The 288,358-nt window shown below is 42.3% G+C and overlaps 12 protein-coding genes and 1 long non-coding RNA gene across 25 annotated transcripts; 9 read left to right on the top strand and 4 right to left on the bottom strand.

The window, feature by feature from the left end:
* Positions 1–48,788: 48,788 nt before the first annotated feature.
* Positions 48,789–51,516, top strand: hs3st1 (heparan sulfate (glucosamine) 3-O-sulfotransferase 1). Of its 2 annotated transcripts, none has more exons than XM_076149182.1 (2): positions 48,789–49,083; positions 49,771–51,516. In XM_076149182.1, exon 2 carries the CDS (start codon positions 49,925–49,927, stop codon positions 50,849–50,851), a length of 927 nt encoding a protein of 308 aa, XP_076005297.1. In that variant the 5' UTR covers positions 48,789–49,083; positions 49,771–49,924; the 3' UTR covers positions 50,852–51,516. The 2 variants fall into 2 exon arrangements, with proteins under 2 accessions (XP_076005297.1, XP_076005296.1); XM_076149181.1 differs by having other exon boundaries at positions 48,790–49,083; positions 49,785–51,516.
* Positions 51,517–72,689: 21,173 nt separating this feature from the next.
* On the top strand, positions 72,690–85,842 carry clnk (cytokine dependent hematopoietic cell linker). 4 transcript variants are annotated; one of them, XM_076148971.1, is made up of 16 exons: positions 72,690–72,920; positions 77,934–77,985; positions 80,434–80,587; positions 82,066–82,118; positions 82,206–82,260; positions 82,377–82,427; positions 82,563–82,597; positions 82,719–82,867; positions 83,240–83,261; positions 83,364–83,388; positions 83,468–83,540; positions 83,618–83,634; positions 84,082–84,179; positions 84,251–84,328; positions 84,429–84,584; positions 84,672–85,842. In XM_076148971.1, exons 2-16 carry the CDS (start codon positions 77,983–77,985, stop codon positions 84,825–84,827), a joined length of 1,125 nt encoding a protein of 374 aa, XP_076005086.1. In that variant the 5' UTR covers positions 72,690–72,920; positions 77,934–77,982; the 3' UTR covers positions 84,828–85,842. The 4 variants fall into 4 exon arrangements, with proteins under 4 accessions (XP_076005086.1, XP_076005087.1, XP_076005085.1 ...); XM_076148972.1 differs by lacking the exon at positions 72,690–72,920 and adding an exon at positions 74,396–74,548; XM_076148970.1 differs by lacking the exon at positions 72,690–72,920 and adding an exon at positions 74,399–74,584.
* On the bottom strand, positions 85,013–89,863 carry znf518b (zinc finger protein 518B). Its single transcript, XM_076148968.1, has 2 exons — positions 89,712–89,863; positions 85,013–89,366 (listed from the first exon to the last, which is right to left on the bottom strand). The coding sequence occupies exon 2, from the start codon at positions 89,216–89,218 to the stop codon at positions 86,780–86,782; it is 2,439 nt and encodes an 812-aa protein (XP_076005083.1). The 5' UTR covers positions 89,219–89,366; positions 89,712–89,863; the 3' UTR covers positions 85,013–86,779.
* Positions 89,864–90,102: 239 nt separating this feature from the next.
* On the top strand, positions 90,103–96,686 carry gsr (glutathione reductase). Of its 4 annotated transcripts, XM_076148957.1 has the most exons (13): positions 90,103–90,369; positions 90,612–90,771; positions 92,068–92,094; positions 92,181–92,269; positions 93,603–93,672; positions 93,872–94,019; positions 94,131–94,185; positions 94,268–94,367; positions 94,469–94,723; positions 94,946–95,057; positions 95,344–95,475; positions 95,654–95,787; positions 96,112–96,686. In XM_076148957.1, exons 1-13 carry the CDS (start codon positions 90,314–90,316, stop codon positions 96,259–96,261), a joined length of 1,488 nt encoding a protein of 495 aa, XP_076005072.1. In that variant the 5' UTR covers positions 90,103–90,313; the 3' UTR covers positions 96,262–96,686. The 4 variants fall into 4 exon arrangements, with proteins under 4 accessions (XP_076005072.1, XP_076005070.1, XP_076005071.1 ...); XM_076148955.1 differs by lacking the exon at positions 90,103–90,369 and having other exon boundaries at positions 90,504–90,771; XM_076148958.1 differs by lacking the exon at positions 90,103–90,369 and having other exon boundaries at positions 90,507–90,763.
* Positions 96,687–96,825: 139 nt separating this feature from the next.
* On the top strand, positions 96,826–105,600 carry slc30a9 (solute carrier family 30 member 9). 2 transcript variants are annotated; one of them, XM_076148954.1, is made up of 18 exons: positions 96,826–97,951; positions 98,095–98,244; positions 98,700–98,897; positions 99,019–99,069; positions 99,196–99,295; positions 99,496–99,588; positions 99,756–99,838; positions 99,989–100,047; positions 100,574–100,641; positions 101,220–101,378; positions 101,764–101,899; positions 102,577–102,616; positions 102,698–102,769; positions 102,848–102,955; positions 103,174–103,339; positions 103,441–103,570; positions 103,734–103,847; positions 103,938–105,600. In XM_076148954.1, exons 2-18 carry the CDS (start codon positions 98,136–98,138, stop codon positions 103,980–103,982), a joined length of 1,731 nt encoding a protein of 576 aa, XP_076005069.1. In that variant the 5' UTR covers positions 96,826–97,951; positions 98,095–98,135; the 3' UTR covers positions 103,983–105,600. The 2 variants fall into 2 exon arrangements, with proteins under 2 accessions (XP_076005069.1, XP_076005068.1); XM_076148953.1 differs by having other exon boundaries at positions 96,826–97,133.
* Positions 105,601–107,982: 2,382 nt separating this feature from the next.
* On the bottom strand, positions 107,983–111,175 carry grxcr1a (glutaredoxin and cysteine rich domain containing 1 a). Its single transcript, XM_076149170.1, has 4 exons — positions 110,642–111,175; positions 109,192–109,431; positions 109,012–109,077; positions 107,983–108,222 (listed from the first exon to the last, which is right to left on the bottom strand). Exons 1-4 carry the CDS (start codon positions 111,044–111,046, stop codon positions 108,043–108,045), a joined length of 891 nt encoding a protein of 296 aa, XP_076005285.1. The 5' UTR covers positions 111,047–111,175; the 3' UTR covers positions 107,983–108,042.
* Positions 111,176–116,905: 5,730 nt separating this feature from the next.
* Positions 116,906–198,115, top strand: atp8a1 (ATPase phospholipid transporting 8A1). Of its 4 annotated transcripts, none has more exons than XM_076148917.1 (36): positions 116,906–117,256; positions 130,210–130,324; positions 134,731–134,830; positions 136,627–136,725; positions 138,775–138,820; positions 139,230–139,270; positions 140,359–140,432; positions 142,606–142,675; positions 142,829–142,956; positions 144,190–144,301; positions 144,532–144,703; positions 147,669–147,796; positions 148,698–148,775; positions 148,940–149,028; positions 154,729–154,801; positions 157,452–157,557; positions 158,234–158,316; positions 158,881–158,930; positions 159,213–159,282; positions 159,695–159,779; positions 160,281–160,420; positions 162,707–162,845; positions 165,468–165,532; positions 169,121–169,293; positions 170,697–170,880; positions 172,526–172,636; positions 178,026–178,100; positions 179,618–179,740; positions 183,223–183,301; positions 184,981–185,042; positions 185,163–185,219; positions 185,546–185,653; positions 192,768–192,856; positions 193,171–193,263; positions 194,265–194,356; positions 195,746–198,115. In XM_076148917.1, the coding sequence occupies exons 1-36, from the start codon at positions 117,208–117,210 to the stop codon at positions 195,841–195,843; spliced, it is 3,456 nt and encodes a 1,151-aa protein (XP_076005032.1). In that variant the 5' UTR covers positions 116,906–117,207; the 3' UTR covers positions 195,844–198,115. The 4 variants fall into 4 exon arrangements, with proteins under 4 accessions (XP_076005032.1, XP_076005034.1, XP_076005033.1 ...); XM_076148919.1 differs by having other exon boundaries at positions 144,532–144,697; XM_076148918.1 differs by lacking the exon at positions 140,359–140,432 and adding an exon at positions 141,185–141,258 and having other exon boundaries at positions 144,532–144,697.
* Positions 198,116–198,448: 333 nt separating this feature from the next.
* On the bottom strand, positions 198,449–202,463 carry shisa3 (shisa family member 3). Its single transcript, XM_076148867.1, has 2 exons — positions 201,842–202,463; positions 198,449–200,527 (listed from the first exon to the last, which is right to left on the bottom strand). Exons 1-2 carry the CDS (start codon positions 202,110–202,112, stop codon positions 199,932–199,934), a joined length of 867 nt encoding a protein of 288 aa, XP_076004982.1. The 5' UTR covers positions 202,113–202,463; the 3' UTR covers positions 198,449–199,931.
* Positions 202,464–203,634: 1,171 nt separating this feature from the next.
* On the top strand, positions 203,635–213,519 carry bend4 (BEN domain containing 4). The gene is made up of 7 exons (XM_076148881.1): positions 203,635–204,137; positions 204,183–204,230; positions 207,470–208,054; positions 208,627–208,718; positions 208,862–208,888; positions 209,135–209,375; positions 211,163–213,519. The coding sequence occupies exons 1-7, from the start codon at positions 203,720–203,722 to the stop codon at positions 211,399–211,401; spliced, it is 1,650 nt and encodes a 549-aa protein (XP_076004996.1). The 5' UTR covers positions 203,635–203,719; the 3' UTR covers positions 211,402–213,519.
* A 3,112-nt stretch (positions 213,520–216,631) lies between these two features.
* rab11fip5b (RAB11 family interacting protein 5b (class I)) lies at positions 216,632–226,223 on the top strand. The gene is made up of 6 exons (XM_076149246.1): positions 216,632–217,011; positions 219,176–219,705; positions 219,800–220,388; positions 221,086–223,521; positions 224,368–224,500; positions 225,128–226,223. The coding sequence occupies exons 1-6, from the start codon at positions 216,632–216,634 to the stop codon at positions 225,386–225,388; spliced, it is 4,329 nt and encodes a 1,442-aa protein (XP_076005361.1). The 3' UTR covers positions 225,389–226,223.
* A 1,200-nt stretch (positions 226,224–227,423) lies between these two features.
* Positions 227,424–234,505, top strand: sfxn5b (sideroflexin 5b). Its single transcript, XM_076149248.1, has 14 exons — positions 227,424–227,566; positions 230,205–230,273; positions 230,355–230,432; positions 230,945–230,971; positions 231,081–231,135; positions 231,225–231,250; positions 231,429–231,482; positions 231,815–231,871; positions 232,000–232,065; positions 232,202–232,292; positions 232,589–232,704; positions 232,916–233,001; positions 233,301–233,418; positions 233,695–234,505. Exons 1-14 carry the CDS (start codon positions 227,510–227,512, stop codon positions 233,770–233,772), a joined length of 978 nt encoding a protein of 325 aa, XP_076005363.1. The 5' UTR covers positions 227,424–227,509; the 3' UTR covers positions 233,773–234,505.
* Positions 234,506–249,140: 14,635 nt separating this feature from the next.
* On the bottom strand, positions 249,141–250,027 carry LOC142999546 (uncharacterized). 2 transcript variants are annotated; one of them, XR_012963326.1, is made up of 3 exons: positions 249,781–250,027; positions 249,325–249,464; positions 249,141–249,219 (listed from the first exon to the last, which is right to left on the bottom strand). It is a non-coding gene; the product is annotated as an uncharacterized LOC142999546 (long non-coding RNA). The 2 variants fall into 2 exon arrangements; XR_012963325.1 differs by adding an exon at positions 249,555–249,675 and having other exon boundaries at positions 249,191–249,464; positions 249,781–250,026.
* Positions 250,028–262,146: 12,119 nt separating this feature from the next.
* On the top strand, positions 262,147–267,169 carry smyd5 (SMYD family member 5). Its single transcript, XM_076149275.1, has 13 exons — positions 262,147–262,264; positions 262,890–262,998; positions 263,303–263,442; positions 263,706–263,827; positions 263,940–264,009; positions 264,409–264,513; positions 264,623–264,685; positions 264,990–265,060; positions 265,147–265,253; positions 265,472–265,528; positions 265,625–265,719; positions 266,185–266,255; positions 266,597–267,169. The coding sequence occupies exons 1-13, from the start codon at positions 262,172–262,174 to the stop codon at positions 266,739–266,741; spliced, it is 1,248 nt and encodes a 415-aa protein (XP_076005390.1). The 5' UTR covers positions 262,147–262,171; the 3' UTR covers positions 266,742–267,169.
* Positions 267,170–288,358: the final 21,189 nt, after the last annotated feature.

Genomic DNA, 288,358 nt, shown 5'->3' on the forward strand with positions numbered 1-288,358 from the left:
AAAGGGAGAGCATTGATTTTAATTCTTTATTTAGAAAGGAGGAGTCAGACTGCAGTCGGCCTCTTGTAGATATATAAATGAATTATTTTATATCCAGAAAACTACACTACAAAACTGAACAGCTAAACTCACCTTAATCATACAAAATCTTACTCGTGTAGCTTTTTAGATTCGAACATCAAATTTGATGATTTAAAGTGATTACTCCAGCTTTTATCTAATGTCCTTCTCAATACTGAAAGTGAAAGCGAAAACTGAGCAACAATCCTAGCTGATTGAAAAAAAAACCTTTCTAGATACTCTAAATATGTAATCACATTAAAAGAAACACTGTCAAAACTCGCTGTATTCAATTAAAATGTATTAAATTCCAGTAGGAAGGAGGTCACCGAGGGAAAGAACCTGCTGTTCATAAACAGCAAAAGCAACTTTTAATTATCCCCTGAGAATAAATAATATTTAAAGCTGATATTTCAGAATGTGGTTGGTTTGTCACGCAACCCCCTGGGAAGAAGGAGGAACAAAACAAAATATCAACCAAAGTCCAATTATTATGGGATAAAGGGAATAAGGCAGAAAGAGGAGAAGACAGATTTAACTGCTGTTTCCATCAATGCGACTAAATAAGTCATAGTGGTTTTGTTTGTAACGTGACATTTTCAGGGAACCAATTCGGTTTCAGTCATGCTCAAACACTAACATTAAAAAGAAATTTCTTTGGATGTTGTTATGTCAGCAAGTTTACTGTGATGCATTATTTAGCTGCGGCAGGTTCCCTTCCAATCTTTTCCTCCAACCTGGCAAATGACCTGCTGTACAATACAATGTGTGTGACACCAGTAACAATAAGTAAAATACAGTTTCAGCCACTTCCTTATGTAATTATCTGCTTTATCTTCTCCTTTTCAACAAATCTCTTTTTAAAGCCCATCCAGCGACAAAGGCTGCAATTTCACTTGAGCTAGAATCTTCAACTAAATTACATTTTATGGAACAATGTCTATACGTTTGGTCCCTGCTAAATGAAACTGAAAAATAAACGTAAACACAATCAATGTTCAGATCTCTAGAATAAGTAATAAACAAATAATTAGTAAATCTGAAAATTAGTAAATTTTCTTGGATTTCTGCGTTAATTGCTCCTCAGATTTGGTTGATCTCAGCCACAACAATAAGCAAACTGGATGTGCTTACAGATATGATCATGATGTAACATTTTCTCTTGACAACAACAATGGAATATCCACCGTGTAGGTTTTCATAATTAACCTGTGAGGTAAACACATTCCTCAAACTGGTTATTCACTTTTCTTTAAATCTAAAGACAAAAGAAGTAACAAAGGTACAAAGCAAAGCAGCTCTGTAACAGGAGAGACAATGTGTTGCCATTACTTACTGTGTATACCCATCTGTCATTAAACAAAACACTAGACAAGTTTGATCCCACTTGCAAATGATTCCCGATGCCTCGTCTGCTAGGGACGACATCGGTGCAACAATGCATCCGACCCGGGAGTCGAACCGGGCGTCGAAGGATGTACAATCGCCTGGTGTGAAGTGCTTTTCTATTAAGACTGTGAACGTTTCCACCATTGAATGAGCTCATTTATTTTTTTCAGACTAAACAAAAGAATTGTTTCCTGAGCTCACTGACTGCTCTCTTTTGCTGTTGTTGCTGTGTGTGTGTGTGTGTGTGTGTGTGTGTGTGTGTGTATCTTCGTTTGTGCAGCCGGGGTTGTTTTGTACCCTTGATTTTTTTCTAAGTTCATGGTTGTTACTGTTGTCTCCAGTGTGTGTGAGAGAGTACTTGCATGTGTCTAACTTGTTAGACTCTAACAAGACTAACAAATGGTGACATGCAAATCAGTGGACATGCCAGCGGCTTGCAGATTACCAGTTTAAGTGTGCCTATAGAAAGTGAACATGACAAGAAAGCTAAAGAAATGATTAATTTCACTTAAATAACACTTTTGCCATAAATAGATGTTGACTTAAAGGCTCCGCTGCTCCCTCTGCACAGGTGTCCCATTGTCAGCACCTTGGGTATTTTCCTTTATTTTTTCCAGCATCCTCATCTGTGTCATACCACCACAACACTAATTAGCTTGTTATCACGTTCTACTAATTATCACATTCATTGGGAAGTTACAAAAAACAGCAATGGTGGTTTCACCTTCATGTGCGCAATGTAGTGTTATTAATAACATCAACCTAGAGAAGTAACATTTTCTACAAAACAAAATTAAGAATGCTCTTTTAGAAAGATACTAGAAGTACTGAGGCGATTGGAGTAGAAAAGGTACGATTTCTAAAGTAAAACGAGTTCTAGCTCGAGCCTTTTTCATGCTTGAGGCCAAATCTACCTCAGGTGGTTTGGAAGTAGTTCAAAGCTTCAATCACAGGTACATCAGATGGTCAGAACTGATGTGTGTGTGCAAAAGAAAGCACCTTCACATCTTCACTTACTTCCTCATGCATCAGGCTCAGATTTTTATTAATCAAGGCTTGTATGTAGTATCCACAGTTTCTCCTTGGGCAGCGTTCTAACTAGGCCACTGTACGAGAACTGTTAAGCTTTGCCTGATTCGCATTACCAAGGGAGCCTCGGTGCACATCGGCCAGCGACGTTACTGTGAACCTGCACAGTTGAACGTGAACGTGGATGCAGAGGGGACAGAGAAGTTTACACCCTGGAGGAAGGGAAACAAAGTGGGACATGTCCTGTGGTGCTTCTGTGCGTCGTGCGAGCTCACATGCTAATTAAACTTCACACGTAATCATCATAAGAACAAAAAAGGATGAGAGGCGTACAAAGAGCAAAACTACTGCATCTCCGCCTGAGGTCTCGGAAAGATCTTCAGCAAATATGACGGATGGTAGACGTCAGTCCTCATAAATACACGTCTGTTGGTGGAGATAAGAATAGATGTGAGGAGTGGTGGAGTGTAGGAGGAATCGGAAATGAGACGGCGAAGAAGGTGTTTGAGAACAAGCAATTACTGTGTTAATATCCCTGTTGAAGTTCGATAAATTGAGAAAACTGCAGAGTAAAATGCACTGAGGATTTCAGAATATTACTACAGTACTACTACACTACAGTACCACCCTTAAGATGTTACGTAGAGGTAACAGAGCCATGACAACACCATAAAGGAGCAGAAATTACACCTACAAACACAACACATTAGCTTTTTGATGAATATTTATTGATTTGTATTTAACAAAATGTACAAAACACAACTATACAGTACAAACAATCACCAATAAAACAAACAATAAACCCCACAGCCCGTTAATGATACTACACATACACCCATTCTCTATTATTATCATTATTATTCCTCTTGTGTACCTTGCCTGTGCTGTCAATCATCCATTGTTAACTCTTATTCATGGTCCTCTGCTAATACTGCAAAAACTGCAGATGTTTGTCAGCTAGTAAAGCCTCTGCGGCTGCATACATGTATGAGAGGTGGTATGAGACATTATTCATGTTGTCTGAGTATCTGCTGTGTCCTCAGGGATCACTGGACAGCACGTTGTTGAGCAGTGAGGGAGTGTGAGAGGTCAATTGTTGAGCATTCATACTGGGGTTTGACTTTATTCATTTTTCATGTACTTGTCAACGACTGGTGTGAGTGTGTTTCCCTCGAAGTCACTGTTTCGTTTCATTATGCCATCTTGCAGTTCCACTTCCTGTGATACCTACCGCCTCTGAACATATAAGGCCGTCCTGTCATTGTTTCAGGGCGAATTAATACATATTTGGTTGTCCATTCATCTTTTATCATGTATTTACGTATTATGTTTGGAGCAAGCCATGTCTCTGCGTGTCTCTATGTCTTCACATTGTCTGGGGACAGATCAGAAGATGCTTTGCTCTATCATGTTTTGCTGTTTCTGCTCTTTGGTAAAGCTTATTGGCCAGTAACCAAGGTAGCTAGCTGCTGTGTTCAGTGGCTGATTGTGTGGCAGTGGCAGCTGTGTCTAATTGTCAATTTAGCCCTCACGTATCGATTTCATCTGGTTTTGGAAAGACCTTAAATTGATGAATGATGGATAATACACAACTCGGTGTTTATACTTCCATGTTTTGGTTTTGTGTCCTCCTTACAAGCACTCACACACACAGAAGTCATAAGAACCATTAGTATATACAGGAAATCACCTTCAGAGTTAGCCTCCACTATAAAGCATACCTAGTTTTAGCGTGTGGTTAGCATTGAAAATGACTAGCTGTGTCACAAAAGTATTCTAAACAGTAAAACTATATAAAGCATGTTGTGCACTAATTGATATAGAAATTCCTGGTGAACTTATAAAAAAAGAGAAGAAGATGACACATTCATATATAAAAACACAGTGTATAAGCTTTGTAAAAAGGCTTTGAGAGTAACAAAACAATGCAGACCTTAAGAGCATACTGATTTAAGAGAGAAATGTCAGTGTAAACAAGTGTTGACAGATGCATATTGGAAAAGTTTGGGTTTTGAAGTCCTGTCTGAGATGTAATGTTTGTTCCAATGCAAATCTGTCTGACGTGTCAAGAAAGGAGCATGAGGTCCAGCAAACCTTCTCGAATCATTGAAATGATTTTGTTATTTTAACATATGCAAAGCTGTCACATTGCAAATATGCTTGTGTTTGTCTTCTTTGTTAAGACGACTTTCCAGAGAAACAGATTTTCCACAGCAGACAGCAGTATGACAGTGAATCGCACATTTCAGAGCACAGCTATGATAGACTATCCCACAAACGTTTGCCAGTTAGGTTGACTCACCTTTAAGCATAATGAATATGTGCTTTATGACCCGGGCAGTAATTAAGAGTCACATCTGTGCTGCGATTTTCCAAAAACCCATTTGAGAATTTGATACATTACACATGACAATAAAGCATAAAGTGTGTGAGCATGCGGAGTATGTGTGGTCATAGGGAGGAACATCCACAGTGTCACAGTCACAACATTATCTGACATGATAATATCATATTGTTTTTGTTTTCTCACATCTTTAATTCCTGAACCTGTCATTCCTCACGCTACCACTAGTGGCCTCTGGTGGACCTGTAGCAGCCTGTTTCACCGGTTACAGCCTGTTTCTCGTCATCTCATGAGTCCTCCCAGCCCTTTACAGTTACTTTGTAATGTTATGTTCTGGAGTTTGGCCTCTGTCTTCTTGTCCGTCCCTGCCTTTGGGTTTTCGCCCTCTGCGCCCCTTCATGAAATTTGATTGCTCTGTTTTTATTCTTTGTGTTTAAGTTAAGTTCATTGGTAACCTCTCCGAGTCTTGCTATTGGGTCCTGCCTGTGGGCTTAAAGTGTGACATAAAGCCTAGGAGGGACTCAATGGAAACGATGACCGCAACTCTGTGTTCATTTGCAGAGGTTTCCACCCTGCATTACACACAGCACTCGTGTTTAAGCATTGCTTTAAGATGTAATGCTATTAAATCAAAGGACTGTAAACACTCGCTGCAACCGGACAGGCTGTTTGCACAGTATAACCACCCACAAGTTTGTATTGCTGTTATGGAGATATATGACTGTAAAAGGAATGTGAGGCCACACACACACACACACACACACACACACACACACACACACACACACACTTTTGCATCATTTCATTAATACAGACTTGAAAGTAGCAAATAAGAAGAGAAAGATGGTGCAAATTACCAAAATGGCTCCACAAGAGTCGAAATTTGATTTGTTAGCCGAGGCCTAAATCTTCAGGCGTTGCGTCACCAGCGTCAGACTTCACGTGCCATATGTCTTATGTTAGTTTGCAGTTTTTCACGAGTAGAAAGAAAATGTATAACTTGAGCCATATGTTCAGATTTGTTGATTTTATCTTGTTTTCTTCTTTAGATGAGATCTCTAAGGCCCCAGCTGTAAACCAGCTAAAGCTCTTTGCAAGGGGTTTAATTGAATTGCTATTCTTTAAAGACATAAAAAAAGATTCTACCTTGTCACAAAAGTGTGTATTTTCAAAATCTGTTTACAATCTTGTTGACAAAACTGCTGCATGACACACTGTGGCTGCAAACTGATTTCCCCAAAGAACTGACAGCCCAAGTTGTGGTTTTAGTGAATGTGTGACCTCGCAAATAAATTATTTCTTAGCAAGTTAAAGAGGAAGAGGACTCCGAATAAAGCGCGAATAGAGCGTTCGCCATAATGAAAGACAGAGCTTGATTTATGCGTAGCTTTTAACTCTGCAAATGTCACATCAGGTTCATGCTCAGTTGAAAATACCCACGTCTGAAACAAATCTGTAATTAAAATAGACAGCAATCTTATTCTGATTTAACTTTCTGTCTATGTTTCAACATAAGGTTTAAGGGTCTCGATCTCTTTCTTGGTATCTGAGGAGATATGGAGATGTGTTTTGCACCCTGTCAGATTGCTGCTTTGATTCCATCTCCTTGTGAAAGCTGCTGCAGCACCTGGTGTCAGAACAATAAAACAGCTGGAAGCCTCAGATGGTGAACTGTAGTTATCGATTGTTGGGGGCACCACTGCAGGCCTGAGGTGGGTAATTGCATGATGGGCCCCCATACTGTGTCTGCGGGGACAGTCTGAGGCCAAGAGGGAATTGGCCACATTAATGAACACCATCAGGATTCCACAGGACCTTGATTGCACTGTTAGACCTGTCTGCTTTGATAAGGGATTTTGAAGAGTCAATCCTAAATGTTTACTGGACCAGATAAAGTAAGACACGAGTTTATCTTTCACTACACAGTCGGAATTCAAACTTGGGCCTCTGCCCTGTGTGGGGAGAAATTACATTTGTGATCAGCAGTGGATTTTGTCGCCTTCGGGCTGCCACGATGGATACTCACAAACAAAATTGAATTTGGAAAGTCTGTGAAACTGCTGTCAAAGTACCAAGCTTGGAGCGTATGCAAATATAATCATTGCGACTTCAGGCAGTGCCAAAACTGAGATCTGATGGGAAAACCAGGAGAATGCAACCAAAACCACACCTGTTTAAAACACAACCGATAACACAACTTTGTTAACCCACATGTTTTCCTGGAAAGGCAGTAAACAAGTCTTCAGTCTGCAGAATATTAAGACAGGGTTGGTGCATTTTGATCAAACACACACATTTTGGAGCATTCTGCAAAGGATCCAACGTACTGTAGGATCTGCCAGAGACCTCGGGAGTTTTTAAGCATAGGCAAACTGCTTTAAGGAGCAAAAACAGTTTAGTACAAGTGGATCGATGAGCCTTTCTTCATGTCTGTCTTTCACGCTCATCTTGAACACTGCTAGAGAAAGGGCCACAGAATGGGAAATGCCTCTTAAAGTCTTTTCTGCTTTCTGCATGGTTCAACATTTCCTTGTTAACCTCCAGATTAGCTTTGTCTGCTGGGTGCTCTTTCCTTTCATGTAATTTACTTTGAAGGAGAAAGGAGGCGAGCCAAAGTGTCACCTCTGCATTGTCTCTGTAGATATGAGGGTCTTGTGGCCTTTGTCTTGTAAAAAACGCTGAGGCAAGTTAATGGGAAAATGTCTTCCCAGAGGCCGAAGGGGTCCCCATCCTGTCTCAAGGAGTGGTTGCTTTGAAAGCCTGAACCTTGAATTAGACTTTCACTGTCATTACAGCCAATTGTTTATTCATGTCTTTTATGTTTTGCCGAATTGGTGCTTGCTTTTAACATTTTCCAGAATGCCTTTTTAATGCCGAGGTTTATTTGATCTCACCATGGCTGTCAAAACCCTGGAATACTTAATAAACCAGGACAATGTAGGACTCATTTTCTCCCTGCAAGAATATGGTCACACTCAACACCAGCACTTAATGCTCGAACTGGGAATCAGTGGCGACTTCTCAGAGGCTTAGATACCTGGTGCCTCCTTGCCTCCCCTAATTATCCAATTACAATCAAGTCAAAGGCTCGTGACCAATTTGCTTTACTTTATATCTATCCATATTGTTAAGAGTGAGGAGGTAGAAAGTCATCACAATCACAACATAACCACTCAAAGCTCCTTCCAAAAATAGAGAGGACATCCTGAATTCATGTTTGCGCCGCTGAAAATCACTTTTGTATTGACCCAAACTGTTACGATGCCATCAGGTGAGACAGATCTAGCCTGTGTGTATGTTTGACTGAAGTAAACTAACCCGTGATTTAGGATTTGATGGTTGAAAGGATTGTTGGCTTGAATCAGTCAGGAGAGAAGTTCACCGAAGCATGAAGTGCACGAGTAACAGACTGGAAGAACAGTGGAGCACCGGATCCCCGTGACTTGTAACTTCATGCGAAGCTTGTGGATCCTCAACACCCCCCCAAGGCAATCCCCTCTTTCATAATTCATTCATATCCTTTATTATTTTGTCAGGATTTCAGAGTTTAATTTGACTTATGTTTCTGCCTATATTGTAGCTTTCATGGCTGTTGTGATTCAGGGTATTTATTTGTTGACAGAGGGAATGTTCTGTCCTATGTTGTGTGCCAGTAACCCAATTGGTTTATGGAATTTTGTTCATATTGTACTGAACAACGTAATGAAGTTACGTTGTTTCCCCCCCCCCCCCCCCCCCCCCCCCCCCCAGGCATTTCCTGCTGTAATGATGGGGTCACTGTGGGGTGTGTGAATTGTGTGCTGATGAGTCACGTAGGCCAAAGCAGAGCAGGTAACAGATGTCACAGGATTAGGATACAGGCAGACTGAGATGTCACGGCCTCACGAGTACAGTGGAGGCAAACTATCCACCATCCTGCAAAGATGAAGGCATAAATAGAGATGGAACAATGAAACCCCCCAGCAACGTTTTAACCTTTAAAATGTGCCTTAACTTCACACAGAAGGCAGAGATCATATACGATTTCCATACAAGTGAGCTTATGTCCCTCAAAAGGAAATGAGCCTCGTTAACAACCATGTAACGATGAACTCAGTGTGAGGTCCAGCCAGCAGGCGTGAGAGGCCATTATGTTTGGTTAGATGGCTTTGATAGATTCTCTTCCTCACTCCTCACCGCACATTTCTTACAGATTTCTGCAGGTGCACAGTCACAAACATGAGTGTGCTTCCATAGACATGGCAGGGCACATGGACACGGACACACACACCCACACACACCTGACTTTGCATCGTGAAGCACGCCATGTTAAATGTGGCGTGAGCAAATCTAAACCACGGGATTACATCAAATGGGAAGAGAACAGAACATTAACACACTGGCGCCGAACTGAAAATAGGCACACATACACACACAAGCACACACACACACACACACACACACACACACACACACTGAAAATGACTCTGCAACTCACAATAAAGAAGTCTTCTTTTACTTATATAGATAGCATGTATACGTCTAACATCCCAAACCAATGATCACAGTATTTGTAATCTATCAAACGGATGATCAAGGGGCATCTTATGATAAATGTTTGCATAGATTGAAGTTCTTATGAAGACATATTGCAAAGGAGCACATTCATTGGCAATGCATTTGGACTCATAATGTGTTATATCCTTGATACATGATCTATATTTCCTTATGTAACAGCCTTTTGAGGGATCTCATAAATCACACTCAGCATTTCCCTAAAGACACAAAGCTGGAGGCCTCTGGGGTCAAATCCGTGTTTTTTCCTTGCTCATGCGACAGTGCAAACGTATTCACCCTTTATGATGGTTTTGACCTCCGATTTAAGCGAGGTTCCCATGCTGAAAATGTAAAAGCCGTTCCCATGCTTGCGCGCGGATCTACAGAATCTTTTTCCCATCATTTTAAAAGGATATACAGCTTGTTTCAATATGAGCCACTTCAGTGCATATCAAAGAGGCAGAGGTTTCTGTGTCACATGGTTGCATTCCTGTGGTCAAAGTTAATTATCGCCAGAAGGGCATCCACAGCCGAGCTCTCTGCACATCCAGCGCTTTTTTTTTCTTCTATGTGCCCCTTCATCTCTGCCCAAAGACAGATCTGTCCCTGATATCAGCCTGTGGCTTGATTCAACACTCGACTTTCTCTTTAGACAAGGACATAATATTTCCTTTCTTTAAATCTTCAAACATGGTCAAACACAAACACATCCCTAAGAATCATGTGCAACCACCTTCTGGGAAATCTCAATCAGAATAAGAAAGTTGAGAAAAGATGGTGAAAAATTGTGAATTCACTGAATATTGGACAGCCGTGTTCTATATGTGAGTCGATATATGAAACTTTCAATGTTTTACTTAACAACTGGACAATCTTAAGACATTTTTATTAAATGTCCCATTCAGAAAAACAGGAAGATTCATTGCCTCATTCATTGATTTTTTTCTACATTAATCAAAACCTGCTGATAGTTTTTAAACTTCCTGCAAATTAGATCAGCACAAATGTTTCCTATGAGATCGCATGAGAGAACGAGTGTCTTACATGTTCTATTCCCTCCAATATATAAAACTGCAAGTGGAGAAATGAGTATTTTAATATTAATAACACTGCCCGTAGTGACAGAAATTCATTTTGGACAAATCTATCTCTGTTTGGCTCTGAGATATTTGACAGTATTTATGGATGAGGTGTGTGCTGCAGACGGAACACTCCCTGTAGCAGACAGCTGTGAGAACCCCTGCAGGCAGAACTCCATCATGACTGACTTGCAGCACCTGTTCGGTTGGAGGTAGGCCTTATTTGTCTGGAGACATGGTTTATGCTCAACTCCCACTCGCTCATGCCATCTCTGTGCCTTGTTCAACTTCCAAAAAGGATGCAAAGAGGCGGAGGAGGAGGGAAGAAGAAGAGGGAACTACTTTCTGTGCACGGTTTAATATAATCTTAAACTTATAGACACCGAAACAATCACAACCTCCATCTGTGAATGAATTGCGCGTGTGCCTGGAACACACACACACACACACACCCACACACACACACACACATACACACACACACACACACACACAGAGCACATTTTTGTACTCTCTCCCTCATTACACAATCTATTTAAAATGCTGCGAGCAGATGCAGCAGCAGCCTGATTAAATGATGGCTGATGTCTGTAGCCAAGCGCATGAAGGCACCTGTGCTACTACATCGCCATACTTCACTTACCTGCCTGGTTTACATTTGTTTAGTGTGTGGAACCATTTCAGCAGTTGCAATTTTATAGTATCAAATTGTAAATATTGTAGATTAGGGTAAGAATGACTACGATTCTCTCTTTTGCAATGTGTATTTATGTATTTTTCTATAGTACACATGCAGTCTTACTGTATTTGGTCTTTTCGTCACTAAAAGACCAAATGGATACACTTGACTGTTGAATCATAGATGGACGAGTAAATTGAGAGCTCAACTTATCGATCTCATCCTACCCCTCACTCATGAACGAGACCCACAGATAATTGAACTCCTTCACTCCGGGCAGTCGCTCCCTCCCCCGCCTGGAGCGAGTGACTGGGGTCAAGGGTCAGCACCTCTGGGATCTCGTTTCAGTCACCTACACTGGGATGTAAACCACACCAGCGCTCGTTGGACGTGACAGCTCCAGATGCAGTCCTGATGTAAACCAGACTGGACACTCTCCACTTAGCAAAGGCAACATAGTTGAAATACTGCTGCTGTTCATACATCGTGCTGACTCGTAAAAGTGTAGCGCTATAATAAAATATTAATCAAAGGCATCTTTTCTGCAGAGTAAACTTGCTAAATTATGCGAGATGACACTTGCGTGACAGCGTGTTCACATGTTTTAAAGTCACACCAATCGGCCTGTTGAGGTGAAATCTTTCGACTGACGTGTTGCTGTAACCGCGTCTGACCCGAAACACCCGAAGGGGAGGTTTTGTTGCATCTGTCAAGACGGCTCGGTGAACTCTTTTGGAGAATCGCTGTTTGGAGAGTTACGTGAGAAGACTTTAGATGAGTGTGAAAAACAATGAAAATATGTTTGTGATGGCTGTGTTTGGAGAGAAAAGGAAGACTGGAAATACAACGATTTACTCTAAAGAACGGATCAAGGCAATAACAATGCTGCACATCAGCAAAGTAAAATCTTAAAAGCTTTGTGACACAAAGTGCAGCATGAATCACACAGGGAGGCTTTAACACTCAGCCTTAGCGGTGGAGACGGCGCTCCGTCGTCGGGTCTCTTCAGCGGCACAAGTTCCTAACGAAAGACAATCTCATTATTGCTGCTATTATATGACACAGAGGCAGATGCTTCTTTGAGGAAATGATTGCCATTTAGAAAATGCGTTTTAATGGATAGACTGTCATCACTTCAGAGAAACTCTTTGGAGCACAAGGGGAACAAGGCGGAGTGACAAACTTAATTAATTACACTGCGGCTGGTTCACTGCAGGCTCAAGATGGTGGCTTTGTATACCTGGATGCTCATTACAGCTCGGTCCTTGATGTATGAAATAAAAATGGCAGCCTAAATGTTTTTGCTTTTGTCGGAGGCCCATCTATGTTCAGCCATTCATCATGTTAATTGACTCTCCCCACTTTGTTGTGCTGATCCAGACTCTTTAAAATCCATTTTTCATGTCATACCTGAGTCACTTTAATAGGATCCTGACTTGGAGTTTAACATCTCTCAGGAACACTTTGAAACGCACAGGACGCCCAACAAATCACTGGAAACAAAACAATTACTGCACATGTGTTGGCGGCTGATGACGTTTGTAATTTAATGGATGATTAATGCAGAAGTTTACTTGATGAAACAACAGTTATTATGTTACAAGACTTCCCTAAAGACCAGGCTTTGTGTTTACTCTTCCTACCCCTTTAAAAAGGACAAGCAATGTACAAGAATTGCAGACAAAAACAAATAAGAGGGAGCTCCTTAGATTACAGACGAAGAACTGGATATGCTTAGATTATAGATTAATCATCTGTTGTGTCACATCAAAGCTGAAATGACATTTAATCAGATGAAGATGTTGCTGGATATTAAACTAATATAATAAGTGATTATTTCTGTAGCTCTAAATTTTGCTTCACAGTTGCCCACTGATGAAGTGATATCAGCTTCTCTCTCTCTCTCTCTCTCTCTCTCTCTCTCTCTCTCTCTCTCTCTCTCTCTCTCTCTCTCTCTCTCTCTCTCTCATGTTCATTTACTTCAAATTTGTGATGATTCATTGACTCAGAATCTTAAAATAACTATCATTAAAAACGTACTGTAATCATAGTCTGGACACATGATTGTTATTTTACCAGTTTCCACATACAAAGATTTTTTGTGAATACAATCTTCCTTTCTTTGTCTTCTTCAGGATGTTATTTGTACAATGTACAAAAGTGGATTTATTAAAGTTTGTTTTCTAAAATGAAAAAGCCTTGCGGGCTAAATGTGAGACGAAGACAAAGATGATATTTAAATGGCAGGACAATCTGTTGGATGTTTGATTATGCAGGAAAACAGCGTGCGGTAATGGCATTTCAGAAGTCCAAACCGCTGTCTAGACTGTAATACTTAGGTTTGACTATTATTAAAGACTCCGGTTGGTCCATTATTGCGCGGTCATTTATGACAAGTGCACCTTAATATGGAGATGATTTGGCCTTTGGTAAACCTCAGGCAATAAACCACAGCTACTCCTCCATGCAAGACCCAGGAGATCCCTGTCAGATTGGATGTGTGTAAAACCATCAGGCTGTAACATGAGACGGGAATCTTTCATGTGCATCATGTCCACAATAGGACTCTCATCCACCTTGTTGAAGCTATAGCGCTGGCCCGTTTCTGTAGCTCCAGTCCTAAATAATTAAAAGCACTTAGTGTGTCAGAGGTCTTTTGGGACTCAGTCTACACATTTGCCGTACGCAGGAGACACACGCTGGACCAAAGCGGAGATGTTGCAAGACTGCAGGAGTTGTTGAGAAATCTCAAGACGTCAGGGAATATGGCCAAGTAAAAAGTGTTGGGCTTTTCTTTGGCAGGAGATCTTGTGAGCATGTGTGTCTTTTCATTAAGACAGGGGTGTACTCTATGATTCTGTATGGTTCTAGATCGTTGTAGAGTTTGCACTGGGACTTTGCTCAAGATGGCATCAAGGGTGCCTGAGCTCCCGATGTGACCAACATACATACTGATGGACAAATAAAAAACTAAAAACCACAAGTCCACACCACACCTGTCATTTGGGACAGGACCTTCCCTGTTACCTTTCCTCAGCAAATCGGGTGTGGGTTATGCACAGTTGTTGTACATTGCATCTGTTTTGGTGATGCAATATACTGTAGCGTCTGCTCACCACTCACTTGAGATAATTGAGTTTAATTGAAGTTGTCCTTCAGTTTAAGTCAGATGTTATTACTTTACATTTGTCTTGCATTGAAGTTAAATCACCAGTCAGCTGATATCTGATGGGTTTGTATTTTCATGTGTGTGCTTATATTACTAACACCCTGTTAATATGCTTTTTTGAAGGCGAAGTCTAAAATAGACTAAAATAAACTGACATCACATTTGTGTTGAAACGGTGACAAAAGTTTTCAGTCGCCGCACCGTTTACATGTCGTCTTGAATCAGCAGATCAAAGCAGGAGAGGATGAGCAGAGAGCAATGTGAGCCATTCTTCCCCCTAATGGTCGCACATATCGACCCACAGAGCTTTTTGTGGATGGATACTGTGCAATCAGTGCTTAAGACCAGAAACTGTTGGTACTTTTATAAATCCATGACCACCCTTAGTAAGTCGACTTTGAGGTAATCACAGACTTCGACTCCCTTTGTTCCTTACATCTGAGGTGGATACAGAATTCTCCGGTTGTCTGACACGCTGCTCTGTGGGAGCAACTTTGATCTCATCTTGACCTTCATTCTGTGAGCTTAAAAGCACATTATAGTGCGACTGAGGAGGAAATTTTCTCAGTCTGTAGCTTCATCAAACATGACCCCGAGTCTGTTTCATGCAGCGTGATGTCCATGAAAAGAAGTCTCTATTGCTTCGAATTACTGTCAGAGAAATTTTCTAGAAAGAGGAAAAAGGTTTCAGAGTGCAGGGAATTTTCAGGTTTATAACCAAAAATAGACAACTTTGCTGTCAGGTGCAATTTGCTTAGATTGCTTGCTTTGGCTTTCGAGAGAGAGACACACTTATGCATAGACAATTGTACAAATAGCCACAACAAAACACGATCTCATCTTAAAGTTGTAATCACAGTTTAGCCCCATAAAAGCTTAGAAATCAAAAAAGTTGTTTGAAATGAGATTTTGTGTCCTGTAGTTCAGCTCATTTTATTTGGAAAACATGCAAAGTCTGGCCATCTCTGCCAAGCCTTCAAACAACAGAGCATGTTTGCTTTGTTGGTTTGTTGACGACAAAGCGAGCACGAGTGACTCAAAAAGTGATCGCATGAAACTGTGGTAAACAACTTTGAAGTTATCTTCAATTGTGTTGATCGAGAGTTATTCAGAAACTGACAAATGATTGCGGTTTTGCCATCTTTTATTCTGCTGTTTGTTTTCTTTGCGTCCTAAATGTATGTGACTCTTCTGAATATAATGTGCTGAGATTATTTAAGACATGAAACTATTGATTGATCCTAAAATGCGATCTAGAGGCTGTATTTGTTTTTTAGGTGCAAAACATATCGATCAAACATATTAAAGAGGAATTAAAGCTACATTTCTCTTGTCATTAAACAGGCAGAATGAGCTATTTACACAGTAATATGTTCCTGCTTTTAAATAACACAAAACTACTTACTAATTACTTTTTCCTGCTTCCAAAATCCGTGTTTGACATTGAATTTACTCATGTCTCAAAGTTAAAAGCAATTGCACTTGCTTGTAATAATCCCCACAGAGTACATACGCAATAATCCCAGGATACAATTTAATCCATTGTCGGCCTTTTCATTCTGTGGAGAAGCTCTGAAGACACATTCAGGCCATCTTAAAATGTTTTTGTGTCTATAAACACTGCTCAAACATGAACCAAAGCTGAGCATAGGTCACCTTAACACTGCTCACATATGATGGAGTATTTGTTAGGAAAGTTACTGGAAACCACTCTCTGAGCTTTGTGTACTTCAGGTAGATGAGAATCGCCTTCTTCCTTTTATTTCTTGTTTTTTTTAACTAAATCCTTTATAACTTTGTTTTCATGGTTGACAGCCACAACTGAGGTGTTTTCTTATTGGAAGTTTGTTTTTCTCTGATTTCGCCTGAGTAAATACACACAAGCCCTGCTGCATTTTAACTAAAAGATTGGACAGACTGTGAGAAAATAGTCTACAACACTCAGGTCCAAAGTCCCAGCATCCCATATGTACATCTGCTCAAGTCCAGCTGGGGAGTACAGATTCATTCAGACCCAAAAGCAACTTCACACACACAAAATGTCCTCCTAACAGTTTGCTTAACTAAAAACTGCCAGTGCCAAACGACTTTTAGAATAACTAGAGTCCCATTTTGCATCGTATGGCATCTTGCTTGTATTCCTGCCGAGCTTCATGTATGGAGGAAATTAGCACAACTGATGTCTCTGCCTATGGGGCCCTTTGATTCACACACTCTTTCATTTTGAGTTGATGACTTTAAGAGATATTATTGAGATATTTAGCATTCACTTAACAGGCCCATATGGCTTTGGATTGACCCTGTGCTTAAACACCTTGAAAAGCCTCTTTAAGCTACTCTGCATGAAGTGAAAGGTTTAACTTAACTTAAGAAAAAAACAGTGTCAGCAACCTGGCACGTCTGCAGTATCGCTTCACAGTCTCACCATTCTGTTTTCCATCTAAATGTGAGAATTTCAGTCTTAATTTCATCAACAGTCCCTCCTCAGAGCTCCATCCAGCAGAGAATACCAACCTAGAAGATACAGGTATTACACATTCCATCTGGATTAGGTGTTTTGTCATGGGCAAATGTGACAAACTAGAATCTGTAATGGAAACACACCCCCTGAGTAAACATTTCCGTCACCCGAGTTGGGAATCGAGCCCAGGCCGATAAAGGCAATTTTCTACCACGTTATTACCAAACCAGACGGCTGCCTGTTTCCTGTCATGCCTCCTTCATGTCATGTTCCTGTGCATTAGCCGGATTTTTAAAGTCATGGAATTACAGGAGCCTGAGCAGGAATGTCATGGTTATCCAGGGAACACATGCACTGGTTTAACTGCTGATTATAGGCCTTATTAATCTCTTCTGAAACGACATAGATGGAAGTACAATTTATATTTCTAAAGCAATGGAATCACTGACAATTCTCCAATTGCTATTTCTGCTCAGCCAGAGTCAATTTATGTTTGCTGGGAAGGAAAAGCGTTATCGACCAGTGATTACAGTTGAATTATGCACAGTGTCGTCCTCTGTGTGTCTTTGTCATAAAATCGTGATTTGCAGAAAAGGCACCTGTCAATGATTTTTTTCAATTGCAGACAGAGAAGGACAAATCCCATTACCTTTGATAATCCAGCCTGCTGACCGCGGGCAGGAAGTACAGGGGAGCTCTCTTATCTCCTCCAGCGAAGACTTTATTACCAACCCACAGAAAGCTCAGGGACTCTGCTTGCTTCTTGAGGATGCACAGCCTTTTAGGTTCAGCCACTTGTTCCCCCATGCTGCTCAACAAAGCGACAGGAGTTGTTGAATGGCTTCTCCCTAAATTGCCTCGACATATTTGAATGCATCCAGCTCTTTTTCTGTTTGTGCCTCTACTGTAGTAGGGGGCCACCTAGTAACATGGTTTGTCCTTCCATTTCTAGACATCTTGGCTCCTATTTCCTGGTAAATTGTAAACTACCCTACTGATGACAATTTTCTCCATTTTCATGTTGCAGCTGGGAACATTTCCAACCTGCATTCAACACTGACCTAAGCCAAACCAAACCCTTACGCTAAAAATACATTAACTTTTTGGCAATGTAGGTTGGAAATGTCCATCGAGATTCTCTCTGAAGCCTCTACATTCCACACAAAAACAGCTGGGTAGCCAAATGACGTCACTCTATTCATGATGCTTTTTATTTTGAGTTCAAATGCAATCAAGATTTGACATTTCCATCAACCACTTTCTGTCCGATATGCCAAAAATCACAAAAAATTGTTGGATTGCAACATTTCACCTGCGGCTACAGGACTGTCATAATTCAAAGAAAATGCTAACATCTTCATGAACATTTCAAAAATATCCTGTCGCGCAAGACTTAAACTTGACAGCATTTAATGTTTGTTGACATGACATGAGAGGATTACCCGATCGCAGCATGTTTGGATCAAAGAAGTGGCAAATAGAGATCCAGTGAAAGGTGATTTCAAGCTGGAATCAGTCACCAGTGAACGCTGAGTGTTCAACCTCCCTGCAGCTAATCGGGACAGAAAGTATGTTTAGAAAAGGAGTGGAACACACAAGATTACAGCGTGGGAGGGTTTCGGAAAGAAATTCACACCTTATCACCAATCTGTCATTCCACAAATGTATCTTCTGAGGAGGCCAACCTTGCTGATGGTGAAGTTGTTTTGACAGGATGATAGCCATGCCAGCCTTCATCATTAACCTCCCCTAAAAGGATTCTGAGGCTTACTTGAGGAGTCAGGACTCAGGAATCAGTTCATTTACCATTTGTGACAAGCGCATTAGAAATATGAGGACAGAACTCATCAAAAGATCAAGATACTAGATGGATTTCATTGTGGTTTAGTTCAGATCTTCTTCCAGCGAGGCAGAATATTACCTCTTTCACTCCCCAATTTTGCAATAAATTACTGTGCCAAGTTTCACCTCCTCACATCCCGTTAGACCATTTATCTGCATTCATTCTTTACGTTTAATGAACGTGCAAAAAAAGGGAGAAACGTGTGACATTTTAATTGGAAACAGCTGTGTGGTTTGAAACTCCCACACAAAACCTGTAATATGGCTCCTATTTACAGGCAACAGGCATCCGCTTATTTTCTGTAAATGTATATATCGTTACTTGCTCGATTGTTCCAAGTGTGGTTTACGTATCACTTGCAACCTGCGCATCTCAAAAAACACATTATTGAGTAACAAATTTGACGCATTTGAAAGCATTTTTTGTGATATAAAGAGGAACAATGGTGGTATATTTGTTTGATTAGTCACAAATAAACATCAGGAGCTTTGTTGTGGATCGTTACTGTACTCTAGTCGACAGTGACAAACCAGGCCACTAATGTCTACAGCCAATCAGGTGACAGCTGGACTGACCAATCGCATTCGCAGCTTCTTAACCAATCAGTGCAAACTTACTACACCTGTGGGAAAGAAGGCTTCCTCTCTCTAGCTACAGTATCAGGTATGTTGAGAGAACTATATGTGCTTAATTAAACAAAACCAAAAATAATAAGGTTTTATTGTGTTACAAGGACCAAGTGTAGTAGTTTTCTCCATGCATTCTTTGCTGACATGGCTGACATAACTGGACACTGTCTATCAAGTTAGCTGAAGCACATGGTCTGGGAACAAGCTAGCACAGTGAAATGGCTAATGTCACTGTTAGCTATTTCTGTATCAAGTGTGTGACCTGTAATTTATTTGGTTTGTAGTGTAGTGGTGACCAACAACAGCCGTCGGCTTCATTTGTAGCTAACATACATTGAACAGTCGCCTTTGTAGAAACATTAGTTGAGCAACAACCACAAGTCTGTCTTTAGTACGGAGCTTTTAACTTCTATCTGTGTTTCTATCTTTCCTCTGCTCTATCTGTGTCTCTGTCTCTCTCTCTGTCTCTCCCTTTGTCTCTGTCTCTCTCGGTCTCTGTCTCGCTCTACCTCTCTCTGTTGAGTATTACCTGTTGAGGGGGAAGCAAATGCCAAACGTATGGCTGCATTACTTGATATTCCTCTGTCTCCGTCTCTAAGGATGTGATATCTTTACTAACAGATGCTCCTGCTCTCGGTGAACAGAGCTTCGGTGGCCTTAGAGCAATGCTGCTAACCTAGATTTGAACTGTATTTTCTCCTGTATGGGAGGGTGGCTAGGAATAAGCCATTAGTCAAGAAGAACCATATTAGCTGGGTCACTCATGCTTTCTGGTAAACTTCAGACACCTTTGATAGGTTTCTCTTTGAGTAATGGCTTCTTTCTCTTCCTCAACCTTTCCCTTACCGTGTTTGGTTTGTGAGTGCGAGATATATTTGATTATGAATATTTGGCATTACAATGAGCATCCAGTTATGGATCCAGACAGGAAGAAAAGAAAATGGTGGACATATTGTAACGTAACCAGACCAGTAGCTGTGTGACCTGGGGCAAAAGAAAAACATGTTGCTTAGGTTGCAGTGTGGGTTCAAACATCACATTTCTCCCCCTGGATACATTTCAAATGGCTGGATCGATGTGGAGAAGTGGACCCTGTTTATAACCTTAAACTGGATGAGTGTGAGATGAGCACAAGACAGCTAATGATTAATTGGCTCTTATGAGGATATTTCAGTGGAGTTCAAGCGTTGAGTGAACGCAGCTTTTTGTAGCCGTTATAGAAATGAAAATCTCGCGTGTGTAATTATTTGCTTAAATATAAGGTCATCAATATGAGAAAAGTTTGACAGCAGATCTTTGAACTTGATCTTTGGCAGTGTCTGGTACAAACTTTCCTCTGGCAAACTGTGAAGCAGCTTGAGAAGCAGAATGTGACGAGCAGAGGAGGGTAATCAGAGAACCCACAGCTTTCAGAGTCTCATTGGACCTGTTGTACGCGTGTGTGTGTCTGATAAGAGCGGCACTGAAAGGTCCCTGCCACTTACTTCCACCAGCTTGCAAAGCGCTTTTGACAGACACGCATCATAAAACGCACACATACAGACATGTCCACATCCCAAACATACAGTATACACACCCTCCAATGGATACCTGAAGTCTGTATTAAAAGGCATTTAAGGGTCTATTTTTAAACCTTTGCAGTGGTTTCATGTGCAAAAACACAATGATCCATTTCTGCTCGAGCTCACTGGAGAACTGTTGTACATTGTGACACAGCTGTTTATGAACTCCCTGTACCAATTCAAAGATAAAAATGATATAAAGTCTGTGAAATAGCAAAAAACACATTCCTTTAAACATGAATTGAACAAATGAGGTGAAATCTACAAACAGGTAATAGAAATTAACCTGACACTCATCACCTAGAGACATTCAGCTGGATTTAGTGAATCATTTATTTACATGCCAGGCACTTAGTTGTTTTGAACAAAAACCGACATGAATTATTCAGTTTATTCACCATTGCACAACTTTGATTACGAGGAAATATTTTTATGCAGAGCACAGTGACAAGGGCTATGATGCACCGGATGCTTGCCTTCCATAATTTTATGTAAGTAAGTATTTAAAGTATGTGTCTTTTATACCATCAAAAGACACAAATATGTTATATGTTGGCTCAGTGTTTCATGTGCATGCATGCTATGAATTTACAATAGCAATATCCTGTTCCAGACCAGTTTTAGCCCTTTGTTTCTGTATTATTCTTGTTCGTGTCCACTGTGCTTTTGAAGATAACAAATAGACCAAAACAGCCACAAAATAAAAAAGCCCTGAAAACAGAACAAAATCCAATCCAAGGCCATTTCTGGTTTAAAAGAAATGTCAAAAGCTTAAAGGCTGACCTGTGGAATTGTGTTCCAGGTCTCCTTGGGGAAGCAGAGGAGTGATTTGCATTTTCTGAGCTGGTCTGGTTGAGCGGAGTGCCCTGCTGTCTTCTCCTGGCCACAAGGTAAGATTAGTTTGAAACAGGCATCTCATTTCCCAAACCACCTGCACATCTTTTGTGACAACCTGAATCATCAGAAATTGCTAAAGTCATTTCCGAAAAAAGCCTACGTGTTGAGATAATGGAAAAACTCTGCTTGAGCACATACAGTATGTGATGCAGCCAGAGTCGTTAATTAGATTTTCTCGCTACAACTTCCATTATTAGCCTGAGGTCAGACTCAAAGTCAGACTCATTCCCTGTCTGATCAGGCAGCCAATTGATTCTGACATGAATTGGCAGTTTTATATATTAGGCTGCATCTACATATATTTTCATGCTAAAAGCGCTGTAGATGTTCACTGGGTATGAACAATAAATTTGTTTTTTGACACTCTAGCTGAGACGCCTTGGAGGTTATAATTTTTATGGCTCTCAAACTACGTTAAACTGACTGAAACATGATGAAACATGAGCTGAAATTATTTTCACCTGCAGTCTCCCTTCAAATTGTCATATTGTGTTTTTCACTTATTTGTTGATGCGTCTTTCTTCTGTAACGTCTGTCTCAGACATTTGAAAACGTATTTTGTTTTACAGCTACATTTTACAGTCCAATAGAAACAGTTACAAGATTGACCTTTGTATTCCCACCTTTTTTTATAAGTGCAGAGAATTGCGAATCTTGACCCATCTGTTATTCCAAGCAAGTTCAAAACAAACGTTAAGAATGATTGGAAGATACTGTTGACCTGTGTCTGATCAATAGTTGTGAGGAGCCTTAAAGCAGAAGATAACACAAGGCAGGAGTGCCGATACAAAGCTAAGGGAGTGTGTGTGGGGGGGGGCATTGATGCACCACCACAGCAGATCGAAAGCTTTGTCATTATGACTCTTTCTGAGCAAAGATTTACTTCCATTTTCTCTCTATCACTAAAAGCTATTGTACTTGATGTAAGCAAGAACACGTTGACCTGTGGCATAACTTCTCATTGACTTCATAGCTTTGGGTGTAGGTGAACTAGTTCCTCCAAAGTTACTCCACTGCCTTTAATGTCCTGGAAACACAGGACAAATCCATTAAAGACACCTTGAACACACACTTAACCAGCCCTTTTCTGGCTCTTAATGCACAGAGGAAACACAATACAGTGACTGTGTTATTTAATGGTTTACATTCTGCCGTCATGGTGATATGGGATACAATAATGTGCCAGAGGTGTTTCCATTAGTCAAGATGCATCTGAAGTGAAAAACTCGTAACACTGAGCCCACTTAACACTGAGAGAGGAGATGGACTCCAGGTCTGCACTGCACCATGACCCTGCACCAGAGGACACGATGTGAGATGTAATGAAATCGCTGAAACAAAAGAAAAAGCCATCGTTCCCACTGGCTGGAGTTTTGTAAAGCTCATCTCGAGGCCAATAATTCATCTTTTCTTTTCATTTACTGAAGCTCAGTGGATGAAGAGCTTTACTGAGTGTAAATGGAATTCCATAAACAACCAAAGGAATTTTTAAAAAAGAAACCCTATCTCAAAGTCACAGCAGTGACAGGATGAAATGGGATGCAGCACAAAAACACTTCATCCTAATTGTATCCCGGGAGAGGTTAGAGGTTGACTTGTGTGAGGGATGTTTCCCGCAAGTGAGAGGAAGCCAAGATATACACAGGATAGGTGTTCACTTGTATAACATCCTCTTGTAGCATACTGGCCTGCAGGGAAAATAACACAACTATTGAGGAACAATTAGGGCTCTCTTGCCAACTGGCACTGTGTACATTTATTTTAAGGCAGAGATGTGGAGGAAATATGTTTCTGGAGACTGGTTAACTTGGTTCCCCAAAATATGATTCATCTTCATTTGCCATTTGTAGTTTCTGTCGAGCTGTGACTTTTAAATGTTCAACCACATAATAGACACTTAGCTCAGTAATTCAATAGAACGCCACTATTGAACATGACCTTCATGACCATAGTTTGATCGCCTCTTAAATATAGAACTTAATGTTGAATTTAAGGCTTTACTACTTTTGCTACTACTATTGAATTAGAAGGTCCGACTTTTCAAGTCTGTGTGGAGTTTTCATGGTCTCCCCATTTCTTCCTTACATCCAAGACAAGCAAGTACAGTGAACTGTCTAGTTGTCTAAATTGGCAGTCAACACTGGGCTAGAGGATGGATGGTGTCACGTTATGATTTCTCAGCAAATTCATCAAACAAATCTCAATTATCTTTGCTGCTTCTTGAAGCCAAAGTGCAAAGTTGCCATCTGCAGCTTTCAAAAGGACTCCTTTAATTCTTCTGGAAAGCTTGCTAATGGCTTATGGACTTAAAAACGAGGGCGTCTAAAAGGAAGGCGTTCAATGACCTTTGGATTCTGATAAATTATCTCACCAAGATGTCAAAAGATTGTGATGGAAAGCCTTTCTCTGCTTGTGTGATCTTTGTCGGAATCATTAGTGGGTGTAGAGCGGCGCTGCTGAGAGACGTTTTCTTTATTTCACAACAAAATCTTTTCAATTTTCACTTTACGTCTCTCTGCAGCTTTTCAGTAACTAGTACTCACAGCTTAACTGTCAACCTGTTTGCTATGTAGATCTGTTATTTAAATTATGTAGATGTGCTGATAAAATTACATATTTCTAGCTGTGCCAGGTCAATTCATAGTCTTAAGTGCTCTGCTATGCAAACTGTGTCTGTAAAAGGGGCAGGAGATCATTTTTCTTCAACTAAAACAACTTTCTTTGGTAAATTTTCTATATCTCCTGTTTTTAATGTGCTGGATGTTGAAGAGATTACTTTGATTAATGTTACTGTCAGGCAATACGTGAGTCAGTATATGCGCATTCAAATGTGTTTAATTAAATATACTCCTTCAAGGCAATAATTAGATTTATTTAACATCGTAATTCCATTGAAATGCTCATAAATCAACTTTGTTTTAATCCCAAGAACACTCCTAGATTACGTAATTGTAAATTGATTCACTGAAGCATGTAAACAATAATTAACCACCTGTGCGTTTCCTTACACATTGAGTTTCTCCTCATACACACCTTAATGAGCTCACAGTTGCAATTTATGTAATATGAAAAACAACTTAATTCTTTTATTATTACATTCATATGGAACGTGTTTGTATCAGGGAGGAGTGTTTGGTTTCATAGAAGAACACATAAATAAACTTTTAATAGAATTGACGATTTGAATTTAAAGCAAAGACATGCAGATCATCACTGAAACAGCCTCTCTGTGATGCTTCATTGATATTGGCTTTAACATAATCAGTGATTTGACAGTGATATTTACAGATTTGCAAATGATACATCTGTCCGTGTAGGCTATGTTCACTTGTAGTGTCTTTGATGCTTCTTGAGGGGGAGAAAGCTGTAAGATGCATTGTGTGCATTTATAGTTGTACTTCATGTCTGTGTATCTCAGTGCAGTACATCAGATCATAAATAACGTATAAGAATGAACATTATGTGGCCTTTTATGAACCTTGTATTTCTCCATGTGAAGCACCAAACAGTTTGTTAGTGCTCCGTAATTATTCACCTAGGGTTTTCCATCTTAGACACTTTAAGCATTAAAGAAGAAAAAAAAGAAAAACCTGCTTCACTTTATCACTGTGGATGTAACCATAGTTCATAAAAAAGGACGGTTCACTACTTTCAGTGGCAGTAATGTGATTATAAGGTGAAGTAACGGGTTGTAGTAATAGGTTGTCTTCTTGGAAAGGGATTCAAGGAAGCACAAACAGATGGCAGCATCCTAGGCGATGCACTGCAGCAGTGCTGCAGATTGTCTACAGGATATTTAGCAACGCTTCTGCAGCGAGACAAATGACCATGTGTCATATATTTATGTGGAGACGTTTCCGTGTGAATCTGTAAATCGCTCTCTGTGTTAAATTAGCTGTTTTGTCACATTTTCATGTTCTTTTTGGGGTGCAGAAACCCATGGCAATACTTTAATGTGTAGAAAACAAAATTGATCCAGTTTTATGTTCCCTTGCTGCAGCAACGCTATGCACACTGAATGAAAATAGGCAGTTTTAGGAACTCATACAAATTCATTCAAGCGGTCCTGACATTAAGCTGCAGAGGTGCACCTGGAACATTTTAACAAATTCAGAAAGTTTTTCTCCACTACTGAAACTTTTTGAGAATAGTTTGAGTGAGCTGCGGTTCAAGATTGCTTGAGGATATAAAATACAAAATGTTGGAGCTTTTCAATATTATGTGCAGTTTTAGATAACTTTTTTTTTTAATTTTAGGGATCAGAAAACATGCATCCCTAATGATTTCACAAAGAATATTTTTCCTCAGATTTACTTTGGTGTTTTGTTGGCAAGGCGAGATAAACCACAGTGTCTGTGTGATATACCCTCCATCTCCTGGAGGACAAGAAATTATTCCACGCACACAGAAATATCATCATGCAGCGAATTAATGAGCAGATTATCATCTTTCAGGCCAAACTGGATGACAGAGGTTTGTCAGTTATCAGCAGTTATATTGAAAATGATACAATGGATGCATAATCTTTAATATCCTATGAATTTAACAATGTTTCAGAGTATTTATGGAAGAAATTTTTCATGAGCCGTATGATTTATGTCTGAATTTTAAGGGGGGGGGGGGGGGGGCAAAATCACAAAGGGCTGACCCATAACATTCCTCATTCAGCAGGTTTCCTCTCCAGGTCCTCCTTTGAAAAGATATAATTTAGCTAAAAGCAGCCAGCAATTATCCCTCTGCTGTTAAGGTTTATAGGCTCTCAGACCCTTAACTAAAGAGACAAGCAGTGCAGCCTGTAAAAACGCAGTGTGCATAAAAAGAGATGCTTCATTTCAACATCCAGGATAAACAGACTCAACACACCGTCGTTATTTTCATTAAAGGTCTGATTTAAAGTCCGACTCTTTCATCTTCGACATGCCCCTCGGTAAAGGCGGATCACGGTCCAGCAGCTAAGGGAGACGCAGGGGCATCGGGTTATCGTTCACTTGGTTACTGCTGGACTCTCTGCAGCTCAAGCTTCTTGCTGTGGAGAAAATGACTCCTTCTTGTTTGTGTAGCCACATAACCACATCTGTCTAAAACACAGCCATATCAAACGATCTATCATCCCTTTATCCTCCCTGTGAGGAAATGCTACCTCTGCAGAGAATTGCTCCAAACGTACCCACACTTCTCTTGCGGGGCCGTCGTGTGACTTTGGATATCCTTTGAGCTGCGACAGACAAAGAGCTTCCATGCCACTCAAAGTACTTGTGAGTTCTATCTTGTTGTTTTCACAAAATGAAATAATTTCGTGTCTCAGTTAGCAAGAGGTAAAGTTCTCACCGATGGCTTGATTGGAAAGGGGGAAAAGTAGCTGCACTCTGCAATACATGATTTGTTTTTCTTATGAAGCTATTAATGGTTTTGGCATGTTTCCTTTGTGTGCCTGTGACGAAAAACACTTTGAAGTGGTTGTGCAAAACATTAGTCGTTAGAAGCACTTTGAGGATGACATTAGGTGGTGATGTGCTGTATATTGTAACATTTTAGAATTAATTACTGAAAAGCCTTAGTAGCAACTAACTTATCAGCTGAAGGGAAAACAAAATAGTATATAATTCATACACAATAAGGAATTAATGACGGGTTGTGGGTCACTCGCCATTTACTGCCTGAATTACTCGACGATGGTTTGAAATGTTTGTCATCCTCAAATCGGGTAATTAACAAACCATGAAGGCTTCTTGATAGGTACATAGGTACAATGCTTCCCTCACACACCCTCATTACCCAACTCCAGCTCCTCAGACCTTCACCTCCTCCCAAATGTGAAAAAGAGATGACACAGAATCTCTCCAGCATAGACGGCGAAGGTGTGTTGATATGGAAGGTGCAGTAAAACAAATCCTAAACTAACCCCAGAACCCACAGACTGTGAAGCACACGTCACTAATGGCCTTGGTGGAATGCTGTAGCACAAATTGAAAGTAGCAGTGGTGTTTACCGGACATGTGCAAACTACAAATTACACACAACCCACTATTTTCTTGTTGTTTTGCTCAAGAGTGGGGCTTGTAACTCTGGAAATTCATTTCCCTGTCCTGTTTTCTTTGTGTGGTTAGACCAAATCAGTCTGCACTACTGTGGAAATGACTGTGTTCTGATTTGTCAGACTTTTGGAGGAAGACGGCCAGAATGGTCAAAATACAAATTATGATTGAAGATGATGGTGATAGAAAAGATGACGGTAATAATAGTGAGAGTGATGATGAAAGCAATTACCGACTGTGGTGGAAGATGAGAAGAAAAGCAACTGTTGACAGTTCAGAGTGAGCCGTCAGTAAGCTTGAGTAAAGCTGATTTGAAGCCCAGGGACAAGCCCTCAGCAGGAGGATCCAAACTGAAAGCCCTGCACAACAAAACCTGGGAGAGAGAAGAAAGGAACAATGACTCGTATGATGAGGAGAAGAGAGAGATCGCAAAGACAGAGTTTGAGAAATAATAATGGTGACGGACAGACAAACTAAAAAAAGAAACTGAAAAACTGTGAGCCGCTCAGGCAAAACATTGCTGAGAAACCCACCGCCTGGCCAAAAATCCTCTGCTTTGATCCTATTCCACTGATATTGCTACGAAACCGTAGTCGCCAGGCGTCCGCTCCGACGCCCCCCTGACCCTCCCTTGAGGCAACTTTTCCCAAATCCCTGGATGCTGGGGTGAAGGCCTGCACGCCCACCTCTGAGCTTCTGAGCTGTGATTATTTTGCTGGAACTCTGCCATCAAACCCCGGCCAGTTAAAGATTCCCCAAAGGACAAACAGACAGACAGAGACAGATTTGCACCGCCACCCACCTGTGCGCGGCTCAGATAGGAACAAACCAATGGCACCCCGCTGGATGCCGGCGAAGACACCATCAGAGGGGTTTTTCATCCACTGTGCCTTAACCCCGACAGAGAAAAGCGAGTTTCCAGACCAATTGCACTTCAGCAGCATGCTCTAATCTTCCAGACAGGGTGCACAGCCTTGGCTTATAGAGGACATACGGGCCATTGGAGCAGCAGTTGATGTGCTCTGTGTGTATTTGTGTGTGTGTTTGGGCTGATGGGGTCTGACTGAGGTCCTGAGCACTGCAAGATCAGGAGTTTTAACAGAATCAGCTTAGAAGTTTGGAGTTGGTCCGAAGTTTACCTGCTTACTCTCATGTGTGTTAAGTAGAAAACACAACTACTCAGTTGTGAATACTCAGACCTTTGGGGGGAAAACAGTTATCTGCATTGCTGGGTGGGAAGTAGATCAGAGGATCAATGGCAATTTCATCTCTCTTCAATACAGCAGTATCTCCAGGATGTGTTAAGCTTAACAACTTCAGAGCTGTCTTATTTACACTTAATGTTCTGTTTCTTGGTTAGATTAAGCCTAGCTTTAGGCTAAAGTGGTGTTTTAAACCAGTCAAACTCTCTAGCTTTGTACAAACAACAATTCTATTTCTTAGCTTTGCCTTGAATTAAGTGAAATATTTCCCATGAGGCCAGATTAGCGTTGCTCCAGGACTAAAGGAGGGCTGAAATTAAAGCAAAGTGGGAGCAGGTTTTGTTTTAGATCCATGCTGTTTCTCTGAGGAAATGAAAGGATCAGAAGGACGGCTACAAATCAAGCAGTAGCTCCTAAATCTTTTGAGTTTCCGAAATTTAGACTAATTAAGTTAGGTTAAAGGCAGATCCTGGATTGATTTAGCCTTCAAACTGACCGCATGTGTGTATCATTTTTGATGGCTTAAACAAATTCACAATGTCAATACCGCAGACCTCATTTGATTTTGTTAGGATATTTCCATTCCACATTAAATATATCTACAATCGTGTAGAATCAAAGCCTCTGCTCTGTTTACTTTTTAAATGGAAAGTCCCATATTCAAAACTATTTTACCTCATTGTTCCTCTGCTCTTCGTTGATTATCTGTGTGATTATCTACTGTATGATACGGTTTAGTGAGGACAGTACCACAAGGAGTACAGTGAAAGGAAATGTCCACCAGTAAGTGTGCAGATGTCTTGTCATGTTTCTCTCTGACTAGAGAATTAGAAGGAATACAGTATTACACCACAATCTGTCTGAACATGTAATTGGAATCACGTGTTCCACATTCTGGTGGGATTAGCAGTCACCTCAGTCCAACAAGTGAAAACATTCAGAAATAATGAAGTGCTTTGATATTTGTTGCCATCATTTTGACATAAGAAGGGGCATTAAGTGCCACTGGAGAATATGTAATGTATCTCACTCTTTTTACAGATTTTGTCTCCCCATAGATAAATGTGGTTTCAAGGAAACAACTTGTTAATTATATAAAAGGAAACTTTCTTGTGAGCCAGAGGAGTGTGACCGGGTGAGGAACACCATCATGTGATGATGTGCTGTAAGCCCCAAAACTGTACTGATGAATTAAACATTTCTCACACTTATTCGTACACTTAATTATACTATATAACACTAACAAGTTCACTAACTTCACAGAAAGTACGTCAGTTGAGTTGTGATATCGTCTATAAAGCCTTCCAGTGAGGGGCATCACAGTTAAAACGGCAACATTTCCTTTTTTCATATCCATCTTTTCAAATCATGGCAGTGGTTTGATTTTTATGTCGAAGATGTCAGAAAGGCACATGGAAAAATAATCCATTTTGACACGGTAAATAAACGGTGACTGAATGTAAAGAATGTATTGATACAGGTGGGTAAAGCGGTGGGGGATCTTGTCTGACCTGATTCAGACTGTGTTTAACCTCACTGAGTGATCGACTACTTCTCATTCCGAGCACTTGATGCAGCTTCTGGTGCAGGAACGATCAATAAATGGAACACGGAATCTAATCAAACACTGATTACTTTCTCAACGCTGATTGCAATCGGCTACCATGTTGGTTAGTTTTGTTAAGCTTGTTTGGTTTCCATAGATTTAAATGATCTCCAAACAGAAAATGACCTTTTATGTCAAAGGACAAATTAAAAGCTTTAGCAGTAGTAATGGTCCAGCCAAGCAGCTACTGACTTAGGTAAAACTAATATCATTACTGAAGGCACAAATGTGTAAATGAAATACATTCTTCAGCTTAACCATCAGGTTTGTCCATATAATGACCAAAGCAATCTTAATGCATTTGCACCAGGATCACATGTATTGCAGTTTAACATGTGGGCGTCATATTGTACATGTCAGAGAAATAAATGTGTAACCCTTTAACCATCGTCACTGTCAGACATGCAGCTTTTCCGTAGACAACGAGAGGTAGAGAGCACGTGGTCAGATTCCACTAGTCTGTGATAACCACTAACACATCTGAGGGGAATAACGATTTGGAATGATATCACTAAAAGTGACAGCACTCTGTTGTCATCAATGAGACATCCAAGAAAAAAGAAAGATGGTCCGACATCTGGTCAGGACCTTGTCGTGTTTCATAACCAGGGGCCAGGGGAAATTATCTACATTTATAGATAATTATGCTTGTTTCATGGTAACTGTACCTGTTTTTCAGATAGTTTACTACAAACAGAGCTGAATTGGACAAAACTAAAGAATTCTCACCTTGTTAGTCAAGATTAGTATAAGTTTTGTGAACAAAGTTTTTTTGTCCATTTCGAATGACACTCATTTTAAGACAGTTTAGCTCAAGTTTCATGTTTTCATATAAAGTCAGTTATTTTTCTCTAAACTTGAAACTAGAAAATGTTACTAGATTACCAAATATCCTGCTTGTTTATTGTAGTTTTATTTTTGGGCGTTGCAGACAGCCAAATACCACGCGGAGACGCACACCGTGCATGCATTGTAGGGCCGTTGCATCATGTTGTTCCCACTGCAAACCACGAAAAGAGATACAGCCCCAGTGGACTGGCTGGTGATTATACAGGCACAGTGGAGGTGTTTGTCCTGGCAGCCACCCAAATATGGAATCGTGAATTCCTAAGAATCTTTGAGGTCTTGCAACTTTTATCTTCTTTGGATGATTTAACAACTTTTTTGTTTGAATTGATGAGATAATTCACATTTCCGTCACTGGTCTTAAATCATTGTAATATGTATATACAGGCAGCCTTATTAACTGCCTGTATAGCTTGCTTGTCTCCTGTAATGAGATATCAGAGTTCAGCAATGCCGAGAGGTGGTGATACACTGAGCTGGTATTCTGTTGTGCTTCAATTTCTAGCCAGTGTTTGATCAGACATGTTTATTCAAAGCATCGAGACTTGGTTGCGATCAGTTTCTCAAATCTTCCACTTACATAGGGCCACAGTGGACAAATATTGCATTACAAAGCAGAAGTTGTAGTGATAAAAATGTGTAAAAAATATAAAAGTAGTCACAATGCAGAATAATTTCATGCAGTAATCATGTAAATGAAAAGGCCTTAAAATACAGGTAATATTCAAATTATGAAAGATTTCCAGTTTGGAGTTTCTTTTCCTCTCTAAATGCTGATTAACATGTCAAAACCCCTCTAGGTGAAACATAAATGAGTCAGGGAGATAAAAACAGACAGTTTCTCAAACCAGAGTTGCTGAAAGCTTGACACATTGCACACACACAAATATTTGAGGAGAGACGAGATGTTTTATGACCTCGTCTACCTGATGTTGATGGAAAATCTGACTGAAGACATGTCAAAATGCTAATGTGTGAGTAAATGTACACCTCTGGCAGCATTTTCTGTTATTGATATCATTTAAGGCAGAGTTATGATGAATACTGGTACTCGGTTTGAGAATTGGCAGCGGGTGCTTTATTTGTTTTTACCCGTACTGCTGTGATTGGATTGTGAAGTGCTTTCAAACCTGCATCTGAATCTGAACTTGTGTTGGCACAAAAAAGTGAGGTATTTCTGCCACTTCACCACATTCTTTTCAGGGAAAGGTCTCAATTAACTTTGTCAGGTATTTGGAGAAACTACTCTAGAGATGTAAACAAGCTTTTTTTCATTAACCTTGAAGAGATTCAATGTTTTGCCATTCCCTCCTGTGCCTGCATGTCGACCTTTCACAGAAACCTTTTCATCACTTTCCTCCAAATATTTTCTTTCGGAATAAATCCTGGCAATAAACTCCTGATGGCATGTACTCAAGTGTAGCTGTTGGCAGTAGAGGAGAGTTTGTTCTCTCCACATTAGGTTGAGAAGAATTTAAGGAAACAACTGTTTCCTGGCATGTTCAGACCCCAACTGGGTGGAAGGGTCCAATGATTTATTGCTAGCGCCCACTTCACACTGGGAACATGGCCCGTCTGGCACTCTCTCCTCAACTGACTGATAAGATTGAGTGTGATGAAGTCCCTTGTAGCTGAGGTTGTGACTGAAAAACAGCCAGGTCTGTCCGTCCATTTACTTCAAACTCCAAAAAGGGTTTTTACAGAGTAAAAAGGAGAATTTTTTGACAATACTCGCATGTCCTTCAACTCTGTTCTCTCTGCTTTTTCTATTACTTTGTCATGTCAGAACAGAAATTTGTCTGTTTCCACCGTTCCAGTCGAGACCGGTTCCCATCTGCACTCAATGGCTTCGAGTCTGTGTATAAAAAAACAACTCTCCAATTGGCCAAAGTTTGATAATGCACTTGAACTTATCAACAAAAACAACAAAAACTGACATGTTATCACCTTATGAGGTTGCTATGGCTGCCAACAGAGTTACCAGCCTTGGAGCAACATTATCAACTCACAGGAATTGCCAAATATACTCTAAGGACAACATTCTCTCTCCTTTTAGCAATGTTTTAGTCTATCGCCTCCTGAGAAGGATGCTCGTCTCTAACCTTGTCTCTTCTTAACTGCTGGTGAGAATCTACACAGTCGACTTATTGTTGCTCTTTTAATGGAAACAGCTGCTTTTACTGCTGGAAAGAGAAGATATGACTCAACTATACAGTAATGCTCTGCTGTAAAACAAAAACAGAGATAGAGGAGCTAAAAGCTGCTTTCAGCTGCTGGGGTGGGTGATCATTCTCTGTGGGTTCACAATGACATGGCACCCTTTCACATCAGAGATTTGGTTTAACTTTCATATAAACTATTGATGAATGCGGCTTTTACTACTTCGATGAAGCAGCCATTTCAAATATGTTGCTCCTATTCAGGACGTAGTAGGTGTGAGTTCTGTGGCAGAGGAATGATATCACAAGAGCAGCACGCCTTAATTGAAACCACCAGCTCCCCAAGCTATCCCATTACACCAGCCAGGTAGGGGTTGGCAGGTCAGAGTATGAGAAAGCTCCCATGCGTAATTTATGGTGCTCTTACCTCAGATAATCTATACGTAGAAGCTGTGAGGTTATGAGGCTGCGGACCCCCTACCCATCTGCAGCCAATTTAGCTCTTGCACAATCCTCCTTAAATCACACAAAGCTCCCAGACATTGCTGACTGGACTACAGAGGGGACCGAGGAGTCCAGTTTCATTTGAATTCCCTTCGCATACCCTTCCTGGTAGATTTAAACAAAAGAAAAGAGACTGTGGGCATTAACTACCTGCACTAGTGATCCTCTTTTAAAACCCCACCCCCTTACTCGCAGTAAATTGCAAAGGAATGCGGCTCCAGCACCAGATCAATAAAACTTCTTTGCAATTTAACAAGAACAGCTGTTAGTCCTACTAGGTATGCCATGTTTCATCTTAAGTGAGAGAGCCATCACGTTTAGTGAGTGAGGTTTTCTTCCCGTAAACAGCCTATTGTCTGAGGCGTCAAACATGTGATCCTCTCCATCTGTAGGGTTATAGGAGTGTAACCATTGTTTATCACAAAACATATTTCTTCATGAAAGTTTCAATTATAAGGACCAACACGGTGTTGAGGGAATGAGAGTTTGAGTAGATTGACATTAGGGTGACGTCTTCAAAAACCCAAAGGGACCCAATTTACAATTATATGAAGCACCAACAGAAAAATCCTTAAATGCAAGAACCTGGACTCAGCAAATGTTTGGCATGTTATTTGATACATGATGAAGGCTGTGTTCACACACGGCGCACTTTCCCCTCCCGTGGGAGTTAGACACTTGCACTGCCAGCATTTGAGAATGCAAGGCTGGCTGTTTTTATCAAATTGTTAGTTTTTTGGTCAATTTGGTCAAAATTCTAAAGCCAAAGTGGGCTGCTTCCTTGCCATCAAAATAGTATCATTTGTAGTTATTTCTATGGTTACACTTGTGCCACAGGTAGCCGATAAACACCAGCTACGTATATGTATCGTGATGGATGTTATTTATTTATATTTTGGTCACTGATGGTTGATCCTGTGTTCTGTGTTCACATTTGTGTTAGTCAGATATAGTATGTTATCGCTGATTCATTTCTGTTATTGCAGTCCAAACTATAGATGACAAAGGCATGTGTTCGTCTTTGGTTTCATAGTTGTCCACATAACAAATGCAGCAATATGTGTGTACTGAGTGTGGTATGGAAAATATCTTACTTTGTCTTTAAATGGTCTGAATAGCTAAGGTTTGAGGTTCACACTCAACACTATAAATCATAGACCCTGTTTTGAACAAAGGTTATGTAAAATGTGAGGGGAGTTCTTAAAAATGTAATAGGTTTCAAGGCATAGATCATTAATTTAATTTGACTCAATGAAAAGCACACTGTGTCCCTCAGAGGGTCTGTTGGACTTCCCCATTCTTTTTGTGCACTTTATTAGATCCTGTTGTTGCAAATTGGATTCTGAAATTCTTTCTCTGAGGAATAAAACTGTTTGTACGAGAGCATTGAACGTTTACGTGAAGGGTCTGCAGAAATACTTCCCCCGATGACATAATTACGGGCAGATTTATTCTGGGGATTGTATCGCAAGTGACACCCCGCACTGTGGGCCCCATTTTAAAGTTGGAGTGTAAACATTATCAAGTGAGCTCAGGCACAGGAACAGCCTCACTAAGCCTTGTCTGACAGCATTATCATGGACATTGGTAACAGTGGAGGACAGTATGTAAACAGCTTTATCCTGGATGCCAATAAATCCAGAGCCATTACAGGCGCCGAGTGTTGGTATGCATTCTAACAGCAAGTTTGTATAGACAAGCTCACACATACACATACACCAACACAGACACATGTATGCACACTGTCTTTGTACAACCACATGCTTGCTGACACACCATATACATAAACACATGCACACACAGACACACATTGTGTGACGGAACAAACAAAGAAGGGATATCTGCTTCTGTTGCTAGGATACCAGTTCTTCTGGCTCCTAAGTAAATCAGGGTGACTGGTGGCACCGACGGCTGTGAAAAATTAACACAAGCTGTGACAACAAAGAAAAAGTTACTTTCAACTGAATGCGAAGAGTGCATTCATCCAGTGTGTATCTGCTGGTTTCAGTTGCATGGAGAGGCAGTGACTGGGATGTGGTGAACAGGGTAAAGTGTAAAAATGCAAAGCTTGCCAACACACCCACAGCAAATATGTGTGTTTGTGTGTCTGCCGTGACCCATGTCCCTTCTCTCCACGTGCACCGTTGGACTGTTATTGAGCAATTATGGCCATTGATTTTTTCTCTTCTCAGAACACCTCTGTATGACAGCTGGCCTTTGTAAGTGGCCTCTCTGGTCCCCTAACTGCCGCCCTCCGTGGCCATGCTATTTGCTCTAAGATTTGGCCAATTTACCACAGTATTCCAGCCCTGTCGCCTCCAGATATCTGTACTGTATGGCTCTCTGGCACATAAAACGCACAACTCCTGCCTCAGAAAACCTCATTCAGTGCGAGTACTGATATGACTTTATCTTTGTTTTTGCACCAAAAACTAACTTCATATTACTTGTTAAGATGACAAATTCTCATGACACAGGCATTTTCAACTATATTCGAAAAGTTGACTCAAGTCACCTACGACCTTGCTGAAATGACAACACACATGATGAAATAAATAATTCACAGTTGCCTTACCTTCAAGTGTTCACAACATTCTTTTACATTCTCAATCAAAACGTCATAGTGTCAGATGTCTCGGATAATCTGGGGCCACAATCCATCACTTCACCGCGTGAAACACTTAAATTATGTACAGAAACTGTTTTTTATTTCATTGACTGGCAGCAAGCTCCCAGGGAAGTGAGCGTTTGAGTCAAAGCACATCAGAGGAACATATTGTTTGTGTTGGAGCTGGTGGCTACAAGCTTTATCACTGGTGTTATGCAAATCGGTCTTTTTCTCGCTCTCTCACTTCATGGCTCTGTGTTGTTGTCCTTTTTATAGCCCTGTGTTTTAGCCTGAATCGACTTTGAACCGAACCGCCAAGCCAGGAAGTTACTCAAAATACTCAGCAAATGTCAAAACTAATGCACCCTCTTCTGTATGGATGAAGACTTTTTGTCTGAAGACTCAATCTTTCCAGCAGAAACAGTTTTAACTAGGTCAAGTCACGGAATCACACAAATACAAAATAATACCAACAATTACTGTAATGGAAAGCAGATGTGTTTGATTACAGGAACCTGCTCTTTCAAATTGGACTCTAATGAAATGTCAAAACAAAAGCTACTGCAGTTCACAAAAACTGAACAATGGAAGGGTAATTGGGAAAAGAAAAAGATCCAAAGTTTTCCCCGACTTTCATTACTGCATATCATTTAGCACAATTTGCCTTTTGTAGGAGATGAACTTTACCCGACGTTGTACCCCAGTGAACTACTCAACACCACAAAATATTTATTGTTATGAGGAATGGTGAGAGAATATAAAGGGATCCCTACTATAGTCGTTACCTTGCACGCATCACCAGGCAGCAGAATGATGTGGAACTTAATATTCAATGGGTTTCATTCAAATTTGGAACTATGGGCTTTAGCTTCACCTGTATCAATGTTCTATATGCAGTGGTACAGAAGTCTGAGCTATGTTAATGATAAATCAAATGAGGAATGAAAGAAGATATCATTTGGAAACAATGGAGTGCTCCTCTAAAAGTAGAAATGTCACCACAAGTCTACGCATGACAAAATCTTCTAACTTCACTTCGCCTCTCCATACACACCTGCTTTACACTGTGATTGGTCACTTGTGGAAAACCCAGAAAGGCTACATTTCTCCTTCAAGCCCTTTCTTTTACTTCACACCATTGTAAGGCGAGCACACTAGGGGTCAGATATACTCAGCATGACGCAAATTACTGTCCGGGATGCAAAATTCTGCGCTGCCGCATGTTTTCAATTAAGCGGCGTATTTACTAAGACTGATTATGTAAATGAGCACAGCCACAAAGAGTTAATTTGAATGCACTGCTGCTATTTAAGATGCTTCTTGTTATCCTGGTATCTCTTCTCTTCATGAATGTGTTCAGGTCCCTCAAAATTTAGGTGTGAATTCAATTTCATTACAATCTCTCTCTCTCGCTCTCTCTCTCTCTCTCTCTCGCTCTCTCTCTCTCGCTCTCTCTCTCTCTCTCTCTCTCTCTCTTTTTATGCCCCGAGTGTTGCCATGTGGCCTGATGCCAAAGAAACTTCTCATCAAGTGAGGGAGAGTATTAAGGGATGACTTTTTTAAAGATGAACCTCGCCAAAAGTACTTAAAAGTCTATTCAGATAAAATGTATAAATGTAAAACCGTAGCAATTGATCGATATTCTATACAGAAACCACTCTCCTCCTAAGAATGAGCGCTGCTACGCCTACAATCTAGGGCCAAAAAGAAGTTAACTCCTGCTTTAATGAATGAGGCCGGTAAATCATATTACCTTTGCCGCAATGGTGACAGCCATGATAAATCAGATGTAGTGAGCCATATGCATACATTTCCATTCACTCCTCCTATTTTTTTTGCGGCTTAAAATCCCAACTCCCTTAAATGCACCCCAAAAAAACCCAAACTCAAAAATCTTGCAGTTCTGCTTTCCCCCCTCATTTTACCAGTGCAAAGCCTCCCTGTGTGCCGCATCAGTAAATATGAACAAACGGTGTATGTCTTGTTAAAGTCCCACAAAATCCTAAGTAAATTTGGCACTTGGTCTGCGTTCCACTGAGAGAAATGAAAGTCACACTGTGTTGTTGTACCTGTTTATATCCTCGGTTATAAATGAGAGTACAGGAGCACATGGAATACACAAAAGCAAAACCTCCCCTCTCCTAAAGAGAAAGTTTGTGCTCCTTCCCCTATTTATACAATTAATCACGCTCTTCGCTCCACACTCCAGTGTGGGTGTTTAGAAAATGGGTCTCCAACTGCGTCGGCCGTGCCGTGTCAGAAGAAGCAAACTGTGGCCTAAAGACCCCTCCTGAAATGCCTTCTCTGTTCTGATTGGCCTGCTGCCTCACGGCTGAGCTGGCAGCACCAACAGACTACAAAACATGTAAGCTGGTCAATAGTTGCATGTGTTACAGAAGTACAGAACTAATTTGACTTTTGGGACCGATGAGCTTGGCCTACTGCCTACACAATACAACTGAAGAGAAATAAGAAACAGCAGTCTAAACTGGATACATGGGAATAGGAGATAGATGGATGAATAACATGTCCCCTTTAAGGCAGCCAGCTTGAATGTGTTTGAGTACCACATGCTGTTGTTTCTTAGATGTAACCAATGGTGCTGTCTTAGCCAATCCATCTGATCACAGTAAGCCTAACCTGCAAAAAAATAGAGAGAAGGGAGAGAAAAGGGATTTAAAATTCTTAAATCAAATGATAGTGTGTTCCATAAGACACCACCAATGTACCTTACAACCCTGTTTTACCTTAACAACAGACTCTAAAGTTAACCATCTGCTCTGGTTTCCACCTGTCACGTCAGGTTTCTAGGCATTTACAGCATTTACAAGGGTTCACATACCTTCTGTCATTTACACTGAGGCTGAATTTGTTTAAGCTCACCAATTTTGTGAGAATTTTGTGTTCTATTTTGTTAGAGTTGTTTTCAGCTTTCCGAAATGTAAATGCTTCCAAGCAAAAGTCTGGTTTGTATCATTTTTGGACGACAGCCCATCATGTTTACTTGCAGCAGGTATACATACTTTCATTCTGACAACTATAATTATGAGGTGACAAGCTCTGACAGGTCATTGAAAGGACTTTAACATGCACCAACTGACATTACTAACTGACATTATCAGGAAGTAATTTAATTAAATGCTCAATAAACAAAGAGGGATATGAAGTGTAAAATGTTGTTGCTTTCAGAGACGCATTATACTCAGATGCTCGAGCTGCTATTTCCATAAGAGTTTTTGTCTTGGGGTTTTTGTGACTGTGAATGTATTCAAGTGGGTTTTCACAAACATTATTTCACACCAAATAACCACTAATCCTTCCTTTCACATGCTTGAAAACTTACTTTTAAAAAGAAGGGCTCAATGATTCAGTAAACCTTGGCTCTGAGAGGGGGAACACAATTTACAGGAAAAATTGAGAGAAGATGAAAAACATTTTGCACATACACACACACACACACACACACACACATACACACACGCATGAATGCACCGCTCACCTCCACAGGCAAACGCATCCAAGCATTGTGTGCCTTTCTGAGGTAGAAATAGAAGGGCAGGTTGTACAGTAAAATATTTCAGCTATAAGAAGTTTTGCCTCTAATCTCCTGATGTAAGGTTCTTTGAGTAGAATCTGAATATCTGTGTCAGACGCCCGTCGCACAAGGATGAATCACAAAATGATCAAAAACCTCCCCCGGCAAGCTTTATTGAGAGAAAGTCCTCTTTTCAAAAAAGGCTGGATGGTAGAGTAAGCGTGTGCTTGCTGCTGGTGGTGGAGGAAGAGCTGGAGGAAGAGGAGTGATGAGAGTTGGAAGGTTAATCCCAGACTGTCATTATCCTCACTTCTTAGCCACAGTCTGCAGGCTTCCCCATAATGAAGGCCAGCTCCAAGGATTAGCACCTGGCACACATGCAAATTCTACAGTGCACACTTGGAATAAGAAGAGCAGGGAAAGACTTCAGAGCCACTTTCAGTTGAACATTTAGGAAACTTTCCAAAAACATTTTCCAGTAACAGCTATTGTGTTATCGGAGGATTTAGGAAAAAAGCTGCTGTTGAATTCTAGGACACCTAGGGAAAGAACAGAAAAACTTATTTCCAATATCTTCAACCTCAACAATGCCGAGGATACAAATGATTAATATTGTGATGCCGATGGATCAACCAGCCCACTTTCATATTCTGTCTGTTCACGTGTTTGAACATGTTGCTACTTGTATCGGATCAGATGAGCAATCGATTCAAGTCTTTCATTAATGATGAGTTTCCTCCATCAACCTCACGCTTACTTCATTCCTCCTCAAAGACAAGGGAATAGGGAGCGTCCTTAATGATGGTGCACCAGTTCGATTTCCACATCAAACGAGAAGCAAGGACTGAGGAGAGATGAAATAAGGCAATTGGGATGCACCCCCTTTGTTCCAGTGCACCACTGGCACAGCCACTTGCTGGAAATAGCTCTCACGGTCCACAATGCTAAAGTTTATTTGCTGTTCTGTTGGTATAGTTCATGTATAACGCTTTCCCCCTGCTGCCTCGTTGTTTCTATTCACAGCTCTGTCTGACAAAGTTTAAGTGTGTGACTTTGCCCTTTTGAACAATAACGATAAGATAATGAAGACAAAGACTTGAGTTCATTTGACACAATGGTGATATGAAAAACTCTGTGATCGCTATTTAGTTTTATTTATAGAGCCTTGATTTTCTTCATGTTGTGGAACTTAAGCTATAATGACTGCGACAGCTGTTATTGCTGCCGCTCTGATGTGTGGAGCTCAGATGATAAAAGTGTTGCTTCCTCAGCTTTATGATCAGGGTGCCTGCTCACATTAGCTAATGGTTCCTGAATCTGCTGCTGTTGCTATATCTTCCCCAATCATATCTAAACTTAAAGATGACGTTGTTTTTGGTTTCTTGGTTTTAAGTTGGATCATTTTGGAAACTTTCCAGAAATTTGGCATACGGGAACACGGGGACGTCAATGTTTTGTCTCTAGAATCTTCTGTCCTCACCACTTCAACACCACTGGTTATGAACGATGCCTCATATTCAGTTGAACACCTCATGAAACTCAACTGTAAAGAACACTTCAGCTCATGCCTGCTGATGTTTAGAGACCAACTATTTACATTTCCGCTTTGTGCACTCATGTCAACAAAAATAGGGACTTAATTGTTTTACTTTATTTGATTTCTAGATCGTGATCTGCTTGTTTAATTAGCAAAGACCCGCCTGAGGTGATGAAATAATAATAAGGCAGATAGTGTGTTATCCCTTGAGCAAACAGGAGCGAAGAAGCTCAATCAAACACCCTGTTTATCTTGGATATTTGAAAGAAAGGATTTCTATGGATGCTCAGACGAGGAAGAGGGATCCAGTTTCTGCCCCTCAGCGTTAGCATTATGTTGTACAAGTCACCTGCTGTGTGAAAATACACACTGACAGCCAGAGTAAAGAGACTGAAGCTATAATTACATATTTTCATAATTTTTTGTCCACTAAATACCAAAATGTAGCTGTCCTTTAACTACATCGGTTTGTGCATAAGTATATTGCAGTGGACTATAGCAGTAATTTAGAAAACAAAACTGGCAGCAGTCCCTGCATATTTGCTGCCCTGCAGTCACCTACACATGAGTCATTGTGACGCAGTTGCGTTTCCGTCAAACTTGAACAACAGCAGGTTCAGGCTTGATCCTACAGGAACATTTCCCATGTCTCTTTATCTTGTGAAAGGTGAGGGTGTCACTCATTGTTATACACAGACTAATAAACTCTGACAATGATCAATTTCATAAGCTATCCTCAACATTGTGATACAAGTGTCATGGAAATATTCATTTAAATTAGAGAGACAGGCATGGAATAAATAAAAACATTCGATATGAGAATAAAGGCAGATCTTTAAGACTTTATTGTTTATGACTGATAAGTATATTTCAATTGTAATTCCATTCATAAAGAACTGTAATGGGAGTGTCTTTGCATTCACCCTGTATAATTTCATTGTTATGCAGTTTCATGTCAAAAACATTAATTACCATGTCCAATTTAAAATCTCTGACAAACCACTAAATATTGGGTGAGGAAGCTGTTTTTACTGAACAAGGAAGCACACAATCCAATGGGAGCAGGCAAGTGGAGAGTGGCTGAAGCAGGGCAAACAGTCCAACTGGGACTTAGGCAGATAATCAAAACCCAAGGTTAGTCCAAGGATGAAGGATGAATCAGCAGGTAAGCAGGTGGAGCCCAGGAAAGCAAGGTGACAGACACAGAGACAGACACAACTGTGACGCACTGATTCAACAGCCAAGAAAGACAAAGACAAAATGGCTGCTTTTTGACTCTGAGGGTCATGTGGTTGAAGCAGTATGCAATTGATGTGTGCAAAACAATTTCCCATTTTGGGAATAAAAGTCTTTGTTCCACCGAGGACAATTTACTTTTTGGCGCTCAAGTTGTCCCTTAGTGTTTATAATACTTAACCTTAACCCCTCCTGTGTAAAATTCACAACAAATATGTAAGCAGACATTGTAGCTGTGAGTAGAAGCATATGCAGAGTTTGCGAAAGTTGGCCTCACCAGTTGTTGAAACTATAGCCGAGCATTTATACTGACTTTACTTGACATTTTATAGGTATATATGTTATCACTGCTATGGTTGTTGAGCATGTGTGTCTGTGTGTGTGTGTGTGTATGTTTGTGTTGAGTTGCAATGAGCATCATCCCTACAATTGCCCTCTAAACTTGCGTTCATTTGCATAGGGTGCTTTTAATTTACAGAAGATAAGCAGTTTCAGTTTGTATTTGTATTAATTAGTTGAATTACCTAAAGAGTCTGCTTGCTGAGACCTTCCCTGACCTCCACAATGTACATGGTGCCAAAGAGAACCTTCTCCAAGGCTCAACAACATGTGCTTGGCTGTGTTACCCTGTGTTAAAGTAAATAATAATGGATTTACTGACCCTGTTTATGTCAGAATAGAAAACAGAGGAACTATATAGACGAGCCAGATTGGCACATATCCACATTATGTACAGGGAATTATTTAACCGTCATTTAGACACACTGACACAACACACTGAATACAAACATCCCACCAGGTCATCAACTTCATTTCGTGTCGCCATAATCTATATTGTACCACCATAAATAATAGCAGTACTGAAATGACCCATAGGCTCAACCTGCTGGAAGAGAATATAGAGTTTTAAAAAGCCGACGCTATAGAACGAGCTCAATGACCTGCACAGTGCCACGAGTGGGTGATGTTTCATTGTCTGTATAATTAAACTGTGAAATTAGGTGATAAAAATAATGGCTATCGGGCAGGTATATAACTGTTGTCCCTGCTCAGGTGTTTTCAATGACAAAGAGCCGTAGTGTTTCCCACTTAACATATAAATTAACATGGAAGCAAATGAACATTGCGATTAATTTAAATTTCCACCTTGTGTGTGTGTATAAGGATGTATATGGAGGTTGGAAACTAAACGGTATTACAGTTTGTATCTTGCAGCTCTGAATAATAAAAGTGAGTAGTGAACGAAATCCAAGGATATTTTCATATGCTGTTTTTTTTTTAGCCACGGAACAAATGATCACTGCTGTTTTCATCAATAGAAATACTTAGAGCACAAAGCTGGCATGGTTTTTATTTTTATTGTCCAAATATAACCTCTACTTCTTCAATAATGATGAGTTACACAGCAATGAGTGGATAGCCTGCAAACAATATTTACTCCAGAGACTCTAAAAATGAGTTTCCTCTCTGAGATTTATATTTTAGAGATGCAAAGAGAAGTACAAGAATGGTTTCCCACACACACACACTCCCTTGGAAAACAGCATTGCGGCTCTACCTTTTTATTATTGTGTAAGTAGGTGAACCATGTGTGTACATATTAGCTGCATTTACTGTATCTTATATTCCTTGTGATAAGGAAGGTTATGGTCACAGTGACACACTAGCGAGCATGATTAGCATATTTACCCATAACAACCTGTACACCTGTCTGGAATCTGTTGCAGGTGTGAGGAGCTGATAAATCTATTTTTAATGCTGCATGCATACGTGTTAAAGAAAATGTTGTCAAGCGTGCTGATAATAGCGGGATACGCCAAACTCACATCGGCGCGTCATGTGTTGAGTAAAACTTAACACTTATTTACTTGCAAGACTTGTGTGGTTGCGGTTTTAACACGTTGAAAAATTAACAACGCTTGACTTCCTGCCACTAAAACAACTTACAAGCACATATATTTGCAAAGAAATGTTGTAAAGTTGAAATTCAGCATGACACAAACTTACAGAATGCTGTTGTTGTGCTGTTGTTGAGTAGAAACCTTGCATCTGAGACAATGACGCAATGCATTTCTGACACTATTCTTAAGTCTTTGAATGTGTGTATCCTCCAAATTGATGCGTGAGACTTTCATCATTATCAACAGATTCACAGAAGTATATTTTTTCAACGATGTATTGCTACTTTCACTCGAGTAAGTCGCTTACCTCTGCCACCGCTGATGAGTTATTGTTGTGTATTCCCATTGTCTAACAAAAGATCTGGTTGGTTGGGGGGCATTGAGGGTGTTTGTGCTCTCTGAATATGTACCATTGTTATGTTAATGTGGCTTGGAAGAAAAGTTTAGTTTGACACATAACGTTTTGCTGTGGCACCAAATCTCCTGCCTGTAGGCGTCCAGCACATGTAGAGTAGCGCTTTAATGTGGATAATAGACTCCAGTTTTTCTTTTTACAACGACACAGCAGACATTTTTCGCAACATGAGTAAAATCAGATACATGCATATGCAGTTACAAAGCCCTCAAGACAGCCAAGCCTCAGGCACAACACAGGCAAGAGAAACCGGCTACTACAAGACTTAACTCTCTCATCCAGTCCCATCTGACGGATCTGAATTCAAAACACAACAATCTGAAACAAAGATGTTGTTTGGGATTGAGATGTGCAGGGACGTTCTCACATGTTATCCATTTCCTCTCTTTTCCATCACAATGAACTTCTGTCTTTGGAAAATCCTTGAAATGTGTGTGTAAGTCATGGATGATGAAAATCTTGTCATATCAAGCTATAACCTAGAAGATAAACTATGCCGGAAATGAACTTTTAATAATGCCCGCCAAAGAATATTACTTATGGCTAAAGAATTTCAATACACAGGTGTGTTGGGTGAAAACTATGTGAGTCAGCCTTGTTAAGTCATGCACGGTAACATTTAGACTGTTGAGACACATTTATCCATGTACAACTGACACTAAGATCTTAACCACAGAGCCAATTTGGACACAAGATAAACAACTGGTTTAGTTTCCTCCTCTGGCTCTGTGAATTGCAAAGCTGAGAAACTGGCAGCGTTAAACTCTAGTAATGTCCCACTACTTAGTCATCCGCTTTGTGAAATCCCTTTCACAAAGACAGTACATTCAACGGTGACTCAGAGGAGGAAATACTACAGTATCAGTCACTCGGATCCAAAATCGGTTAATCTTTCTGTCGTGGTTTGGAACCGTGTTGGTGTGTTGGGAAGCGTTTGTACGTCTTTAAAAATGCAACTCAACAGATTTCAACTCGATGACGCACTGGGGACAAAAGAGAAGAAGGATGCCAGGGTTGAATGACTGGTCTGTCTCTTTCACTGATTCCCCCCAGAAAGCCGTGCGAGTGAAGGGAGAACCACTTGAGGCAGAGCTGAATGGGCTTTTTAAAACTAAATCCTGAGAAGGAGGCAACAAATGTCTCAGCAGACCAACATACATTTGATGGAAAATCCCTGATTTCATTCAAAAAAGGATAAATTGCAGTGGGGAAAAAAGTCCAAGCTCTTTTAGCCAGAGGTGGGCTGCAGATAGCAGGAGAACAAGAGTAACTAGCTCGACAACAACAACAGGGAGAAACGGATGGTGGTATGAAAACTTGAGATGTTGCTGAATCCACTGGAATGTGCGAACAGCACGAAGGGAAAGTGTGCTTTAGGAAATATATCAAAGGGACGCGAACAAAACCTGAAAAGCACTTGCAGAGCATAACTGGGGTTGACAATAATGAAACAAGAAACATTTTCCTCTTCGCATCTTGGTTTTGTTAAGTATGTAATTTGTTGTTAGAATACAGCTGTTGACCCCCCCCCCCCCCCTTACTCTGCCCTGTATCCTGCCATTCTCAATGCTCCACCTCATCGCTCATCTCTTAACCCTCCTATCTCCTCCTCTTAACACTGCCCCTCCACTACCTGATCCCACGGCTGCATCCGCCGCGCTCCTTGGCATCTGTTATCATGGCACCGATAGCGCAGAGGCAGAGCCCTACTGTCCACGCCAAGGTGGCACTAAGGTCTGCCCACTGAAATAGTGCACGTCTCTAACCAAAACAAAAGATATTCCTCTCACTTCTAACACTCTTCCTCTCTCTTACACCTCTACACTTACAGCAAAGGTGGCTTGAATCTTAAGTACGATACAAACATCAAACTCCTAAACTGTAAGTAACTTCTTATAGTTGTGAGAATAGAATTTAAACATGTGCACTTTTGCTCTGAAGTTAAAGTACAAATTAACCTTTTACAAAGCCGCTAAATCATTTTATTTCACTTCACTGAGGAGAGGCTATTCAAATTTGCAACCATGCGTCTAACCTAAGAATAAAAGAATCGGGTTTGCTTTAACTACAGGTTGTAGACTTGCAAATGTAAAAGAACCCCAACCAAATATCAAATCAACCCCAGTAAAATGCTTTTATATAACGTAAAAGTTTCAGAATAAAACATGAGTGCAGTAAACAAGCTGTATACAACATAATGGAGGAACATTCACAACACGCTTTGTACAACCCACTCAACTTTGGCAGCCAATTATATCAAAACAGTAAGGTGTATCAAATAAAACAAAGAAAGCTTTTGTCTGGCTAGGTCCAGATTGTCTACATGTAAATTTTGTGGCAACGTACAAAAAAAACAGCTTGGATAACTGCAGAGGGGAGTCGGCCGTATTTGCGTCTAATCTGCGTCAGAAAAGCCTGTGGGTGTGAAAGCTACAGGCACATGTTGAGCTCATGCTGTAATTAAGCTTGTGTGATGATTTGTGTGCAGGCACGGCCCCAAATCAAAACACACTCCTTCAATTTGATACTTGGAGCTTCATTTTGTATTGTAAAACTTTGTGTTTCTGATTTACTTGACTGTTTATTTTGTTATGACACATTTTTGAGATTGCTGTAGTGAAACTCAGTTTGTATCTCAGCCTTGATGTAGTTTGACACAATCTCAGCACAATCAGCATTATCTCAAGAATTTGGGCATAGTGAAAAAGAGGACGTAGGACACACTGTTGGTTGGCACATGACATGACTCATGACCTGGAAAAGTACATGACTACTGACTGATTGTAAGTGGAATGACTAACAGTTCTACTTATCATCGATCAGGATGACTCAATCAGTGACATGAGTGCTCCTTTTATACAAGTGTGTCTACCACTGCAGAGATAAGGTCACACTATACACACACACACTTTAAAATGTAAAATTCCATGGATTCTTGCGATCTCATCCCAAATATTAAATTTCATGCATTGCAAGGTCAATTTCAAAGGATTTTGTTGACAAGGTCAGATAGAAACAAGCTCTGGGTAAACGAGCTCTATGAGGTTTTTAACAGAACAACCTCAAACAAAATTCTCACTATCTCCCATGCTGAGCTTTTAATTGATACTATAATAACTCTATGGACCTCGTAATGATCACATTTAATGTTTTAAATTGAATATCTCGCATTTTCGTTACTTGCTTAATTCTTGTATAACAGAAGGTTTTTATTGTGGAACCCGGTAAATAAATAAATAATTCATTTAAAGTAATACTTGATATTACTTTAGTAAATTATTATTTATTGGGAGCTGCAGCATGAATGTCCCTGATGAAGATGATGGTTTATGTGTCGGTGTTTCTTTTCTTTGGCTAAGCGCACCTCGATCATGTGCTCTCAGGCTCTTCCTCCCCTGTGCCACACATACCAGGAACACCCACACACAAACGCACACACACTCTCTCTCTCTCTCTCTCCCCCCCCTTCCCTTTCTCTCTCTCTTTCTCTCTCAAATACCATAACATGACAACAAAGTGAGTAAGGAGGAGGAGCGCTCTCACAGGCGTAATGTGGGCGTAACAGCGCGCAACGGCTCCCAAAAAAAATCCGGGGAAACAGTTCAAGCTTCCATCAGAGCGCGGCGGAGGCGCACCGGGGACACACGCGGTCACAGTCACAGCTCGGGTCGGGACGCGTCGAGGTTCTGCACCGACACCGTGAGGTCCACACAGCGATCGGTTCCACCTGTGCACTCACTCACCGGACACACCGGACGGCGGCGGACGCGAAGCCAAAGCGCGCACGGACATGAGTGTCTCCGTACACTGGACAGTTTAAAGGTAAGAAGACACACATACATATACACACACACAACACACACCGCAGGACTTTATGCGTTTCCTGGTGAGACTGCTGACACGAATGCTGACAGACATGTAAAAACACAGGAAACATACGCAAATCACGCAGGTCATCCGTGTCACCTGCACTATATTTCATACTTTGTTTAAAATCAAAAGTGTCCGAGCAGCTTGTAATATGTAAATAATGATTTTTATGTGTTCCTGTACAATCAAATCGCTTCAGTCTCTAGTTTTATTAAATCAGTGTTTATTATAGTTCAGTATCCAGTAAATGCAGAGAATTAAACCACATTGATTTCGCTTTTTGACTATTTTCCTTGAGAGTATACAAACCTGTAAAGTGTGTTTATTATATAGTAGGACACTGAAATATGGTGTTAAACTAGACCAATACAATAGTTTCTTTCCAGACTCTATTGTTTCTGCACCTTATTGAGATACAGAATGGATTAGATATGTGTGTCTGCATCACTAATGTGAAATGTGTTACCGTGCCAATGAAATGAAGTGTGAGCTTGAACTTTGTATATAAGCAGTCAGTTACAATAGTAAACAGTTGTAATTAAATTCTCAGGTGTGTTATTTGTGTAAGGGCTCATGTTTCCGACATCCTGTCTGTTTAGTCTGTCTGCCAAACCTAAACCAGATCTTCTCTAATCACAGTTTCTTCCTCGTAGTTATTGTTCCTGGCAGAGGAGAGACGGTCGTTTTGCTTTTTCAATTGGACCGTTTGTCCTCAGGCAGCTGCTCCTTCAATGTGGGATACAGTTTTGTTGCTCTCGCCAGGCTGAAATCCTCCAGGGTCAGGACCTCCCTCATGGCAGCCATGCTCCTCGGGCTGCTGCTTTTTGCGTTGCAGTCCCCCCCCATCCCGTCGAGGCCGATGGCTGCTGCGGGGCCACCTTCACCTCTGACCTCGTTCACCGCCGCCCCCACTGACGCTGGGAACGCCAGCCACCCCAACGGGACGCTGCAACAACTTCCTCAGATTGTAATTATCGGCGTGAGGAAGGGCGGGACGCGGGCGCTGATCGAGATGCTCAGTCTGCACAGCGCTGTGGCTGCGGCTCAGAACGAGGTGCACTTCTTTGACTGGGAGAGTCACTTTCAGAAGGGCTTGCCCTGGTATCTCAGCCAGATGCCCTACGCCTTCCCAGACCAGCTGACAGTGGAGAAGACCCCCGCCTACTTCACCTCCGGCAAGGTCCCCAAACGGATCCACCGCATGAACCCTGACATCAAGCTCCTGCTGATCCTCAGAGACCCCACTGAGCGGGTTCTCTCGGACTACACCCAGGTCTTCTACAATCGCCTTCAAAAGCACAAACACTACCAGTCCATCGAGTCGGTTCTGGTGAAGGACGGCGAGATCAACTTGGGATACAAGGCTCTGAATCGTAGCCTTTACTACGTGCACATGCAGAACTGGCTGCGCTACTTCCCCCTGGGGAGCATCCATGTTGTGGACGGGGACGAGCTGATCAGGGATCCGTTCCCAGAGGTGAAAAAAGTGGAGAGGTTCTTGAAGCTAGAGCCTCAGATAAACGCTTCAAACTTTTACTTCAACAAAACCAAGGGATTCTACTGTTTGCGAGACCACGGGCGCGAGCGGTGTTTACACGATTCCAAAGGCCGGGCTCACCCTCACGTCGCCCCGGCCATCCTGCAGAAACTCTATCAGTTCTTTCATGAACCCAATAGGAAGTTCTTTGAGCTGGTGGGTCGAACATTCAACTGGAAATGAACACTCCTGTCTCAGCGTTTTGTCCGTAACCATGTCCTGTTTCCTCAGACTAGCGAAGTAGATTAGTGAAGAAAGAAAGCTAATGAACATTTTAACTGAAGTCTATTTTTGTATTAGTCGAACTGGTACAGCAGTATGATCGGGGCTAGTATGAGTTCAGACTAGATGCGTCTGGCTTTGCGATCTGCTCCGTTTGAAGAAATCCATGTCCTTTTCCCTCAGTGCTTTGTCAAACAGGCATTTTAATATCTGCCTCTACTGTCTCCAACATGCACCACTGGTTAACCGTTTATCCATCCAAGGCTGATTAGCGATAACTGACATTCAACCTTTAGACCGTGTTTGTTAATGTGTCTCCAAAGGTGAAGATCAAATCAAACCTTTCACGCCTCGCTTTCGCACAATAGGTCATCATTTGTCTCTGGGTGTCCAGCGTCGTGTTAGACCTTTTTTTTTTTTTTCTTTTGAACCTGCTGCTCTGTTATTCCCTCCTGTCACTTTAAGACGCACGCCGTCCGTCCTCACATACGTGTTTGTTCCTCAAATGATTCCTTATGTCAGGGTCACATAAGTATTATATGCTGTATAAGGTCATTATGGTGTAACTGTAAATAGTTTTTCAAAGTGAATAATTAATACCATAATAAAGATGTATTTTATTTTTACATGTCTTGACGTCATTGCTTTATCTGTTTCGACTCATCTCTTATCTACCGAGAGGAGGTCTGCTGAGTTAATAGGCCCGGGCTCGTCTCTGCTTATAGACAGGGCGCACATCACAAAGGATTACAGGGTCATTCTGCTTTCCGGCAATGTTTTCAACAATTAATGTGGGCTTTTGTTGCGCAACGGATATATTAAAAAAAACAAGCCTGCTGCGATGTTATCATCTAACGTGTTATCTGTCCTGAATTTTCTGTTTTGCCACCTGTAGGCAAATCCTATAAAAAAGATCCTGCCCCCGGTTATGAAGCAATACTGGGTTCAATGTGTTCCTATAATAATGTATGATACTGTGATGTCATACTGATCTTCCTCTGTTTATTAATGAGTTACAGTAATTGTCAGTGTTTGAGGTGTTTTTTTTTAAATATTTGCAGTCAATTTTAGTGTTGAGAGAGTGGACAGATAAGGAAAATGCTAATTTGAGCACAATAAAAGCTGTGAGAAATCAAAAGAGAAGTTGTTTATGCCCAAGGGTGCAATCTCACTCAGATTCTACAGAGGCGAGAGACTACTTATTCAAATCTTATTTACTACTTTGAAAACAGAAGCAGCACCGTCTCAAAGACATTAAGCCCCAAAAACCCACTGTAGCGGTTTCATATGTGAATGTAGCCTAGATTGATGCAGAGGCTTTTTGGGTCAACGCAGACTGATTGTTAACCTCAGTGGCCTTATTTTAACAGCGTGTTGATGCGTTCTTTCCGTCTCTGCAGGTATGAGTTGTTGTCTGAGCTGCGTGCCGGTTAACATGTGTTTTCAGCGGCTGCCGTTGCGTAAGACTGTCAGCGTAACTGTGCAGAACAGGGCTTGAGAGAGCTGCGGGAACGCTGGGAACGCAGGAGAGGGTGTAAACATTGTGCGAGTGACGTGTGAGCTGGAAAAACAAACTAGTGAGATTATCAGCTGGCTGCTTTCGTTATCTGGCATGTGTACCAGCACGCCGAAAATGTCTCGCTCTGCTCTTTGTGTTGCTCTGTAGTAGGCCGGTCTCCAGGTGTTTCTTTTTTTAAATGCGGTCACAGCTGGAGAAAGGCAGAAGCGTGCATCCAATCTCTCTACTTCAATTGGACGATGTAATACAGTGCAGACAATCAACGGGCCTCGGTGTGTTTCAAAAGATGTAACAAGCGGAGAATAAGAGCGGAGAGGACGTCCTATAAAGCTGCGTGTGGTAAAGACCTGGAGTACTTTCCACCGTCAGCAGAGGTCAGGGTGAAAAAGGCTTATGATCAACACAGAGTTTGCAGTGCTTGTAGTTTATTTAGCGATAGAAGGCAGGAGGGCTGTGCTGACGTTTGTCTGCCGCTTCAACACCAAAGGAACAAACCATCAAAGATTCAAGGTCTGCCTGCTGAATCCAAACCAGACGTGGCAGATTTGGACCGATTACAGTCCAGATTGTTCTCCGTCCTATTGAAGTATGCGGGGGTTATGACCTTTCTTATGTAGGGGTCAAAGAGGGATGGATCTACTTACATTTCTAAACCTGTAACCCAGATTCCCTCTGATGCAGTTGCAATGTAGATGATTGCCAGGTCTCTCGCTCTCGCTCTCTCTCTCTCTTCCCCCCCCCCCCCTCTCTCTGTGTGCACTTACGCACTACTCAACATCATACCAGCATCTATTAAGAGTTCATGAACGGCCCATTAGTCTCGTCAGCTGTGCAGCCCTCTAAAGCTTTACAGTCACACATTTCACTCAACATCACCTAATTAATCTCAGCCACATAATTAATTTGCCGACTCGTCCCACCTGCGGTAAGAGCGCTAAACTGGGGGTTACAACTACGATTAATAGCCTTTTTCCTCCCCGCCATCCGCCCCCACCCTTCCCCGCCGTAGCACCATTTACTGTGGAACTTGCTGGAGAACTTGGAGCCAGTCTGCCCCCCCTACTCGCTCCCTCGCCCCCCCTTGGCTACTGCCAGCCCACACTCGTTGTTCCTGAAGGAGCCCGTTTCCTCCCCAACACAATCGGCCATTCTGGTTGTTTTTCAAAGGACGATGCGATCCGATGCAGCCCCAACTCTCTCTGCAGTCACCGAGGCTGCGAGCTCGTTTTAATTGGAATAGATTGTTTGTGAGCTCAGCGTGTGAAACCCGGCAGCAGTAATACATGCGTTTGCTTGCTGTTACACCCACATACATTCACAAACACACAAGGGCTGCTGGTTATTCAACTACATCGGTAAATAGTTTGGGGTATTCCTGTATAAAAGAGGTTGGAATATTAACATACACAATCCAGGGTCTCCAAATATTGCAGGGTTAGATGCATGGCGTATTACAATATTCCCATTTTGATGTAACATATAGTCTTTTAACTTTGCTGTCTGGAGTCGCATAGTGACCAGATCTTTGTTTTCCTAATTTAGAGGAACATCAGGATACATTCAGGAGTTTGAGAGGTTATAATATATGTTGTGTTTTTATAATTACTTTTCATGAGGTCGGAAACATTCAGCAGCAGAGTCTGCACAGCTCATTACCAGGCTGTTCCCTTTATACTGACCCTCACTCCAGATCTCATCCACGGCACCGTTAATGGCGAAAAGATCAGAACAGTGAAAATAAATGATCTCATACTTGCAGAAGCTTTCATTTCATTCGAGCGTCGGCATGTCGTCCAACCATAAATGAAGCTGCTGCTGCTGCCTGACCTTGAGACCAGGAGGTGCCGGAGCCAAATGAAAAGAGCCTCACCTTTTACATCTTATCTGTGGCCGTTTACAGGCGTCGCTGATTGAACCGCGACAAAAGGCGACTTTGAATCTCTGGCGGAATCAAAAGACGTTCCACGCTGGTCTCCGTCAATTAAATTCAGCGTTAAAAGCGTGATGTGGGACGTGATCAGAAGCTTTGGTCTCTCCGTCTGATTTTCACCTTTTTGGAAGAGGTGGATTCACGAAAAACCTCTGAAGCCTTTTCAACTCTGAACAAAGGTGTGTCTGATAATGAACAGCGAGCTCATTACCCACTTTCCACATGAAATTGAAGTGCGACTCACCCTGGATGGCACAATACATTTACTAGGAGCTTGCAGTGTCACACTTATACGTTACCTTTTTATCTTAAAAGCTTCTTGCAGCATCGAAGGCCTCAGTCTTGATTCAAACAAAGTGCCTGTCGGATTGTCTGATAGCCTCCGAATTGTATGGAGGACATTGCACAAGATTTGTAACTTTCCATTCCAACATTCATTGAACTTTCCAACACTCATTTTCACGTTGTACCAGCCAGGATCAGGCTCTGTTCTTTCCTTTATTCACTTATCTGTTTCCGTCGTTGCTCTTCCTTCCTCCAAGTTCTTAAATTGAACTTGGGATCGAATGGAATGCCGGGATTCCTGTAAAACAGCTGTATTTTGAATTTGCTTACTAGTTTTTGAACTCTTGGATAGAAATTGAAGGAACATGGAGAATTGGTTGCAAGTGCACTGAAATGGAACGTTTGGCCTTTCAAATTTCAAGAAATGGAAAGGATTTTACGACCCCTGCCATTATGGTCACACAGACTCGGGTCCATTTCAGCAGTCGATGTAAGAAAAATAAATTCAATCACATAAATTGAACATGAGACTCAAACTAAATTTTCTTTTACAAGTAATCACACAAATCATCAATTTCCCCCCATGCTTATAACATCTACGAATGTTTTCATTTTGCAACTTGACATGGCAACAAATAACGTGAGTATATTAGATCAGTAAAATGTGTTTTACCTCTGAGTGAGCTGCTTCCCTCATCCTGTTTACCCTTTTTCCAAGCTAATGGAATGTAAATATACATATCATTACTTAAAGGCAAAGGAGGAAGAGGGCCAGGATGCATGATGTATTAATGTATTTCCCCCATCATTCCTTCATCTCTGCCAGGGTCTACATGTGCTGCTGCTGTGCTCTGTTATCAGTCATTTGCTGGCATGGGCTCTTCTGGCTGAGGAATAAGCTGCCATGGCCAATCATAACTCCCACTGCTAACACACCTCTGCATGGGTGAAGCATGGCTGGACCTGCAGATAGCCCTCATTCACTCCCTTGGTGTGTGTGTGTGTGTGTGTGTGTGTGTGTGTGTGTGTGTGTGTGTGTGTGTGTGTGTGTGTGTGTGTGTGTGTGTGTGTGTGTGTGTGTGTGTGTGTGTGTGTGTGTGTGTGTGTGTGTGTGTGAGTGAGTGAGTGAGTATGCGAGTGTGTACGTCACTGCAAGTACATGTTTTTCTGTGCAGTGGTGGGAAAGTAATTAAATCCTTTCCCCAAACGAACAGTATCATTACTAAGATGGAAGGAATTCTTCACTATGAGTAAAAGTCCCACTTTTTGTTTTTTCTTTTTTCTAATTCTACAGAGGTATTCGTAAATAATCATAGTCAAAAAAGTACTCGAGTAGCAACAGTAAGTCCACAAATTGAATGCTTTTAACCTTTAGGACAAAAGGCATTTATATGTATATAAGTAAATTCCAAAGCTGTGTGTGTGTGTGTGTGTGTGTGTGTGTGTGTGTGTGTGTGAGTGAGGTGGAGCCGATGAAGCAACGTGCAGACATATTGGTGAACGATGGAATCCATTTTATTCATTCCATGTGGTTTTGACTATAGTGGGCATGTAAACATACTGTGTGTGTGTGTGTGTAGTGTTAACCATGTGGAGTTTGATGCTGAGCAGAATTTCCCCAGTCTGGACTCCTGCAGAATGAAACCCTAGAAGAGCTCTAAATGAGTTCTCTTACTGTCTCTGTTTCCTTGCTTATTTGAACACAGCAAACCTCAAGTTATTTCACTTGTAGAAAGAAACAAAAACAAAACACATTGTCTCCTTTGTCTATGTAGTTCCGCAGACACACTGGCTCGCCGCGCACCCAGCCTATGTGCACAGGCTGCATATGGTTCACATCAAACCGCCATTCAAGTGTTGCATTACAGCCCAGCTTAAAAACTCTGGATCCCTGTTGTTGTCTTGATGAAAATGAATGGAGGTGTTGCTGCATATAGAAACCATGTGTTGGCTTCTTCTCCTCTGCTGGCGGTGTCATGCTGCTGGAAACACATGCTAACATACTCTCCAAGTCATCGGAACACAAAAAGCATATTAATGATTCTGTAATTAAATCGACGCTCCTTCTTCAGGGATGTTGTGTCTGACTTTTGCTTCTGCACTCAGTACAGAGAAACAAAGGTTAGTTTCATTTCATTTTGACTTGACATTTGGCTCACTTCACATTCATTCTCCTTATAATAACTTGTCTGTAACGCTTATCACTGGAGTTACACCTTTCCCACTCAGACGGCTGTTTTCGACACTTTCACATCTCACAAACATATCTCATACCCCCAAACACCAACACGAGAAAATGGAAAACAGGTGGTAAGTGTGCTCGCTGCGAAAAGACTAAATTACTTTCAATCAGTGCACCTGGGGAGGAAAACGTCCCCCCTGCCTCGTGCCAGCTTCTCCAAATAAAGGGAGGAAAATCAATTGCCTGTTTCATGATCGACCAAATCCCTTCACACACCACTCTTGAAATCCGATGGCCTGTATGGCTGATGAATGGCTTCTCATCTGGGCATTGATAATGTCATTTTTAACTAATTGGCACATTGGAAAGATGCAGTGATTGAAACCTGCTTCTCACTCTCCACTGCACAAGTTAAGTGTTCTTGTTCTTCTGGTGTTTTTGGCTAAGAGAGGAGAGGAATAACAGAGCATACCTCCACCAAGGCTGAAGAGGCAGAGGGAGATGTTATTGTTTTCTGACCCTCCTTGGTTAAATGTATCCTCCCCATTTGCTCCAACATACTATTAAGTAGAGGGTCGAAGGTCGAGGTCTAATGGCTAGTGCCTTGGTCAGGGCAATGGCAGATGGATGAACCATCAATTTGTGATGGTGATTTGTGATGGTGACAGAGGTTCACCATTACAAATCACACACACAAACATAGGGTAGGACATGGAACCTCCAACAGGGCCGACAGAGGGATTTGAACCCACAACCCCACTGCTCCACCATACCAACTTAAAGATAAAGAATAAACTCAAATACCAATAGGGCTTAATTGCTTTCATTGTCAAACATTTCTCCGGATCAGGACCAAACTCTTTGTCTTGATAGTGTATCATAGGATAAATATGGTAGATTGGTGTGTTGCTTTGAAGAAACTTAGGTGGAAAAAAAAACACAATCTTCAGACTTTAGCAAATATGAAACGCTGATAGGATTTGTGTGTGTAAGTCACATTTTGACCCGGCACATTTGTCCTCATTGAAATTCAGAATCGCAATGTAACAAGAGGGATTTAATCAGAAATGTCTCGCTGCTGACCTTGATGGCAGAATGTAAAAGACGCACAGCAACAAGCAAGGAGACGGAAAGAAATGCAGCATTTGTGCAGAATGTTCTTCATATCTTTATTTCTTACATTCTCTCAGAAGTCAGAGGAGGAATGAACAACAACAGCTTTAACCTTGGATCTCAGTGTCACAGATCAAACACACTTACCGACACTTTCTCACACATCTCTCTGTGTTTTCCGCCGCTCCCCCTCTCTCTTCCAAATAAGAACAACTTTAAGCATTAAAAGTTCCCCCCGAGAGACGTGAGGGGAGGGAAGAGGGAGAGAGGACATTGATCTGGTTGTGTAACATGGTGCTGTTTGCCATAGGTCAATGAAATTCCATCAGCTCCTTTCCCCTTTGGTCAATATCCATCTGAAGACTCTATATTGTCTTCCCTTCGCCCTCGGCCACCTGTGTTCGTCTGCAGTGAGAGGACTCGCCACAATCACAGAGCAACAGCAAAGCTTTAGAAAACACCAGAGAAGAAATAACAACACTACATTCTGTCCTGTCTAAATCTGTAGTAATCAAATTTAACTCCCAGGGATGTTCAGTCAGACATATTATGCTTGGAGGGGGTTCGCCCGTTTAAGACAAACCTGCAGCTCCTGAACTTCCCTGAAAGCTTTATTTTTGGATTAGTCCTTCACCGCTGTTACATGGTTATATCAAAATAGAAATATTTGAACATGTTAAACATTAAATGAACACCTATGAACCTGTTTAAACACACCCATCCGATTAGGGATCGACTGTTTGGCCAATTTCCATGTTTCACAGAACTTTGGCCCGAGGTTATTATAAAGTTCAGTCAAACTGAAACTAAAACTAAAATCAAGTCGGTAAATCATTAATAATAGTAAAGCGAGACACAAACACAATCAGAAATGAACTGAAAAGTGGTGAAAATGAAAATGTCCTGTCTTTTCTTTTTTTTTTGCAATTTGTTTTTATTAGTCTTTTCATATAAATCCCAGCATGCCTCCTGCTGTCTACCAGCCGCCCCTCCTCTCTTAATAGACTCAAATGTCCCTAATTACACAGTGGTTCAATGTGGAGCCCAAGGCAACACTCCAATTTCAAGTTTGTTGTACTGAAAAGTTGCTAGGCGACAGAGCTTTTAGGTTGTATTTTTTTATGGCTGGAGTGTTAAGAAAAATACAGTTTGAAGCAGTCAATGTCATTTTATGATGATGCCTTCAGATTTTCATTGTTTATTAAAGCTTTAAAGCCACTCTCCGGGATATTTATGTGCTATGTGTGTTTGGATTTTTGGCGGCTTTTGACTTTCTTTTTAAAAGCTACAACTAAAAAATTTATTGAGGCTGTAAAACTAAACTGAACCTGAACTGAAAATAAAATAAAAAATCTTAAAATATTGAAATAAAAGCAATAAGAACTCAAATGACCTCAGTGGTGAGCAGAGCAGAGAGAAATCCAGCTCTTATCCTGGATAACTGCTCGAGACTCCAAACTGGTGTGATTGTAATTCAGTGTAACGCCACAGTGTGGGTCAGCTGACACACTGATGAGATGCTGAGGAGGGCGACAATCAGTGTGTTCACATGTTGAGACTGTAGAGCCGAAGATCTGAATCCTGCCACACACCCAATTCTTTCCATTTTGCATTTGTTTGTTGTTGCTCCCTCTAGTGGTTTAATGTCCCTTTGGACTTGTGTAGTGCTCGTTAATGACAATATCATTTATGCTGCTGGAAATGGAAATGAAAAACGATTTCAGGGATTGATGTGGTGGTGATGTTTAAGTCATATTTCCCTCTGGCTGGCTGCCAGACTGAATTAATATCTCCCAAACAGTTTGCAATTCATTTTTAAGACGAGAGGCCTGCCTCGTTTATTTCCCATCAGCTGGAGTCAGTGGAAGTCTCCAGTTTCCATCTTGAAGGTGGTTCTCATAGTTCAACTTGGAGTCAATGAGGCTGATTTGCATATTACCTTGGAAACAGCCTTTTTTGTCATTAGGCCACTGTTCACAATTTCCTTAATAGTAGTTTCATTCTAACCAAAACATTTGGTATGGAAATGTGACTCCTCCCTGCTTTGACAAAATGAGGCTCTCAGCAGAAAGGATTTTGTTTCTAACTCAAAAACAAGAGCCGCATTAACATATCAAGGAGGTGGAAAAAAGATGGGGAGATATTCTAAACATCCTCCCAGTGGACGTCTGACAATAGATGTCTGCTTTTACTGGAGAGCTGCTCTAACCATGTAGATTTCTATCACAATATTGTGTGTACGCTTTGATACACTTCAGCATGGAAATGTCCTCTTTTCCATCTTATCTTTCACCATTTCCACATATAGAAAAACACGCTGAATAAAACAAACCTCATCTTGCAGTAACACATGTGAGAGCTTTGCCGTGTGGCTGCATAAAAACATATTTACACCTCCTACTCTTCAGGTTACACACGACGTGGGACTCTGATAAACAAATCTATCAAAGACTGCTCCTCCTCCTCCTCCTCCTCCTCCTCCTCACGGTTCCACACACACACACGCACACGCACACACACACAGAGTACCACAAAAGGAGGTCAATGTCCCTCTGTTGTCTCGTGGTTTTTGAGAAGCAGGAGACGAGGAAGATGTGTGGCGCTGTTCGCTGTTGTTGAGTTATAGTGTGTGTGTGTGTGTGTGTGTGTGTGTGTGCGCGTGTGTGTGTGTGTGTGTGTGTGTGTGTGTGTGTGTGTGTGTGTGCGTGTGCGTGTGCGTGTGCGTGTGCGCGCGCATTTGTGTGTGTGGGCATGCGTGCTTGTATGTGTGTGTGCGCGTGTGTGTGTGTGTTGCGGGCTGCATTAGCTGCTGTCTGGCGTCTGAAGTGCGAGAGTGGCTTAATGTCTGTCTACTTTCATTTCCCTCTTAATTTCACACACTGTTGAGTCAGCCTATTGACTGACTGCTTATGGAGATGCTGGCGGTCCACCAACACTGCAGAGGAGGAGGCAGCGCATATAACTCTTCCTCACTGCTCCATTTCCCCATGTAGGACCTTTCCAGCCCACCACTTATTTAATAAGCTGATGCGAGGGCCATTCTCACCTATGTGTGTGCATGTGTAACCTCCCTCCTGCGCGGGAGTGTGTGCACTTATCAGGTTGTCGCCGTTGGGATCCCGAGCACACACTATATCTTTTGTGGGCGAGAGACGGAACAGGAGAGGAAGAAAAAACAGATCTCACATCATCTCTGAAGGCTCTTAGCACCTTTGTGTCCCATGTGTGCTCAGCCTTAAAATCAGTCCTCCCTTCCTCTCCCTCCTGACGATGCCCAAACTTTTCAGATTTCACAACGTTAAGTCACGAGTGAGCTTACAAAGCATAATTTCTTCCCTCTCATAATTCATTGACAATAGACTTCAAGGTAACCACTCTTTGGATTCGGTGAAAGCTGCTGCACATCATTACTTTACTGAAGCATAATTTCTCAAGTTGTCAACTGAGCTGAAATTAGTTATGATCCAGGTGTCTGTGGAGCCATAAGCTTTCAAAAATTGTTCTGTGCAACTGCTGTGAATCCCAATCTCATTCAATCTCCGAAGCTAATTCCTTCTCCAGTCAGAGAAAAGTTGCTGGAACAATTGCACTGAGGAAGATTCAATAACGAGAGATGGTAAATCAGGTCTTGTGTGTACGATGGAACAGCAAAGTCCTGAAATTGGTCTTTTCTAGGTCACAGGAATAAATAAGCTAAATCACCAGTTTGTAATTTTGCTGCTGTCACCTTGTTCCAGTGCGAAAGGCCCTTATCAGCCTCGACAGCGCTGTAGCCATTTTGTTTGCGGGGTGTAAATAACATTACAGTGGTCATGAAGGGAGATAAGATGTTTGGTGAAATGTGAACCATGTTCAGCTTTGACTGGTGGCTGATATTCTGTGAAGTTGATGCGTTTCTGAGAGGGAGAAAGTAGGAAATAATAGCGCTAAATGGGGCTTTGCCTTTTTCTACTGATGATGCAGATTGTTGTTGTGTGTTGTGAATGTGTGAGTGTTACATGTTTGGCAGTGTGTGTTCATGCTCTGTGTCTGTCCTCCTCTCTTCATCATAAACCCACAGCATTAGAAGGAAGCTTCCAGCAAAAGGCTGCTTTACCAGGAGAGAGAGCTGCGTCGGCCCCTGTGATTTGTTATTCACTGAACCACGTCTCTAGAGAAATGGATTTACTGGTGTGCCCTCTGCAGACGAATGAAGGTCAACCCCTACCTTACAGATGCCATTTGCAGCACCATGCAATTGTTAATATGCAGCCTTCAGAAAAGCGAGCATAAAAAACATTTGCGCATTTGGAATTCCAGTGATAGCGTGATGGGGAGAGATGAAAAGAGGAGGGTGGAGGGATTAGGCGGGCAGAGTGGGGGGAGCCGGTCATGTGCGTTTTGTTTCTTTCTTATATTCGCATACAGCAATCTGCTGTGTGGGAGAAATGTTACAGACACAAACTGCAAACATTCCAGTTAGCTCCGATAGCTCGGAGGAAAATTTCACCTTTGACCCTGAAAGTGTGAGAATATGTTCAGCGTGCAACCTGGCAGGATTTTACAGTCATTTTGCATGTATGGCCAAAGGTGCGTTTCACAGCTTAATGCATAGCAGCACAGTGGAGGAAGGAATACGCCGATCTGTTATTTAAAGAAAGCTAATTTAATATTACGATGGAGAGGTGCGCCATGACAAGTAAACATGCAGCAAAATCTTATCAGTTCTTAAACGCGTTTGCAGCTAAATGTACTCTATTATCACAGTTTCACAGTAAAAAAATAATATTGGAAGGAAATTTGTACAGTTCTTCACCCAAATGACACACTTTAAACTCATATTTTGGTAATTGTCCTGCTTTCAAACACCAAACAACAACACAAGTTTATGTTGAATTCAAAGTCTTATTCTGCAACGTAAAAGCAGTCCAATAAATGTGCAATAAAAAGATTTCCCTCTGAAATGTAAGAGTAGAAAATCAAGTCAAGTAGTCGTACTTCATAACTATATTTAATAACGGCATTCGAGTAAATGTACTTGGATACTTACTACAACAATGAAAGGAAATGGGCGATGCAGTTGGATGTTATAATTTGATCTTGTAATTTCCGCTATTGAAGGGTGTTTCTGCAGTTTCAACCATTTTCATTCAGTCTCAAGAGGAATTAGTTGGAAACTCACAAACTTTTAATTAAAGAAAGATTGAAAAAGTGTTTTCAGATATGCCGAGAAAACATTGTTTCTACTGTTGCGTTATCTGATGTGACAGACATTCCATTTTATTCCTCTAAATGTGATCATAACTATCAGTATATGAACTCTATCTACAAGGAGTTGCTTATCTTATATTTTAAAACAGTTTGCACTAAATCCCCGTGTATTCAGTTCCTCAGCGCTGTGAGCACAGATGACACCAGTCACATGAGGGAGGTTTGTTGCATTAGAGAAAACAGAAAGATTAATTTCAGACTCATTCTGTTGTAGTCTGTGACCTGATTGTGGTTGTGGCATTGTGTAGTGTCGGTTTTGTGCCACAAGGGGCCTTAAGTGATGAAAATAACACTGCAACCTTTATACTTTCTATACTGAAATACCAAACCGGCTTTAAAGGTGACTCTTTCTCTTTCACTGTGCGTGTGTGTGTGTGCGCGCGTGTGTGAGTGTGTGAGTGTGTGTGTGTGTGTCTGCCTGTGTATGTGTGTTACTCAGGGGATGCCAGACCTCATCTGGTCACTGCGGGCAGCTTTAAAGATGGTCTCATCTTTCTGGATGAACCTCACAGCTGATCCAGTTCCAACAGGAAATTCACATAAACTTCAAAATAAAAATTCAAAATTGAATTGTCGTAGGATCATCTGAGGTTCATCCTTGTTTACTTTTCACAGACAAGGTTTATTCTGGAAGCTTGCATGTGCTGTTTGTGTTCCGCAGAGCCACATTCATTATAAAGTTCTCCATTATCCCTGTTTTGCTCATTAACTCTTCCTCAATCTCTCATCATTGACACTTAGAATCCAATCATTCTCTCTCAAACTCTAATAATAGTGCATACATTTGTTTACACCAAGGATATAAGCAATGTGTGTGATGACTGGCACCACCAAGTGGTGACTAAAAAAAGAAAAACAAGATCACACAACGTATAAGGAGAGTGGGTCAAACTGGGAACACCTCCATCTATCATGAGACAACAATACACATCTATGGTTCAGCTGGTCCAAGGTCAGGGCTTATGAGAAGTCAACACAGTACAGGATTGAGGTTTAGGGTCGTTTACTGAAGTATTTCTATTTTGTGATCATTTCCTTTTTCATTCACAAGATGACTCTATTAATATAATTATGTTATTTGTGTTTCAGATCATTTACTCAGCCTGTGTCATCCCTCAAATGATCTGAAAGCAGTAAAACCCACAAATTAGCTTACACCATGTCTCCAGTTTTGGGGCTTTTAATTGTATATTTATGCATTTCTCAGATGTATTCCTTTTACTTTTGTTTTTACACTTAGGTACTGCAGATATTAACTAAATGAAACTTCGGTCAATTCTGAATGCAGAAGTTTGAGTTGTAATGTAACATGATAATCAGTAGCGGCACTAGTTTGAGCGTCAGGAATGTAGGGGCCCCATGAATATATCGTCATGCATTGTTTGCATGGACGGCACATTGCCTCTTAGCGGGAGTCTAATGTCATCCCCTAATTGCAGTTATGGACTTCAACTCATGATCGTTTTCACCCTCTGTCTGGGATCAAACCATTAAAATCATATCACAGTCAATTAACTTCCATCCTCTGCACCATTTTGTCCTTTAAGCCACGTGAACTTCTCCAGCAGGGCAATAGCAGCAAGATCTAAGGATTATATGAATGGAGTGGGTGCTTGACTGTAGGCAATGAGGATGAAATAGGCTCTTCCTCTTTGAAGTTAATGGGGATGGATGGTGTCCGCGGTGATGTAGAGCCACATTTACTGGAGGCCGCAGCCGGGGCGAGAACATGAACTGTGAGCCGGCTGAACTGCGGCAGCACGAAGAGGCCGACGCCTGATCTCCCAACAGGCTATTACACATGTGAGCAGGACAGAGGTGGCCAGGAAAGTAAGGACCCGACTGCAATGGTCCAGAGGTTGCAGTAATTAGACTTGACAATGCTGCTGCTCATCCATTATTCCTGGTCCCACAGATGCTCACTTGGAATGACTGAGGTAATACCTTGCTCCCACTTAGCGTATGTGTGAGTGTGTGCGTGTGTGTCCATACATACAATTCTGGTAGTGGGTTGAGCTCTTTTTAAAGGCCATATTCTTTTCAGGCCTCGCTCACCATTTAACTCCAACAAAAATACACACCTTGGCCCCTATGTCCACTTGCATAAATCATACTACTTTGGTACAAATTTGTTGTTTGAAATTATATTAATCAACTATCATTATCTAAGTATAATCAGTTATAGTAATTGTGGCATTCAAAAATCTCTTGACTTACCAGTGTGCAGTTTTATTTGTTGAATTGCTAAATAAAAGATAAATGAATATATAATCAAAATTTCCATATGCTATGATGAATAGTTTGTAATTAAACCTCAGGGCAGCAGGGGTCAGCGACCTTTACTTTCAAACAGCCATTTTCAGCCATTTTAGCCAAAAAAGAATCATCTGGAGCCGCAAAACATATTTGAGCCTTATAATGGAAGAAACACGGCCTATAAAGTCTGAATTAGCCTATCAACATTACTAATCATTGTAAATGAGGATTCGATAAAATGGTTTACCACATGTGACGACTCTGCAGTCTGCAATAATTATTTGGTGCTTTAACTTTGCATTTCTATTACAATAGTACCATGTTTTGCATCTGTGAAATTATAGAACTACGAAATTATAGAACTACGACAAAGAAAACTTTAAGATATATATAAATTAGTAATGTTAGGGGATACTACCAACAAAACTGAACAATTGTTAAGTGGAGAAGTTTTGTTCCATTTGGCTCATTCGAGTTCAGATATCTGCACCTCCACTTGCAGACTTGATGTTTGTTGCCAGTTTCATGTTTCTGTCTCTGATGGTCTTTGCAGGTAGAGGCACATTTTAATTTTCTTAGTGAAGTTTGGAGATTTCTTGAAAGCAGATTTGCTTTGTTCTGCCTTCGCAGATTTTTTTTGTAATTCGGTGTATAATCTACACATTTTTACATTTGGATAATGTAAAACTGTAGCGATCATAACTGAAAATGAAAATGTATATAAAAAAAAAAGTTAATTTCCATAAACTGTTTTGTCAAAGCCACAGGGGGAGAACAAAAGAGCTGCAGGTTGCCGACCCCTGCTGAAAAGTCTAACATAGTTTTTGCATTTCATCTGTCAATGAATTTGTCTGAAACAAAATGTTGACAACAGAAAATGCTTTGAAAATGGCAAGACAATGACAAGGTCAATCAAAATATGGATCCATGTGGATAAATGCCCTCGGAATTGGCCAACGCTCACAGGTGATTCCTCTCATGTTGCTTGATTAGTCTTTACACCAGAGGGCTGTAGAATGAAGGCGAGGTTGACCAATTGCTGCATTGGGAGGGCGTAAAGAGACAGCTCAACTCCAAACACCTGTGTGAGAGTGCCACACCTCCAGGAGCACAAACACTGACTGAATGAAGAGATCAACCTGACAGCCGACACCAATGCACACCATCAGAAGTTGTATAAAGCCCAGACATGTAATTGATAAGCAGGTATGTTCACACGCACAGCAGTGGTCCAGTATGATCAAGGAAACACATGCAACAGTCTGACTAGCAGATACTTAGCAGATTATTCAGGCTTAAAATGGACATGTAAATGCATAATTTGGTTTATTTATGGGACCTTTTGATATGTTCAGTGACGATGTGTGGCATAAACATTCATCTTGCTGTTGAGTGGAGAGCAAATGTAAAGTAATGTGACGACTTAATACTGACCTGACCTGAACTTATTGCATAGAATTTCACAGTGTAGTCTGTCACACATAGACCAACAGACTCTTTTGAAACGACTTCCATCATTTTGTTCAGGCATCAGTCAATCGCCAACTTGCACTTTGGGCTGACATAATTTTTCATGTTGTGGACAAAGTGAAGTGTGGAACGCTGTGAACACCTCGGTTGCCTCTTCCATTACAATGGTTGTGTTTTCTCAGCAACTACATCCCGAATTTTGTCCTTAAATGCGCAACCAAATAAGACAATCTGATCGGCCAACTTGAAACTATCAGATGTTCAATTTTTGGCTTTTTCAACTCCTTTTGACCAATCAAAATGAAGAACACAAGCGTAATCAAAACATTCAATTATATCTATAGCTATCTGTAATGTTGCCGCTTGACTCGACAAACATGAGTGAATGCAATCGAACGAAGCTGGACTTTTGAAAAGAGAACTTCCTAATGATAAAGATCTCAGAGGAAATTGATATTGTGAACTATTTGAGCATGTAACCGTAGCTGATGAACAACACAATGACCTAACAGTAGGATTTAAGCCGAACGAGCTGTCTGGTCAAAGGACTAAGACTACTGCAGTCAGTCTGTAATTCTAGATGAATTCAAAAGTGATGAATATGGCATTGTGTTTTATTTCCACTGTGTTTTATTTCCACTGAAGGCGTGTGCTGATGGTACCATTACTTTTCAGCTCTTCACATGCAGTTTTCTATTTCCGTATTTGATCAAAACTTATCAGTCGGCCTGATATTTGCAATAAACTGAGATGATTCACAGCTATACGTCTTATATGATTCATAATGAAGGCTGTAGATTTGGGACACCGAGTCTGGTATAGAATGATTGTGGACATTGTCAGCGTCACACTCCAATACATTGCAGTGAATTAGTTTGCACCTGATGACCGGAGAGCAAAAATGCAGATTACTTTCTTTTTTTTTGCACATTTTAACAAATACAGCAAGTTCCTGAACTCCATTTAATCTCATATGCTTCATACTTTCATGGATTTATGATAAGGTGGGTTGAGGTTGCAGAGGGAAATGCAAAAGTTTCAGGTTGCTGTAAAGATGATAATTTTGCAGGTAACTTGTATATTTGCAAATGGACATTGAGTCAAGCAAATGTTAATGAAAATGTGTCAGGAATCTGATGTCGGACTGAATTTGATTTATTTTACTCTTTTCAGATTTTTCTTAAACTCCAAATCTACAAAAGCCACCAAACTGACATCTGCAAGTTTGTGAAAAAATCATGTGTTAACTGTTCATAAATTGGGAAAATTCAAGTTTAATTTAAATTTGTGGGATCTGAGAGGAGAATTAATAGTATTTCATCTTGTGTCACCTTATCTGAAACTTAAAATGGGCTAAAGTGCTTGCTCTGATTACCCCCTGGCTATCACTACAGTATAAGGTAGTGTGTGTCTGTGTGTGTGTGTGTGTGTGTGTGTGTGTGTGTGTGTGTGCGTGTGTAGAATGTTAATTCATGCCAGAAGAAGCACGTAACACTCCTGGTTAACAACACCCATGCAGTGCTTGTGAGTACTTGGCCAGCATCTACCATAGTCTGCTGATCAGAACAAACCAGGCCACAGCCACTAAAATATTCTGATTTCACTCTGTGCGCCCAGCAGTGCCACAGCAAGGGAGAGTGAAAGTGGGCAAATGTTCCAAAATATTCTAAGATTTCTAATGCCAGTTAATGTGAGCTCCTTTTACATTAGCATTAGTGGCTTATCTGGGTTTGAATAAGATGATGCCCTGATGATCTGACTGTGCCTGGGGAAACCATGCATCGCCACAGTGCATTGCTGAGATGATAATTATGTGGAAACTTAAAAAGTAAAGCGATTTGGATATACATTGTTGTGAGTGGACTGCACTATTTTGCTGATTCTGTGGAAAATACTCATGTGAGAAATATTTAAATGTTTACCAATCAGGTCCTTAGGTAAACATCAGACAGTATCCACATTAGCATTGCTGTGTTTCATGGGCCTGAATAAGATGCTGTGCTGATGATGTGAATGTGCCTTGGGAGTGGGGAGGAAGCAGATCGGCGCCTGCAAGCAATCAGCGGGCTTGCTCTCAGCTCATTAGCCTCGACTCAGATTCACATCTTCCAGAGACTCCCCACCACAGCAGGGGGAATGACTGGGATAAATAAGGAATAATCAAGGAATCTTTCTGGCTGCGAGCTGACCTGAATATGAGGCTTCTTGCCGTCGTGGAGGTTCTGCCGGTGCAGCGCTGCCATTATAATGAATGGAGCGGCATGTGGGGACAACTGAAAGAGAGAGTGGGGAGAGAGAGACACAGTGTAATGACACTAATGCTTGGGGAGGAGGACACGCGTTGGTGGTTGGGTTGATACAGAAGCTTACTTTTGCATGATTCTTGTATGCCGAGTTCTTTACTTCGGTTTATACTTAGGCCTGCATCATTTCTGTCGAATCTGAGTTTCTACCAATCTATTAATATAAAGCAGACAGTCAATGAATTGACAGTTGAGGTTGAGTCTTGTTGTGTAGACAAGTCATATCACCACATCACTCCTCTGATCATTCACACACATCTATTTCTTATTGCTAATAAGAGGGATAGATCAGAGAAAGAAAGCACAATCCCAAATCTGCAAAGCCCAAAATAAAGTTGTTTTTCACAGTTTCACTTGAATCCCAACTTGCAGTGAGTGAGCCTCGAGCAACCATGCACACAGCCCAGCCAATCTGAAGGAATACTTTGTCTCTGATCAAATGCAGATCATCATTATAAGCCATCCAGATTGAGCGTAACGTTACAAGAAGTACCCAAGTCTTCCACTTCACTGGAGCTCTGTCCACTCCAAGTAACATGTTTACATTGGATTACATGTTTACATTTGACATATTTGAATTAACCTGCCCACACATCTGATAAGACACACACAGAGGTAGATGTTTCCACGGTGTTGTGTTTTAGCTTGATTGGTTAGCTAGCTGACTGTGGGGGAAAAAACTATTTACTCTCTTGATCGCTCAAGTAGATTATCTAAGAAGCACAGTTGCTCTTCATTTGAGTGTGTTAGATCTAATCATGGGCACCTCGTACAAACCTCCCTCAGCGTCTACACAAAATGTGTGCGTTGTTCTAGCTTGTCCATTGTTACTGTTTTTGTCTTTAGCCTTCAGGCATGTTGAGAGATTTCTTTTTCTCAACACTGTTTCCAAATGTGTGTGTAGCTGTGCTCTTGTCCGTTTCCATAGCTCCACAAATTGGCTTGGATACATATACACTTGGCCAAGTCACTTCTGGAATGCACCTCAAACAACCTCCCGACGTGGTCTGGGTGATCGGAAAGCAATCAATCTCCAATGCATCTTGGAAGGTACGGCATTTATGTTTGGCCTTTCACCATCCAATAGCTAAACGATCAGTCTAAAATGGATGAAGTGACTGTGAGGGTATTTAAACTTGGCCACTTCAAGCTGCTAAGTGCATGAACTCCCATATGAAATGCCTCACTCATAAGTTGTACCCTTAGCGCACATGCTGAGAATCGATTATCGAGGTAGCCTGCTAACTTTATGACCTCAGCACAAGCATATGCAGTAACTACCCACCTACATAAAAGAGTACAGAAGGGGGAGAGATTTTGCTGATGCTAATGGAGGTTTGTGAGCTGTCCCTGAAGTCTTTATCAGCTATCTCGCTGTTGTTAGCTACTGTTTTCATGGTATCTGATCAGCCCAAGACGCATGGAGCGACCAACTGTAAATACCCTCTAGCCAACTCGGGTTTTGAGTATCTAAACCGACCTGTTTTCACTCAGTCTGTATAGCAGCAATGGAGAGTAAATGTAGGTCAGTGTGGCTTCTGCACACTGAAGCATTGCAAAGGTTAAGATAACAACAAATAAGTGTGTACTTTATACTAGCAGTCATTAAAGCATTATTGTGTCATTAATGAAAACCCCCAAATTTGGAGATATTGGCCGATTCACCCTAAAAGTTGATTTTTGCGGGGTGTAATGCATTCATGACATCTGAGGGACTGTTTTTTTCTAAAACTCTAAACATAATTTCTATATGTGCTGTCATCTCATTACAACTTCCTATAGTCATCAGATGAATGTAGCAGAGTAAACGATACTCCCTGTTCAGCAATGGGAAAGTAGAGGATTGTCATATTTCAAGCAAGCCCAGTTGGTGCTGTAGAATCAAAATCGCAGCTTTGTGTGTTCAATCAAGAAGTGATGGACCACATCTCCTCACAAAGTTGACAAAGCTATGACACATCGCCGTGGTATCATAGCATCTTTGCCCGTGAGGCTAATCTGTCATGTACAGAACATTCGTTTTCTAGTCTGCTTCAGTGGTGAGCCACCGCTGGTCTCTGTCCATCTATCATCTCCTGACCTTCACCATCATGCCCTGATGGTTGCCCGGGGCACAGAGAGTGACTAATGTTGCCTGAGCCACCACCTCCCCGCACCAAAGGCCCCTGATATCCGTCCGGCATTATCCAACCCTGGCGTCTACAGATTCTTATCACTCCTCCCTGCTTTAATTATTCACACTGCTGAATCACACTCTCATCAGAGAGATAGTCCACTGGCCAGACAGCCTGCACCCCCACCCACTAGTCCCCATCGCTCTCGCTCTCTCCCTCTCTCTACGCCTTCTATCTTATCTTCCGACGCCCCATGACACTATCTCATCCTTCTTTTATGTGCTGTTGAGAGGCAAAGGCAACTGCTGGGCTGCCTGTGTCTGTGTATAAGTATATAATGAGTAAATCACCTGAACTACCCATAAACTCTGTCTTATTCAGCTAAAAGTAAAGTAAATGTAGTTTCATATGTCCTCTGTGAGACTTTTTTGGCCTATTTAACAGATGTGATTCTAATAGGGTGACATATAACACATATACAAACAGATTTTTACGTTTATTCATAACGCATTGATGCGTCATTTGCGTTTGGTCCATATTTAATTTAATGAGCAAAGTGAACCAAGGCAAAGTGTATACTGGCGTACAGGAAGGTGTCAAGAAATGTCTTACCTTTCATGTGGTGAATCATTCACATCCTTCCTGCACAGTTGACTTGGTTGTTTGTACTTTTGTGTTCATTTTCACAGCTGTCCCTCATCACTTTTGCAATAGGATAACAATTTTGCAGAGATATGTTATGTATTTCAATTTGCAAAATGCTACTAAAGCAGCTGCACAGATCACACTTATTTGCATATTGTTGTTTTTTTATACAGAAAGATCAACAATGACAACAAGCTGATCAGTCAAAACTCAACTCGTCTACCAGTGGAATTCGGTAGTTTGTCTAGTGCTGATATTGGGCTCATTCTTAAGCCATTTGGGCCTCATCTGTAAAGCTGCAAACAATGCTTCATATTTGTTTTTCACAGAGGAAGTTTGAAAGAATTTTGTTGTTTTTCCTATTTTTGCTAATGTCAATTTGTTTTTGTTTGCCGTCCGAGAGGCCAGACTAATGCGGCCCCTACAGCCGTGCAAACACATGCAGATACACGCACGCGCACACGCACGCACACGCGCGCACACACACACACACACACACACACACACACACACACACACACACACACACACACACATATGCAAACACCTCACCCATATTCAACCTCTGTGTTCCAGAACCCCCAGGCGGGGACTCTGGATCCTATTTCTTAGTGACAGGTCCAGGACAGAGGAAGGGGGGACAGCTCATTTTTTGGCTGCTGGGGGGGATGAGGACACAGGATGAGCTGCCAGATTGACAGGCCGATGAGGCTGTAGCTGGGGGCGAAGGTGTAGAGATGTTCAGGGAGTTGAGTTTTGTGGCTCAAAGATAAGCATCAGTGCGAATATGAGAGGCTAGATGTAATCTTTTACAGGAAGTCAGCCTATACCGTTGCAGAAGAAACCACAGGAGAGAGGCTGACCTTGTGCGCCTGTGCTCAGCTGCATTGCTTTTTGGAGGAGGCCAGATCTCCACCCCCCCGTGCACACAAAGATATGCTGTCCTTCTCATTAGCAGCAAAGGTAAGTCCTCTCTTAAGTTTCAAGTGACTGTGAAAAGGCCTAAAATTGATGCGACACCGTGGAACTCTTGCACGTTAGCCCAGAAATTTCCATTAAACTAAAATTCGGATTAATTGAAAGGTTAACAAATGCCTTGTTTTGTTGATTCCTATCAAAATAATTCTGTGTATCTTTCTAAACCTAGAAATCAAGGACCTTTTTTGAAAGCAAAACAGAAGGTTTGGCAAATACTATATCCACTCCACTGTCTGTGGAAGCTTAGCGATATGAATTTGTAACTAAAACATCCATCCACATATCCATTTGAATTTTGGGACCTTGACTGACAAGAAGGGTTCAATTCTGCACTGTGCCTAGTCTTTTCCGTGCAGCTGAGTGATGGCACCCGCAGCAATGTCACTTATACATGTCTGCCACCTTTTCCAACGGGCACCCAATGGGGGAATAGGTGTATGTAGAGCAGATAACATGATGGAGGAGAAGCTCGTCTGTAATCCAGCAGTAACTATACTAGCTGTGTAGGAGCAGGAATACAGGATCGGGCAAGCTTGGTCATAGGCAACTGAATGGTGAAACGTCAGCAGCTTAATGTGGCATTTGTAGTGGTGCCTCTTGATGGCATATGTTGGTCTTTGTTTGGCATCAGCACTTGTTTTCTTCCACCGAGCAAAAAGCAAGGCAGCGGGAAGAGAGACATACAAAAACATTTAGCACTGCTGCCACGTATGCAGGACATGTGGTCAAATCCTTATTCCCCAACATTGTACACACCAGTCACATGCAGACACTTCTTCCACCCTGATAATTCTTAATTGGCAAAACTCTTTTTTTGGGAAAGTTTGCTGGAGGTTGTGAAAGAACAATTTTTTCCCCTCCTTTCTGGGCAGAGTTTTCAAATTAGAAGATAATAAATTGCGTCAGTGTGCCATAAGAATTGGCAGGTTTCTGCTCATTAAATTTTCATGGAATAAAGTGAAAATGTTCTACTAAAGTGACATATCACTTGGAAAGGTTAAGCTTGAATATATGCTGTTACAAATTGGAATGTGGCTTCCTCGTCCTTTGCGCGGTATAAAAATGAACCCAGCTGATCTAATGAAAAGAGTAAATGCCACAGAGCAGAACAGGTGATGAAATATCACAATGTTCTGGCACAAATTAACAGAAATACCTGTAGCCTCAGCAAATTCATTTGACCCCCATTTATGCTGAGCAAATGGTAAGCGGCCGTGGTTTGAGACTCGAGCTTTGGACAATCACGTGAAAAGACATGACAGAATGACCTCATCATAAGATTAATGCAGAAATTAGTTTGGCAATGAAATGTGTGTATTTAGATAAGAATATTCTACAGAATGTAAAACATTGCTCTGCTGGTAACACCTGTGAAACCAGCGCTGCAAGAGTTACCCTCCACCCACAAGTTGTCTAAAGCATCAGTAAAAACTTCAAGCGTGCAGGCCAGTAAGTCCCCCACACAGGAAGCGATTGTGGGTTACTGCAGTCACTCATACAATAAAGCAGAGTTGTTTTTCTATCTGCAGGGGAGCCACAAAAACTGTCGCATAGGATACTATATGTGTATATAGCCAAAAAGGAAGTAATTGCTGGACACTCAAGTGACGCAGGTGTGTTTCTTTGTACAATAGAAATCTTCTGAAAAGGTAGGTAATCGCTGGATTCCCCCCCAGTTTACAATTCCTTTTATTTGTCTCAGTGGGTGCACAGAAAAGAGTTGTCAAAGCATCAAAACCTAAGTGTTGTTCCGTTGCAAAAAATAGACATAAATGACAAGGATGGGAATAGAATGAGGAGGCGGGCTTTGATAGGCATCAGAGTTGTGAATCCTGCTTCAGTTGAAACTCGACACTTACTCTCCAGGTGTTTGAGTTTTTAGATGGATGTTAAATCAAATGTCATGTACGAGTATGCAATCTGGTCTCATGGTACGGCTACGTTATCTAGACCAATAAGGGAGCAACTGGATTTAGTTTGGAATTTCAAGAGAGAGAGCTTAACTCAATCCAGCTTTCACTCAATACTGATCTCTGTTTATGGCAAAGAATGATGTGCAATGTGTCGGCACCTGACAATTAAATAAACAAACCTTTCTTGCGCTGATTTCTATTTGTTTTGCCAATATTTAACCAGACTTTAACTTCTACGTCATTAGCGTGAAATCAGATGTGTAAAAAATATTAAACAAATGCACTTCCAATATAAAATGCGAAATTTAGGAGTCCAATCTCATAGAAAATGTTAACATGTAGCTCAATAGATCTGAAACTTTTATTGGTGAATGATTTCGACGTGACGCGGGTATTACTGTCGTCAAGGAGGTTTCCATCAGCATTTGCATGTTGGAACATTTTGTGGGGCATTGATTCACATTTATGGCACTGCTGTTAAGGTGGAAATATTTTCATACTCTTGGTGACATGACATGAAAGGGGCAATAAATGTATCAGTTGCAAGCTGAGGAAGGTAAAAGTGAATAAAATGTTTCTCTGATTCATGAATAATATTCTATTAAGATTCTCTGATAAAACATTTTGAACGACCAGAGGACTCACAATAGTGCAGCAGAGATAATATCAAACCCTTTTTTTTTACCAAACTTATCCACAAAACCCAACACTTCTGCAGTATTTATACACTTCCTAATTCTGGTATCTTCTCTTCTCGGCCCTCCTGATATGTGACTTCCTTAATGGCTCAAAGCAAAGCCAGGTCACAAATCCTTGAGTACTGGGGTGGGTTCAATTGCACAAATCCTTTGCGCCCAATGTCCAGGGGGCTGAAGTTTATGTTCCGATTCAGACGCCAGCTCCGCGTATTGAATCTTCCTTCCATGATGCGTCTCATCCGTCGGCGCTTTCTCATGGCACAGTGAACTCTGCAAAGTAGTCAGCCAGCTGTTGTTTGGACCACAGTGCCAAATCTAATCCCGAGTTTGATTCTTCATTTTGGGGGCTGTGAGGTGCAAGTTCAAAATGCCAGCTGGTGTTTCACAATCTCCGACCTGGCCTCACTTTAGCTACACAACCTCAGTTTTGGGTGCGCTTGCTTCCTGCTTTATTCAGTCAAACATACTTATTTTACACCTCAAATTCTGATCTACTTTGACCTTGTTTTTCTCTACATCTTATTAAATCTTTCTTTTTGATATTTCTTAAATGCTCCAATGTGGTAGGAATGGCAAAAAAAAGAGATCTTAAGGACCGCAAAGCTAATGTGAAGGTCAGAGGCATTCATGTTTTTCCATATCAGACTTTATTTGATCGCGAGTCTTCAATGAAGAAGCAGGACTGACGGATTTACCAAAAGTCACTGTAAAACTCAACAATCTCACTATGGGCAATGTGATATCACTCACACGGTGGACCGATACAAGTCTGGCAAGGATTTATTTCGTATGCATAAACAACTATCCTTTGCTTGGTCTCTTATCCCTCAGACAGGTTGCACTCGGGGGCAGAGGAACATGAGCAACAACAACCCATTACCACTTTATTAACTACACTGGATTAGGATTATCACGTTACTCCACCCCCATGGGCAAACTCAATTTTCAATCTAAAAACAAAGGTTGATGAAGAAATTTGTACTTTTGTAGATTAAAAAACCTCTCCTGAATTTGTTACATGATTACCTGTTAAACCAGAGCACAGCTGCAGGAAACAATATATATTTTGTATAACTTGGATTTCTCTGAGGGCTCTTCAGTTGCCTGGTGTTCAGTGGATCTAAGATGTATATCATTATCATAATCTTATTTCTGATTAATACTCTACGTGGGTCAAACATTTTATTCAAATTCAACATAAAAGCAAATTTCCCCTTAAAGATGTTCATTTCAATCACCAGATCTGACAAGCTGACAAGTGGAACTGATCGGGTTTAAATTGATCTCTTGGTTTATCTGAGTTGGAGGCGTAGTTCCGAGGCTTCTTTCTGTAACGCTCAAGCATACGTATGTGGGTAGGAAAGGAAGTGATACCAATCTCAGTCGTGGTCTAAATTTGGCTTTCTGGAGAATTATAACCGAATTACAATTCTTGAAAGCATGTCTGTATGGTAACTGTTTCTTAAGAAACGGAATCATTATCATCATTAATAATATATAATAATGAGTGATGGCATACTCATTGAAAGTCAGAAAATGTCAACATTTACATGAATGTATTGATAAAAGATCAGTAGATTTTAACTTATACCCTTAGGACTTTTTTACTGTATACTGCCTGACCTAAATCAGGTGTTTCACATGATTGTTGGAATATTCTTATCTACAGAATGATTTGATTTTACGAATCCGGCCCACTTGAATCTAAATTGGGCCGAATGTGGCCCGAAACTAAAATGAGTTTGACACACCTGGTTTATGGTGAAAGCTGATTCGTCCACGGATTTGTCAGTGATTGTCTGCAGAGCGAAATGTGGATTAAAATAGTAACTTTCTCCATCACTGATTGGACAAAATGAAAAAGTTAAAAATGTACATTAAAATATAGAAATCCTAAAACTGTCACCTAGCCTTAAACTGTAAAAGAAAATGTAAATGTGTATTTATATTTGGAATGATCTGTATTGTTGATATGAGAGGATTTATCATAAACACAGAGGACTGATGAGAATTTGGTTAATGTCGTGTGTGTGTGTGTGTGTGTGTGTGTGTGTGTGTGTGTGTGTGTGTGTGTGTGTGTGTGTGTGTGTGTGTGTGTGTGTGTGTGTGTGTGTGTGTGTGTGTGTGTGTGTGTGTGTGTGTGTGTGTGTCCAATGACAGTAATAAAACTTAATTTTCAAATGTAATCGTTCCACACTAGCTGCAGATGTAGCTTCTCTCCTCTTCATATCACTACTACAAACTGTGGTCCAAACAGCTCATATAAAGAGCTGTTTGTTTTAAATTCTGTATTACAATTAAAGAGGAATTCAAGGACGTAATATCTTGGAAGGACACATTGTTGGAAATACCAAACTAATGATGTTTTTTTTTGGTTTGTGTTTCAGCTCCTCATTAGCTACAGAGAGAGGTAACAGCCATGAGTCTGCTGTGATAATGGTGAGTTATGGTGCCCATATCCACGGCACTGCTCTGCTGGTTCCACATGACTCTTCCCAGGGGAAACTTTTTGGAGCTTGCCACCACTGTGTAATTACCTTTTAGCACAGAAATGAGTAAAGAGAGGGATTCTGCTCTGTCATTGTCAGTGAATGGCAGCAGCAACACGGTGCGAAGCAGAATTCTGCTGTCAGCATATTGGTATTAACAGAACATATGAGCAGTGCTGCAGATATCATCTTAACTAGGAGGCCTCGGACCAAATCCATTTCACTACAGCGTACAACTGTTGCTTTGGATTCCATTAATATTCCTTCCAAAGCCTTACCATGAAAAACTATTTCAATTCTTTCTTTTTTTAAGTTTTCTTTTACAAACTTCGCTCAAAACGCTTGATTACAATAAGTTACAGTTAGGGGAGTCGTACAAAATATGATCAAGTGTTTATCACCCTTGCTGACATTGACGATTCACCTGATAGTTACAATACATCTATTAATAGACCTATTTGGAGTAGTCACGCCAAAGAACTGCATTCTGTGTCATTTATTAGTGCATTTTATGTTTATTGCCTCCTCGTAAAAGAGTTTATGTGCATATCTATTTTCCCGCAGACTAAACACAGCGTGAACTGAGCCATAAGTGCTCCGACGGCGCTTTGTGTGTCAGTTAGTGTTTTTGGGAAGCCTGTCATTACTCTCAGATGCTCTTTATGATGTATATTTACCCAACATCTTCATCTGAATTCACAAATGCAGCACAGGGCAAAGGTGCTAAAAAAGAAACACATTTCCTTTTCAACTGTTATTGTTTTCTTCAGGCCTTAGACACTCGCATGTCATCTCCTGACAAACATAAAAGCTTTAGATGTTGTGTTTAGATTCACATCTGAAATGTGGTTTGAATGTGATAAATGTAGTAAGTTTGTGCTTTCTTAACAGTGTCTACCATGCACCCAGGATATGTTGTTGATGAATGAGCCATATATACTGTAGCATTTTATACTGCTTCAATTGAAAATTAAGGGATTTCAATGTGCGTGTTATTAAGGAGAACTCGCTGTATTCCCTAGAATCTACTTGCTCACAGTCTGTATCATTCGAAGCACTGAGCAAGCATACTTGCTTCATCCAGTGTGATCACCCTCACTGACTTCTACAGATATAAAAACTCACACTTCGGATAAGAAATGAAGATAGTTGGATATAACAGACAGGTTAAGATTCTATTCCACACAGTTTAAGGCTTTTAAAAGTGCAGGCCATTTGGTTTAGTCCTACAGGGGAGCAGATGGTGAAATCCACAAATGGGTGGCTGTAAGTTTTCTCTCAACTCAAAGGTATTGATCATAAATCCTCATTCGGCAGCCTCGTCCAAGGTTTAGGATGAATGAGAGCACAAAAGCTACAACCTGCATCCTTGCGGTCTTGCTCTGAAGCAGTGGGCTGTTAATTCACCATAGAAAATCCAGTCCCTGCAGAAACGTGATGTGGCAAAGCCGACGTTTTGGTGCGTGTGTGCAAAGCCTACAGGGTTTTCAATATCTCAAGAAGCATTAATCTACCTATAAATGGACATCATCTGCTCTTGCTGACACATTAGGGGCACTGCTCACTTGTGCTGGGTTACTGTGCACGTTTCCGATAAAAACATCAATTTCCTCTTGGGAGAAACCAGACTGGCTTTGCCACAAAACGGTGTCAGTGCTGGTGGGGGAGTTTGCCGCTTTTTGAATGGGAGAAACCGCTTTGATTGATGACAGCCCATTCGACTCCCACTGATAATGTATTCTGCTGAAACTCATCCATTTGTCAGCCATGCCACAGGTGCACAAAAACAAAACGTGCATCATGTGCCAGTGATTGACAAAAATAGACGCTTTACTTCCTAAAACTTAACTTGCAGAACGCTGTCAGTGACTTTTCATCTTGGCTGTGTGTGTGTGTGTGTGTGTGTGTGTGTGTGTGTGTGTGTGTGTGTGTGTGTGTGTGTGTGTGTGTGTGTGTGTGTGTGTGTGTGTGTGTGTGTGTGTGTGTGTGTGTGTGTGTGTGTGTGTGTGTGTGTGTGTGTGTGTGTGTGTGTGTGTGTGGTTATGCTCATGATATGAAGTGAATAAATGCAGTGTGTGTTATTTCAAATAGGCCACATGTTACACACTTGTTAGGCACTTGTCTCACTCGAACAGTCTGAAACATGGCTTTGTTTCTTGGAAGTGTTTCTTAGAAGTCCGTTGCTAAGAAATTCTACAAAGAAATGAATGAAAATAGAATGAAGAAACGGTGTAATCTGATGGTTTTGGCCAGAGATTGTGTCTCAGGAATCACTACTGCAGCATGAATCTGCAGCGAGCACAAACACACACCTCCCGACGAGGCCCGGGGGTTAATGCAGGCTGCTTACTATAGACTTAGTTTCTCATTTGATGTAGCTGCAACTTACCGTCCACAGGATTGTGGCAGGAAAGTGAAGAATAGACGACAGCGATGCGGTTACCATAACAGCAGGGAGGAAACGGAGTACAGCGTGGCAGATGACCAGGAGGACCTGCACGGCGTGCACATACAACCTTCCAGGCCCATGATGTGTGACGAAGAATATGCAGGTATACCAGCAAACCTTAGCAGCTCAAACAATAAGCTTTTCATTTGAACATATTTTCAGTTTTAGAATGAGTTTGGTGGCTTTACCCTCATAAGCGCCCCCTATAGATGTGGTTTAATTTTGGTTAACTCTTGTTTCTTTCTGATTTTATTAGGTTGTGTTTGTTAAATGTATAGTTTGCATTAGCTCCTGCAAGATACATTGGATAGAAACGTTTTTATTCAAATGTGTACTGTATGTAACATTTTCTGTCAAATACTTTTCTGCAACACAAACAAGAACAACAAGACAGCATTTTTGTTATTAGGTAATCAAGATGGGACCATTTCAGGTTTTTGTCTCATTTTCATATCAGTTTTGAACAGAATTTGCACAACATTCAGTGTTTTTATATAATAACCTAATTCATCATATTGTGATGATGGGTGATCAGTCAAGTTTAGATAAACCACAAAGTTGCTGTCCTACTCTTACACCCATCCTCCCTGTTTGCTTTGACTGTAAACTCTACCAAGGTAAAACTCTAAACTAAAAAAAAAAAGTTTTATAAAAGACTGGCATCACTGATATCCAAAAACATTTACAATCAACCACAATTCCTAAACTTGCATAAACTTCCAATTATAGCCATGTTTGCCCTCCATTTGCTGCAATGAGGGTGAGCTTGTTTTGTTTATTTTATACAGAAAAGCTCTTCTGAATATATTTAGAATGGATTTGAGAGTTGAACACGGTTCAGAAACCACAGCTCCCCTGCAAACTAAGCTGGGAAAGAAAGCGGAAAAGATCTGAGCTCCTGCTGAGCGAGCAGGATCTGTGAGTGGGTCTCCAGGGCCATCTGTTGGCCGCGGCACATAACAATTATCCAGGCGCCGAAGGGCAAGAGAGGACGCGTGTAGTGTGAATAGACTCCCACAAATCTGCAGTGTCGATGTGACCCTCAGTCAGTCATAGCCAGGGGCCTCACAAGCTGCAGAGCTCAAACTTTAGAAGAGGCTTTGAAACGGAGCATTCTCCCTCTGTAATCAATACGATCTGATGCTGCAATTCACTGCGGAGCCAAAAACAACTGAGCTACACTGTGAAAAATGTAACACTTTCTGTCTATTATTGAGGCCTTAAAGACTAACTTCCTTAAAACAACTAAAAAAACAACTGTGTAATGACAATATTTCAGTCAGTTTCCAATTTAAAATAACTTGTTTGAAGCGTTTTCAAAGGAAGGACAGATACAAGACAGAACAAAGCAGATCCGCTCGCTTGAGTCAAGAAAAATTATGAATTTCTTTGCAAAAGGTTAATTTGAATCAGGAGCTGGTTCAGTTAATCTGACAACAATGACAGCTTCTTTTTCTTTTTCCTTGAGGAACTTTTGAGGACTCAAAAACAAAAAACATTCGACTGGAAAAAGATGAAAAGTTCTATGATTCTGTCACTGTTATGTCTGTGGGTGATCATATCATTCCTTTTGATTTGAAGACAGGGATCTTCCACGGTCATCATCCGCTCCGAGCCTGTCATCATACCCCAGTGTGAGCTTTTTTGTTTTGCTGTTCAAATGCTGATGACTTTACAAGTGTCCTTCCATCCTATCAGCTTATATACTTTCCTTTGTTCAGGGTAACTCCAGTAGCCTGCCAAGTTGTCCGCCTAGGGAAATCCCATCGACCTCAGGTAAACAAAACTTGAAACGCACAACCTACACACTTTTGGCAGTAGGGGCGGCAATGTAAAGGGGATTACTCTGACTCACTAATGGAGGCAAATGTAATCTGTTCTGTGAAAACCAGGGCCTCCTATAAATAGAGAGCTGAAGCCAGGCAGAAGAGGGCCCAAATTAGGTAACTAAACTAACCAGAAGCAACGTCAATACAGGCATTGACATGATGGTGATGGTGGTGTGTAAAATGTCCCCTTGCTTCTGTATTGTGAACATATTGGCACCCTACAGATTCATTCAACTGTTGTTTTTACAGATGACACGGCATCAGCTGTGCAGCCGAGAGACCAGGTAAACCCACAGCATCTGTCATAAACACAATCACAGTCTACAGAGTCTGGTCTAATGTCTGCAAAACTGTTTTGGTTGCATCTCATAAAGCAGGTGATCCCTTTCTTTCTAATGTGCGCAGCTCTCACAAGGATGCAGTGATTTACTTCCCATTGAAGTTGCGATGCTGGCTTTGAATGAACTGTTTTTTTCAAGGCCACCTCCATCGACTACCCAGAAGCCGAAAACTCAGTTCTCTACACTGAGTGTACAAAAACTCTGCAGGAGAGAGTGAGTGCACGCTGTCATTTACTCCTACTCTCACTGATCCAGGACACAGGACACATAACAAGTAGACAAACCATGGCCCCTGAGCTAAGATTTGCTCTGTGTCCCTATTATAGCAGAGATCCTGTTGAGCAAGGCACTAAAGCCCTGTGGCGTCCACAGGTGTTCTCTTTAGGTGACCCTGAACTGCTGGACTCAATGTGAAGGAAAATGGAAATGATATGCAAATGAAAATGAAAAATACCTTTTCCCTTAGACGTCAAAGTAGCAGATGAAATGGTACAGTGTAGTAACAGCAACCTCTGCTGGTAAGAAATTTAAATGTCAATCTTCTGTCAGCTTCATCATGTGACAGTGTTTCATTCTTTGTTTCAGTGGACAAAGAGTTAATAAAAAAGTAAGTCGCCAAACATGCTGAACCTTTATGTTTAAGTAACCTTTAAGTTTGTAAATTAGAAAGGATTTTACTTACATTATTTTGTTTTTGCTGTTTTGATAGGCAGAACTCATTTCACATTCTAAGGGTAAGAGTTGCACGGTTGTGAATGCAACACTTGGCAAACTAATTCTGAAAGGTCTTGTGATACTCTTTATATGTTTGAGGTTTTGAAGATGCTTCATCCAGCCTTACCAATGAAGGACACGGTTTGGATACGAAATATCATGTTTGCCAAAGGTGCTGGTGTGTACAATTGATCTGTCTTTTCCAAGTAGGACATGTTTGATATCTTTGTGTGCTTTTGTCTCCCTTAGGGTGGAACAAGATCTAGGTAAGTCTCAATCCAATGACATGACCGCAGTTGAGGTATTGATCAAATGAGCAAATCAATGCAAAAGGCAAAAATTTATGACACAAATGTTTCAAGAAGAGCTTATCCTCAAAGAGATATTAGACAAGAACCATCCAATCGTTTTTTTCATTTCATGTGTCCTGAAGTGCATCATCACAAGTTTAGAAGAAGAAACTTTATTGGGTCAAATCACTTGCGAACACGTCAGCTTGCAAACACGTCAATCTGAAATTTGTTTTACGTGCCCCTCTTACACACACACATACACTACTCACAAAAAGTAGCTCTTGCTTATTTGCTGATGTGCCACATTCATCAACTTGCCAACCGTTAATTAAAGCTTCAGCACATCTGCATTACACAGCTGCAAACTGAAGCTTGTCTGGAATTCTCTTGTAAATGAATAAAAGTGGCCTTTGCTTTTAGAGGGGACATCATCAACAAACCTTCAGCACCACCTATGTCCCCAAACTGAAGAAGACATTGTCCAACAGGAGTTTGCTTCAGTGCAAAAGGCTCAACAGGTAAACACTGTTGCTGAATTTGAAAGTTTGAGATGTGAAGTTGGTGTTTTATATTAATACATCAATTCTAGACCTGCTATGATCAAGACTGGTATGTGGGCACTTGTGATCGAGCAGACGCCGAGCACGCCTTGCACCTGGTGAACCAGGTAAGCCATCCAATTTACACTGAATCAATTGTGTGTCTAAACATACCTTCACCGTGTAAGTCATTTTTTTTCTTGTATTTATCCACATGAACTGCATTAGGATGGTGCGTTTCTGGTGCGAGACTGTTCCAACATCACCAACAGTGAGCCTTTAGTGTTGGCTGTGTACCACAACAAGAAGGTTTACAATGTCAAAATCCGGTTTCTCGAGAGCGCCAGCAGATACGCACTGGGAACAGGACAACTATCCAATGATGTAAGCAGTGAAAGCCTCATCACAAAAACAAACACACACCCTCCGCCTACAGCTGATTTCCTGACTGTCTTGTGTCTCTTTCTTTAGATGTTTGACTCTGTGGCAGACATCATCAGCTTCCATTCCTTGTTCCCTATCACCCTCATTGGTTGGAGAAGCGCGATGGCAGGCCAACAGTCCCCGGACAATTGTGTGCTGACATGTCCAGTTACAAAAAAGGATGTTGAACAGCTGCTAAAATGACACAAATCCATCTGCTACATGGCCTCACCCTGTGCAGCTTCACCCGGATAACCACAGATGTAATTTGTTTTGACACTTAGAATCTATCAGTCGCCCTGTAAAATCTCTTATAAGCAAAATTCCTAACATTTCAGTCTGCTGCACAATAGGAAATGGCTTGTATAAATTAAGACCAATGACCAGTGTTTATCATTTTAATAGAAAAATGAAAAGTTACACAAATGTCGTTATAAAAGAATGGAACACAACAGTAATGCACACAGAAAGTACGGCAAACAAGGATGGCCATGATTAATTTTTTTACACTCATCGAGCGTGAAGGAGCTGCAAAGGAAAACAACCGGAAACAACTTTTTAAACTTAATTATACAGGTTTAATTTAGAGCTACGGAGATCATACGGGACTGAAGTGTTGCAGAAAAGACTGTGGTGTATTGCTATTCTCTATGCACATGTAGAGTCTGAACACCAGTCATCACGTTTTATATTTATAGATGTATATATATACTTATGTACACACACAATATAAACTGGGACGGACTAAAAGTTATATACACGCCGTACAAACTGTGGCAAACAAAGCCTAAGTTTACTTACAGGTCCGAGCTCTCGTACATAATTATAACACTATAAATAAGAACAAGAGAAGAAATATCGACCTGCAGGGTCACGAAGTCCCCGTTGGCGCTAGTGTTTTTTTTTTAATTGTAAAATGGAATATACATCCAACTTTTAAGACTCCTGGGGTCACCATAGTAACTCAATATGTACAGCCTTATATAGTATTCAAGTAGAAAAGAACCCAAAAAATCAAAAATACATCATTTTCTATGATAGCGATGAATCCAACTTTGAAGAACTCCAGTGAACACAACTCGGTACGCAAAGCAGCTACAGGTGTTTGTGAAGCGAAGCAAAGATGCTTAGTGTAACAAGACGGTACAGTAAATGCACCACATGCAGCAACAATGCTCCAACATGATTCTCAAGCATCAACACTTTGAAGGCGGTTAAGTGCTTAATGTTAAAAATGACAAGTCCTCAGAAAATACTGCAGACCTTTGAGATCGCACATCTAACAAGGAAACGTTGATTAGTGACTGATGCGTTCACGTCTGTTAATGGTGCAAAAGCAGTCGCGCACACACGAGACGAAAAAACGCATCATCGTCCATCAGTCTTCTGTGGGGGGAGGGGGCGGGGGTCACTTTGGTCGTTACAAATCAGGTTGAGAAAAAAATAATTGAATCACTACTTTTGAAGTCAGTTTTGAACGTAAAGAAATCCCCTTTGTCATGCCACTCACTTCGTAGTGGAAAGCGGTCATGACCAAATCTGTTTCAAATCGACAAACTTGGTCCAGCAGTCCTATCACAGGTACAAGGACAGACACATCATTGTGGACAGCAACAGTCCTAAATCCCCCCCGCCCCCACCCACGGTTTCTTTGCACCGTCTGTATCAAAGAGATTTGATCATGTTTAACGATTAATACTCCAGAACTATTTGTAACCACCTGTGTGACATTCATGGTTATTATTGCACAAGAAGCCGTAACCCAAAATCACCCCGAGGCTAAAAACTCTGAGCTTTGCATATCCCTTATCTACACGCTACCGTTTCCTTTTTATTACAAATGAGGAATGAAAAGTATTCTGGCAGCCGCCTTATGAGATGGAGGGGAATTGTAATTGGTGCAACTAAAACAATTAATACGCCATTGACAGTGACAGGCCTGCTTTTTTCTGAAACTTAAACTTCTTAAAAGGACACCAGGTGACGTACATGTACGATGGAAGGAAGTCCATATTTCAAGGCAGTCAAAACTGCATTGCACTTATATTCTGTGTAACATGCCTCAAGAGACTGTGAATGTCTCCCCATGGCAATACTGAACATTTTGCTGTAAATCTAAACTATTCTTCTTATTTGATCGTCAAACCATCTTAAACTCAGGGGAAACCCCCGACTGTGCACCCCAAAACCTCATATTTCTGTCCCATGACTTTGCTGAGCCTCATTTTCAAGATTTGGCACTTTGGAACGACCTCTGCGGCTCCTAAGCTGGCGATGGAAGCGGCCGCCCCGGCTCCGCCTTTGGGGCCTTGGGGTTTGGGATGATTGAGCACCACCACAGGTTGGTTGGGCCCCGGTTGCTTTACCAGCTGGTCCACCTTCAGCGGCGTCGGGTAGATGACGACGCAATCCGTCAGGCTGCCGGCGGGTTCCTGCGGCTTGCATTTGTCGATCCGGAATTTCGGTCTCTTCTTTGTTGTTTTCCAGGAGCCTACTTGTATCCTCTTCAGAGAGACGGTCAGGAATTTCGAGGTGACGTCGTGCTCCTTTTTCTCGATGAAGGGCACGTTCAGGAGAGGGTGTGCGGTCACCGACACGTCTCTGTGCGAGACAGGCAGAGGAGCCGCTTCTGGCTCTGTTGCTGAAGATGAAGATTCCGACTGAGTCTCGGGTTTGGAACTGTCGCTTGGCGGGTGTTCCTCTTTGACAGGCTCACTGAGAACCATGTTGGTTTGAGAGTGCTGAGAGGTCTTATCAGGCGCTTCGATTTTGACGGACTCGGCGGTCTGCTCTTTCTTCGCCTGGTCGGCAGTGAAGGATCCGTCTTTAGGGGCCACCTGAGCACAGTCCACCACCTCCACTTCCGGTTTCTCCTTCTTTGGCTCGATGCTGATGTTAATGACCTTGATGCCATCTGGATCCCTCTGGTTAGAACAGTTGGTTTTGTTCATTACTATGCCACGCAGAGCCATCACCAGGGGCTGCATTGAGCCTTGGACAACTTCTGGCTGCTGGGATAATGAAAACACAGAGGAGATAACTGGGAACCCCTCTAGCTTGGGCGTATCGCCTCCAACTGTCAGCTCATTAGATCTCCTGTCCTGCATCCAAGTGGAGGTCTTAGAGTTTGACAGAGACGAGCCTCCCTCGCCCAAACGTTGATTGGCAGATGAGGGCTCGTTCAAAGTTCTGCGGGCAATGCCGGACATTGCATACGCTAGATTTGCATTGGCGTTATCGTTAGAGGCATAGAGGGCAGAGGACCTCCCCTGTGCCGCTGCAGCTAACTGAACACTTGAAGTAGAAGAAGAGAGGGCGGACTTCAGACTCTGCTGGTTCAGGGCCTCTGCCTCCTTTCTTATTCTTGAAGCGGAGGCACTGTTCTTGGCACTGATCCCCCCAGGTTCCGTCTTCACAGCCATCGAAGCATTTTGAGGAGCACTTTTCATTTCACTGACCCTCCTTGGTGGGCCGTTCTTGGAATGCTCGACCATGAAATGTCTATTTGAAATTGAGGGGATGGAGGAGGTCGGATTATGAGTCACGCTCTCTCTCTGCGTCATCTGGAGGCCACACTTCCCTACTCTCACTGGATTAGGGATTTGTTTGGAAACCTTGGGTGGAATGATGGCATGACGTTCCAAATTTAAGTTTGTCATTTCCTGTGACGTTCTTTTCGTCCCAAATTTGTCTGCTGGAACCCCAGCAAGCTGTTCCACATAAAGAGTCTTTGTTTCGCACTGTTTCCTGTTGATCGTACACACCCCCATATTCGTAGGCTTTGTGTTTGGATTATTTAATGTGGAGAATAACGGCTTTCCCGGTGTTGTGTTCTGAGAAGCTCCAGTCCTTGTGTCTCTCAACGCAGACTCGTTCTCCTGTTGGGAGACGAGTCTGAGCTTAAGCTCCTTTGTTCCATTGACAGTCCTCACTTCAATGAGTTCTACCATGCACCCAGCAGGGATCGTCACCTCCTCAGGCAGTGAGACGGTTAAAGCCCTGTTGTACTGAATGTGTCCATTTACAGGGGACGTGACGTCTGCATCACCTTTCCTGACGTTTGGTGCATTTACATCCACTACTTTCCCTCTGTGTTGTTCTTTGCCCAACCTGGCAGCTGGTGTGATGGGGTTTGGTATCGTCACCTTAACAGTTGGCCGAACTGATGACTGATTAGCACCGGGGACACTTGGAAAGGCACTGGTGACGGGCAGATGGATACTTTTCGTAATGGCTGGTGTAGCAAGTGCTTGACCATTGATCTTACTGTGAAAACGCTCAATATGCTTGACGAGGCACAGCCTGCGCATGTAGCCCTGCCCACAGTGCTGACATCTAAATGGATACTTTGTAGTGTGTTGCTTCAAGTGTGCGTTGAGCTCCGCCTCACTGAATGAAACGTTGTTGCAATAAAAACAATAAAATCGTGTCCCCATATGCTCCATCATATGTTTCTTAAAGACTTCAGGGTCCTTCGAGGCAAATCCACACACCTCACAATACGTCACTTGGGAGGTAGATAGACGATCCAGGCCTAAGTTTGGATGTCCTCCATTCACCGTTGAGGCCATGTGCTGGTAGCTGACTGGCTTCATGTTCACTGGTAGTCTAGCAGCAGGTAAGACTAGTGTGGGCTGTGTTTACACACTGGAGTAAACATCCATTATCACCTGATGTCCAGTCTGCTGCCCATAAGAGTGCTGGCTACCGCAGCAACGATCTGACAACCCGGCTGCCTGATCCCTGTGAAAATTGAGATATTTAAGGGAATCCGTTGGTCAAATACAAGGCAAAGTGAAGATCAAACACGAAGAACAGCCCCTCCCCCTTTATAGGCATCATGCAGCGTTTACTGTGATTGCGGCTGACCTGACCGTCATTTCGCGTTTTATAGTTGACTAAATGATCTACATGAGGTTAAACATATTCAATATAGTTATTTGAATCTATGTTGTCCAGCTGCTGCCCCGTGATCACTTTCTATGGACACAACGAAAAGGCCCGACAACAACTGGGGAGGTTGCGAAGGCCCGTTACTAAACTCTAAGCGTTTATTTCAGCCACCAAAATTAAATTCTGCACACTCACCTGACGATCGGGGTGTTGCGCATCAGTGTCTTCGGCTATGTTATATTTTCTCTGGTAAAAAATCATAAAGTTTTACATAATAATAGCGCTGTTTACACGGACAACAGAGACGCTCTGCTGTAGCTGCATTAGCAACTGATGGCTAGCAAGGACACTTCCGGAAGCTGTCTGCTACCGCCTTCAGAATAATAGCATGAAATAAAACCGGGGATGGTGTAGTGAAGTTCATTTTTATAAAATATACCGATATTACACCCAGGTGTTAAACCTGTTTGGCTGAGATGTGTTAATGACTCAAAACTATTTTGCAGGACTTACTGGACAACAATTAATTTTAACTTGAAAAGTTGTGACCGGATAATCTATATTTTACTTTGTTGTTTTTGACAGATAGTCTGGCGTAGTATAGGTTGTATTCTTGAATACGTTTGCGCACTTATCACCGTGTTATGATCGTTTCACCACCCTGAGCACAACATTACATTTGAATTACTGTGAGTACTACAATAAACCACGGCCTTCCAACTCCAAAGTGACCAGGTGGAGATACAGAACTGACAAGCTGTTGATGCGTCTGATTGAAATGCAAAATAGTTTGACTCATGATGTGTTCAAGGACCTGCAGACTGCTCCCCGCTGCGTCACTGCTACTACCAAGGTAAGCTGTCCTCAGGTGAAGACCGTTATTACCTCCAGTGAAAACAGTTTTCTAGGATTTACACACACTATTGTGCCAGCTCACAATGACACAGCAATGGCCTTTCATTTGTCCCTCCCATGTGTCCACACACTCACACGCACACTGTGCTTCCTGGTTATGGCAATATTCAACAAGCTCACCCGAACACAACCTGTCTGCTACTTCAGCTTCACCAAGCGGTTGTCCTGGTTGTTTCGCAGACACACACTTCTCCTCCGTGGTATGGCCTCAAATGCAGCAACACGTTATGACTTTCTGGTGATCGGCGGCGGCTCCGGGGGTCTGGCAGGGGCTCGGAGGGCGGCCGAGCTCGGGGCATCAACCGCCGTGATAGAGAGTCACAAACTCGGAGGTACCTGCGTGAGTAACACAAAACACAGCTCTGCTGTCTTCTAAATAGCATTCACAAACACGTGTTAATTGTCTGTTTAACTGCGAAATTTCTGGCCAACTTTTGTGTTACAACATTTGTCAGTTTTGATGGAATTAGAAAGCAACGAAAGTAGGCAAGAGTATGTGGACACCTATGTAAATAGAAGCTTCACCGACTCAGTAGTGGTGTCGGCTGTTTCTCATGTTGTTCTTGCTTCAAATAAACGTGAGAGGAAATGGTAATGTTTACATCCATGACATTTCAAACAGTTTGAAATAAAGCGATGTGGATGCAGTTTGGTTAAGCCCTTTACGTGTCTGCGTGCGAGAAAAGTCGGTGTGGGAGAGTTTGATGAGCCAACACAGAGCCGTGACCTGAACCCACCTCTTTGATGAATTGGAACACAAACAGACCTTATCACCCAAGACCAGAGCCCATTGTGTGTGTCGCTGTTGTGGCTTGATGGAATCAAATATCCGCCGCCATCTTCCATGATGCCATGGAAAGGAAAGGGGATTGCATATTAATCATCGTTATTTTGGAATAAGATGTTCAACACTTTGTTCAGCTATCCACATAATTTGACCGTGTAGCATCTGAGCTGTTTTTGTCCCTTTTGGGGAAGTTTTGCATTCATGGAGGTGAAACCGGAGAAAAGCTGTTCATCACCTTCATTAAAAAGACATGCATTCACGTTAGAGAATTATTTATATGCACTTGAGGCGATTGAGAGGTGGTTTGTGCATCGAGGGCTGCAAATGAGAACATACACAGTGTAAATGAAACATCATTTGTCCTAAAGAAAATTATAAATTTAACATGATGCAAAATGAATAAATGTTAAAAGAAATCCCTCTACAAAATCAATTAAAATGCAATATAGTTTAACTTAAGAAACGATACTAAACAAAGACCATAGTTAAGAATCAGAAGCAGGTACAGAAGTGAAAGAAGAAGTGGGTTAACGTGTAGTACACATGAAGGGAAATTCTCATTGTCTATGATTATGAGAATTGTAATGATGATGATGTCGAGGATGTACAATGTCTTCATATTTGTAGGTGTTTATGTTCCTGTGTTTGGAGTTGGTATAATGTGGGATAAAATGTTGAAAGAGGAGATGGCTGCAAAGTTTATGTGCAACACTTTTACTTCCACTCCTGCCGATTGTGTAACACTGAGACGGTTTTCTTTTTTTCCTTATTATGATTTGTTTGCGAAAAGAAACAAGTTGATCCAGTTTATCCAACCATTCCATTCCTTTTGTTTGTTTTTTCTTTCAGGTGAATGTTGGCTGTGTCCCTAAAAAGGTACTGTTCTATATCTACAAAGCAGAGATTTGAATCGGAGGCAGGGGAATATGCTCATGTTGAAATGCCTTTTCCTTTCTCTGCAGGTTATGTGGAATGCTGCCGTTCATGCTGAATACCTCCATGATCACTCCGATTATGGCTTTGAGGTTGAAAATGTCCATTTCACTTGGCAGTAAGTATCTGTTACTGTATGTATTATTCCCGTGTTCGCCAACAATGGGCTCCTTTTTAATCCGCCTGGTTATTACAGGAACTGAGAGGTGTCACTTTCCTGGTTGGTCGTGTCTTTGTGTTGCTTCACTTTAGCCCACATCCCTATCTGTCTGTGTTGTGTTGCTGTTATGGTTATGAAAGATATAGCTGTCGTGGGAGCGGCTGCAACATGAGGAAACAAGCAGACTGTCCACTTCATCATGTTCAGTAGACCTCTAAGCGCCATTATAAGTTACACCCCTGTGAAGGTTTAATGTTATCAGTTGTGGTTTATTTGTATTTAGTCAATAAACAAATGCATTAAAACATTTACATACATTTTTATTATTATTTTATCATTGTAGCAGAAGGAATGTGACTAATGTGAATAAACTCGCAAATACAATATGAATAGTTAAGTATTGTTCATTAAGTTTAAATTACATTTAAAAGCCAAATTATATCAAATAACATACACTCAAATCAAACGTTGGGATATATTTTCACAATCTCACTGATCACTAATTACAGCATGAAGAATGTTATTGGCGGCATATCAAATGGTAGCATAAGGAATTCATTCCAGTGTTTATCTTACTTAATATTGTTATCCAAGTGAAAGTCATTAGATTTCTCTTGATGGAAACAACCAATCTACTGGAAGTGTAAATGTCGACACTTTGGCCTCCAGAATAATTTCTTCTTGCCGAGCTCCTGTAGACTGCTGCAGGCTTGAGAGCTGATAGTTGCCCGTTTTGAATCCCTGGGGCAGTTGGGGGAAAGTGGGTTACGGTTAGTGAAGCTGAAGATATCAAAACACCCAATTCCCTTGTGACCGTCAGAAAAGCATTGGAGCCCAAATTTCCCCCAGCATATCGCAGAAATGCAGAATGCAGCGGTTGTGCTGATCAGCTCCCAGGTGTGAATTTTCTGTGACTGTATGTATGAAGCTGAACAAGGAGGTTGTCAAAGATTAGATCTCTGCTCAGGATATGCCGCATTTTTCCTGCAAAAATCCCGCAAGAGGCCTTTGTTTAATGCCAGTGTTTGTGAATATTCCACTCTGCTACTACATTCTGCAGCATTGCACATAGTTCTTTTCTAACCAGTGGAAAAAAGGCTTAACAGTATAAAAGGAACCAGTGAATCAACTTGTTAGCTGGTTTGGCGAACAGTAAACTGTACTGCAATAAATCATATGTACAAGCCTGTGAATGGTTTTACATGTATCTATTGGACACAGAATCAGCACCTTTTCTTTTGGTAAACAAAAGCTGTTTTGATAATCCTATCTTCTATCATATCCTCTGCAGAACCCTGAAGGCTAAAAGGGATGCCTATGTTAGTAACCTCAACCGCATTTACCGCAACAACCTTGACAAGGTACTGTATGTTTCTTTCCAGTATTTGATTTCCAATGTAATATGTTTCCCTCCCTATTTAAATGACCATGACCCCTGCTTAGGGTCATGGGCGAATCAGATGATCTCATCCTCATAAGATAAATACTTATAACAACGCTTGTTTATTTTTTTTTACAAATGACGTCCGGCTTGCTGTGTTTACATCTATCCCCTTCCAGGCTAAAATCCCTACAATTCTTGGTCACGCAAGGTTTACGAGTGATCCTGAACCCACCGTGGAGGTTGACGGGAGAAAGTACACAGCGCCTCACATCCTTATCGCCACTGGAGGGCACCCTACTGTCATGACTGATGATGAGATTCCCGGTAAAATGATTGCAGCCGCAGCTTGTAAAATGTAAACATCTTCGTCAGCTGCTGTGGTTGGCTTATTTTAATCTATTTTCAGCCAAATATTCTGTTTTTTGATCATTCCAGGGGCAAGTCTGGGCATCACCAGTGATGGGTTTTTTGAGCTTGAAAGCCTCCCAAAGTAAGCTTGCATATAATCTCCTTCATTAGTTGTTTACTTGTGAATATTGGTGCTTGTAATTAAATCTTTGTTTTCCCAAAAGGCGCAGTGTCGTTGTAGGTGCTGGATATATCGCAGTGGAGCTGGCAGGGATCCTTTCCACCCTGGGGTCTGAAACATCCCTCATTATTCGGCAGGCAGAAGTAAGAAATAGGCGAGAATATCAAGGCAGTTGTTGGAAATAAATAACTGAATTATGATCAGAAGAATGGGGGAAACATTGTTTTGTCCTCCTATTTTGTAGGTTTTGAGGAGCTTTGACAGCTTCATCAGTGCAAATTGCACCAAAGTACTACAAAACTCTGGTGTGGACCTGTGGAAGAACACCCAGGTGAAGTCTGTACGTAAAACAGAAAAGGGCCTTGAGGTGACGCTCGCCACCAAAGACCATGAGAAGAAGAGCGGCGAGGAGAAGATGAGCACCATCCAGGAGGTGGACTGTCTGCTGTGGGCCATAGGCAGGCAGCCCAACACTTATGGGCTGAACATTGGCGAAGTGGTAATAGTCTGCTGCATTTCTGAAAGGCTTTCTAACTTGATGTTAATTTAAATCCACACTTAATAATTACATGTCAAGAAGTGCAGGTCGCTTTTGCCATGTTTATTCTCCACAGTAGCATGAGTCACAGTGAAAATCTGACCTCTTCTCACCTTTTTTTAACTACAATGTGCTATTCGAGCGATTTAGTATTAATTTTCAAATTTTTTTGCTTTTCATCAGGGTCTGAAAACTGATCATGGAGGCCATATTGTGGTTGATGACTTCCAGAACACCAGCCGTCCAGGGATCTATGCATTAGGAGATGTTTGTGGCAAAGCCCTTCTCACTCCTGGTAGGCAGTAGTGGTACTAACAACCCAAACTGTTTCAGGAATGCTGTTCAATATATATACACGTGTGTCATGACTTGAAAAAATAATATTCTGAACTTTTTTTGTATCTAAATTTGGTCAGAACAAATGTCATAGTTGTTCAAAAATAAAAAAAGATGCAGCACATGCGTGTTGTATTGTATTTGTAAATGTTTTACTGTGCGATTGAGGCATTTTCACTTGACAATTTGAAACATTTGTTGTTTCTGAAGTTGTATTCTGATTGTATCTTTTTATGTACTGGCAGTTGCCATCGCAGCAGCCAGAAAGCTGGCACACAGACTGTTTGAGGGCAAAGCAGATTCCAAGCTGGACTACTCCAGTATCCCCACTGTGGTGTTCAGCCACCCACCCATTGGCATGATGGGTCTCACAGAAGGTGAGTGCACACATACCAAAGATGTCCTCTTCCATGTTTTGAAATGGCTGTTTGTCTATTGTTGTTCTAAAGAATCAATCTGTATCCGTGCTATTCATAAACATGTTACATGAATCCTGGTTTCATTCTCTCGTACAGAAGCTGTCATGGTTACATTGTTTCATTGTGTCTATCACAGAGGAGGCCATCAAAAGCAGTGGAAAAGAGAATGTGAAGACTTATAAGACTTCCTTCACTCCAATGTATCATGCCCTCACAACCAGGAAGAGTCAATGCATCATGAAGCTGGTGTGTGTGGGCAAAGAGGAGAAGGTAGGAGTCATCTCTTTCTTCCCCAAATGACAGCTATTGTTTATTACAAAGTTTTTTTTTTTTTATTGTTACATTTCCAGACACGTTTTATTTACTCTGAATGCAACATGTTCATACAAACTCTCTGTGGGTCATGGAAAAACCGAAGTATGGCTATGCAAGGCAGGTAGCTGGAGCGTGTTAACACCTACATGCAAATGGTTCAACACTGTTTTGTATCTGTGGATGGAATTTCTCCTTGAAGCCACAATTGTCTCTATGTTTTTTTACACAAACCACTGCATTAATTTCTACAGCATGTACAAATCGATTCGTCTTCCACAGGTGGTGGGCCTACATATGCAGGGCCTGGGCTGTGACGAGATGCTGCAGGGCTTCTCTGTGGCCATCAAGATGGGAGCTACCAAAGCAGACTTTGACAAGACCGTTGCTATCCACCCCACGTCCTCTGAGGAGTTGGTCACAATGCGTTAAAACACTAACTTCCCACTCCATATTATTTCAACAACATGAAGACTTATTTAATCGCCGACATACTTCCATTTCCTCACACTTGAGTGACCTTATTTGTGCACTGTGTTTCATTTTTCTAGTTTGTCACCCAAATGGACCAAGAAAAAGTGACCTACTTGACTTGTCAGTTTGTCAAATGAATACTTTACACATCCCTGCCCATTGAGGCGCTTATTTACAGTACAACCAAACAAAGGGGCATAACATATCTACTGTACTGTTGTATAAATGACTTCATTTCTTTTTCTTAGCTTTTGTGTGTCAGATGGTACCTTGATTCTCTTCAGTGATTGAGTCGTTTGTTATTTTGTTGCCTGTGTTAAGAAAGGATTGACTTGGGCGTGACAACTGGTTTAAGAATAAACAAAGCACTTGTCTAATCTGTATAGAGGGAGCTGGATTTTCTTTATGGAGAAACACCCTAAGGCTTTACACAATATTCGGCCGTGATGGTGCAACAGGTCAAACGGGGAGAAGGTGTCTCCTTTTTTAACAGTTTTAAGATGGTCCACCGGTGTTATATTTGGAGTGTTTACTGTTAATTGTGGGCCCAACATTTAAAGGCTTATGTGAAGCGTTTAAGACTTGAATTCTTTGCAAACGGGACATAACTGTGTGATATCGAATTAATGAAGAAATACTTTAACTAAGAAAATAAGAATGACCTTGGTTTGTGACTATTATCGCGATGACTAGCATAGCAATTGCCCCAAACTCTCGCGAGAACCAGGTTATGCCGTCATCCTGTCACGTGTGTGTTTGTTGCACTTGGTGGTGTTCATAGATTCACGAAATGGATACAGATTATGCGGTACATACATCATAAGAGAAAGGTTTGTTGTTTCAGACTCAGCTTTTTTGAATGTGTTGACCGTCCAGGTGTCGCTATTAATGGGAGAATGTTGTAATGCTCTGAAATTGTTAATAAAGGTGTCTGGCAATGCCTAGCTTAGCAAAGCTAAAATCGCTAGCCACCGGAGTCGTTAGCTGGCACTGTGTTGGTAATTATGAGGAGTTAGCCGCTGTTATGTATTAACAAGTTCCGCGCAGATTGATGACTTTCGCCTCGTAGCTGCAGATTTTGAAGACGAGCAGCAGTCATTCAGTGTGAACTTGGTAAATGCCTGATTAATATTCGAAAGTACCTCATGCTAATTGACCGTATTATAGACAGCTATATAATGATAGTATATTTACCGTTTTTTATGTCAAACTATAAAGGTGGTGCTGTTATGTACGACATCTAAACGCAATTGGGACGCTTTATGCTCCTATATGTTGAAAATGCTTGTCTATTAGTGTTGGTACCTACAATGAAATAGCTGGTTATGAAAAGTTGTGAAAATAAATAATGTATGAAATAGGAAGATGCGATATAGTTGTCTCGGACAATGAATAAATAATGTTAAATAATATAGAAATATCTGGGAGTAAACTTTGAACCAAATTATCTCTTTATTTTCAACATCTGTCGTCTCTATACGTAAACACCGACAGTTTAAGGTGTTAAGCCACCGGTTTACATGGTCACTCATTAATCGGCAACACCGGTCGTACGCCGACAAACATTAAAGCTAGCTAGCTAGCCAAGTAATTACCAGCACTGACAACTGCTAATGCTTCATCTTTAAGTAGCTGCGTATGAATATGTGTGAGTATTGTTTATTATGTGTGTAACAACAATGTCAGCTTCGGCGAGCAGGCAGTTTGATCAACAGAAAGCGTTAATCTTGTGTGGCTAATTGGGTTAGCCGTGGTATCGCAACGGTGACTGAGCTGTATGTAACTTCACAGCCAGTTCCTGCACTTGAGTCCCGAGTCCCGCCGCTGCGAGGATGTTCCCCGGCCTGAGCCACAGACCATGGCAAGTCTTCTTCAAGATCTCACTTCAGCACAGGGCGTCTCTGGCTCAACGAACACCGAGGGTCCCCCCGCTGAGTTATGGTGAGTAAAACTATTACAGGTGTCTTGGATCTACGAGTATCCACGTTACCTGGTGACTTTAGCTTGAATCATCCCGTGGTTGTACATGTGTTGGAAAACAGTTACCTAAATGTGTTTTTGTTGCGTATTGCAGTTTTAACGAAAAGCTTAAAGCGGTCAGACAGACAGAAAATCCATCAGAACAATGTCCAGATTTGCACGGAAATGCAAATAGACACTGTAGACGGGTACAATAGAAAGGTAAATTCAGTCAACAAATTACTGTAAAAATCGTTTTCTTCAGCATCTAACATTACTGCAAGCGTCCACTAGTGCTTTCAGGGTAATATCACCACTTAATTTGGACTCTGGTTAGTCCAACACTCAACCTGTACTTGTTTCTTAAGGATCTGGCCTCTTGCGCAGAGACGCGTTGCAGATGCTTGATCACCAGATTAAAACATATTTTGCTTCAGGTTGGCAAAGTGGAGGCCTACATAGCTGGTGGCTCGGCCATCCAGACTGCCGTATAGCTGCTCTAGGGCTGGGCAATGTCCAGTACTACTCTACCTCTGGCAGCAGTAAAGATGAACCTCCAGAAGCAGGATCGGGCGATGCTCCTGTGGCAGAGCAGGTGTTGTCTGGTGAGGCACAAAACTCCCCAGACGTGCCAGGTGAGAAGCTTTAATGTTTCAGTCTGCTGGAGAAGTTTGTCCTTGGATTTTAGCTATTTTGATTTGTAGGATAGTATTTGTTTTATTGAACTTGTTTGTTTGCATGCTCTGCCATCCCTAGGCAAAGCCAAAACACAGGCACTGACGAAAGCTGAGACAATTCAAGTAAAAGGTAGGGTGTGATTTTTTTTTGGGATTATACAGATGTTTGGAGTGAATTCAGAGGATGTAATAACAACAATAATAATAAGACAATAAATGTGAGTATATCATTTATGGCCTGTTTTCATGTGATCAGTACGGGCTGTGCTGAAGAAGAGGGAATATGGAGCTAAATACACTCAGAACAACTTCATCACTGCAGTTCGAGCCATGAATGAGTTCTGCCTCAAAACAAGGTAAGTCCTGTAACCAAAATATATGTTATGTGCTTTCATACAGTACACACACTTTAGGCTCTTTATGTCAAGAGTGGTAAGATTGGTATTGTGCTACCAACAATCTACTACCATGACAGAAGAGTCAATGAATTAACATTGTGCTGTGACAAGGTAAATACATTTGAAGTGCTCACATTAAGTTTCTCATGTGATCACAGTGACCTGGAACAACTGCGGAAGATCAGAAGACGCAGCCCCCATGATGACACAGAGGCTTTCACTGTGTTCCTGCGCTCAGATGTGGAGGCAAAGTGAGTTGCTTTCGACCTTCTGAAACCATACACTTCCTATACTGTAGTCAGGAATGATGAATAGAAAGATTGATATGCCTTCAATTTCTACTCTAAAGAACAGATTTTCATTGAAAGAACTTGGCTCTCTAACTGGTGTTGGTTGATCAATTTCCTCTCTGTGTCAGAGCACTAGATGTATGGGGAAGCCCAGAAGCTCTTGCCAGAGAGCGAAACCTCAGGAAAGAGATGGAGCGGGAATTCCAAGAAAGTATGTGTCGCCTCTACCTACATGTACATACCCATACAAATATATATGTATAACTTGTATTCTATTTTTTATCAAACATTTGCAAATATTAGATATTTGGTCTGTCATCGGTGTGTTCTGACTTTTATTTGGGTCTCTGTTGACCCCCAGATATTTTTCGAAATCAGCAGCTGTTGAAGGAATACAAAGACTTTTGGGGAAACACTAAGGTGAGTGAGCATATATCATTTTGTTTACACGTTTACTGTCAAAAAATTTAAACAATACGAAAACTTAATTTGGTCTTTGGTCTTTTCAACTAAACCAATGAATGACAGCCCCGTTTGAGGACACTATTTGTATATGACAATGCCATTATCTGTTCCATTCATGCAGTCTCTATTTACCGTACAGTGCAGTACAATGACTGTGCTGTATTGTTCTGCCCTTCATTAGAATGTCATGGTGAATTCTATACTGTGCCGGCCTGTTCTGACAGAATATTCATTTAATATTATGTATTATGGATATATTATTATTGACAATGAAATATTTGTATTTCATGACAGTGAAAATCTCCTGTTGGATACTTAACTTATGTTCTAAAACTTTAATTAGCTTATTAACAATGCAATAATAGAACCTGAGAGCCTTGACCTACTGCTTTGATTGACAGCCTTTCTTGTTTTTGGCTTTGAGCAGAGCACAGACTGTACCTGTTAACCTCACCTTGTGCTTATTTTATTTTGCATAAAGCCTCGGTCGGGCAAGAGGACAACTTTCCTTCAAGGCCCGGGGAAGGTGGTTATGGTGGCCATTTGCATGTACGTTTATTTATTTTATTTACCCTCCTCAGTCTACATTCAAATGACTCTGATTCAAATGTTTGGGTTTGTTGTGAAGTCCTTTTCAATGGCTACTGTGCTGTAAGCAGTGGGTAGTAGTATATTGTACAGTATATTCTCAGTTTCTACATGATTGCTACATATCTTTTAAGTTTCAGTACTTGGAACAAACAGCATTTGGCATTGAAAATCGGTACAAAAATCCAGAACTACGCAGAGTTGTGCTGCTTAAGTCCAAGCAGTATAAAAGTTCAATTCGGCAGATGAATCTCAAAACCCCGAACCGTTGTAATGGGAAATGCATGCAAACCTTGTGTCACACGAGTTCTTGTTGCCTATTGGATTAGAATAATTGTGTTAGAGGGCACGTGAAGTCACATGAACAGTGAAAGGTTTCCTCCAAAGTCACTTATAAACCAACCTTAGATTGACCAAAGAGTCAAAGATGAAAGACACAAACAATTTACAAAAGACCAAGTAAAAATAAAGCCATTACAAGTTTCACTGCATTTCGTTGCACTGTGAGATCTTTATTCTCTTGTTCCCTCCGTCCACAGCAATGGTCTGAATTTCTTCTTCAAGCTGCTGGCGTGGGTCTACACTGGATCCGCCTGCATGTTCTCTGAGGCCATCCACTCCTTGGCCGACACCTGCAACCAGGCACTGCTCGCCCTGGGAATCAGCCAGTCGGTCCGCAACCCTGACGCCGGCCACCCGTAAGCACCGCATCCGTCTATACTGCTCCAAATGTAACGATGGACCCGAGCAGCCCTCCACAAAGGAAATGTAGAGATTGGAGCAGAGTAGAAGCAGAGGATAAAAAGAGTGACAAATATTTGGCAGTCACATTGTGTACTGGCACTCTGGTGGCAGAATTAAATCTGATGAAAGGTGGAACATATACTAGATTTGGTGCAGTAGTGGCTTAGTTAGAGCAGTTTCTATGAGGACTGGTAACAAATTTACAGCTTTCACTGTTTGCTTAGGCTCTATATCCAGATCAACAAAAGAATGATATTGTACATTGAAAAACCAGACTTGGTTTAATTGAAAGAAATGAGCTTTAATCCGCTGTAATATGGTCTCCTGTTGCTGTTCCAGGTACGGCTTCTCCAACATGCGTTACATCGCCTCCCTCATCAGTGGGGTGGGCATCTTTATGATGGGTGCAGGCCTCTCCTGGTACCATGGCATCATGGGACTGATGCACCCACAGCCTATTGAGTCTCTTTTATGGGTGAGTGACTCGTCTGGATGCTGTCTGTAGTATAAGGCGTTTAGAAGTCCCCGGAGATCAAGATCACAGATTTTACGGCAAAATTTGTGATATTTGTTTCACATAATCCCAACCTTTTATACGTTATATTTACAAATTCACAAAGTTTAAATAGATCTCTGTGACAAACAACTAGCACAGAACGACCTTTACTTTCTCTCTAGCCATTTAAATTTCTGACACATCCACATTCTAGTCATCTTCTTCAAGTTAAAGTCAGGTTGATCAGACCAACAAATTTTGACTACATCTACTGGTAAGTTAATGATTACAAAAGCCATTCCAGTACCGCATAATAATCCATTTATAGAACGGGGAGGAACTTGTTTCATATTCATGTCACTAACTTTGATATGTGAATTGAAACTAAACGTCAAGATTTCTTCACTTCTGCTTGACATTGCCATCTACTTTTGATACACATCTACTACTTACATGTTACTTAGATTGCTGACAGTTTGTGTAGGTGCTGTGGGGGTAACATGATCTGACATTTATGCAGTAAAAGTGAAAATAATGTGAATGAAATGGAAATAAAGAGGTGTTTTGCTGAATTTGTACTGAATTCTGTGATTGCTAAAGCTGTAGGAACTGTACCCAAATATAATAATTTTTTGTGTTGTGATCTTCTCTCACAGGCCTACTGTATTTTGGCGGGCTCTCTGGTGTCTGAAGGAGGTGCGTTGTACTATCACAGATTGGATATTTAGAATGGAATTGCACCATTTGTGTCTGACCAGTTCCATTTTCCCTTCTCAGCCACGTTACTAGTTGCCATCAATGAGATAAAGAAGAGCGCCCAACATCACGGATTGTCTTTTTATGAATACGGTAAGTCGAGCACAAATCTGTGTGTATTTTCTCCGCGTGAAAGCAAACGTATACCTGACGCTCACCGTAACTGTGCAGTCATGCAGAGTCGAGACCCCAGCACCAACGTGGTCCTGCTGGAGGACGCTGCTGCTGTCCTGGGAGTCATCATGGCCTCCAGCTGCATGGGCCTGACCTCGCTCACAGGTAATCACCCAGACGCTCCTTCTGTACATAAGCCGCCACATAACCAAGTTCATTGTTTAATTGCCTCTTTATCTGCACTATGATTTATTCTGCTTCTCTTGAGGTGCTAAATTACCCCCCAGGAGTTCAATGTCTGTCTCTTGTCTTCTGGAATATTGGCCTCCTATTTGGCTGACATGCCACTTTCCTTGTTTTCCTTTTTCCCCCTCCCGTCCCAGGTAACCCCTTCTATGACAGCTTGGGCTCCCTGGGCGTGGGCACGTTGCTGGGGACCGTCTCGGCCTTCCTCATCTACACCAACACAGAGGCCCTGCTGGGACGCTCCATACAGCCTGAGCGCGTACAGAAGCTTACTGAGTTCTTGGAGAATGACCCGGCCGTCAGGTGAGTGAATGAGATGGTTATTAAAGCGACATGTGCCTTTTCTTACCCGCCTGTCCTGGAATCCAATGAAAGACATTCCCCTATATGTTTTTAATGACCAGGGCCATCCATGACGTGAAGGCCACAGATCTGGGACTGAGTAAAGTGCGCTTCAAGGCGGAAGTTGATTTCGATGGCCGAGTTGTGACACGGTCTTATCTGGAAAAACAAGACATTGACCAAATCCTCAACGTAAGTTCTCATCATCCCTGTTAGTATGAATCATTTCTTCGTATGTAGTCAACCCTTAAATTACTTTTTTGGTTTAGCGTGTTACTGGCTTTAGATGTATCCAGCATCCATCAAGTCCTTCCACCTGTATCCTAGCTGAGTATGTACTTTTGTGCCTCTGCAGGAGATTCAGCTGGTGAAGACTCCCGAGGAGCTCGAGAGCTTCATGCTGAAGCACGGGGAGTGCATCATTGACACACTGGGAGTGGAGGTAGACCGCTTGGAGAAAGAACTCAAGGTAACTTGTGCTTTACCGGTCCTTCTCCAGCAACACTCTTGATTGTAAACCTTGTAAACTCATTTGTTATTTTATTTTGTCCCCTAACAGCAACGTAACCCCGAGGTCCGCCACGTAGACTTGGAGATCCTTTGATACCTTACGCATCTGAAGAGGACATTGAGAAGAACCCCAGGAGAGGACAAGGTGAAAGGAAGGCCAAGCCTGCCTCCCCAACCTGCAAATCTGCCTCCCAACCCACCACCTGACAAACCTTTTGCCTCTGCACAAGTCTTACAGTAGAATAGCTCAGAAACGCACCAAGATGGTGCTGTGGCAGTAAACTTGTTGTTGTGATGCTTGAACGCGACCCAAGAGTTCTGCTTTTTAAGATCAGATACCAGTGTTTGTGGCTAAACTCGTCAGATTAACAGTAGTTTCTTTGAATTTCAGGAGTTATTTAAATCTCTCCTAAGAGTGCACAAGCAGTTATTGCACAGTTTATTCATCCTCTTTGATTTCACATTCCTGCACAAATGTGTTTGGATTTGACAGTAAGATTTGGTTTCGCGATCAAAACTGGACCAGTATCAGTTAGAAGACTTGTACATAAATATAACGGCGTTCTTGATCCACACCAGTGATTTTACTTCAGTGCAAAGGAAACCAGATGTAAAATTATATACTCCAACAGATATAGAAGTATGCTGATATCGTTTTTTTTTCTGAAAAACCGAGGAACGCAAGAATTTGTGTTGCTACTGCAAATTCCTCAGCTAAGCTGTGGATTTGTGGAAATAGATTTTGTTGCAGCCATAAGAAAAAAGCAATCTTCCATTTAAATTGTGTTATTAGGACATCATGTTAATTTTGAGTTATTTAATTGACGTGCAGAGTGGACTCATGTTGAATACAACATTACATGAACATATGCACAAGTACATAGGCCACCACTGCATCTTATTCCCATATAGAGCACTTACAAAGTTATATAAGACAATATATTGCAGGAACAAATCAAAAGAATAACGTGTAAATTTTGTCGAATTATTTAGCAGTGTCCATCTTCAAGTCGCCACCTGCTCTTTCACTTCCTCTTATTGTTTTGTTTGCGCTGAACATTTCTAAGCCGTGTTGTCCCGAGTTAAGGCTGAGCAAGTTCCATTTTGAGGTCGGCAGCTTAGAGGCACAAGACTGATTGTATTTCCTCCAAAGATGAAGTTCTGTATGGATGCATTTGCACGGAACAACACATCCTTGCGCCTTTTCCCCCCCACACTGTAAATAAGTTATAAACAGCTGTGCAACATCATTTTGTGGCAAGAAAAGGCATCAAACAACTGATTAAGCCCCATACAGTACAGGTTTCACGCAAGCTTAAAATCCATCTATCGTCAAGGAAATGTCACGTTTTAATAATTCAGGCTACGAACACCGTGTGTGTGTGTGTGTGTGTACCAAATGATCCAGAGAGCTAACAGGATATTAAGCTGAAATCTTAATTGCATAAAGTGACTGCTTTTACTTGACATGACTCAATTATTGTAAGGTGTGTGTGTGGAGGTTTCAGCGTCAGATATCCCATCTTACAACCCTTTTCTCAAAGAGGAACTATTATCTTATTCTACTTCAGGATGTAGGCTGGAGGCATTTGTGCTGTGTTGGGAGGGTGGATATGTACATTTTTTTAAATGTGTTAATAATGTAATATTTCCCTTTGGTTATTGCAATATTGCCACTGCTGAAGGAGTTGGAATAAATCTAAATTAATTTATTAATTTATTTTGCTTTCTTTTTTTGCCATGCAGTATTTATGAATTTGATCTTAGAATTACTTTATTTGGATATTTATTATTAAGGCGTTGCTTCACCTTGGCATCTTCTTGTGAAGTTGTCGAGGTTCGCATGTGGACTGGAGAACTAAGAAGAAACAGCATATTAGATTTTAGGAAATGCAGTGAATTGGTTGACTTTGAACTAAACCTGACATCATCAAAACAGACTTGCAACTCGACTGACTTTGGCGCCACTGACTTGGGACTTCATTCGGACTTGAGCTCTCTGATACAATAATACTTTACCATCCTTTTAAACAAAGGAAAATCCTACAATTCATTTTTTTCTCCTCTGGTATTGCACGAAGACCTATCTGAATCTTGGATATCCATGAAGAATTTAACGGTCCCAACATGAACGTGTCTCAACCATGAAAGAGGTAAATTCTAAAGCTTTTTCTTTGTTTCTTTTTTTTCCGTTGACTGGAATGCATGAAGATATGGTGCAGTTATATTCTTAACCGAAAGGGGGCAGTAGTTTGCACCCTGACGTCAATAAAAAACCAGTCATTTCCAACCAGTCTGCGCATTACCGACCATTCAAAACATTACGCACAGCATCGCGGCTGGACCACGCTAGACTACTCGACTGAAATAATTACCCAGCAAGCCTCGGAAAATGGAGCAAATTGGACTCATCGTTGCAGGTTTTTAACAATTAAATATTTTGACATTTTTTTGGGTGTTCCGCGCATATCCGTGTCATGTCTCTCGTCATGCCATCACCCCAGTCAACTGTATCAGTGCCACTGCCCATCTCGTCTTATTTCCATGTGTCCCCTGCTCAATAGTTTGTGCACGTTGTGATTAAAAACATCCATAACATCTGGCTGATCGGTTATTAGAAAGGTTTGATCCGTTGTGTCGCTGTGAAATACAAAAACATCTCGCAGTTTTGTGCATTTTCGATTTGATTTCGGTGCATTTTCTATAACGTTACGCGAAAAAAAGCTTGTTAATGTTTTTCCATGCATTTTTCGATGTATTCAGATTTTTTTCCTTTTTTTCCCACCCACTATTTTCATCTCCAGAAGCGCTCAGATGGGGGCGCAGTCATCCAGCACAGTCGGGGTCTTGATATTTTCATGTAACCTCCCCTACATCACCACAAGCCTGTGGTTACAAAACCTCAATCCCCATTAGCATTCGGTGCGGCTTGAATTATAAGAAGAGGAAGAGGGGGAGAAAAAGGGGGGGGTGTTTTGCTGCTTGTTGTTCTCATTTCCACACGCAAAAGGCGCCGTCAGCCACATGCTAAAGAGCTCTTGTGCACACTGAGTGTTTTTGTTGTCTTTCTACTAATCCTTTTTCTCGCTGTCTCCGTCACAGGTAGACGATCCGGAATAATCCAGGCGCCGTGTGTGTGTGTGTGATGGTGTGATCCTGCTCTGCTCTGTGCTTTTAGCCTCTTTACAGTGCTGCCTTGTCTAATCATGTTCAAGCAGCATTGTACAGGGCTATGACAGCACAGAGAGCTCTGCTACTGAGGGCTGCTACTTCATCTCCCTGACCCCTTCGATAGAAGCCAACAAATGACATCATCCAGTTAAAAGAAAATTCCACTTATAGATTGTTTTTGGAGGATTAAAGACAACTGTAATGGAGCGAGCGTTTCTGCTTGTAAGAGGTTAAGTTCCCTCCCTGGCTTGAATTATTCAAAGCAAACCTGTGTAAATCCTTTAGCAGCTCAATGCATTATTCAACCAACTAGTGACATTACATTTTGCTGCTGGTGTGTGTTATGTGAAGATTATTGTATGCGACTGTATGCCCGGACCGCAAATATACACAATGTCATTAAAGCGGCTGCAACCTGTGTACTTCCTCTGCTTTATTTGAACTGTAGTCTGTGTTTCTTGCATTTTTTCCATCATATTTTACCTTTGTGGTCCATTTTGTCCTGATGTGATGTGTGAGCGATGCTCAGTGCTCCGCTGTGAGCAAAGGTCCAGTTTCATGTCTGCAATCTGAGCCCTGGACTTTCCCTTTCTGTCCCGCGTCTCTGTTCTCCTTTGCTCTGTCTGATATTGGCTGTGATGGCAGCGATGTTAATGAGGCATCCTCATCACCATTGATTAGACAAGAAGGTTCAGTTTACCTCCGATGAAACTAGTCCAAGAGTCCCCACTGGACAGGCGGGGTGTCAGACCCATGTAACCCTTTCAGATGATGCTTTGTGACAGTTTGTTAGGAGAAAGATAATAACATATCCAAACCAAATCCACCAAAGGACCGATTTTATTGCAAATTCTATTTTTTAACTAACAATGGCCATGGAAGAAGAGTCCTGCTGTGAGTACAGAGCATTATTTTGCTGCCTGTGATACAGTCCCAATGCTGGACCCTGTGTGAGGTCCTGGTGGCTCAGGCACTTGACGTGGTTACTGGCTGCAGGTCACACAGGCCTGCAGGCCGTTCTCATTGCAGGAAGTGCACTTGAGGGCTTTGAAGGAATCCGTGAAGCAATTGCGATACACAGACATCTTGCTGCCATGGCACATTGGGCATGGGATGAAGGCAAAGCCCCCACAGGTCTGGCACGTCTGGGGCTGCTGTACCCTCTAGAGAAATGGACCCATTTTGTTGAGATTAGTAGATATGCAAGAATTCAAACAAAGACTAAAAAATACAGCATATTGAGGATACAAGATTGTCATACTGAAACTAAGTTCTTTAGAGTTTGAATCCCCGATTGCATCCAAAATGTAGATCATTTGCAGATGTTAGGGTAGCAGAGTTCTGAACAAATAAGCTGCACAACCTTTTATGCTTTTTCCTAACCTGCAGTGATTAGAAAGCCTGATTCAAATGCCATCACACTGCTTTTATATTCTGTTATGAAAGATCTTTTTGTTCTATCTGGCCTCCAAAATATATCCAAGGCCACAGTATTTTGCAAAGCTGGGGAGAACCCATCTGCTGCATGTCAGTGTCACACTAATATTTGACATAAATCTCAGTTTGCACTATGCAGTGACGAGCTCTGAGCCGATGTGTTTGGACAAATGTGTCGGAAGCCAAATCAATAACACAGCCTCAATTATTGATGGTCCTTTATTGATGTGCATGCATCTTTCACATTGCAGTTGGCTCATGTTTTATTGATGCCATGCATGATTTGGGAAATGACTGCTCCGGTTCCTACTCACTTCATCCCATTGGGTTTAGACATACAATGCGTTAATTTACGATGCCTTTATGCTAATTTGTCCCGGTAACCAGATTGCTCAATAAACAACAGAAAAATATGAATTATTTAACATTAATGTGAGCATTTGTTTCAATCCTGACTCATTGAAATGATTTGACCAATATCAATTATTCATTCATTATTCACACTGAGAACCTACCTCAATTTTTGTCAGAAGATCTTGAAGTTCTCCTGATTCATTCATATCAAGTATTTTCTCAGCCCCCTGCAAAATAATGCCCAGGGTCAGCAATCAGTATGTAACAAAGCTGTCTGAGTAAGATGTTTAAGGCATTGAGGTCAGATATGATTAGAATGGAGAGATAGGAGGAGAACTGACCCCAAGGTAGTGTCCATCAATGAACACAACTGGTAATGAAGGAGGTTCTCCCACACGCTTGCACCGCTCCTCCAATTCCTTGCCATACTCACTGTCCAGGGCAATGTTCTTCTCAACAAACTTCATCCTGTGGTTCTGGAAGATCTTTCGGACCATCTCGCATCGCTCAAAAGTGGTCCTCACCACACGGAAGCTTGTTGTGTAGATCACTATCCGCCCAAACTCGAGTGATAACTCCGCCTGAGGGGACATAAATAGATATATGAAGACTATATGCCCCTCCACATCTTTCAGCCAAAGCAGATTAACAATAATAATGGAATTTTGCATGCTCTGATTTATTTTAGCTTTTTCCCCTGTTACAGGGAGCGCCTGACACACTGGTGGTTTCGGACGGTGGTCCTGGTGGCCGGAAATAATCTAAAAACAAAAACCTGTTGTCCGTGACATTCCCAGCGCTCGCGCACGCAAAACCGGGGCCGGGTTTAATATCGTCCCCCCTGCAACCCCCCTGTAACCACTGGTTTCAGGGGGGTTACAGGGGGCACCGGCGCACAAAACCGGGAACCGGGAACGTCCGTTGCTGGTGAAAATCACGGACAACATGTTTTTGCTTTTAGATTATTTCCGGCCACGGGTGTAAATCACGGACAGCAGGATCCCCCCCCCCCCACCCCCCGTCCCCCAACCACTGCTTTAACCAAAGAACCCTGACTATTCAGTACATTACATGCATAAAACTCTAGAAGTTTATTTTCGTACCGCATTGAAATGAAATCTCATAGTGTAAAACAGTCAAACAAGCACAAAAATGTACACTGCCCTACTGGTTGGTAAACACTGTAGTTGTCAGTAGTGCAAATTCAATGGTCGTCAGATGCAAATTTACCAAACAAATAAAACACCAGGAAGGTTCTATCGGACACAAACATCACACGTAAACACTTCTGCTTCAGGTAAACATCTCACATCATCAGATAGAGAAGCATTATCTCGTCTGTGGTGAGACAGTGTGTGTGTGTCTGTGTGTGTGTTCATCTAACAGCTCTGTGAATGAAGAACAGAAATGGATTCTTCATCTTGACTTTCGTGGCGCTGGCTCAAAGGCCAAGAGTTACCTGAGGATAACAAACAGATCTTTGTGCTGAGAAACTAGAAAGCGAAGTGCTGAGAATTCATTAACCTGATTAGCTTCTCTTGAAACACTTACCGAAATGCATCATTAATCTTTAATTGCCCTGTGACCTTGTCCTCTTTTGTGTGCTTCTATCCCAGTCATACACTGGCATGTAGCTCCCTACCTGTAACTAGACTTGAGTAGGATTTTAGGGATAAACTAGTACAGAGATCGTTTGAGCAGTTATGTAAATTTAACACCATCACTTTTTATGGATGTGATCTTGATGCTGTATTTTAGGAGAGAACACTGTGTGGTGTCATGTGTACTTACACTGTTGGAGTTGGGAAGGTTTTCAAAAAGTGTTTGACCCGCAACGACTTTGTGCTTGACTCCCCTCACAGTTCCATTTTTGCTGGTTATGTTGACCCTCTTGGTGGTAAAGTTCCAGTCCTTAGTGGCCCCGGCGTACACAAGCAAATCATCGGGTTCACTCTCGCTGTCATCCAGCTCAGAGCCCTGGCAACCATACAGGTGCCCGTTCACGTCTCCGCTTGTCGAGGGAGTACTGGCCCGTTCAGCATCAGAACTGCTAGTACAGTCTGAATCCAAAGAGTCTGAAGGCCCCTCATCCTTGAACATCTCCTTTAGCACCCGGCCGCTGTTCCCCGAAGCCACGCGGAACCTCACCCGCTTCTGTGGCTTCTCCTGTCCCGGCATCAGCATTGTCCCCTCCATTAGAAACCCACTGGCACTTTACATGATCCACAACACTGCAGTCCAACTCCTTCTTTGTTCTCGTTCAAAACTAACCATGCAGCTCAGACAAACTATTCTTTTCATCCATGGATTTCTGCGGTGTTCAATCATCGCAGTTCCGAAATCAACTGGAAGCCCAAGCTGCTTTACAGTCAAACTCACACAGCCAGTGAATTATACATGCACCTCTACCATGGCAACCATGCAAACTAAGCTCAAGTAAAGGGATAGTTGTCTTTGAATTATTCAACACAGTTTACACAGTTTTACCAAAGACTTTTAATGGCCTGACTGTATATGGGGGAATCAAACAAAACAAATACATGCAAAATTATTACAATTCAATTTATATAACTATTCTACATTCATAATTCGATCCCTAGAGTAGAACGCACTGTATTTTTTGCAGGCTTGCTTCTCTCTTTAGGCATTGTAGTGTATGTAGTCAAACATCTTCCACCAACCACGCACATGAATGAATGACATAAGTGGACATCCACCCTTTGTCTCCACTGGTCGAGGATGTCCCCCCCTGCATTTGCATACGGCTGTCACACCCACTGAGGAGGAGAGCGGGAGCGTAGGTGTTCACTGGGAACCCTACCTAGTAGTGGACCAGCACCTGTAATGTGACACCCTGAAACAACACGCTGCTGCCAAAACGCCGGTGTGTCCTCAGAGACATCTCGGGGTGGTTTTGTGTGCGTGTGTGTGTCACAGGTGATGAAGCGGCTTTTGGGAAATGTGACACTAGAGCTTATAGTTGTGACAGCACCACTCTGTTTGAGTGGCATAGTAAGGCCTCAGAGGTTGGAGCAAACCCCTCCCCTCTACAGACCATTACACACACATACGCACACTCACACACACTCACTGTGCCTTCACCTGTGCATGTCCACATGTGCTGATCATTAGAGAAAACCCAGCTGAGAGAGTCTAATGTGTCAAACTCAGCTGCAATTGCATGGAGTTGGCTGCAGTTCCAAGTCTTATTGATCCAAAGTGACCATAACAATCTGTCTAAACTGCCTTTTATTATAAAGACATTACAACAACTGTTACAGAACGGCGTGTAAGGGCTCAGTGTGTAAAGTTGGCCCTAATAGCCAACATCATATGCTATTAGGGCACCCTGATGGTTGGAATAACTGCCTGAGGAGCTCTGCAGGTTTGAATCAGAATCACCTTTTAAATCTTTTTTTCTTTTTACTAACTTCACAAAGCACAATAATCATAAATCACCTATCACAAACTTTTTTTACTCTTTTGTTTTATTTGCTCATTTGTCAACACATAAAATCCAACCTCACCATCTCACTTAACCTAAGCTGCCCCACCAAACAAGCTTGAACAACATGAGGATACACTTTGCACACACATATGGAAGTCTTTTCATTAGATCATTTATTTATATTTATTTAATGATGTTATCTGTTTGGATCTGTTACTACATTATCAGAGCACTTGGAGAACTAGTTATTAGGTCATGACCACATCTCTTATCTCATCACATACTGTGTCCTCTTGGCACACTTTTCCCTAAATGGTAATGTTTCCTGTGAGTCTTTCTACGTCTTGGGGTGAATCATTGCTGTGTGAGCCTGTAAAGTTATTTAAGACTTTGTATGATGATACTGGACCATGCAAGTAAACCTGACATTTCATTTCATTTCATTTCATTTCATTTGACTTGACTTGACTTGACTTGACTTGACTTGATTTTATTTTTTATTTTTTTACTATTGGCTGAACATTTTACTTTCATTTTAAGTAAGTTTTTCTCTCAGTTGCAGCACAAAAACTCTAATGCTGTTTTATTCCAGCATACATAAATACAACTACAATGACAATAGAAGAAAGTAGATCAAATTAACACAATCCATGAAATGAAGCTCACCATCTTGTTGCTAAATGTTTACATTCCTGTAAATTCAGCACGTGTTGTTATCTAGAGTTCAGTGTGACACAGTGAGATGGTGATAGTCTAATCAAACTAAACAGCTTATCTCGCAGCCCTCCTCTTCTGTAGTGTTAATGTAGCTTCACAGCCAACGCCACTGCTATTAAAAAGCTATTTGAAACGATAATTGCACTGTTGCGCTCTCTTTGATTTGTTGACTTCACTATACAACGGTGCGAAACCGACATGGTGACAAATGACTTTAATTTTGTGCGGCTTGAATAGATAGATTTGAAGATTGTCATTACAACTGCTAAGAATGCGACAAGGTGATATGCAGACATCAATCATGAACATGGTTGCGGTAAAACAGGAATGAAATGACTCTGCTGTGGCTTTTTGTTAATAGCTGGCCATCAAACTGCATCACCCCTCCCTCACTGCAGACCAGCATCCACAAGGGGGCAGAATACAATTCAATTACAGCAAGATGTCACTCTGACCAATCACTCTCCAGAGAGCTGTAGGCAAGGAATGAAAGGTGAAATGACGGTAGGCCTGCTGCTGCATGTTAAGAGAGACAACACTAATCCATCTCCAATATTGACAAAATCAGTCAAGCCAGTTCTTCAGCAGCAGGAAGGATGTAAATGCCACCTGAGCCTTTTAAATGAGCTTTACTGGATAAACCTGCAGACAAAGCTGATATCATCACATTGTTGATACGTGATTCAAAGGGTTCAACAGCAAATTCAACATATCTTTTCTCTTAGAATTTGCTATTAAATATTTGATTTGTTTGACATTGACACTGATATTAAATAATAGAATAAATCAAAGGCATGGAACTAGTTTTTGTACAGACAAACAATAAGGAAATGTCACATTTTAACACCTTCGTGGTCACTACTTAATTACATTCACACTGAAGAGACATGCGGGTCAAACTTTTGTCTGACTGCAGTGCCACATTTGATTGTTGGAATGGCCCCAGAACACATTTTTGCATACCTTGCCCATCTATTTACATTCCTAGACATGGTTTGGTTATTAATAGTAAATGGAGCTCAACTGTGACAAAAAACAACAACCTTGTGAAAATTTCACATCAGATCTATGGATTGTGTGAAGGGTTTTTGGAACTTGTCTTTGCATTTGAATATATACTATATATATACATCCCCCAACATCAAAGCCATTAAGAAAAAAGGGTGGCACCAGGCTGTTATCTGTGAAATATTTCTGGATCACCCTGATATTTATATGAATACGCTGATAAACCGTATACACAGCTTTGTAATTGACACAAATATTAGCAGAGATAGAAATTTGCAGAACTGGTTGCGTGAGTCATTGTTTGGACAATGAAACACAAAACCATCGCACACACACACACACACACATAATCGAAGAGGCAGGCTTCTTCTCTCTGTTGCCTAGCAACCTTGGGAGCTACAGAGCCAAATCCCTGTGGTGGTGGTGGTGAGCTGATGTTGTATTAGGTGGAGAGAAGGAAATAAAGGATATGTTAGGAAAAGATCCATCTCTGGTAGGTACAGGAGGAGGCGTTGTGAAGTACAGAGGTGTTTGTATCTTATTTCTGGATGCGGCTGATGCTAAAGTCTATATCTGAATCTTACAGGTTTCGGGGTGTTGATATGAGGCCTGGAGATAGATTTTTGAAATTCCGAGGCACATAGAAACATCATCAGACTGAATGATACCTCAGTGTTCATGGAGAATCTGTTGAGGTCCCAGATGTGAACAGTGTAAATGAGTTTCTGCTGCACTGCTCACACATGAAAAGCCTGCAGACAGTGTTGTTGTTCCACAGGTCAGAAACATAATCTCATTAATTATCTTTATAAGAAATTGGGATCAAGACAGGAGCAGCATATAAATTCTAATTTTAATTATTATTTATGACCAAATAATGTATGATGAGTGTGGCATTCAATAACAAACTAATTAAAAAAAAGACCTGGGTACAGATCAGGACATGCAGCATTATCAAGATGTAAATGACTGCCGGTGCAATGGTGCTGGTGTCTGTAATGCTGCAGTTCTCTCAGGCAACTGCAGTGGTGCTGCTGCTGTACAAATGCTCCCGCCAGTGTGATTTGCATTTCAGCTGCAGTGAGAACACGGATGGATTTCCTCTACGTACATGCAGCTTAGGAGTCACAGCAGATACATAGATTTCTTCTTTGTATTTCCAATATATTGCTGTTTTATGTTCCTGTTTCATGCTTGCACAGAGTCATAACTGGAGAGCTACACACTGATGTGGGATTTAAAGCAAGAAAGCTAGAGTAAGTCACCCTGGATTAGCTCTTCTGCTGAGCGTAGCTATAGACAATAATCACATAATAACACACTGACTGCTGCCGCAAAGCGTAGCTTAATTCACAAAAGGTTGAGATAGGAAGGTCGTGGTTTATCAATGCAAATCTATGCAAAACAATTATGTCATTTTAGTTTCCCCACACTTGACATTGTTATGAAGAAGGTTTTTACACTGTACTCAACATGAGTAGTGAGGCCATGTGATACAGTAAAAGGGCTCCATCATCTGCCATAATAGCCTTTCAAAAACAATATGACCATAATCAGCTAATAAGCACAGTGGCAAAGTCATGAGGGAAACTACTTTGTGAGGTAATTGCTTCCCATCCGGTAATCCATGATGGACCCGTTCTTCCTGTCTTAATGTGAGTTGCAGATGTCTAGAATTTGCAACTACAAGAGATGTTCTTACAGGGTTCTTGGAAATTAGAAACACCCACAAATTGTTGGGGCCATTATAATTTGTACATTATGGTGTGTGTGTCATTGATGACTTTGTTAATGGTTTAAAATGAATGAAATCATCAACAGCAAGTCCTATTCTAAAGTGTTCCCCAGCTATACAGTATCCTCCCAATTGTATTGAAATGAGGAGTGATTTCCAAATCCCATCAGAAGTTTTGTATGCATCTGACTATGTGCTATACAAAATGCTGTATTAAAAATAAAAAAACATGACAACAAAATAAAAATAACTAAAACAGCAATCACATTAGAATCACTACTACCACAACATATGGGCATACACACTCAGTAATGTTGTATGCATTACATTTTAAGAAATTGACAATGCAGAATTTTCCTTATTTGTGTCATTTGAAAAAAGCGAATGAAATATTTTACTTTGCTGCCTCTTTTCACCCTAGAGAAGGTTGTGCAGAGCTGCACAGTGCATGCCAGCTCGCTCTGTGACATCCTTCATGATGTTAATGACAACTGTGATGTAAAATGCCAATTTCTACCATGGGCAATAAAGTATTTTCAGAAATATTGACACCAGAACACATAAAACAGCACCAAAATATAAAAAACAAAAAAATAGAAGAGATGAAATAAGTGCTGGAGATAACTCATCATCATGAAATCATGAATGGAAGGGAACAATTATTGTATTATATTATATTGCATGTTTTTGCAAAATACAGCGTGGAGCTTACAGTGTTGCCCTGCGATTCTTTCTTTTTTTCAAAAACAGCAAGAAGATGAAATTGTTTCCGCGCATATGTTTATATCTGTGTTGGTGGAGGTTTATCATTCTCATGATATCGTTCATAACTACATTTTATTCAAACTGAACGTCTTTGTGACAGACGTACTCCCACCCAGTGTGCCTTTGTTATTTCCTGAACCTGTGAACAACAACAGGCAGAGGGGGGAGACAACCGAACAATACTCCATTTGTTTTTTCAAACTGTATTGTATCTACCGGTTAAAATACACAACTTTTCTCTTTTATGAGTCTACTGAAAAAAATTATTACGCAACGTTTTATTTTTAAGGCCCCGGCGTTATGACAGACATTGTTTTCGGTTAGTCCCTCCCCCCTTGGCGCATTCGTAGTTGGTACGGTCCATAATGTGAAGCGGCACCGTCCCCCTCATTTCAGTTTATGGTGAGTCCGTGTTCACTTCTCATAATCCAGTAGTGTCTGTCGTTTTCACTCCGTCGTGAGCACCGGGATGTCGGGGATTCCGTGGCTTCATTTTGTTTTATCGGCGCTGTGACATGAATGTTAATTAAACTACGCAGACAGCGGTAGAGTCCGCATGAGAGAGCGTCCCCCGGTGTATGTAAGCCATTTTTTGTGGAATTCCTTGACGGCGGAGAAGCAGCACATACAACTGACAAGCAGGGGCCGCTTGACAGGTGCTGTCGCCCGGCTCTGCGTGGAGAGATGCCCCCCGTCCAGAGAACGATGTCTGATCTTCGCACCCGGGCGGAGGGTGAGTGGAGAATATTTTGACTTGGTGGCATGTCTTAAGAGGATGTTAGCTAAGAAATTTCCCCGCCGTAACGTTATTTGCACTTAAACGTTACTACAAGAAGGCCGGGAGCTCCCTGCAACTACACTAAGTTGCTAGCTAAAGCTTTGATTAACATTACCCAGCCGTAGTCCAGGAATCTCCCCTCCTGGGCCTTGTGGGGCTTCCAATAGGTCCTACAGAAAAAGATTTAGAAAATCCTGAGAGCGGCCGAGTGTGTGAGTGTGTTGTGATGTCATATCTGCAGAAAACCCCATCATTAAAATCAAACAAGTGTGATGAAAGCCTAACACGCATCCAGAGTGGAGCCTCAGTCATTGCATGGCTGCAGATATCTTGAAAGTGCAAGTAGAAATCCCTTAAGGTTGATCTTTCGTGACATTCACCTCTTTGGTCAGCCAAAAGGCATCTAGCATGGGTCTAATAATATGGCCATTGTGTTTTGGCTGTGACCCTCACTCCTTCACTGCACCAGTAACTTTCCACTGCTCCTCGGCTGAGACGACGGGGATCCATCACATAGTTCAAGTCATTTTAATACACAAAAGATGAGATCTGTTTACTTTATTCTTACAAAAGCCCCTTACATACATTATTCTATCTTTGCCAAACACAGGGGAGTGTCTGGCGAGTGGAAGCACACAGTCCAGACAGTTACATCATTGTTATTTGTGAAGTCTTTGAGGTCTTGGCCCTGACCTTTAACCTTTTATGGATTGTGGGTTTTCCATCCAGAACTCAATAAAGTATCAGCGTGTCAGTCATTGTTTACGAGGCTTACTGCAGGTTTCAATTCACGCCACACTAAAAGTTATATCACTGATGCGGTTTCAATTCCGCATGACTTGGGTTTGATTTATAATGCTGCATAATATCTCAAACTGACTTACTGCTGTTGTGTTTATTTTTGGTGGCGGCCAAAGCAACAACCTGTCGTCGCACATTAGTGAGTGAGAATCTTAAGGCAGTCCTTAGCTTTCATTTTAATTTTGTTGACTTCCTGATACCTTATCATGTAACTTTGCTGATGAGAAACAAATGTAGAGTAGTCGTAACATTTGAACCCTATTGTTTATAGATCTTTGTTAGGAATTAGAATAAAAACATGGTCGTGGTTTCAGGCTTAATGTCTATCAGTGTATATCAGTAACATTTCTTGCATCTCTGTCATCAACATGTGATTCTGAGAAACATTTCTATTCCTCATCATTCCAAATGCAACAGCACATTATCTAGTGGGATGAAATATATCTTCTTCATATTAATGACGATTGGGGTTTACTTCTTAATGTTCACTAACAGATATTGTCACATCCCTCCCATCATTCAAACACAATAATACAGTACAAAGTGTGTGCAGGGTGTATCTCCTGCTGTGGTTTCATCATTATCCTGTCCTGAGTGCTTGTCTGTCGGGATAACAGTTTTATAATGATGCAGAATAGTTGCTAATTATAAACCACTTTGTCATGACAATACACAAACTGTATCACATGACATTGAAGCCCGACGCATTGTATAGGTAGAAATCTGTAAATAATTAAATATAAATGTAGATTCCATGGAGAACTGTCGACCGATGCAGCTGCTGCAGTCGCAAGAGCGGACGCATGAATTATGCAGCAGCTAGTTGCTGTCACCCCAACCCCCAACTACCACTCACCACCTCTTTCAGTTAGAAAGAGCAAATGATTCTGCTTTTTTTCCCCCATTGCTCCATACCACTAAGTGTATACTGTCATCTCCACCTTCTGCCACCATTCCAGGGAGTAACCGCGTCCTCTTTGCTTCTTTGCAAGCATCTTTTAGATTGTGGGATTCAACCCCCTCCTCTCCCGTCATGCCAGGCTGGTGACCTATACCGCTGCTGTCAGCATCAGGTGTTTGCCACCCACATGGCTGCATGGCTGTCTCGCTACTTGAACTATTTTGCTCAATCACACCTCCATTTTGCCGTTTCTTTTTTCTTTTCTGGCTGTTTATGTCAGATCCTAAACATCCCCCACCCCTTAGATTTATCTTTTAATCGCCACAGTGCATCAGGCAGGCTTCCATCTAGAAAGTCTTCTGCCAGGCTTACCACCTAATCCATCCATGGCCTGTCCATCAGCTCTCTCCCTGCTAGTCTTGCCCTCCGCGTGCCACTCAGCTCCTTGTCACTCTCCTCTACTGTGCTGTGGAAACATCCAACATCACTGCCAGACCCATGCCCGCCTGTGTTTCCAAAATAACCTTATCTAGGACACCCGGGGCTCAGGTGATGTCAGTAGCTATCGGCATGTTTAATGTGTGATTGTGCAGCGACAGGGATACTGTACCACCTCCACGTTTAGAGCCTGAACTAGGGTACAATTTTCTATAGAATGTTCCGTGTTTAGTTGCAGGATGCCGAACATCTGCTTCCACCCTGTAGATGGAGAAGCTGATTGGCAGAAATCACAGAAGTTATGTCTAGACAGATGGCATCAAGCATCCTATTTCCGCTCCTAACTTGCTTGCGTAGCTGCAGACAGACGAAATTCCCTCATCTACAAAGTGTGAACTAATGGTGCAGATAGTCGGGTACTGTGAGAGTGAAATTCAAAAGACCAGACTCTTGTCATTTTATGTCACCTGGCTTGGATCATATGGTTTGCTTCTTCTTCTTTAGCGTGTAAGTGTCTGCATGCTGTTGCTTTTGAAAGACACAGAATGAAGGTTTATATCTCTCTATTGCTGTCATTCTGAGGGCTTTTTATTGATGTGTAAGTGAGGCAGAACTTCCCCCTGTAGCATTTCCATAATACCAGCTAAGCCTCAGTCAGTGTGAATAGTAGTTACAGCATTGGGAGGGAGCCTGGAGGGGGATAGACCGCTCCCTTCTGAAGGGATTGAGATTTGCCCATGTGCCTGGTGGATCACTGCCTGATAATAATGTGGCACAAAAGCCCAACACGCCACTAAATCCCCTGTCTGGGGCCGCTGGTGTGTCATATCAAGTCCCCTCGGGCCTCTCCACTCTGGCATGGGACATCTCCTCTATTTTCCACTCCATGTTCTGCCTTCCATCACTAACCTGCAGCCGGAATAATATACATTTCTTAACATATTCTATTCCCCCTCACCTCAGTGAATCTCCTCTGTCTGCAAGCGAAGTGGATCTGGCAAGTGAACGCGTGTGTGTGTGGGGGGGTAGATGTGTAAATGACCACGATAAAAAAGCATGTGCACACTTGACTGGATGCTGAAACAAAGCACCGCACCTCCAGTCCCTCGGTTGCCAACGCACAGCACATATTCTACTGTTAGCTCATGCACATTGTTATTGACCTGAGACGGATGAGTCAGGAATCAGCACATAGCCAATTCTGCGCAATACATACAACTGAGAAATGACATTGTGCTGCTCTGTAATGCTTACGGACACAAACTGTAAATTACCTACCTGATTACTTAGTTAAATCTGAAAGAAATGTACACTGTTGTGTTTTCGCTGTGCAAAAATGTCCATAGATTGTCTCATACACCTGATTATAAATGCTTACTAGTGACAACTTAGAGTAACAGCTGCATATTTTAATATAAAACGATCATCTGAACATTTTTCCCCGCTCAAAATCAGATTTCTACATGCAACACATTGGTTTACAGTAAGTTTGGCTGGTTCAAAATATCACTATAGACATAAAGGCAAACTAAGCTCAACATTAACTGCATTTGAACTGTTGAGATTGGGAAAAGCAAAAAAATCTATTTCACCATATCATGTCACAGATCACAATATCCACATTGGATATAGTATCCAGTCCAGGAAGTGTTCAGTTACGCTGCTCGGATGGAATGTTATTTCTGAGCTGTGTTACAAATACAGTTTATGCTCACAGTGAGAAGAATCTTTTTAATGTTTCCTCAACTTAGGTCAAATGAGGTCCTGGGTAACTCAGTCCAGACAGCCTTTTCCTAAATATCAAATAATTCATGAAAGAAGCATTAGATTTGAGACTGGAGAATGAGCCCTAAAGCAAATTCTCTCCTCTTTTTTTTTTTATGACTAATGATACTCTAAAATCTCGATCCCAGCCTGTGAGGTTTGCATCTGCACGGACAGCTGGAAATGCACCAACAGTGAAGACTCTGCTCACTTTGCGCAGGAGATCAATGTGGTCGTGTCACGGCTGGACAGCAAGGTCAGACGCAGGGGTGTTGGCAGGCTCTACACAGGAAGGCAACGCCATCAATGGTCAGGAAGATGAAACCTCTTCTGTCCTTGGCCCCTGCGATCCCGTACATTTAATGACCTTGTTCCCGTTTTAACTTCATGTTCAACTAGGCCACGATGTTGCGTCCGGCTGAAAGGAGTATAAGAGGGGTATATCTGCTATAAACAACACAATGATATGGATTTATTTATTGTGTTTTGGGCGCTTTTTGACTGAATTTTAATTATGACACAAAATGCATTGCAAGCTTCGGTACAATTCTGTTTAACTGCTAAATTAGACAATATCAGTGAAAGGTGAGACAGCGTACATATGCATTAGATATGGTGGCTGAAGAAATGGAGACGTTTAAGTTGTATATATTATTTGCTCATTGTCTGGTTTTCTCTCTGTAATCCAGTAATTTGAGAAGGTGTCCCAGCTGTCAGTGTTGGTTTAGCATAAAAAAATCTTTTGAGTGTCGAACTTATATACTTTGATTGTTACCTTCACCGATCTGCGCACAAGAAACCAGATAATTGTCATGGTTAAGGTGGGCCGGAGGCAATTCGACAGCTGCTGGGGCGTATAGGAGAAAAATCAGGCTGCCTGATGAAGCTGCCACTCTGAGGACACATCACTAACATGTCACATCAGGTCACTGAGCATCACTTAAACACTTGGATGGATTTGATGTGATGCTCAGCCATCCAGATATTCTATCTATATATAAGATAAGATGAGAGAACATTTTATATATAGCAGATGTGTATATATAGCGATTTCCCAATTTAGTTTTCCCCCTGACGTCTGTAATGGTCCCTATCAGAAGAGATCAAAACAGTTGCATGAAATTGGGATTTTAAACTAACGTGGATCATAATTGTTCACTTTTAAATGAAATATGTCCACAAATATGTCCAATTGTGTAGTACTTGTGAAAGTGCTGAAGTAAAGGTACAGCTGCATTGCCACAAGACCAATCTAACACTGTGCCTTGAATCACTGGTCTGCGTCCTGTTAGGAGTCTTTGTTTTAAAGATAGATTGTGCACCACATGGCTGTCCCTTCTACCATTCATAAAAGTGTACACAGGAGAACGGTTTCTGTCCCTGCTGATCCCAAGCTAAATAAAGCCAGACCAACTCTGATGTCACAGCAAACCCCAGCTGCCTGTGTTAGTCTTATGCTCGGACCATCCCACTCTCGTCCTCCTGAGCCTATGAGGGGACGGACAGCGCCATGGGGAGGGGATTAATTCTGCAGCTGCCTTGTCGTTGTTGTTGTTTTGGTGAGGGCTGGATACAGAACTGAGATTTGATAAGTGACTTATGGATGTTACTGTTGTTTGGATTGAGACGGTACCTACATGCATGTCCTCCTCAAGCTCCTCTCTCATTTGCAAATGAGTTTGGAGATGGAGCAGCAGGTTTCTCTGGAACTTGCATTCTCATGAATAGGCTGGCTGCTGTGCCTACTGAAATATTTATCCAGCATAAATGAATCATGTACAGAACTGTTGGTAGTGATGAGCGGATATAAATAACATATTTGGTTCAGTGTATTCTGGGCTAGAGAGACCCCAAAGATCTGAGATTTGGAGCTGAGCAATGCCCCTAATAACCATGGTCGACGATGCTGTATATCACTGTTCATCTACCTTTATTTACAGATATATCTTATGGTTATAATTACCTCCATCAAGGGGGTTATCTTTTTGTCTGCGTCATGTTGAAAGGCCCCCTGTCTGCCTGGTTTATCGGCATGATTTCTCAAAGTTACGAACCAATTTTCATGAAACTTTTGCCCACCAGTTTGATTTTCTTGTTTTCAAAATAGCTTTAGGTCAAGCTGCACAAATGTTTTATGTTACTGGGGGATCTGTTGGGCGTTGGTGAAGGCCCTTCTAGTTAACAATGTGTTCTTTTGTGTGTGAATCTAATCGTTTCACACATGCCAATCCTTTCACTGTAATTTCTTTTTTCAGTATTTCGTGCAACTCTGACTATGAATCGGCTGCCATTTGTTTGTGCGTATTCAATGAAAACCAGCCAACCATGGTACAGTATTGTTGAATGAATGGTGTTGGTTGTCTACAGTTTGTTGACTAGCCAACGAGTCTCTCAGCCTCAGTAGAGATTGTCCAGCATAATAGGAGTAAGAATGGACTCTGCATGCGCTTATTTATGGAAGAACAAAAAGCCCTTTTACGTTTCGACTGACCTCTAGTTGGCTAAACCCAAGGGATCAACTAATAGATGTTCCCTGGAAAAGTCCTATGTCATTGAGCTGAATCATAAAGCATAATCATAGCCGTAGTGAGTACTGGCTCTAGAAGAAGTGTCAAATGCAGCATGCCACATAATATCTTTGTGATCAGATTTGTTCGAAAGGCTTTATTTGAGCTCAAACATGAATAGCCAGAATATGATACTGTTACTAAAAATAGCTTGGCTACAATAACAGTCTCTGCTTGGTCCTCTTGAGGATTCATACTGCCACAGTGAAAAAGAGTACTGACCATCTCAGTTGTGTTGTGTTCTTTATTGTTGGCCATGACATGTTGTTTAAGGTAATAAGCTTGCATAAAGTCTCTATTGTCCCCGTCATGCCGCCATTAGGTGCATTATATCTTGTTTATGTTGACAGTCACGCCAGCAATCATCTCCCACCCCACGCTTCCTCCTGACCAGAGCTAATACATTATCACCCAGCAAACCATAAATCTTCAATCATAAACCTATCATAGCTAACATTGTGTTGATATATGAGCGCGACGTGTCGGTATACAATCCAAAGTAATTGTGGGTTTTATTAAATTCAGCTGCATACATAAATAAGTGCTGATGACAGATCTGTCTGACAGTCAGATTCAATGTTTTATTGAAGGGATTTTCCATATTTTATGGTTTGAAAGTATATCCATACCTCTGAACTCTCTGAGGTGAATCTAAGGACACACTGGGAAAGAATGAGATGCCTTACCCAATGCCAAGCCACGCTGGGCCCTGTTTTTCCCCATGGTGCGCTCCCTCTGAAATACGTGCCCCCTTGTGACCATTGTTCCACTCGCCTCTCTGTTGGCTGACACCATCAGTAATCCTGACGTCTGGCTTGTGTCCAAACTCATTACGACACTCGGCGGCATTGATTCTTCCTCTTGAGGCTTCCCTTCCAGAACCGTACCCTTCTGCGCCGTTCTCCTACTGGGAGCAAACTCCTACCGCCACCCCGCACGGTTAAATTGATGGCTACATAAACACATGAATGGTGTTGATCTGAAACCTAATATAACGCCTATTACAAATGATGCGCAGAGCTTCCCATTCTCGCTGTCTTTATTGATGTCAGGGTAGTTGATCTGTGACATGCCTGCAGTTTAATGAAATTAGTGCAGACAAAATGTGCAGTGTCCACCAGGGAATATTAAGAGTGGCTTCCACTGAGACATCTGTGGCGATGGCTGAGTGCATTATCCACACAGCGTGTCTCGCAAAAACTAAGGAAATGAGCTGGATATGCAGGGGGGGCGGGCGGGGGGGCGGGCGGGAGGGGGATGCCATAAATGCCTCTGGAAGGGAAGTTGGGGAGAAGCTATTTTGATAGTGGGACCTCTACCTCAACTCACCCCCCCTGTCTGATGTCAATATTGGCCTTGTGTGACAGTTTTATTTTGGTAGGGTTAGCCTGCGTATGAATGAATGTCCCAAGGTGGTTTCCAGTATTATGTCTGTCTTGTACCTTCCGGCTTTTCCTGTTGGTTTACCTTTACTGTTTCACACTGTCTGCCGATTCCTTGACAATGGGAACTCACATTTTGTTGTCAATCTGTTGACGATTGTTGCTTTTGATGTTATACTGGTACTTGTTGCACTTTGCTTCCCTTTATCCCTGTACTCTCTTCCTCCTCATGTGCTCACACAGGGTCATTAGTGTAATCTGATTTGAGAGTTAAACCGCCTGACACAACTACTAGCGAAGCGTCTGCCAGTGTCTGACCAGTGACCAGCATTAATCTGTAAAACTGTACGACATGTGTAATTGGATCATGTGTGCAAGAATAGGAAGAAAAAACAGGAAGCTACAACTGCTGCTGTCAATAATGCATATTCAGAACATTATAAGGAGAAAGAGAAGATCCCTGTGTCCTTAGATGGTCCAGATCTGCCGGTTATGAGGCCAAACTGTTGAGGGAAACTCCTACCTGAACTTTGGTACTGTCGATCAGTGTGGACACAGATTATGCAATTGTTAATCAATTTATTCAGGCATGTAATGTCTGAATGAGAGAATTCCCCCTCGATGTGCATTTCCTCAATGGGCCGACTTGCCTCATACAGTGATTACGCAACACGCCATGAAATCGCAGAGAAGGGCAGAATCCAATTGAAAAGTACAGTCATTGCTTATATGCTCCTCTTTTTTCTGCACAAATATACTTAATGAAAAAACAAATCAAAGGCTGTTCACATATTATTTCTTTGGCATTTCAAATAAAATGTACCAGTAATGTAGTTTTTGTGGCATTATCCGGCCCACTTTGTCGTCAGCAGCTTTACTTTAAACGCGGGAGAAAACTTGATTTGCTTGCCCATGTGTCAGAAGAGTTAAAAGGAAAGAGCAGAAAGACGAAGTTAAGCAGTAGCAGAAGCAGACATCAATGGTGCATTGCACCACCTGGCCTACCCCAGCGCACCGGCTCCTGCTGCGAGGGCTCTTTCAGTACATAGAGACACAACATCAATCACAGCTGCTCAGCCACCTCCTCTGCTGTTTTTACTCTGCTTGTGTGCTGCAGTCACCAGCTACCCGTCTACTTGTACTCATCCGTCATCGTAAGCTTTAATAGTTCATTAAGATTGAACGAAAGGAGGCGTGCAAATAAATGCGTCTTGTAAAAGTTTCTTCACTGTCTATCGCCTGTCACTTGATCAGGCCATATAATTCACACATTATATCATGGACACTGAGTTTACACTTCTAATTGGCTTGTCAAACAAGACACCTCAAACATACCTAGTCCTGATCGGATTTTACTCCTATTATCAAAGCACATGTTCCATAAAACAACAGGTAACCAGAATAACAATACTTCTGCTTAATGCTACTGTACCAGGAAACAAACTGGTGAAACTAACTTTAATACATCACTGTTATAAACAAGGTAATATACTTTGATATAAGGACACTTCCTTGTGGATTATTGCTTATGAAGGCCATTATATGGCTTAGGCGCAGCGCTTAAGCATTTTTCTGCGGCTTCTTATTACATTAGATAAGATTCAACTTTATTGTCAATGAGCAAGTACAGGTACAAGCCAATGAAATGCAGTATTATTCTCCTTATACACAAATGTGTTAATGTTGATGGTCCAGAATGATGTTAAATGCATAGTTTTCATTTAAATTACTTCACCCCTAACCCCCTGTGACATTGTTCATTGACTGTTTTGTCTCAGAATAATAGTTACCCAAAGTTGTGATGACAAGTCAAGCCACAATTTTGTAATTTTGCGTTGATCCAGACTGGTCACAATGAGGAAGCTTGGCTGTGAGTCAGTGTCCTTTAGCTCACCTTTGTCCAGGAATGTTGCTCATTCGTGACTACTGCTTTTGCAGTGTCACCAGGTGGTGTTTTGGTTAGAAATTCTATTTTAATTGGGGATGGAAGATGCAGAATAGTATACGCCAAGCTGATGGTAGTGTTGTGGCCTCACCTATTCAGGTTTAGTGTGTTTTCCTGTGGTTACACTGTGCCGTCTGGTTTACGATATCTGATCATGAACATTACATTTGATGAGGTTGTGTGAAGTGAGGTCTGACAATTTAATGCCTTTTATACATCTATATTTAGATTGCATAAAGAATCAACGAAGATCAAACAACTATTTAGTTTCCTGTGTAGTCTGTCTCTAGAAGATTCAACCTTTCAAACTGATTCTGTGCTAGTGACATGGATCATGGATCATGTTATGTTCCGAAGGCCAAACTGTATGTCCGTTGCAGGGCAACTTCAAGCATTCCTCAGACCATAAGCCAGAAGAACCGAGTCTGTCCAACTGCATTCACCTTTACAGGTTTTAGAGCTGTTACTAGCTTTAGACTAATGCCACTGTTGTCCTATCATGATATGTTGGTTTAATTGTTCAGAGGCTAAGATTGTCTTTGAAATGCCAGCTGAGCTAAATATAAGGCTAAGGGCACTTGTTGATGATGCAAGTTCCTCGTGCTTGCAAATCACACTGCGCTCCTCACACTCATTAGTGCGCAGAGCGAGCCTCTACTTGAATGTCAGGCAGCGCTCCTTAAACTAATGCTGAAAGCTTGAATCCACGCACCTTCTTCCTCCACACTAATCCAATAAGCCACCTACGCTTATCTGATGTCTTGGTTAGCTGTTGCATAACAGGGCTGGGATAGCCAACCCATGCTGCCCCAAAATGACTTAAGGGGGGCAGCTATTTTTAGCCTCAAAAGAGAGAGACGGTTTGAAGATGATGGTGTAGAGAAAGAATCTCTTTTGTACGAAGCCAAGTTGATCGCTGAATGACAGGGTGTGTAATTTAAGCTACAGTGTATTGTTGCTGTAACGTGAGCGAGAGTGTGAAAGTGCTCAGGGTAAGGTGAGTATAAGAGGAGGGGGGAATAAGAAAGCAGGCACTTTCGCAACTGTGTCAGTCTTACACACTACTGCTTCTAGACTTGACGGGAGAAGAAACTTCAATTGGGACATACCCGGCATGAACTGCGGTGACAGTACCTCATGACGCTGCAGTTTGTTGTTGTTGACATTTAAAGCAGCCAGCTTCTTTACGAGTGTCCCCCTTTCTCCCTGCCTCGGAAGTCACCCTCGCCTCCAGTTTTAGACTACAGTAGGTATGGACGCTATGATGCCTCTATGCAGAGCTCATACTCCTCGCACAGTCACGCACTTTGGGGCAGGCCATCCAGCACGCACTGGAACACATGCAACCTGAGACCTTGGAATACTGTTGACTTCAGACTTTCACAGTAGTGCTCTCTTGGCAGTGCCAGGAAGACTAATCTAGTCATGTCATTGAAAACATCGGGACAGGGAAATGTGAACCCCATGCGTTGCTTTCTATCATTTCTTATCTCACACACAAGATGGCCCCTGTCGCGTCTCAGTTTACAGCTTAAAATAATTCAGTCGAACATTATTCTTCTCAAACATTACCAATACTATGATCACTGGCATTTCATTGTGCTTTGGCTTTCAATGTCATTACTGGTAAAAGAACTTCCTGAACAAAGACTGAACCCACAATTGGATGATATGACCTAAAATCACTATAAATTGTCACAAATATTTATTTACAAACCAGAATGCAACATGTTTCCATTCATGTGTTTACTTCTGATATATTTTCTGCCTGATTAATTTCTGTCTAACCAGTTAGAGGCTCTAGACATTTAGACTCACCCACAAGATGAGCTGGGGTTGATTCTTAATTTTTATTTGTATTTTTGATGATATTGTTGGTTTTGGTAGGTTTTCTCAGTTTGATAATATGTTGTTAATGTTAAGTTATTTTGTTTTTTGTCAAGAGTTTGTGGTTGCTAGTGTGTGTTTGTTCGCTGTGGGTGGGCTGAGCTGTCTTTGCTGCTCTGCGTTCATTCTATTCCATAGATTTATGCCTTAAATGACTTGATCAATTCATAATTGCAATATTAATCATAATCTTGTCTTAATCAAAGTGTGACCTTTATCGACAGTCCAGTCCTCTAATAATGCAATCTCTGAGAGCTGCCTGATCGACACACTCGCTGGAACACATACTGTGGGAGACAGTAATTTATTCCCAGTCCATCAGAATTCAAACAGCAAGAATATCCTTCTGTATTGAACACTTCACATTAACATTCAGCCATCATGTCAGAAAAGGCAGAAACGCCCATTCCTCTGCCAACAGTAACGTCGATATTCCGCGAGGCAGCCAAAAGACTAATGTATTTTGAGCAAGGGTCAGAATTCTTTTCTTTAGCAGAAAGAAAGGCTCCATTTTTACTTTTGCTGTTGCTCTCGACGCCTACACACATAACTAATAACTGAACACAGCTGTGCTCTGGGAATTACACAAGCAGCATTAGGCAACATAGGTTCAAGTGGGTACACCAAAAAGTAAACAACTCTCTGTAAAGACATCAGATTAGTGACAGTTTAATGTACCATTCCCTACAGTTGGTCAGTCCTGTCTTGCGAAGGCTTTCTTTATAGATCGGTACCTCAAACTTGTTAAGTAAGTAAGTACTAGGAATTAAAGAATGCAGTTATACTGAAGTCTAACATGTACCTCTGTATTGTAGTGAAACACCACATCTGACAAGCTCTATCGACTCTTGCCAGCAGGATGTCGGACATCACATGAAATCCCTGGCTTTAGTCATGAAATATTCCTAGCAACAAATTGAATTCATGAAAGTCACAGGAAATGTTGAAATGTCTCTTTGAATAATCAAACCTCGTGTACATCCAACTGACATTTTTTGCATAAGAAACAAAATCGCCACCTATTTAAAAGGATACAAAACTTGTGCACCTTATGTGTCTTTCCATATTGCGATGATATCATATAATCTCACATCATAGCACCTGTTGTTACATTGTTGTCATTGTAGATAAACACACTTTAGAACATGACATGCATTTTTTATTCATGGGCACCAAAGTGAGATTTAATCTATAACTAAATGTGTTTTCTCTCCATTCTCTAGGTTATGAAAAGACAGAGGACACTTCTGCAAAAACAGCCTTAGCCGACCAAGAAGATGCCCGACAGATATACCTAAACCAGCAGCAGTTCACCAAGTTTTGCAACAATCGAGTCAGGTAAGGAAATATTCCATTTATGACTGGTCTTTTGTTGAATGGAACCGGATGTGTTTACTTCATGAGTTGATGGAAGATTTATAAATAAAAGTAATTTAGATAATGGAGTCTGCGCTCACAAACTCGTATTTACTTTCAGCCAGTTGCATTAAATGAATACGTGATGCCTTTCCTGTATATCACAATCCATTTGAGTGTCGCAGTGTGTTTGGCAGCATAATAAATGGAGAGATTGCGTTTCAATTAGAGGTCCTGTGTGCGAGCTCTAGTGTTGGCAAGAGACCCACGTGAATGAACTACTCCAAACTACCAAGTTCAGGAGTAACATTACCACTGGCTTGTTATTTGTGAGCGAGTGAATGTGGAACATGTAAACTCTTCATACCATGTGACTGCGTGGACCAAACTGACATTTAGAGATGGGGCATTGTATAATGAAGAACTGTGAGGAAATGTAAGTATTCATGACAGTTGTAGGAAGGATGTGAAACTTCCGAAGTGTTCAAGTATCACTTTTGTATAGGTTTTCCTGGTGTGTTTGTAAAGGCATAGCTGCCCATTTCTGCCTCTCAAGTGTCAAGCATTGTTGTCATGTCATGTACAAGTCAGATAATGCAAAGAAAAAAACAAAAACTGTTAGCATTAACATTTTGTTGGTCTAAAATATAGACTTATAGACCAAAACTTTCTTTTTCCAGTTCCTTAATTATACAATAGTGTCAACGTTCAAACAAACACACACACATAGACACACGCACACACACACACACACACACACACACACACACACACACACACACACACACACACACACACACACACACACACACACACACACACACACAGCAAGCCACATCCATGCACTTGTTGTTAACAGGAATTATAATGGTATAAAAACCTCCTGACTCATGTCTGATGAGTTTTTACATCCTGACAGAGGCTTAATGTGCAGCTGGTGAGCAGTGCCATCCCTCATGCAACATTAAATGAGGCGAAAGTTGTTTTCCCCTGTTACTTTGCGGTTAATTCTATGCCGGCTGTTGAAAAAATTCTCACTTGATGTTGTATTCTCTCAAGGATTTGGCCACTTGCATTATGAACCTGTTAATGGCTCTTGTTGCTACTTTGCCTTTAAAACAAATGTGAGCTGAGTTCTACTTTGGCTCCTTTGATTGTATAGCTTCTTACTCATTGTCGTCATCATCATCAATTTCATGACAGCAAAAAAACTTAAAATGTTATTATCCAGCGAGTGGTGAGGTTCTCTACTCTAAATTTTGTGTTTTATCTGGGGACCCAAGATTATCATGTAGTAAGGGATCCAATAGGCCAGTTAGTGCTCCTAATACCCAATATGGCCTTGCTGGTATAATTTTTTTAAACTGTAACATGTAGGCAATGAGAGGCTGTCGTTCTTCTTCTGAGCGCGTGAAATGCACACACACGCACATTTGCACACATTGACACAAACGCTGCTCAAGATTACTTTATTGCAATTATTCGTTTGATTGTATTCCTCTATTGGATTCAACTATTGACATATTGCTGCAAGAAGATCGAGACATACACTCCCTCACCTACAGCCGTTTTCATTCCGTACGACTGTATCGTGCTGATATTGCATGTGGTGTGTAGGATGCAAGGGACAAGTGAAGCGGGCACGTCAGGGTTTTCTCTGCCATTATACGGCTTGAGCGCAGCACCTAAGCGTTTTCGTGCAGCTCCTTAGCCAAATGAAGGAGAAAAACACAACAAAACAACAGCAAAAAGCACAGCGAGAGAAAGATGGTCTGGGCTCTATTTTGTGTTCCTTTAAACCACTGGAGGGGCAGATCCATGCATCTCTCACTCACAGACACCACACCAGCTGCGTCTTTGTGAGAGACGGACGCCGTAGACGTCTATGACTGACGCTTAAGACTTACAAATGCGTCCCTTTTTGTGCGCGTGTGTGGTAGATGTTTTCACGGCTGTCACCAGGTTTCTAAAGGATACATTGAAGTGCACCGGCAGTGTCTCAGTCACCCAACCTGCGCGTCAAAAGATTAAGAGTAAGAAGGTGAAGTGCTCTCAAGATGGCTGTGAGATTTGCAAGTGATGCACCTAAAGCAAGTCTCTACCTTTACTTGCCGAATCACCGGTAACATCTTCCCCCTGATATTACCCATTACCCCTCTAATAGTATAATACCGATCTAACTGTACAAATTACACAATTCTATCTAGTCTATTTAATGGGATTGGAACTTCTTGCGCACCTCTTCATGATCGAATTTTCCACATTACTTTTCAAAATGAGTAGACGGTACACCTGACAGAAGCTTCCCGTTCCACATTTGCTGAATTACCAGTTGTGTTACCAGCCTAACCAGTTAGTCAGCTTCATGTGCCTTCTACGTCCAGTTGTGTTTGCAGACTTACTTACACAAGCACATGGCTGTTTTGTCATTATGTTGTGCCAGGCATTACCCCTCCACATGCTTGACCACACATTCTCCATGTGGAATTTCTCTGTGTGTGTAAGATGATTAAATCAAGGGATCTATGCACTCATTTTTAATATGAAAACTTTGAGACAGTGAGGAGACATTTCTGATGTTGGTTTACGTAAATACACAGTTAATATTTACTTAATGTTTTGCTCCATAGTTCTGGCCTATCATTTGTAAATGTAAACAGGGGCGTGTGTGTGTGTGTGTGTGTGTGTGTGTGTGTGTGTGTGTGTGTGTGTGTGTGTGTGTGTGTGTGTGTGTGTGTGTGTGTGTGTGTGTGTGTGTGTGTGTGTGTGTGTGTGTGTGTGTGTGTGTGTGTGTGTGTGTGTGTGTGTGTGTGTGTGTGTGTGTGTGTGTATTGTGATTTCACAAACCCACAGCATTTAACTTCCTGGCATGTGTATACTTGGTCAACTTGTTCAGTTACTTAGTTTCAGTTTGAGTTTCTCCTTATGATGACCTGACCCAGTGCAACAGTTTCTATTGTCAGCATTTCACCAACATTTATCTAGTGCTGCCAAATCCTGCTGTGGACCCAGACGCCCACAGATTCTAATATGTTTTTCAGGAAAACCTAAAGAAACTACATAGACTTAGTGGAATGTGACTTTTCTCGTATTTGTCCTTTCTTGAACCTTGTTCTGTCAAGACTCTTCATTGCGTTCCTCCGTGTGACTGGTACTTCATTGTACTGCTGTCAGAACAATGAAGAGAGAGAATGATAGACTTTTTTCTTTTTCTTGTCTAACCTGTTTTGCTCATTCCATTTGCTTGTCTGTCTTTCTATCATACTTAGGAACAGTGATCACTTCCTCTTCTGAAATATACATACATTTATACATTTCGGGATCATATGATTGGATTCATAATATGAATTAAACATGAATCAACCTGCAACCGTAATATTTCGGTGTCGCATGGCTCAATCCTGACTCCATACTTTCAGCTCATTTGATCTCCATTCTTCGAGACTTGCTTTCCTTGGGCAGAAGGCAGGCTGCACAATGGCCAGGTCACCAGTTTGGCACAGGGACAGACAAATGCTGGACGTTTGACAATGGACGGAACTCGTAGTTACCACAGGAAACCTATGCAGTTATAAGGAAAACATTAATTCCATTCACCGTGATCCCCCCAGTCAGATTTCAACCCTTGACCTTCCGTCGTGAAGTCACAGTGCTAACCAGCGACCTACTGCACCAGCTCATGGATGCTCTACAAGTGTCTGAACGACCTGTTTCCTTGTTAAATATGACTCAAGGACTAGTGGCACCGCTAATGCTTAACTCCATATGTTTGGCCTCCTTTAGATAAGTTGGAGGCTATTGTCTGCTTGGAAGAGGGCGGCTGCGTTTGCGCGCGTGAGTAAGCAAAGTATTGCCAGCGGCTTGGCATACATCACAGCATATATCTCCTCCCTAAGTGGCTGTTCTGACTGGCCCTTTAACGCCGCTGTAAATCAGACCGCCGGAGGTCTGACTCGGAGGCTGCGGAGGGCCTTGCCAGCCCCCGTATACCACCATCCCCAACACCAGCACTCCTCCTCCTCCTCCTCCACCGCCACCCACACATAGATCACATCTGCCACAAGCTCTTTACGCCACTGCTGCCAACTCCCTTTATCTTCTTAATCATTCTTTATGAACATTTAGTCCACGGGTCCGTCACTGTTCATCAGCCTCGCACAACCACACCCATGTCTGCCACCACCCGCCCTACTGAGTAGAGAATGTGCGGTGTTTAGATTGAAATGTTTAACGGCCACGGTTATCTCGAGGTTTCCGAATGTTATGTGAACAGGTCAATTGTGTAATAAATTCTTGTATGTATTTTGTAACGTTGTGTAAATAGACCTAGAAATTGACCATTTTTGTTGTTCTCTCTCCTTCTGTCTCTCTCTCTTGTCTCCCCCCAGCACAGCCAAATATAACTTCCTCACCTTCCTCCCTCGGTTCCTGTATTCGCAGTTCAGGAGGGCAGCCAATGCCTTCTTTCTCTTCATTGCACTCTTACAGGTAATATTTCAGCGTGGACATATTATGATGAAGCCATTATCTCGTGTGTGTGTGAGGTTGTAACATCAGGGGGATGAATTGTGTTGTAAGGACATACAGTATGTGCGCTGTTGTCAGGTCAGCTGCCATTAGAATTTCATAGCGCAATTCTTCTTCTCGGCTTCCGTTCATTTTGCTCCTGTTTGCGCGAGACGTCCTTTTTACTGTCCGCCATGACCTAGACACGGTTTCCAAAGGTCACCTCTGTAATTTCATAGCATATACACTGTACATACACATACACTCAAGCTTGGCCGCTCCCACAGACAGTACTTTTTATATCCTCATGATGAATAATACATGTAATACTACCTGTGTCTTGCTCTGAAAGGGAAGCTAGATTTAACTGCAGGCTCCACACAATATATAATAGACGGTACACGTCATTGAAAACGCATCAGAGGGCCCTAAGTTTGTTCATTTACACTGCAATAAGTGGGAGGCATTGCTGACCTTAACTTTGTCTGACAGACAACACACACAAACAGTCCAATAGATCTCCAGCTGCATGTAGGATTATATGGAAGTGTGTTGTATTGTGCGCACCTACGTCAGCCATTGTTTGGGCTCAGGCTTTTAAAGCAAACAGGCTTTCCAACCCTATGGAAGTTTGCATTGGATTACCTATGTATCTGTGTTATTAATCCCCTTTAAGAGGACTTAAAGTCAAAAGCATTGATCATTACCGCGTGATTCAAACCTAAGCTCTTCACAGCATGGACTCAGATTTGGTCTTTACCTGCATTGGAGCTGACAGACTCTCCCCCATTACTGAGAGCTTTGAGGATGGGCAGAGGCTTTATACAGTGACCTTGAAGTTGCGGCGTTGAAACGCAGCCACTGTGAATCTTCATTACCCAACCTGTCGATGCCACGACCTTGAATAAAACATCTTTGCTGATGAGGAAGGAGAGGAGAGATCTATTGTGATTAAGTTTTCCTCTTCAGTCGTATCAAAGTGTCTGGACTCTGGTGTCTCCTGTGACTTTAATTTAGTTAATTAAATTAGTAATATTAATATTTAACTACATGTTTTTTATAATCAACTCATTAAATATTCAGTATTAAAGTGAGTATTCTATTCAGTTCAGGTGGTGAAAAGTGTATTGGAAAACAATACATCTATTAACTGACCATGCAGACCTGTGGTTGCCTTATGTCTTATCAGAGGTCATGTCACAAGTCCATGTTTTCTCTCCCATCATCATTCTTAAAGATCATAACCTTTATGTTCCTGTCTGGAGCGTGGGTGACAATTGATGTATTTACAGACGCCGCACCACACCCTGCTGCATGCGGATGCGCTGTCACCCTTCCTCCATAGTCGTCTTATCCTAATGGTTATTGAGCCATGTTTGTCGCCTGACCCACCCTTTACAAATTGTCCCGCCAAGCTCAAGGAGAGCGCCGTGACACAAATGATAATACTCAAAACTTCATCTTCATCACTTTGTGTGTACGCGCAGGCGAACACGTAAACAATGTGCACGCGTCTTGATTCAAAGCCATGGCAGACACGCTGGCCAGCTGACAAGGCAATGTTCACATGTCGCAAATCTAATATAGCAGGCATATAATTCGTGCTCTGTGCTGTCGGCTTTCTAAAAAGCAGAAAGCCAGTTAGGCGTTAGAAAGCCAGGTAGGCGTTACTTTGTTATGTCTTTCTCCGCGTCTAAACAAAGAAACTAGACACTTCTGACAAGTCTTGAGTAATGTTCTTGGTTTCTGAAAACTTATTTTGAATCTTGTGTTTGTAGCAAATTCCAGATGTTTCTCCAACCGGTCGCTGGACAACACTGGTGCCCCTACTCTTCATCTTGGTGGTGGCTGCTGTCAAAGAGGTCATTGAGGACCTGGTAAGATAAACCAATTCAATACTTGACCAGGCAAATGTATTGGGACGTTTGTACTCATTGTTACATGAACACTGCACAATATTCTAGGCAAAGGCTACACACACACATTACTACTATGCCACATATGCGCCTGCTGCCGCCTCGGTACTCATTCAGTTATTCAACCTGGATTATAAATGCTCTAAGGCAGTTTAGTGCTCATAAAACAAAACAACCGTTTGCCCTCAAGCAAGTCAGAGCTGTTGAGCAGATGCCTGCCAAAAGACTATGCAGTTTACCTTTACATGAAGTGTTGATTCAGTTTAAAGGTGAAGAATTTTAAACCCTTACTGTCAAGTAGAAGTCCACAATGCTTGGTGAAAAATCGCTCCGTAAAGGCTTCAAATTTTTTTTCACTTGTCCATTTAAGTCAGAGAATGTTGCATTCTACTGTATTGCAGTGACCCTGCAATGCGATCCTCTTTGCAGGTCCCAGTGGACAGTTACTCTATACTATTTGCTTCTATCTAGTGCTGAAGGGACCAGCGCAGCACTTTTTCCCCCTGGCCTGTTGTGAAAAACATGGCTGTGTGTTGATGACTTACCTGTACCTATACCTGAAGGTCACCTGCCCACACTTCGGTGTCCTCCATTTCGTCTCCTCACAAGTTGACCTGACATGTCAACATCGACCACTAACTTCATGAATGATGCATTAAGTGCTTCATCGACACATTCTCTACAGCATCTTCTCTTGTTGCTGGCCGTCTCTCTCAAAGCAAACCTGAGTGTTTTCTTCTGATTCTTTCCGTTCCTTTATGTTTTCAGCCCCATACATGCTGAAATACTGCATTGCACGTGACACGATTATGTAATTCTGAAATGTTTCCATTCAAACTTGTGACGGAGGGAACAAAATGTTTAATGTTGCTCCCATGTGGTTTAAACTCTTTCAGCAATCGTGATCTCATTAGGTTTTTGTTGCCACTATTTCAGCAGGTTAATCGAGGGAACACTGCAGAAGCGCCAACCTTTTATCCTGCGCCGCTTTTCTTGTTCCCTCTCTGTGCCTGTAATCTACAGTGACCTGATACTGCAGTATTTACAAATAACCTCTGTGTGCTACTTGCCCTTCACTGGGCTGTGATCACACACATCATCTAAATATCCCCCCTTTTCTCCCTATGGGGACAGGAGGAGTAGGAGGGAAGGGTAGATCAGAAAATTTGCGAAGAATAGAGAAGTTATGGAGGAAGCAAATGCTACTACATAGGGATAGAGGAGTGTCCATACAGCAGGAATGTATAACATCGGTGGATGGAAGGAGCAGACAGCTTTTACATGGAGAATGATGAATGAGATCTCTAGCAAACCTTTCCTAGTTGTAGTGCAGTTTGGTGCGAGGCCGGAGCCATGTGACACAGCCAGCATATTTAGGAGGCCACACAGAATGTTGCAGGGAGTTCACAAACTGAAACAAGAAAGCAGTTGGAGGGCGTAAACCTCTTTGTAACTTGCCATGAAATTGCTGAAAACATGCAGAACAATCTCGTGTATTTGTAGGCCTGCTAGGTACCCGGTTATGCCCGGATAGGTAAAGCTGCTATCTGAAATTGTTTCTGACCAACAGATCCAGATGGTAGTGATCCAGTGTTGGCGAGTGTTTTGAGTCTAGTTGTCAACACAAGGACACAAACACTCACACAAGCCGAGGAAATAAAATATTCCTCCTTGGTGGCAGTAACAGAAAGAGTGTGAGAAGAAGTAAAGTAGAACAAAGTAGACTGTTTGGAATTTGGAATGTGAGCGAGAAAGGCTGCTAGTTTTGTGTTCCCATCGCTGTAGGTGTGTCTCTCCTGGAGTGGCAAAATAAGAAAAGTGGAAGCTCTTGCAGCCAAGGACAGATTTTCATCGCCCCCCCCCCCCCCCACCCCTCTCTCCTAATGGTTTCACTGGCACTGTGCTCCATCCAGGCCGGCACATGGAGACATATCCCTCACCTGCTTTGGCCCGTTACTGTTCAGAGGATCATGTGCGTAATTAACTTTGTTCCTTTTTATCTCCTTACAGAAACGTCACAATGCTGATGGCGTTGTCAACAAAAAAGAATGTCAAGGTATTGTAAAGCATTTTCCTGCATGAGTTAGACTTTGGGTGTAACAGGAGGACATGGAAGTGTCGAAATTCAAACCAAACCTTTACGGGGATGATAATGTTCAGATTTGGTTGACATTGTGTCATACAGTTTTTGATTCAATTTGATGGTAATTTAGGATGTATTGTATTGAAAGGTATCTGATATTGTCTACCCTTCATCTATGTGAAACTGAATGAGTCGGACAAAATAGTAGATGGCACTGAGTCTAAATTACATTTACAACAGAATTGTCCATATTGCATGATCTATTAGATAAATTAAGTATTGTCTATCTTAACAGCTCCTCTCCCCTTTCTCTCCCTCTCCCTCTCTCTCTTTTATTTTCCCCTCTCTCTTGTTGTAATTCCAATTCAATGACTCACTACAGTGTTGAGGAACGGTGCCTGGGAGATTGTGCACTGGGAGAAGGTATGTTCCCATTTGGTTCATCTGGAACAGAAAAACAAAATCTTTTACCAGTTTCACAATTAATTGCTATCAAGTGACAAAATCTCTTCCACACACACACAGACAGACACAGACACGTACACACAGACAGACACACACATACGTACACACAAACACACTGACCCACCCTCCCTGCATCAGGCCACTAATTAATTCCAGTGTTTCCGTGTGGTTGGTCATGAAGAAGGTTATGCTGGAGGGACAAAGAGCAGCTTCTTCTGCGGGCTGTTTCATGATTTGTAGCACAGCACCGAGACACGGCACATTCAGCAAAACAGTACCTTATAAACTTATTCTCTCTTCCTTTGTGTGAATCTCTAAAAAACGGTTGCTTTTTTCAGGCCCTGGGGTGATACCTATGGTATTAGTATTAAGATAAAAACAAATAGCCTGATGTTTCCTCGCAGAATCTTATATCACACAGCAAAACAAAATGGCATCACAAAACTAACAGAAAGAAGTGTTAATATGCCCATATCACCTCGAGAACTTACACATTTTCCACAAAACGTCTTGGCTGTAATAATTGATGCCTCTTCTTATATTGTAAAAGATACATCTATCTTTTGTCTCAGTGTCTTTTAAACAACTTGTTTCCTGGACTGCATGATTGTCTTGATTATTTGGCAGAAAATATAAACACATAATACTTTTGATGTACTGTTGACATGGCTAGACATTGTTTTGATGGTCTATATTATATATTTCTGTCAAATATTTTTTTATTTAAGGGCAAATTAAAATCTAAGTGCATGATTTAAAAAAGATAGTATTGTATTGTAAGTATTGATAAAGTCTCGGAGGTTGTAACATGATGGTATATGCTAAGTGGTTGCACCAGTTATATAACATTCAGCAGTGATGGAAAGGGGACCAGCTGCTTCGGTATACGTTGTCATAAGTAATGCACTACTCTCATTGCTTTGATATTCATACTTTTAGGGATACAAATGTTTACGTCTCTTTCCTGCTCAGCCTTTTTACCCCTGTTGTTTCTATCTGTGCTGATCATGGGTCAGCATGCAGTAGTAACCAGTTTATTTTCACAGGTTGAGGTGGGCGATATTATTAGAGTAAATGGCAGTGACTTTGTTCCTGCGGATGCTGTCATTTTATCATCCAGGTATTGGAGTCCATCCTGCCTCCAGACTGTGCTGTGACTGTTATATTTTCCCCCCTTTCTTGCTCTCTCTCACTCTAAAGAAGTGATGGTTCCCCTCAGCAAAACATCACCAAATCACAAATGGAGCTCTTATTGCCATACTGAATTAAGGAACATACATTTTAGAAGCCTGCATTTGACATTTTGTTTAGGATTGTAAAAGATTATTCTTGCAGCAGAGATGATGCTCCATAGCTTGATTTGCCAACCATCATTTCTATAGGTGGGGTTGCTATAATGTGGTTATGAATTTAAATAAACCAGTCATGTCAACATAAACCTTCACCTTTTCAGATATCATTTGGATGGGGTTGAGCATTGTAGACTTTGCTGATGGATGAATTCAAATTTGTATAAAATCTCAAATATATCGAACACTCACATCCGCATTACTTCCTTTTTAAATTCTTACATCTGGAGATTTTTTATATTAAACGTGTGAGGAATCTTAAACATTTCCCCCCGAATGATCAACTGAAAAGGAGAACAGATGACCAGTCATGTCCTCTGATCATTGAGGAGTGATCATTGTGCTCTTATCATCCCTGTAAAACTGAAACAAGTGTTTTCTCCCTTCCTGTGTTATGTCTGTTCCTGTGTTTTTGTTCTCCCCTCCATCCCCCCCTTTTTTCTCATCCTCTCCTGCCGCTGTGGGACGTGCTGCCACACGCTCTCTCTCTTGCCCCCTGCTGGCCCGTGCTTGGTAATGTCAGGTGGCTGTTGGGGAAGTAGTCAGAGCTTCAAATGGGGATCACCTCCCGGCTGACCTCGTCATACTGTCGTCCAGGTCAGGAAACTCGCAACGTGAACAAGAGAAACAGCCATGGGAGAGATAGGGGCTTCAGGGACAGGGGTGATGGGCATAAAATGTACAGACTGAGAACAGCCGATTACCAACAGGCCAGGAAGGAAGGAAGGGGCCACTGATTATGTTGGCAAAAACCAGATTTTGGAGTGCCATGGTTCAATGAACACCATTCTTCCCCCCATTTTCCTATTTTTCCACTACACATTGGTTTGGCGGCCATGCTTTTAGCCACGTTTGCCTTTTATTTCTTTTTGAAGGTGTTAATGCTTTGGCTGAGACTTAAAAGTGAAAATGCTCAGCTATTGTGCATAAGGAGCACATACTCCTTTGGGTGTGAAGATATTTTTCACACTCCTAACCTTGCATGGCTTGTAGCACACCGTGCATGTAAAAGTTGCATTTTCATGTGGCAATTTGCATGCAGTCACATTCCAAGGTCGATGGAAAAGCATCTTGGAATTAGTTTTGGCAACGTGTCTGCACGCCTGTTGACAACACGTCACTGCCATTTGGGCATGAATGTAGTTGTAGCAATTTTAAATCCGTATTGAGGTATCATGCTACTTTAGAATTAATTTCCTAGGCACCACAGCAGACATCTGCCTGTTTCCATGAGACAAAGCCCTCGGACGATGTTTAATAGCAGCAGATTCTAAAACTCATTGATTGTGGCTGGGCTTCAGTGTCTAAACCTCCATTTGATTTAACCCACCCACCCCATGTGGTTTTGGACTAGCCCTCAGTATGCATAAATCACTGTATATAAAGAGTCGCTAACCAGTGACCCAGCTCACCTTAAGCACCGGCATGCTCTCACTCTGTCCCTGTGCCCGGTGTCTGTCAGAGGCCCATTTGTCTGCTCTGTTTGTTGTGCTCGGCATGCCTGCTTGTTCACCCCACTCTAGTGTTTTCTCTCTTTAGCTCTCTTTGTCTCTCTCTCTCTCTCTCGCTCTGTCTTAAACTTAAGGGTAGCAGCAAACAAAGATGTTAACCCTGTCCGTCTTAAGTATTCAGGATTTGCCCTGTGTAGTCATTAAGATATTTACAGTTAATTGTAGCTTCAACAGGTTTTATATTCTGGTGACAAAGGTCGTTCACAAAATCTTTGTTTGCAGTGATGTTTTTTTTCCTGTGCAATCCTCTTGATCTAGTCCTCAAGTCATTAAATGTAGTCATTCATTTGATACAAATTACCAGTAGCAGTTATAAGTGTAGCTCTACAATATATACAAATAATTAGAAGTGGGTAGTTAAGGTTGCATGTTACCATAGCAGTTGAACTGTGACTCCTACTCCAAGCTTGTATTTCATCTTCTTCCACAACAGTGAACCACAGGCTATGTGCTACATTGAAACATCAAACTTGGATGGAGAAACAAACCTTAAAATCAGACAGGTGATTGTGTAATTTTTTTCTCTCTCTATATACAGTATGGTATGGTGTTGATATAAACTATACTTACAACGAGCATTATGCACAGTCCTCTACAAGGGCACTATTATCGTTTTCAAGTAACAAACGCTTATAATGTATATTCCGCATCAACAGGGTCTCCAGGTCACTGCGGACATCAGGGACATCGACAGCCTGATGCGTCTGTCCGGACGCATGGAGTGTGAGACCCCAAACCGCCACCTGTACGAGTTTGTTGGGAATATACGACTGGATGGACACAGGTGGGTCCCTGATGCGTAGATCCATGCCTGGCTCTCTGCAACAGGCTCATTAGCCAGGACCAGAGCCAACAGCGATGCATTACAGGGTTTTGGAGAATGTTTAATCTTTCAGCTGAATAAATGAAAGCACCTGTTCCAGAATTTGATTACATATTTATTCTGAGCTATTTTTATCCACCAGCACAAAAATGTATTATGTAAGTGTGTGTGTTGTATAGTGGCAATGTGAGGCTGTGAAGATCAACCTCTTCTGGAAAAACATGTATATATGTGGCTTTTAACCTTGGGAGCTAAGTTGCTGGATCTTAATATATCTATATCGATCTAATATCTCCTTGAGCCACCTCAGTTTATAGGAATTATAAACCTCGAATCTGGAATTCATCCTTAACCCATTTAATTATGCAGTAATCCATAAACTCTTTGATTGATTAATTGTCAATTCCTTTTAAAAATATTTTTCAAATGTGTAAGTGTGCCGGCAAGCCGGCAGGCACACTTACATGGGGCGCCGGCGCGCAAAACCGGAAACCGGGAACATCCGTTGCCGGTGAAAATCACGGACAACACGTTTTTGCTTTTAGATTATTTCCGGCCACCGGGACCAACGTCTAAAATCACCAGTGGGTCAGGCCCCCCCCCCCCCCCCTGTAACCTCCCCTGAAACCTATGGTTACAGGGATGTTACTGAAACCTATGGTTACAGGGGGCGCGATATTTAACCCGGCACCAGTTTTGCGCGCGCGGGCGCCGGGAACGTCACGGACAACACGTTTTTGCTTTTAGATTATTTCCGCGACCGGGACCAACGTCTGAAATAACCAGTGGGATAGGCGCCCTCTGTAACTCCCACAGGGGGGACAATATTAAACCCGGAGGTTTTGCGCGCGCGGGCGCCGGTAACGTCTATAAAAGGGGGGCACGAAAGAAAAAGTTTGAGAACCACTGCACTACAGGGACCCACAGGACTCTATAGCACCACTGGTGGTAATAACCTCGACAGATTGACACAGCATATTTAACAAGTGGTTTATTTATTAATAAGGAAACTGAAATGTCAATGTTAATTCATTAATCTGCTCTGCAATTCTGTTAAATATTAATGAAAGTCCCAAACATTCCCAAATCTCTTCACCAGTGTCAAAATAGGAGCGTGGATGTGTAAATGGATACTAATTGTGTTGTGATGGTGCTCAGCAGTACTCAACAGGCAGTTGTGTTTTGTGACTGCAGCACAGTGCCACTGGGTCCAGACCAGATCTTACTGAGAGGAGCCCAGCTGAGAAACACCCAGTGGATCCATGGTGTGGTGGTCTACACAGGACATGACACCAAGCTCATGCAGGTAACGCATGTTTGCACAGGGGTTGGAGTGTGTTATTTGCAAAACATGATGCGCCAACAGAAGGAAGATGGAAAAATACGTTTCATGAAAACAAAAGGAAACTTTGTTACTCTGTAGTGACACTGTGTTGTACATATTTGATTTTGCCATTACTTGGACTGAACAGAAGGAGAGCTTTCCAATGTATTTGGCCGTAGCGCTTCATGTTGTTTTCGTTATTTGTTATCCAGAATACTACCCGGCCTCCTCTGAAGCTGTCCAACGTGGAGCGCATCACCAACTTCCAGATCCTTGTGTTGTTTGGCTGCCTGCTGGCCATCTCTCTGGTCTGCTCCATTGGCCAAACCATCTGGAAGTACCAGTACGGCAATGATGCCTGGTACATGGATCTCAACTGTAAGAGTCCCAACAGCTCAGGCTGTACCTCTTATTCCACATATTTTGCCTCACTTGTCCATATCAGCTTATTTCTTCGTTATTTTACGTTACTTTCTTAAATGCTGGTATGTGTTCTGTCATTTTATTTATGTTGCCTCAGTTTAAGTATGTTCCGCAATACAAGTGAAATATGTGGCAATGTGGGAATAAATACATATATTCCCTGTAACTGAGAACATAAAGTTGTGACATGCATAGATGTGGTGTGAATGAGTGAGTGAGTGAAAAAGAAATGGTTGAATATCACTGCGCTGCTGTACTTTTTTTGTTCCTTTCTAATGTTCTGTTTGATTTTGTTGTTTTCTTTGTTGTCGTTTTTTAACAGCTCCAGGTAACAACCATTTAAAAGCCTTGGCCATCCGTGAATGACCCTCCCTTACTAACCCCTTACTGAAGCTCTGCCTTTGCTAAGCAAATGAAGCCCCCTACCCTCGCCCCTATATGGCTGCCCTACTTTGTATGGGCCCATGCCATGGACAAGCACATACCAGGGATCCAACAATAGGTTTTTCCCCTCCAGCTCTCCTATACTTTCGTCTAGTTCCTTTCAGTGCCTGATGCAAACAGTGTCTCACTTTTCCTCCATTTCTTTGTGGCACGTTAAACACTTTGCAGTTTTCAAGCCTCAGACCCTCATCTTACTTTATTCCTCATTCTTTCGCAAAAAAAAAGTAAATTGCGTGTACTGTGTGCTCTGTGAGTGCCAGGGAGATGAAGTCATACTCGGGAAGCTTTTGGCAGGCGGCTCGTACTTGTTTATTGCTTGAACGCTACATGTGGCGCAACCCGAGGGCCAAGAGTTGACATTTTCTAAATGTCTATGCTGCCTTGTTTTCTTGTGTTGATTTTTTTTCTACCAGAGGACAGAGAGAGGGGGGGGGGGGGGGGGATGCGAGGAACTGTTTTTGTTTACATGTGTTGGCAACCCAATCCAGGAAACGTCTCCCTCCTCAACTTGCAATTTTACACAAAAATTAAAAACAGAATTGTGGGCTGCACAATTTCCATGCCTGCTCGCTGAAGGTGCAAACCATTACCACCATTTAGTGATGAGGCTCTGAACTTGGTATGCACAGTGTTTATCGTGCCACCCCGGCCATTATTCTGTATCCTGATAGGCCTGTGTAGGAGAGGTTGTGCCCTGGTCAGTTTAAGCTTGTATTACGACTTACACTCTCCTCTTCATACAACGTTGCATTGGCTCGGATTGGCTTCGTAAGGGTTTTAATATTGTACTCTGTGGCATTAAAACCCATATCTAAAAGTTCCCGCATTACACAGATGAGGGGTGTGTAAGTCCTAAAGCAGGCGTCCATCTTGAGACTGATTGTTTCCATAAGGAGTTGTTGAGACTCTGTCCAGTGCATATTATCCAACCTGTGACAAAAGGGAGAGGTGGCAGATTGTCATCCGGACATACACCAGACCTACACAACTGAATGTAACTTTACCATTAGACACAATCTGTACATTCAGACAAGAGCAGAACAGCCCACTTGAGCACTCCACACATCAAACAGGCTGATATGTCACAGATGCTTGCGATTCTGCATGCCTCCTAAATAATTAATTCAACTTTGACCCAGTGCAAGGTGATGACATTGACCTTCTCTGGCACTCTTCCAAACCCAGTGATGACATAGAGTAACTTACCTGTACTGAGGTTGTGCGCAGAGAGGAATAATTTGTAATTTGCATTTACAGCACCTGCTACAGTCACTTGCCGCATACAGTAGGTACTGTAGCTAGGAATTTCTCACCTCATCAATTTACTTTGTGCCGATGGTTTATTGTAAAATGCCCATCAGGTGATTGACACTTAATTGATCAATTCTGCTTTTAGCGTAACGTTTAGGAATGATTGTCTCTCTGTATTCTACACATCCTATAAATGAAAGAAGTTGAGTTAGAGTAATGAACCCCAAACAACTCTTAACCTGCGTGGTTGAAAATCGTAAATCGTAAAAAGAAAATTTAGACTAACATTATAAAGATAAATGGTGTACTTGTGACTTGTGCATGACTGGTCTGCTGTGGATTGATTGTTTTGTTTTGAAAATCTAGATGCAACCCTCTCGACACACCTTGTTTCATAGCAGAACTACTGCATTCTGAGCACATTAGATTGCTACTAGAAATGAGTGAAATGACAAGTGTAGTGGTTAACTCCCAAAATGATTTGCTGGCATAATCCACCCACTCTTTTGCACTCCTTGTTGGTTGAGAATGTGCTATGGACTGAATCTCCCTCCTTTGTCTTGAGAGCATCCAATACATTTGTCTTCCTCCCCACTTCTGAACAGTTACTCCCTCCTTTCTGTGTTGTTGTAGCAGTAGCTTCCATTCTGCCACTTTCTTTGTGCCATTTAGTTTTGTTTTGCAATCGCTCTGTCATGGGGGAAGGGCTGTCCCGCTCAAGCGCATTGCTAAGATCAAGGCTTGGGTTGAGGGAGGTAACTCCTGCGAGCTGAGGAAAGGTAATTCCCAACACTCCTGTTTTCATGTATGGTGTCAGTGGGGTTACATGTTGATCATTTCCAATTGGTGGGGGCTTTTCGGGGGTCCGGCATCATTTTGCATAGTGCTTTGTGAAATTCATTGCCTGGATCATGCTGGATGCCAAGGCTGCTGCTGTGACACTAAATACATTTGAGACACTTCAGTCCCTGTTAGCTACTTTGAGTCTTTGGGACATTAATTTGGACTGCAAACCATTTGATTCGTAAGAGGATGAGGTTGGGTGGAAGAAATGGTTAACTCCAGCTAATGCACAACATTAGCGCAACACAACTCTCTGTGTTGAGATAATGTTGATCATTGGCTGGGAGTAACTCTGGGCATTTTCATTTAACTAATTCATAATTACGAGCCAGCACTCACAAGTTTCCTGTGTATCACTCCCTTTTTCTCAAAACTCGTCCCCTGATAGATGGCGGGGCGGCTAACTTTGGCCTCAACTTCCTCACCTTCATCATCCTGTTCAACAACCTGATCCCCATCAGTCTTCTGGTCACACTCGAGGTTATCAAGTTCATCCAGGCCTTTTTCATCAACTGGGTGAGTCGAAGATACAATCTGCAGTTTCTTAAATTTGAGATAAAGGCACATATCTAAACAGATTTGACTTGAAAGTGGAAAATAGCATTTAGGTTGCATGTTTTACTACTGCAGAATTCATAAACAATGACTTTGTAACTCTTAATCAAACTTTCCCCCTAATGAATTGATTATGAAGTGCAGTACAAATCACTGCACAATCAAAGCAACAAGAGGACAATGGTTATACATTTGGGAAACCATGTATTGAAATGCATATAGAAACTGCATTGTCGAATCACACTGAGAACAAATTCACAACATTTCTTGGGTTCATTAAAAGAGTTCGGAAATCATGGCGTGTCACAGAATATAAACAGAACTCGGCAAATACAACATGGAGCTTAAAGGCCACAGAATGTATCATTATGTCTGCATCCTGGATTTATAGTTTAGGTCACTAGAGAGCATTCGGGTCCTGCATCTACTGGCCTATCTTCTTCTTGTTCAGGCCCGTCGCCGCCTCCCTGTCCTGGTCAGTGAGCAGCAGCAGATCACTCGCCTCAGTTCTGTCCAGGGGGAAATTTAGGAGCAAAGAGATTTTTCTTATTTTGCTTCTAGCTTGAAGTCAAACTACCTCAGCACATATGCGTTCATATAACGCCCAGGTGCATTACAAACATGCCCTTTGTTCGTTTATTCTTGTAATACCTGAGCTGGCACTCGAAAATAGTTCTTCTCAACTCACCCTCAGATAAAAGGGATCCATCAGGGTAGGATCAAATTGGGCAAAGTCCGCAAGTGTCATCAGTCAGACCTGGACCTTTGCTATTTTGTTCATCTTCCCTCAGGTGTGCGAAAATGTATCACAGGTTACAGTTTTCTTGTCTGAAGTTCTTTTTTTCATTTTGATTGTTTTCAGGACACCGATATGCTGTATGAGCCCACCAACACACCTGCCATGGCTCGCACCTCCAATCTGAATGAAGAATTAGGCCAGGTAAACAACATTTCAATCATTTCTATCATTTTCTGTTCCTTCGACTGTAATTTAACCTTGAGTGTAAAGCTGGACAAGGATGTTGCTGTCCATTTTGGTACACATTCGCATCAAGCAGAAATGTGGTGCTCTCAGTCATGTTGCGCCCTGTTCTATCCATACAGGTGAAATACATTTTCTCTGACAAGACGGGAACCCTGACCTGCAACGTGATGCAGTTCAAAAAGTGCACCGTTGCTGGCGTGGCCTATGGGTACGTCACATCTGCACCCTTTTCATTTTTCCTTATTTCCCTGCATCCCCTATACAACCCCTCTTCACCTTCATTAAATGCAGAGTGTGCATCATAGTACATCTGGCTTTTCTCTGTCCTCCCTTGCCTCCTCATTAGCAGCTGCATCAGTGCACGTCTCAACATAAACTATAAATAAAAGGAAGACAGACATTTGCAAGCAAAGGCACTTTACCCTCTCTCTCTTGCAGGGTTTCATCTATCGTTTGTCTTTCTGCAGGTTTGTGTGAAAACATGCCATACAACTCGTTTTTTTCTCTCTGAGGTTTGGATCTTTACAGGGGTTTGATATAGGCAGAGTAAACACAGACATGCACCCAGAATCTGCAGTACACAATTTTCAGTTTTCCCTCAACTCATGAAATGATGTCGCCCATTACAGTCGTAACAATTCCTTTTTTCTCTTCTATTGTACTATCGTTTTATTTTAGTGCGTAGATAATTTGCCTCAATGAGTGCACATAAATGGGAGAGCAGAGTATCTCTCCAGAACCAAAGCTGGTGCTGGCGTTACAGTATATGATTAATCCAATTAGGATTCAATTAAAAGGTAGATTGATGAAGTGCAGGCTGAAGGACAATAGAGAGCCTTTTTTATCTGCAGTTCTTTGTAGCAAATCTCTCATTATTCTATACTTGCTATTCCATTGCAAAACACACATACACATGTGAATCCCAAGATCAGGAACATAAAATGACTTTGACTCGTGATACATCTTGATAATGTGATGAACTGTATTCTCTTTTTGGGAAAACCTTCTTTAGGCTTCAGGATACCATTTTAATTTTATTTATTTGAATGTTTGCTGGACACCAGGGACAGGCCATCATCCCTGCAAAGACTGAAGTTAGACAGTAGTCTGTCCTTCATGTGAAGTAGAAAAGCTTTCCTTTGATTCTCTGAAACTAGGATCCTCTTTCATCACTGATAAATATGGATGAGGGCGCACAGAAGCAAACACTCTGCTTCTAATGAGGCAAGCCTGTTTTCATCATTTGGCTCACTGTTTTACTTCTGGGATCCAAAAGATAGTTTCAAAATGAATGAATCCATCAGTCACTGGTGGATTATATAATGCCGAAGTAAGATTATTCTGTATTCTGTTTTTACCAACCTGAATACTTAGGGATGTAAAATACAATAATCTAATACAACACCAATCCAGTATAATTCTTTGTGTAATCTATTGAAGTTTCTGTTATGCTCCCTCCTTAGTACAAATTATTACATCATTTCAATGAAGTGCAGTTGGATATGTTGCAATTGCTGCTTTCATCCATTAAGCATTTTTAACAGGATGTGTTACACAATAGTAACCATTGATGATCTGTGAATATAAAGGTCTACTCTCTATCGATCAGGTCTACATTGTCCTACTTGGACATACTTGACTGCTTATGTAGATTTTTTTATAGTGTCTGCTGGACTTCAGGAAGCAGAAGTGGATACTGGGTTTTAAAAATGGAGGTCCTTGGAGTAAAAGCAGAAAGAAAAAATGTTATGTTTAAATAAATGTTCATTGAAGTAGTGCCAACATGACCACAAGCCGCCCCCACACTGCCTCCTGCATGTGTTCCTCACCACAAATGAAGTGCTTTAATTAATAAAGCCTTCCCCAAGGGTGTAGACATTAATTAATTCCTTTGGATTGGAGCACAAATCTCAAAGAGAGATACTGTGAAGGTTACAGAGGCTGCAAGAATCCTCCTGGGTGTTATTAGTCTGGAGTCTTGATTATTGAGTGAAAGCAGGTTTCTAAATGTAATGTATGTGATTTCAGAAATATGAAGTGTTATTGATATTGAACAGTCTATTATGGTGGATATAGCACGTAAACAACATGGCATACAGGTGTTAGGCTGCATAACCCTAACGTGGTATTTGCTTGGTTGTTGTCAACACTCACATTCTGTCAATCCAGGTACGACACTGCATCAGGATCTGAATGATAAGAAGGCAGTTGGAATAAAATTGGTTTAAGAGCAATGTACATGTATATAGTTTGAAATAGTGGCATGGAAATGGGAACTAGACATATTTCTCTATAATATCAGAAGTTCTCATATTTTATTATTTTCACTCAAGTTAAATTCTTCCTTGCTCTGTACAACATTTTTTCCCTATGAATACATTATTTAGAAACAAAGAATAACACACACGTGATGAGGTAATACCATTAGTCTTCAACACCTATTCAGTTAAAGCTGTAAAAAAGCAATTAGTGACCAGTGAGGAAAACTTGAATATGAGCGGCTCGTTTTAAAGAATAAATTATGAAAGAGTCTACCGTACACTCTATATATCACCCCACACCCCGCACCCCGCCCCCCCGACCAAACACACACATTTTCATCCAAGAGTTTGTTTTTTTGCATAGATTTGCATATGCAAAAGCCTGCAGAGCTTCTTTAATGCACACACAAGTCATAAAAAACCTTTTTCAACCCAGCCCCTTGTTGTTAGAGCCCCTCCTGGCATCTGAGATCCTATTCTAATAACACTGCCAACTCATGAACTAACTCATGCTGTATTTAATCCCCGTGCCTGCACGTTCCCGGAACAGATTATTGATAGACTTTTTCAACAAAACCATTTCTCCCCCCCCCCCCCCCCCCCACCTTCGCTCCAACAGTCACGTCCCTGAGGCTGAGGAGGGTAGTTTTGCAGAGGATGACTGGTAAGATGACTGGGTGTGAAATAATGGTGTGTTTTGGCTCTTGGCTTCTGTGATGTATTAGTGCTGCCTTGCGTTGTGGAAAGTCGTGACATTGAAGAAAATCCCTCATTGTGTGTTTTTCTTTGTGTGCTCAGAACAGTTGGAAAGTGTTGTATGTGACTGTGACTTATGATTTCCAAAAGCTGTTCCTTTGTATCTGAGATGATGTGAAGGAATAACTTGAAACATAGGATCTAGTGCATAGCTATGAAGAATAATAGATGATTAATATTAGGGTGAGGATGTATTGTGGCTTCCTGGTAGCACATACTTTACTTACTTAGTCTTGTTAATGAATTACAGAGGACATATTATACCGGTTTCAACTCTCACTCTCACTCAGAGCCATGTGCAATAGATTGATCCACACATTGATCCAGTCCTGTGCACACTGAGTGAAAACAACCTATTTTAGAGACCTCCCCTTTAGTGCCCACTTTCGACAAAGCCTTTTCATCTTCTGGTTGTCCAGTGACGACATGCTGGAAGTTGTGTTTAAGAAGGTGTGTTCCATGTTGACATCGATAGATTTCTTAAACTTGAAACACACATTTCCATCTAGGTAAGACTATAAAAATAAGGTATAATATGTCCCGATCAAGCTTTCCAACAGTTAGACTTTATTGAGGCTGTAAGGGGAAGGAAAGGACATAAACAAATGCTCTTTGCTCTTTTTTATTTTTCCCCACCAAACCAACACATCTCTGTTCTTGTACACAGACACTCACACTCACACACAGATGAACACATGCAATGGATACACCACACAAAGTCCTACCCCTTAGATATATCTGCTACAGTGTTGACCTCTGCAGTAACTGCATGGGTGTGTCTCCTCTGGTTTGCATCGTGCATTGACTCCTGTTTGTTTGTTTGTTTTCTCAAAATGTTAAATCTTGATGCTTTAACGGTTGTTAAGTTGTCAGTTTGTACAAAAGCATGTCTGTTTTGCTGCCTCTCCCTCTTAAAAGTATTTGAGTGTAGACTGTTTGTTAAATCCTTGGAGCCGTACTCTCTAACCAGGATAGGAAACCGTCACTCAGTTTTCCAATGTTTCTTAACCTATAAAAAAATACAGTTTCAATCTATGAATCTAAAGTCTATGTTTATACTGTAGCTTCACTCAGTCCAGGGTCATACACAGTACAATTGTGCTGTTGCCTAAACTGATCAGATACAAATGGATTGACTTTTTTCAGCGTGCTTTAGTTCTAAAGTGGAGCACGTTGCTTGCTTTTGACTGAACAGCCAGCACCCTTGTTCCCATAGTGACAGGACCTCTGTGTGCTGGCAGATAATCAATAACTGACCGGTCTCCACACCCAGCCTCATGCCTCAGAAATTTCATCACGATCGACGTGGCGAAAGCAATAGAGCTGGAGTAGAGAAAGGCTTTGGGCTTTTTGCAAATCGACCATATTCCAAATTATATGAGATCGCTGTGAAGTAGCTTGGATACACGGAGAAACACTGCATGACCACGTGCATGCATGGTAATTTAGCTACGTCCAATGAGAAGAAGACATCTCACAAATGAGAATCCATGAATTCAATATGGCAAAGCTATTATATGAAGCAGCTTCCTCCTTCTTGTTTGTGTGTGCATAGAGCATCTAAAAATACATAAATCCATCCCACTTGCTCCCTGACATGTTTTAGTAAAGCCTGTGAGTGTGATAGATTTTACTTTCCTCTAGTGCATCCGCTGTATGGAGGTGTAACAGTGTATTGGCTCCAGCGCTTCTATACAATTACACTCCTGTTTCTTCCTAGATTTCTGACTCCAAACCTCTGCTTTATGTTGGCTCTTAGAGATGTAAACAGTGCATCCCGAGGGATTAGAAAGTCTTACGGTTGTTAATGGTAGCCTCAGTATCGATTCCATCAAGCTGCAGTGCCACAGACAAAGCTGCCGTCGACCTGATTCATAGGACTCCATTTATCACGAGATCACAAATCGATCCGTGTTAGACAGCCAGCATGTGCCTGCAAGCTATGTACAAAGAGCTGTAAGCAACTATAAGAGGAATGCAACCTCCCTTTTGCTTTATCGGGGAAAAAAGTCTGTTCACTGCAATCCAAGTTCTTAATTTTCAGTTCAGCATGGCTTCTTACTGTGACAGATAATATCACTTAACATGGTTTCTTTGCCATTTTTCTAAAGGACTACTCTATATTGATATTGATTTAGTTTTTGTGGCTTGTCTGCGACGAAAAAACCTTTCTTGTGAAACTTATTTCTCTTCTGTTCATTTATTATACTTGTAGGCTTTGATTACTCTATGAGTCATGCTGTCATCTTGGCTGCCAGAAATGCAATCTGGATTAGTTGTCCCCGCAAGCCATTCTTCTGGCACATTTGTTTTGTTCTAAAACTGACTCAAGTGAATACGAGAAGTAATAGGGAATTCTTGTTGCCATTCTGCATAAAATGTTACTTTATGCTCTTAATAATGACCCACTTCCATCAAATAGTTATAATGTGCATCACATTAGCAGAGCTGGCAAAATTGGGTCGCAATTTGTGCTCAACAAATGTCAACAACTTTGGTTAAAGCCTGTTTTGTCGTTCTGGTGTCGGGACAAAATGGGAATCACTGTGTAGTAGTTTTGCGGTAATGGAAAGTGACATGTAAACAAGCCTGTGTAGGTTCAAAGAAGCTTTTGTTTTTTTCCACTGTTGTGTCAATTATGATGCTTATTATCTGATTTGTAATACTGTCAGTCGTTGCCTGAATGTTGTGCTCTGATGTTGACTCCTGTTCTCGTCATAAATATGATCGTTGTCAGGATTTGCTCACTCCCCTAGTGAATTGTTATGTATCCAGCTTGTTGTTTGCCATCCTTGTCTACTGTCATGACGACGTATTAGCCGTCAGTGCTAAAGTGCATCAAATATTCCACTTTGTAGTCATGTTTTGACTTCCCTGTCTCTTCTTTCCAGCCACAGCACACAGTCGTCCGAGGAGGCTGGATTTAATGACCCGAGCTTACTGGAAAACCTCCAAAGTAATCACGTAAGTAACAACAGGCTTCTGCGCCACCCAGTTGCAGCATTCAGCCCCCCCAGGATTACAGTTTCTGACACATCATCAACTTTCTGGGTTTCTCTGCTTTCTCGGCCATGATTTTGGTGAACTAGAAAAATGATCCTGTAAAATTATGCAGCACTGTGGAAAAATGCTGCATTTTCTTGAATTCTTATGGAATTCTGTGATTGCGAAATCGTGAAAAGCTGGAGGGACCTAAGTAATGGCTGCTATTCAGGACAAAGTTAACTGCCATATTAAATTAGCCTTGGTGATGTTCTGGACCCATGTTGCTTGTATTTTTGTCTTTTACACAATGTGATATTTTATGGTGTGATGTGTGTACGCGCTTTATACCAAACACTACCTTTTATTTTCTGGACCACCAAGCTGAGTTTTGATCTGATTTGACTCCCAGCAACATCACTTTGATTAAAAATGATGCAGAGTGGCTGACTGTTATTTCCCCACAAGCCTCTGTAAACAAAGGCAGGCAAACAGTAATTAGTTCCTTTTGACTGAAATTTTGATATCAAATCCTGTCTTTGTTTATCTACTGTGAGAAACTGTTGTACACAGTCTTGATGCATTCACAGTCAGGGATGGATCACAAGAGCTGCCAAACACTCGGTCTTGGTCAGAGCTCTAGAGTTTTTGTTTGTGGTGTAAACATGGTCCACCCCCGGTCCGTTTTGGATAAAGCATTGTTTGCTTATATTTGCCAGATCACCTACCGAATCAATTACAAATATTTAGTCCCATTGCATACATTTGTGGTCACATGACCTTAGAGGAAACAAGTACTGCCACCCATAGTAAGTGCCTTGTAGTTGTACCAGAAAGTAATTGTGGTTCATGTTTTTCTTCTTTTTTTAAGGTGAATGACCTTTTAAACGTGTAGTGACCATACTTACCTTAAAGCCTGCTTAAAGTACATTTCTAGACACATTTAATAGAACATCAGTGCTTCACTCTCTCTTCTATTACATTGGTATAGTTGCAACCATCATTAACAACTGTTTTGCGTTGCTGCAGGCTGTTGTGTTGCAGTGTTGATATGGTCATGGGGGTGTGGGGTGACAGACTCGCAGAGACGGAATAAACAGCGCTGACAAAAAAAACAAACCCAAACCATCCCTTCTGGTGTTTTTCCCTGTTCGCTTGATTCAGCAGACATGTTTTCTGCCTCCAGAGCCTCGGCAGCCATTGTGTTTGTGATTCCTCACCCGGGTTCTCTGTTGTGGTTTTCTGCGACCCCCTTCAACTGTTGCCCACGCTGGATATGTCCAAAGCGATGAGTGTCCGTCACTGTTGCCGTGACACAAAGTACCCAGGAGTCTTTTAGGGGAAGGATGGGAGCAGAGTATTAGCTGTCACATCCTATTGTGCCATCAGACCAATTTGCAGGCGCATGTACAATACACTGCACTCTCTGCCTAGGTGACCAACACACAGACATGTCCTTCAGAGAATACCTGTCAACCCAGACCAGATTAGCATGCTGTTAGGAGGCAGCCGGTGCTCTCACAGCTGCCTGGAGTGGAATAGACTCTGTGTACTGTCATCTCCAAAAGGCCCTTTGAATTGCCTTGCCTCCTTCATTCATTGCTCCTTTGTTCCCTGTTGAAGATCTTTCATCAACAGAGATGACACGGCTGACGATATGAGCAGAAATCATATATATGCACAAAGCTTTTCATTGGATAAGCCAGACTCATGGAGATATTTTGATTTGTCTGTATTCTACAATTTGTGGCCAGATTTCCCATCATACTGCCTTGCAAGATATATAGTTGTCTTTTACAGATATATTGATTATGCTTGTCTTTAGTGTTGGTCGATTTATTTGAAACCTGAGCTTATTCAGCTGTTGAGTTTCATGTAAAAACAAGCAGAACATCCATATAATAGTCCATACCGTTTTTGTATGTTGCCCTGGGAGGCTGTTGATGTCCCGCCTCAGCTGTAGTCATGGACCGGTAGTGCTGTAGCCCCAGTTTAAACACATGCCTGCTCTAGTCTACCCCATGGCCAGTTACTCATACGTTTCCCCTCATTAATGTGAAATGCCCTTAGTATATAGGTTAGACTTGCCTTTTATCTTTCCTGGCTTAATTAATTACATTGCGTGCTCATGCATTGGTAAATGTATGTCAGCAGCTGGGAACCCACAGCAGAAAGCCGTCTCTACGAATTGATTGAACGACTGCTTATTATTGGATATTCAGACGGAAACTGAATAGATGGTGGATCTGTCTTGTCTTAATCGTCAATAGCGTTCAGTGTGGGATGACAATATTTCTCCTTTGGATTGATAAATGAGACTAATTTCCTTCGGATCATTTTTATATATTTCCTTAGTTATTTATGTTGAGTACTACAGTTTCTTTAGTCCCCATAAGATTTAGTCAAACAACGTTAATCCACTCTCAGAACATAAAACAGCCACACATGAGTTGTCGTGTTTGTGTGTTTGAACGTGACATTGTGAGACATGCAGATCAAACAGGCCGTCCTCTCTGTACTGTCTCTGTGCTGAACTCAGTATTTCCGTCTATGACTGTGTTTTCTGTTTTGCTTTGTGGTGTTTTAATAGAAAGTATATTAAAAGTCAATTTGCCCCCTCCCATCCCTGTAGCCTACAGCTGCAGTTATCTTGGATTTCATGACCATGATGGCCATCTGTCACACCGCGGTCCCTGAGCGCTCTGAAGATAAAATCGCCTACCAGGCAGCATCTCCAGGTATGTCCATTATGGGCCACAAAGTCACTTTCGTCCTCGGTGCTGCTTTATAAGGTCACCATTAAAGAGAAACCGTTTTCTGCAAAGCTTTTATGTCATGGCATCTTTAACCTTTAATATCTATATTAAAATGTGAAATTCGCTATTGAGAGCTCGACATATCGGATAAAAAACATGTATTATATTTGTACCCTTGGAAAGAAGATTGGACGTTTTTATTATATCCAATACAGATTGAGATTTTTGCAAGCAGCACCTAGTGGCCATTTGAGTCACTACAGCTCTGCACTGGGCTTGAAAAGAACAATGCAATATTACTGGTAGACATGTTACATTTAGTTTTTTGACATGACATAGGATGTAATTTTCTTTTTTACCCTGAGCAGCGCTGTAAGAAATTGCAAAGAGAACGCCAGATCAGTGAACTGTGAAAATCACAAGGAAAGCTTTTTTCTCACTCTGCAGCATCGTCATTGAAGCTCTATCATGGGCATCCTCGTCAGCAGATTCTATTTGCTGATCAAATGCTCTGAAAATGTTTGTAAATCATTTTTGTTTTATGAACCAAATGTCAAAGTACGTGTTATTTTTAGACCGCATTGCATTCGTGTGCTTGCGTGCTGTGTTTTTTCTGCTCGTCTGTAACATTTCGGTTCTCTCTCTCTTTGCCCTCAAGATGAAGGCGCTCTGGTAAGGGCAGCGCAACACCTGGGCTTCGTGTTCTCTGGTAGAACGCCAGACAGCGTCATTGTAGAAATGGTGAGTTTGGAAAGACGTGGAAGGCGCGCAGTCCGAATCATAATTGGTGCCTGTGGTAGTCACGTGGGCCAGTAATGGAAAATGGCTAACGTGACATTCACTGGGATTATATTTCTGAGGTGTTGCAATTTGTGCCTCCTCCAAAGATAATGTCGCCTATCTTTTTGTTCCTTTAATTGGCTAACCTGATGATTGCACTCGGAGGAGTCAAAAGCACAAAAGCCATTTCTATTCTATTTATTTATTTTGTGTTTTTCTGCCGAGAACACCAGGTCCCCGAGATATTTGTCCAATTTTGTCTAAAGCATGTCTGTAATCATTCTCTTTCGCACCTTGTGTTCTCTGAAATGAATGGAGTTAATTGAATTGTACCTTGTTATTCTCCTGCCATCAGCGCAGTAGAGGCAATTGATAAAACACATTGAAAGTGCAATTACGGCTGATTGGAGCCCGTCTGCGGGTTTGGCTTGCGGTAGTTAAGATGAGATCACTTTGAAACATGTCCTCAGGTTAAAGTGTCTCTTTTTGGTGCGTTCTGACACTTGCGTCTTGTTTTGCTTTCAGCTCGGAGGAGAAGAGAAATATGAACTCCTGCATGTGCTGGAGTTTACGAGGTACTGCTTTGGTTTTTAATTGTACAAGTGCGTCATTCTCAAGCATTAAATATTCTTATGAAGGCTCTTTATTCTTTTTTATATTGACTTAGCCCTTGTGATTTGTACTAATTAATTGTTAGATTTGTTACCTTCCTCCTTGACTTCTAATTTCATCAGACATATGGCAGCTCAGACTGTATGTGATAATTTGCTATAACACCTTGCAATAGGATGTTTCTCACTCCATTTCTCTCTGCATCGCTCCGCCTCTTCTTTTTTTCTTCCTCTTTCCCCTCACAGTGCGAGGAAGAGGATGTCTGTCATCATGCGCACCCCGTCGGGCAAGATCCGCCTCTACTGCAAAGGAGCTGTTAGTATCTGTCTCTCTCCATGGCAACACATGATAGGCCATCACCACCATTACCATACAAGTGCTGAATGCTCCGCTGCCCTTATTGCCTCCTTCTCCTGTCGAGAAATCTTTTTCAGTGTGCAGCAGCATGTGGTAGATAAGCACAGTTTACACATGGGTATCTTACAAGATAAAGGATACACAAACATAGTGCATCACAGGAAGATACTGGCTTACAGAAAACTATCATGCAGTCCTCAGTGCACCCAGTGGACGGATGCCACTGCAAAGATGAATGTAATTTGTGTATTTCGGTGGCGAAGGCGCTTGGAGAACATATTGATCTCTGAAATAATCATGAGATTGAAGCAGCAATTTACTAAGACTGTCAAATCAACGAGGTTATTTCCTTTTGTGTGTTTCCCTTCAGGACACTGTGATCTATGACCGTCTGGCCGACAGCTCTAGGTACAAAGAAATCACATTGAAGCACCTGGAGCAGTTTGCCACTGAGGGTAAGTGGTCAAACAGTGCCCCCTTCCTGCCAGAAGCAAAACAGCACAATGTTTATTCTATGCATCCCTCTTTTTTTATACACTAGTCAGAATCATCTCTTTAATGTCAACTGGAATCTGTTTTCACCCTTGAGACTTTTCCTTGGGTCGTATTATATGAGTTGCTGATTCCAATCTGAGAATAATCAAGGAGTACAAATGTAAAACAATGGAGCTGGCACAAGCTGCTTCAGAGGCTCTTCTCTCAGCTCTTTGTTCATACTGCCCCCTTGTGATACAACAGCAAAATGACGTGATGAGGATTATCCAATGTAGGTTTAACATATAACATAACAAATTAATTGGTTGTGCATTTTTTTCCCATAATAGAATTTAGATAACCAGGGAAGTTTAGCCGGCGTGCATTGTATGGCCCATCTAAGCATGAACCATAAGGACCAACAAGTAGTGTTTCTATCATGTCATGTAACCCATCTGATCTGTTCCTGCCACCCTCCACAGGGCTGCGTACTCTGTGCTTCGCAGTGGCAGACATCAGCGAGTCGTCCTATCAGCAGTGGCTGGAGCTTCACCACAGAGCCGCCACTTCCCTGCAGAACAGAAACCTGAAACTGGAGGAGAGCTATGAACTGATAGAGAAGGTTTGTTACATGAACAACTGAGCTACAACACTAAAATCAACAGGATTAGATGTTAAATTCCCAGGTTTATGTTAAAATTACATTGACCACCTGCTCTGTTCCCTGTAATAATCACAAGTCCTGCATCAGACTTTTCATCAGGGAATGCAGCCAGCCTGGCAAGTGACATTCTGAGCTGTTTATTTACCTGGCTGCATGCTGCCTTTGCATAATTTCCATGATTTCACACAGAGCGTCTGGTTTCATAGTCTAATTTGCATCTACAGCAAAACCAGACTGGCTTCTCTTGTGCAAGTAATCGCACCTGGAAATTTGCAAAAGTGTGCGTGTACATGATTAACACTTTCAGCAGCAGGTAGAATTGGTTTTACTGTTAGGTGGGGGCACGTGGGAGCACCAGTCAAACTCAGGAAGCCACAGTCGTAAATCAACCGCCTGGCATGTTCTTCACGGCCACTCTTGGCTGCCCAATACAAATGGAAGCAATTCATCATGAAATACACATAAAAGCTTTCAGGGGGGAAAATATAATGTTGCACGGGTTTAATGGTCAGGACATGGCACCATCACTGTGTTTCATTCCTGTCAGGGCCACCCAAATTTACAAGTGCACACATGATACCACATGGTGGCACAGTGGAGTCGCGGTGAAAAATGAAAGTAAAGTGCTGTGAGAAATCACTCCTCCTGGAATTCTCCCTTACCCTACCTCTGAAACTTACAGAAAATTCTTATTTTAAATGTAATCTTGCTTCCGTCTCATAGAAAGATTTTCAACTAGTTTGGCGATCAAAACGTCCTTCATCCCAACCTTAAGTTATGAGTTTAGAATGCAATGTGTTATTATTGTGAAAGGATAATTTATGTGTTTGCCTAGAATATGTAGCATCTGTCGGCCATTGAACATCTTTTAGTGTGTAGCATAAATGGATTTTAGTAGGTGTACAAGTTTGGGAAGGTCACCCTGGATCCATTACTCCATGTCTATATTATAGAGTATTAAATATTTAGTACACAATACATCATATAACATATTACAGTTTGCATATTGCATTTTTCAAAGTAAAAGACATGGTCATCTCTTCAAGATTTGAGTTAGAGCTGTTTATGTTTATGTTTATTTTTCACTTTTAACATAATGCTGTTTTACCCAGAGATGACCTGAGACTTAATAAAATGCAAAGCGCCCAGTTAGTTTCTTGTGAATTGGACATACACTAACTTCCTTGCCTGGGAAACTGTTTTAAATGTTGTTTTCCTACCCTGACATCATTATACCACACTATGTAATCTGAGCTGCTCCTGTATTTGATGTTGCTGCATATCATTTCTGGTTGGTTGCAGATAATCACAGTTAGTCAGCTCATGAAACTACCCACAAACATGTAATGAAATTGACAAATTGATTGATGTTAAAAACATATCTCAATGGTGGCCTGCAAATGTCACATCAACTACAACCCTTGTTTGTGATGATGTAACTTTGCTCTGTAACAGGAAACTACCGTTTTGGACTTTGTTCACTGTGGCTGGTGGATTTAGAGGTTAAGCAGCAACTGTCACTGTGCCTCTATGACACTAAGCAGAAAATATAGAGTAACCAACAAAATGATGCATCGTAACCAACCAGTGTTCTGCGGCTGGTGTGCCGTTCCCACCCTGGCTTGGGGGTTGAAATTCAGATCCTAGTGGTTCTTTTATCATAAGAGCAGGCGCCTTCAACAACAATGGCTGTAACAATAGAACAATTCACATCAAAGGGGCAAATGAGGATTCATCAGATACAGACATGTTCTTCCCCAGGCGCAATTTTCTGTGCTTGCGCGGTAACAAATAATTAGACGGGACAGAGCTACAGGCAGCACAGCTCAGGTCACAGCTTAAGGAGGCCCTGGCCATTGCTTCCCCTGCCTCTTCTCTACAGCTGCCTCTCGTCTCTGTTCTACCCCTGGGTCTTGTCAAATATTTGGCCCTTTGCTGGGCCCGTGTGAGCCACAACCTGCTTCAGTGTCTCACTAGGCTTCTTGGGGGGAAAAACACTTAATTTGTGGGTGCATTTGTGTGAAAGAGATGATGTCTACAGATGTATGCACACACGATCGCCAAATTTCTGAAGCCCTCGGTGGATTTTCTCAGGGATAAACAAGAACAGCTGATGAGAGTAAAATGTCGGCTGAATGAGTGAAACAGTCTCGGCCTGCATGTTTCTTTGACACATGACGTTTTAAAGCCCCCTTTTCTGTTATGATCTCCACTTAGTGGCTTTTCTTTTCCTTTCTGATGTAGAACTTGCAGCTCCTGGGCGCCACAGCGATAGAGGATAAACTTCAGGATAAGGTGCCTGAGACCATCGAGACTCTGATGAAGGCCGACATTAAGATCTGGATCCTGACTGGGGACAAACAGGAGACGGCGATCAATATAGGTAAAACTCAGAGGAGTGGAAGATGATGCTGGTGTTTGGACTTCAATTTTAGGATACTGGTTTGACATGTATCATAACAGTAATGTATAATGGATCTAGACATAAACAGCACATATAGGGAAACCTTATTATTCATATTATTCCTTCCTAATGGAGATGAATGGTCAAACCCCTGCCTGATAGACATACATAATATCTGAATTTGAAATATCTCCAGTATTTAGTTTAGGAAAGTCTGGTCAGCGGTGAGGCAAAGTCTAACCCAACCACTTACGGGTATTTAAGTCAGCCCCGCTGTCATTCTTCCTCCCAGCAAGGCAAAGTCACAGACAAACAGGAAGTTTCTGTATCAAGACGTATTTAGCCAAAGCACGTGTTGTTGCCCAAAGCGAGATGATGTATGAGCAAAGTGCACCGGCCTGAAGTAAATAACATGCTTATATATACACGCAGGCACCTTTCACATATCTGGCTTCCCTAGAGGTTTCAGCCCCGCAGATGGTATCAGAGAGGTGAAGGACTAACACTGGGTGACCACAGTCCTTCATTTCCCTTTTCCTCAAATGACCCGGGCATTAATAGCCCTTAGATGTGGATGAAAATTACTTTAAATCATGACAAACATATCAACCTTGAAAACAGCCAACATGTTAAAACAGAGTCTAGAAAAATATATATTAAAAGCACCTCCGTTTGTGGCTACCTACCACTGTGGCCCGACTGAATCAGCCCTTTGTGCCCGCTGTGCCCAGATGTGAGGGGGCTTCTCAGAAGCACATGCTCACGGGAAGTATTTTTACAGGTCCGCTGCTTGACTGAGTTGCTCTGTAAACGCACCTCTCAATATTGACTTTGTTTTTTTTTTTATTATTTTCCTCACTGAAAGACGATCCCCATTGCCAGGGTTAATGGTGCACCTTTCACCACTTTGTACTGGTGAATTTTGCCCATCACAATTTCTATAATTCGAGGTGGCCTGCACCGCACAAACAGCACTCTTGGCACAGTGTCTCGGGAATAAATCAGCGAGAATGCACCTGAATTTGCTCGCTTCAAACATGCTTGCAATTCTAAAATCGCGGCAGGGGCAATTCAGCGTGACCTGGATCACAGCACAAGCTGTGTAGCCTGTCAGGGCTTTAGCTCGTTCTCAGTCCTGACCCATTATGACATACAGTAACTTCTCTGACCCCATATGTCTGGCTGCCTAAGGAAAGAGAAATGTTTGCACAGGGATAGGCTGTTAGTGCTGTGAGCTGTCCTTGGTTGAGGAGTTAGACGTAATGCTCCGGACGGGCCCGAGCCAGAACTTCATGAAAGCAAACTGCCCTGCTGTTCAGCTTGTTGGTAAAGCTCCGCTCACTCTGCTGCAGCAAACGTAGATGAGAGGACAGGACACATAAACAGCAGTGTGTTCGCTTTGGCCCGCTGGTGTATCATCTCCTCGAGCAGAGACATGAAAGAGTAAATACTCTCCCCGATTTGCCAACACAAATATGAACCCCCATAATACCCACCTCTCCACCAATTTCACCATGCTTACTCATTCATTTCACATTCCCACATTTCCTGCCTCTGAAATTCCCAGTCAGACATGCATTTTGAAAAGTTCCTGTGGCTAAAATGTGTATCTGTAATTGTCGCTCCTCACTGTGACATGAATGTCGCTGCCTCACATTCCTAAACTCCTCTGGGAGCAGTTTTTAGTTCCGCTTTAGATGGAGAAGGGCCAGGAATGTAACTTTCCTTGGTGAAATAAAAAAAGGGTGGTTTCGCCGCAGTTAAATGAGCTCAAGGTAAACACATTAAGCGGAAGGGCTGTGGCAAGAATTGACAAGGGGGAAGGGAGCAGAGACAGTGTTGAGATGGGGAGACATTTTCCACACATTGGCAAATTTTTGGAAGTTTACACCTTCGGACTTAAGAAAACAATCCGTCCAGACCCCAACCCTGTTTAGTTTTGACTCAAGCTGTGGAGGTCAAACCGACTCATTTCCTCACGCAACCCCCTCTGTGTGAACGCGTGCATGCCTGTGTCTGTGAACGTGCACTCTGCTGCGCTTTGTGCATCGTATCTCAAATCTCATCGTCACTCTAATTAAGTGCCACCAAATGCCAGCGGAAATATGGGCTTTACGTTACCCACACCTTAAAGAAAGGCAAATCTCTTTAGACACAGGCTCATGTTGCCTTTTCACATTCTAACCATATTAGTCTGAGGGTATTGGTCTCATTTCTGTTTATCCCAATGGGAGTTTCAGTCCACCACCTCGGCGGTGACCCCAAGCATCCGTCCCTGTCGAGGAACCGAGGGGAACGCTCCCCAGAGAGCCATGCTGGCCAACGCAAGAGTTGTAACTGCTCTTTCAAACAGGAAACTGACAAACCCTTGTAAACCAAACTCATTAGTCATGTCGTGCGATGTCGACTCTGAGCTTTAACATTTTAATTACTATTCCTTAAATGTTCTGTTGCCGCATCCTGTAGTATCCCTTAATTATTCTTCAGAGAAGTTGTTGCTATGTTCCACCAGCCTGCCTCAATACAACCCATACTGCTTACCAATCAATCAGATCAAATCAATCCTTGCTCGGTTTAATTTCATCTTCTGTTTTATTGCAGGACACTCTTGCAAGCTACTGACCAAGAACATGGGCATGCTTGTGATCAACGAAGACACCCTTGATGTGAGTATTTTGCATTTTGTATGACCTCAAAGTTTTCTGACGACCATACGACCAATCCAATAGACCCCAAGCTCGCCAGCGGTTTAACAGTTTCTCCTCTGTACTCACTGAGGTGCCTGAAAGGTTATGGACTGTAATCTACACATGATGCAAGATTTCTTGGCCCACATGTTCATTCTAATACTAATTCAATCCCACTCTTTGTTTGATGAAAGCAACTATAATGTGAAGTACAATTTGCCTGCCTCACACACGTTTTTTCTTTTAAACAAGTCCTGTAAATCCCAATACAAACACAGATTCTTAATCTAATCCAGTGAATATGACCCGGCTCAGAATGTGTTCACTAATCCGTACTGCTAATTGCCATTTCTCCACCATTTGTGGGTGTTTGTGTTGCACAGTGGCATGCCTTAAACAGAAATGCGTCCAGTACACACACACATACACACAGCCACCACACGTCCCAAATCTGTGTGTTACATCTTGAAGACACCCAGCAGAGACGTCTCGCTGACCTCCAGCAGGAGAGCCATGTCTGTTGTTTCTGGGACTGAAAAGGGGGCAAATCGCTGCACTTCCAGCAGGACGGAGAAGGAACGGAAGGTTCTGTTTGGGTTTGTTGGACAAGAAAGAGGGCATGGTGTAATAAGGGGATGTAGGAGGAGAAGGCAGCAGGGGAGAGCGTGTTTGTGTGTGCGTGCGTGCATTTGTGTGTGTGGGGGGTGCGGGTGATGACGGACGTCCTTCACTCTTGTCAGCCAGTCGTTAAGCGTGATAAATGGCGCAGAGGTAAAAAATCTTGGACTGGTGCATTCATAAAGCACATGCACCGGTTCTTTGAAATGTCAGCTTCCATTCTCCTGTGGTTGCCCAGATGCTTACATAAGGCAGTTTGTTGAAACGCAAAGGGAGAAACTCTCCACGCAGACTGAGGGAGCACAGTGAACACAGCGCCAGGTAGCGGCGCTGGTAATTTGCGAGCGCTCTCGTGCTGCGAAACAGAGTAATTGGAGCATGTCTTCTCTCATTGCTGTGTTTAGAAATTGTTTTCCACTGTAGGACACATTTCAGATTGCTGAAAAGTGCTCCAGCATATCCCCATAAATCTGACCTAACCTGTAATTCCCAGAGTGATACTTGGCCTCCAAGGTTCCGTTTAGGTCATTTCCAAAAGCTTTTTCTTTACATTACCAAGTTAAATCATTTGGAGTGCTAACAGTATATCAGTCACACATTCATTACATTTTAAGAGAAACCTTTACAATGGTGACCCTGTTTATGTCTATTATAGCACAAGGTCAAACATGAAGAGACACCGGTGGAACTCTGGGATTAGTTATGCTTCCAGTCATGCATTTCTTGTTTGTTTGTCTCATCTCCCTTGACACGTAAAGCTACAAGAGATCAATGCAAACACTGACACAAAAGTGTGGGTTTGTCCTGCTAACCAGGATGAAATCTCCTTGTTTGGGTGCCTCTAAGACAGATGATGACATTATGTCCATACAAATGTCCAGATTCCTCATCATGAGTGTCACGTCCTGCTGCCTATATCACTCAAGTGCTGTATCAACAATGGAGCTCAGTCTTTATGGGAAGATCCTCTCAATGGATGCCACACAGCCATCTCAAAACCAAACACTAGCTAGTCACATAGGCTAAACTGCTCATTATAGCCATAACAAAGAGGTTTTAGGAGGAGACGTATAGCATTAGTGCTAAAATTCCTCAGTGTAAATTAGGGGGGAAATGGCCGTCCTAGTTGAGGAAATGGTAAACTGTGCTTATCGCAATCTGTGATGAATAGGTTGAGCCCCAAACATAGGGAATTCTTTCACATCCTTGTTGTATGCAGGTTTATACAAAGCATCCTTGCGTGTACACACACACACACACACACATGCAACATCTAAATACATACCTATTCGTGCCTGCCCACCATCTTGTGCTGCTTTATAGGTCCATCAGGGATGCTAAGTCCTCACAGCTGCACTCTGCTTGTATTCTCTCGCTTGGTTCTGTTAATCCATCATCTCTTTCTGTGTGTGTCTCTCACTCTTCCTCTCTGGCTTTGTGAAACGTAAAGCCCCCTTTCTCTAAATATTTCCTTTAAGATGGGGTTTCAGGGTTTTGTTATGCCAAGCGAGTGCCGCACGGTCCCCCTGGTACAGTCAAACCGCTTTGAGGTATCTGACCTGGGCGCTGGACCGGACCTCCCTCCTTCCCACCCCTCCGTCCCTCAGCACCGCTCATTGCCACCAGTCCCTGACATTTCATAATGGTTACAACCGTTTTAGCATCGGCTCAACATGTGGTGTGAGGTGTGATACCTTTGCGTGTGTGGTTATGTGTTAATTTTCTCATTCAAGTGTTCCAGTCTGTATTTTCTGTGTCTCTGCTCCCATAGTCTTCCAAGCCTCCATAATTGTATATATGTAGGTCATAATGTGATCGCTTTTGAAGCTGGCTATTGATGCAGTTTTTCACTTGTTCAGCATGATCACATTTCAAAAATCAGTAGAATCAAGTAGACTTTATTTTATATACGAATTATGCTTCTGTGCCTCAGTCCAGATAGTATTGAATTTGCGCTCTTATTTTATATTGGAAGTTTGCAGAAGGTGACTTCACCAGCATCTGGTGTCTTTTTTTTATGAAAACAACCATTCAGGGCATGAAATGGGTTTTATGTCATAGAGGCTACAACATCTGGATGAACAAGATGAGTACAATGACTGTATGATCTCACCGGTCCATCCAACCAGTCTGTAGGTCCTGGACTAGAACGTAATCCTCCTGTCATTCTCATATTTATGGCATTTTAACATCACTCATCATCATTGCTGTGTATACTGTATAAGCAAATGTGATACATCCACATTCTGAGTGCATCTACGTTTTAAACTCTGGGTCTCGGCCCGAAGTAGCATGTGAAACTTTGACAAAACAAGAACAGCTGCTGTGCTGCAGTGTAGGATTAGCAATGAGAGTGGAAAGGTCTGTCTCATCTTTTTAGCACTAATGTGGTTTAGAGAGTAGATCACAATTTACAACCTAAAATGCAGACCCTCTGTGAATAGATTAAGGAAGGTGTAGTATTGTGCATTTAATGTCCCTATAGGTTTCAAAATATTAGCATTTTGTATCAGGGAAGCCATTTTATCTCTTGTACAAATGTCGTCTCCTAGACTTGACCATACATTAAATGCAATACATGCCATATTGTATTAAGAACACTTTTTTGGTTTTAGTCCAACAACAGCAGATCAAATGCTAATCATACAAATCTGTGGAGTGAATCATTCTGTTGATCAGTCAATCATTCCGTTTGTCCATGAACACTAACTCTTGGAATAACACTCTGCGTGTGCAAATGCAAAAAGAAAACTAACCAAAACAGAAGAGGCAGGAAATTCCTGGAAAAGTAACCTAAAAACTTCTTTGAGGCTGGATCAAATGGAACCCTCCTTACATCTCCCTAAGTATCAACATATTGCTAATGAACCCTTAATAGTTAATAAAAGATAGTGTTTAGTCGTAACAAATTATAACAACTAATTTCATGCAATGTGTTTTGTTCTAAAGGCCACAAGGGAGACCCTCAGCCACCACTGTGGAATGCTGGGAGATGCCCTCTACAAGGAAAACGATTTTGCACTCATTATTGATGGAAAGACGCTAAAGTACGCCCTCACATTTGGAGTGCGGCAGTACTTCCTGGACTTGGCCCTGTCCTGTAAAGCAGTCATATGCTGCAGGTAAGAATTAATGAGATGTCATGAAACTTACCTAAAGGTTTTTTCCCTGAGAACTGATCCTCGTATGTTCGTACCTCTGTTATCGTTTTTTCACCCCCCCAGTAAATTTAATACACTCCTACCAGTACAGTAACTGGACAAAAATGACCTTGTTATATAACCTATGTTTTTCACTGGATGATCCTATGGCTCTCCGTGTAAGAAAAGAGAGCACATCAAATCTGTTCTGACATGTTGCATATGGTTCCTGGTATTGGAATTAAATACTCAGGAATTATTCCAGTTCCAGCCCCGTTTAACCCGGTACTGTCCCAGTATCCCGTATCAGTATGCTGAAGACCGCATCACCAGATGAAATCGGCTTCCACTTGAGATGTGGAGAGTTACCTTTTTTAGGCCTGCAGTTTAAAACCTGAGACCGCCATAAAATGAAACGACAACCTTTAACATTACAACGGCTCTCTGTGTTGATCTGCCCGGGCCACATAAATAATACTTAAGGTCTCAAGTAACCATGACAGGTCTGCAGGGCCTGAAGTCAACACCCTCTCAAAGCAACAACAAGCCTTCAGGTGCTACAGTTTCTTCACCGCCCTACCTGGCTTTCCCAGGTGCTGTGGACACTGAGAGGTGAATAAGGAGCCTTTAACGATGGAGAACATAAACATTAACAGTTTCACAGCTTAAGACAGATGCACCGTTTATGACATCATCTCTGGAGACTCTCGGCGCTATATATTACTCGTACACGTCTGGTTTGCAAAGAGGAAACTCCGACGTGAGAGGCTACAGGCTTGGTTGTCACTGAGGCGGATGAAGTCAAGTTTGAAGTGTTGTAAAGGAAGAGTTACAGCATGTGTCACAACCGTTACCTGCTGACCGGCTGTTCTTCATAGGCACAGTAAAGGAGGTTAAACGTGTCAGTCAGGGGTCTTAAGGGAGGGCGAATGCGGCAGAGGGGGAACAAAAGTATCCGTCATCTGCAGTTATCCTTCATATTTGACTAGTAGATTGTGGCAGTTCTTAAAGTAACATTATGCACCAAACTTCCTTTGTACATAGTACTTAGGACATATTACCTACAGGAGGCTGATGTGTTCACACAGTTGGCACTCCAGACTGTCTGCTTCAACTTTCTTTGCTGTTCTCTCACATTTAGGAAGAGAGGGATTTGGAAAATGCTGATCTCAAGACTTTCTTAAAGCAATATAAATGTTTTTCTTTGCACATCTCCATTATATTGCTCACTACAGGGAATGTAGGAAAAAGAATTGTTTCTGTGAGAAAACCCCCTGAGTGATGTTTATAGTTTCATATCTAGTGTGTTCCCATTATTACTCACTGGTTCCCTTCCATTATTGCAAATTGTTAACATATTTCACTGTGCTTCTGTTCTGCTTCAGAGTTTCCCCGCTACAGAAGTCGGAGGTGGTAGAGATGGTAAAGAAGCAGGTGAAGGTGATCACACTGGCCATTGGAGATGGAGCCAATGATGTTGGGATGATCCAGACTGCTCACGTGGGTGTCGGAATCTCAGGAAATGAGGGCCTGCAGGCAGCAAACTCCTCTGACTATTCCATTGCCCAGGTGGGTGAACACGGTGGATTACGTGATATAGTTGATACCCATGTTCATTTCTTGCTAGTTCTACAGTTCTGCACGTTTCTACAAATATTTTCTCCATTCACTGTCTTCTAAATTGCGTTAGGTGTCAGTAGCAACTTGGCTCTTTATAGTCCAACAATAGATTACATGTCTGTTCTGCAGATCTTTTCAAAACAAATATCTGCTTACATATCACTCCGACTGACACAAATATGCTGAAAGAGATCCTGGCATAATGCTGTGTAAATACACTCTTATATCCTAGCAACCAGCATGTCTGAAACTCCGCGTTGATATGCGACACCCATGAGCAGGCAAATCGGTGCCACCAACAAAAGCCATAGAGCCCCTGTGTCCCCGTTCTGTTTCTACACGGCATTCCGCTCGGCGCTCCATACTTCTGCTATAGCCACGGGGCTCGAGAGAAACAGAAACCAATAGCTGAAGAGAACACAGTACATTCTCTGTGCTTGAGTATGCAATTACTCTTTAAGAGACTTGGGTTTGTCTTAAGTGGCCCCCTCAATCCACGTGACCTGCAGAAAAGCATACGTTTTTCGAATACAGGTGGCCTCAAATAATCCATTTAGCTTGTGTCCCAGCATCAAATTAAATTACACATCCTGGCTGCTGGTGTTTTCTGTATATTGGCGTAACGCTACATTAACTGTAATTTGCCAACCGTGCTGAAATCAATCCCGAGAAGGTTTGCAACATTTTTCTTTTCCCATACTGATTACATGATTCATGAAGGCCCCACAGTTACAGTCTTTGCTGCTGGAGATTATTTCTCGTCTGGCTTTTAACATTTAAGAACAGAAAAACTAAACAGAGTCGCCTTAAAGCGACCTCCTATCTGTTGTAACAAGTGGATGTTGTTTAGGCTTTCAGCCGAGACTTCTCTGCCATCTGTCATCAGCCCAGGTCTGTGTAAACTGATGTTTGATCCAACCATTCGAAGGGGTCAAACATCAATGTGCTTTCATTTAGCCAAAGAATACCGCTGTTCTACTGAAAGACAAGCATCCCTTTAAATAAGCAGAGTTGTGTTTGTTCAGTTTCTTACCTTTTAAGACCTGTGGTTTTAGAAATGTTGAGAACCTCTCCTGTTGTTGAGGTTGAGAGGATGCTATGTAGATGTTTCACCCGTGGTTATATTGTAGGGTTTGTTTTAGTATTTTACTGGCAGCTAAGATGAAACACTTTCCCTCTAGTTCTGCTCCAATGTAATCCTACTCATCAGCTAGAAATTGCAGTGAAATATTATTTGTGCCACAGGCACTTAATGGTAGGATTATTATAAAGCTATTTAGCTATTATGCTGAGCCCTTGGAGACCATTACCCCTATATGCCTTCGTTCAATTTCAGCAACTTAAAGGAATTCTCCGTCTAGCACAATCAAACTCTGACCATAAATTGCTGGAATGTGTCAGAACTTCGCCCAAAATGCTTGAAAGGCATGACAAAAAGACTGCTGCTTTCTTTACTGGAGAAGTTCATGTAACTGCCGTTGTGTTCTAGGAGGGCTTGCATTATTATTTGATTGTGAGGACATATCAGTGTAGGGTAACCCGAGTTCTGCTATTCATTTATCTTGGCTTCTCCCTTCGCTTCCCTCCCACACAGTTCAAATACTTGAAGAATCTGCTGCTGGTCCACGGAGCCTGGAATTACAACCGTGTTGCAAAGTGTATCCTCTACTGCTTCTACAAGAATATAGTCCTGTACATCATTGAGGTGAGTCGCGCACAGATTCACAGTCACGCGTAGAACACGATGAGGTAAAGGCAGAGATGCCTTGTTAGAGTTTCCATGTTTGTATTTCTGTTGACTGGCCCCCTCACATTACCTGCCAGTTTGTACTGCTCCCGGTTTGAGTTCACTCTTTTGACATAGCTGGACAGATTATACACAAACAAACAGACACAGACAAGCTTATGCAGACACACGCAGAAGCACTAATGAAGGGAAAACTATACCTAATTGACTGGAAGTCTGGTTTTAGGAAGTCTTTGCCAGTTACAACAGCCCTAAAATATGAATCAACACAGCCTGAGTCTGAATTATTGAGGTTTTTAAGCAAGTCACTGGAGATGTTACCAGTTAACTTTTACTCTGTTGAATGAAGTACTGATGATGCAAAGATATTTAGTGTGTTTCAGCTATATATGTCTTTTTAATACCTAAACCCCAACTAGTTTTATATCAAAGGATGATGGTTAGGAATGTTGCCGCCAACACAACTCTGTGGGTACATACTGTGTGTGATGGCATTTGACAGATGCCAGACATGGTGCTGATAGGAGGTTCAGAGCTGGTGGTAAGAGTGACCAGACACATGAAGGGCTCGCTATCAGTACTGCCCCTTATCATTGAGTCTGTTTAGATGTTTTGATCTACTGGCCCTGCGTTTGTGTCACGGAAGTCACACCTCTGGCTGTCTGTGCCTCTTTTTAAACCGCACATTAGGAAGTTCAAACGGAGATATTTTCCCTTAGTGGTGCCTTAGTGTTACCCCTTGTTTCAGGAGTTGTAGATAAATAAGAGTTATTGCTAAGTGTGCGTCAGTTTCTTTGCTTCTACATGTATGAAGAGTCGCAGCAATCGTTTATACTGAATGAACTCAAGAGTTGATTTCTCCAACACACAAGCATTTCCCTAAAATGGTACCCCTGCCCCTCACACTGATGTTGTGCCAGCTCAAATTTTCTGTCTAAGGGATTCAAAAAAGTGAGTTATACAATTCCTTTGGCGTCTCTGCAGCGAGAGACAGAATGGCTACACGACCGACTGCCTCACAGCCTGTTGTGGAAATATGAGAAATTTCTAATTTTCTTTTATTCATCTTCTTTCTGACTTGTGACCTCTTAGCCCCCCCCCTCACTCACCCTTGTTCTACTTTATCTACTGTGGAAAATCTGTGGGCTACCTTTTGCATTCCACCGTGTCTCCTTCTTGTTATTGTTGCCTACACACAAAGATGCTTCTCAATCTTTATTTGAAAGCACAGCTGCAGTTACTGCAACTGTTTGATCACACTGGCCTTTCGTTGGCCTTCATCAAGTGTTAATGCAGGTTCAGAATAAACCTAAATTGTTTTATTCAAACAACGCATATAGGCTTTTACATTGTGTGATCTGCTCACCAATGGGCACTTAGAGTTTGTGTTTAAAATAGTACGACTTTCTGTATGACGAACATCAGACGGTAAGAAGGTATTTTCTCTGTCTTTGTACTTGATGTGAATATTATATGCGCCTTTTCACATTAGAACTCATAAAGTCTCTATTTTGTTTATAACTTTCTTTGTGTGTCCCAACGGCAACTTCTCTTTGAGACATACCAGGTCCCTTCTCAAAGGAGCTATTTTCTACAATCAGAACATAACATCTATAGTTCTATCTGCAAGGCGAGCTTCTTTCTGTAACACCTTTTCTCGTAACACCCCCTCACCCCTCCTCCGTGCTATGCTCCTTCAGGGGATTGAAGTGGATAATAGCAGATGTCTTCACTGGTTGGCTGCTTCAATATTTCAAATGTTCCTGTTTTGTAAGGCCCTGACATCTAACACACCAGCAACCCCGGGGTCTGGGCAAAAGCTCCATTTGTTGCTCTAATAGGTTTACTTTTGTGCCGGCATGTTTTTCTCGTCGACTCCCAGGATGTCTTGCAAAAAGAGAATCAAGGATTTTGACGGGAATTGTAGCTTTTTTGTTCAGCGTGCCATTGTTTGATACAGTGTGTTACAATCTGAATATCAGCGACGAGGGGACTCCTACACCCCAGCACCTTTTCCTCTTCCTTTATCGCCACGGGGTCTTTTATTCCAAGGGTTTCTTTTAAGAAACATAGGGTAGGAGGGTAAAGGATTTAGGGGCCATTGTGGTGGATAGGCACAACTCGGTCTGAGGCTGTTGGAAAAGTTTGCGATCATTCAGGATTTTTCAGTGACTGTACTGAGAGTTAATTGTGAGTAAAAGAGTCGGGCTGTCACTATAGAAGATGGCTGACTGACAAAAGGAATTCTCTTTTCCTTACTAATGTGGATTCGGGTTGGCATTCCTTTTGCTATTCAGTGGGAAACAGCCAAAACATGTTCATGCTTGAATCGTGACCTTGCATGTAATAGAAAGACAAAGTCATAATTACACAAATGCTTTGACTGACAATCTGTAATTGTGCTTGATGAACTTTTAGGCAGAATTCATAACTCCTAATTTGTTACAAATGGTGCCGTTAAACAAAGGAACGGCAGAGAATAGGATTGGAAGCCATAGCAACTTAATTCAATTGGACGATCCAGCTGGCCACTCAAGTTTGATTGACACATTGCCAGAGTGCTACAGAGGAGGCTGATGGACAAGTGGCATTTATGAGGCAATTACATGAAAGCTCATTCAGCAGGGCTCAGTGAAGTTAGGGGAAGGCTGAGGGTTGCAGAGCAAAGCTTGCCGACCAGTAACTCCCTGAATAACACACAGCACAGAGGCCGTGCCTGGCATTGTAAGGCAGCGGCACATATTTCCAGCATATTTATCAGCTCCTCCTTCACGTCCCTCTTTATTCCTCGCTTGCTTTGTGCATGAATGTCATTAGAAATTCTGCAATAGTGAGCTTAAGAGTATCGGGACTCGCATTGTTGGGGACAAATGTCATGCCCCCCTCCCCTGCCTCCGCCAACCCCTACCCACCTTTGGATGAGGCCTCAGAGCTGCGGAGCAGACTTGGAATCAATGATTTTTGATATGCTGATGAATATGCAAGGAGTCTTCTTATCGGCTAGCTCCTGCCAAATCCCCCTTTTTCTCAGGTCCTGCTTCCCTCCATCACTCTGTTTTTCATGATGTGCAGTGGGGGAGAGAGGCCAGCCACACCCCTACGCTGAGTGGCACTCAATGAGCAGAAGAAAAGAGGAAGAAAAATCCGGCCTGGTACTTCCCCTAATGAGCAAATCAATGCATCTGTCCCTCAAGAGTGGGAGAGGCAGAAAGGAAGAGAGAAGCTATTGGGACCCCGAGGACCAGGCCAAAACACTCACACAGAAGCAGTTACCACATGCTATGAATAGGAGCCTTTTTTTAACTTAGCACAACAATATATCAGCCCAGAGCCTCTCATTGAGCAGAGCTGTAATTAATTCAGCAGTTTGACCTACCCGCTAGCCTCTCGTTACCATTGCATTGGTTGAACCTGCCTCATGGCTTTGGCTTCATCTTCACATAACCCCTAGCAACGGCCTCTGAATGTATCCCTAAGTAAGACAGGCCCCAAAACACCCAAAACCATTATCCCGCTGGTAGTAAAGGTACTGTAGTTTATGCGGCATTGCAAACGTGTTGGTTCTCAGGGTTACAGCAACCTGAGTAACCTGAGCGACTCGTGGTCCCTGTCACATGGCCCCAGATTGGAGCGAACATCCCACTTTGGTTGAAAGCAGGCCCCCTCGTATAAAAGAAACAACATCATGGTAGAATGCACCTGATGGAGGGATGGCTAGGCTCTGTAATGGGTGGGTGTGGCAGAGAGGGGAGGATAAGGCAGGGTCCTGGGGGCACACACATATACACAGGCCTTGTCTATATCCACCCTGCCTCTTTGCCTCAGCTAAAGCAGTGGAATGGACAGGGGCGGGGTGTGTGGGTGACTGACGTTTGTTTTTGGGACCATTTCCCTGCATACGCTCACATGAGAAGGACTGGTGGTGAATTGACATTGGCCATGTAGAGAGTGGCAGAGGGGTGGGGCCTTTGTCCAAAACTGAGAATTTGTAGTTGCTCATGCCTTCATAATAAAGTTAAATGAAGCAAGGAAATGCTTGCTTAGCCATGGCCAAAACATGGCACACCAGATGGCCGCTCATCAACATCGGGGCCTGAGCTATAACACAAGTCTGCCCGAGGCCACTACGTGCCAAACAGTAACTATATGAAGGGCAATTTCTGATTTACTATTTGCATATATCAACATTATTCAGGGGGCATGTGTAGAATTCAATCAGCTTTTACAACAAAGACGTGATATTAGAGCTACCTGTGAAGTCGACATATGTCCTTTTATAAACTCTGGTTAGATACTGCGTCTGTGCCGCTCCGCTCACATGCTGAAACATTTCATTGAGAGTAGCTACCTTCGGTTTTGATCTGGGAGGCATTGTTCTGTTTAGATAAGTATGACTAATCAACATATGCTGATAAGCCTCATCTCCAGCCAACATATGGTTTATATTACCTCTCCCCCCCCTCTCCTGACACAGTATATCAAAATCTCCATCATTCAAAGTCCTGCGGCCCTGATTCTGGCCCCATAACTAACCTGATCTGTCACCCACATGTCTTCAGGTGGATCAAGGAAGGAAACAGTGGGCTTGATATATGTTCTTGGGTTATTCTGTGGTGAATGCAAGGGACAGTTTACACTGTGGAGGTATTATCTGCAGGTCCCACTCTTCATCAGCCTATTTTGACCCCGCTGCTTTTTCCACGTTTGAAATCTGGTTAATTTAGACTAACGACGTGTTGATCACAGGTCAGCACTTCAAACAAATTCACATTTATCTAAGGGTCACTTAGTTATTTCTTCACATTTACTGGAAACCTTTCAGCCTTTTTTTCCCTGCTTTCCTGACTCCCAAGTCATTGCACTCCACTTCCTTTGATCAGTTTATAAGTCAAGTCATATTATAAGAGCTATAGATTCTGTTGGCTGTATCTTAAATCTCTTGTTGTCATGAAATGGTGAGGAATGTAGTGTGATTGGAAAATGGGTTGGAAGGTTGTAGACACAGTGAGCCTTTTTTAAATCTGTTAATGGTAACCACTCACCCTCAGTGTGGATAATGGAAAACATGTACTGAGAAGGCAATTTGAAAGACTGTAGGGATTTAGCAGTGATTTTATTTTCATCCACAGTATCAAATTCATGAATAAGTGCCTTACAGAAGAAAAAAGAGAAAGTCATATTTTGGACATGACAACATCCTTATTATCTTGACAGTCAAATTGAAGGTATTCTCCGTAGGTCTGTCTTAGAAATTGATGATGACTTTTAAGCAAACTGTAAACCACAATTGATTACATTTTGACAACTGCCTCACCGTTGCTTTCTGTCCTTTCTTTGTCTCCCTCAGATCTGGTTCGCGTTTGTCAATGGCTTCTCGGGTCAGATTCTGTTTGAGCGCTGGTGCATCGGCCTGTACAACGTGGTGAGTGTTAATGTGATTCACTTGCTAAAGAACCACTTTTATTCCATCACCACTGTAACTCTCTCACACAGAGCTAATTTGCTGAGGTGCCCCAAACAGGATTCCTTTATTGCATGACCGTATCGTTGACATCCTGAAAAGTTTCTCCTCTATTTATGACCTGTTGCGAAGTCCATATTCCCTCTGTGCCCTAAACTATGCACTCAATGTAAAAGAACAACAGCTTTGCATGCCCCGAAGAGTGTAGTTAGCACGGGCAGCTATTAGCTATTAGGCATTATCATCTGCAATTGAGCAGGCCGCTGATGTCGGGAGTCCCGCAGGGCTCTATAATGGGGCCATTCCTAATGAACTCATATTTCATATCTGTCAAATGAATTTAGTAGATGAAAAAAATGTGCGTCTGTAAGTCTGATGTTAAATGTTGAGCCTGTTAAGCTCACAAAGGGTTGATGTGAAACTTTAAACTGTTTATTAAATTTGACTCGATTCAACAAACAAAAAATGAATGAGAGATGTGTGAAGAGAGAAGTTCCCCGCTCTCCTGATAGGTCGCAAATGGAAGTCATTTATGGGAGGGACAGCCTGTCAAGTGAGAGGGACATTTTCACAGGTCTGGCTGTTGTACTCGTTTCATAATAAACCACCATCCCTAAACCCTGCGCTTTTTAGGATGGGGGTGGGTGGTGGGTGGGAAGAGGATTCAGTCTTTCACTTTATCTGAAAAGTGGGGGAATTCCATTGGCACAGTGGGAGTCTGTCAGAGGCAGTAGGCTGAATCCGCCCCACAATGGAGATCTTCCTGGCCTGGTCCCCGAATAAGAATGCAGCCCAGTGGAGCATGTCCTGTGGCCCGTTGGCCCTGCAGACTCCCACTCCAGATGGGCCTGCGGGGAACTCGCGCCAACTGATCCGCTGAGCCCCTGTAGCCGTACAATACCACCGCTCCTCTCTCAGCAGCTGCTACACAGCACATTACAACACCATTTAGAAATTACACTATAGACATGCTTAAATACCTGCGTCTTAGCTGAGAGGATCGCAGATGTTGGTTGGTAATGGATTTTGCATATGAACAGACTTGAAGACAGACACAATGCAAATAAGAAGTGTTTTAAGGTCAGTGATCTTCAATGATTTAAAATAAAGAATGGGCCAAGTGGAGAACAGCGTGACGCCAATTCTGCTACAAGTGTAACATATGGAGAGTGTAATGATAAAGACACACATCCACCTACAGGCTGAAACAATCAGACATTTAGCTATTCACACCCCTCATATAGTTTGGTGAATTATGTGGTGTAACTATAACTGAATTATTGTGGTTGTTGTGATTTTTGAATAAAATTGTCTAGTTCTGTTAACAGGTTATTACTTGGTCAGCGGCGAGCTTTTTAGGAGCTTTAAGAGTTGTTTAATTGTTTGTAAATGTGATAATGTGTTACTTAGAATTATTTCAATTAATCTCCTGATCCCCGCTCTGTGTATGTGCCTGTGTATGACTGTTTCATTTCTAGATCTTCACTGCTCTGCCTCCTCTCACTTTGGGCATATTTGAGCGTTCGTGCCGAAAAGAGAACATGCTGAAGTACCCAGAACTCTACAAAACCTCCCAGAATGCTATGGGCTTTAATACCAAGGTAATCTTACTCTTTATTGTTCTCTTCTACAGACTTGATTTTGTTATCTGATGATGATGACCTGCTTTTTGTTGCAGTAATGTGTGGTATTATCTTGAACATCTTTCTTTCCAATCTGTCCTGTATATCCTGTCCTTTGCTTCTACTGTTACCATTTTTAGGACAAGAACACTTACTTTACTTTTCATCTATTTAATCTAATATTGTAGGCATTTTATATTTTTAGATACCCATCGTTGGTGCAGGTCATGTAATATTCCAACGTATCACCTAATGCATCTGCCATCAGACTGACCTGGGAGCTGCAGTCAGGAGGTCTCTGGTCTGGCCTGCCTTGACCTGTTCTGTCCATTTGTGGGGGCTGTGTGTTAGCTTTACCCTGCTGCTAATAAAGATGTCTCCCCCTTTCGCCATGCTGAGCCAGAGAGTCGGGCCCTCGTCACAGGCGTGGTGACCTGGTTAGGACTGCATGGATGTAGATTAAAGACGGATTGGCTATGGCCGTCAGGGGCAGGGAAGGTCAAAGGGTTGAGGGAAGCAGGCAAAAGAATCGGGTAAAGAAGGGAACAGAGAGAGTGTGCTGTCATTGTACGATTGTGTCTGTTGCGGAAAATTATGCAATTTGTTTAAGTGAGTCCTTCTTTTGTTCTCGAAGCAAGGCTGTCGGATCAAGTTTAACCTGGTCAAGGCCAGACTGGATCCACCAAAGTGACATTTTAAACCGATTTCTTAATTTGTACTTAATTTAGACTGCACGGGACGACTACTACAGACTACTTCTTCTTCAGATTGTATTGTGCAAAGATAATCGGTCGCTAGCAATGAAATGGAATCGTATAACATTTTTATTCAAGTTAAATTCCCCAAACAGTTCAAGTTCATCCCTTCATTATCAGATTAGTGGATGGAAGAGTTGACATCAGACATAGTTGGGTCTTTTGTTAACTGTACAGTAGTTTACAGAATGATTTATATTGGACCTTAAAAATGTGTGAATTTCCCTTCATTAACTTTGTCAAGACTTCATTAACTTTCTCCGTGCCAAAAAAGCATCACAGAAGTGTGTTCGATGGTTAGAAGCAGCGAACCTCAATTTGTTTGGGCCTCATTTTCCAAGAGCCGTAAATGATGACTCGGCCAGGTCAGCAGGTTGTTTTTGCTGGCTTCTACTCTCTTTCCCCGGAGATATTTTCCTTGCAGCTGGCCTGAGGCAGGGCGAGAAAATCCAGCAGGAATTTGGCCCATACTAGCCTGTCTTTCTGCACGACAGGCTCTTTTGTACACAACAGATACTGTCTTTGTGAATTAAAGCCGTTTGTGTTGAGGTGAGAGAACTTAAGGGAGTGACTGAGGGTGTTAAACACTGAAGGCGTGGCCTCCACTGTGCTCCCCATTTAATGTTAATTACATATTCCTGGGACTTAAATCACTCTAATAAACCACACTCCCCTTCGTAGTAATTACACTACCCCATACCTGTTTACCCGCAACTACCTACTTCTCTACACTACCTTTCCCCCCTAATCCTTCATTCTCTCTCCTTCCCTTTGAGCCTTTAAAATGAATGTGAAGGGAAATTCTTGGCCCGATATTAATTACTTACTTCCATGCTTTTTTTTTGCCAATTAGGAGCCGCACAAAGGGCCAAATCTTTACAGGACAGAGTAGTATTCATTCTGAGGGGATCCCTAGCAACTTGCTAGGATACGAGGAAAGAAAGGGCCGGGTGGCTGGAGGGGTGAAAGGGAGGATCTTACTGTGACAAATGATTATGAACATTTATTGATTTCATTAGCATTCATTATTGTTGTCATCCTTGGCAAAGAGGAACTGGTTTGTACCCCCACTGTGTTGGGGATGGGAGAGGACAGGAGGAGGTTCATGGAGCGCCAGGCCTGTCAGTGGGAGGCTAATTGATATAAACATCCATTTGTAACATTAGTGATAATTTACTACACATAGATTTAGAGGAGTGGGGGTCGGCGTTGGCCACTCCTCACTCTGGGATCTGTGTACACAGTGGGAGGTGAGGTAATCTGGGTGGGGGTGGTGGCTGCTGTGGGACTTTGGGTTTGGGGTTTTGTTTGGTCAATAGCAAAGGTGAGGAGGTCGGGCCATTGAGGCCAAGGCTATAATATAAAGACTTGTAGTCATAGCTGAGAACAAGACTTTCCCTTCCACTGTATTCTGCTAAACATGTTCTCCTGTCCCGCCGTTTTTCATACCCATTCCTGGCAGAATTTTTGGAATTACTCAGTGATATAAAGCAGCGCTACAAGTTTTTCTAAAATGACTCAAAGCTGCGGAAATCTAGGGAAATGGTGTTTCTCTGGGTGTCAATTTATCTTGAATAAGTAATGTTTCACTGTATGCCTTACTGACAGATTTGCTAAAGTTGTTGAAAAGCGTGTTTTAAGAGAGTAAGTCTCTAACTTGAGTCTGCCAAAAACTGATGATTAAAAAGTAGTTGGAAACTAAACTGTGATTTATTTTTTTCAAATGTTTTTATTTTCCCCCTGTCAGCCATTTAACTGTGCGTTTGATGAATTTTCAACTCTTACAATTAACACCAGTGTCTGGGTCAGCAAGTGGGGGAGGGGGGGTACAAATGTGGAGAGGTTTTTGGCAGAATAGATTTCACGGCTGTTTCATGCTACATCGCCCATTAGTGTTTTGTTTGGCTCCGGCGTAGCATAATGTAAATCTGAAACAAGGTGGTTTTTGGAATGAGGGTATTGATTTAAAAGGCTCATCCAAAGTCTGCCTGAGTGCAGACACACATACTCAAAACACACACAGACTGCGGTTCACACTACCACACACACAATGATTTTCCAGGCCCTTATTAATTACCATAAAAACAGCTTAATCTCTATTAGGTCTGTCAGACTTTGTGTGTGTTTCCAGACTGATTTCTGCTTATTTTATTCTCCCGCAATTTCTTTCTTCAACATCTTAAATTCTTAAATGAAAGACCTGAAACCTTAAAAAAAGGAGAGGCTCACACTGGCAGCACACACTGTACATTGTATAATGCAGCTATTGTTGAGGTGAGGGGTTGCATCTTACAGTTTAAGCTGACTGCTAGTTTGTGTGAATTTGTCAAATATGGCGTAATCGTAGCAAAATAGAGAAGTTAAAACCTGCTCACTGACATTGTCCACTGGCCTTTCACTGCTCGTACACTCTCAGCAGCCTCTCCCCCCCACTATAACACACACAGAGGATATACAAAGTGTCTGTCAGCGGGGTGGCCATTCAACGAGGAGGCCCCGACAAAACCGCCACTTAGCCTAGCGCTGGGCCGGGACAATGGGCCCGGGTCAGGGGTCACTTGGTAGGCTGGAGCTACCCACACCCTTTTCTCATGCTCTCTTGTTTCTGTCTCTTTCTGTCTCTCCCTCTCGCGCCCGTTCTTGGAAACCCCTCCCTCACCCCCACATCTCTCACCTCCTTCCCTCCGTCCCTCTCCCCGTTTGCAGGTCTTCTGGGCCCATTGTCTGAACGGCCTCTTCCACTCCGTCATCCTCTTCTGGTTCCCCCTTCAAGCCTTCCGGCATGGTAAGTAGCTCCAAGAGACTCCCCCCATGGCTCTCAGAAAGGCTCAGGATGAGGAGGACGATAGTCAAACACACATACTTTGTCTTAATTAGCTCTCTCTGCAACCTTCCAGTCATGAATTGCAAACATGTGTGTGCTTCACCCAGAGAGACGCACACTAACAAGCGTTTTCATGTCCGCTCGAGTTCATGTATGCACACACTGACCTGCTAGATTTTACAGGCAGCCATTTCAGGGCTTCAAATGAACTTTTCTGTCTCACAAATGTTCCAAAGTCATCTTTCAAACGTCCCAAACTTGATGAACTTATAACATTAGACAGTAAAGGCCACTTAATTTACTATGTACAGTAGAATATTTGAAAGAGTAATTTCATTATACACATTTTTTAACATAAATACCGTACATTGAAATTTCATTCATTTGTAATGTTAGCTAACCTTACCTAGCATAGCCTACAGGGTCTTTAATTGGCAGAATTGCTAATTAAGTGTGGCGAAACATTGAATATTGCTTACAGTTTGATCACACGTCAATAATTTGCAAACCAATCTTGTTATCTAGTTTGGGCACCAACATAGCCTGCCAATGATCAATCATCATGCTACAGCTGCTTAGCGTTGGTTGCTAGCTGTGTTGTGGGTTGTGAAGGTATTTTGGTTGCTGTTTATGTATTGGAACATGACAGAACAGTGCACCCACTGAATAGCCCACATGTTTGGGATTTCATGCTGTTAAATCTCATTTTAATGCTTAATAAAATTAATTTGTGCCAGAACACAGTAACTTAGTGTCAGAGATGCTATTTTTTGTTGTCCCCAGGACAATGGGCCATTCTTTATTTTGAGCCCTGAGTCATTTACACATGCAATTTAAACAAATAGCCATTTTTCTGTGTGAGCATACGGGTGTGTTTGCATGTCAGTATACATGTGTGTAGACATTAAGACGCAAGGTTTCTCTGTGTGTGTGTGTTTGCGTGCGTGGGGAGGGAATAGGGATCTTTGAGCTGCTAAGTCTTGGCTGGCCACGGCTGAGGACCACACATGCTTGGGCCTGCTCTCCAAAGAAAGGCGCCAAGCCCCTTCACTCTGACTGACAGCCTGTCAGCAAAGCCTCAGTGCACACATAGACATGTGACCAGCCGGAAGTAAAGGGAAAGGGAGCCCCTCTTTCTCTCTCGCACGCTGCTGATAATTTGGCTTCAGCCTCAGCTAGACCCACGTGGCAATATGTTTGTGTGATTTGAGGATAGTTCTCATTTTATTCACACAAAAATCCCATCTATCCACGCTCTACAGACTGTGTGTGTGACATGTTTTAAACATTCCCTTTTAATGTCCTGACTAATTTGGTTTTTCAGTCTAATCTTAGCCTAATTGTTGCTACAGACAGAAGTAATATTACAGCTCATCCCAAATGGCACTAATGGAAGCAGTGTTCAATTGTGGTTCTTCTGTTCACCTCATGATCCTGAGTCCACTCCATACCCAAGTCTCAAATAGCTATTTAATACTTCATACCAAGTTCATACTGAGCTGTACTTAAGTAACAGCATATTTAGAATGGGGTCATTTGCTCCACGGCTGAGTTGATAAACTAATGGAACACAGAACGAAGGCCAAAACATAGAAAAGGGAGAACCTTACTCTGAAAGCTGCTGTTGATTCCCTTTGCAGATACGGTTTTTGGCAACGGAAGGACACCAGACTATCTCCTCTTGGGAAACATGGTGTACACAGTAAGTGCCCTATTTTTATGAGGAGCATGAGTTTCTGCCATATAGTGACTTTATGTGTTTATTTTACCTTTGCAAAGGAACTGTGGTGGTTAAGCAGTTATGTGGTATGTGTCTCCGCAGTTTGTGGTCATCACAGTTTGTCTTAAAGCCGGTATCGAGACCTCATCCTGGACCATGGTAAGCTGATGGCTCTCTCCTCTCTCATTGACTTTCTGTTATGTCTTTCCAGTTCCTCTCCTCTATGGGCCAAAAGGTTCTTTAAAAGGCTGGTTTCACAGAGGTCAACCAAAAATCAATGAAGAGGAGGGAAATGTGTGACTACATCTTCATCTTCTCTTCTCTCCGTTTACATTCTCTTCTCATCTCTGAATCTTTTTTATGACATGTATGGCAAAATGCTTCACGTTAATAGGAAGTCAAGAGATGTACAGTGGAGTTAAGTAACAGGTTCAGGAACAGTATGTGAAGTTGACTTTGCTGTGCTTTGCCTTTTCATTAACCAGTTCAGTCACATCGCCATCTGGGGTAGCATCGGCCTGTGGGTGGTGTTTTTCTGTATCTACTCCTCCCTGTGGCCCCTCATCCCTCTGGCTCCCGACATGTCAGGAGAGGTAAACACCAACACCAACGTCACACACTCACACACCGCAGCTCCCTCTAGTACTCTAGTAGAATCATCCATTGACTTTGTTTGTTTGTTTAATACATAACTTACTGTATATACTGTATATATACCACATAGACATACGGCACCTCATTATTAATTTTCCATGCTGGTGGGAAACGTCAGAGTTATACTTGACACAGGTCTGCGTAAGGAGAGCCAGAGGGGGATAAACTGTCAGACCTCTGGCTTGTGTTGCATAATGACTTGATTGGGCCAATTAGCCCAGTGTTTGTGTTACATTGCCCTCACTTGCCATGAGTATCCACAGGTGACACTGAAACATTGTACCAGACTGGAAGCTAAGCAAAGGAATCTTGGGCCTGTTCCAAGAAACCAGTTTACTGAGTTCAGGCTCTTGAGGCTACAGATGATTTCGGGTTGTTGTGGAGAAAAGTTAATAATCCTCAGACTCATGAATCGCTTGTCACACCAAAACTCATCCACCAACAACCAGTCATATGATCAACGTCAGCCTGTGACCAAAAGTTGAGTCAGAAATTAAGATATGTTGCTTCCTTGTTCGCACAGATGGATGACGCATTTCTACCCGCACTGCCTTTCTTCCTGCTGTGATTATCTGCACAATCGGTCATGCCTCAAACGTAATATCATACAGCCCGAGACAGATTACCACAAAGATTTTTATTGCACCCATCTTGCCCAGTGTGATGCTATGAATGCATAAGATCGCAAATTTTCCAGGGGGGCTTTAGCCTGTCTGAGCAAAAACCCTACTGTTCTTATACTTAAGCCTGTGTTCCAGGTTATAACTCAGTAAACCTGTATCTTTCTAGAACGGGCCACTGTAAATACTGAAGAACATTCAATGGTAGAACTATCAGCACAATGGTCACCAGGGTCTGAACGTTCTTTGGGCAAGGACCCTCTTGAAAGCTCATTAAATATAACTGAAAAGTTCAGGCTCAAAAATGACATCTGAAAAGTATTTTTTAGTTTAGTTTTGTTTCCTGCACGCACTCAAATGTTGAACTTGCCACCACACATTCGCAAACACACAACCAATGGGGTGAATCACCTTCAGTCTATCCCCCGTCTATGAAGCATGGCGCTTTCATCCACGCCCGGCAGCACTTGAGTAAAGAGAGCAACGGTATCCTGTGGGTACATGGTAACCCTATGCCCCCGTCCCAACACGAGGACGCCAGTACATCATTACACAGGGACACATCTCCCCCGAAACTCGAGAAGGGATCACAGACACAATCTCCACTTCCAAGACCTTACAGGCCTCTAAAGAGTAGGATTATCCTCAGCCCTGATACAGCCCCCTCTCTGTCCCACATATTTCACTCGGGCCTCCCCGATGCGTGCTTGAGTCTTCAAATATTTTTGCGCTCTCCGTCTTTCCATCTATTTTCTTTCACTCCTTCTCTCTCACTTGTTGTATCAGCTTTTTCCTCCTTTGTTCTCTTTTTGTTCATCTTCCCCCTTCTGCCTGTCGAGAACTGCCCGAGGGCCAAAACCGTAACAGACACCAGAACTCTCTCCTCCTCCTCCTCCTTTTCACTGACTACCCAGCTCGTAGCCTTTTACAGGATACATTCAGCAGCTCTTGGCGTAAAGTGAAAGCATTAATCAGTGTCAGGCAAACTTTTCTTTGGACGATTGACAAGGCAGGTGCAAGAACCGTCCACGAAACGGTGAAACGGCCAGTCTTCCTTTCACAGGTACTCCCAAACTGGCCTGATCCCAAACCGCACATCCCATTCGTTTGCACCTCACAAAAGTCTGACACAGATAGCAAAAGAAAATGTCAGATTAATCTGCACAAGCAATGTAATCCGCCACACTAAGCAGCTTGGCTACACCTCCGGAGATGTCTCAGGTAGGCCTTGTCACGGTGGCCTGCTGTCTGCTCACTTGCCTGCGCTATCATCACAGCTGTCTAAGTGTATCCCTTCTTGCTTCTTGCTTTTCACACACACCTTTGCTATTTTCCAATTTGTGCCACGGGCTGCAGCGCACTACACCCTCTCGCACACACTCAAGTACTTGTCATCGGCACATGGATTTTACACTCAGCAAGCACTCATCAAATTCTTCCACAGTTTCTGCCTGGTGATAAGAAACATTTTCTCAGAAGAGAATCGTTGTACCTCCAGCTTTGTTGATGTGTTGCGTGCCATGAACGGATTCAGGGCTATGATGGTATTTGGGATAATAAATGGATGGAAATCATTTTTCCTCCACTCACATACTTCCTGAGAGATTTATTTTCAAAGATAGTTACACAACAGTTCCTCTGCATAGCAAATTCCCATGATATTGTATGTATTATATAGCCCTGCCCCTCTTCACTCATCTATCAGGCTTGTTACTCTTTAAGGACTTATTAAATCATTGTTTTTATCTGTTGCCTTACTCGCATGGCAGAACATGTTTTACCCGAGGACCTCCTGTACGATGAATCTTACATATGAGACGGTCTATTGAGTGGATGAATCGACTCCTTCTCTCCTCCAATCGTTATTATCTGGTTAACCAGGAAATCCATGTGGACAGTAGTTGCACAACCTTGAATCAAGTTGTCAGACAGAACACGGCAACAAGACAGAACGTACTTGTGATGGCTTGTTGATTCTGTTCTTTGCCATGTGAGGTCAAGCTGTTCCACTACACAGTCGATGAGATGCCGTATGCGCATGTTTATGTGTTTACAATTGAAGTTTATGTATGGTTATTGTTTTACCTTGAACGTCTTGGTTTCACTGAAACAACAAGCTTGTGGTTCCTGCCATTTTACAGGAATCCAATAGGAATCCATTCAGTGATGGATCCAATGACCTTCACCACTGATGTTGACTTTTTTTTTTAAGCCCATGGTTTTTCACATTTGTGTGCCATATGAGTCGTCTTCTCTCTGGTGACATGCCTGGAAACCATGGTAACCACAGCACTGAGCATGCATGGTGATACTCGGGTATGGCCGATTAGGTTCTTTATTTTGGTTGACATGCAGTGTTGCATCATGTTGTAATGCAAAATTGGGCAAAAACTGAAATGATGTCTACATTGTGTCATTTATCTTAAGGACAGTTTAATCTGCTCAGGACACATTGAAAATCACAGATGGATGTTTGCAGCCTTGAGACAGAACTGCACGTGTTTATGTTAAGATTGTTTCCTCTTTGTTTTCCTTTGAGGTGCCTCGCTGTCTTTATTTGGTGACACACAGAGTTACAGAGTGAATGAAAGACTCAAGAGCAGAAGTCATTGGTCTTCGCATTGACTTCTTTTGGAATGCTATAGGGGAAGTTAATTTTGGATTTGTTTGTGCATCATAGCAGTGACATCTTGGGGATTTGCTTTATCTTACTGATTTCAGTTTTTCTTTCTTACTTTTATCTTCACATAAGCCTCCACTGTCTGTCATCCTCTTCTACGGGCTGCAATGTTTTCTGGCAATATATTTACAAATGTCAAGATTTAGCATTCAGAGCAGACACTATAGAGCACCAGGGGCCAACTGAACAGATTCCCCATCACTAACTCCACCTCCTCAGCCTGCCCGCTGCAGGCTGAATGTATGGCCTGGTTGAGCAAGCTGAATTCATCCAATTGGCAAAACAACACGGATTGATGCAGACTGAAGTCCTGCCCGGGACAGGATTTGACTTTGACTTGGCCTAACCCTTCTCCTTTCTGTGTGCCCAATAAAAAAAAGTGTTACACAAAGGAGCTCTGTGCACTTAGACAGTCAGTGTCTGAATATTATGAGTATTAGCATCTGTAGGATGTGCTACAGCTCACAGACCAGTATTTAATGTATGATAGAGAGGTTTCAGGAGGCTGTGTGTGCTTGTGGAGTTGGCTTTTCTAAAACTATGGTGTCTGGTTAGGTGGCTAGTGAAGCAGTGAATTCCCATCTCCCCACATTTACCATTACAATGGCGGCATTAACATACTAAGTGTGTCAGTACTGCGGGTACTATAGGGCATCTTAGGCAAGGGAGGTCAGCGTTCTCCCTTGTTTTTAGATGTCTGGAGACTGGTCACAGTATTTATTTACTGTCATTGAATAAGCTTGTGTCTGATATTCTGCATTGATTTGGATACTAATTTGGAAATCATGGCAATACTGCGAAACAGATGAGCTTCCATATGAAACCTCATACATATGTGGTGGTATGTGTCATTTGGGTACGAGGTGGTTGACATTTTGTGTATGCACATGTGATCGCCTCTGTCTAGTTTCTTCTGTATGTGTGTATGTGTGTATGTGTGTATGTGTGTATGTGTGTGTGTGTGAGAGACCATTAGGTGACCTGTCAAAACACACCATACCAGGCCAGCGGACACTACTGTCTACGCAGCCAGACAAGTTTATTAGTTTCTCCTGAAAATACTCCCCCACTGCCTGGACCCCCGTCACCCCGTCGCGCTCCCAAGGGCCCAGTGGTATGAGACATCACTGCTGTCCAGCCCAAACTGCTGTTTCAGCTGCTAGCAATAGTCTATTGAGATGCCTGAACACAAACATTTGTTGATATTAAGTGGTCTGGGATGTTTGCGGTAATTGCCGACGAATTGCAATCCAATTTAAAGCAATTATACAGTCTCATATCAGGCTTTGTCATAGTCTCATGGTTTCCTTTGGTGTTCCACTGTTGTGCCTTCATTTTTTGTTTGCAGTGTTATTATTAATTACTTCACCTAATCTTAGTCATATTGGAGTTTATGTTGTTTAAACGTCAGAATCACAGATGAGTTCTAAAATAAACCAAGGTCTAAATTAACCAAAGTTCTTTCGACTTTGACTTAATATGTCACATCCACGGTTTATTTTCAAAAGATTCTCAAGACAGCTTAAATGCTCCCAGTAACATGCGCGATACACTGGACGAAAATGAAAACAATTAAATGGACTTGCAAAAGAGTAAATGTTTCCACCAGGGCTGTGTAATTTCAAAATTGAGGGGAAAATATCCCACGCTTCAATGCAATTTTCCCTCATTTATACATTTTCAGTCACTGAGAGAGACAGAAAAGCTCCATTCATTCCTCATCTCATTTCTGACTGTAGGGAAAAGCCATTTTGATTTCCAGTCATTTGGGATTTCCTCTTCCCCCAGTGTTTTGTCACACATCAAAGTCAATTTGTAGATAATGACAAACAGATTAGCTAATTTGAAAAACTGGAGCGCTGTGATATTTTTGACACTGATCTGTGTGTGTGTCTGTGTGTGTGTGTGTGTGTGTGTGCGAAAACCTGGGACTGTGCAGTTGTACGTAAGGCTCAGGTCCCAGGGCCTGTGTCACATTACAGGAAAGACACTGTGGAGGGGCCTCAACAGTTTGCACAAGTGGCACATTACGATGCAACCAGCGTAGAAATTTGCACTTTGACATGTAATGACAGATCGTTTCGATGCACTGGGCCAAAGCAAACACGGCCTCCACTCAGAGAGCTGAAAGGTCAGGCCCCCGCCAAGACGATCCACTGTCCCCCCCTCCGCTCTGGAACCCGAGTGAACCTCCTGACTCGGCCGTTGCATCATCAGAGAGGAAACACTTGCGCTACTGATGAATTGTTTTCCGTGGCCGACTGAGGACAGAAGAGAAGCTTTATCTGGAGATGGCAGAGTTATCAGGGGAGATGGAGATCTGAATTGGATCGCACCCAATCCAATTTTTCTCGCATGAGAAATGAGTCTCGGCGAAGATCACAGCTGTCAGATTTGTGGATTTATCTGCGCTCATGAACTCGGTGTGAACATCGGCTAAAAATAAAACGCAATATCAATGTTTATCAGAGGAGTTATGGAGAAAACAAAGAAAACAAATCTCTGTCTGCGAACTTTAAACTTAATTTAAACTCCATGACATGAAGTATTTCCTTCAGCCTGTGCTGTGCTGTGCGTGTGTGTGTGTGTGTGTGTGTGTGTGTGTGTGTGTGTGTGTGTCTCTAGGCATTCAACTAAGGGACCAGAATTTAATCTAGAATCCAGCACACAGGAGGAGATATCAGCAAAGTGTGTGAACCTGCTGATTCAAAAAGTATTACATTCAAGCAGTAATACATTCGCAACACAGGAGTCTCCTGGTTAATTTATCAATACGATGGGGTTCTTTCCATGAGATGTGTATGTTAGATGTATAAATACTGTCACATGGGATTCTTATTGTTGCTATAGAGGAATCACCAGCTGCAGCCCTGGTGTTTTCTGAACACAGTCGTTAGAAGTCTGAACCACAATGCTACGTCTATCCAAAATTCAAAAGGCAGTTTGAAAAGCCGAATCTCTCCATCACTCTAACCTCCTCACTCTGCTATAAGCAGCTTAGACAACCGTATTCTTTAGATGCTAGAACTAGAAGGTTTTAATGTCCATACAGGTGTTGAACGTTCTTCGCTGACTAGTCAAAGACCTTAACTTAGTTTGGACTTGTTTTCTGAAAGGTCACTGAAGTTATTCTGCTTTGCTGTAATCCATGTAAAGCTTTTCAAAAAACACTGACTTACGGTTTTACGGGTTTCTGGGTTCATTGGGAGTCATGCGTCCGTCCTGGGCAAACATAAATCACTCAGCTGGGACGTGTAAGGATTAGTGCGCAGAGACGCGTCATCGAATCCTTCCTCAGCACCTGATTACGCCCAGCGACTGTCGAATGAATCTTTTAAAAAGTCCCAATCCTCCAATCCACCACACAAAGTCCAGCTGTTTTCCTGTGTAATGGATACTACTGTCTGAATACTTCACAGGTACTTCCTCAGCCCTAAAGGGAGGAAAGGTAGAGGGGAGGGGGGCGGGACCCAAACAACAACATGGCATCATTTAGTCACGGTGGATTACCCACATGGAGGAAGTTATTTTGGATCCATTTACTCGTTATTTCCACAATATAACTTCTTGTTTGGGGCTGCTTTTGTAATGCGAGTTTAATTCGGGACGCAAAGGAAGATGGCGGCTGCTGCACCTTGTGGGGCTTTTGTTCTTTTGAAGAGCTTTGGGTTATCTGATCAGCCGTCCAACTCGCTATTGTCTCCAGCGACCTGAAAGTGTGTGTGACCGTATGTGTTTTGTGTGTGTGTTCAGGTAGAGATGATGTTCAGTTCGGGCGTCTTCTGGACGGGCCTGGTCTTCATCCCAGTCACCTCGCTGGTCTTTGACGTTGCCTACAAAGTGTGAGTCTTCTCTCTGCTCGCTCATCATCACTCCCAATACACATTCCTCCCCGGGGAATTCCTGGGGAATCTCTCCTATCTCCTAGAGAAATTCCTTCCTGAGGACTTCCCATCAGAATTTCCCTCCAGTGAAAATTCGATGGGGAAACGTTTGGGTCTAATCAGAATTTAGAATTATTAGAAGTGTCCCAGACAGCTGCAGAAGCCAGGAGTTGCTTGTCTGGGTACTTTTACAGCATTTGTCTTGTATGTCTATGAGCAAGGCATCTGTCAGTGCTGTCACTGGGCTCTTACATTTAATGTTGTCCACACAGGGTGAAGAAAGTGTATTTCAAGACCCTGGTGGATGAGGTACAGGAGCTTGAAGCCTTATCCAAAGATCCTGGAGCCGTGGTGCACGGAAAGAGGTACGGATACACACCACACACACACACCGCTCTGTCTTTACAGCCTCCAATAAGTTATTCTAATACCTAACTGGATCAAATAAACAAAGTAATGTTTGATTAAACGTGAATGAAATTGCACTGTCCTCTTGAAAGTCAACTTAAATGATGACTGCAGCTGAAACATCAGCTCAGGTTTATCCTGGTGTGTTTCCAAACTCTCCTTATCTTCTTCCAGGGATAATCTCTTATCATGAAATCCAAAATCGCTCACAGTTTCTCTAATGTACATGCTTCAACTATCAGCAGGATTGCTGTGTTGTAGGAAATTGGTCCCAAATTGCCTGCGTTTGACTGTAATGTTAGCCATTATGTCACAGACGTCCTGATATTAAAGCCGTATATTCTAACAGTGTGTTAGTTAAAGCAGGTCTGCTGGCTCCCTGGGCTCCCTCAGGCCTTCAGAGAGGCATTAGCATGGAGCAGATCAGTGTGAAATCTCCTGCTGGCTGAAAATGATCTCCCTGCTTGGCCACTGTCCCAGACCCAGCAGGCTACCGAGCCTGGCGCTGGCACACACACACACACACACACACACACACGTCAAGCCACACATAGAGAAACAAACATTTGCGGAGATGCAAACACACAGACAGCTTATGGATGATTTCTGCACTTATTCACGTAAGCAGACTCATTAGCGCTTCAATGCACAGGACTCCTGTAAACATGTAGTGTATGCTTTTTGGTCAATACCTCACATACTGTATACACACACACACACACACACACACACACACACACACACACACACACACACACCCACCCTCTCTGCCTCTCTACATGGTCTGCAGCAGCAGGTAGAGCAGTTGGCAGATCCGTACCCTCGGTGGAGGTTCTTGGACAGAGGTTTGATGTATGGCTCATTAAATGTGCCTATGGTGCTCAGCATGCTGCTAATACACTCCGTGTGTGTGTGTGTGTGTGTGTGTGTGTGTGTGTGTCTGTCTGTGTGTGTTTAGTTTAACGGAGAGAGCCCAGCTCCTGAAGAACGTCTTCAAGAAGAGTACGGTCAGTCTGTACCGCTCCGAGTCCATGCAGCAGAACCTGCTCCGTAAGTCTCACCCTCCTTCTTTCTTTCTTGCTTCTTTATCGAGTTTTCTTTTCTTTCTCCATCACTTTTCCTCCTCTCCTTCCTTTCTTTATTCTCTCTCAGCTCAGCCTAACTCCCTCGCTCTCTCTCTCTCTCTCCCCACATCCTTCCCTACTCCCTAAACATGCCTCATTGCCGAGGAATCCGGCCCCCCAAAGAAACGTGACCCCCCTCCCCAAAAGACAAAAGAACAACCTGAGTTTGTCCCCATGACGTATAGACTGTATCCTGAGTTTGTCGGGGGGGAACAGAGCGATGTCATACTTTCTGCTTTGACTCATATCTCCACAGTCTCCAGCGTAGACGGCCGCCGTCCTGGTGAACCAGTAACACTGTGCGCATACCGCCACTCTCACCGTATGTTCTCTTCTAAACCGTTGCAGGAAGTAGACATCCGTAGTCATGGAGACACACAGCCCCGTAGCTCCCTGTGTGCACACTTTTTACACACTCCCAGCACAGAACCATTAGATGAGTTAGGAGTCTGGTCACAAGATGAACAAAAATAGAGTCCATACGGTGGTTAGAGCCGGGCATCCAACCTCAATTCTTCCTAACTTGACGATGAAATGTGGCTCAGCTCGCAGTCGAGTCCTCACGCAGTCGTTTGTGTCAAGTCGGCGCATGTTGCGTAACGAGGACCTTGACGCCCGGCCCTAAACATGACTCTGTGTGTGTTTTGTTGTGTTTCATCTCTGGTGTCTTGTTTTGCTCTCTTCTGTTCTTTCCGTTCTTCTGTCTGATCATTTTGTGTTTTGTTTTTTTTCCGTTTGTTTGTTTGTTTGTGTCCTAGGTGAGGATGAGACCATTGTTGTGGGACACCTTTAATTTAATCATGTTATCTCCTCCACCCCCCCTCTGTGTCTTAGTCCAGGTCCCCTCCCCCCTTCTGATAGACGCCTTCTTTTTCCCCCCCTGTAGCTCTCTGCGCTCTCGCTCCTCTTCCTCCTCTTCCTCCTCTTCCTCCCTCGTGTGCCCCGAGTTGAGTGCTCTCTGTAGAGGCAGATTACCAATGACCAAATGTTGCGATGTTATTTCCCCCCCACCCCCCCTCCTCCCACAATGCACTCGTCCCAGCGGGGTCCTTTGAACTGGCCCGCTGGCCCCCAGGTACTGACACCTGAAGGTGAGTCAGGGGTCAAAGGTCAGGATGGAACCCTGTGTGCTGTGGGCTTCAGAGCTGTAGGAACGTTTAGCTGATAGATCATAAGGCCTTTGTGAAACCAATTTTTTATTACGTAATCCATTTTCAGCTTCCGTGTTTTAAGTTGATTCAGTTGTTTTACACATTTTTCAGACAGTGTTTGTAGCTCGGCGCCTCACTTTTGTGCCTTGGCTTCCCTCCCGCAGACGGCTACGCCTTCTCCCAAGACGAGAACGGCGTGGTGTCCCAGTCGGAGGTCATCCGAGCGTACGACACCACCAAACAGAGGACCAACGAGTGGTGAGGCCCCTCCCCCCCACCCCTGCCCGCCGGCGCCCCCCCGCCGCGCCTCAACCCAGGAGCCACACTCAGCCGTTTTCCCAAAGAAAATGGCGATTTTATTTAAAAGTTGGACGAGGGGGGAGAAAGCCGCGGTGCAAGGGAGCGCCACGGGCCTGAGGGCATTTTATTTGGACATGGGTAGAAAAAGGAAAAAAGGGACAGAGGACGGTGATGTCATGTGGTCTTTGAAAAAGGGAAAAAAAAACAAAAAAAAGCTTGAGAAGGTTTGGACTCTGCTGTGGTCGTTGTGTCCAGCAGACACGATGAGCACTGTGCTTTCTTAGCAGTCTGTGGTCTGAAGTTCTTCACTGTTCTTGCTCAGTTTGTCAGAGCGACCCGTCTCCTCCCTACTGATTTAAGCAAAGACACTTTAAAGCACTGAGCCAAAAAAAAAGAAAATTCAAAAAAGTCTCAAATCGTCTTTTTTTTATCGAATTGAAATCAAAAACTCCCGAAACACTGTAAACTTGAAAAAAAAAAGAAGAGAAAAACACTGGATTCGTTTTTTTAGAGGATTAAAATGGCGAAAAAGATTGCCGAAGAGCAGTCGGACCTACAATCTTCCAAGTACTCGTGAATTCGGAAAATAAAACCTCTCCAAAAGGAAACCAAATGTAATCACACTCCTGAGTGTATTCCAGCGCTGAATGGACCACTTCAGAGCAGACGTTTCAATGTTACGTTTCATTTTGCACATAAGGAAGCATCTACTGTGTAAAGCCTTACATTTGTTCATGCCTTCACTCGTCTTTTAATCTATTCTTGGGGTTTCTTGTATAGACGTGTACACGGGTAATCACGCCCGCTTTTATTTATTCTTCGTTTTTAGTCGTCGTCCGTCCATGTCTGTCGTCGTTCTCCGCCGTTGTTTTGTTTGGTCTCGACTTATTAATTGCATTCCACATTGCTCGGCTTCAACAATCACAACGGTGCCTACGTAGACCTTTTCCCTGATAGAAAAAAACTAAACAAAACGACAGCCAAGAATAGTTTAGCCGGCTACTTTAGAACAGTGCTCCTCCTCTCAGCCTAGATCAGCGTCTCCCCCACCACTGTGTCGCACTTGTTACAATGTGAAAAACCACATTGTGCCTGGTGGCAAACGGTACGACCCCGGATTCTTGCCCCCTTCCCCGCTCTCCTCCCCTCCCCCCCCACCGGCAGGTCTCGTTTGGCACGGCCTACGTTTGCTTACAGTGGTGGCTTCTGTTTCACGATAGTATTTCCCTTAAAAAAGGAGATTTTATCCTTCTAACATAAGTGCCATTAGCTTAAGGGAGAGAGAAATATTAGCCAGGAAACTCCACAACATTATCAAAACGACTTTGTCTCTATAGTTATTTTGTGGATTTGTATTTTTATATTGGAGATGTATGAATTTTGCATTGACTGGCTTTGTAAGGAATTGTCTGTATCTCGTGTTTTCTTTCTCTGATAAACTGGCAGAATACTTAGAATGAGGAAACTTCAATGTCTTGTAATTATTAATATTGTCATAGCTTGATTTATTTATAATTGACTGTCTGTGTGGTTGCTTTCTTCTCCCTATGGGAGACCAGATTTCTGATACTGTGTGAGGGTGTTTGTCAGTTTATTGCTTGCATATGCATGTGTGTGTGTGTGCGCGCGCGTGCGTTTGTGTGTGGGTGCGCGTGTGTGTCTCCTCTGTGGATTATCTCTGTGTATGCACTGCATGTCTGTGTTCTCTATGTGAGACTGGGACTTCCTCAGCGCTCTTTTATCGCATTTGTGTGGCTGTGTGTGTGTATGAGTGTATCGTATCGCTCGCTCCAATCGTCCGTCTGCACGACTCCAGGTATAGCTATGGTGTAATACTGTGTGCTGATGCATGGCCCTTATGGGGAAGTGTGAGTGAGTGTGTGTGTGTGGGGTATGATTGTCTGGTGTATGTGTGTGTGTGGTCAGACTCCAGCGGCTCGCTTTGACAGGAGCTGTTGCACAATGCACTCAATGTACCTTTTCCAGTAGTGGATCTTTGGTATTCTCTGGTTCTGATTTGTGTTTGTAGCTTGTTTTCTTCTCCATGCGGTGTAACTCTGCTTTACAGGAACGCTCTTTTGTGCATCTCAGTTTAGTGACTCGAAGAATTAAATGATTAGTTCTGCTCTTCTTTGCCGTGTAATGATTGGTTGTCATCTGTCAAAATTCCAAAACCGCTGAATGTGGGTGTTGTCATCGTGGAAGACTTGAAACTGTTGCTTTCCCCCCCCCCCCCCAGAAACATAAAAACACGTCGTTGTCCGTGAAAGTTGTGGGCAGCATGAATGCAAAACACTTAAGCCGTCGTTTGAATCAAGTGTTAACCGTAATAACACGACTCTCCTACGAGTGTTGACCACTTCACTAAAGAGAAAGCACCTTTAAGTTGAGTTTTAATATTCCTTTCCTTTACATTGTTCTGTTCAATGATTGTTCTGCATGTTGGGACTGCAAACTTATAAGTGTTGTCTTTTACTGCCATGAAGGACTACTGAAATAAACTTCACAAACATGGAGGAACTCTTGGATCATCTCCTTTCTTGTTTTCTTCCTCTCGCTTTATCACCGATGTGATCTTTGCGCCCGTGGGTGGCAATAAACAGGACACACAGCGGGAAGCTAAACAGGAAAAGGATCTGATGCTGGGGAGAAATGCTGTGCGTGCAAATGATGTCAAACACCATCCAGACTCATTAGGTGGTGCTCAACTTGGGGTGTGTGTGTGTGTGTGCTATGAAGCCATAAAAACATGTCAGTATAAGCAAAGATGGGCTTTTATTTTGAAATCATGGGGTTATAATTACTGAATAATTTAGGGAGGAGATCATATTTGTCTCTTTTTTTAATAGCATTTAAATATTTTTGAGGCATGCAACTCCCAAAATAATGAAAAAAACAATTACAAAAAAACTTCTTTCACCTCTTAATCATGTTTCCATTGTGATAAATATAAGTGACGAAACAAGGCAACATTCCAATTGGTCGATATTGTTGTATGAGTTCAGTGACAAATGTTTTTAAAATCCCTGAATCAGTTCACATATTCCCACATCTCAGAGGTCAAAGGTCAGAAACGAGGATTGGGTGGACTGGAAAAGGTTATTTGGGAAAATTTAGGGAAAAGTGTGGCGTTAGTTCAGGCAGTCATTTAAAAAGGTTAGTAACAAAGAAACTGGATTTTGAAATAGCAACCCTGAACGCAGACGCAGATATCAAACATATGGGTCCAAACATCGTGCCCATCTCTTTCGCCGTCGATTGCCAAGTCTTTTTCACACTCGGATAGCCGGCCAACAGAAGAGTCTTTGTGGGAGTTTTGTGTCGTACCTGTTGGTGCAACATAAACCTCCGTTTCTGGGGGCGACTTGTTTTGAACGGCGTGACCACGTTCTGCTCCGTGAACACTGACAATGACTGATCTCTGCGCCGCATTCCTGCCGGGAAGTCTGGCGCGAGACTGAGCGACAGGTAGTGGAGCCACTGTGCAGGCACGAGCACTCTGGTTTCCTCTTTTTGTGTGTGTGTGTGTGTGTGTGTGTGTGAGAGAGAGAAGATGAGGCTTTTCTTCTCTCGGGGACACAGGCCTTTTGTTCACTTGACGTGCGGCCGATTCCTGTTTAAGTAGGTTTATCAGCACACACACTGTTCTGTGAGAAAAGACTTTATTTTGTCGAGAGCTTAGAGAATCATCGGGACAACCCTGATTCGGGGGGTGTAAATGCCTTGCTCACGGTGTCATACAGGGAATAATCGGGTCCACGTGTCTTTCCCTCCTTTAGAGGTTCTTGCGATTGTCAAAAAACATCTCATCTCTGTCAGAGCGCTCGTGTTCTCAGTCACTTTACTCGGTGCTGCTGAGGTGCCAACAAATCAGAGAACAGAGAGTTTTGTTTACATTATGTTATAAAAGTGCGTACGATCCCCGATTACGTCTCCTGTGTCCCAAATCGCCGTCCTGTCGCTCTCCACCGGCTCAGCCCCTCCTGACCTCCCGCCATGTTGCGGCGTGTTTGTCCTTACTGTCGCAGCTCTTCGTCCCTTGAGGCTCTGTCAGCTCTGTCCGAAGTCTGCGAAGCCCTTGACTCCCGAGAAGGCATCGGGCTGCAGGGGGTAGAAGTACTGCTGGGGCAGAAGGAATCCCGGGGCCGGGTGTGGGGGCACAGAGGGCTGGTGGAGCTGCAGCTGGGCGTGTGTGTGGCTGGAGGGCAGGGGATGCTGGTGCTGGAGGCCTCCAGATATGGATGGCGGGCACATGTAGGGGGGAGGTGGGGGCGGAAGTAGAGTCTGAGGGCCCTGGGGGGTTGGGGTGGAGGCGGACGAGGACATGGCGGCAGACACCAGGCACCCGTGCTGCTGCTGCTGACCCCCGAGAGAGAACCTGCGCATGGAGCTGCCGCCGCCCGCCGAGCTGGAGCTGGTGGTGGCGGTGCTGGACTGACGCGACGGCGCCCGCAGGCTGGGCGGCGCCGAGGTGAGGATCATGGGGATGGTCTCGCCCTGGCAGCTCCGCAGAGAGAAGCGGATGGGCTGCTGGGTGGGCTGCTTGGGCCGCAGGCAGGTGCAGCAGTACACCGCCACCAGGGAGCCCACCACCACGAAGGCCACGAAGATGCTGCCTACCATCAGGAAGGGCATGTAGACGGGCTCTGTGGACAGAGAGCATCATGGGAAATGAAGCTGGAGGTTTGATATACGTGAATACTAAGAAAATGGATGAGTAGAATGGATTGCAGCTTCTGTTTCTTTTGAAGCTTCTCCACATGCAGGTACTTCATTGTTCCATTCTTTCAGATCATATCACCTTTTTCCTTCCTTCATATTCACCTTTTACACTGAACTGTTTGGATTTTAACCGTGGCTAACTATCTCAGGTTACACCTCTGAACACGGAGGACATTTTTTGAATGTTTATTTATTTTGACGGGGGAAAAGAAATAGGAAATTGAAGTGACACAGATCTTTCAGTCCAGTCGGGAAATTGAAAGAAAACCAATTAACCTCCTCTGGGTTAAAGTCCCATATTATGAGAAATGGAACAATGCACAGCAGAGTCACTGTATAACACACTGAGACAGGAAATTACATTCAGGGTCAGAATGTTTGTGTTTACTGCGGTTTGTTCTATCGCAAGCTGTCAAAGTGAACAAGCTTCATATTAGAATCTAACACCACTGAAATGCTGTGTTGTGATTGGATAAATTCTGTTTGGAGTCTTTACTGATGATGAGCTGCAGATTTGGAGTCACGGGAGGAGAAAATGTGAATTCAAATGCTTTAAATAGATCAGTCAAAGGACACATAGTGCATAATATAATAAGTTTTTAGGGGTTCAAAGGAAAATAATTTAACGTCTGTTTCAAAAAAGGCTATATCTGCCCAGTGAAGCTTGTCAGCATCATGACGACATCGTTTGTCTGAATTGGACTGACACACTCATTTAGCCAGCTGACACAGAAGAAGGTGGATGATTATTTAGGTTATTCTCCATGTAGGTCTGAGGTGCCCTTGAGCAAGTGATCGAATGTTGTTTTGTAGTTCTGATAACGCTAAACATGCAACAAATGAAAACTAACTAACTAGGAGGTTTGAAATGAATGCACTTTTGGATTCACTTTAACCAGCAAATTGTAAGTTTTACTGGTGTTTCTGGTAAAAGTTATGGACTTTCAAGTTAATTTAAGTTCTTTAAAATGTTTGAAATTACCCCAAAATTCCAAAAGTAAAGTATCAGGCTGAATTTAGAGGAATGAAATGATGCATATTTACATTTATTTCATATTTATTTTCATCGTGAGCGAGCAAATGTGGGTAGTTAGATTTTTTTTAACCAAATCTACAGGATGTAAGTGACTTTTAAGCTTTAGATTTAGAGTAGAGATATTAAAGATTCGCTCCGTTCAACCAAACTTCTACCGCGAACCCTTGAGCCTCGCACGAGTAACCGACCTCTCCACACTTACGCGCTGCAAACTCCGTGTTGTCCAGCTCTCGGTCGTTGGTGCAGCTCCCCTGATCCAGACGCGCGTCCGCGGCGGCGCAGCAGTACCGCAGCGAGCAGGAGCCGCAGCACACCGTCGCGTCCATAGTGTCAAAGTCCTCCGGACACTGGAAGCCCTCATGGTAATTCCCATTCGTGTCCAGCCAGCCGTGGCAGTATTCCCCCTGCGCGTCCGAGATCCGGAGATTCCAGGTCAGATATCCGAGCAGCAGGCAGCTCAGCAGGCGCACCATCCCGGCAAAGGCGCTTGGCGTCAACTGGCGGTTTCCTCTCTCTACCCGAAACCCGAGCGTTCAAAAACCCCGCTTACAAAGCCTTCATCTGGAGCCCGGAGAGCCCGGGTGTTCGCCTCAGATGCGCCGCTGTCACCGTCATCTTCCCACCATCACCAAACAAGTTTAAAGCGCGAGGAGGGAAAAATCCCACCCGTATTCAGCAACTTCTCCAAACTACCGTAACTTCTTCTTCAAACACTTTTTAAACTAGTTGAGCGTGTAAACTCATCAAACTCTTCCTCCTCTTCCTCCTCCACCTCCTCTTCTCCGTGTTGAGGTTGTGCGCTCTCCTCACCACTCACGTGCTGGTTTTGTGTCCCACTCTGATCCGGCTGGTATGGGCGCGCGCACGTACGTAGATGAAACCGGACGTGCGCGTTCTCGGGAGCGTCCGTTAACTAACGCGCGCGCCAGAAATCAACTTCGCAATGTGAGAATACCCACAGGATGGAATTTATAGGGCACTTTAGATCAAAATCCACCAGGAAACCACCGGAAAACCGCGACCTGCTGAGATAATTGTAAATGCGTGTGAACGAGATGAAGTGCCCGAATGAAAAGGAGGGTGAACTCAACACAAAGTCACGTCACCTTTTTGTGTTTGCAGAATAATTTACCATCAGTTCAAAACCTAAATGAGAACGGTGTGAATTTAGAGGCGCTTTAATTTAAATGCTTAGTTTATGTTTGCTTAAATGATAAAATCCCTTACCCACATTCCATCATTATCGTGGCTTTATTTATTTGAATTATTTCTCAACCTGAATATCCATACCTAACCATTTGATTCTACACAATATAATATAGTAATTCCCCCAACTCATTCCTCCATAAACTCCCCCAGTTCAGAAAGTACAGATCTGGCGCCCCCTTGTGGTCGTGCAAACTTTCAGCCCCGTTCGCCACTTTGACAGCTTTACACTTTTACACTCTTGCTCAAGTATTGCGACAATAGATTTCAACTTTATATATCTAAGATAAGCCTTTGAGTAAAGACTTCAGACTTTGGTGTCCTGTGATGGAAGATGGAAATATGGCTTATTGTGATTTTGTCCATATTTGTTATTGACTTGTAACCAATTAGCTCTGTATTATATCACATATGTCCTTCAGTCATGCAAAGGGTGTGTGTTGTTGTGTTGTTCCAAGCAACTCCTGCTGCTCCTTAGCAAAATGGCCTCTGTCTAATTTGTAAGATTTCATTCTGCGTTTTGTCTTTTTTTCCCTCTTTCTCTTTCTTTTTTTTTCTTTTTTCAGATTGTACAACTGCCTCAGCGCCCCGTTGTTCTCTGTATGGTTACAGGCTACAAAGGAGGCAGGCGGCAGAGCTCAAGTCCCGCCTGTATTTCCCCCTGGAAGAGTCTTAATGACGGCACCCCCGACTGGGGATTGGATCGGTGGCTTGTCAGTAAATGAGCCCACCCTCACGGTGTGTATGAAGGTTGAAACCGAGCCAGACAGTGACGGATCTGATCTCCCTTCCAGTCATCCAGCAGCCTGTCACACAAGGACGCGACAATAGCGACCGATCCGGGAGCCACCCTCCGCTGTGACACCTGGCCGCGATGGAGGGAGACATGCAGCCCGCAGACGAAGGGCCCGGTGCGCCGAAGATGTGTCGGCAACAACGGGGTCCGTACAGCACCCTGAAACCCTTCCAGAGCAAGCGATCGACGGGCAAGTCGCGCTTTGACAGATCGGCTGTGATGGAGCTCCCTCTGTTTGGCGACGGCGGTGGCGGCGGCGGACATCAGTTCACTTTTCACCCCGGGCAGCCGCATCCTTTCCAGCCGCATCACCACCACCAGCGTCTGCAGCAGCTTCACCAAGCCGGTGTGGCGATCAGCAGCAGCACCAACAGCCAACAGCATCAGCATCACCATCGTTTCCCATGTGAGAACAGGCCCAGCAGCAGAGTCCCGACGTCCACATCGGCGGCGGCAGCATCATTTGGTACCCAGCAGAGGCGCGCTGGCGGCGGCGGCGGCACGGCGGCGCACCAGGAGCACAGATACTCGCCTGGAAGAGTCGCGCCGAACCAAGAAGCTCCGGACTGCACGTACGGTATCAGCTCAGGTGGGTTTGCAAACTTGTTGAGAGTTCACCTCCACCTGTGTGTAGAGTAGTTGTGTGTTCTCCGGTGTGTTTGTGCCATCGGGAGTTAACGGGTCGACACATTCTTAGGCTTATTGAACAACACGTGTATTGGATTGTGGCCTGACTTGGTTTCATATGTGCACGATACACACCAGGTGAAGTTGAGTGGAAGGTTAAACATGTCATTAAAGGAGAGCAGCGCCTCCTTCTGCTCCTTTGTTTGACTTGTTTCTGTTCAAATTGAGCCCCTTTTCCATCCGTCGGCAATGATTGATTGGCTGATGTAATGAGCTCGGTCATTTCTGTGTGTGTGTGTGTGTGTGTGTGTGTGTGTGTGTGTGTGTTTACTTACTTCTTCTTATGTGCTCTTAAACAGTAATCGCCTGTTGAAGCAATTGTCACATGTTAGTTTTCATATTAGAGGTCTGCTCTGAACAAATGTATTCCCCTTAAGGAGGGCGGGTCCATGGGATCCAACATTTAGATGAAAGCAATGAACCTAATCCCTGCAGTCACTAAATTAAACATTCCACATCCCATCCTCTAATCAGATATTAATCTCTTTATCACTGCTTGCAGCACAGGCTCAATTTCCTGCTGGTTATTGTTGCTTTACAGCTTTACACATAATCAAACGTTCATTCTGAATAGGCTGTAGGTTGTCTAATACCCAGCACAAGTGTGTTAGATATAAATATTATTAGTCACATCCTGTAACATCTTCATTCAATGTCCATGTCTGATGGCGGCTCCTGGTTTATTGTCTTTAGTCTTGTTTTCAGTGATGATGGGTGCTTTGCTTTCCTTCTGGTGGTTCTGGTCGTCACTAATGGAATAATGACACAGAATGTATTTGCCCTGTGTTATGAATGTGGCCATACTGTACAAGATGTACCATCCAACCCCAGCCACAGACAAAGCATTCTTACTGCTAACGACCAAGGTCATTTCAGTTCAATTTGTTTGATTAGTTTATATTTCCAGGCAAGGTAAGTTTATTTATATAGCATCAGTAAGACACAAATACAAAAGTGCTCTACAGAGGCGTAAAGTCATTAAGATTACAGATCAAACAGACAATTAAACGGAAAGCATGACTCTGAATTTCACGATTTGTTTGAAATTGGTTCTATTTTCAGCGTAGTTTGATTTATATTAAAGATTTGATTGTTGGTGGCCTCTATGATTCAATTTTATTCCAATCAGTTTTAGCTTTTGGGAATAAAAGAAGACTAAAGGTCAGAAAACACAAGTTATTGCCGGATATCAAATGTCCACTGTTTTTTTTTTTGCTATTTGTTTTTATTGAAGCAAACATTTTACATGACATTGCGCATACAATTGTAGGATATTTTGGAGATCATTTTTTATACAGAAAGAGGGGGAAGAGGAGAGAGAGAGCGATAGAGAGAAAGAAGGAAGGTTGTATTATTAATGGTATTGTCGTTGTTAAACTTTATACGTAGACCCTGAGGTAGAATACAAGTGGATTGGAATTGCAATGATCTCATAGGGATACGGTTTTTACAGGATGATGTCAAACAGCAATGTAGGCTAGTACCAATGGCATCATAGGCTGTGGTACAGAGAAGGAGAGGAGAGAGAAACAAAAAAAAACCAGAGAAAACAAAGAGAGGACATCCCACTCCACATCCCATGTCCACTGTGACATCTGCCTTTGGTGAAGCATTGACCCTATGTGTCATTAGTAACATTTCCCATTGATTAGCCTATTGGCTGGTGGATACGCTGCACGTCTATGAATAGTGGGAAGCTTATTTGATAATGAAAGCTAAATAAATGACATCATCGCTTATTGTCATATGTCAATCTTATTATATCATGAATGCCAAATATCATAATACTCATATCTAATACATAAGACAATAATACAAATCAATATAAATCAAGTATAATATTCCAGTAAAAAACATTTAAAAAAAAAAAACGCTGTAAAAATCACAAATCAAACTAAATGAAATCTGAATGTTGTAATCTCCAGCAGCAATGTCGTCACTCTTTCAGTAACTGGATTTCTTGTTTCCTGTCTTTTGCTGCTGTGTATTTAAATCACATTTTAGCAGCCATTGTCTTGAAACTACAGAGGTTAAGATCAGCAACACACTGGCTGGTGTTATAATTGTGATGAAGCATACTCTGGTATTCTGGAGTAGCAGGACGGAGCTGGTCTTCCTCCTCTTCTTCAGTAGTCCATGCTATCTCATTCTCACGTGGGCACATGATTGGTGGAATGTCAGTCATATTCTTGACAAGGTAATTTTTACTTCCATTTCTTTTTAGTAAAGTGCTTTTATCTGCATGAGTCAAACAAGTGGATGTCCTTTTCAGGGAGAGAGGCATTAGATACCTCAGGGCTGAGCAATCAGCTCTGCACACAATAACACAAATTGCATTCAAAAGCCTGCCCAAAGAGTTGTGATTAAAATAAATGGAGCTCATAAATTTGCCTCAGCTGAGCATGTTGTTTTTAATGAAATTTTATGAGGCTGTCTGCACACGAAAAGAGAGGGTGGGGGTGAGTGATATCAGATACATCTCAACGGGTAAACAGAGGCTGCACGCATATTAATAAATGCGACACATCTGCGCCAGGCAGGCAGCAGGATCCGCCTATGACTGCTGTGTGTGTGTGTGTGTGTGTGTGTGTGTGTGTGTGTGTGTGTGTGTGTGTGTGTGTGTGTGTGTGTGTGTGTGTGTGTGTGTGTGTGTGTGTGTGTGTGTGTGTGTGTGTGTGTGAGAGAGGTCAGTGGACTCAATCACTGCTTACATGTACTGTAGGTGTGAGATCATCTCATAAGAAGCGTGACTAGACTGCAGGGGAAACTGTACATATGCGCTCAAGACAACAGCTTTGTGCTGATTGTCTCTACTCGGTTGCATTTGGTCACAGCACATTTTGTGATTGAAGAGTTTATTGACATTTGAATAAATCAGCACAGGAAAGCTGACATTTGAACAAACGGGGGAGCCTATATTTCTGCAACAGAAACATTTACCACAGCAACCCTTGGCAGGAAGTGTGTGTGGGGTGAGTGGAAGGGGGTGATAGTGTATGGAGGAGTGCTGTGCCAAGTAACCGTTTTATGTTTCAGGGGATAATTCAGTCTGTAAACACACCAGACTCCTGTGATGGACGCATTGATGAAGTGTCACTGTAAAGGTTCATCACTGCCTTCTCTGTCCTCTCTCTGCTGTAGAGAACCGCCTAATCTTGGATGCCTTTGCCCAGCAGTGCAGCCGAGTCCTCAGCCTCCTCAACAACGGCAAGCTCCTGGAGCCTTCCTCCTCTTCCTCCCTCAGCTCCAGCATCAAGCTGGAGGACGCGCCGGGTGAAGGTCAGGGGCATCAGGGGGCCCACTGCTCCTCCCTTGGGAAGTCCAAACCTGAAGAAAGTACTTCCACCACAGACCCAGAGGAGGAGGCCCAGCAAAGCCATTTAAATCAACAACAGACCTCTGCTGTTCTCCGCATCTTCACTGACTCCCTACAGAGCTATCTCCTCTCAGGGCCCCAGCAGCAGCAGCAGCCCCGTCTGGCTCCAGGCCTGGACGAGGAGCAGTGTCCGTTGGCAGAGCCTGGATCTGGGGTGTCTCCACAGCGCCACCTGGGAGGCTGGGGGTCCCCGACTCCGTCAGATTCTTACGGGCACCCGTCATCCACACTGCCTGAAGAGGAGGAGGAAGAGGAAAACTGCTGCCCACGCTGCCTGGAGCTGGAGCAGGAGGTGCTGTCACTGCAGCAGGAGAACGAGGAGCTCCGTAACAAGCTGGAGAACATCCCAGGTAGATTAATGGAGGTTTTTCTGGCTCACTAATTTGGTGGGTGAGCCATGCATATGTTTTAGAAATGTACACCACACTTCTAATAGTTTTGTTCCAGTTGTAAACACACAAATACAAAACAAAGCTAAACAGCTGTGTTATGATTTTATTAGACCAAAACAGTGGAGGTCCACATTCCCGCTTTATTTGTCATCAAAGCAGCCACACATGGTCTTGTTATCTAAATGCATCACAGAGTTTGGGGCAAAAGTCGAAGCAGGATCTATTCTTGAGAACTTCTCTGTTCTCCCTGAAGCATTCTGAGCTCCCTCGTGTCACATTAACCTAATTAGAAGTAAAACTGCTCATGTGAACAGATAGAGCATCACTCATATGTGTATCTAAATGAATACAAATGCTAAATACAGCTCTAATATGATGCTACAACGACCAGAGATTATAATCAAGATTTAAGCTCCATAATGCTGGGTTGTTGCTGGTTAAATCATACAAACAGACCCAGTAGCTTTTCCTCATTTGCGTTTGGTGTTGTGTTGTGTTCACTGGTCACATGAGCTCGTCTTTTTATACAGTGCCCTGCCAAAATGTTCTTGACCACTTCAAGACTGTGCTCGAGTTTCACAACCAGCTTGTCCAGCCGATGCCAGAGGATCAGATGACAGAGGTGAGGAAACTATCATCTACAGGGAACAGAAATAGCTCTGCAAAGCTTTTTAGGAACACTCACAAGAAGGTATTATGATTAAGTGTGCATACATTCAACTGAAACGAAAGTATACATATTACAGAAAACTCTTATCTTTACAGGAAGAGGAACGGCAAACAGTATTTGAGGTTTGTGATTTTATTTTACCCTTTAGCATCCTAACTCATATATCAATACTGTTAGTGATACAGTACAGACAGTCAGGATCGACAATATTATTTATAGTTGTATATAATACATACATTTGCAGTGCTAGATACAATGCAATCCACCCTGCAGTTATAGCAAATAGAACTTTCCAGACCACCGTACTGTATGTTTATGGACATAACAGCTCTATTCTAAGATGTTTTATGTTCTTCCCCTTCCCTTAGGGGAGTAAGCAGCTCCTGGAGAACTACCCTCTTTTCATCACCAATAAGCAATGGGACGAGGCTGTCAACTCCTCTAAGAAAGATGGCCGCCGGCTGCTGCGCTACCTGATTCGCTATGTCTTTACCACAGATGAGCTGAAGTTCTCTTGTGGTTTGGGTAAAAGGAAGCGTTCAGTTCACTCAGGAGATCCTGGTCTGGAGAGACGACCGCTGAACCCGGTCAAAGTCAGCTGTCTCAGAGGTACATCACTATTAATACATAATACACTGAATAAGAGAACGATCTGATTCATTCCGTTTATACAGTACTATCACTTTATGGACATTCATCTGCTTTAAGTAGGAACTACAACACATTTGTGCATTGCATTTTAAAAGCCATTGTTTACACAAGGTTATGAAGTCACTGCATGCACAAACAAATGTGGACCAATTCTCCTTTTCGTCCTCTTTTTTGGAGGAAACATGGCTGACATAGGAAATGTGATACACACGTGGACAAGATGCATGAACCGGTGACTTGAGCAAGTGATTTATGCGGTCGGGTTGTATAGGTGGTGAATAATAACGTTATTGGTGATGAATAATTGTGTTCTGTAGCAGACTGATAATAGTGAAGCCACATTGTCACGGTTCTGTTAGATGGGTCCATGTGTATTTGTTACATACAGGGGGGAAGAGAAGCAAAGAGAGAGAAAGAAGAGAACTGAAACCATAAAGAGAACCAGGCTGTGTAATGTTTATGTTAATTATGACAATGGGATGACAAACAGAGCAACAGCCAGCAAACGAGATGTTAAAATGACAATAATAATGAGTGTAATTATGACTGATCTGATCATCAGTGTTGCTAATTCGAGGATCTCGTAGGTACAGTTTTTACAGAACGACATCATACCACTGTACAGGCAGCTGCAAAACGCAACATGGGCTGTGGTGAGAGAAAGAAAGGAAAAAAAGGGGGGGGGGACACAGAGGGGAAACAAAAACAAAAGGGGGGATACTTAAAGAATACTTTAAAAGAGCGTATTTTAAATAATTGGTTTGCAGGCAATCTGTTGGCAAAGACCTGCTGGAATGCAGCTGTGATGTCTCCGTTGAGACACAAGGAGATGAGAAAATGTAAGAGGCTAATTTAGGTTAGTCTATCAGAATTTATTGTATATCAGGTCAAATATACATACTGAAACATAATGAAGACAATATCATTCGGTGTAGAGTACTGTAGACTGATAGCTGCCTTATTGTGAGGCAGGAGCCAGGCAGCGCTGGATAAGTGAGTCTAATGAACTGATGATGAGATTTTCAATCATTTCATGGTTTCTGGTCCCAAATGACCTTTCCTATCAGGCTAAAATACAGTTAGTGTATTCTGAAGATGAAATATGCAATTGCGTTGCAGAGAGAGGAAATTACAGGTTTTCCACAGTTCAAGGTTCAAATTCCTGTATTTTATTCAAAACTTTTATCAGATGACAATGAACATGCGTACATTTAAACAACAAACAGTTTTTAACATAGAGAAGAAAAAGAGAACAAGTAATATAGAACACTCAGTCAGTACATATTAAGGAAAAAAAAAAAAAACTGTTTATAAACTGTTCAGCTTTAAATATTATTATTTTTTGCTATTTGTTTTTATTGAAGCAAACATCTTACATGACATTGCGAATACAATTATAGGATATTTTGGAGATCGTCTTTTATACAGAAAGAGGGGGAAAAGGAGAGAGAGATAGAGAGAAGGAAGGAAGGCTGTACTATTATTACTATTGGTGTTGTTAAACTGTATACGTAGACCCTAAAGGTAGAATTACAAGTAGATTGAAATTGCAATGATCTCATAGGGTAAATACAGTTTTTACAGGATGGTGTCAAACAGCAACCCCGCAGACACACAACCCCGCATCCATACAACCCTGTCCTGGCTCGACTGGGATGTAAAATAAAATGAAAAAATAAAAAGGAACTGTTGGGTGTTCTGGTAATCAGTCACTGGTCTTTGTAATCATCTCCTTGACTTGTCAGAGTTCATCCGGATGCACTGTGCCTCAAATCCAGACTGGTGGATGCCTTCAGAGGAGCAGATCAACAAAGTGTTCAGCGACGCGGTGGGTCACGCTCGGCAGGGCCGGGCAGTCGGCACCTTCCTGGGCAGCAGCGGCAGCGGCAGTAGCACCAGCAGCCTCTACATGGACGGTTACGACGCACATCTGTCCCAGGATGAACTGTACCTAAAAGGCTGTCAGAATGGCCAATCAGATTAAAGCTGACGGAAAGACGTAAGACGAACGGATGCCTGAAATGTAGCTGTACAACATATTCCAAAATACTGACCTTATCCCGCCACTTTACACAGTGAGTAAAACATTCCAGAAAGAGGTTTAACACACAGAAACCTGAAGAAATCACTCTTTCCTATAGTTTTGTAATTTTCTGTGCCAGTTTTACACTGAACAAAAATATAAACGCAACACTTGATGTTAGATATTAAATGTAAATCAAACTTAGAATAGGTTCATTATGCACTTATCTATTGATTTCATGTGATTGGGGATACAGATATGCAATTATTAGTCACAAGTTCCCCCCAAAAAAGAATGAAAGAATAAACTCCATATTACAGCAGGGGCCTTTTAACGACCCCATCATGAGGAACACCTGTGTAGTGATCATTGCTTCTAATCAGTGTCTTGATGTGCCACACCTGTGCAGGAGACAGATTATCCTCACAAAGGAGAAATGTAAGTAAACCACTATTAAACTAAATCTGTGGGCAGGATTTGAGAGAAATAAGACCTTTGAACGCATAGAACAAATCTTTGAGGTGTTATTTAAACAAATTGACGGAATTTGTTGCAAAGTCAAAGCGTTACATTTAGATTTTTGTTCAGTATATATTAATAATGCTTTGTTTAGTTACAAATACAACTCTGGAAGTGTGTTTTAAATTTTACACTGAATTTGAGTCTTCCATTTGCTACTTTTTCTGGTTTGATATTTGAAGCTGTCATTATTGCGTTACATGATGTTTTTCCCCCTTTTAAGGTGGGGAGGGTGTTACATTACTGTGATCTAAGGTCATTTCAATTCCATTTCTTCTTGTTGTTATACTTTCCAATTTTATTTCATTTAGTTTCAGGTTAGTTGTATGGGTCTTTGGTCCCTTTCTATTGTTTTTCTATTTTTGGTGACATCCATCATTTAGTGTTTATTTTATTTAGTTTTAGTTTTAGCTTTTAAGCAGAAACACAGAATCCCTCAAAAGACCATAATAAACATTTATGGCCAGTGCATTCCATGTTGCGGTAGCAGGACATAGCTTGTCTTCATTAGTAATGGACTATGTCATGATCCCACAGGGGGACATGATTCATGGAATGGTTCCTATGCTTATGCAGTTTATCCTCAGAAATGCTTCCACTGTTTGTCCCCTGGCATGTGGAGGGAGAGTTGGTGCTCAGATTTAGCTACGTTTATGTGCTTCACCAACTATACAATCCCAACTGTAACATTCCCACAGATGTTGTGATTTTCTTTATAAACCTCTGATATCAGCATGGGAGAATGTAGAGAAGCCATGTAGCAAATTGGACCCTGAGTCAAAATGTGGAAATAGTGGTTCTGCAATCAAGGGCTCACAGTTCATCGCGATTCATGCTTTTGTCTTTAATGTTTGAGGATACCAATTGAATGGCAGAGTTTCCGGTTGTGGATAAACTGTACTGAGTGCAGGATCCTGGTTGGCTCGCAACAGCCGCTCCTCCAATTCAAACGAGGTAAATGTGCTGAATGAGGCTTTCCTGGGTGCTATGTGTAGCCATGCCAAGGTTAATTGCAGATTCTTCAAGCATTGATTTCTATTCATTCTTTCCTTCTGTTAAACATGTATTACTATGGTGTTCATTTTTTTATGTTAATAATAACATAACGGTGCAGTATGCCTTAGAAATTCAAAAGTTAGCAACCGTCCAATGACATCACAGCCCCCACAAACAGCTGGAGACACAGGCAGCCATCACCCCTGCTCATTGGTCATGAGCAGAAGCACTTAAATATGGGCTATTTCTAATGTCAGCGCCACTGATTTCACCCAGATGTTGAGTATGTGATGTGGGGCTTCACAGATTCAGATCTTTGTCTAAAGCCAAGAAATAACAATATTGAGAAAACCAGTCGAATCTGAAGAGCTCCGCCTCTGCCTCTTTGTTGGTCCTCTGTGTAATTAGTGACGTTTTCCATCATTAAGCCTATTTGGAGAGGAGGGATTGCTGGTACATTGGCTGATATGGACCACGAACAGAAATAGAAACCAAGAGATCATCCAATTATTTTGGATGGCATTCATTGCCTCCAAAGTAAGAGTTTTCTGGAGCACAGGCTCCTTTTGTTGTCGTCTCTGTCCCACCCCCCTATATTGTGGGCAGTAGCATTGAAAGGGTAATGTTATATAAATCTCTATGTTTCACAATACATATTCCCTACTTTATTATTACAATATGAAAGTATAATATGTCCGCTTTAATATGATTTCATAAGCTGTACTATTTGCTAAGCACCTTTAATTACAACCTTTCTACAGGAGTGCCTCTGAGATCAAACACATTTCGTTAACGGAATTCTTGAACTTCATGTTCCTGTTTTTTCTAAATCCTAAAAAATCCTAAACATAAGTCTGTCAACCCTGTAAAACTGTTAAGTTATGTTAAGGTTAACATTGTGTTTGTGTAACTGCAAATTCTGCAAATTCCACCCCGTAAGTTTCAATGTGTGTACATGTGTTCATGTGCAAATCTGGAGGTATGTGACACTGCTGCAGATGTCCTCAATCGGTTTATTTGCCAGTATATCTGCAACCAAAGCTGCGTCCTCCAATACCTCTGTGTTTCACCTGCAAGATTTTACAGTTTTATATTTAACCTTTCAGAATTCTCATACCCACTTTATTCCAAAATCTGTGTTTGTGACATCATGCTCAATCTTGTTGCATATAACTAGTATTCCAATTAACTGAAATGAAAATTGAGAAAAACTGGAACAATGAGAAAAAAAAATTCAAGTTAAGTGTTTCTTTTTTTAATCCGGATATTTGTCTTTTTAAAGACACAATCCAATTATTTTCTTAATGTATTATAGATTATCGTATTAATCCCAAGCCAAAAGGTCTTGTAGGAATGAACTCCCAGTCCTTACTGGCGAGTCTCTGCTGCAGTTCCCTCAATAGACTTTTTGACTCGGGGTTGATGAACATTATATCTTTTGGTTTAAGGCAGCTGCCATATTACACACTAGAATGCCTTAAACCTGGTTCATGACCTCTATAGTGTAAAATGTTGATGCTGTGTGTGTTAGAAGTGTAATCACAATGTGTCTCAAAGTGAATTGCTTCTCTTTGGGCCTCAAGTTAAACACGTCAGCTGAACTTTTCTTGTGACAGACGGAACCTTTTTACTCCTACACACATATCTGTAGAGAGGAAATAATCAAGAGATTCTTTAAGTTACTGAAACTTGTAGTCTTACGTATCTTATTGTGGCTCAAGCCAAAGCAGTTAAACAGTGAAAATCCATTCCAGCAAAACAGATTTGTTTTTAAATCTAAGATTTTGTAATTTTATCATTTGGTACTCAATAACTTCATGATACTGTTACTACATTTGAATGTACCAGATTTATTAGACAAGTCTGCTCAGTTACAGTTTACAGTGCTGTGTAAATGTGTAATTCTAAGTGCAGTATTGTGTGAGGTGTTTTTAAAATACCACGTCCCTTTCTCATCACAAGTTGAGTAGAAAAGTGCCACAGAAACCTGAATGGTTGGATTCTGTTGTCGTGTACCGTTCTGAATGTGCGCGTTTATTTGTGACTAATCTGCATTTTGATGGCATTTCCTTTACCTTCAAAGTGGCTGTTACAACACTGTGAAACACCAGTCTCCTTTATACAAATTAGTCTGTTGTTTTTATTTATTATAAATAAAATAAGCACTGAACTTAAAAATGCATTGTTGCTTCATTGGTTTATAGATTGGTGTCTTATCTGTAATACATGATTCTGAAATTGGGTTGTGTTAACATTGAGAATGTTTTAGGCATTACAGTATATTTACACACTGTTGATAGATAGATAGATAGATAGATAGATAGATAGATAGATAGATAGATAGATAGATAGATGGATAGATAGATAGACTCCTAAAGGGGCAGGAAATCAGAGAAAAGCCCTCCATCCTGGCCATTGCCCTGTTTTCATAATGGTAGCATCAACAAATCATATGCAGTTATGTTCCATTTCAGATTGATACAAATGTAATTATGGGATGTCTCACCCTCAGAAATTCACTGGTGTATTGGCAATGCAATGATTTATCTCTGTCACGTTTGGTTGAGTATGTTTCGACTTAAGAAGGGGATATGATCAGAAAGTATCACAGGAGAATCAAGTGGTTGTTAACAGGTAATTGCTGAACAAAACCACACAATTTTTACTTGCTGTTATATTAAATAATAAAGTATTATTGTTATTCTTTCCTGAGTGCATTGTCACTTGTACCCACTAGGTGGCATTGCGGTGACAAAGATGACATCAGTGACCATCAATGAAGACTGTCCAGGCTCCAGCCCGTATCAATGTAAGACATATGCCTTGTTACTAGTCGTCTGTCAAAGAAAAACATGGTAATAGATCTGTACTAAAATATGAAAACAAATACCAATATGTTGCAAGTAATGACTATTTAAAAGCGTGATTAATAAGGATATATATATATTTATTGTCATTGCTAACTTGCTTAATTAAAAAATAATAAAAAAATAATATCAAAATTTCCATGGCGCCATTAGTGTGCACACTGCAAAAAATAGTGAAGTTCACAACAATCTGAATGAAAACAGGTGAAAAATGATCACAGAAGGATCCGCCCCCTAAAAACGCACAATATGTGACATGGTGTCTTATAAAGCGCATGTTTTTGTTTGCCCAGCCTGTGACTGTAGCACATTGTGTGTACCGAGTCTCTCTCCGTACAGCGGATTTGATGAACCTTCCCTGGGTGTTTCTCTTTAATTCTGCGGCATCTCTCCCGTCTGTATGCGGGCTGCTTCTCCAGGAGGGCGGGCCTGAACAATGAGCATGACTTCGGACAGTAAACTACTGATGCGACATGTACCGAGCGTGGACTAATTCCATCACGCATCTCGCCTAACTCAGTTTGTAGTGATTCGATTTGTGGAAAAGGAATGAGGCCCGGTCACTGGTGCGGAAACTGACCCGAGATAAACCCACCGAGGCTCGGCGGAATTTGGAGACTCTGCAGAGGTTTGGTTGTTTTTTTGTGTGTGCGTGTTTCTGCAAACGCAGCAGGGGAAGTGTGGCGCTAGACGAGGGGGGCGACAACGCACCCCCCTAAAAAAATTAACTTTATATTGTTTTCATCTGTTTAAATCGGATTATTTCGGGACATATACGCAGTCACGGCGCCCCTGCCAAGCGGTGCAGGATGATGTCACTCATAGATCTGGACGATGATCAACGATGGTTGCCAACCCATGTGAATGTCACCGTCCTCCGCGCAAGGGGACTGCGAACCAAGGGCAAGCATGGCAGCCGCTACCTTTACACCATCATCCAGGTGGGGAAGGAGAAGTACACCACGGGCTTGGTGGAGAAAGCGGAGGTGCCGGAGTGGAACGAGGAGTGCTGCTTCGAGCTGCTGCCCTGCATCTTGGAGGAGGGCGGCCGTGGCGCGTACCCGCCGGGCAGCGGGGACCTGGTCCTCACGGTCATGCACCGGGTGCTCATTGGACTTGACGTGTTCCTCGGTCAAGCCGTCATTCCACTCGATAAGATGTTTCAGGATGCGATGTGCCCCAGAGATGAGTAGGTTCTGTTTGGCTTTCAATGTAGACCGGCATGACAGATCATTTTAGTACAGCTGCGCACATGGAAGAGAGCATGAGGGACAACTTTCTCACTAAATTCACATTAGATTATGTCATTGATCACTTTATTCTTCTTCCTCAATCTTCTGTCAAACCCCGTGGATCCATATCTGACAAGACTGCAGCCGCTGATTCCCCTGATTACTAATCAGTGTAAAGAACCTGCATAAACATTATACCTAAGCAGGTGCTGTCATATTTTGGCTGATTCGGCTTCTTCTCAGGACTGTGCAGGTCGGTATAAACTGCTTTGTCAACATCACATATCCACATAGAACTCATCTGTTTGGACAATTCACGGCTGTGTGATGAAGTAGATGGAGTTTTGGTGATCTCAGACTCGATTTGACTGCGTAGCTCCATCGACTGAATCAGCCTAGCATCCAAACAGGTGTGTAAGTCCTTTCTAATGTCATCTGCTGTGGTGGTGTTTGTTCACTGGTTGAGAAATGCTGGCAATGCCACCTGAGCTCTTAAAAGCATGAGTTCATAGAAACCTGCTCCTGTGTCCTGACATCCTTTATAGCTCCCAGCTCAACCCACAATACACTGCCAATCAAAACCAAATGCTGCATAGCCTAAATATTATTGCATATCTTCCATACATAAACTTGACATTTTACGCAGTTTCTTCATACAGGGCTGAATGCTTCATCAAACACATGACTATATACATACAAAGCAACTAAAGTATGTATTCAAAGTTTCCTGGTATGACATCAATGAGTTATTTTCCTTCAGTGGCATGTCCGACACTTTTACTGTAGCAAATGTATGAATCCATTCATTCATCTGTGCTGCACACATGATAAAGCTTACATGATATGTTCTTTATGCAGTTTGGTAGAAGTAACATCATTTTATAGTTATTATTGGAGTCCGGCACTGAGTTTGACATTTTCACTCAGCACCTGATTTGAGTTTCGGTTCCTGGACATAAATCATCTCAGAGGTTTGAGCTTCTCTGGCAGCAAAACAAGAAACTGTTGGCTTGGGTGCATAACATGTCTTTTTTGTATTGCAAACCATATGGTGACATGTCATGTGGGCAGCGATGCATAGCAAATCAACTACTAATGATTGATGATGTAATAATCTATCATTCTAGATTAATAACTTTGTCCACTCGTTAGTTGTTTTTTCTGTTGTGATAATATTACAAAAACAGATCTTCAGAATTTCCCCTAGTTTCCAGAATAACTGACTTAGTTATCATTGTGCATTACTCATTTAGACAGAAGACACAAAACCATATAAACTCTCAGGAATCATTACTTATCCTGTGTCTTGTTTAGCTCAATAAAGGTTATTGATGGCATGTTCGGCCCTGTTATGTCACAGGTGGTGAAGCAGGAGTTACTAGTAATATGTGAAGCATTTCCACCACCATCACTGGATAGCAGAATAGAGTAAAACAATAAAACACATCTGGCTTCAATTGTGGGTTCTCCACCCTTTCTCCTCTGCACTCGACAGTGAAACCCTGGTTGGATCTCTGCTGTTAGTTTTGGCTCTGCAGCATTGAGTGCTTAGCAGGAGGAGCAGTGGGAGGAATTCCTTATTCAGCTCCTAAGATCACTCTTGTAACATACAGGACATACACACCAGATGTTGGTGGACCTCCAGGAGTTTGGGTTTGTGATTTCCTTCTCTGAGGTTTGTTGTCAAGCCCAGTGGTCACATTTTGAACAACACCTACAGCAGTATTAGAAGTTATGCAATGCACAGTAGCTCTGCCAAGAGGAAACCTTTTTTTTGTTGCCTGTTTTGTGTCTGTGACTAGTCTGGTTACTTGTAAGATGTAATTTCTGTGATGAATTTGGTGTTGAACCATGGTTTAAAATCGTGGTTTTGGTTTTATGGTAACGCATTTAATTAAGGCATATCATGAAACCCTTTTCCATCCAACCAGGGTGTTGCTTATGTTGCTCTGTGTCTATTGAATCTGTAAGTATGCAGTTGGTTACTAAGACCTAAGACATCTAGGAAGTAAGATGTCTGGGAGGCGCAAACATTCACCAAAAGACTTTCTCAGTTCCATCTTCAACCAGTGATTGTATTTAAAAGCTCTTATTGGCTCTTACTTTCTTTTGTGGATGCAGGTGGGTCAAGCTGAACTCCAAGACTGGAAGAAAGGAAAAGGAACGTGGGCAGCTGCAGGTGACAGTTCAGTTCACCCGCAACAACATGACGGCGAGTATGTTCGACCTCACCATCAAGGATAAGCCTCGCTCCGCCTTTGGCAAGCTCAAGGATCGCGTCACGGGGAGGAAGAGAGGAGACGTGGAGTCTTCCTCAGCCATTGTTCCTGGGCGCTACGCAGCCCTGTCAGGCTCCCTGGGGCAGCCTTTTGGAGAGGAGGGGGGCGGAGGGGGCACGGTGGAACCTCGAGATGTGGAGATAACGGAGGAGAAGAGGAGTAAGATGAAAGATTTCTTCAAAGGAAGGCTACGCAAGTCGTCTGACACCAAGTCGTGCTCTTCACTGGCTTCAGAGAGTAGTGTGTCTTCAATGGCCAGTGATAACCCTCCACCCAGTCTTGATCTGCTGGCAGACCCTCCGACCTCCCCCATCTACACAAGCAAAGTGAGACTGGACAGCCACTATGGAGAGGCAGATTTGGCTAAAAAAGGTGCGTTTTAGATTATTTATGTGCAGGACATGGATGGATATAAATATTGCGATTTCTTTTCCATTTGATCCTGATTTTGTCTTCTCTTCAACAGTGCTCACCAGCCAGCACACCACAAAGGTTCTGACCCACAAGCGAGCCTTCAGCGACGAAGCCAGTAAGATCACGACAACGGTTCCTCGAGCAAACCTGGCAGTGGAGTCTCTTAAGGGTCAGACCATGACTCAGTCCAAATCGTCCTTGTGCATAAACGGAAGCCATGTCTACGACTCAGAGCCCTCGACTCCGAGGAGCTCGGGAGCCCTCCAGTCTAAGTTGGTCCTGCTAGAGAAATGCTCCCCGCTGTCTCGATCCCTGCAGAACCTCACCAAGCGAAGTGAGGACAAGTTTGCTCTGCCCGAGGGCCGACGCTGGTCCTTTGACAAGTTTAAGAAAGAAGAAAAGGAGGAGGAGAAGGACCCTCATCTGTCATCGCCGCCGAACCAAAGAGCTCAGGCAGCTGCTCCGGTGCTCGCCTCGGCCCCAGAGTCACCGGACATAGGGAGGAAGCTAAGAAAGACTTTATTCTCTGGAGGGAGGAGCGACTCCCTCCCCAGTAAGTCAGAGCTGAGCCAGGTTGGGGCCACATCTGAAGGGAAGCTCAGGGGCTGGTTTGGCTCCAATGACCCCCAGAACAAGCCAAGGTGAGTAATGGGACTTCACAGACTTCAGCCTCCAGGCCCCACAGTGTTTGATCCATGTACCTTCTATGCAGGCAACAGTAACAGACACCTGGGAGGCCTGATTTCAGTTGGGTGTCCTCTGTGCTCAGGCTTATTTCCTCCCCCCTGCTCATTTGAAGTGGAATTGATTTAGGTCGTTCTTTTCTCCATCTTACCACCATGCATCATCGTGACCATCATCATGATTATCATCTTCTTCTTCTTCTTCACAGCATACTCCCCATAACACCTAGGCATTTCCATTTCTGTCACATGTGTGTGACTGTCTTTCTCTGTGAGACATGGAGCAGCACTCTAGTGTGTGGAAAAACATAAGAGGAAGTGATGAAATAAGCTCATCCAACAGAAGTGTTGATGGTCCTGAATGGCAAAAGTGCATTGTTTATTTGCTGCTTTTACTTGATCATTTTGCATGTGTGCTTTGCTTTTTGATTTTTATGTTACCGTTTCCATAATTCTCTCATTTGGCCAATGTTATTACTTCAGATAGTTGGTGATTGAACTTAGTTGAGCATTTCAGATTTTCAATATTCTTTACACGTCCTACCTTGCAATGGAATATTCATTTCTCTCTGTTTGTGTAAGAAAGATGTTCGCCGTTTGGTAACCTGGCACATCATTAACCACGAGGACTACTTGTGCCCTATTTCCTCCACAGGCTGGAAGTTTCTCCTAAGGTAGAAAGCAGCTCAGATGAACCCCCTCCCCTCCCTCCTCGCTCCTCTTTGCCCCCTCAGCACTCCTCTCCCTCCGCCTCCTCCCCCACCTGTCATGCCTCGACCGATAACGGAAATCATGCTAATCCCTCCACTCCCCCCTCCTCCTCTCCCGCCTCCACCCCCATCTCCCCTTCCAACCCATTCCTACTACGTATGCAGCGCAACCCCTTTTTTGAGGAGCTCATTGCCGAGGAGTTGGGGAAGTCCCCTCCTTTCGGCTCGTCCTACCTTCACCACACCGCTCTGCCCTCCCAGCCGTGCATACCCATCGCCGCCCCTGAGGTTAAGGGATATAGGACGTCTTCCATAAAGCGAGATCGCCCCAGGTCCGTAGCTAGACAGGTATCTCTCCCAGCGATATTGCCCAGATCGGCCACGGTCGACTCCCCAAGCCACTGTGCGCCTCGCTCCATGTCAGAGAGTGCAGGAGAATGGGACGACTCCTTTGATGCGTTCGCCACAAGCAGGTTCAATTTACCTAAAGGGTCTCGTCCTCAGAAACAGCTGAGATCAAACCCCAAGTCACCTCAGAGACATAGTAGCCTTCTAGTTGATATCAATAATCCTATACTTGAGTTTCAGATATATGAACAGGAGCCTCCTCCTTTGCCTCCGAGGAGACCCATAAGGACTCCAGTGAATGAGATCTACTCCGACGGCTGGCTGCATAGAGGTCAGGAGCTAGCCGTCCACAAAGAGGCTTACCTTCTCTCACAGACCGGCGCGGCCTCCCGACAACACGGACGAGAAGGAGAGAGCAAACGAAACACACCTAGCATATCGCCAGACTGCCACACGAGCAGTGAGACCTCCGACTCCCTCAGCGCTCACTCTCAACCGTACGCAACCATGACGTCACCGGCGGTCACGCCAGAGGAAAAGCTCAAAAAGTTCAAATACGAACCTTTGGAATATGAAAGTGACTGCTGGGGAGGGATGTTGTTCGAGCAAGACTTATATGGACGTATAGGCAGCGGAAACTACGGACAGCCCAAAGTAAACAGTAAAGTGATATCAGTGCATAACGAGGAAAGTGCCGGCAATAAGTTCACACAACAAGCTGATTTAGCACCTGAAGTCCGTCTGGATAGTGAGATTTCAGCTGCAGAACTTGTCACTACAACTCTCCGAAAGTCAGACATGACACTTGACATTACTCCCACTGCAGTAGAGTCAAAGGTAGAGACTTCCCCTAATCATTCAGCCCAACTGACAAACGTAAACAATAATGTTTCTAACCCACTAATATTAGGAGACTTGAATATGAATGATTCAGATTTTAGTTTTATCGATTCCGATGGGTCCCCTCAATCGGAAACGATTAATACCCTCAAAGTTCCTGGTGATTCAGGTGATAATTCAGTGCAACATTCGGAAGACACATTGAGTTTGCAGGATCCATGCGTACCTGAGATGAACTCTTCCTTTGAAACACCTGCATCGCCGAATAAACTGTGCAAAGTCTCCCCAGTTTGCCAAGACAATTGCCAGGATTGTCAAAGTGAACTGAGTCATGTTGCGCTGCGTGGTGACTCCACATTAAACAGGGAGATTGCTGCTTTGTCACCACACACCGAAACATCCAATCACCCTGACCTACAGACCGAGTGTACAGAAAATGAAACGGGAGACGGCCATGACATCAAACAGACACAAGAAACCTTTGATGATAACGCCAACCCTCGTGCAAAACTGGCCTCATCTAACCCAAAGGAGCCATTTTCAAGGGTGCGTAGCGCTCGCGTTAGACCAAAAGGATGGAACAGAAACCATAACAGCGACAGTCCAACCAGTCAAGTCAGACGTGAAGGAGAATTTGAACAGCTTTCCCTTGTGCAAAACATTTCAGAGGTCAGTGAAGGACCGTTCTCGTATCAACCTGCTAAATTGTCTCTTCATTCCTCACTGGCAGCAGATAAACAAACAGCCCCTCCGGCAGAGAGCACAGAGCAAGAACACACACTCGACAATGACTTCAATCGCACATCACTAATACCTTCGGAAGACGGCGCAAATATTGAGCTGTCGGCTCTCATAGAAAGTTACGTCGCAGAAAAGGTCAGTTTTGAAGACTTCCACGCAAAACTCGCCCCAAACTCAAAGATTGGGCAATCTTTGCAAGGGTCCGAGCCTTCTCCCATCCCCTCTGCACTCCCTGGCGCACAGGCTGAGCTCCACCCCACCCCCGCACTTTGCTCCTCCATACCTCCCTCGAGCACGGGGCACAGTGCCGGAGCCAAAGCTACTCTGGCTGTAGCCTCCTGCACCTCCTGCTCCACCTCCTCCGCCACCGCACAGCCCCCGGTCGATGCACGGCCCTTACTTTTGCCTGAGGAGACACAGCCAGCTAACAACCTGCCCCATCAGGAGAGCAGGTGAGAATAAAAAAAAAAAAGAAAGAGTTGAACATACACTACAAAAACCTGAAATGAATCTTGCTGACATTTTTGGTTTTGTTTGCTTATGGTGGCTTTGTTTCTTCTTGGCCTGTCGTCTAGATGTGGAATGCATTTATGGCTGTATAATTTGCCCCCCTGCTCATCCAAAACAATTGGATGATACCTGCTGTGCATTTTTCTCCACTTTTCTGTTACTCATCTCATGTCTCAGTTCCTCTTTGGCTTGTATGGTGCGATTTTGTTCTTACGCTACATTCTGCGTTTGTGACTTTGGACACGACTTACCAAGAATAAGGCTGACAAAGGGAATAGATGTACACAAGATCACTCAGGCCTCTCAACCTGTGGTGGAATTGGAGATGCTTGAATGATTGACAGGTCCCACAGCTGGACGACGACGACGACGACGGGGGGGGGGTTGTATTAGAACTGTTGTTACTCTGTTGCAAAGGGAGCCAAACCTTCTAGTGGCCCATCTTAGCTTTCTGTTCTGATCAGGATTCTACAATTGGTTCCATTTGCAAACATTCCCTCACTGCTGTTGTTGAACAGACAACCTCACGCTCATCTTGACATCGTGACCAATACGGCGACTGTTTTTCATGCTCAAACAACATCTGACTAAAGGGTCTGTTTTAAATCTGCTTAGTGGTTTTGAGTTTTGTCAGGAAACGTGTTTGTCCTGCAGTTATACCTAATGAATGAACCATACTATACTATAACTATACTAATTAACTATGAATGAGACTTATCAGATGGTTATTGCAGCTATAGTAAATATACCCTTGTGGAAATGCTTGTGCTGACCTGTTCGTTTTGCAGATCTCATCCAGTGAAGCCATTAACCTCCAGCCAGCTTGAAAAGAAGGAGAGTCGTTCAGTTCTGGAGAAGCTCAAGTCAAGCATCCACCATGGACGCGGCGCCCACCAGGCTGCAGCTGAACCTGAGACTCAGGTACCAAAACTACAACTCCAGAATATTATTGATATATCATCATGTGTCAATGGTTTTGAGTTGCTGGAGAGGAACTCTCCAGGTAACATGTACAGTGTAGTGTAACCTGGCCAGATCCTGGTTAGGTCTTTATGATTAAGTTGTCTGCTTGCACCTCTGACACCCCATGGCTGAGTATTATTGTTTCCAACTCCCTTTGAGACTAGAGTCACTTTCAGTACCTGGGAAAAATGCTGAACACACTATTCCCTTTCGGGTGTGACACAGTTTTATGTCCCAAATAACAGTTTCCATGTTCCTCCACTTTCCACCACAACCTGAAAACGAACATCCCCATGTTACTCATTATTGTCTTTGATTTCCTTTCACACTTAATAGCTGTATATCTCAAAATCGGAACATGGAATTGTTTTCCTTATTGTATCGTGACATTTACACACCCCGGCACACATCAGGTTCTGTTAAATCTCAGCCACTTACTATCATCTTGACCTTTACTGTCCTGTTGTCTTCTCTCTCTCTCTCTCTCTCTCTCTCTCTCTCTCTCTCTCTCTCTCTCTCTCTCTCTCTCTCTCTCTCTCTCTCTCTCTCTCTCTCTCTCCCTCTCCCTCTCCCTCCCTCCCTCAGGAGGTGATGGTGGACACCTCTGCCCAATACCAGCACCTGACCAACATGGAGCTGATCTCCCTGCTGCTGCAGCAGGAGATGGACATGCAGAAGCAGCAGGCAGCCTCAGAGCGACAGGGAGCTCAGCTGGAGAAATGTGAAGGCGAGCTGAAAAAGGTCAAGTTACAGGCCCGAGATCTCGAGGACTATATTGATAACCTTTTGTTGCGGATCATGGAGCAGACACCTACACTGCTCCAAGTGCGCAACAGACGTAAGTGACAACAGTACTAAGCGCGGCTGTATGATCGCTTTCCTCTATTCTTTATAAGGTGTGAGGGTTAAAAACAGGTTTAGGATTTGGAATTTGAAGGTGAGATCAAACAAAAGCTCACAATCACAAAGGTCTTCTCACTGCTAATACTGCCCTGTTTATGTAGACACGATATTACCCATCATGCATGCTTAATATCCCAATTTGGTATGAACAAATCCTGAACAAAGTGCTATAAGAGAAGCCTCTATCAAAGCACAGGCAAAGGTTTATTTTACTGATGCTTACTAGAAGGTTATGGTAGCCAGCTGTTGTCAGTTTCACCTGTTAACACACATATAAAGAGAAAACACTGTTTTGGGAGTGCATGAAAATGCTCTTCTAAGATTTTAGTAGCTGCTCTGGCAAAATATGACGTTGCCTCAAGTAACCTTGAAAATAAAATCGTTTATAGCCGTTGAGACAAATAAACCAACATTGTGACACATTTTCAAACAGTGTTTATCTCCAGTGAAATACCTGCTGGACAAAGGTTAGCTTGAGCTAACCACATATTCGGAAATAGATCTTTAGAAGTGTTATTTTTTGAAGTGACACATCATAACATGCTGCTCTGCAATAGGAATACTAGTTTCTTCATTGATATCGCATCTTATAAAGTATGATAAGAAAAAGAGTTACACATTTGTCAGAGAAAGATGATCTCATTTCTTGTTTCCATTTTGTTTTTCAGTTTCAAAACACAGTGCTTAATACTTCAATGATTTCTAATTACAGGTTGGAACAACAAAGTTGTTTTATGGTATTTTCTTATTCTGTTGTTCATTCTAGAAACATTTACTTTGAAATAAATGTTGAAAGAGGAAATTACTGATGAAATGCAACAAATGTATTAAGTTATTTTTATCAAATACTTTTTGTCAGGATAACTGCTGCTCATTACTGTAGCTAGTTGCAAGCTTTACATGACCGCAGTACTGTAATGAAATCAAATAAAGCGCACATCAACCACTGAAAGATTAAGTTAAAGTATCTTCTGTATTCTGTACAATTCATTCTCAAAGCATTTTTCCTGTCAAACATTAATATTGATAATGGCTGCATTCCATTTAGGTGTGTATTTGATTGACACATCTTAATGGAACTAAGCTTTTATATTGCTATTAGTCAGACCTGTGCTTTTATCACTGACAAATCAAATATCCACCATGACCAAGATTGTGCTTTCTGTGGCCAACACACTCCAAATGTATGCTGTAGAATCTAGTAGTTTCCATCCACTAGAGGGCGCTCTGCACTTTTTCATCAGTATCAGTGCTGTAACTGCTGAGGATTTTTTAGCATGTTCTTCCAAAAATTGTTTTTTAGTAGCATAAGTAAAGATACATTGATGATCGCAAGTTAACTGTAATATTCATTACATCTAGGAAATATATCAGGAATTAATATCAACTTGGAATCTCCGGCTTTTTCTCTTGTTTTGCTCTATTATTTATCTCTTGCACTTGACTAGGGCTAGTTCACTTTCACCCCAATATCTATAACATGTATACATATATATGTCTCCAAAAGCAGCAGTGGTTGCTTATTCTTCATTTATTTACACGTAAAGGCCTTTTTGTGCATATGTATATGGCCTATACACCGTAGCTATAATGAGCCTATATATTAGTACTCATGACCCTGCTGACCCCTCTTTTTACAATTATGCTGCGTTTGGGGTCTTTTGTAATAAAATAATATAACTGGTCACAGAAAAGTCTATTTTATTTTATTCTAAGTAACACAGGTAAGCTTTAAATGCACAGCAGAGTCCATTCACCATGTCATGAATCTTTGGCCGTTACTCTTCACAGTAATAAGCGGGTCAACCTGACGCCCATAAACTATTATCTCTCACAGGATCAATGCGATCTGCGATCAGTTACGCAACTGCTTTCCCCCTTATTGATTAATTGGGATGTGTAGTCATGTGGTTTAAGTTAGCCAGTGTAAGCGCTCGGGAGAAAACCACATCTCCCGGCAGGCTTTGCGGCTCGACGCTTCACTAGTTAAACACGGAATGTAGTTGGCTCCACTTGAAAATCCGCTCATGATTCACTTCATTAATATATAAATACTCGGGTGTCATGGCGGAACCTGCAGCTTGTCCCGCTTTCCAGCTCGGAAGACCCCGGTACGACCAGGTAAGTGGTCCCCGTCCCCCGTTAAAGACGCGTTGGTGGTGGGTTTGTTTTTCAGCTTTTTCGGGGTGAAAAGCTCCATCCTCCTCTTCCTCCTCCTCCTCCTCTTCTTCCACCCTGCTGCGGCTCCGCTTCTCCTTATCCGTCGCTCACACTTTGTGCTTAAAGTTGCTTTGGATGCGCGCTGCTTTTCTTTATTCGGACTCTTCAAAATCGCTTTGCAAACGCAACTTTGAAATGTAAATGAAGTTGTGCATGTGGTGGGACCGGTTTGGTCTAGAGGTTTTTCAGCCTCAGGGACCATTCACACCCGTCCGTCCTGTTCTGGGCACCATCCAGACTCGTGTGCGGACATGTGTGTTGCTAAGAACAATTAAAGGCGTTATTTATGCTCATCTTTTGTAGATATTTCAACTGATTGAAATGTGTGGGTGTAGAAGGTTTTATTCGGCGTTCTCCTGTTTTTGTGTTGGTATTTAATCATTAAATTGTTGGTGACTTTACTACTACTGTCCTCTTTGATAATTTTTCATAGTTTTCTTTGTTTTTTACTGTAAGGTTTCTTTGATAACTGATAACCAAATACAATACTGAATACCTACACATTGTTGGACATTGTTGGATTTTGGTCAAGGACTAAATTAAATAGCTGATGTACCTATTTTAAAGTCTTACAATCAGTGAATTGAATTAATTGAAATGTGAAAAATACAAATTGGTAGAAAATGTTAAGGAAGTCTTTTGACCTCTTTATTAAAAAGTAAAACAAAACCCTGCTGCAGCCCTGAACCAGGTTCACTTATCTTCCTGTACACCGATCCAGACCTAACACACACTTAAACAGCCTTTAAGTTTCTGTTGGATGTCTGCAGCTGACTGTTGCTCCACCTGTGATCGGGACTAATCAGCTGTCTGTCCTTATCTAAAACCCATTACCCAATTTTCCATCCCAAGCAATGAATTATCAATGGTCAGCCTTGAAAGATAATATGACCTTCACGTTACTGTGTAAAGCTGAGTGTATACTAGTGTTATTTTTAAATATCTGACACTTCTTTTTGTCAAACAGCAGCCTGGAGGAGATTATTTACCTGGTGTTTTCGCTCGGAGCAAAGTTCATAGTCAGGCTGTGTAAATAAGTCGTTAAACTTTTAGTGTACATACAGTATGTGCGTCTTCACTGCTGTTTTCCTATTAAAATGGAGAATGAGAACAAAAGAAAACGTTGTCATCTTGATTTTGTTGGAAATCTCTGTCCTCAAACATAATTGAAAACCTGAAACACAGGATATCACATGGTGCACAGAAGCCTAATTACAGCTTAGTTCACCCGCTGCCTCCTATGATTTTCTAGTGATTCTGAAGCCAAGATCCCTCTTCATAATGTCTCCTCAACATGGCACAACAGATATACCATTAAAAGATCCTTGCTTTCTTATTTATGTAAAATAATTCCTTTATTGCTCCGTCCTCAAGTCATAGTTCACGTTAGAATTGATAAAAGGTGATGTAATACCTTTGGTTTCTTGTATCAAAGCAATTAAAATCAGGAGAGTCCTTGAATCAGCATAAATCATTGGCAGTTTGTCTGCTGCGCTCCGTCTCTGCTAGCCTGGTTGTGTTCTCTCCGGGGAGCTCAGGCTCATGCATAATTAAAGCCGTCCTCTCACATGGATCCCCTCTGTGCCCCGCGCCTATAAGCAGCACTGCAGCACATATGGCCTGTCAGAGAAGGAGACAAGGCAATGGCAGCAAACAGTGATGTACTGTAGCACACAAAGGTGGTTCATCCCTCCAGCCTTCGCTCCAGGCTGAGCTGTGTGTTTCCTGCTCGTTGCAATGATGTCCTGATGCTGAAATCATCATTAGCATTGAGAAGGTGGATTCCACTGTCTTCCTGCTGCCTGACCTTCATATGTGATTAATGGCTTGGAGGGAATCTGAATGAAGTTGCCATGTTTTCGCCCAGCTGGTTTGCCAAAAAGTCTCTTGGCATGCGCTGCCTTTGGGCCTTTTCAGACGGTTGGCACAGCTAGCTTGGCACGCCGAACTAGACAGCGGAGGGAACAGAAAACTGGACGCTAGACCAACAATTCTAAACCTCAGTGGTGAAAACTGGCATCACTTAGCAGAGTTTGTTTGTTAATTGTAGTCTTGGTGTTATTCATTTTCTCAAAAGTTCATCTTAAAAGGTTTCCAAAGGTAATCATCTCTGTGTGTGAGTGACTTCCGCTTAGTGTATAGTGCTATTGTTTATACCAGCAACACACCAGAAGTGTGAGCTACAAGTAGTGAAGTCATTACTTTTTTCAGTGGCTTGATAGCAGTGCAGTTATTTTCAAAACTATTTCAAAATTTTTCCCTTTACAAGTAGCTGTGTAGCTTGACAAAAAGCTACAAGTAGCTAGTACTAGGAAAAAGAATCCAACTGCTTTTAGAGTATAGCTCGGCTGCAGCTTAATTACAAGTTGCTTGCGCAGAACTCCACACTAGTCTACTAGTGTCTACTAGAGTCTACTTATTAACTAGCAAGAATAGCGACACTAAAACAATGAAAACAAGTATTGTCAGGTTCATTGGAGAGGATGCTTTGTTTTTATGTCTCCCCTCATTAAGAATTAACTTTATCACTTCCTCTCAGGGTTCTTTCCTCGGTCGCCTGAGACACTTCGTGGACATCATTGACCCCAGCACCCTGTTTGTGTCTGAGGTGAACTTTATTTTCTTCAATACAGTTCTGTCTGGATTTTATGATCATTTATTGACACAGTGGATGTTTTTCTTCACATAGAAACAACTGACAGAGTCCATTAAACTGCTCGATGATTATAAACACGGCGTTATCCCACCTGGAGTGTCGGATCATCAGGTGAGTCATTGATATGGAGCATGATGTAATACAATTATGATCAAATCCTACCAGGAATCATCAATGCAAAGTAATCTAAAGGCCCTAGTATACTTGAAAACATATAAACAGGACAAAACAGACGACTGAACACATCCTGGAGTTCTTCTCCCCAATCGAAGCCAGGTTTGAGTTTAAGACACCAAAGTCGAGCTCTGCCTGATCATCAGCCTTGTGATATTTGGACCAGTTACAGTCTGGGAAGGGATCCAAAGACAAAGTTGGCGAGGGAGCCCTGCACACAGAACAGAGCGTTTCAGGGCGAAAACATGTCGAACGTTCAACATCTCTGTTTCATATGACGTGTACTGGAGCCTTTCATTAGTAAGCATTGAACCATCAAAAAGACGTGACATCTCATAAAATGTCTCCTCTCAAGTTACACTGTAAACCAAGTGGCAGCTACTAAATGTCAAAATGAAAAGTAAGAAGGTAATGATTGATTGTTGGTCCTCTTTTGTTTCCCTGTACAGCTGTGGGAAGCCCAGAAGATCAAGCAGGTAAGTGATTCAGCAGTCACACATCACCCAAAGGTTAAATGCACTTCCATACACCGAAGCCGCCGTGCTCATGGCAGCATGAGAATGATGTCAGGCTCTCCGCACGCAGGCCATCATTCATCCTGACACGGGAGAGAAGATCTTCATGCCATTACGAATGTCAGGTACGACCCCCGATGAAGATCTTTGCTCACGTTTGCACTATTTTGTTATCATTTTTTTGACAGTAAATGTTGTTTTTGCGGCTGCACAGGTTATGTACCTTTCGGAACACCAATTGTAAGTTCCATATGAAAATCAGAATTTCATATATTTGTTTCACACATTGTTCAACTATCCATGCTACTAATATGGTTATGCAGACACCCATTTACATTGTCATATTTGGGGAGAGATGAAATGTGACTTTGGACTTATTTTGCCCCAAAATAAGCTCTTATTCCCTGGTTTCATCTAGGTCATTGGCCTTCTTCTCCCAAATCAGACTGTGGTGTCTACCATTATATGGCAGGTACTGTAAATGCCAAACAGAATCTAAAACCATTGCATTATCCATTCATGAGCATCTGGTAAGGACTAACACAGTGTTGTTGTTGTTGTTGTTGTTGTTGCATTGTTCACTGGAAAGGGCCACTGTAATGTGCTTCCTTCTGTTTGCCTTAAAATGGCTGACAAAACAATATGTAAATTGGATAAACTACAGTTTACATATCTGCATATTTCAGATACATTTGCTGCTGTACAGTTTATTATGAAGGATCTTTTCTAATATATCTTCCTCCCTCCCTTTTCTTCCCTCTCACCCACTATCCCCTCCCTTTCTTCCTTCCTTCCTACCTACAGTGGTTGAACCAGAGTCACAATGCCTGTGTGAACTATGCCAACCGCAATGCCACCAAGGTTCAAATGATTCATTTCAGATTTTTTTTTTGTCTAGCTGCAGCTTGAATACATGAAATCCCAATACAAACACTGCACTTTCTGCAGAGACATATCTTCAAAACAGAATTTATTTAATCTCTCCCCAGCCTACGCCAACATCCAAGTTTTTTCAGGGTTATGTGGGAGCTGTGACCAGCGCCGTCTCCATAGCAGTGAGTTCAGTCCGTCAGCGACACCGCTGCTCCCTCAGGATGGGATTCAATCAGTGCTTTTGTTTATCTGCACATGATTCAAACCTGTATCCTTCACCCTCAGAAGCTGTTTTGCATCTTTATTTTTGCATTATAGGTGGGACTGAGCGTGCTGATTCAGAAGGCCAACAAGCTGAGTCCTGCCACTCGGATGATAATACAGAGATTTGTGCCTTTCCCTGCTGTTGGTATGTCATTGCAGTGGGGTTGGCGTGTGTGTGGTGATCAATACGTCACCCTTTGGTGATTGGAATCACAACAATGCACATGTATTGTATTTCATCCTCCATTTTTATTTCCCTTAATTGTGAAAAGGGGGTTGTTCAGAATCAAGGGATTTTTGGAGGAATCCCCTATTTCATTATGTGTTTCACGTCTTGTGTCTGTCGTTGCATATTCCTACACTACACAGGCTTATTTGACAAGTATTAAATGATTTTAAAGGCTGTCTCCCCCCCACCCCCCCCCCCCATCTCCTCCTCAGCCAGTGCGAACATCTGCAATGTGGGCCTGATGAGGCACAACGAGCTGTCTGAAGGTATCGATGTGCTGGATAACAACGGGAATGTTGTGGGATCCTCCAGAATTGCTGCAAGACATGTGAGTGGGTGTAAACACATTTGCTTCTTTTTGCTCTTCTCACAGTGCGTTACATACATGATAGTGGCCGATAAAGAAAAACGGGACTGGAGCGTTTCCTCTTCTGCACCTGTCACTCATTTACCCATCTGATGTCGGGGGAAATTAAATCCAACTCATTGCCACATTTCAAATGATGCGTGTGCACAATGTCCTCATCTTTTCTCCCCAGGCAATCATGGAGACCGCCTTCACACGTGTGATCCTCCCGATGCCGATCTTTGTCCTGCCTCCCATCATCATGTCCTACCTAGAGAGGTTAATATGCATTTTTAAATGATTGTTGAATACACACCACACATTTTTTTCTGCCTGGTGTGCAGGTTCAGGGGTTTCTCCATGGATCACATTCAGACACGGTCAAACTAATGGGGTTGATATTGCAAATGAATAGTCCATCAATTCTTCAATATCATGTCAATTATTTCATACACGCCTTAAATCTTTAAATGCTGCTACCAATGTTGTGTTCTATACAGCTAAGAATAACTGCTAGAGACATCTGGGATTCATCCACACGTGAGGCTCATGTAGTCATTTATCATTGTCTTCTGCAGACTCAGATTCCTGCAGAGCAATCGCCGACTGATGCTGCCCATCCACAGCTTTGTGTGCCTGGTTACGTTTGGCCTTTCGCTGCCTCTGGCCATCAGTTTGTTCCCCCAGATGTCTCAGGTACGCCGCTCTAACCGCTTCTGTTGCTCAATCTAGGCCAGATGGCTTAGAGAACAGCTGGGTTGGAAGTCACATTACACATACACCACTCGACACACACACACAGTCCCTGCCGGCCCGCTCATGTTTACTTCCCATCTCGGATTGTATTCGCAGATACAGTCAATGATTATGTGAATTATATTATTTACTTCCTGATTTTCAAGGCTTTAGAAATGAGGTTTGGGTGATTCTGATTTACAATGGTATCTTCGTTCTTGGCTGATTTTGTTACAGCTTGAGGTGTCTCGTCTTGAGCCAGAGATTGCCATGGCAACAGATTGCAAGGTGGTGACCTACAACAAGGGCTTATGATGGATGTTGTGGTGAGGAAGATGAGAAAAGATGGATAGGACGCTGTATATGTCTGTCAGGGAGACTCAAGGGTTCCTCCTGTCGGCATCATAGGGAACATTTGCTCAATTGTAGTGGAGTAAACATTTATCAAGCAATAATCAGGATTTCTCAACCTTAATGTAGTAAGTAAATGTCCTTGAACCCTGTTTGCACATTCAGTGACCCCACATGGTGTCGAGCTCCAAGGTTGAGAAACTCTGTACTAACTACTGGTTTCAGTGCTAATATAACATGACTCTATAATGACTGCAAAAGCTGATGACGGATTTTAAAATAATGGAATGAGGATATGTGAAACCACTGAGTGGCTATATTGTGCTTGTCAGATGAGTCTCTGGAATGACATGGAGACTGTACTGTAGATATATATTACCTTTAAAACTTCTTTCTTTAACCCTAATAATGTGAAATGATTAAAGCACATACATTCTGCTGTTTTTTGTAATTTAATCACAAATAAGTCAACTTTGATACAGCACAGTTCATTCCTAACTGCTTGGAGAGACAGTTCACTCCAGTACCGACTGTTGAACCACTGCTGTAATCCTAATGAACAGACGATTTTGCACAATGCAGTATTTTGTACATATAATAACCTTTATATTCTACTCATGCCTCTGTATAATAGCCCTGTCAACGTAAAATATTGATATGTACTCTATTAAACAAATGCTTAACAATTATTAAATACCTTTTCAACTCACATTGGTGTTGCAAATTATTAAGACATAATACAAAGGGCTTTTATAATGGGTCAAGGTCTTTTTACATGGAGTCCAGTAATTTTATTCTCCACTTCATAATGTCAATAGTGGGATGTGTTGAGGATGTTCTTGACAGTGCATTTGGTCATAAATAATAAGTAGGAGAACATTTTTTTTAATAAGAAAATGCAAAGGCAGGATTCTACTTAATGAGGTTCCACTTGACACAAAGATAGTATATGTGTAACTGTCAGACTATGGTCTCACAAAGTGTGTGTAGTACATGTATGTATTTTTTGTCTTACTTTTATACACAAAGAGGGGGAGAAAGGAGGACATTACCACCATTTGAAAAGAAAACAAGTTATCTTGTGGTCTTTATGACGAATCATAAAAGGAACCCTACAACAAATAATACCTCAAAGATTTGTTCCATCTGTCTTTTTTTCTTTCTCAAGATAATCCATCTCCTGTGGCATTTCTTTGTGCCTCTAGAGTTAAGAGATTATGCAATTGTAATGCAGACTGCAGGTATGTCCCGTAGAGCTGTTGCCATTAACAGCTGTTTACTTCACCACCACCATTAGATGCCTCAGGCATTGTTTCAGAGATTAAGGAAGTTCATCCAACAGGCCTCACAACCGCAGACCCAGGACCACCACATCCAACTACTTCACCTTCAGGATCGAAAAGCTCAACTGTCTTGGCAAGTAGCGTGTATGGTATCAGGTTGGCGAGCGGTTCGTGGGGTTATGGTTTGGACAGGCAAATCCTATGGGCAGCAAACTCAAACACATTTCATCCAATGCACACCAAACTATATATCACACCATGTAGATCATACAGTTCATCCACTCACAGTGAACTCAAAATTCACAGGGATGCTAAGATATCATCACACTGAATATTTCACCTTTTATTCTATTGATATATGTTTTTTATACCATTAATGAACTTACTCCATTTATGAGTACATCAATTTAAATCATGAACATTTTTGAAAGCCACGTAGTCAAAAAAAGCAACAATATCCAAACACCTTAATAAGATATGATTAGATAAGATAAGATAAGATAAGATACTTTATTTGATCAGATCACATGCATTCAGATGCTAAACATACACATTCTCTAACACAAATAAAGGAATTAAAATTGACAAGAGAAAATTCTTTGTTTATACCAGCAACACACCAGAAGGAAAACAAAGTAGATATCTTACCTGCTTCCATGCAGTGCAGCGTTTTAGAGGCAGGCCAAGTGTCGACACAGCCCTGCTGTTGAAGGACTAGGACCTACAGTGGAGCAATGATGGATGCTGCCCCCTGCTGGTTATGCTGTAAAACGCCATCTGTCTCCACGGCCCAGGTTAATATCAGGAACGTTCTTCACATCTTCCAGTGGTGTGCACATGTGCATGGCCTGCAATGACCTGATGGAGATGATGAAGTGAGGCATTGCAGTGAGTTGATTGGTACCAGGTACTAGAACAGGTGATTTACAGTGACAAGATAATGGGCTAAACATGCTGGGGGTTTATTTAGGCTGTATTCAGACATGTAGTTTGCTTTTTTCAAGCAATTGTGTTTACACCAGGCTCTTGGTTGGATTTGTGTGCAGAATGGTTTTGCAGATTCACTTGGAGTGAGCATCAAGGTCGACGTCTTGAAATAGACAGAAGACACTTTCTGATGGAGGCGTACAACCACGTCACAATTTCTCTTCTGAAGACGCATCAGGTAAGCATACTTTCTTTCATAGCATACACAGTACAGCAACTGTCGGTTGGAATTTCACTTTGTGGTGTTCACTGATGCCAAATCAAAGCGATGTAGGGAGGGAAACACTCCTGGTTTCAGAAGTGCTCCACATGAGCCAAGTCTAACCTTAGGCTCGGATATCCGAGTTAGGAAGAACTGGGAAGGACTGAGACAGCTTCTGCTATCACCTGTCCAAGTGGAGGTGGCTGTTAAGTCAGGTGTCATACAGAGGCAAGAAGAAAAAAGAGTTCTAGTGAGATGTTGGTAACATGAAAAAATATAAAGTAAAAAATAAAATCCTCACAGTGATTCATTAACCAATGTTCCGGCCTTCAACTGGGTCTCAAAGACACACTGTGGAGAAAGACCTATTTCGAGACCCAGGTGAAAATCATCAAGACATTAGAGGATCTAATGAGACAACATAGATCTGTCCTTACGTGTAAATACACATATATTTTTATTCATATATTCTATTATATCTGTAAATAAAATATATATTGTATGTAAAACAAAATATAATAGTGCAAGTTGTAGTAAGGCCATAAGATCCCATGTCATTAGGATGATATACAGATAATTAACATAATTTAGAAGGAAGAAGGCCAAAGATACTACATCAAGTGGGGAGTGGAAACTGGCACAGGTTCCTGTTCTGGACTATTGGTGGATGTACAAAAAGTAACTTTAGACTTGTACCCAGTGAATGGAAAGGTAGTATACAGGAGTTGTGTGAGAGTGTTAAACAGGGCCAAGTTAAGTAGAAAAGCTGGCAAAGTGTGGAGTAAAAAACTAGGACTGACCTACACTGAGGCTCCACCAACATGGAGGCTTCTGTATAAACTACCACTGATGAAGAGATCAGGAGATTTAAAGTCGAACTTTTTCAATGGAGCTATAACTGATAATGCTTTTATATCTGTAATCAACAGTACTGGCTCTAACCAGTGTCCATTCTGTGAGAGAGTAGATACCATTTTCCACTGAGCGAAAGAAACTGGAAACTTTGATTTGTTGAAGGCTTTATTTCAGGGGTTTAAGGAAACCTACAAATGTGAGAATGTGTTTTTTATTTGGGGAACATTTTACAGCAGCTGCAATGCAAAGAAATGGCAGCCCATTAACTGATATCGTAGGAGAGGCAATACTATCCATTTACATCAGCAGTAAAAACCAACTGGAAGGGAAAAAGAGAGCAGCTCTAGTGTTCCTATCTTTGCTCAGGGCCAGAGTCTGGATGGAGTTTAGCTTCCCATGCATTTGGTTTATATGAATTTATAACCATAAAATGTTGATCTATAAATACTGAGTGTACTGCGTCAACAATCTAAAAATAAAAAATACTTTTCTGTGCCAATGACATAATTTTAATTAAATTTTATGATAAAGGCTCTTTACTTAATTTTTCAACGTTTGTGTATCTCCATCTGTCTCTGTGTGTGCGCGTGTGCCGTGTGTGTTGTCGTAAGCAGAATGGTGAAATGATGTCCCATGAAAAGCTTTGAAAATCAAATAACTATATTAATATTTACTTTTAGCCTTTTTTCTGAAACTATTTGACCAAGAAATGACCAACAACTAAACAGTTTGTAGCATTTGGGGTGTTTGTTTGGATAGTAGAAAGTGTAGCGCATGGTCTTGATGACAACTGGATGCAGCTGTGACTTATTGCCACAGCTGCAGCTGATTAAGCCATCAGGCAGTAGTCTATTTAAGCCTCCCTCAGACAGACTTCAGTGCTGCCCGCTGAATACAAGGTGGCAGACAAACCAGAGAGCTGAAATAGACAGATGAACTTAAAACAATTTGTACAAAGTGTTGACATCATTGCAGCATAATTCGTGCTGTTGAATAAATAGCATGCGCATCCAGAAAGCCCATTTGACAGGTCTCCAGGCTGGCAATAGTGGTGGCTGGTGGGCAAACGATGCAGGAGCGCCAAGTGACAAACTTGTGCAGTCAGCACCATCATGGTATCATTACCACAACGACGTGAAAACAAGACACCATAGCAATTTGTTAATAAAGGAAAGGCAGGGAAGAATGAATGTATGAAAAGTTGGTCTTCAAGGCATCCAAAACTTCTGCTACTGAATGTGACTCTCTAAGAGAACCTATAGTCACTCGTCCGCTGAGGACGGAGAATTTCAGTTTATCTCAACTCCATTGAGACTGTGCTTCCTTGCCCTATGAGCCTAGCTTTAATTTTCCGCACGTGCGGTTTCCTGTTGAAATGCCACAAAACATTTATTGTGTAGGGTCAGTACGGCTCTGGTTATAGAGGTGCTATTTCCTCTGACACTAACACTTTGATGACGTAAGTTCACAGGACTCGTCATGCCCCCCTGTAAGAGCAACTGGCATTAATTTGCCCATCTTAAATCTTCCTTTCCTCTCTAAAATTCTTGAGCGTCTGATAGCAGATCAGCTTACTGACTACCTTCATTTAAATAATTCATTTGAGCCGTACCAATTTAGACCTTTACATAGCACCGAAATCACTTTGACTAAGGTCTCAAACAACCTACTTCTCACCGCTGATTCTGGTGCTATTTCGGTTCCAATTCTCCTCAATCTAGGTGCAGCCTTTGACACTGTGGATCCTTGGTTCAGATCCTACCTAACACGGGTTTCATTTTGTCATTAAATTACACTAATTTGCTTCGCTACCCTGTAAAATTTGGCGTTCCACAGGGTTCTATATTGGGCCCAGTACTATCTTCAATCTATATGCTCCCTCTCAGAGATTGAAGCAGAGATTTAAATTTCAAAACCTACTAATTAATTTTGACAATGATTCCATCAGTTACTCCACAATGGCAATGTTGAGTTCCTTCCGGTACATTTGGACCTCTATTGTCCCATCCACAGTGGAGTTTTGGGTCCTCGTCTGCAGGAAGGAGGTGTCCAAACAACTCCACAGTTTTCTCCCTAAGACAGACAAACGGGCTGTAAGTGACGAAATACAATAAAACAATGAGAATGTATCATTACCTTCAGTCACAGGCGGAGAAGCTTCTGCCCTGTGTGGTTGTGATGAGGAAGAAGATGACACGCTGTTCCGAATCAAGGTAGCACATTCGGAAGTGAGCCTCTTCTCAGCCTCTGCTGCCTGCTGGGGCTAAAAGAAGCCGATCTTTTTAAATCTTGGATCCAGCAGTGTCGCCAGTGATGTTACTCATGGATTGTAATGAGTAAAATTTCTCCTTTAGCCATCTCCTCAGACCCTCTGCCATTTCTGTGTTTTCTGGAGTTTGGACTATTCCGATTACCTCCTCCAGTGAGTGGTGAAGCATGATAAAAGGTATAACCTTTGACCCTGACACACTCTTCTCCTCTGAAAGCCCAATTGTGGCGTCATTGAATGGGGACAGCACTTTCAAACTTTCTACTATTGTTGCGCAATGGTCTGATGACAGTGGGGCAAAGTCTGTACCTAGGCCTGCCAAAGCTGCTACTACAGGTTCTCTTAGGTCATACACGCGTTGGAGCATATGGTAGGTGCTGTTCCAGCGTCGACCTCCTGAATGAGCTTTAGCGCTGGCCTGACCTCATTTGCTCCTGCACCTGTTGGCCTCTCCTGTAAAATTAGCCAACAAAAACTGATTAATTCAAGTGTCACTGCAGTATCATTTGGTATATTGCAATGAAATAAAGGAATTCACCTTTGCAGTGGTGCTGCTCTTGAAATAGGCCACTATTTTCCTGGAGATGGCTCAGATGTCAGACAGCACAGGGTTTTTAGCAAGAAACCAAACAACAAATTTACATTATGCGCCTCACAATTTGTGTGATGCAAATGAAGCTCCCTGGCACAAGCACCCATATTTGCTGCCCCATCAGTCACAAGGCAAGTAACCTTCTGCGTGATCTCCCACTGCGACATAAGTGCTGCTGTAACAGTCGCCATATTCGCAGCAGTATGGGCCTCTGGAAATGCAGCACCCCTAAAAGAAAGGAATGCAAAGAGCTACTTTCGTCAATGAAGTGGCATGTGACAGCTAGATAAGCATCAGTATTAATAGAGGTCCACATATCTGATGTTAGACTAACTGCCGACACCTTTGCCACAATGGACTTTCTCGATGGATTCCTTGTATTTGGCATCCACCATAGCTTTCAAGGCCTAAAGGAAAGATGATGAAAACTCTTGGAATGGGGAAATGGGGAAAAAATGCGTCATGTGGTCACATACGCACCTGCCTTGTGGGGAGAACAAAGTTAGGGTTCGGAAAGGCTTTAACAACCTTTCCGAACCCTTTGTCCTCCACAATAGTGAAGGGCTGGGAATCCTCAATGATCATTTTGACCAAGGCCTCATCCACATCCTTCTTCCCTCCTGATGACAAAAGGCAGTATTCAATTAATTAGTGGCATGTAAAATACACATTAATATTTTCTAATAGAAAGGAGAAGAAGAAAAAACTCTTATTGATCCCCGAAGGGAAATTCTTCTCCTCACTCAGTTTGTATGCATTGCATTCTTATTGTACATAGACAGAACGAACACACACACGTAAACATCCCCATACATGCTAATAAGGTCCATATACAACAATTATTGCGGCGAGATGCCGAGTGAGGGGGGCCTGCCCCTTGCAGGAGCAATTTGGGGTGCCTAGTTCAAGGGCACCTCGGCAGTGCCCAGGACATGCGCCGGCATCTCCTCCAGCCACCAGCCCATCGTCCTGGGACATGAACCGGCGACCCTTCGTCTACCAGACAAGCGACCCTCCTGACTGAGCCACTGCCGCCCCCAAACACAAATGTCATTTTATGTTTGTGTTATCATTGCATTATAAATGGCTTACCTGAGCTTGGTCCACCTTGGTTGGCCTCCTTATTTTCATGCAGAGCTCTATAATGCCTCAGCATGGATGAGGTGGTGTTGTTGTATCCAAGTTCTTTGTAACACAACAGACACTTCACCTTTTGTAAATCAAATACCAGAAATTAGAAAAAGACTTTAGAACAACGCTGTGTTCTCACATTTATTTACAGTATATTGCGCTAAATATTATTTTATTGATGGGCAGGGGTGTAGGTAATATTGCTTTATCAAAGATTGCTATCAAAAAGAAATAAAAGAAGGTAAAAATAAAATAATTAATAACTTTAATAAATTAAAGTTCTCGGGGCACCACCCTGTTTGTTGGCACAGGGAACCAAGATAGCAGATAATTGACCTAACTTTAAAGATTCACCATAAGTTTTAATTATCAATTAAAATTATCAGATTAATTAATAAATTAATAAAAAGGGGATAACTTAAAGATTAGTTTTGCGCTCGAAATCAGTCTAGAAGGGTGAGACTTGACGTGCGTAGAGGCTGATAATCATACAACATTCAGAGCAAACAATTTCAGACACTTCTTGTTCAGATATGAAAAGATTTATTTACTCACAATAATAACTAAGGTCATTACTATCAATAAAACAAACCGGAAAACATAAACAATGTCAAGAAGTTCAGGCAAAAACAGCTTTGAATGCAAGGAAGACAAACTGGAGTGTGTGTGTGTGTGTGTGAGAAGGGATGATGCACATTAGCAGTTTACCAGAACAAAGGATTGAGAGAGAGAGAGAGAGAACGGCGCACATGCAATCGGTGTTGATTAACACCGAGGAAAAATTAAAGAACACACTTGTAATATTAAGCTTAGTTAAGAACACATGGTATCCTATATCTAATGCACATAATATCACTTCCTAACTCTTTGTCTGCCCAGACGTCTAAGCCTTACTTGGTGGAATTACGTCCGTGTTGTAATTCACCGTAGAGGTAGTCGAGCAGTCCGTGGTGTTGAAGATCCAGTTGGGTCGCGGGTTTAAACAGATTCAGGCGCTGATGAGTTGATCATGGGGCCTGTCTGCAAGTCCTTGATTTTCCTGGTCCCAGTGGGAAGGCCTGGTAGTTGGTCGACGGGGAGTTGGAAGAAAACAGGAGGAAACGCTTCTTTCCTCGGGTGTAGTCAGGATTCAGGTCGAGCAAACCAAAGAGGGATCTCCACGGGTTTAGAGAGAGAAAAACGGTGTTCACTGAAACAAGGGTTGGGCCTTTGTTCAGGGAGAGAGAGGTCTCTTGACGTCTTCAGCAGTCGAGCAGTAGCACAGAGAGAGATCTTGGGTTCGCTGAATTGGGAAAATCCAGGGCACATTCTTCAGTTTCTTTGTGTGGAAGAGGTGAAGGGGAGAAGGCGCTTGAAGAAGAAGCTAGAGGAAGAGCTGGAAGAAGAGGCTGGAAGAAGACTAGAGGAAGAGGAGGCTGGACGAAGAAGAGACTGGACGAAGAGAATTCTTAGTGGGCCTGCTGGGCTTTTTATGCTGCAAATGACCTCACAGGCAAGAGTTAACATTCTGGCCAATGTCGTGGTAGCTGATTCTCTGACATCTTCACATCAAGGTGTGAAAAGGGGGTTGATCCCAGGTACAGTGGGTGATGTAGTTTTGTAGTTCTGTCCTGAGACAAAGGATTCTGCTTATCTTCAGGCCACATGGAGGCCATGTGGCTTAGGCTTTTGACCTGTGTAGTAGGCCACAATTTAATGCTTGAGAACTGGTATTTGCCCCAACATATCCCCCTGTTGGTCTTGAGACGAGGGTTGCAGCCACAGTCTCCAAGAGCAAACATTAGGGCGAACAGTTCATAAGTGACACCTCGAAGGGGCTTTGGGAAGCTTCGAGTTGCTGTATTAACTCTGTCAGGCACTTCATTATCATTTCCTTTACGTAATGTTCTCCAAAAGACTCAAAAGTCTTCTCCTTTGTCTCGCTCTGCGGTCTATCACCCTGTTTGAAGCGGACATCCCTTCTCTTTGTGAAGGAGTTCTGGTTTTGGAACCTATGCTGAACCTGAGAGGGGCCTCTTTGGCCATGTCTATGGTTATTTCGTCCACCCCGCAGGTGGTAGGGCAGGTGTTTTGGGAGTGCAGTGCCACTGTTTATACTTAAGGGGAAGTCTTTGCAGCTTTCCAATTCTAACTCAGTCTGTGCTGATGACTGGATGCCTAAAACTCTCACCTCATCTTCAGGTGTGTCAGTGGGGCGTACAACTGTCTCCCAGGTCATTTGGGCGATATTCTTAATCTCCTGCATGGTGGGTTTACCCTGCTTACACATCAGTGTGACGTGGATTCTCACACAGGGATGGAGGTTGTGGAGGAAGAGAGAGCGGAAGAATCGATTTTCCTCCAGGCCCGGTTCAGTACTTCCTTGAAGGTAGGCACTCCTCAGTTGTCTGTAATATTCACGGGGCGGTTCTGTTCGCTTTTGGTGAATATTCATGGCGCTGAGTGTGGTTGATGTCTCATCAAAGTATAGCTAGTACTCCTCACGTAGGGCACTACATAGCCTGGTGTAGCTGTGACGGATACGAGACGGCTGCGTTTCAATGAAAGCACGAACGCTCCTGGAAGCTGTTTTCCAGATGAGCTTTAACTTCTCACGTGAAGTGGCGTGAGACAAATCAACAAGGGAGTTTTCAATTTCACTAAGATAATTGTTAACATTAGCATCCTTGTTTATGGGGTCAAAACGCTCAAGGTCCTGGGCAAGGGAGTCTAGCTGACGCATGCGCAGGCCTGTTATATACTCCCGCTGGTATTCATCTGATTCTTCAGATGAGGAATACCGATGCTCGCTCATGTCATCACGCTGTGGGGCATGGTTACTTCCCTTTCGTGGTGAAGGCGACATTTTAGAGTGGCGATGCCTAGGGGTCGCCTGAGGGGAGAGTGGCTGAGGTATGACCGAAGGGGAACGGGGTCGAAGCTTGGCTTCACCCAAGTGTGGCAGATTCATGTACCGATCGTGGGTCGGTGGACATGACATGCTGTTAGCTGGAACCTGGGCAAGAGAGTGAAGTTGTCGCATGTGCAGGTCTGTAGCATACTCCCGCTGGTATCCATCTGACTCTTCAGATGAGGGATACCGATGCTCGCTCATTTCATCAGGCTGTGGGGCACGTTTACGTCCCTTTCGTGATGAAGGCAGCATTTCAGAGGGGCGATCCCTTGGGGGCGCCTGAGGGGAAGTAGCTGAGATGTGACCTGAGACGGGTGGGGTTGAAGCGTGGCTTCACCCAACTGTGGAAGCTTCATGTACCGATCTGGTGTCGGTGGACATATCCTGCTCTCAGCTGAAACTGTGGCAGAGTAAGCTTCTGGGGCGCGTGCCACTGGGTTTGCTGCCCCCCTTTGGTCAGTAGCATAGCTAAGCACCTTGTGAGCCTCTGCACGCGCGGCCTGGCTCTTGTGCAGTGCACTCTCGTGCTTAGCATCTTCGCTATCCTGCTTAGCATGACGGAGTCTCTGTGTGCACTCTGCCAACAGGGCAGTAGTGTTCTGCAGCTCAGAACAAAACGCCTGATTCTGTGATCGCTGGCGGAGGTCCTTTGCCTTAAGGGTTACGACCTCGCCACTAAGTGTGGCTATTTGTAAATGAGCTTTGTGATGGCAGAACAAGAATAATTGACCAACTATCTCCTTACTAGACCATCTTTGTCCGCTAGGTTCATTAACCATTTGAACTAAATTGGCGATCTCAGTGTCACACTGAGCTATGGTGTAGCCATCAAGCTCCTCTTTCTCTTTTACAGAGACCCTGAGGAGTTGAGCAACCAAATCAGGCAGTGAGGTCTTCTCACCTGCCTGAGGAGTTTCAGCTCCATACTCTGATGGAGTCTGGTTAGTCATATCTATCCCTTTGAAGCAAGGAAGAAGGAATCTAGTGACAGCTAGGGGGGGTCTCTGCAAACACTAATAGTGATGACAGCTGCCCACCAGATGGTGCTGTCCTGGTTAAGGTGCACTGGTCAGGGCACTGTAAGTTAAGCTCTTTCTAAGGCAAATTAGACACAGGCAACAAGATTCTCTCAAGGTAACCACTTAGCATATCAATGACTGTCACAGCAGGAAGCACAACAACACTGCATGGGACACAGACAGAGACAGCACTCAGCAAATCGAAATCTTTAATCTAAAGTTATAAACGTAAAAAAAAAAAAAAATCCAAATTAATCTGAAAATGCTCGTAAGAATGTTGTATGAAATCAACAGTACCACGCCTCACACGGGGCACCAATTATATGTAGGTAATATTGCTTTATCAAAGATTGCTATCAAAAAGAAATAAAAGAAGGTAAAAATAAAATAATTAATTAATAACTTTAATAAATTAAAGTTCTCGGGGCACCACCCTGTTTGTTGGCACAGGGAACCAAGATAGCAGATAATTGACCTAACTTTAAAGATTCACCATAAGTTTTAATTATCAATTAAAATTATCAGATTAATTAATAAATTAATAAAAAGGGGATAACTTAAAGATTAGTTTTTGCGCTCGAAATCAGTCTAGAAGGGTGAGACTTGACGTGCGTAGAGGCTGATAATCATACAACATTCAGAGCAAACAATTTCAGACACTTCTTGTTCAGATATGAAAAGATTTATTTACTCACAATAATAACTAAGGTCATTACTATCAATAAAACAAACCGGAAAACATAAACAATGTCAAGAAGTTCAGGCAAAAACAGCTTTGAATGCAAGGAAGACAAACTGGAGTGTGTGTGTGCGAGTGTGTGTGTGTGTGTGTGCGTGTGAGAAGGGATGATGCACATTAGCAGTTTACCAGAACAAAGGATTGAGAGAGAGAGAGAGAGAACGGCGCACATGCAATCGGTGTTGATTAACACCGAGGAAAAATTAAAGAACACACTTGTAATATTAAGCTTAGTTAAGAACACATGGTATCCTATATCTAATGCACATAATATCACTTCCTAACTCTTTGTCTGCCCAGACGTCTAAGCCTTACTTGGTGGAATTACGTCCGTGTTGTAATTCACCGTAGAGGTAGTCGAGCAGTCCGTGGTGTTGAAGATCCAGTTGGGTCGCGGGTTTAAACAGATTCAGGCGCTGATGAGTTGATCATGGGGCCTGTCTGCAAGTCCTTGATTTTCCTGGTCCCAGTGGGAAGGCCTGGTAGTTGGTCGACGGGGAATTGGAAGAAAACAGGAGGAAACGCTTCTTTCCTCGGGTGTAGTCAGGATTCAGGTCGAGCAAACCAAAGAGGGATCCCCACGGGTTTAGAGAGAGAAAAACGGTGTTCACTGAAACAAGGGTTGGGCCTTTGTTCAGGGAGAGAGAGGTCTCTTGACGTCTTCAGCAGTCGAGCAGTAGCACAGAGAGAGATCTTGGGTTCGCTGAATTGGGAAAATCCAGGGCACATTCTTCAGTTTCTTTGTGTGGAAGAGGTGAAGGGGAGAAGGCGCTTGAAGAAGAGGCTAGAGGAAGAGCTGGAAGAAGAGGCTGGAAGAAGACTAGAGGAAGAGGAGGCTGGACGAAGAAGAGACTGGACGAAGAGAATTCTTAGTGGGCCTGCTGGGCTTTTTATGCTGCAAATGACCTCACAGGCAAGAGTTAACATTCTGGCCAATGTCGTGGTAGCTGGTTCTCTGACATCTTCACATCAAGGCTGTGAAAAGGGGGTTGATCCCAGGTACAGTGGGTGATGTAGTTTTGTAGTTCTGTCCTGAGACAAAGGATTCTGCTTATCTTTAGGCCACATGGAGGCCATGTGGCTTAGGCTTTTGACCTGTGTAGTAGGCCACAATTTAATGCTTGAGAACTGGTATTTGCCCCAACAGGGGAAAATCTCTTCTTTCTCGCTGGTTCCATTGCAAAAAGAAGTTCCTCGGATCGATCGCTTACAACACGTGCAATAAACTCCAAAGTCCACAAAATGTGAGCAGGGGATCAGGTGCATTGCCGCTGCCCCTTTGTTTTTGAATCGCGCGCCAAACTCATGAACCAGCTTTTCGTGAATCAGTCATGTGGTACGGCAAGTTCGCGAGGCTACGAACGTCACCACATACATCACCAACGTGTGCACACATGCGGCTTCTCAATCAAATCCACACGCACATGGAAATGCGAGTGATGGATGAACAGAAGAATGGGAGCAAGAGATGGAAGATCTTTTGATTACTAATTACATCAGGAGTAATTGATTGCTGACTAATGCCACACGTTTATTTATTGACGTCACAAACATCAATCATCCATGGTGTCAATACAATCAATGCCGGTTTTACATTTATTGTCCGCTTGATGGCACAGTAGAGCAAATGTTCCGTGAAGCTTCAGCCCATGTGTCGAGCAATTGGATGGAAAGCTTCAACGCTTCATGAGGCTTTGTCTCGCTATCATTACATTAGTCATTTAGCAGACACTTTTATCCAAAGCGACTTCCAATAAGTGCGTTCAACATACAGTAGGGTCGATGAGGCGTCATGAAGCGTTTCGACACATTGCCAAACTGTATTGATACTGTGTCAATACTGTGTCACTGAATACTGACACCTGCTGGACCTTAAAAATCCCTACAGGCAACCTAGTTGACAGACTCAACTGACACTGATTTCATGACCTAGTATATACAATAAAATAATTTAAGTCATTGTATTTTATATTGTATTTCATATCCATTTAAATTTAAAATATCTTTGATATTTTTAGATACAGTCAATAAATAATGTGAACATGTATCATAACGTGAACATCTAAGTGAACGTGTTGTGAATGAGGATGCTTGAGGACTGGGATTCTTTTTTACAAATTTTTATTCAAAAAAATAAGTTGTTCCAATGTCTTAAAGTTTAGTCTGTTCCGCTTTTTAGAGACAAGTTCTCCAGCTGTTGAAAACACTCGCTCGCATGGCACAGATGAGGCTGGAGTGCCCTCAGCCAGGTACCTCTGCACCTCTTGAATGGCGTCAGCTGTGGCACTTTTGGCCTGCCTGGCCATTTCGCTGTCCAAATGTTGCCAAATGTTACGTAAAAAACAACAAATTGGCATTTTAGTACACGATTTCCAAACAACAACAAACAAATAATGCTGAATAACATGCCTGAAGTGGGTGCAGACAGCTGTTGTGCAGACGGTCCTGGCTGGGGCTCATTTGTGCGTCCGATTATAGACGCACATTCTGAGCGCAGTCTACTGACTGCCTCATTGCATTTGGAAGAACTGCGGAACCCGAATGATTTAAATCTGGGGTCTAGAAGTGTTGCTAGGGTCAACACACTTAAAGACTCCAGATTGGAAGCAGTGTCTGTGACTCGACGCTTGAGGTGTTCATGTAGGTGTATGGCTGCCTGTGTGCGCAAGTTTGAAGCATTACGCTCAAGTGCAAGATAGAGCATTTTCATCATCGGGATGACCTTTGACCCTGACACTCGCCTCTCTTCAGACAACTCCACTGTAGCTTGATGGAAAGGAGCAAGCACAAGAAGTGCTTCTCCTATGATGTTATACTCATCAGCTGTAAGTGGAGTTAAATCTGTTTTAAGAGAGGCCAGAGATACCCACACTGGTTCCCTCATCATGTAGCCTTGACAGCATTTCATAAGTGCTGTTCCAGCGTGTTGGCACCTCATTGATGAGTTTCAGGGTTGGTCGTCCCATCTGCTGCTGCACTTGAGCAAGCTTCTCCTTGGCTGTAGTGCTTGATCTAAAGTATGTGACAATGTGCCTAGCTTTGTGTCTGATGGATGTAAGTGTGGGGATCTGATCGCATGATTTCCTAACTAATAAATTGAGACTATGTGCAATGCAAATTGAGTGTCGAATTTGGAGCTGTCTAGTGGATGCTATCATGTTGGGTGCTGCGTCAGTCACGGCCCAGTCCTCCATCATGCCCCTTTTGACTTGGGCCGAATTGTCGGCAGTGTGACTTTGTGGAAAGTATTGCACTCCCAACACAGATGTACACAACTGCAAATTCTCATTTATGTAGTGACAGGTGAGCGCCAAGTAAGCCTCCATGTTGACAGATGTCCACATGTCAGCTGTTTTACTCACTGCCACAGCTTGCTGTACTTCCATTTTCATTCGCTCCCTTTCCATCCGCATACTTTGAGGCCACCATTTGTTTGATGCTCTGAAAATTACACCAAGTCAAACCGAAAGCAAATCAATATATTTAAATTCAAGATTAAACAAATTGGATATATCAACTACTACTTTAGATCATTTCCACACAAACCTTTCTGGTTGGCAAAACATATGAGGGCTCAAGGACCTGAATCAGTTCCCTGAACCCTTCATTCTCAACAACGCTGAGGGGCTGGCAGTCCTTGACAATGAAATTCACAAGCGCCTCATCCAGGAACTGCTTCCTGGAAGCTTGATGGTTAAAAATTAGGTAAAGAATAAATTAATAGTAATTAATTATCAATAAAACAACTGTGAGTAAGTTGTAGAATGGCTGTATACCTGAGTTGATCCTGGGTGTATCTTGGACTTCATTTTCATGCCTAGCCCTATAATGCCTCAGCATTGAGGAGGTGCTTTTATTTAGGTAAGACAGTTCTGTCGCACAAATGCGACATTTAACCTGCAGAAAATAATATGAATGAATAGTAAACTAAGAGTCACTTTGAAATTAATTTGAATTCAGATAGATCAAGTGGAAACTCCGAGAGGAACACGATGAAAATACCTTCTTTTCCGATACGAGATCAAAATGGTCCCACACGGCGGAAATCTTTCTTTTGGCCTGTGGCTGCTCCATAGTTCGTGATGACTTAGTCGATTTACCGAAAAAAATCAGAGATTCTTTTGGCAGATGCATCCCGTTGACAGATACGCTTCCTTATAAACACAATTTGGCGCGTCAATGTCAGTTCGAAACAGTACCTGTATCGGTCACGTGACTTCCTGAATGCGATACGTGCACCGACACGGGGTTTGCTCTGTGAGCTCGACGCATGCGCCGACGCATCGGTGTTTCCCGACCCATCACTAGTAGGTAGGCAAAAGAACTTCAGGTTACAAGAAATCGTAAGTGCATTTCCTTCCAAAACCAACAGCTAAGAGCATAACTAGTGCTTGAGTAGGAGTGCAATAAGTTAGGTACCAAAACAAAAAAGAAAAAGAAGACAATTTAGAAAACAAATTAGTGCATCAGAAAAGCACGAGCTAGGACAAAATAGGTGATGTCCTACGAGGGCGGATCCGGGTAGTGTCTCTTGAAGAGATAGGTTTTCAGCCTGCGGCGGAAGATGGGCAGCGACTCAGCTGTCCTGACATCAGTCGGGAGATCATTCCACCACTGAGGTGCCAGAACAGTGAAAAACCGTGACCGTGTCAATCGAGCGCAGGGGCCACAGAGCGACGGGGCAGCCAGCCCGCCTGGAGGCAGCCGAGCGAAGTGGTCAGGCGAGGGTGTAGGGCTTGACCATAGCCTGGAGGTACGAAGGAGCTGTTCCTTTCACTGCCCTGTAGGCTAGCACCAGAGTCTGATGCAAGCAGCTACAGGGAGCCAGTGTAGAGAACGGAGAAGGATAGTCGTGTGGGAGAACTTGGGGAGGTTGAAAACCAGACGAGCAGCAGCTTTCTGAACAAGTTCCAGAGGTCTGAATGCAGAAGCCGGCACCAGCAAGAAGCAGGTCATTCACATACTGGAGGAGCACAGTGTCTTCGCCGAGGGGGAGGCCGAGAAGCTCTTTCTTCAATGCTTCATTAAACAGGGCATCCTGTATGTGTAGCGTTGTCCGCCATACGTAAACGCGAATAGCTCCTATGAGTCAGGGTGTAGGGGCAGACAGAAGAATGCATTGGCCAGATCTATAACTGTAAAATACTTATGGCTTGGCGTGATGTTACTGAGTGCCACATAGGGATTTGGAACAACACCTGGATGAGTCTCTGGATGAGATGGTGAACCATTGTCCAGCCTTTGTTTCCTGCTTTGGGGACTGGAAGAATGGGGGTGTTCCATGGGGAAGCGGAGAATTGTAAAACTTTGGCCTAGACCAAGCCCTTAATGGTGGACCTTAAACCTTCCAATTGCTCCTCTTTCAGTCTGTATTGGGGGAGCCAGACAGCTGCAGTGTCTGGTGGAACTTTGACACAGTGTTGTTTGGTGTAACCCACATCATAGTTGCACCTGTACCACCATTAGATCAGTAAGAGTTCCATTGATGAGACATTTTAACATGGGGGCCTGGGTTATGGGCATTGGGGAGGGGGTTGGATGCACGGACTCCGGGCCTCGTCAGTAGGGGCCTGGGTTGTACTGATCATCTGCAGGTTGAGCGTACATGGGCACCTGTGGGGTGTATGGGGGCTGCTGCAGTGGGCTCGGATCCAAACAATGAAAACAGATTTGGGTGGGGGGCTGCTGACCCGGTGCTGCTCCTCTTCCTCCCCTGGCTCTTCCGGCATGTCCACGTCCTCTTTGGTTTCGTGGACCGCTCTGGTACGGGGTGGAATACATCGGGGGCTGTGGAACTTTTGGCCCATGTGTCGAGCAATTGGATGGAAAGCTTCAATGCTTCAGCTCGCATCACTATTTATAACCCCAAAAGACCAAGGTGTGAAAAGGGGTTGACCCTAGGTAACTCTGGAAGTTGTAGTTCTCTAGCCTGTTTGTGACAAAGGGATTCCATACCTCCTTGCAGAGTCACACACATGGCCACAGGCTTCAAACCTGTGCAGGCCGCAACATATCCCCCTTTTGGTCTTGAGGCCAGGGTTGCAGCCACAGTCTTCAAGAGCAACATTAGGGCGAATAAGTTACAAGTCCTTATCCACAGTACAAAGTCTTTACAGACAACCGGAGGTTGGATAATTCATGGGTTTGGGAGAATGTTCACAAAACAGCTTAATAAGGCTTTCGACATCTGGGCAGTCAATAAGGCAGTGTCTGGGCAGAATGTCTAGTCACACATTTCCAATAAACACGATGAGTACATGGTAAGAAATAACAACTCGTTTAGTCTTAGGTTGTTGTTGTTGACACAAGGGAGGGCACAACTACAAAATGAAGGGATAGAAAAGAGATAAAGGTCAAGATTGTTGGTTACCTGTAAGTTGAAAAGCTTGGAATGTGTTTAAAAAAAAATAAAAAAAAAGTGTGGTATAGGAGGGGACTGGTTTCTGAAACGCGGTGGAATGTAGGTCAGGGCATCCAGCCTGCCCGCAATACCTGAAGTTGTTTGTGTAGTGTATACGCAATGCCCCAACCACTGAGAAAGAGTCCAAGGCCTGTCCAATTGAGCGGGTGTTCCTGGCTAGACGACAATCTGCTTATCTGTTTCAAGAGATCAGTTGTAAGGCCAGTTGGTTTTGAGGCTGAACCCATCATTTCGATCTCTGTGTTGTGTCTGTCTGGACTGAGATGACATCGTCAGCCACGTGTACAGTGGTTTCCTTTGGCACCTTTATGAACACTGTGTGATTGGGGATGGTCAATTTGGTGGTTGTATCTTAATGGTCATGCGATACTAAGATTTCAGTGGCAGGAGTGCTGATAAGCCACCGATACCCAACTTGTTCAACCCTAGTTTCTGTTCCCTCATCCATGGCATTTCTGTTCGGGATGTCGGTTCTCAACCCACACAAATGATCTGTTAAGTCCCTGATAAAAGGGTTACCGGGGCAGACCCAATGTATTTCTCTGGTGCTGGTGCACATGTTCAGATTAGGGATGAGATAGAGAGAGGGGTCATCATCGTGAACATGGGTGGTGTTTTGAGGTGAACATTATTTTTCCAGAACCCTACATTCAGGATGGTTTTGAGTCGGTGAATGTTCTGACGTTCTATGATGGGTAAATTGAGGATAAAGCCTATTTCTAACTTCTTGGGATTTACGTATATGGGAATTGCACTGCTGAGGCTATAGGCAAGGTGTACTTGTGACATCTGCACAACGGTGGTTGTAGCGGAGCTAAGGATCTTTTCAACCATGTCTAGAGGAACTAAATGGGCTGGAATTTTCCCTCAAACCAAACTGTTCACTGAGGTGCTATGTTCCCTAAGCAAGTCATGCATCAGATCCCTGACCATTCGACCATGTGTTATTTTACCACCTCTGTCCATAAATTCAAGGCATGCACTGTACTATTCAAGATCGATGAATGCATATTCACATCAACTATAGTACCCTGCAACGTTTTCCCCATGTCCAGCAGCTGTTCCTGTTGTAGCAGGAGTTTTGCCTGAATTTCTGGCATTTCCTCTTTCAGTTCACCCATCTGCCGGTTCAGAGTACTGAGACTGACAGAGTTCATGGCGGAGAGACCTATTGAAAACAGAGAGCCAATTGCTGACGCTGCAGTGAGAAGACCGCCGAGAAATCGTTTTGGTCGTTTACTCCCACTGAGTTCCTCTAGGATATGCCCAGTAGTCAACCTGGCGCGAGCGAGCGTATCCTCAACAGATGCTCCATTAAGTCTGCCCTCTGTTAATTTTGGGGGTTTAGGGATGTGTTTGCAGTACACATCTGTTGGTGATATTACTTTATCAAAAATTGCTATCAAAAATGAAATAAATAATTGATTACTTTAATAAATTAAAGTCCTCAGGGCACCACCCTGTTTATTGGCACAGGGAAGCAAGACAGCATATAATTGACCTAAACCTTAAAGATTCACCATAAATCTTAATTATCAATTAAGATTATCAAATGGGAATAATTAAAAGATTAGTTTTGTGCTCAAAATCAGTCTAGAATGGTGACACTTGACGCGCGTAGAGGCTGATAATCATACAGACATTCAGAGCAAACAACTTCAGACACTTGTTAAAATATGAAAGGATTTATTAACTCACAATAATTACAAAGGTCATTACCATCAATAGAATAAACCCGAAAACATAAACAATATCAAGAAGTTCAGGCAATCACAGATTTGAATTCAAGGAAGACAAAGCTGGAGTGTGTGCGAGAGGGAATGATGCACCTGCTGTGGCGGAGTTATAACACGCCCACTAGTAGGACCTGGATTAAACTAAGATGGCGGGATCTAGCTTAGAAACAGGGCTATATAAAAATGGCGGCTAAACACATGTGAATGGGAGGGGTCCCAAGATGGCGGATTTCTTCCTAGCTTCCCTGTGTGTGGGGGTGTTCTGGTGCGTGTGTGTGTGAGAGTGTGCTCCGCCCCTCAACACGGCAGAAGATGGGATGGAGACAGTCTTGATTTAGGTAACTTGTGAGGCAGGCTGAGAGGCTCAAAGCAATGCTTACAATACACAAAATCAACAGTCAGACACACGGCGGTGTAGCACATTAGCACAGTTTACCAGAACAAAGGATTGAGAGAGAGAGAGAGACGGCACACATGCAATTGGTGTTGGTTAACACCGAGGAAAAATTAAAACACAATTGTAATATTTAGCTAAGTTAAGAACAAATAGTATCACTTCCTAACTCTATGTCTGCCCAGACGTCTAAGCCTTACTTGGTGGAATTACCTCTGTGTGGTAATTCACCGTAGAAGTAGTTGAGCAGTCCGTTGCGTTGAAGATCCAGTTGGGTCGTTGATTTGGACAGATTCAGGTGCTGATTTAATAGTAAGTTAAATACTGGCTGAAAGTAAATCAGGGATGTCACCACTGAGACACACACAGTAAACACACTCTACTGTCCGGGTATTATTGTACTGTCTGTGCTAGATGCCTTGCTGTTCGCTTCGGTGAGAGCAGAAGGGTGTCTGGAGTTTGTGTTATGTGATTTACTGTTTGTGTGGTTCTTATGCTGTGTTTGTTCTGATGTGTATGGTTTGGTGTCGTCTGACTCAGACTATACCTTTGATCTTTGATATTGTTCTTTGTGTATGCACACGTACACAACAACTTTTTTTAATTTAAATAACTTTTTAGACCACTACATATGTTTTTTGTTTAGAAAGGCCTGACCAGGGACTGGGGTTGCAAATTAGCCATCTGGCTAGAAACCTTTCATATAACACATCTACATACTCTGTTATGCATTGATTTGTGATGGCTATGTGTGTAATAATGTGCGCTGCATTGTCCCTGAAAAAATAAACTAATACAAAAAAAATTTGTTGATCATAGGGCAGATCTGCAAGTCCTCGATTTTCCTGGTCCAGGTGAGGGGGCCTGGTAGTTGGTCGACAGGGAATTTGAAAAAAACAGGAGGAAACGCTTGTTTCCTTGGTTGCAATCAGGATTCAGGTCGAGCAATCAAAGGGGATCTCCACAGATTTAGAGAAAGAAAAAGGTGTTCACTGAGACAAAGTTTGGGCCTTTGTTCAGGGGGAGATGAGAGGTCTCTTAACGTCTTCAGTGCAGCACGATCAAAACAGAGAGCGGGATTCGCTGAATTTGGGAGAATCCAGGGCACATTCTTCAGTTCCTTGTGTCTCCTTTCTGCTTGGAGTTGGCTAGCTAAAAATACTAAGAGTTGGGGAGTAAGGCAAGCCTTTTTATAACCCCCCACAGTCAAGGTGTGAAAATGGGGTTGACCCCAGGTACAGTGGTTGTTGTAATCTTGTAGTACTGTTTTGTGACAAAGGGCCATGTGCTTATCAGGGACTTAGCCATGTGGCTCAGGCTTTTAAACTGTCTTGTAGGCCGCACATTTCAGGCCTGAGAACTGGTATATGCCCCTACACATCTCAAGGGTCTAAACAAACATAGATCCTTTGAGTAAAAAGGTGGTAATGACTAATTAGGAGGCCAGGTGTCTCTTGTAGTACGATACCCGTCGGTGGTCCAGCCTCTACCATGTCATTGGCCTGGATGATGTCCAGGCTGAGGAGGATGACCAGGATTCCTGGGAGGTTCATCCTTCAACAAATGAGAATTTGTTTACCGTAAGTTACGCAGAGTGAATTGGGTGTTTGGGTGTTAGGGTTGCTGTAACCAAGTCATGCTGAGGTTACTGTAGGGGTGCATGGTTGCATGTTCGCCCCCTTTTGAAATTGGCACTGCTTGAAGGGCTTAGTTTGCTTTGAGTGTAGCCATTTGTATCTGGGTGGCCGGTTAGGTTTAGATATCCTTATCCTGTAAGCTACAGGGGAGAGCTTTCCCAATATCTCAAAGGGGCTGGCCCAACTGGGAAGGAACTTTTTCCTGATTTCTGTGGGTTTGGTGAAGTTGAAATAGAGAACCTTATCACCCACTTCGTATTCATGGGCAGACGCTTTCTTGTTGTAGTAAGCTTTCTGCCTTTTCACACTATTCTCGAGGTTTGCTTGGGCCCTGGCGAAAATGGCCTGTAAGTGGTTTCGCAAATCCATCCCGTATTGGTGAGCTGTATATGCTGTCGCCACACTGACATCTTGGGGACGGTACAGCAGGTGGAGCGGAAGTGTTATTTCTCTCCCAGTCATCATTTCGAAAGGGGTGACCCACGGTGAGGGGTCGCCCGGATGACCATCAAAACGAGGGGAAGTTTTACATCCCAGTCTTTGCCATTGCTGCTGATGTACTTTTTCAGCATACTGACAATAGTGCGGTTGGCTCTCTTTACTTAACCTGATGACTGGGCGTGGTAGGAAGTGTGGAATTTGGCTTCCACCCCCAACATTTCCCACAAAGTTCTCATCACTGTTGCAGCGAAGTGAGTACCTCTATCCAAATCGATAGAGAGGGGTATTCCCCAACGGCTGAACACATGGTTCATCAGCAACAGAGCTGTGGTCTCAGCTGTGGAGTGGGTGCCGGGAGACGCTCAACCCACTTTGTGAAAGCTCAGGTGACGGTGAGGAGATACTTGTTTCACCTCGCAGATTTGGGGACTGGCCCAATCCAGTCCACCTGAAGGTTGGACCAAGGGAACGTAATTCCTCTGACTTGCAGCGGGGCAAGATTCAGTGGCCGGGAGGGACGGAACTGGCAGCAGATTAGGCATCCTTTGACGTATGCCTGGATGTCCTTTAACATGAACAGCTAGTACGCTACTTGTTGTAGCGTTTGATACGTCCCTTTGTAACTTCTGTTGGCTCCAACCTGAGCATCATGCACATGCTGAATCATCACCCCCCTGTGGTCTGTTGGGACAACAAGCTGCCAGCGCCCTGGCAGCTTGTGCCTTGGCGTAGGCTGGTGGATGCTTTGGATGACCGTGACTTAATATCAAAAGCTTGAGAGGGCTCATGCCTCACGACTGCTTGATCTGCAACTATCTTCTCTTTGTTGCATAGTGATGTTGTCTTTAACGTACTTTCTTCCTGAGCATAGACCCATGTTTGCTGAGTTCTGTATCTTGAGCCTGCCGTGCTGTTGTCTTCTTACTGTTTTGCCCTTGCAGCGGGTGTTCTCTTTGTTGCAGCTATACAGCCAGCTAACATAACCAAAGATTCTCTTTCAGTAATAAAAACAAGTCCTGACTTTTCTTGAATCTTTTTCAGTAGATAGTTTGGTATTGTAAAACTAACATTACAAAGAAAAAACACATACTATAACATAAAACACTCATCAGTTTACTCACAAACAAATAGTCCCCAAGGCAGAAGCGTATCAAGATAGCGTTCAGCTGGTAACATGCATGACTCTTCCTGGTGTCAGTCTTAGCGCCACTGAGAAATTGCACCACACAGGTGCTTTTGATTGTTCTGGCTGATTAGACCTCTGCTCAGGTGACGTTGATGGACTGTGAGACACCAAGAACTTTACCGCTCCTTATCAGCAGAGGGCGCCATTGGTCCATCAGTCCTTTTTCCATTAGTGTCGGGGGTGTCATCACCTGGAACAGAGTTAGCAGAAGAAACTTCTCCACAAGTTAGCATATCTCTCATGTATTCTGCCAGTGTCTTATCTCTGTCCTCATCCTCCCTATTTTAAACACAGTGCCATTATGTCTCTCCCCCAATCCTACTGATTGTGGATGGTAGGCACAGGCAGTCCCAGATTTCCTCGTGCATTGTGTTTATTACTTAATACCATTAATATTTGTGTTACCATCCCTGTTACCAGCACTCTGGCCACTGTGAACTATGTTCACCCCAACTTCTTCATTCCATTCTAAATTTATTCTACAATAATTGTTCTATCTCAACACAACCCAATAGCTTTGAGGGATTTCTGCGGTGAGTCGGCCGAGAGGAGGCAATGGCTCTTGAGCACAAAAGGAAGACCTGGGTTGTCCCCGCACAAGTGGTTGTACAGCGTCTGGATGACGGCTGACTTTCTGAGTGCTCAGATGAGTCGGGTTGTCGGATGACCTGGGGGCTTCAGGGTTCATGTCGGCAGCACCCACTTGAGGGTGGTCCTGCGCCAGATGCAAGATCTCCACCGGACCCTTGAATACATGCTACCTGATCATCTAGAGTCTGATGACGGGGTCCCGGGTAGACCGGGTACGGCGGGGCCAAATGCGCCCACAAAGGCAGTTGATTAGCGGGGCCAACCAATCCAACAAGTCCTGGCCGATAAGGAATTGTTCAGTGTCGAAGGCACAGATGGGTGTAGCTGACAAGACTCATCTCATGGGTGACCTTTTCTCTCAAAGGATTTCCATTTATTTCTATTTGAGTAATTAGATGGGTGACCTTTTCTTTCAAAGGATCTCCATTTTATCTCTGTTTTGAATAAGATGGGTGACCTTCTCTTTCAAAGGATTTCCATTTTATTACTACCTTTTTTTTGAGTAATTCAATTGTCTTACCCCCCGGGTTCTAAGCTGAAACAGGTAGTTAAATTAAGTTAAAAGGACACTTAAATAATAGTAATAATTAAAAATGATTAAAACAAGGTAAAATTAGGTTTGAGTTACAGTAATTTACAGTGCAGTGAAAGATGGTTTGGTTTAATTAAAGGCAGCGGCAAACAGAAAAGTCTTCACACTTGATTTAAAAGATATGAGAGTTGCAGCTAACCTGCAGTTTTCTGGGAGTTTGTTCCAGATATGCATAGCATAAAAACTGAATGCTGCTTCTCCATGCTTACTTTTGACTCTGGGGACAGAAAGCAGACCCGAACCTGACGATCTGAGAGGTCTGGATGGTTTATAATCTAGCAGAAGAGCAGACATGAATTTTGGCCCTAAACCAATTTTGTGATTTATAAACCAGCAGCAGTATTTTGAAATCAATTCTTTGGCGGACAGGAAGCCAGTGTAAGGACCTCAGAACTGGAGTGATGTGATCCACTTTCTTGGTCTTAGTGAGGACTCAAGCAGCAGCTTTCTGGTTTAGCTGCAGCTGTCTGATGGACTTTTTAGGTAGACCTGTAAAACCGTGTTACAGTAGTCGAGTCTCCTGAAGATAAGTGCATGGATGAGTTTTTCTAAATCCTGCTGACACATAAATCCTTTAATCCTTGATATATTCTTAAAGTGATAGTAGGCTGACTTTGTAATTGTCTTAATGTGGCTGTTGAAATTCAGGTGTGAGTCCATCACTACACCAAGGTTTCTGGCTTGGTCTGCGGTTTCCAACATTACTGATTGAAGTTGGGCGCTGACTTTTAATCGCTCCTCCTTGGCTCCAAAAACAACCACCTCAGTTTTGTCTTTATTTAATTGAAGAAAATTCTGGCACATCCAGTCATTGACTGGATGTGATAGTCTCCTGGTAACATGGTTATGTCAATTTGTGTGTCATCTGCATAATTATGGTAACTTATTTTGTTGTTGTTTTCCATAATCTGAGCAAGTGGAAGCATGTAGATGTTAAACAGTAGAGGCCTCAGAATGGAGCCTTGGGGAACTCCGCACTTTATATTTGTCTCTTCCTATGTGTAGTTGCCTACCGATACAAAGTAGTTCCTGTCCTTTAAATATGATTTAAACCAGCTTAGTACTGGGCCAGAAAGTCTTACCCAGTTTCTAGTCGGTCTAGTAATATGTTGTGGTCAACCGTGTCAAATGCAGTACTGAGATCCAGTAATACTGAAATTCTGCCACCGTCTGCGTTTAAGTGGATGTCATTGAATACCTTAACAAGAGCACTCTCAGTGCTGTGGTGTGCTCGAAAACCTGACTTGAAGACAATGAAACAATTGTTTAGTGCCAGGAAGTTGTTCACCTGTTGAAAAACTTTTTCAATTATTTTACTCATGAACGAGAGGTTAGATATGGGCCTATAATTGTTCATCAACGACTTGTCTAGATTATTCTTTTTCAAGAGTGGCTTGATGACTGCAGTCTTCAGTGCCTGTGGGAAGACACCTGACAGAAGAGATGCATTTACAATTTGTAGAAGGTCTGGGGCCATGCAGTTTGAGACATTTTTGAAAAAGCCTGTTGGTAGATTATCCAGGCAACAGGAGGAGGATTTCAGATGTTGTATAATGTCCTGTAGGTTTTAATGGTTTATTGGATAAAATGGAGGCACTGTAACATAACAGAAACTTCACCTTTGTAAATCAAATATCAGAAATTAGAAGAAAGACGTTAGAACAACGCTGTGTTCTTACATTTATTTACAGTATATTGCGCTTATTATTTTACAATGGGCATACCTTGAACCTAAAATTTAACTTGCCCCCGCTCATATCACACACACACAAACACATGCATTACAGAGAGGGTGCAGGGCAGCCATTCTACGGCACCCATGGAGCGTATGGGGGTTAGTTGCCTTGCCCAGGTGCACCTCGGCAGTGCTCTGGAGGCAAACTGGCAACTCACCAGCTACCGGTGCTTACTTGGTCCACAGGGGGACTCGAACTGGTGACCCTCCGATTCCCAGCAGGGTCTCGCTCCAGACTACGAGCTGCCGCCCCAGGATCAGGAGAAATCATCTCAAAATGTTCCCAGACAGGGGAAACATCTTTTTCTTGCTGGTTCCATCACAAAAAGAAGCTCCTCGGATCGATCGCTTACAACACGCACAATAAACTCCCAAGTCCACAAAATGTGAGAGTGGGGGATCAGGTGCATTGCCACTGCCCCTTTTGTTTCGAATCGCACGCCAAACTCGCGAACTAGCTGTTTGTGAATCAGTCACGTGGTACTGCAGGATCGCGAGGCTTCGAATCGTCACCACCACAAACTTCACCAACACAAGCCTCCATATGTGTTTCACAAAAATCTTCTTGCATCATTCGACACACGCTTCGAAGCTTCATCTCGCTCACTAGCAGGAAACACAGTCTCCTACTTGCAGGAGTGTGATTAGCTGGGCTCAGACAGACTCTGTCCACTCTTGGTCAGTGATAGTGTGAGTCTAGTAAGAGGATGGGGCACATTAGCTGATTTTCTCTCTTCCCTAACACTCTCACATTACATCCTATGTTTCCTGATCACCTCTTTAGCTCTTGGGCCCCGCACCCTTGAGTGTGGGGTCAACGGGTCAGCTCTGTGGTTGTCTCACTTATAGAGGGCTGCCATTTCCTAATGCATGATATTTTGTGTGTATTGCCTTGCATGCCTTTTTTTGTACCTCTGTATAATCCCACTGGAAGTTCCTATTGCACACCCAGCCATTTGTGGAGAGGGATTCTCTCTTGAGACTGCATCTCCCGAAGTTTCTTCCTTTTACCTTATACACAAAGTTTTTCTCGGGAGTTTTTCCTCCTCTTCCTTGAGAGCTTTGGGCTGGGTCTGCAATTTTCCTGATGTTGTGGGTCTGTAAAGCCCTTTGAGACATTGAATGTGATATTGGGCTAACAGGAAATCCTGCCTTCCTGTCACCATCAGACTTTTCAACACATCTACCTCCTTTTTCTATCATTGCACAACACTTCCTTGTATATTTATAGATATTTACATTATATGTCCATATTCAGTCCTGCACATTCTGTACTTTATCAACAGGTGCAATATCCTCACTGTATTTTTTTGTACTTGTACTGCGACTGTGGCACAATGCACAACAATCTCCCCCAGGAAGTATTATCTTGTGATCCTCATACCTCCACATATATGCATCACAAACACAACAAAGCTGAGAGGGATAAGTATATAACATAGCTGAGATTGTACAATTTCTGCAGAGACGTTAAATTCTGGGGACTTTTGACTGGATTTTGTCACAATTTGACATTTTATAGACCAAATCGCATGATAAAATCGAAATCTCAATTGAGCAGGATGGGCTGCGGTTCTTCCGTCTGACAGCAGAGGTCTCTGCTCTCGCTGCACAGCTAAACGTCGGTGTCAGGGGTCAGAGGGAAAAGTTCGTAAGAAAGATGGCTGCTCCCCACGATGATATGTTTTCATTCTGCGTGGATCCCGGCAAAGTTGCCAGCAACGTGGAAGTCAGATTTATCGACAACATCAAGGTAACACAGATTGTTAATGGGCGAACCCGGATGTTTCATTCCCAGTCTGCGGTTTCGTTTGACATCGAAGCAGCGATGGTGGCACATCGGGGGGCTGAGTGATCTGCTACTGTAATCGAGATTAGTCATACATATCAAACTGCAACTCATCTTTACATTTTTATGTGTAATTAAGGCGGAATATGCTCGAAATAAGACATTCGTAAAAGCTGTAAAGGGACTGAAGTCGGCAAAACACTGCACCAGCCACTTACACAACAGAATCATATTGTATGTTGCGTTACTTTGCACTTGTGAATTTGCAGCTTTCATTATTTTGTCTTTGTTTCGAAGTTAATGCCGAGTTAATGCATGAAAAATGTTTGTTTCCCAGTGTATCAAAATCTTTAGCCAACTGTCAAGACACGGAGCTGTAAATGTTATTCTTGCTGTTATTGTATCTATTTAGATTTGCATGAGTGAAAGGATAGAATTTAGCATGGAGAAGAATAAAAGCACAAACATACGTTAAGAGTGCCAAAGATTAAAGAATGTATCAGGCATTTTTTTTAATTTACCAGATTTTAAGGATGCGTTTGTAGCAGTGAACCCGTGACTGAAAGTCTGTTTGGGTCTTGTGTTTCAGGGTAAGGGTCTCTTTGCCAAAAAGAGCGTCAAGAAGGGAGAGGCCATCTTCATTGAGCGCCCCCTAGTGTCTGCACAGTTCCTGTGGAACGTTTTGTACAAATATAAAGGTCAGTCGAAGTTTCCAGAGGTGCCCAAGGTTCCTAGCTAAATGGATGAATGGGCTTACAGGTGCACACAAATCAGATCTCAAGGCTGCTATGTGTGTGTGTGGCTTTGGACTTGTTCAGCCCCCACTCGTCTGATTTTACCCTTCAGATTCATTCATTTTCTCATGCTTTAGCTGATGTAGCATTGTTTGAAGGACCATGATGAAATCCTCCAATGCAAGACTCAGAATTTATCAATCATTCCTTGTATTCAACTTTATTTAATGATGTCAACCCCTTTGCTCCTTCTGTGTGTCATGAACAGCCTGTGAGTACTGCTTACGAGCTTTAGAGACTGCAGAGGAGAATGCGAGGAGGCTCAGTGGGCTCCCTGGGCTCAGCTTGCCTCACCCTGAGCTCTGCCGTGTTCGGCCTGAGAAGCATCAAGCCTGCCCTCAATGTCAGGTCGGTCTGATCAGGAAACAAGGCCACTCAAGACTCCAGATTGCTGTAACAGGTCTTTTGTCACTTTGTGGAAAAAGCTTCTGAGATTGTTTTGACCACTATGGTTCAGTAAAGCTCCATTTAAAATCCACATTTAGTCTAAAAGGATTCTCTGGAGAATGAGGCACGTCGTGTGAGACAGTTGCTTGAACTGACCGGAGAGAAAGTTTAATCTGTTAGAACTTTGAATTTGCAATGTTTAACCCTCTTGTATCCCTCTGCAGGTTTTGTACTGTAGCAGCGAGTGTCGACAAGCTGCAGCTGAGCAGTATCATCGGGGTCTGTGTTTGGGTTCCTCCCAGGACGACCCCGACCATCCCATCAACAAGCTGAAGGATGCTTGGAGGTCAGAGTTCTACTGATTTTCTTTCCTTTGTGAATCAACTTGAGCACAGAATTCTTCCATTCTTCATTTTCATTCAGTCCAGTGAAGCTCACTTGTCTCCTCTTCTCTTCAGGAGCATGCATTACCCCCCAGAGACCTCCAGCATCATGCTGATGGCCAGAATGGTAGCTGTCATCAAACAGGTCATGGTCATTTTAACATGTAAAATGCAAACTTGTGCATGTAAAATGGAGCTTAAAATAAAGCATTTCCCTCAATAACATAGGTGCAAACTAGAGGGGCTTTTATAGGATCAAACTGCTCTAAAAGACCTAGTTTCTTCTGACAAAAAAGGCAATTACATTTTTCACTCTGCCAAATTGGACCGACTGAAAGTCCATCAAGGCTTTAATGTGCCTGAGATCGGTGTATTAATTAAATGTCAGGTCTTAGACGCTTCCATTTGTCCTAATTAATATCAAATTGACAGTCAAGCGAAGTTGAATGATCGTGCAATTTAATTGTGTGTAAATTTGTTTTGTGTTTTTAATGCATTTGGTGTTGGTAATAACTGAGTATTGAACTTGTGTGATGTCGTCCAGGCTCAAGACAAAACACGCTGGCAGAAGTTGTTCTCACAGTTCTGCAGCCGGACGGCAAACGAGGAAGAGGAGATCGCTCACAAGCTCCTTGGGGAGAAATTCAAAGTAAGTTATCAAATTTTCGCAATCGAGGCCACATCTGCTTATAATATGCTGCTATCTTGAACAAAAGCTTCCATGTTTGTGTGAAATAAACTGCCGCGTTGGTTTGCAGGGGCAGTTGGCTTTGCTGCAGGGCTTTTTTACAACAGCACTTTACGACGATCATCTCAGTCGGGTGAGTAAAGCTTAAAGTCCTCAATTCTCTCAGTTTAGTGCTGTAGTTCCATGTTAATGTACTTTTACCAAATGATGCACAGTTGCTAATCGTCACTTTGCAGCTTAGAGATGAGAATCAAGCCTATGGGTCCATTTTGATCCGGACTGCGCCACAATTCTCTTAAAAGTTTTCCCACAATCTGCAATATAAATGTCACTACAAGTTGATGGATCCCTGCCAGTTCTGCTGTAGGCAACACTGATTTGATCCCATCATAGGTCCAAAGCAAACTCAACTGCATCAATGTGTTTTTGTGTTGCAGTGGTTTACTGCCGAGGGCTTCCGCTCTCTGTTTGCTCTTGTTGGGACCAATGGACAAGGCATAGGCACCAGGTAAACATGCTGCACGTGTTTAAATGTCTGTAACCGTCATTCGGATCGCTCTGTGCCATTCCCCGAGTTCTCCGTTCTGATTCCAGCTCCTTGAGCCAGTGGGTTCATGCTTGTGATGCACTAGAGCTTCCCGGTCAGCAGAGGGAGCAGTTGGATTCCTTTATCGACCAGCTGTACAAGGACATAGAGAAAGGTCAGAGTCTTATCTCCGTCTCGCAGCATTCAGCCGTGTTTGTAGTGAGCGAGGCCTTTTGAGCCTGATTTGCAGCGGTCGTATTGTGAGGCAGTGTTTTTATTGTCTGTGTACATTTGACCCAATGACATTCCTGTAATGATTATGTAACCCCACGTCGCTGTGTTGGTAAATGACAGAGATTTCCATTTTTTCAATTTGTCTCTGTCCCTCTGCAGAAACGGGAGATTTTCTAAACTGTGAGGGTTCCGGACTCTTTCTGCTTCAAAGCTCATGTGAGTGCAAACATCCAGCTTCAGTTAAAAGAAACCAACCGCGGCTTAAAGTCTTAACGGCCCCCTTGGCATCATTGCACCTTTTGACCCCTGCAGGTAACCACAGCTGCATACCCAACGCCGAGGCTTCTTTCCCCGACAACAACTTCTTGCTTCACCTCAGTGCCCTTAGTGACATCAAGCCCGGAGAGGTCAGCTTGACTGTTTGTCTGGGTCTGGACTGATAAATTCTAGCCGGGGATAGACGGAGACGGAACAGCTGTCTGTAGCCTTGGGATCTCAGACAGAGTTAGAAGGCTGAGACTTTGAGGATTGAAGTGGCTTTGTGGAGCTGTCAGAAAGATTGAGAAGCATCGAATCTGCACAGCACAACACCACTGCAGGGGGTTAGAGTTGCTGTTTCAGGGGACATTTATACAGATTTCTCCATTTTCATTTAGAGCCTTATTTTCCAATGCTATTACGCCAAAACACATTAATACACTTCTGCTCTTCTACATAGTAAAAACAGGATGTACATAAAAAGCGCACGGGCTGTTAACTTTACAGAAATGGGAACAAAAAGGGAGTTTACTTTGATTATTTGTCTTGTTTTAATGGATGAAAAGCTTTAAGTTCATTTTGTGATGCTAATGTCACCTTCGCTTTCCTTGCAGGAAATCTGTATCAGTTACCTGGATTGCTGTCAGCGTGATCGAAGCCGTCACAGCCGACACAAAATTCTGAGGTAAACGACTTTAATCCCCATTATGAGTTTCTCAGAAGAGGTCAGAGGTTACGAATTCCATCTATATCAATAAAATAGCCTTCCGGGCAATAATAGTCAGAGTGTGTGTGTGTGTGGCGGCGTCTCCTTTGCTTACAAGCCTCATTGATCACACTGCTGTCAATCCCATCATTGATTTACACCTCAACACTCTGGAGGCAACTTTCTTTTTTTTTTTATATCTGAGGCTGGGAAAAAGGTCACATAATGGAAGTTTTCTTCTTTTTGTAAAGCAATATTTTGGCAGTTTATGATTGACTCTGTCCTTACTAAGGCGCAACCTCCGTCATCTTCCTACTCAGGGAAAACTATCTGTTCGTCTGTTCCTGTCCGAAATGCGTCTCGCAGATGGATGATCTGGATTTGACATCGGACGAGGAAGAGGACGGCGAGGCAGAAGGAGAAACCGAAGGGGACGATATTGAAGACGAGATGACAGACGTCTAATCATAGACGCGGTCGTCCTCCCTCCCCGCGTTGCAATTTAGCAGCCATGAAGTCCAGCACAATAAAGACAAATCAAACACAATTATCGGTTGTGTGGAAAAATGTCATAGAAACGCATTTCACTCATGTTTTGACAAGTGTCCTGGATCTGCAAAGGGAAGATTTTTCCTGAAATGTTCTCAAAGTTTGTGGCCTCCGACTTCACAAAAACAGAATAAAGAAATTCTCGTTTCTGAGAACAAAAAGTAATCAAGCAAAAATGCAGTTTGGTTCTCTGGTTTCTTGCTCCTTGTATGATGTTTTCTCGACGATGCAATGCTGCGGCGGGCTTCTAATTTATATTCCATAGTAATTACAGTGCTGTCATACGGGACGCATCCGGCCAATAAAATCCGGTTTGGTTTCCATAACATGATCTACGAGGTTAAGTTCAACCTTATTTAATGTCTTCTGGAGACCTTGAGTGGAAAATTGCTTTGTCAGTAACGGTTTGCCCTTTGTTGAGATCTGTATTTCAGCCATGGTTCAAAGCCAGGGAAAGTGCTGCTGCCAACCACGCTAGAGTCAATATTTCAAGAACTGTAATCACAAATCCCAATATTTTCAGATACTCCCCCAAAGATCAGAAATCTTTTGGAATAATCCCAATTATCCCAGTTGTCACGCTTGCACAGGGACATTGTTTTTTAAGTACAACAGCAGCCAACAGTTGTCATTTTTACTACGGTATAAACCATTGAAATTGGATTGTCGTTAAGTCATTTATCTGGTTTACACACCTCCTGCCTTTGCTGCAGAAGATTGTACTGGGAATATATTTGTTCAGTCGATACATATTAACCACCCATCCTTGGTCAAACTGGTCCTCCTGGGGTTTTAGGTTTTCACTGTTCATTGCTCCTTCATGGCTCCTGCTCTCCAAATACCTTGTGTGTGTGTGTGTGTGTGTGTGTGTGTGTGTGTGTGTGTGTGTGTGTGCGTGTGCGTGTGTGCAACATGGCACATATGCACTAATGCAGAGTGTTGGCACAGGTCCTGATATTGACTTTAATCGCCTCCAAAGCGCAAAATAATGCTGGAAATACAGTATATACAAACCAAAATTCTTTTTTTTTTTGCATTTTCCCGCTCAAAATCTGCAATTTTAGACTACAGTCCATAAAGTTCAGTTTCAGTCTACCCTTACTGCTTGTATCTACTACTGCAGCTGTGGCTTTCTCAGAGCTGTACTTCATTTCAAGTCATGGAATTGAGTTCAAACACCTTCGGATTTGTTGATGGGAAGTGAAATTGGATGTTAATATGTTTGTGGTTTGAAAATATTCCGTCATCATTTTTACCCCAACTCTCCTCCACATTCAGTGGTCTCATTTGTAATCACACCCCAAATATCTCCTGTAGTTGTTTTTGAAGCCATGCAGCCGAGGTAATCATTCATAAGATTCCATTTTTAGAGAATTCTGACAGTTAAGACGTATTTGATTGAACCTGATGACAGGGAGGCTTAAAGTGCTAAGATGACAAATGCTTATGTGGAGGAGGCTTTGCAGCAATTAGTTAAATACCGTACACTTCATTTCCCTGCTGCTTTCCCGTGATGCTCCAAGTGTCCCTTCATAACCTTCTCCACCCTCGATTAAACTCCACTTTGTGTTTGCGACACTGCATCTTATGTCATTAATTAGTGAATGGATTCATATTTTTCTGTTTTCACTCCATACAGTGCCGTTTATTGGGTGCTCCACTTGATGAGTGCAGGCTAGAGTAATCTTTGTAAAGTTAGTCTGAATCGATTCTATGCAGTGTCCCCACTCATCCCACACGGTTGACATGTCTCCATTAACCTTTTTGGTTTGCTAAACTTCAGTACTTCATTTGTGCACTCGCATCAAGTGCCGATTTTCCCAAGGTGCAGCACAGGGAGCTGAAAAGGCCACATTACATCCATGAAAGAAGCACACCTGGGCCCCAAGCAAGGCAGGAGGGCTGCACCTCTGACTGTTTAGTCTGAAGCCAAGTCAGAATCCCTGCAGGCACTCTGCAAGTTTGGAATTTGGACTTGAGTGCAAAAGTCCACTGCAGGGGTCGAGCACAGGCAGGCATACACACAAGGCCTCGCCACATAACAAGTCGTTTCAACTAGAGAGAGCGGGGAGGTCAAAGAGTCCATCCCAAGAGGAGAGAGTCACATAGAGGCTCATTGAGGACTGAGGGGGGCAGGATGTGTGGAGGAGAAACGAGGAGGGAGCAAGTCTGTATGAAGAAGAACAAATATGACTTTGCCCAAAGAGATGCTTTATTCAGACAAACCAGTACAAAACACTTCAAAAAGGTTAACCAATTATTGCAACATATGCCAGAAACATGCAATTTACAGTGTTTACTCCAGACCAACCAACCGACTGGTTTTGAAATCATGTAGTTTGGTATCTGGCATCACCTTTGAAATGCCTCATTAGGTCTGTTGGCTTTAGAAATTCAGAAAAAGTTAATGCTTTGTCTTCGGGCCATAGTGCCCAAGCGTGTATGCGGGAATGTGTTAATACTAAAATCGTTTTCACTTGAAATTGACGAATTAACTGCATTTTGAACAATCAGAAGCTGGAATCGATGAGAATACATTTATTTGATTTAACTCGTTTCCAGCAACACATTTGATTTAATCACAGACTTGTGGTCCGAGCAGCTCAGGATCGCTCCTGCTAAAGTTTCAGAAACGTTTCCCATTGCATGCTTGAAGCTGGTAAACTATAAAATGGAGGCAGATTTTCTTTTGGAACCCAGCAAAGTGACTGGGATTGAAAGAGGCACCATATGGAAACAATCTACAACCTACATCAGTGTTGTCCAATCTGGTTACTGAAACGGATACCACTGCTGCCTCGAAGGGCTACTACAGGGCTAAAGTGATGAACGACCACTTCATGTGAAATCAGCCAACCTGAGGTAAGGTGGTTACACTTTAGCTCACCCTGTATTCAAATAAACATAATATTTCACATACAGTTCGTAGCTGTAATGACCAGTTGGTTTTGATTAAGTGTTTTGGAGTCGTACTTCAAGTTCTGCTCAAACGATTTCCTTGGCAAATATCAAAATGTTGAAAAGTCGTCAACAGTACTTGTGCCATGTAGTGATCAGGGAAACATTTGAAACACTGCGCTGCACAATAACCTCACATTCATCTTCAGGGAGGAACATTTAAGACCTAAACGGAGTCATATAAATCTTGTTGCATGGCCTGAGCCAGTGGAATAGAAAACGGAGAATTGAGTTGTGAATCATCCAACTGAAGCTTTGGTGGGGTCACAAGTGTTACGCCAGGATCTACAAGAAAATTGATAATTTTTATGTGCATCTTGCAGAATGGCAGAAATGGCTGGTTTTGGGAACATTATCAAAGTTGCACAATTTGAGGTTCATGCTTAGAGCAATGCAGCCGTTCATCCTTGAAAGCTTTTTTGGGATTTTTACCTCCTTTGCATTGAATCGATGTTAATGACAAATTGGCAATGGCAAATGTTTGGCAAACCTTCCATGTTTTCACAGGCTGACCAATCAGGAGGAGGTTGTTTGGGGCGGTGTAATAAGGAGACGATACTGACCAGCCTGTTTTCACTCCGTGTACACAGCAGTGCTGCAGCAAGGGACGGTAGGGACCAATGTGCTGTTATTTTATTTTAACCAATTTTTGATATAAAATGGAAATCAATGCATTTCACTTTTAAGGAAATACACAAGCTTGCAAATTATTAATAGTTGTGCAAATGTTGGGGGAGGACAGTGAACGACTAGATCACATCTACATCTGTTTGAATTGTTCCATTGAAATACTAAGTTCAAGCACAACTGAGTGTTTGTTCTCCAGTTTTTTTAATTTGGTGATGGTTGGAGATCTGAACGTGTGAAGTGTTTCACATTTCTCTAAACTGGACAATTAAAATAAGAGCATTGTTCTGTACGTGAGAAGAGGTCAACCGCGAATGCCCAGATGAATTCTTTTTCTGAGGTCAAGCCAGGCATTTCCACTGAGGCCAAAGTCGTGTGGTGCCATCGAGGCTTCTGAAACACTTCGGCCATTCATTTTCATGTCCTGTTATCTCAGTCTCACATCTCTCACGGGACATTGAACACATCCTTTTTGGATGAGGCTAATGCTTCCTTTTGGCATTTTCAAGTTAAAGAAAGAAATTCCAACATCCCGATTGAATAGGGCTCATTTCTGCTAGTCAGAATCTTAAGCATGCTGCAAGATAGCTTGGATAGATAAGACACGCTTCACTATCAAGAGATTCCCTCATTCTGTGGCTGCAGCTTGATGGGCTGCTCATCATACAAAAGGTCACATTCATGAGCCAATTATAACAAATCTTTTCATACAAGATGGTATGGAACTATTCTGTCATTTAGTGAGTGTGTGATTTCTTAGTCAAGTGTGATTGAGATGAACAGCAATATCCTAGACAGGCACAATGGGTGGAGATGACTAAAGTACAATACAGTCGCAGGAGATTTCAAAACCATTAGATTTTTGGTTCCATGATCATTCTCTGTAATGGAGTCCTCTACAAACTTTGACTCATTACCTCACTATTAATCTGGAAACATTTACTGTTAAATGTGTCGCAGATTCACTTTTTGCATGAATGCACTGTGAATATAAACTATGATAAAGAGTATAATGAGAATAGAAAGTGATGACAAAGTCCAGGAAAAACTGAGCTCCCTTAGTTTCCCTCATTAAGTAGCAGTCAGCTTAAATCATTAAATATTTACTGAACAAAAATATAAACCCAACAATTTTGAAGTGACAATTCCAAGAGAGATTCCGTCTCTCCACAAATGGCTGGGTGTGCAATTTGAACTTCCAGTGGGAATATACAGAAGGGCAATACAGCATGCAAAGCAGTAAACACAAACACTCCTGTATTAGGAAATAACATGTAAGGGGGAGCAAGACAGAGGGAACGATATGAGCACAACACAGTGCAGTCCTATTGGTGAAAGTCTCTCTCCTGGGGCAGCAGTTCATGCAGGTAAGATGATCCTGCAGGGGGGCAGCTTGGCAAAAGCGGATGGTAGGAAGTTAGTTAGGGATGAGAAAGATGACAGGGTGAAAATTCAAAGATAATGAGTTAACTGAAAGATACATTAAGCACTTAGATTGATTTCATGTGATTGGGGATACAGATATGCATTTGTTAGTCATGGGTTCCCCAACAGAAGATATCATGAAATGAAGCATACAGATCAGTATCTTGTGTGACCACCATTTGCCTCATGTAATGTATCACATTGGGTTTGCAATAATGCGATCAAACTGTTGATTGTGGCCTGTGGAACAGTCTCTCAACTCCTCTTTAATAGCTGAATGAAGATGTTGGATATTATATTATATTCCAACACAAGCGAAGATCTCGTCTGGAGAGAAGAAGAAGTAACTAAGTGCCAAGAACCTAAGTTTGAGTATATTCAAACATGTTCAATGGACAACATGTTAGATGATAAAGCCATGGAAGAACTGGGACATTTTCAGCTTCAAGGAACAGATCCTTCCCGCATAGGGCCATGTATCGTCATGCTGAAACATGAGGTGATGGCTGTGGCTGAATGGCACAGCGATGGGCCTCAGGATCTAACATTGCCATGGATGAAAAACACACTTAGGAGTTCACTGCCCATAGGACAATGGTTCACATAGTTGAAATCAGGTAACCACTCACCCACCCGATGCCTAACACCCTGCCTGCCATCTGCCCTGTACAGCTGAAGCTGTGATTCATTGGTGAAGGGGGCCGTTCGACCTTTGAACGTAAACTGTTGCCCACTTACATCGATTATGATGCCAAACAAACAAATAATGACCTTGGGGAGATAAGCAAGTATGCGGATGAGCTTTCCTGAAGCAATTTCTTCAACAACAGTGTGAGCAGCTATTATGCTGCATAAACCAACTTTATATCAGCTGTGCTTGTGTCTGGCCTTAGACGATCCCCGCAGGTAAAGAAGTGCAGTTTTGAGGCCTGTTGGATGACCTTCCAAAATCTGTGAAACAATGCTGGAGGCAGCTTATGGTGGAGAAATGCCTGCAGTCTGCATGCCAATTGAACAATCTCTTAACTCTCGAGGCATCTGTGGCTTGGTAGATAAGTACTTTATTCATCCCCTTGAGGAAATTCAAGATGTGATGAAGAAACATACTCATTTTAGAGTGGCCTTTTATTGACGTAACACCTGTGTGGTGATCAGGGCTTTCAATCAGCACCTTGATTTGCCACACCTGTGCAGGAGATCTTGACAAAGGAGAAAGGTTAGCTCAGCAGTGATAAACACATTTGCAAGCTCTAGAACCAATCTTTGAGGTAAGAAATTGAAAATGGCTGTTAAATGTAAGTATTGCGTTCATATTCTTGACTGTAGAATCTTTACATTTCATTTGCTATTTAGCTGAAAGCTGTGCTTGGCTCCCCATTTTGTGAATTAGTTGAGCATTTTGAGATCCCATCAATCTCTGCTGCAAAATGCATGAGAGAGAGGTGGGAGTGTCTGGTAGTGACCCCTTTCATATATTGTTTCCATGTTTGAATTAGAGAAACCGATCCCTCATCTGTGAATTTCACAGCTCCATCCCAAATGAAAGGCCTGCGTGCGAGTGCGAGCTGCTCTCCCACAGTCATCACCATATGTAGCCTCCAGACATGCTTTGACCAGCATGGGGGAGGAGGAAACTGCCTCATGCAGTTATTTGAGGTTCTCACAATTGCCATTGATTACACATAAAAAGGCCCCATAGGAGCCATGGTTTCACCGAGCCTCTTCATTAGGGTTTCAGGGTGAAAGCAACCAAATTAGGTTATTTTTCATTGACGTGCTGCACTTTAAAATCATGTGACTTCTAAATATAATTGAAGGGTAAACACCTTTACTCATACGGACACACATTTAGTGTCTCTGTAAATGTTATGGATATCTAATATTATAGACGGATAAATCAGTATCTGTGTTTATTGCATCATAAGCCTGCGCTACAGGCAGGGGCTGTTTTATTGGGAAAAATATGGCGGTCGTCAATATCACCGCAGGATATCACCTAATTAATAACAATCGTCACGGTTGGAATAAACAATAGGAATATTATCTTGTGCTGACTTTGTTATATGTAATGTCTGTTCCCAAATTGAACAGATAAAACATTTAAATGGGGACCATTTTCAAAACGCATTACACATGGATCAGTAGACTGGGAAAATGACAAAATACCAAGAGTAAATTGCTCATTAGGCTTCCCGTTAGTGCGAGATGAAAATGTACAGGTTTTGATTTGTACCTGCACTTTTAAAAAGGAGATGCACTTCAGTGTGCAGCTCCTGCATATTCTGCAAAGCTTTTTGCTCGTTCATTCTGGAGTGTACACCAAAACTATATTGATGTTTAATTTTTGTGATTCAGCACTTCAGACAGAAATCTCAATATTTGACTGATGTGAAGACTCATGTATCCAAACTACAACTGATGTCCCCATACTTGCATACTTTTCCTCATTTATCATAGTGCAACAATTCACCTGGCAAGCCTCACAAGCTGACATGTAACAAACGTGGTATTGTGTAGTCTGACAGATAACAGCAAAGATTATACCTATCTCGCACACCAACATGCAATGACCTCATACATTTTCTGTTATCGTAAGTTTGCAGAAGTCTTTATACATGCTAAAGCGCTGTTCAGCAGGTGGCAATACTTCTGAAAACCCCTGATGACAGACATGCCGCAAAGTTTCATGGTTGTGTTTAGAGGCAGAAAATCCAACAAGAAATATGATAGAAATGTGGTCTGACCCCCTCGTTGGGATCCACCAAACAAATCGCACATGCAAAACCATAATTTTGACATGGTTTCCCAGGAGACATTTAACATTTCATTAACATAAACCTGTTAAGTGTGAAACAGGATGAGGACCCCCTTAAGTGACAGATGCTCCTCTAAGCATTTGTAGTTTGCCTTTAAAGTGATCATAGGCTTTTTTCATGGGAGATTCTTTGTTGGAGTGAGAGGTTCACAGGTTGCTTTGGGCTGTTTGAAATCCTCAGTGAACGGTTTGCATGTTGATGTTTGATATATTTCCTGAAAGCGAACAAATTACCCTAGCTTTTCTCCTCACTTCCATAGGCTGGGTTGTGAGATTAAGAACAAAAATATTTTCAAATACAGACTTCACAGCATTAGAAGTTGAAATACTTTGGTTTGCTTGGGTTGACACGGGTTTAAAATCACACACACACAAAAAAAGGAAAATATTCCGCTTCCCCAGAGTCAAGATACAGAGCCTGGCAGAACACAAAGTTTATATACTGTTTGGATTGTACCATTACCATTAGCTATAGGAAAACAAACTGCAAATGCGCTGGAGAGTCAAGTGACTATTGGACTACTTTCCAGATTCAAATAAACTCAATTAATATTTTCTTATGACAGGGGAAGAGCAAAAGAGAAATTAAAGCAAACAACAAAAACAAACACCTCTTCAAATGCTACCTCCCAATTCTGCCCCTTGGTAGCGTTTAATTATCCTAACGAGCAGCAGATGCTTAAAAATGCTTCAGAAAATTAATTCCCACTTTGCCTGTTCTCAATCAGGAACTCAACAGACAGAACAAAGGGAAAATAAGCCGTAAGAGACAAAAATCATCAATGTAAATAGGTTAAATTAACGTATGGAATTGATGAAGTCGACTCCAAAGGCAGCCATGACTCAGTTATGTTAATTAATTGATATAGCGCATTCTCTATTTATTGTTTACAAAACATATTGCCTAAATAAATCACATGGAGGAGGTTGAGGTGGATTTGTAAATGTACAAAGACAGATTTCTGTGCCAAAATCTGCTCTTCATGTCCCAACCTCCATTTGTTACCATTAAAAAGTAATTAAATGGTTTTGTTTTGAAATTAAAACGTTTTTAATCCCACTGTTGTTCATCGACAACAAAGTAGACAAAGTAATTGTTGAACATTTAATTTTCTTCTGAGGGGGATGAATGCTGTTTCAGTTGGTTTGGAAAATGTGTTTTTACCATGGATTTCCAGATCAATGGTTTGCATATCAACAAAGTGCCACCTGCAAGCAAATGAAAACATTAAGTTCCCCTCACCAACATGCCAGCAATGCTAAGAAGAAAAACCTCATGAGTGTTCATTATTCTTTGAAGAGCTCCACCGACAGGTCACTATTAAAAGCAAGTCACTGCTCCCATTCAAATTAAAACTTTATGACTGCAAGTGGAGCTGCGAAAATGAGGGAGGAAATCCATTAATTCATTTTCCACAAAAGCTTTGGAGACTTGAGGACGAAAATGAGATGATTTGGTGATGCAGAGATATAAAGGCACTGTAAAGACATTTCCACCACACATGGGAACCCAAGTCACAGCAACTTCCCAGTTTGTCAGCCTTTGCTTTCATCAGAAGAGAAGAGCAATATTTATTATAAAACCAACATTAGCTCCAAGTCTGGCAGCTAGAGTGATCTTATTTCTTGCTTAATGTGTAATTGTTTGGTTGTTCTTACTGCTAACCCCATAAAATGTGGTCTCATATTCATTGAAGTCACAGTAATAGACAAGCATAATCAGTGTCTTTGTACTTGTTGTCAATACTCGATACATTCAGTATAGGTTTAAGAAGTATCTATATCGCTAGGCTAATGGCTTTTCCAAAAGCCAATTGTAGTCAGGCTGAACCAATCAATGAGATGAGATTGGAGTTTAGGGTTGTAGTTGCACCAAGTCCAATAAAAATGTCCAGTTAGTGGATGAAGGAATCTTGAAAAAGAAGACGTGCACAAAGGTCCACATTCATCCAAATTGTGTACGAATAATGTGAATTTGGTACTGTAACTGCTCTGTAGTAGTGGGCAAACGGCAAAGATCCCATAACAGGAGTTAAAACAGAACGCATGTGTTTACAAGACATTTATGTATCTGACAGATGGTTTGGACACAAATGTGTAGTATGGCACAACACAGCCATTGCATTGAGGAAGAAGAAAACATTGAGAAGGTAAAGGTCCCGTTCTGTTTTATATGTGTGCCAGAGTAGCAAGTGCATACATTCAAAATAGGTTTTGAAGAACCTCTGGTCTTATTTTCACAAAAGGTTTTTATCTGGCTTTTGTGTTATCCAAGAAAAGTTGGAGAACTCCTTTCACCGCCAAGGTACAGCAGGAGAAAATACTAAATACAAAACAAACAGTTGTGACTGTGTTAACAGAACACCACGCTATTCCTAAACTTTTTCTTGAAATTTAAACTAAAACATGAAGCTTGATAGAGTTGAGGGAACATATTGTCTTTGAAAGGTTCATGTACTTTTAAGTAATTTTTGGTGAGGCATAGAGGCGTATGGGATTTGTTGCTCTGAAGAATCGCTCCATGTCCACCTCCATCTGCTAACAAGAAGAAGTGATTCAATGATTTTCACAACACTACAGCTTTTGTTCGATTGCAATGGAACAGCTCAAGTATTGCACAGCGAAAGAACAAAAACAAAGAATTCTCTCATTAAGCTTTCTGTCTGCTTTATGTGGCTACTTAAGAGTCTTCAGACACCACAGGGAAATCCACCAGAGCTTCAAAGGTGTGGAATGTTGGCAAGCTGCTGCTTTGGCCAGCTTGCAACACCGTCCAACACAAGCCCAGTTAACAGACCATCACACACACACAAACTATCCAAACACTATTATGGATGAGGATGCGATGCGCTGGCTGACATCTCATTTACAAATCCATTAATGTTGAATGCTTCGTCATACATATGAGACAAGCTGTATATGGTATACATAAATACACACAAACAAATGTGTGTGCACGATTCCTCTATCGCAGACACACAAACGCACAGGAAGCCACTGAATTATAGATGCAGAAACAGGAAATTCCTCCCCTTACCCGCTGTCACAGGGGCTCTGACCTTGCACTAAATCAATTAGCAGTGCTGGAGGCAATCAGCAGACCTCCTCGGAGACTCCATGAATGCACCCTTAATTCGCGAGAACCTCTTGGATGTCTCTCTACAGTCCCTACCTGATGGGTGGCCACAGTGCCCATTCAGACAAACAGGATACTCATTTCACGCTGTGCGAATCGGAGCAGTTGGGGTGGGATCGTTTTGTTTTCTCTTGTCTTCTGTATAAAGGCTCCTCCTGTGTGTTGGAAGGGTGTTGTTCCACTGGGTGACCGCTAATGCTGCTTCTCTCTGTGACTTTGGTGTTTTCATGCAATTTGGCTTTCCAAGGGGAATACAATGTTGATAAAGCATTTAATGTAATTTTGACCATTTGCTAAACTTTAAGTACCCGGGACCCTTGATTGACCAATTCATATTAAATATGACATACAGACCCAAGAAGGCAACATGTACTTTATTAAGTTGTCTGAGTCAAACAGATGCAAACCCATGCTGATCACCTCTCACACCCATTCTCCCCAGATTTTCTCCTAGGATGGCAATAGAAGCCATCTGTGGCTACCAGAGACAGAGTCTTCCTTGTTTTCTCTCTCACTGTGGGCTTTACGGGTGGTTGCACCACACCTATTTTTCTGCTACTGAGTCGCAAAGATAAAAGGTGCTTCCCCTCATGGCCACAGCTGCTCAGTACAACAAAGATGGCCTGTCTGACCAACTGAGGCTCAGTAGTAACCTCACAGTGGGTTCGAGCCTGACCTGCAGGCAGAACCTTTCCATGTGGCCTTTAAATGTGTTCGCTGAGGTTTGAGAGTTCCGCTCCAGGCAGATGTGTTAGCCTGTCTACGTTTGTTTGCCCTGTAATTGGCTGATGGCTTGTCCATGGTGAACTTCTAACCCAATCAAGGATTTGGTTTTGGTTGGGAATTTATTTGTCATTAGAATCATGCATGTTCACTTGCCCTCTCTTCTTCTATGTTGTTATCTTTGCTCCGATTAATTCATCAATTTACAGCCAAAAATTATGCTGGGATTCAGATAACAAATAAAAAATACATATAAAGCCATTATGTAATGGGACCCATGACTTCATCTTATACAGAACGTTCCACTAAGCAGTTCAGCAAACATATGAGCCACCACACAGACCGTCTTTAGAGGAATCTCAGTATTTTTCATTCAGCTCACACGCCTCTTTGTTATCTTCTTCAGCAGAATGACATTGAGATGAACTGACAGATTGATTCTATTGGTTAGGAAAATATTTGAGGATGTGATTGCCTCTGATCTCCAAGGACACGCGGAAAAAATTCCTGAGTTTGGCTCTCATGGGGAACTACCTTGCCGCCATCATCATCAAAAAAGTAAAAAAAATCATTTGGAATTAATAATGGATTCAAATATTGTTTGGACAATTCAGTTGTAACTTGACACACCCATGAATGAATACTGGAAAAAATTTAATTGCATGAAATTTGGATAATTAGCAGCAGCTTTCTGAGGTCATTGGATATTCTACAATAAAATCCACCAAATTGAAGTTGTAACTAGATGTTTCAGTCATAAAAGTTTCCTTTTGCTTTGTACAGTCCAAAATGTAGTATGAAAAATCAATAACCGCCAATAGGTTCCATATTGGACAGTAAAATGATAAAGGTGTCTCTTATGAAATCATGTTTGCACAGAGGAGATGAGAACTTTTCAAATAATTGATAAGACAGCACAGTGCACATATGGGGGCGTATCTGCAAATCATTCATCTCAGGCTGTCTTGCCATTTCCGTTTGGGGAACCTGACACTTATTTGAGGATTCAGCCATTCAGTGTTTATCAGCAGGATCAATGCAGCATCTGTGTCTTTCTCCCCATGAGGCTCTGTGAGATGTAATCCTTCTCCAGCAGAGCGGATCCTGAATCTTCCCATTCAGTCTCACTCCCTAGAGGACACGGGGGCACATTTCCCATGGATCTGCATATCTCTGCATGCTATTTGTGCTCTATATTGCAGGACGATCGCAACATTATATGGCTTTACGCACATGGTCCAGATTATGTTGCCTTATCTTGCCTCGTCATCATACTGTGGATGCATCTATGGAAATACTGATATTGAAAAAAATGATTGGCATCTAGTCAGGGGAATCTTGTGCTTACACCCCCCCCCCCCCCCCCCGTTGCTCATGACAGGAAAATGAATGCAGGCTTAGATGAGATCAAACAAGGGGCTGTAGGGAGAGTGACGTTTGACTTCACCCTCATTTCCCTTGATCATATTTTCCTGATGAACATGTGTATGCGAGCTAAGCAATCCTGAGGGATTAAATACTGTGTAGGAAAATAAACAGAGCAGCATTAGGGTTAATTAACTCAGCTGTAATATGAGCTTTAATAGAGCAAATGATTCCCTTATCAATGTCATACTATATGAAAGAAGATAAGTAGCATATGTACACAATGCATAATACGCAATTACAATAAGTACAATGCCAAAGAATAATCTGTCAAAGGAAAATGTGTCTCGTGTTACTTTCATGTCAGTTGCACATGGGACATGAATATGATTCATTTCCTTATTTCAGGGTTGCAATGGAACATTATTCTGACCCAGGGCAGTCACAAACCTTTTTTTCATTCTCAAAAGCATAATGAGTCAAATTATCACCTAAATTTATAGATATCACATAATTATCTCAATCATGTTTGATTGTGTCCCCACTTTATCCCCACTTCCCTGAAGTATCCACGTGGCTGATTGAGGTGAAGGTGAAAGAACCTTGGAAATCTAATTGAACATGTTAATTTTTCACTAATGAACCAGTATAAAGGCACTGAAGGTGAACAACCAAGGCAATGCACATGAGGCCCAGCTACACCACACTTTTGAGGTTTTGGTAGTTGAAGTATGTTGTAGTAGTCAAAGTTAATCTTTCAAAAAAAGCTAATTATTGGAAAAAAGAAGTCATCAGATTTCTGCAGGTTTTAGGTTTAAATATTTTTGTATTGCCCAAGATCTCACAAATAAAGTGGCACAGTAACATTTGTAGCTGAGCTAAAGGACCTTAATACACCACAAATCCTTGATGAAAAAAAAATCAATTACAGCAACCAGAAGGTCGGATAAAAACCATTTGTATTCACATCCTCCAAAAACAACAGGGATATTTTGATGTCTAAGACTTGTATTGAGCTGCAGCTCTCAGTTTCAGGCGTCTTTGTAAAGCAATGTTTTCAAGATGGTTTTCTTTTATTGAAATGGATCTCCAATCAACTCCATTGCCTCAGAAATGGTTACTACAAAACGAGAGAAAATTGCAACAAAAAAAGAAAAGGACAATGTCGTGCAATTTCGATAAGGCTGTGACCTGAAATGTGAAAAGTATATCTATTTTGCATATAGATGTCATGTGATTACATTACAAAGTCTTTTACTGGAGGTAAACTGACAAAGAAAACATCTTTCTGGCCTTGCAACAAAGGATTTACTCATCCGCATCTATATTCTGCATGAATATCTTGTAAAACTATTGAGGAAATAAAAGAAAAGGCTTGGATAAGCAACTACTGACACTGTAAAAAGCAAATAGTCCTCTGGAGGCAACAAACCGTGGACACAAATGAGGCAGCAGGGACACCGAAAGACAAAGAAGAAATTCACAGGGAAATAAACACAACACATTCAGAATTTCTAGTCTTTGTGAAGAGACAAAGAGTGAAGGACATTATATTGCAATGATTCCCAGCTTAACTATGAGATGTGCACAGTCTGAGATCTGGGGCCCCGGTGGTTGCAGCAGTTATTTATTAAAGCAGGAGTGGATGACAACCACAGCAAATTGCCTTATTATTTATAATGCTCCCTGCACGCTGTGTGAGGGAGTTTTGCAATGACATCTTTTGAGAACACTGCTGCAAAGAGCCTAAAATTGAAACTTCTCGCTGTCATGACATGTACTGCCACATAGGTTGTTAGTTTTTACAGTGCTGTGTGTGTATATTCAGTGCAGCAAATGGAATACTGCTAGTGTCATCAGCACTCCAAACTTTACTAGTCATCTAGCTGTCTCCATATCTTTCCTCTACCCGACCATAGGGACACTGTTATTTGGTTTAAGGACCATTACTTTATATTTATACAAGAATAAAACCACAACTTCATTTTGAATTGACTTTTTTGATGATTGTTACTACAAGAAAAGAGTCTGAGCCACATTGAATCAGAGGCAGAGGCCTGTGCCAGAACCTTCATGCATAATTCATGAAGTAATCCGATATAGTGCACACAACATAGAGTTTAGCACTGAGTATATTATAGTGCAGTATTCATGCAAACCTCAGGCCAACGCAAGGCACTGTGGAAAACTGACATCACTGAATTCTGCATAATGGTTAAGGATTGCATCTCTTCAGCCCGGGGGGCAAGAAGAGGGACTCAACACCTGCCACAGAAGGTGCCATATGTCCAACTTGGTATGGTTGAATGTATGAAAAAATTATTTCTACATATGGAGACCATAAAATAATCAACCGCCTGCCAGGCCTAAGTCAACAACTCCCACACACTGCAAAACACAGAAACAAGCCAAACATTCCCTGTGTGTGTGTGTGTGTGTGTGTGTGTGTGTGTGTGTGTGTGTGTGTGTGTGTGTGTGTGTGTGTGTGTGTGTGTTACCATGTGTTGGATGTTGTCAACATGTTATGTATAAAAGGACTCAACAAAACTGAAGCTTTGAGGACCCGGTGGTTTGGCTGACTCCATACATTGGTTTTGGCACGAACATCAAGTACTTTACAAGACATCCTCCCTACTTTACTACATTATAAAGATTAAGGAAAATAATAAAACGTAATATGTGCCCCTTAACATAACTATCAAACGATCAATCCAACTACATGGGTGGAAGTGAGGCTCTTTTGTTTGCTAAAACTGTTCCTCCCAAATGCAGCCACACTAACTTCAACCACCCACTCTGAAGCCTAAATAAAGACACGAGGTAAGCTGCTACATCACCTTGTTTGAGGAGGAAAAACAGAAGTGATGATGACTTCAAAGAGTTTGAGATGGAAATGGGAACACATTTTGTGTGTCTGCACATGTAAAATATGAACACATCCAAATGTGTGTACTTGTGATGTGCACAAGCAGGAAATGTGAGAGTGAAAAGAATATGCAAGGCAACGGTGAGATAACTGTCAAAATTATTGGTTTTAATCACATTTTCGACTTCGAAATAACACTCCTGCGGAGCTGTTTGCTTTACAACCAATATAGAACAGCAGCAGTGGTTCCCCTCGCGACCTTTGCCCTCAACAGATTTTGCCTTCTCATTTAGCTAATTGAGTTTTTCCCAGGGGACAGACATGCACAACCAGCATGGACAACATCAATGGATTACAGGTCAGGTCAGTGTTAAAACACGGGTCATGACAAAGACCCAGGAGTGCTTAAACAGGCTCCAGACACTCAACTGCTTACCAATAATAGAATAGAAGAACAGTAACGCTTTAATTTGAACATGCACAACTTTACCAAAAACTATTTAAAGTGATACTGTAGCAATTTTACAAAATGTCATGAATGTAGTGTGATTTATGTCTGATGGAGGTCACACCATTGGTTTTTTTGGCACAAGATATTTGGAGAGATTTTCTAGTTTCAGACAGAAATGTTGATTTTCTTATGTAGTGATGACACAAAATGACAGAAATGATTAATGAAGCCATCATTCAGGAAACTTAATGGCCGCACTGCTTGATTTGTGTTCTTTATCTAAGCAACACAGATGCCTCCAACGGTAGCTGAAACAAAGTTAAGCAAAGTTTGCACCAGTTTGCGAAACAAACTTTTCTAAAAAAGGAAAAACGCCCTCAGAAGAGAATGAGGTTATCAGCAAATGAGGCCCTGCTCTAAAACTCAAAGCTGCAACCTGCAGTGTCCGTTTTACATATGCACATTAACTTGCTGCAGGGCAATGGCCTCTGCACTTGGGCAGAAGCTTTGGAATGCACAGGGGGAAAAAAACACGACACAGATCGAGGAATTCCATGTGTAGCCGAGGAGCCGATTGGCCAACATGGTTATTGTCAAAAGTAGTCAGCTGCCTCTAAGCACTATTGTTTCGGTGGGTCGAAAAAGCACCACCACCTTCACCATAAACATAGCTTTCAGGCTTGGAGCGTTGTTTTAACCTTGCCTTAATGACTTATACATTGCTTAAAAAACAGTCTAAAAGCTGGCAGTTCAGACAAGTGAAATTTATATGGAGACGTCAATGTTTTGTTTTTTTTACCTTTTCAAAACTGTTATTGTGCCATTAATTGTCACTTGCAATTGGACAATGTTACGTGATCAGTCAGGTTTCATGTGTGGCCTTGGGGTCCATATTTCTTTAAGCCTCTAGGTAATTCTATGCCACTCAGGTGTGTGTGTGTAAATGGAGATGGTGGTTGTCTTGAGTCATTGCAGTAAGTAACCATAGCAGAAATCAAGTGGTCTTAACTTGTACTTATGCACTTTTCCAGCAGATGGGATACGCACTTGAAATTACACATTCCAATAACATTCAGCCTGCAATTGTCAAATGGCTTGGACTCAATTACGACAGCACTTGAACAAGCACTGAATCATCAAAATAGAAAATAGCAGTCACCAATGACACCAACATAACAATTTTTATATTCCTATGAAACATTATTCTTCTCTGTCTTTTCTTTAATTTAGATTTAAACAAAATGGCCATGGCCTGCTTTACAGGATCTTCTTCCTCCTGTATCATAAGATGGAACTTGAGCACCATCACTCTACTTCATAAGCTTGACTCTATGATGTGCACAAACCAAGGCCAGTGAATATTGTATTCCACAACCCTTTGAACAACGTCTGTTGCAGGTTAACAGGCTGTATAACAATTTCACAGAATTTCTAGGGACCCTGAATGTCTTTTTGCATGCATAACAAAAAAAAGCTGTAAAATCAAAATACACAATATATTATGAAGTTATTAGATTAGTTTTCAATATGTAGTCTAATGTGTATTTAAAAACAAAATCTGACGTACAAGGTTATTATTTCTTTGCCATTCGTGTGTGGGCAGTAAGCCAGGTTCAGACACTAATGCACTAATGCACTAATGTATTATAGCTGTGCTGTGTGAGCAGCTTTCATTGGAATGAATGGGCCATCATGTTTGGTCTTACTCATCCATTGTTTAATGCATCAATGGCTTTAACCCATGTGGAATCATCACCTGAAACAAGAGACCACAATGGAGGTCCAGACTGAGTGCGAGAAGTTCACTAGATCGGGTCAATAATACTCCAGCATACACAGATTCACATATTAGGAGTGAGGGAGTGGATTGACTCCCTGTGTAGTCCGGTCCCACACACTCGCTAGTCTCCTAAGGTGATGTCAAGATTGCGATCATGGTTAAATTAATAATATCAGCGTTGACTTCCAGTATCAACCTGTGAAACCTGGTGTCTGGGATCTAAAGTATCTTTGGCAGCACAAGAACCTTTTCACCGACCCTGGAACCTCTTCGGATTCATAGGGGTGCTTCTTAAACCTCTTACTCTACTTTAGGGTTGTTACTCTTAAATGGTTCTGAATCTGCAGTTTGAATCTCACTAGACAGAACATTGCTGCTTGCTGATGAAAGTACACTGAAAAACATTGTCCAAAACTGCTTTAAGTCAGCAGGGACCAGTCCAGTCTATCAAACCCTGCTGACTTCTGCACTACGATAGGCAAACTTCCTGCTTTTGGAAGAATAACCCATCCCCAATTATTGAAAGTTTGCATTTCTTTTGAGCTTGAACTTCCAGCTATGAATACCCAGGCAGCTTGGGTAGACCACCAGAGCACGTAAACACACTCCCTCTCTCTCTCTTGGCTGAACAGTCAAGCAGCAGATGTAAATATTGATGCAAAATTTATGGCACGTCTTTATTTTCCAGCGAGTACATATGTAAATTCCCGTCCCTCCGAGGGCTCTAGTCAAGCCAAGGAAGCCCATTAGAGGATATATGTGCATGTGTAAAATGGAATGAAGATGATTTACTTCCTAATTCTTTATCGGAACTGTTAACAAACAGGAAAATTATGTCAAATTTATGTTATTGTCAATTACATGGTTGTTAGTGGGGCATAATTAATTCATAGCATTACACAGCATGTATTCTGTGTTTTGGAGAGTTGTGCTCACATCACAAAATTTTATGAACTCATGGGATTGGTGTATTTCAGTGGATATGGCATAATGTTGCGCTTTCCCAATAGTGCTGGAAATGAACCTGAAGCATTCAGACTACGTTCTGTCGCAGATGAGATCTATTAACTTGATGCAGTGAACTTCAAACTGTTTTTTAGTCTCTTTGCAACATCCCTTCCTACACACATCCGCCTTGTAGCTTTTACTCTCAAAAGAGGTGTTGGTGTGTGTGTGGTGCCAAGACTTGAAGGAAGAGAACAAACCCCAATATAAGTACACACACACACACACGCACACTCACGCACCTCACAGAGACTTTGGTGTGTGCTCACATTCATGAAATCCCAGGAGATGAGTTATAGATCTTAAAACACGGCGCTGTTGATCCAGGTGGCATCTGATTATTTTGGGCCACCAGCAATGTCAGGAAATCAGTGATAGATGTGTCGGGATAACCTCATCACCTTCTCAACCCGAACCACAGAGATAGACCCTGATGGAAAAAAAAGACAAAAATCGAACATCTGTTTAGAGCCACTGAAACCTGATCCTTCTAGTTTCTTTGTCTGAGTCTCTACTACGTAGTCTTTGATTACATGAGTGAATATGCCTGGACCCTGAGGTGCTGTAAGGAGACAAGCATGTCAAGTGAGAACATACAGGAGGCACCTATCAAGAGCAGTTACATGTGTCCTTTATTCAGCTGCTCTACAAATAGGGAGGTCTGTCATCGAGCATCTGATGCCTTTGCAACCGAGCTGGTGCTGCAGCATGTGGTGCCAATCTTCCCTGTGACCATTAGAAAACTATTAAGGTCTTCTTTTCAACACTTAATGCCTTATTAATTCAGTAGTGTCCTCTTTCTTTCTTTCTCTCTCTCATACTCTCCCTGTGTGTGTGTGCGTGCGTGCGTGCTTGCGGCTGTGCATGCCAATGTGTGCGTCTGTTTGTGTGTGCATGTGTGGTCCAAATTGGGTTTAAGACACAACAAGGCATCCGCCAAGCAGTAACATAACCTTCTACGCAGTGTGTACGAGCCACACCATCTGCTGTGGTGAGAGGTAACGGAGTCGCCGTCTGTGTGTGTGCGAGTGCCCGCCATGCAGTCTGGCAGCACTTGAGCAATGCTCTATTTGGCATGGGACCTGGCTGTGAAACACCCCTGTCAGATCCCTGTGACTTACATATACCCAAATCCTGAAAGCATGTTTGACAGCTCCTGTTGGTTGTGAATAAAACAAGGTAGATTTTTCCTCATCATGGAGGACTCACACACAAACAGAGAGAGCAAGAGAGAGAGAGAGAGTGTGTGAGAGAGAGCAGGGGTAAAGGGCAGCGTAGAGTTCACATAGAACAAGTACCACTCTGTCCACAATCAAGTGTAGACATGACGTTACTATCGTGGGACCTGTATGTGTTTCCTGCTCCTCAGTCAACTCTGTGAATGTTTGGATATATGGAATGAAATCCTCAAGAAAACGTCAGCAGACTCATAATTGTTCACTGCAATGTGAACTCTTGACGCCATTTCTAATGGAGTGGATTTCTATTCTAAAGGTCTGGTTGGCCATTTACGAAAGTCTGAATGTACTCGTTTATCCTCCGCACAGACTCTTGGAAACATGCTGTGTGCACTTTCATTCGATGTGAGGTTTCATTTCTGTTGATTAGTGACAAACATTTTTGCAAGTAAAGCAAGTCATTTGAAATTACAAGCTGTCCCTAACAGCTACCAGAGATGTCTCAAATATACATTTTCAAGACGACATGCTTTCGTTTCTTACTCAGAGTACATTAACAAACCGGTTTCAATCGGGGGACATTTGAAAATAATTTCTCCTTTTCATCAATTGGAGTGGAATGAACATTTAAAAACGCATGTAAACATAGAGTATCAACTGAATGTTCCGTTCCTGTTGTGAATATCTATGACTGACAGACAGGAGAGTGCAACATAATGTACCTCCTGACACAACTCTGTCATTTTGGATAATGAAATAACGTCACCAATTTCTTTTTCACTCTGCACAAGACTGAAAGACAGCAAATGGCTTCATTTGAAAGAAGAAGAATAAGCTCTGATATTTCAAACTACACTCAGAATGGAAATTATAACAAACAGCAATTCCAACAATTAGCACAAATCTTCAAAAACAGATTTAAGAAATAAGAATAGAGGGAAGGCAATAAGCAATGCATAAATGGAATGTGTCTACTTTGAAGCAGAGGGAAAGGGGGCCACTTCAGTTTCGGTCTGTCATACAGAATTTTCTGTATTTTGCAGCAAGCATAGCTATTAAATGCTTCCGTGAATATGTACAGAGTCTCGTTTCATCACCCATTTTTGGCACATTGACATCGCAATGATTATGGGTACAATAGCTTATCCCTGGTTAATGTTGCGCCCCACCTGCTTCAGTCGGCAAAGATCGGAAATCGATGTAC

The sequence above is a fragment of the Genypterus blacodes genome, unplaced genomic scaffold (genome assembly GCF_046128005.1).
Source record: "Genypterus blacodes isolate CSIRO-AG114 ecotype Tasmania unplaced genomic scaffold, CSIRO-AGI_Gbla_v1 ptg000044l_1, whole genome shotgun sequence".
Taxonomy (NCBI): domain Eukaryota; kingdom Metazoa; phylum Chordata; class Actinopteri; order Ophidiiformes; family Ophidiidae; genus Genypterus; species Genypterus blacodes.

What these genes read in the sequence shown, in the direction of transcription:
- clnk (XM_076148971.1), top strand. An exon ending in GGAAATCCCATCGACCTCAG is followed by an intron (nt 82,261 to 82,376) that starts GTAAACAAAACT and finishes TGTGAAAACCAG; the next exon opens with GGCCTCCTATAAATAGAGAG. An exon ending in CAGGACAACTATCCAATGAT is followed by an intron (nt 84,585 to 84,671) that starts GTAAGCAGTGAA and finishes CTCTTTCTTTAG; the next exon opens with ATGTTTGACTCTGTGGCAGA.
- atp8a1 (XM_076148917.1), top strand. Translation starts at nt 117,208, where the DNA reads ATGCCCCCCGTCCAGAGAACGATGTCTGATCTTCGCACCCGGGCGGAG. An exon ending in TTTTGCAACAATCGAGTCAG is followed by an intron (nt 130,325 to 134,730) that starts GTAAGGAAATAT and finishes GTCTCCCCCCAG; the next exon opens with CACAGCCAAATATAACTTCC. An exon ending in GGAGCAGTTTGCCACTGAGG is followed by an intron (nt 159,780 to 160,280) that starts GTAAGTGGTCAA and finishes CACCCTCCACAG; the next exon opens with GGCTGCGTACTCTGTGCTTC.
- hs3st1 (XM_076149182.1), top strand. Translation starts at nt 49,925, where the DNA reads ATGGCAGCCATGCTCCTCGGGCTGCTGCTTTTTGCGTTGCAGTCCCCC.
- sfxn5b (XM_076149248.1), top strand. Translation starts at nt 227,510, where the DNA reads ATGGCGGAACCTGCAGCTTGTCCCGCTTTCCAGCTCGGAAGACCCCGG. An exon ending in CCAACCGCAATGCCACCAAG is followed by an intron (nt 231,872 to 231,999) that starts GTTCAAATGATT and finishes ATCTCTCCCCAG; the next exon opens with CCTACGCCAACATCCAAGTT. An exon ending in CCAGCGCCGTCTCCATAGCA is followed by an intron (nt 232,066 to 232,201) that starts GTGAGTTCAGTC and finishes TTTGCATTATAG; the next exon opens with GTGGGACTGAGCGTGCTGAT.
- slc30a9 (XM_076148954.1), top strand. Translation starts at nt 98,136, where the DNA reads ATGTTCCCCGGCCTGAGCCACAGACCATGGCAAGTCTTCTTCAAGATC. An exon ending in CTATTGAGTCTCTTTTATGG is followed by an intron (nt 101,900 to 102,576) that starts GTGAGTGACTCG and finishes CTTCTCTCACAG; the next exon opens with GCCTACTGTATTTTGGCGGG. An exon ending in ATTGTCTTTTTATGAATACG is followed by an intron (nt 102,770 to 102,847) that starts GTAAGTCGAGCA and finishes GTAACTGTGCAG; the next exon opens with TCATGCAGAGTCGAGACCCC.
- shisa3 (XM_076148867.1), bottom strand. Translation starts at nt 202,112, where the DNA reads ATGGTGCGCCTGCTGAGCTGCCTGCTGCTCGGATATCTGACCTGGAAT. An exon ending in CAACACGGAGTTTGCAGCGC is followed by an intron (nt 200,528 to 201,841) that starts GTAAGTGTGGAG and finishes CTCTGTCCACAG; the next exon opens with AGCCCGTCTACATGCCCTTC.
- smyd5 (XM_076149275.1), top strand. Translation starts at nt 262,172, where the DNA reads ATGGCTGCTCCCCACGATGATATGTTTTCATTCTGCGTGGATCCCGGC. An exon ending in CGTTTTGTACAAATATAAAG is followed by an intron (nt 262,999 to 263,302) that starts GTCAGTCGAAGT and finishes TGTCATGAACAG; the next exon opens with CCTGTGAGTACTGCTTACGA. An exon ending in GTGACATCAAGCCCGGAGAG is followed by an intron (nt 265,720 to 266,184) that starts GTCAGCTTGACT and finishes CTTTCCTTGCAG; the next exon opens with GAAATCTGTATCAGTTACCT.
- gsr (XM_076148956.1), top strand. Translation starts at nt 90,529, where the DNA reads ATGGCAATATTCAACAAGCTCACCCGAACACAACCTGTCTGCTACTTC. An exon ending in ACCGCAACAACCTTGACAAG is followed by an intron (nt 93,673 to 93,871) that starts GTACTGTATGTT and finishes ATCCCCTTCCAG; the next exon opens with GCTAAAATCCCTACAATTCT. An exon ending in GACTGATGATGAGATTCCCG is followed by an intron (nt 94,020 to 94,130) that starts GTAAAATGATTG and finishes TGATCATTCCAG; the next exon opens with GGGCAAGTCTGGGCATCACC.
- grxcr1a (XM_076149170.1), bottom strand. Translation starts at nt 111,046, where the DNA reads ATGGAGGGGACAATGCTGATGCCGGGACAGGAGAAGCCACAGAAGCGG. An exon ending in ACCTTCCCAACTCCAACAGT is followed by an intron (nt 109,432 to 110,641) that starts GTAAGTACACAT and finishes ATGTCCCCTCAG; the next exon opens with GCGGAGTTATCACTCGAGTT. An exon ending in TTGATGGACACTACCTTGGG is followed by an intron (nt 109,078 to 109,191) that starts GTCAGTTCTCCT and finishes ATTATTTTGCAG; the next exon opens with GGGGCTGAGAAAATACTTGA.
- rab11fip5b (XM_076149246.1), top strand. Translation starts at nt 216,632, where the DNA reads ATGATGTCACTCATAGATCTGGACGATGATCAACGATGGTTGCCAACC. An exon ending in GCGATGTGCCCCAGAGATGA is followed by an intron (nt 217,012 to 219,175) that starts GTAGGTTCTGTT and finishes TTGTGGATGCAG; the next exon opens with GTGGGTCAAGCTGAACTCCA. An exon ending in CAGCTGAACCTGAGACTCAG is followed by an intron (nt 224,501 to 225,127) that starts GTACCAAAACTA and finishes TCCCTCCCTCAG; the next exon opens with GAGGTGATGGTGGACACCTC.
- znf518b (XM_076148968.1), bottom strand. Translation starts at nt 89,218, where the DNA reads ATGAAGCCAGTCAGCTACCAGCACATGGCCTCAACGGTGAATGGAGGA.
- bend4 (XM_076148881.1), top strand. Translation starts at nt 203,720, where the DNA reads ATGGAGGGAGACATGCAGCCCGCAGACGAAGGGCCCGGTGCGCCGAAG. An exon ending in GAGGCGCGCTGGCGGCGGCG is followed by an intron (nt 204,138 to 204,182) that starts GCGGCACGGCGG and finishes CGCCTGGAAGAG; the next exon opens with TCGCGCCGAACCAAGAAGCT. An exon ending in CAAAGTCAGCTGTCTCAGAG is followed by an intron (nt 209,376 to 211,162) that starts GTACATCACTAT and finishes TTGACTTGTCAG; the next exon opens with AGTTCATCCGGATGCACTGT.